Source organism: Canis lupus, chromosome 7, assembly GCF_011100685.1.
Source record: "Canis lupus familiaris isolate Mischka breed German Shepherd chromosome 7, alternate assembly UU_Cfam_GSD_1.0, whole genome shotgun sequence".
NCBI classification, from domain to species: domain Eukaryota; kingdom Metazoa; phylum Chordata; class Mammalia; order Carnivora; family Canidae; genus Canis; species Canis lupus.
The window spans coordinates 56821916-57082252 of record NC_049228.1 but is presented as its reverse complement, the minus strand read 5'-3'; the positions used below and the strand labels follow the sequence as shown (position 1 = coordinate 57082252).

The window sequence follows — 260337 nt, the reverse complement described above, 5'->3', positions numbered from 1 at the left end:
TCTTGACTATATCTATGCTCGGTGGGGAAGAATGCCATCCTGTTATGTCTATGTTGGGCCTCGTAGGGGAACGTGGCTGCATATGAGTCCCACACGGGTGGACTGTGTTTGCTTAATCTTGCTGAGTTTTAATTTCCTAATCTGTAAAACCATAATAAAATGACTACTTCATAGGGTTTTGATAATTAAATGAGTTAATACATGTAAAGAGCATGGCTCATAATAGGTATGCAATAAAGGAGGCTGTTACAAATGAACTCCTGACATTTAGGATGGGAGACTTGGAAGAACCATTGTCAAAAATATTGAAGATGGATGAGAGGAGTAGTATTTTCTTTGCAATAAGTGAATTAGGGCCAAAGACTACATATTATACAAAGGGGAATTACACTGAATACAAGGAAGAACCTTCTAAGAAGCAAACCTAGGCAAGCAGTGTAATGGGTTTCCATGTGAGGCAGTGAGCCACCTCACCCAGAAACTACTCAAATGATTCTCACTTTAGATGGGAGGTTGGAGTCTGTGATATTGGAAATTCCTCAAATTCAATTATACTGTGGATTTGCCTCCATGACTTTTGGAAAATCACCCTCTCTGTTCCCATTTTACATTATCCCCAGTGATGTCCAATATTCATGGGATTTAAGAGATTACCATAAGGAAAACTCATCAATCCCAAGGTTTAAGAACCAACAGACAAAATGAAAGGACAGCAAATATACATTTATTTTCTTCGTTTTAAAAGAAACAAAGTGCGTGTGATAGGTGCTTTCCTTACCCAGGGGCTCAAGCCCTGAATATACCCATTTAAACAGTCGAAGGTTGACACTACTAACAAGAGGATGCTCAGAAAAAGCACATCAGGACGTGGCAATTGAGTCCAGCAGCCCTGGGAAGAAGCACATTACTGTGGCTGGATGTTTCTGGTACAGTGATCAGGAGTGAAATGATTAACAGTGTTGGCATTTAAGTGATCATAATTAGGTTTCAAAGTTAACAGCCCATTGAGATAAATAGTGGAAGTTCACACCTCTCTCAGCGCTATTGTTTATCAGACTGTCAAGTTGCAGATTCAGGAAGACAACATTAATGTGGCTTTGGACACTAATTGCCCAGAGCCAAGTTACATCCACCTGGGAGGGTCCTGTGGGTATTTGTTCAACTAAAATGTCAGGGAATATGCAGTGCTGGGGTTCTGCAGTGCCTAACAGCATACAACATTGCACTGATACTTCGATGCTCAGAAGGCAAATGATACGGGAACATGTTGTAATGTTTGGTACAGAGCTCCTGGCTGAATAGTCTGTTTGCCTCAGTTTATCCTCTCAGATGGCAATGAAATTGCTCACTTGGACAACATGGTTTCTGACAGGGATCAAAAATTAAATGATTTAAACAACAACGAAGAACTCTTTGCTCCTATGACAGGTTTCATAACTCCTGTTATTATCCGAAAGGACTTAATACGCACATTCCATCAATAGAAGAACATTGAGAGCATAATTAAATTAATTTTAATAGAATTCTGAATTATTTGTTCACAATTAAGTTTACACGCATGATTGCATGCTGCCTGATGCTCAGTAAGGGTGGAGATGGTACAGTTTCAGTTTGCAAATTATTGATTTTTTTCCCAAAGACTTTCAATAATTAAAGGCAGCAAAAATGGAGAGAAAGAACTAAGCTTTAAAAAAGAATATGCGGCAACATTAGAGTAGTGGTTGTCTTTTCATGAAGTTTCTTAAAAGAATGAAGACATTGGTGGTTTGTTATTGCAGTCAACTTGAATAATTACTGAACGTCACTAAAAACTGACACCATCAAATGAACCAAAAAGAAACTGAATTTGGGGGCTTCCGGTGTCTTACCAGGTCACCTTGAACTGAGTTTTGCTTTGCTTTGCTTTTTTTTCCCCCCACCCCTCTACCCTTCAGATTAGAGAAGGATTTTGGAATTCTCTCTCATAAGCAGTGTGACTAGGGGCTTCACAATGGCCGCAGAAAGATGAGGGCCCCCAGGGTGTGAAAAAGCAGGAGAAAAGGAAAAGAGGGGAGGAAAAGAAGAACCTAGGGGAAGGGGTGAAAAGCTGCTGAGGAAATAAATAGGTAGGTGTCATCAGTCACTTCAGGTGTCAGGACCATTGTTTTCTCAATTAGAAACAGATGTCTAGCTTCTGCTTCTTTGAGGGAGTTCTGCCTTAGGAAGCTTTTCCTCAGGAGAATTATACCAGAAAGAAATGGCTGCCATCCTTCTGAAAGAGTAGGAGATGTTTCCATTTCTTACTGTTGAGTTTTCCAACTGGCACATGCTGATGCCTGAGGTACTGAAACCGAGGAGTAGAGGCCACCTCACAGACCTCTGAACCCGGAGGACTGGAGAGCAGACGCAGTCACTGGAGTCCAGCCCCTGGTGCCTGAGGAAATATCGTGTTTTATTGTTACATAAATAGGAGTAAACTCTTTGAGGCCAAGCGTTGTGCTTTATTAATTTTAATATCCTCAATATAAGTTCAAAGCTTATAGAATTTTTTTTTTTTTGAGAGAGAGAGTAGTAGGGAGGGGCAGAGGGGAGAAGGAGAGAGAGAATCTTAAGCAGGCTCCATGGTCAGTAAGGAGCCTGACCTGGGGCTCCATCATATGACCCTGAGATCATGATCTGAGCCGAAATCAAAAGTCGGATGCCTAACTGACTGAGCCATCCAGGGGCCCCCAAAGACTTTTTTCTTATAGATAAATGCAGAATTTATGGTGGACCCTTTAAAATACATTAATTCACATCTTTTGTCAGGGGATATTAAAAAAAACCACTGGGTAATTATACTAATAATTATCATATCACACATTAGAAATCATTTATATTTTTCAAAATGCTTCCATAGTACTTTTAAGTTCTGTTGAACCCTATTGAATTTCTTGTGATTTGAGCACACGTCAGCATCAAGGCCAGGAAGGGGAGGTACCCATAACAAGAACCACGATATGATGGTCAATATTATGTGTCAACTTAGCTAGGCCTCAGCCAGTTATTCAACTCAAACACTAATCTGGTGTTGGTGTGAACAGTATTTTGAGGATGTGACTAAAATCCAAAACCATGTAACTTCAAGTAAGGAGGATTATTTTATATAATCTGGGTGGCCCTGATCTAATAAAGTGAAAACCTTTAAGAACAGGCTTCCCCGAGAAAGAAGGAACTTCTGTGGATAGTGCCATCAGCCCCTGGCAGAGAGTTCCAGCCTACCCTTCTGGAAGGCCTGTACCCCTTTGCAAACTTGCCTAATCAGCCTCCACAAATGCACACACCAATGCCTTCAATAAGTTTCTTAACCACCCCCCCAGCTTTATTGAGATATAATTCACATGCCAAATAATTTACATATTTAAAATGTATAATTCAATGGTTTTTATTATATTGTTAATTTTTAATAATTTTTAAAACTGTGTAAAATACATGACAAAATTTGCTGTTTTAATAATTTTTAAATGTATGATTCAGTGACATTAACTGCATTCACAATGCTGTGCACCCATCATCACTGTCTATTTCCGAAGCTTTTTCATCACTGCCAACAGAAACTCTAATCGTTAAGCAAAAACTTCTCATTCTCCTCTCCTCCAACTCCTGGTACCACCCTGTCTACTTTCTGTCTGTGAATTTGCCTATTCTAGATATCTCATCTAAGTGGAATCATACAATATTTGTCCTTTTGTGTCTGGCTTATTTCACTTAGCATAAATTTTCAAAGTTCATCCGTGTTGTAGTACATATCAGTACTTCATTCCCTTTCATGGCTGAATAATATTCCATTGTTTGGATACAACCTGCTTTGTTTGTCTAGTCATCTGGTGATGGACACAGATTGTTCCAATCTAGCTGTTGTGTATGATGCTGCAATGCACATTGGCATACAACTATCTGCTTGACTCCCTGCTTTCAATTCCTTTGGGTATATGCCTAGGAATGAAATTGCTGGGTCAAAGGTAGAGTGTATATAATCTATTGGTTTTCTTTCTCTGGTTGAATCCTTGCTGATGCAAAGGCATAGGATAGGGGAATAGAGAGAAGGAAACTGACACATTTGCAGATTTATTTTATTTTATTATAATAATAATAATTATTATTATTTTTTACATTTGCAGATTTAAATGTAATCTATGGCATTTGTGTGCTGTATTTGCTCCAGTTAAAACATTTTGTTTTATTTTTAATTTTTTAATTTTTTAAAACATTTTATTTATTTATTCATGAGGGACACACAGAGAGAGGCAGAGACATAGGCAGAGGGAGAAACAAGCTCCCTGTGGGGAGTCCAATGCAGGACTTGATCCCAGGACCCTGGGATCATGCCCTGAGCCAAAGGCAGATGCTCAATCACTGAACCACCCAAGGGGCCCCAAAGCATTTTATTTTAGATATAGCATTGTTAATACAGTTGAAGCTCTTACAATCCCATTCTTCACTCTCCAATTCCCTACCCCTCCTCTCATAGGGTAAGGAACATTCTACAGCTGGTGCATACCATTCTGATCCATGTGTACATATTTTCAATATATGCAAATGAACAAACTGCTGAGCATCATATTTGGGGTTTTAAAAATTTACATAAATGGCATAATACTTTATCTTTTTTGTAACTTCTGTTTTTCACTACTATAATGTATTAAACATTCATACAAATTTATACATGTAAATGTGGTTCATGTATTTTAACTTCTGAATAGTATTCCACTGTAAAAATACACTATTATATTTCAGACATTTACTATTGATTGTAGTTTTTCACTATTTCAAGCAGGGTTGCAATGGATCCTTTTGCATGTTTCCTTATAAATGTGCACAAATTTAGGATGTAATTAAAAATGGAATCTTTCTTTCTCTGTGTCTAATCTGATGTTTATGATATCCATTGGATTTGTAATTCCAAAGACTACTTTTTTGATAAGTATTATTGGCTCTTTTTTCAAAGGACCTGTTCTTTTTATGTATTTTCCTATCATTTCATTATTATAGTTTCCTCTACTCTGTATAAAGGCAGTGATATGAAAAAGAAGATAGTTAGGAAAAGAAAGAAGGTAGGGGCAGCTGGCTAACTCAGTTGGTAGAGCATGTGACTCTGAATCTCAGTGTTTTTAGTCTTGAGCCCTACATTGGGTATAGAGATTACTTAAAAATAAAAATGTTTTTTAGAGCAGCTTTTTAAAAAAGATTTTATCTATTTAATAGTTTTAGAGAGAGTCTGTGTGCACGTGTACACAGGTGTAAGCAGGAGGAGGGGCAGGGTGATAGGGAGAGAATTCCATGTAGACTCAGCACTGAGTGTGGAGCCTGACTAAGGCTCAGTCCCACAACTCTGAGATCATGACCTGAGCTGGAACCAAGAACCAGATGCTTAGCCTACTGAGCCACCCAAGTGTCCCAAAATAACAATTTTCAAAAAGAAAAGAAAGAAGTTATACTGTCTGTGTGGCTCTACTGGGAGAAGACAGCTAAAAGCTCCATGCCTGGTCTTTCCTAGACTCTGCCCTATGTACCTTTTCCTTTTGTTTATTTTAGTCTGTGTCTTTCACTGTAACAAACTGTAATTGTCATTATGCTGGCTTTTCTGAATTCTGTGAGTTTTAGTCAACTCTTGAACCTGATGGTGGTCTTGGGGGGCTCTTAAATTGCACCCTCACAAAAACCTCTTCAGGCAGATATTATGATTTTTTTTTTCATTTCTATGGTTGAAGACATTGAAGCTCAAAGAGCTTAAGTACGGGATGATGAAACTTGAATGTAAATAATGATAATGATCTCTGTGATTTCTGTAGCTGGAATCCTGAAGTTAAACTGATATAACCTATGCTTCTGGCTTGGATGACTGGACACAGTTCACCAAGAGTGGGAATTGAGAAAGAATAGATTTGGGGGAATGGCTGAGTTTGTTTTTGTGGCAGTTGGATATGTATCTAGAGTCCAGAAACCAGGTGTGTTGGTTTACTAGGGCTGCCATAACAAAATACCACACACTGAGTGGCCGTAAGTAACAGGAATTTATTTTTTCTGAGATCTGGAGGGCTGGTTTCTTCTGAGGTCTCTCTTTTGCTTTCAGATGACTGCCTTCTTGCTGCGTCCATCCTTCTGTGTTGCTTGTGTTCTACTCAACACTTCTTAGATTGGAGAAGTCCTATTGGATTAGAGCCCACCCTAATGACCAAATTTTAACTTAACTGCCTCTTTATTTATTTTTTAAAGACCTTTATTTGTTAATTTGACAGAGAGAGAGTGCATACAAGCAGGGAGAGTGGCAGGCAGAGGGAGAGGAAGAGAGAAGCAGACTCCCTGCTGAGCAGGGACCCTAATGTGGGTTTCAATCCCAGGACCCTGGGACCATGACCTGAGCCAAAGGCAGACACTTAACAGACTGAGCCACCTAGGCACCCCTGAACTGCCTCTTTAAAGGCCCTATCTTTAAATATAGTCATGTTCTGAGGTACAGGGGTTTGGGGCTTCAATAAATGATTGGGAGGTACAATTCAGCTCATAACAAAGAGAATAATATTAAAACCTACTGCCTACGATTTTGGGGAGAAGAATTGAAAAAAAATATTAAAATATATAATAAATATATATTTATATATACATATATAAATAAAATATAAAAATATAAAAAATATAAATATATATAACTTGTTTAGTATAATACCTGGGACCCAGTAACTACTAAATAAATAACCTAGATGAGACGAAAAGAAAACACTAGAAAGGAAGCAGAGAAGAAAACTCAAGATTCACTTTCTGAGTCATCTGGAACACATTCCCTGACCAGCCTCCTTGCCTGCAGGTGGGTCTCTAATTTTCTCTGGTCCTGTCTGCCTATTTCCATTATGGTGCTCCTCCTGTGATTGTCTTCCATTTGATGAGAGCTCTTCAACATCAGAGATCATGTCTATCTTTTTATCCTCAACATAGAAGCCGGAGAAACCGCACGAGCATATTTATTGAATGAGTATCAGCGTTTTTCTGAGATGACTCAGTGGCTCATTTCCCCCCTCACATTTTACAGAAAAGGTGTACATAAAACAAATGAGGATTTAAGAATACTAAAAACTGCTTTGATTCTTGGGTAATTTGAATCTGCTTTTATTCGGTGAAGGTGCTGTTTTAAGTTTCCCCCTTTGAGTAAGGGAAAACCTGATAAATTTGCATGGCATGCAATCCACACACTGTTATGCTTCCTCAATATTTAGCTAGCTTTCCCTTTCTTTCTCCCCACTGCCCTGGAGCAAATGCTGAATTTTAATTTTGTAACTTTATATCTAAATTTTAGCTTTAGCCCGTTCACAGTTATGAATATATAAATTCCCTCCATGTCCGCCCCCCAAAAGAAACATCAAAACTCAAAACAAGCTTTATGTAAATTTGCTTTCTCAACTTTACGCACCTGAGTTAAATGAGGCTCATAAGAACGGTTGCAATTTGGTTAATGTTTTCCTCCTGACGCAGAATTTTAATTTGGAATTGTATTTCTGAAAGGGTGGTACAATTTAGGAGGCTGACTATTTAGGAGGCCATTTAGAATGATGCCTTCTCTATTAAGGAGAGTAGGAGGGCTTCTTCTGGGGTATTAACTAGGCCAGAAGTTCTCCAAGGTCAGGGAGCAACAAATGTCCTTGACACTGAAAAGGTCTGTTTGGAAATCTGCGAAGTATTTAGAGCTCTGGTTGTTGTTTTTAATGCTGTTAATGGGTGACAGGATGCTAATTAGTCAGATTAACTAAGTGGCTGAGTCATAGTGTAACCCTTCTCAAAAAAGAAGTGCCCATTTTGAGATGCTAAATGAGGCCATAAAGGCAGCCAACCATACCATTCTTGAAAGATAAGAGAGTACCAATGAGGCTGTTAACAGAGCAAGTGAATTAGGTTTCAAGAATGTTGTCTGTGCATGTGTTTCTATATACCTGTATACATTAATATACATATAGAGAGAGGGGCCAGTCTCCATATGTAACAAGCACTTAAATAAATCCTGCAATAAGCTTAGGTTTCAAAGATATTCAGATCAATCTATCCTTTAAGGAAAATATATTCACAATTTTTACTTGAAATAAAAATGCTAAAACTTAAGAATTGAAGAATTTCCCTGAAAATTGTGGTTTTTGGATTTTCAGTAGAGGGGCCAGCATGGTGGAGCAAGGCAGCGGTGTGAGCTGTGAGTGGGGGTCTTATGGAAGGTGAACCCAGGAGACAGAGTGTGGTTGGGAGGGTCACTTCTCAGCTCCTGGTATGACCTGGTGTGGCCTGGAGCATCTTCACGTTTCCTCTGAAAGGTCGAAATCGAAGGCCTGGAGTGAAGATGTGCACATGCCTGCGTTGGTGCAATTGGGGGCGGAAAACAAAACAAGACAAAACATAAAACAAAACAAAACCAAACAAATTTGGCCTGCTGTACTATATACTTTCTTGTGCCATGTTAAGCCATTTGAATTCTGCTGTAGAGTTCACTGGGGTTTGAAGCCAACATTATTTTGAATAAGGGAACGATATACTCTGATTTTAGACAGATCGTTCTAGCAGGCAGCAGAGTAAAAAAGCTGACGCAGGGAGCACAGAGGGAGAGAGACCAGGGGGGAGAGAATTAATGTGACCTAGGTCAGGGGTCTCTGACCAGGGATGGCCGCCCCAGCAGCACAGCCATCCCTGGGAGCTTGTTAGAGATGCAAATCCACAGGGCCTACCCCTGCCTGTGGTATCCAGATCTCTGGGGATGGGGTGCAGGAAAGTTCTCACAGGCCCTCCTAGATTCTCATGCACTTTCAGGTCTGTGGACACTGCTGCAAGATGCTCATGGGGGAGCTGCTGCGTTCTTGCCTGGTCACCCACATGGGCACCTGTATCCATCCCTGCATTCCTGCTCCAGAGACACGTTCGGGGTTAACTTTCCATCCTAATGCAATGAGGGAATGCTTTTCAGCGATCAGGGTTCCACTTGGAAAACCACAACTTCCAGGGAATAAATCAGGCCACCTGGGAATAGTTTAGTCTCTTTACTTGAGAGGAGTGTTTCATCAGCTTTGATTCATCAGAGGATCTGGCCTGCATAGTAATAATCATCATTTCGATGACAACCAGCATTTGTTTAAGGGGGGATGGATGATGGCAGGCTATGGAGGTCTGAAGTGTTGAGCAGCCATAACTCCTGTCTCTTTGTCTTTGTGGGCTAGGATAATACTAATCATTCTCTTCCTCCTTCCCCTCGGGGCTCTGCCTAGGCAGTGAAAAAGCAGACAGCTGCCCAATGCGGGTGATTTCAAGGGTACTACAAAGACCTCCAGGAAGCCCTAAAATGCCTCCTGTCTGCCAGTGTTCCCCAGGTACTGGTCACCGTGAAATTCTAGTACTTTCTTTTATTATTTAAACCCTACTTACTTAAAATATGAATTTCTTCTGAGGGGGTTGTAATTTTAGGGTGTCCTTTAAGTGATTTGGAGAAGACCCCAAAATATGTCTTTGCCTTAAAACATACACATGCTATATAGTATATGTACAGATACTAACTATACTATAGGTTACATACCAACATTATATATATTATGCTAATGCAAGAATGACAATGAAAACATAAATGTGTGCAAATTATACATTTTAAAATGAAATAATCCAGCTTCATAGATTCCTAGCTCTGAAGCTGGGAAATTCCATGGATGGGCTCAAAGTGGTCAGTCAGTCCCCTGAAATTGTAATGCAAAATTGATGAGCACTTTCTGGAGAGGGTGTTACATATTCACAGGTAAGGGAAAGAAGGATCTACAAATAGGATTTATTTATGTTTCTTTTTTTAAAGAGTTATTTATTTATTTATTCATGAGAGTCACAGAGAGAGAGGCAGAGACATAGGCAGAGGGAGAAGCAGGCTCCTTTTGGGGAGCCTGGTTCGGGACTCAATTCCGGGATCATGACCTTAGCCGAAGGTAGATGCCCAACCACTGAGCCACCCAGGTGTTCCTACAAATAGGATTTCGTATGAGGTAGGGGAAAAAGTCACGGATGAAAGAAAGAAAGTTATTCAATGAACAGATAATGTAATTAGACACTGTCTTGGAGACTTACCTTCTCCCACTTGACTCCTGCGAGTCTTCCTGAGGGAGGCGTTACTATCTCTGTTTTATAAATAGCAAACTGCGACTCAGGAAATTTAGGTGATTTCCTCAGGTTTACTTCGCAGGGATGGGACGCATCTGGGATTTGAAGAGAAAGAGCACTGGGCACCTGCAGCTAAAGGGCTTTGAACGAGGGGATCAGGGACATCACAGAGACACTCCCAGCTGGATCTCCAAGGAATAGGAAGTGCTGCACTTGTCCAAAGCTAACCCTTATGGTTGTGCCATTGATTCTCCTTCCTCCTGCCTCTCCTGGGACCATCTCTATCGAATATTCCCTCTCTCTTATCCGCCTCAGTCTCTCCTGCTGTACACAGTGGTCCTCAACCCAGCTCACATGGAGGGTCAGTGAGGAGCATGGGGTGTGTCATTAAAACAAAACCAAAATTTCTCTAGATGATTCTACTGTCCCTGTTTCATTCTCTCCTCCCCAACATGAACCATTCTCTATGGTTTGCGTTTATTCTCTACCTTATTGCCTGTGAGCAACTTTAGCGTACCCTATTATAAACAACAACAACACATTGTCTTGAAATGGACATGTTTCTCTTTCTCTCAGTTTCCCACCCTTGGATTGGATTCCTAATACTTCTAAAGCACAGGTCCTTCTATCTAACTCTGGTGCAGAAACACCATTAAAGTACAAAGCGTAAAATAAGATCATTTGTTGTCTGCCTATCTTTCTCCTTCAATAGACCATGAGGATCTGGAGTGGTGTATTGTTTTGTCTCTCTGGGCCTGAATAGTGCTGAGAACGAAGCATGGTAACACACGTATGGTGAAGGAATGGCTGGGTTCTATTGTTTACGGTTGCAGATCAAACTCCATACTTTATAAAATGAGCAACTATCCTGGTGTGCCCAGAGCTAAGGGCTTTCTCAGGATGTGGAACTCTTAGTGCTAAAACTGGGCCAAGTTGATCACCCTATGAACCTGATATTCCAGACCCAGTGTGATCTGGCCCCAAGAAGCTTTTCCAAGCTCAATTTGCATTTCTTCCTCTCCGACATCCTATGTTTCAGAAAAGAAAACAAGACATATCCTTGTAGTTCCCTGAAGGTGGATCATTTGCTAAACCTGTGATAAGAACGCAGGGCTTCTTCTGAGTAGCGTGGGAAGATGGGGTGCTATTTTGAATGTGTTTGGTTCAGCTTGCTCATGGAGGTGATTTAAGTGGAGCCAACACAGATTGTACAGAAACATTTGGATGAGGCAGGGGGAAGTGTGGGATGGTTAAAAAGCAAGAAAGGAGTCTGGGGTAGTGCTAGGGTTCTCAAAGTGTCTTGGACCAGCAATGTCAGCATCACCTGGAAAGTTGTTAGAAATGCAGATTCTCAGGCCCTATCCCAGACCTACTGAATCAGGCATTCTGGGGGTGCACCTAGGTTTTTTATTCTTTTATTTTTAATTTTTATTTTATTATATTTTTAAGGGGGGGGCAGAGGGAGAGAGAGAACGAATCTTTTTTTTCTTTCTTTTTTTTTTTTTTTGGAGAAAGAATCTTAAGCAGGCTCCACATCCAGCATTGAGCCTGACACGGGACTCAATCTCATGACCCTGAGATCATGACCTTAGCTGAAATCAAGAGTCAATTGCTTAACGGACTGAGTCACCAACGTGCCTCCGATTTGTGTTTTAATAAACCATTCAGGGGATTGTGATAATGCATGCACAACTTTGAGGGCCACCATCTGGTGAAACGGACACCTTACTAAAAGTCAAACAACCTGGATTGTAGTGCCGGTTGTCATGGGATATCAGTGAGACTGTGAGGCCTCTGCTTCTCTATTAACTGAGAGGGTTGGAAGCGTCATCCTCTTTATGGAGACATTGCCATTACAAGTACCCGCTGATACATTAATGAAATATTCTTCCTGAAATGAAGGCCTTCATGAAGATGTGGAGGCCAGAATATAATTCCATTGTGCCACATCTGGTTGGGGGCCAGGATTCATTCTCCTCATATCTCCAAGAACTTCTTGGAGAAGAAAGTAGCCGTTCTATCTCATGTTTGAGGAAACGGAAGTACCTTCCTCCAAAAATCTCTAACTTCCTCTTATTAGCCCATATGCAACTATAACCCTTTATCTCACCTTGGGTCAAAACCTTAATTTAATTAATGGTTTGACAGTCTACCCACTGCATGCCTGTTGTTGTGCTGGGCACTGCACTAGAGGGGTGTTGTGAGCTGATTTTTGCCAATATCATCACCCACAGTAAGCTTTTTTGGGACGATATTGACAGCCTCTGATAGCTGAAAGTTGGGAGGGTTAGGATCTCTTAGATTGGGACAATCATGACTTCAGGTTTTAATGGCAGCAGGGCTCAGATCAAATTCTGCTGCATAAACAAACTTTTTTTTTTTTTTTTTTTTAGCCAGGAGACACAAAAGGAGTCATATAACCTGTACTATGAGCTTGATAAAGTCCCAGCTCTAGGCCCCTTTGAGTGCTGCAACAGCTCCTTGCATGGATGGTTCACTAGAGGCAAAGAGGCAGTAATTTAGCAGCAGGATTCAGCTAACATTCCAGCCAGATTCAGACAAGGAGAATCCTCTGAGTCAGCAGCTGGACCCAGGACAATTTCCGAATCAAGCCTCAGGCGCCGCTCCTAATTGCATAGGCTATTGGGCTCGCTGGATTCTCACGCCCTGTTCACGCATGGGTGGGAATGCCTGTACAATATTTCGGTCGATACACACATCTTGATCACCACTCATTTCACCAATGAGAAATCATTTCTCGCATCCATTACTCTAACAAAGAAAGTCTCTGGAGCTGATCGGCCTAGAGCCTCATGTGGAAGGTGAAGTTTCCATTATAGTCTTTCAAATTCCGACCACCCCTAGAATGAGTTTTCTCAATTAGGGTACTGGCCTCTCTCCTTGCAGGTAGATAGAGACCACCTAATAAACCCTGTTTATGGGAAAGTGTTTTAAAGTAAAAGTAAATCACAGGTAGCAAGCCTGGGAAATACAAAGAAAGATAATAGTGCAAATTTCATTATGTATGAGAATGATGTATTGTTAGGTCAGAGATTTCTGGTTGAAGGTTGGTAATCTCATGTGATTCGTCCTTGAGTGTCTCTAGGTACACTCTGCTATGTCCTTGTTTTTTTGCTCCATTTTTGCTGTGATCCTTGAATGCTCCATCTGCATCTTGCTGTAGACACTGACCTTTGCTCTCCCCCTGAGACGGTTCTGTCTCAATCCTTTCCTGGTTAATTGCTAGTCATCCTGGTAATCCTATCGGAGATATCATCCTATACAGGGAGATCTGGACTCCGCAGATATACCAGGTCTCCTCCTAGGGCTTCCTAACATGCTCTGTTAACTGGCTTTGTAAATCCTCTGTTAACTTTGTCTGGGCCCCTACCTCATGAGCGCCCCAAAATCTGGGGCTGGACCTTCTTTTTTTTATTAAGATTTTATTTATTTAATCATGAGAGACACACAGAGAAAGGCAGAGACATAGGCAGAGGGAGAAGCAGGCTCCCTCCAGGGAGCCGGATGTGGGACTCAAACCCAGGACCCCAGGATCATGACCTGAGCTGAAGGCAGATGCTCAACCACTGAGTCACCCAGGTGCCCCCGGAGTTGGACCTTCTTAACTGATAGGACGGAGCAGAAGGCAAAAGACAGCGCTATGTGGTTGGCAACACCTGTCCTTGAGAAGTTTCCTTGGGAGGGTGATAAGGTTAACCTACGAGAGAATAGTGTCCCCAGTGGACCACACAAGGCACATTACATTCATTGCTACATGTTGAGATAGTCTGTGAGTGCCATGAGCAGTTCAGGATGGAAAAATGAAGGTGAGGCTGATAGAAAGCCAATGAAAGACATTTTAGAGATGGGATCTGAGCCCCTGTCCTAAGTCTAAGTGATTCATCCACTGGGCTCCTGGGGACCAGCCTCTGTAAGACTGTGGGTCTCCGACTGACCTCAGAGAGGGTCCTGGGCCTGGGCAGATCTGTGCAAGGGCGACAGAGGGATGAGGGAGGAATGACAATAGCAGTTACACCAATTAAAATAGAAATGATATCAGCTGGGATCACTCAACCAATTAGCATACAATTTAGTGTAATAAGAAATTGGAGAGAGGGAGCAAGAGAGAGAATGAGAGCAAGAACACATGTGCCTACCAAGAATGAGAGAGGAAGCAAAAGACCGAAACTGCTGGATTGCAATGTTGGGGGGTCTCTCTCATTTGCCAGCAAGAATTGCACCCGAGAAGGTAGATAATGGCTTCTCTGCCATTTTGAAGCCCAGCACATTATCTTTTGGCGATTTTGACATCTTACTTTGGCCAGTGCCAGTCTGATTTTAGGAAGAGTGTACATTATTTACATGAAAACAAATATGAGCATTAGGAGGCATTTTTCCCCTGCGTGCAATTCCTACTAAAGAATTTACATTCTTCTAATTTGCTGCTTTACTGCACCAGTTAGTACCCGCCTGAGATGAGCACAATGTCCTCAGTTAGGAAGGTGCTGAGGAAATTTACCCTTTTTGCACTGAATTGCTTGCTCTCCTCCTGGAAGCCACCGAACTCTTACTCACTTGAAATTCCCCTTTCTAAGCATCTCCTTTGTTTTGTAGGTATCAGCTGAGCCCCAAGTCAGGATGCAGGCTTGGGTCAACGCATGATCTTGACGTGTGATTCTCAGTGTATTGTTGCAGGATTTCTGCTCTGATGGAGAAAGGGCCTTTGCAATAACAAATGCAGAGGCATGTGTTTTATTTACGTTGCCACTGATGAATTCTTCTTTTAAAATGGGAATTCTGCATGTATTTTAGCAACACACAAACATGTCTACCATATGGTGAGCTGCTTCCTGTGGAGTCCGGATGAACATCATGAATAGCATTAATGTAAACCACATGTCTTGGGGGTACCCTCCCTACCAGCTCGGTACACTTCCAGACCGAAACTGAACCGGGACAGTGTCTTAGAAAACCAAGTGGTGAACTCCTGTGGGGTCAGGAGACCGTGGCAGGTTTTCCTCTAGGACGAGGAAGACAAATTTGGAGTCTTGCTTTAAGCACATAGGAACACTATCATCCATGCTTTTGCTTGTTGCATTTAGATTTTTAGGACTGTGAATGTTCTAAGAGGCAAACTCTGGAGGAAGCTTTGGGTGTGATTATGGACTTCTGTCGCTCCCAAATTCTGTTAAAATTGAGAGTAATACAGAAAATGGTTGGAGGTTTTTGAAGTGCTGTAGGCCCGTGTGCCAGCAGCCATGTCCATCGCACTTACCCTGAAGCAGTAACTCCCTGGCTCAAGAAGACTTTGTGTGCTTAACTGCAGATGAATTGTGGAGGTGACACTGATCGTCATCCGGGTGGAGCAGAGGGTGATGGAGAGCTGACTGGGGTCCCATTAATGGAGACCCATCTTTGATGCTTGATATTTGATTTTCGAATATCAACAGGGAGCCAACTTCTCTGCCGTGTTGTTTTGGCTCAACATTTTATGGATCTGATGTGGCTTGGCCAGATTATTATAACCTATGGGGGCTGTATCTATTACTGCAACCTAGATTTTCTCAAGTTTGAAGTCTTTTCCGTAGGGTTTGTGCTTTCACCGTGTCAGTCTCCTGCTGAGTAAATCCCCCCCCCCCCCCCCCAGATACGGGGAGTTGGGAATAGGATACTCCTTGCACACCACTTGTCTTTTCCTTTCTGCCTTCGTATTTATCGAGTCTCTACTATGTGCCAGATGTTATGTTGCCTGCTTCCCGTTGTTCCTGCATTAGCACCATTCTTGTTTTGAATTTCATCTTTTCTGTTTAGTTGCCGCAGTTGCCCATGGGGAGGAGGACTTCCCATCCTATTTCTGTTTTTGCCACCTGCTCCCGCTTTCCTTTCTCTACACCAAGACCTCCCAATGTCTTGGTGACGCTAAAATCCATGTCCACCAGACTGGTCATGGGTTACTAATTGTTGACGCTAGGTTAAGGGTATATTGGAGCTTTTTATACCATTTTTCTACTTTTATGTCAGCTTGAGATTTTGCATAAGAAAGAGTTAAAATAATCCATGTTCATGACCCTTCCCAACTTGTGGTTTTACGGTTCCTGAATATGATCTCTTTCTCTACTTCAGCTACCCTGGGCAAAGCCACGTGTTGGATTCGGACTATTTCTCCCTCGAGATCTCAGACCATGACCTTTCCTTATCTGGTCTCACTTTCCACCTTCCCTTCTCCCGCTCCATTCACTGACTGAATTCATTACTGACCAACATCCAGAGCTCATATCCCTTTAACATACTCAGTTCTCATAATCTGTTTTCATTTTGGCTTTAGTTAAGTTCCTGCCTGGCTTAGGGCGCTTGGATTGGGCAATGAAGTGATTCTTGTATCAGCCTACTTAATTCCCTATCCACCTGTCTTTATGTGGTAACTGCTTTTCCAATCTTCGTCCTGTGGAAGCCCCACTACACATTTTTCTCCTGTTTACTTGCATAGCAAATATACCCTAGGCCACATTACCTAAGTACAGTCTTTGTGGCAGAAAATAACAAATATTCCTTCAGGGAATATCTTATGAGCTGTCATCATTCCTTTATTTTAACTCACATCCTTGCCATCCAGAGCAGCCCTGTCTTCTAGAACTTTCTACGGTGATTGAAATGTTCTGTGAATCTCTACCGTTCAAAATGGTAGTTACAAGCCACATGTGCTGTGGAGCCTTTAAAAGGTTACTAGTGAGCCTGAGAAACTGAACTTTAACCTTATTACATTTTCATTGATTTAAATTTATAGTTTTTTTTAAGATTTTATTTATTTATTCATGACAGAGAGAGAGAGAGAGATAATGAGAGAGACAGGCAGGCAGAGGGAGAGGTAGGCTCCATGCGGGGAGCCCCACATGGGACTTCATTGGGGTCTCCAGGATCACACCCCTGGCTGAAGGCGGCGCTAAACCGCTGGGCCACCGGGGCTGCCCTCACTGATTTAAATTTAAATAGCCACATGTGACTAGTGGCTACCACTGGGGACAGTGCAGCCTTAGAGCTTTGGGGCATTGCCCTAATTTCAGCATTGTTGCTGCTACCTGGAAAGTCTTCCTGCCAGAGGGGTGTGTTTCCTTCTCTCCAGGAGGCCAGCTCTTCTGTATAGTGTATATTTTCTCTCTTTGTAGTCCCTTTGTTGTTGTCTTTGTGATAGACTGACTTGACGCTGGGCACAAAGATGGAAGAGTCTGGGTTGTTTGCCCTCGTTTAACCCTCTCCTTCTGCCAGGCCATCTTTGATGATTTATTTCAGCACCACATGCCTGGAATTCCATCATTTCTTTCCCGAACCCCTGCAGTGGCCTCTCGCCAGTTTTCTTGCTGCCATTTTTGCTTCCCTACAGCCCATTCTTCACCCAGCAGATAGCATGAATGCATTAAGATGAAATTCAGAATTTCTCTTCTCCTCTCTTGCCATTTCAGGGACATTACCAGTGCTTCTTTAGCCCAGGATGTTCCTCTTCTGCTTTTTTGCAGAGCTAGCTTCTCATCCTTCAAATCTCAGCTTAAACGACACTCTCTTAGGGAGGTCTTCTCCGACCAGGCTAAAGAACATCTTCATTTCACTGTCTGTCTTTTTATTTTTTTTTTTTGTCTGCCCTGTTTTTAATTTTTTTTCCTTTGTAGCATTTGTTACTATTGAACGTGTTTGTTTAATTGTCCTCTCCTATAGAATGTCCAAGGTATCAGGTTTCTGCTTCTTCTTCATTGTATTCCTAGTATTTAGCATTGAACAGACACTCATAAAGAATTGTCAGGTATGAATTATTGAATCATTGACATTTTCTCTTTTAGAGAGCATGCTAGGCTGTTCTCTTCCTTCTCAAAGTCTGCTCAGTGGATCAGCAGAATAGCACCACTGGGAATTTTGTTGAGAAGGACAAATTTTGTTGGAGATACAGAGCTACTGTATTTGAGTATGAGTCTGGGCAGCCCTGCTTTAGTAGACTGGCTGAGAGAAAGAGTGGACACCTCTGTGAGCACTCTCTGTGTTCTACCCAGTAATGGTTGTCTATCTATGCAAGAGGAATAAGAATTTCTCTCTAACAGCAGAAGTGTACAGTCTACTGACCATTCCCTGAGTGGGGCTACAGTTTTCATGTCTAAGTGTGTTTGCCAGCTGCATGGGCTCATCTGAGCCTGGACTGCAGGAGTACTGATGATGGAATCATGGGTTAAAGTCCTGATTTATTGCTTACTGGCTGTATAAGAATGCGCACATTACAACAGGTGCATTAAAAATATAACCAGGCGGCACACCAGGCTATGGAATATTCTTCAACACTAAAAAGAAGTGAGCTACCAATCCATGAAAAAAAAAACATGGAGGAAACTTGAATGCATATTACTAAGTGAAAGAAGTCAATCTGGGAAGGCTACGTATGATTCCAACTATATGACATCGTGGAGAAGGCAAAACTATGGAGACAGTAAAAAGATCCATGGTTGTTAAGGTTGAGGTGGGGGCAAGGGATGAACAGAAAGGATTTTTAGGGCAATTAAAATACTGTGTATGATGCCATGATGGGTACCTGTCATTTGCCCAAACTCACAGACTACACAACACTAAGAGGGGACCATAATATAAACCATGGACTTTTGAGTGACTGTGATATGTCAGTGTGAGTTCATCAGTTGTAACGAATGTACCACTCTGGTGAGGGGTGTTGATATTGGAGGAGGCTCTGTGTATTTGCTGGGGGCTGGTGAGGGCTGGGGATATATGGGAAATTTATGTGTCTTCCCCTGAATTTTCCTGTGAATCTAAAAATTCTCTAAAAAATAAAATTCTAATAAAAAAAAACAAACATAGCCAGCATTTATGAAATGCTCGCAATGAACCAGGCATTACACTAAATGCTTTACTTGAATCCATACCTTCTACTCACAGAGCCCTATTAGATCCTTTTTGTGATCCTTATGTTGTAGACAGAGGTTTGGGGCTTAGAGATGCTGTATACTTTGCACACACTGGGTGACGGGTTAAGCTGGAATTCTAACCTAGGACTACTTGTCTGGTCCCCTGGTGCTATGCAGCTCTTGGATGATAGCTCTTGGGGTTCTTGTGATAGCCCAGTGAAATACAACAGTGTTGATTAGTGATTAAGCTCTGTGTAAATGCTAATTGACATGCTTTGGAGTGGGACAAATGGCAAGTCCCTCAGCACATGACCATCTCGTACAGATGGTTCCAGATAGGGAGTGGCTCCCCTACCTGCTGGCATCCTGGACCTCAGCCTGTCTTGGGGAGGGGCAGTGCAATGATTGCAGGGATGTTAGCCCTCTCCCTGTGCTAGGGAGAAGATCTAGGTGAGAAGCAAAGGGAGTATTGTTCTCCTCCAGGTCTTGCACACAAGCTTGAGATTGGGCCTGTGCAAGACTCTAGCTGTTCTGTTAATCTTAATGGGAGGAGAGAAACCAGTGTTAGCAACCAAAGTGCTCAGGCCCCTACAACCAAGATTGCAAATGCTCACTGTGTATCTATTCTACAAGCACTGCGTATCTATTCTTCATCTCTGCAAGCAGCACAGGACCAAACACTATCCCCTTTTCACATCTGGGAAAAGAGAAGTAGAAAGAGGTAAAATCGTTTGCCTAAGGTCATGGGCTTCATCATTGCTAAGAGCAAGGACTGGCATTCAAACATTTCTTTAACTCCAAATTCAGAATTTTATCTAGTAGATGCTTCTGCAAAAGAAAAAAAAAAGCTGGTGTTTCAGTTCTTTTATGCTAAGCTCCATTTCAGCGTTTCTTCTGATGTATGGCCCAAATTCTGCTTCAGTGGGTCTTGTTCAAAACTCATTTCTTTGGTGAACCAGCCTCTAATCTCATATGACCACAGGCTCTCCTTAGACCGAAGCTCCCGGACATGGTCTTTGAAAAATGACATCATAATCCTAAAAAGAAATGAAGGAAATTGAAACCAATCTTCGCGACACACTATTTTTATTTGGTTGCTTGTGCTATTTAGATGAAGAGGGTACTGGATAGGGACTATATCTTTTCCATGTTTTATACCATGCTTAATAAGTTCTCAGAATATAATAAATGTTTCACAGGCCAATGAAAAATTCCAAAGCACATAACCTGCTGGGAGGTTGTAAAATTATTCATGGCTGACACTGATGAGAAGATCAGAGATTTTACCCTACAGGGAGAAGACACTGTGACACCCAGAGAAGCCAGGAGTTATTTTTGGGAAAACCAGATGTACAGAGTATTTCAATGCAACTTGTTTTCAGAAGGAATGTTAATAAGCACGCACAAATGTACATAATAACAATGTACTAATTTATGTTATTCTATTATTAAACTAGAGTTGGTGCTGGTTATTTTCCATGTGATACACTGATTTTAATATAGATTTTGAGAGGAACTTTAAAATGCAATATTGCTGATTAAATGAGATGATATAGGTAGAGGACAGCATATATATATTAACGATGATATAAATCTAAATTATCATTCCTGATGATGGAATCATTTCAGTTGTCTGAATAAGTGAATGGGCTTTCTGTAATTAGTGGGAAATAAACATGTGAAGCTGTTGGAAAAATACAATTTGACATGGAACCATCCACACTGTGGTGACAGTTACGTGGGATGTTGGAGGTAAGATAACCTAGAATGAGAGGTAGGAGAAAAGATTATCTGGAATAAGAAGGAGGAGAAAGTACATGAGAAACGTACATGGATGTTGAGGGCTATCATTCTTGAACATTTGCTTTCTTAATTTATCTGTTGTAATGTCCTGGTATCGATATTCATTGCAAATGAAACCTTTTTACTAATGTGTGTGTGTATGTGTGTGCGCGTTTCTAGAAGGCTTAGTACTTATGTATACTGAAACAGTTTAAGCACAACTATGGTAGAAAGTCAATATACAGAAATTTTGAGGCAGTGAAGGAGTGGGCTACTGGAACCACTGGAAGGCAGAGGCTATGAGACACTCAAGTCTAGATCAGTGGTCAAGGCTCGTCAAAGCTGGGTGGCAGCACAGTGACCTGGAGTAGGATGTGTCCTCAAATAAGAATGGGGCAGGAGGATGGCATCTCAAAGTCTTGTGAAAGAGATCGCTAAATAAATAAATGTGGGGGGCACCTGGGTGGCTCAGCAGTTGAGCGGCTGCCTTTCAGCTCAGGGCGTCATCCTGGGGTTCCTGGGATCGAGTCCCACATGGGCTCCATACAGGGAGTCTGCCTCTCTCTCTGCCTGTGTCTCTGCCTCTCTCTCTCTGTGTCTCGCATGAATAAATAAATATATAAATAAATGTGAAACACTAGGTGCTATGATGATGATGATGTGTTTTGAGTATCTACCAGGTGTCAAGTATATATTTTACATGCGAATACATGTACCAGATGTTTTATTTTTTAAAAAGATTTATTTATTTATTTATTTGAGAGACAGAGGGACAGTGAGATGGTGAGGGTGAGAGGGAGAGGGAGAGGGAAAGAGAATCTCCAGCAGACTCTCTGTTGAGTGGGGAGGCCATCTTGGGGCTTGATCTCACCACCTGAGATCATGACCCCAGCCAAAATCAAGTCAGATGCTTAATTGACTGAGCCACCCAGCAACCTCCTTATTTTTCTTTTGAAAGGGAATGTTTCCATTACATTGCTAGACCTTACAGTTTGCATTAAGTAAAATATGTGTTAATACAATTCACTGCAGGGGCACCTTGATGGCTTAGTTGGTTAAGCAGCTGCCTTTGGCTCAGGTCATGATCTCAGGGTCCTGGAATTGAGCCCCACATTGTGCTCTCTGTTCAGTGGGTAGTCTGTTCCTCCCGCTTCTCATGCTGTCTCTCTCTCTCTCAAATAAGTAAATAAAATCTTAAAAAGATATAATTCAGCTGGAATTTCAATGTTAGGCCCTTTTGGATGGTAGAAGAAGGTTGGATCAAAACTTACAGATTTGGATCTGTTTATTGCTTAGAATCTACTGTCAATTTTCTTTCCCAAAGTAATTCACATACTAAGTAGAGCAGATTAATAAAATTTCAAGTTCAACTATATTATCAGTAGACTGGATGACTAAGATGAGAGGCTGACCCTGAACAAGGACAAAAGTTTCCAATGAGATTCTGTTTATTATGTAATTTACAAAGAGTAAGAGGAGTGAGTCTTTCTGGGGTATTTTTGTTTGGAGGCCCAGAAAAGGATAGGAGATTGTTAATGTTCTTTCCTGTAGAAGAGCTCCTGTCCCATCAAACACAGATAAGATTGACCATTAAATAAAGCTTTCTTCTTTTTCTTTCTTTCTTTCTTTCTTTCTTTCTTTCTTTCTTTCTTTCTTTCTTTCACGTCATGTGAGTAAGCAGAATGCTATGTTCTGCTGGTAACAGTGGAAGTCAATGTTAAGATTACCAAAATGGTGAAGAAATTGATTTTACCTCATAGTACGATGGCTAAAAGAATGGTCTTTGTCCTGAATCTGCTTTCTCTTTCTTCTTCCAGGTTCTGTCTCTTTTCTGCAGTTAGTACTCCTTCTTGTTTCTCTCCTGCCCTTTCCCCCTTCCTTCTTCCTCCTGATGCAGCTCTGCCTGACATCCACTTTCATGCTCTCTCTACCTGTTAACTTCTTGGGGAAAATGGGATGAGAAGTTTTAAATTTCTCTTGGCAGAAAGAAGCATGCTTTCTGAGAGCCCTTTCCCACCCTTTGACTTAGCAGCTTTTTAGGATCTTGTTTTAGTATTTTTCATGACGATTGTCATACAGGTTATACCATTGCATTGCTTCACCAAGTTGGGCTGTGAACAGAGATATATTTTAAAAATGGATATGCCAAGACCTACGCTAGCTGAACAGTTTAGCACCAGGCTAGTTTACATAACACATATCTTACTGCTATATACCGAGGTCTATATTATGTGGTAAGATAATTAGAGATTAAAAATTGTGACTTCAAGATAATATGTGCAAAATAAGTGGAGTAAAGAGTGATTCACTCGAGAGAAGAATTACACCATTACCAGAAAAATTAAATTCTAAACATTGAGATTCAGTTTTCCCTTGTGAGGTTCATCCTGAGTGCACTTGTTTCTCTTTCACTAGATTTCTCCTCTTTCCTGTTCAGTGTCCTCTGAGAAATCACTGTCTTCAGGTAGTTTGTAAGCAAGGCCATTGGCTCTCTAAGCAGGAAGTCAAAGTCGATTGTAGAAATTGGACTGTCAACAATGGGGCTTGTGAGTGGTCTCCCAAATTCTCCTCCTATTGCTCTTCCCAGTACATCATGTGGTTTATAATGTATACTTGGTTTGGAATTTAGTCAAAAGCTTTAGGCTTCTCCACAGGTGCAAGTATGCACCCACACACAGACAACAATCTTTTATATACAAATGCACATATTCCATTACTTCGGGGTATACACATGTTTACCTTCCTGAGTTTTTTATACAAACACAAACACATACACACACACACACACAATTCTGTTACCAGGCCTCTCTGTACAGGGGCTTGATTGAATGAGGCAGGAAAGGACAGAAGTTCCCAGGTGATCATAAACACTATTTTCAAAACATGGGCAACCCACTTACTATATTAAACAGGATTGACAGCAATTATTCAACTATTGGGTTAACTCCTCAAATGAGAATACCTTATATGTCTTCATCGTTGCAGATTAGTTGTTTCATTAATGAATTCTATTAGCTTAATATGCATCAAGATAACAGAGCCAACAATTCTCTCAGACAACTTACATTTGGGTTTAGAATGGACTATAAAAGGGTACTTATTTTGTAAAACCTATAATGCATATTTCCCATTTTAGTTATACTTTATTTTTGTTGGTGTACAAATTAGTTTATATTTTCCTGAACACAAATGCTGCCTGAAATGGGAAGAAAGTGGTCTAGGATTCTAGTGAGTGCAATGGAAAAATGAAATGGATAAACAATTTGCCTCAGACAGACATTTCTCTTTTTGTGGTGGTGGGAAGGGTACTAAGGAGGACTATGGAAACATTGATAACTTATTTTTTTTATTACAAAACTTATTTATCTAATTTTTTAAATTATAGGAACATTTATTTTTCAACACTTAATTTGTTATTACAAAAGTAGCACATACCCTATAGAAAAGAAGTACAAATAAGCGCACCTAAAAATTCACCTCAGTTAAAAATACATTGGAATTAGATCTGCAGTGAAGGATTTGTACCACATATTAAGAGTAGTTATCCCAGTGTAGGGATTGCTAGTATGGTAATTTCATTTTTATGGTTCCTTTGGAGAGAACCAGAGAGTTGCTTTGAAAATGTGTTGAATTAGATGTGTGTGGGAGAGAACTAGAAAATACCTTAAAAAGGAGAAACAAAACAAAACAAAAAAACTATGAAAAACCTAGAAGTGGAGTACTTGGGTCGTGTCCCAAATTCCTTAAGCTTTCTTTGCTTTAAAGAAGCGACCTGTAGATGGTGGATAGTGGTGTCTGGGTGCTCACAGCCACACACAGAGCTCTACCAGGGCTTGAGTTACAATAAAATCTTTAAGGTATTTTTGTATTTTTCGTTCTTTTTTTAAAACTTTAATTGACTTTTGCAACAACTCATCTGAAACTTTCCACTTTTTATTGTATCAGATGATAAAAAAAGCAATCTAATCGACTCCAGGTAGACTTTGCCCTCTGGTTTTCTTATACTTTCAGATTTTTGTCAATTAAGTGTCTTATGGTGAGATAATTGTAGGCTTACATGGAGTTGTAGGAAATGATGCAGAGAGATCCTGTGTGCCCTTTACCTAGTTTTCTGCCAATGGTAACATCTAGCAAAAAGTATGATAGAATGTCACAACCAGAATACTGACAATGATCTAGTCAGGGTACAGAACATTTCATCACCACAAGGACCTCTCATGTTGTCCTCTTCCCTCCTGCCCCCACCTCTTCCTTAACCCTTGACAACTGCTCATCTATTCTCTATTATTTAATTTTGTCATTTTAAGAATACTATACAAATTCACATAGTAGGTGATCATTTGGGATGACTTTATTACCTCAGCCTAAACCAGTGATTTATCCAGATTGTCACATGTATGAGTACTTCATTTCTTTTTATTGATTCCATGTCAGGGATGTACTACAGTTTATTTAATGTTACCTCCTGTGAGACTTTTTGGCTATTTCTAGTACTAGGTTATTATGCATAATTTGACCTGTAAAGATAAAATTTCTATAAACAAAAATAACAACAAAACTTAACGCTCATCGAATGCCTAAAATATTCTAGGCAATGTTCTGAGAGCTTAACATGTAGCTGACGCAATGTCTTGGTTTTTTGACACTTGACAGTGGTAAAACTGTGAAGATACCAGGGCAATTGGGATGGTCAGTCACCCTGTCACGTCATTAACTCCAAGAAATCTGTAAAGTGATTTATAGCTATTAAATAATGAAACATTGGGACTTATTAAAGTATTGTCCTTAAATGGTAAGAGTAGTGAAAAAGTTCATTAGCTGTCCTAAGTACCACTGAGTCCAAAGGTCTTCAATAAATTCCTTTTTGGGCAGCAAGTTCTTGAAAGGTGCTATTTATTTATTTATTTATTTATTTATTTATTTATTTATTTTGAAAGGTGCTATTTAAATGACAAAATCTGTGTTTTCTCCATCTGTATGATAGGCAAGGATTATAGAGCACTAACTACTTGGGAACAAAGTTACTATTTGTTGAGATTTCTCAAGCTGTTAGGTACATTTCATTTAATTCTGATGACAAACTTTTGGAGTAGGAATTACTATTCTTTTTTAAAATTTATTTTATTTTTTTTTAGGAATTACTATTCTTATTCATAGATGAAAAAATTGAAGATCAGGAGTTAAAATAATGTATTTCAAATCACAAATAAGTGACAAGGCAATGAACAGTGGCATTGCATTGCCTTTGCCCTTTCTGAGGCTGTATAAATCTGTCTCTCAAATAATAGAGAGCTCTGATGTGAAGAGCGTGTGCCTAATTCACATATGCTAGTGGCTCTCCAACCAGAATCTCACCTTCAGTCTTCCCCAGGTTAAGGGAAGGTAAACATTGCTCTCTGTGGCCCCTAACTCAATGGTGGCATGTATCAGGTTATCCCAGGGATGGTCTGGCTTTCTGTTCTGGTGTGGAAGTCATGTTTTATAGCAAGCATGGTAGCTTGGGGTAGGCAGTGAGGGATCTCAGCTTCTACTCAATCAGATGACTTCAATTTCCGTGAATGTCTGAGGGGAGATGAAATGTCTCAGCACTCTTTTGCCTATAAATTCTCTTTGAAGATATCCCCCTAATTAATTTACAGAAGCAACAACAATTTTTTAAATATTTTAATTTACAGTCTTTGCTTTTGGAAGGTTATAGTCACTGGATCAGTAAGCCTCCTTCTGAGCAAGTCCTCTGGGGATATGACGCTCACATATAGAAAATGTGGTGAGGCAGCCGTAACAATGAGCCACTCAGATCCTCTACTGTAGGGAGCATATTGGACTCACAGTCCCAGCTGCTGTGTTCTGAACCTATTGCTGTCTTTATGCCAGAGCCACACTTCCCACAGATTGCTTCCAGCAAATGATGGAGCGTGTCAGGGATGCTAAAGACAGGCTTGTTCCTACCAAGTGGAGAACTTCTCTTAAGAGTGATTTTTGCCTCCAGGACTTCCCCTTGGCCTTCTTCAAACCTTAGGCTTTTGCTGCAGGCTGAGAATCTTTGTGCCCAACCTTTTTTTCTTTCCTCTCTCCTTCCATTGGGGTCGGACCTGAATTGCATAGTCAGGGTTCCTGTCTCCATTGGTGCCCTCCCCTTTTCCCTGTTGGGCAATTTCTTCAATACATCTCTTTCACATCTACACTTGTTTTGGTGTTTGCTTCTTAGAGAACCTTAACTACCACCTACTTAATACCTACTGTCTTCAGTTTTGAGGACTTAGCCAAAATTTTCATTTGAAACAACAGAAAAAAATCCATTTAATATCCACCTATATTTGCCATGGGTTCAAATTTTAGAATATTTGATTTAATGCCAGATATCTGAAACTCAAACTTTTTTGGGGAAAGGAGAGGTAGATTTGGATCCACAGAATATTTGAAGAAAAATCATTTTAGTATAGATTTCTGAGATATTTTCCCATGTTTCTAGATCAGTTTACTTGTCGAAATGGAAACAGAACAGAAGTAGAAGAGGATTGCTTTGGGACTCTGAGGCCAGTTATGTGGCTCCTAAATTTATCTCTTTCTCTTACCAATGATGGTCTTGAATACAACTCTTTGTCTCTCTGTATTATGCTTCCTTCATCTGAAAAGGTAAAATTAGTTCATCACACCCAAGAAAAAAGTATTATTACTCCCATTTTGCAGATGATAAATCTAAGGCTGAGAGAGAAGAATTTAGCTTGCCCAAGTTAACCTAGCTAGGAAACAACAGAATCAAGATTTGGATAGGAGGGTCAGTGGTTATAGCTTTTGCTCTTTTTATCTATTTAAAACTGCATCCAATGATCTTTAAGGTGTTTCCAATTATTAACTTTACGGATTTATATACTTGAAATTAAAAGATAACACCTTGTCTAAATTCATATTTTAACTGTGCATGGATTTTGTGTTAGTGAACAGCACTACCTTATTGGGCGATTTTAGTTTATTTTTCATTGGCTGCTTTACTGAGCCTCATCAAATGTATTTGCTTTGCAGAGCTGCAGTGGATTAATTCTGAATAAGTAATTTGGAAATGTTTTTATTCATTTCTGTGGAAACCATCTATTTGGATTTTCATATATCAAGATCATAGAGATTTGTCCCAGTCCAATTGCAATCTTAGTTACAGCAGTGCCGGCTTACATATTAAGGGCATAGTTTTGCTCTGATGGCCCTTCAGAAATCTGTAATTGGTGTGGAACACTGACACTAACAGAATGTGTCTTATGAGGTCCTAGGAGTTAGGCTTCTGCAGATTAATGGAATCTTTCTTGATGGAACAAGCCCTTTGGAATTCATTAACACTATCTGCCTCTCCCATTAGCTACTCACTTCTCACACAATTCATTTGCTCTGTCTCTCCTGGCGTTTTGGAATCAAACCTGAATCTGAGAGTCTAACTGGTAGCTGAAGAAATATATACTGAACATATTCCATGACTTTTTACCCCCAGACAGAGATTTTTGGGTTTTCTTTTAATTTTGGGATGAATAATACTTCCTTATATATTTCTTTTCTACAGAACAAGATTCTTTTTATTCTCGGAATAAAAAAATTCTCAGGTCATCCTGCCTCCATCATTACTTTATGCCCTTCATCTTCATCCCTAGTCTTAGGATTTGGGGGAGGACATAATACCTTTTTTCTCCTAAACGTTACTGAGAGGGCTGTGTTTGTGTGTGGGTAGATATTAGGGGACATGCAGTGCAGACTTCCTGGAGACTAGGAACCATGTCTAAAGAAAATGCTGTGGGGATGGTCCAAAGATCTAAGAATCATGTGAGAAATTTAAGCCACAGGTATAAATTCTGGGAGAGCTTATATTAAATATCCAAGATCAAATAAATAAATGAATAAATAAATAAATATCCAAGATCATCTTACTCTCTCTTTCCCTGTTTATTTATCCTTTATCTTTTTTCTTTCTTTCCTTTTTTCTTTCATATTAGATGATGTTTTGTACAAAATCGTTTCTTAAAACAGAGTAGTTACAACTGATTTATAGTATGTAAAACAGCGTCTAATATGCTAAATACCACCAACCCAAAGGTGCTAGGTTTGCCCATTTTGATGAACTTTTAAAATTCTGCTTATGTTTATATTATACCTGGTGATATTACAGCTATAGCAGCTTTCTTTTGGTTTTTTCTTACATTTAAATTTTGTTTCCTGTAAACATCATCTAATGAGTTTTTAAAAACCAGCCTAACAATCTTATTCTTTCACTTTGAGTATTTAATCCATTCATCTTTAATGAAATTACTGATATATTTGGTTTTATATCTCCCATCTTATTATTTGCTTTTTCTTTAGTCTGCTTTGTATCTTCTTCTCTCTCTTTTCTTGCATTTTCTTAAATTAATTGAATACTTTTGTCATACCATTTTCTCTTATTTGTTAGTTTTACAATTTTTATTATTCTTTTGATAGTTAACCTAGAGACCACAACATGTCTTCTTGACTTAATACAAATTATTATTTTACCTCTTCCCTAATACTGCTAGAAACTTAGAATATTTGAATTCTATTTACCATTCCCTGTCCTTTGAATTATTCTTGTTATAGAATTTAGTTATCTATTTATTTTAAATTTCACAAGAATTTGCAATTGTTTTGTATGGTCAATATTCATTTATAGTTACCTACATATTTGTCCTTTCATATATATATACCTTTTGCATTCTTTTTTCTCTCTGTGCTTCATTTGGATATTTTCTGTTAATCTTTCTTTCAGTTTACCAATCTTTGTTCTGTTGTATCTAATTTGCTGTTCACTCCATTCACTGAGTTAATTTAAGATACTTTATTTTTTTCTTTTTAGTTTTAGAATATCTAGTTGGTTATTTTAAAATCCAGATTCTAATTCTTTGGTGAATTTTCCATCCTTTCATTCATTTTCTCTACTTTTCCTACATTTTATTTAATATATTGATCATAGTTATTTATTTGCTGACTCAAAAATCTAGATCAGTAGTGGGTTTATTTATTATCTCTTTTTGTTCTGTTGATTTAGATCATATGGTCTTGTGTTTTTTTCTCCTGTCTAATAATTTTTGACTGAATTAATGGTTTTATGTATAAAAGAACTGTAGTGGCTCAACATAATTTTATCTTCCATTAGGGAAAGTTTCCTCTTAACTCTGTTATGCAGATAGAATGAGGAGGTGATTATCTCAATTCATTCAGGGACTGAGTTTAGCTGGATCTCATTTCAGGATTTCTTCTTCTACCCTTAGTTTGTTCCTATTCCACGGCAGTCTCTCCCAGACTCTTGGCTGAGAGTCTGGTCTTTGTATCCTCAGCCTGAAGTCTGAAGAAGATTCAGCTCTTCCCTCCAGTGGCTTTCAGCTTAATTTTTTATCTTCCTAATGTGTATAACTTTAAAATTCACAAATGTCTTAAGGAAATGGAGTCATATATTTGAAGCAGTTTTCTTTACCTGGCAAATTTTTTAATTCCTAAGCACTGTGAGATTTTGGGAACTTTCTCCTGCCTTCTAGAAGTTTTTGGCCTGAATAACATTTCTCCTAAACAACACCAGAATTCCAAACATTTCCCTTCAGGAAAAACTGGTTGTGTTTAGGTTTCCTCAAGTTTTTATTTTGTCACTCCGGTTCTATATTACAGCTAAGTTTGCTGGTTTCTCTTTCCCACATCACAGATTCTCTGATTGAGCCAAGTTTGATCAACTTGTGGCCAGGACTTAAAGATGTCCCCAGAGAAAAAAATTACTGGCCATTGCCGGCTTACTTCAGAACACTGTTCCCTTCTTTGGAAGTTTAGTTTACTTACTCTTAATTGCTTTTAGTGCTCTCTGATGCCTTGCAAAATATTTTAAAATATTAACTTATTCACTTTTTGTCAGTTGCCACAGAGAACATCTTGGCCTGCTGTGTTTTACTTCATCCTATCTAAATATGAAAAGTTCTTGTCCTCACACTTCTCATTTTCTTTATCATTTGTATACCATTGTTCAGTACTTTGCTCTGAAGATGATTATAATATTTTTATCTAGAAGTTATCCATATGAAACTAAGTTAGTTGTTATTTACTGTATTTTTAAGAATTACCTGATAAACATTAATTGAAGAACAAAAATTCTATTTATTTTCTACTTATCTCTAGGACTGATTTTATATACTCCCTCTGCTGTAGCCTTCACTGATGCCCCTGGTTGGACATAAACTCTTCCTTTCAGAAACTCCACATCACCTTATTTATATATCTCTATTGCACATATACCCTGCATTATAGTTACTTATATTTATATTCTTTATAGGGCACATCATAGTGCTTTGTCCATAGTGAAAGGAATAAATGAGCAAAAACTGACAGCATTATACTGGAGATACTTTCTGGGATACCAAAAGAGTTATTAACTATTCATCCTCATCATTTGTGAAGAGATCCCCTAAGATTCAATGGATTCAATGTCTGTGAATGTTTTTTTGGGCTAGAGGCCAGAATTATACCAGTACTATTTCATTTGTGTACTGGGGCAGATTTTCAAAATGGTAAGGTTTTATTACAACTGAACAAGGGTTTTTGCATTAAAGTTTGGCTTTCACAGTCATTAAATAGAGGAAACATGGTTAATGTGACAAAGACAATTATCTTGCCCATACTCACAGGCAGAGGCTATTGTAGAGTTTGTCATATTGATAGCAGTCAGAATTGTCTTTGAGGAAATCCATGTACAACTTACATTTTCAAGATTATGAGCATAAAATTTCTGAGTCAGAAATAACTTTGCTACTTCACAGATTCTAATAACTCAAAGATCAAACTCTTCCCATTTATTGAGCACAACTATAGGCAAAGCACTGTGGGGAAAAAAACATTTTAGGCATTATCCATTCTACACCAAGGGGATTAGTTAAAATAAGGCATAAGTATGTCATATAATGCCATCAATATAATAAAATATATGATTGATGCTATATAAACCTTACAGGTAGTAAATATTTTAAGGATTTAAAGGAGATGATGACCATACTAGGTATTTGAATTATATTTTCTCATCAGACATGTAACGTCAAGGGCCTTGCTTTTCCTTCTTTTCTTTTTTTTCTTCCTATGAATCGGCTTAATGTGGCCAATGGTGTTGGAAAATAAATAAATACATTTAATATGGCATCCTATCCCAGCTGGTTTTAATAGTCTAAATTGCTTTTAAGAAAAACTTGTAGGACAAGTAGAGAACTTCCTGCCAAACTGTATAAATGCCATCTGGCCTGAAGTGGGATGTTGGTGGTCTAAGTCCATTCACAAGGAAACTACAAGTTACCACAACTATTCTGGAAGACCCTGGAGGTGAGGGGAGCTGCAGCATTTCTCATTAGAAATGTTAAGTGAGGAAAAGGGACTGGAGATGAACCGAATAAGCAATATCTCTGGAGACAGCTTTTATGTATTTCAAAGTGTTTGTTACAGTGAAGCAATATTAGCAGTGGGTGGAACATGAACTGTAGAGTGCAATTGGTGGGAGGGAGTCAGAAAGAACACATAAGAATGCTGTTTGATGACTCTATGACACCAGTACCTAAATCAAAATTTGCCAATGCTTGAATGTTCCTTCAGCACACTATGAAATTATTAAAAATTACTATAAAGACCACCTAGTCACATGGAAACATGCTTGTGAAATGGTAAAAATTTAAGATATCAAGATATAAATTCAGTTGCATAAAATGCAAAATGTCAAATGAAAAAGATGGATAAGAGTTCAGACCCCAAAGATAAAAGTTATTATACTATATGGTGGACTAAAGGTATTTTTCTCTTTCCTCTTGTATTTCCCAGAGTGTCCATAATTTGGTTATATCATGTTGATAATTAAAAAATAGTGCCTTTATTCAATAAATATTTTATGGCATTATGTTGTTGTTTTTGTTTTTTTTTTTTCAAAGGCACATCATATATTCTCTCTACCTTCAAGGAACCCTGAATCTAGTAAAAGGGTAAGACATAAAAATCTCACAGATAGTATGAGATAGATAAAGTAAGAAAGCCATAGTAAGTCAGATGAAAAATATCACACAAGACTGTTGTGATCATGAAGGCTTAATGAAAGCAGTGGAGTTTGAACAAGACCTTGAAGGACATGATTTTAATAGATAGTGTTGAGCATGAAATGGCATTCTCTGTGGAGAAAATGCACAAGCAAAAGGGCAAAGATGGAAAAGCATAGCTGTGTTTGTGGAAAAGCAAGGATTCACATTGCTCAATGAACACAGAAGGAAAGAAAAATGTCACCTAGAAGTGAGGCTGAGGCCAGATTTTAAGGTATACTTTCCTGCCAAGGGAAAAGTTGGACTTTGTCGTTGCATCCAGGTAGCTGATCTGCATATTTCACTTTGAAGTTCACAAGATGCAAAGTGTTTTCACATTCTTTACATATGATTTTCATGATGTTTTGAATAAGAGATTATCACTCCATATACAGATGATGAAACTCAAGTTGGAGAAGCTCCATGACCTCCGAAGATCACAGAACAAGTTCCTTTTGCCCACTCTTCACATCCCTGTAGTTAATTTACACCAACAAGACAGCATTTGCCATGATGCATCATCATTCATTGTTCACTGTCCCCTCCAGCACAACATCTTCATAGATGGCAAATGTAGACAGACAATTCACCAAGAGTTCCTACATGACTTCAAATGGTTGACTTAAGAAGTTTCTTTGTTGGCAGGAGAAGATGGTGGTTAGAGGATGACTTAATCTTAAAGCCTTGGTTTGACTCCTAGCTCCATTACCTATCAGCTGTCTGACCTTATCAAATAGTGTACTCTTTCTGAGCTTAAGTGTCCTGACCTTTAATATATGAACAAATATTTACCTCATGGAATTGTTCAGAAGAGTAAATGAGAAAACATGTATAAAATGCCGGCATAATACCTGATTCATTACAAGCGTTAAATTAGTGGGAGTGTTATGGTGTTATAATATTGTTGACATAACTTTGATTAATAAACAAATATTATTTCTTTTGTTCCTTTTTCCTAATTTAGTTCAATCAGTTTCCAAATGTCCCTGATTTTTTTAAAAAGATTTTATTTGTTTGAGAGAGAGAGAGAGAGTGAGAGAGCACAAAGTGGGGAGGGGACAGGCAGAGGGAAAGGGAGAAGCAGGCTGCTCTATACAGGGCTCCATCCCATGACCCATGAAATCATAACTTGAACCAAAGGCAGCTGCTTAACCAACTGAGCTACCCAGATCCACCTCCCCCCAAATATCCTGGATTTGAGTGACTTGATTGGGAGCAAGAAGCCACCATCTCTCTAAATGTAGGATGACTTCATTCCACAGCCGAATGTTTACCTCACTACCCCTTACCCCCACCACCTAACTCCAGTGTCATTTTGTCGTACATAGGGGATTTGAAAGGCCTCAGAGGAAGAGTCAGCCTAATAAATGAAAAACAAAAGGGGAGGTCAGAATCAAGGACCACTTTACCTGAAGTTATATAATTCTTTTTAGCTTGAGGAGTGGACAGTTCTACATGTTAACTCACTCCAGTCATCTTGTTTTTAGGATCATTAGTGAACTAAAAGCACTAAGGTAATACTAATGTTAAGAATTGGCATTTACTGTGTCCTGAATATATGCCAGACAATAACCTAGAATAAAATGAGCCACTTAAACTTCAATTTGTAGAAGACTTCTTTCTTATTCTGATACCATTGTGTTGCATTTTTAAAGCATATTTTTCTTATTCATCTGTAAAAATGAACCTTTTGTCATTACACCAAGCCTGTAAACTCAACAAATGTAGAATGCCTCCATCAAGAGCCCCATCCAATCCTTGGCCTGTATTTATTGTACCAACCAGAGCAGAACTGTATGGATACATCTACACAAAGAAAACATACTACTTAGTTTCTTTTTATGTTGACCTTTCTGCTTCTTTTCATTGCCATTTTCTTTTCATTTTTTAAAAAGATTTATTTATTTTAGAGAGAGAGTGAGTATGAGTGGAGGGAGAGGCAGAGGGAGGGAACCTTAAGCAGAATCCACACTGAGCATGGAACCCTACACAAGGCTTGCTCTCATGACCCTAAGATCATGACCTAAGCTGAAACCAAGAGTCAGACACTTGACCGACTGAACGACCCAGATGCCCTGCCATTTCATTTTCTATCACAGTTTCAACATTCTCTAGATCAGATGCCTCTAGGAAGTCAGGCTTGATCAGTCATGATCTTCCTGGTACTTCATATATGTGACCTCAGTCTATCAAGATACCCACCAATGTGTATTAATTGGCTTTGGGACGTTTCGCCAACCTTATTTTAGCTCACTTGCTATTTCATTTAAAAAATACTTTGACCTAGAGAACCGAATTTAATAAGAACTCTGACATTTATAGTGATGCCTTCTGGGATGTGTTCAATAAATACTCGTTACTTATAATGTCGATAATGATGACAATTTGTTAGGTGATGTAAATATCAAGCAGCTGGGAAAATATGCATTTGGCCCTAATAGGGGAGCACAAATACAGGTACTAATTTTAAGCCTAGAAACACAGCTTCACTGACTAAAAAATCTGGTTCCTATGCTCACGCTCCTGGTTTTTGCCAGTCTAGTTATGGACTTAAAGTAGGCGGTTCCTTGGGATTAGGAAAAAGACAAGTTTTTGCTTGACTGCCCATATCTGGTCAGTACTAGAGATTTTGGGGACTCAGGGCATTTGGAAGAAGCCCTGCAACAACTAGCCGATTGACTCAGGAGAAGATGGTAACAGGCTACCACAGAGAGCAAGCATGGAAAGCAGGACATCCAGTAGAAGAACACAGAAACTCCATTACTCTTGTTTTCATGGAATATTCGGAGGGATCATATGATCCTTTCATCATGAGTTTAATCATCAATGAAGGCACACTTGCTGGGAAGAAATAAGTAAATTATTTCCAGCTTTCAGGCTTTAGGAAATAGCTTCCAGCCCTTCACAGCTCTTTGCCTAGAAGGTTGCCTAACTTCTACCTTCAGCTACATGCTTCACTTTCTTCTACTATCTCCCACAGCCTCTTTCCTCACCCTGCACTTCCTTTTCAGATTTTTAAGAAAAAAATACAGTTAAATACTATGTTTTAAGATGATTGATCCAGTTAAGTGGGTGATTGACTTATTCTTTAGCAAGTATGTGAGTACTGTTTAACACCTATGGTGCCTCTAATAATCTGCATAAATATTTAGTTACTAGATCTTAGATAATGTATACCTCATTACAGCACTCTTGCAGTGGACAAATTAGATTCTCCTCATGACTTTAAAAAAAATAATTTTTTTAAGTCAGCTTTACACCCAACTTGGGGCTTAAACTCACTACCCCAAGATCAATAGTCGCACACTGCACTGACTGAGGCACCCCCTGACTGATAATTTTTAACTCACTATTTTTTCAGAAGCATTCCATAATTTCTCTGCATTATCCATACCATATATGTTAACATATTGCCAGGAGGCTAAATGAACTTGAAAAACATATCAGCAGAATAACAATAGTTAGGCACTTACATATTATAAACCTTTGAACAATCCACCGTAGAGATTCATACATATGCCTTATAAGTAGGAATATGAGGCAATTGAATTAGTACATAAAGTTTTTATTTAAAGTTTTCCCCTTCCAAGCAAGCTTCATTTACACATTCTAATACTGTACAAAATTTACAATCTCTGTGACTTATGTACTCACTTTTCACTTCTAATAGTGTGTGCTTTTCTGAAATACAGAAAGCTTTACTTATAGTTATCATAAATGCTCTTATTTATTTTGGCTAGAAATAAAAAATAAACAAAGAACAAGTCTAAGGAAAGCGAATATCCTCATATAAACTGTGATTTTCAGAAGAAATGGTAGCAGTTGACGATCAAAGGTTCTGAAGCTGACCTTGTTCTCTTCATGATGCCAGCTAGGATTTTCCCCGCAAAGTGCTGTCACTTTTCTTTCCTTCTCTATATCGTTATGTTTTCAAGGAAAAAGAAATGAAAGTTGATTGCACTGGAGATAGATAGAGATATATATATATATATTTATATATATATTTTTACAACGGATCCTTTGGATCTGAACATACAAATAAATACAAAAACAACAAAGATTGCACTTTACTGTAGAAACGGCGTTAGATTCCAGTACACACCCATCTATCTGGACATGCTCCGCAGTGAAAGCGTATCGCCAAGGCATTTTTAATCTGTGCCTTCCCCAGGTTGTTGTTTGGAATGACACGTTTGTTGAGGGGTTCAACAACACCTCTGGGTGATCAAAAAATATTTTAGGCTAGTATTTACTCCTAACTGCTGCTGTTTCAGCTCTGAAGGGCTTGAAAATAAAATTCATGTTCCTTCCAGTTTTGCTTTTTTGACTGGCCGCACTGAAAACTATCTCATGCTGTCCTGACCTTCTCCTAAATTCCTCATGCTCCTAAAGACAGCTAGCAATTGCTCACCTAACTGAGCTCAGGCATCTTTGGCGATAACAGACAAATATGGTGAGTTGGAGAACAATCAGGGGTAAGTCGTGTGCTTTTCTAGAGCCAAATCTAGAGCATTCCCAGAGCCAAGGGTGAGGAAGAGGGCGAAATATTTGTTAAGAGCTATAATTCACTCCTGTGGCTCCTTTAAGTGGTATGTTTTAGGGACAGAGAGACAACTGGGATTGTACTTAAAAGAAACGATTCTTTCTTTTCATCCCTGAATTCCTGAAAGCAATCTCCCAGTTTCAGTACGGGTTACGTTCGGGTCAGATGTGTGATCCAACAGCATCTCTTCAATAGTGTACGAGTGACTTTGTCAGTCTTACCTTTTGAAGGAAATGACAGGTGTGTTCACTACTTTTTTATATACTGTAAAAAATGAGAAAACATGAGCCTCTGTGGAGTGAAGAGTGACATAATACATTTTGTTTTAATCTTTCGTATAAAATTGAGGACACAGATTACAACTGGCTAGCCTACAACCTACAGGGCAGAAAGCAATTGCTACGAGAGCCAACATCTTTCTCTTCTCTGATCCCAGGAGGTGCTGTGAGGGGCAGAAGGTAAATGAAATGGAGGTATCCAGAAACAAATATGTTCCTCTTTAATCTTCTGTGATTTTCTAGAACTGTGTTGCCTATGGAGTCTGTGAAGTAGCCACAGGTTAGGAATATAGAATCAAGTGGCAATTTCGGTAATGCAGGAAGTATTTTAGTGGGGTCAAATTCTGAATCATTCATTAACACAATATCCCCAAAACTTCAACATAGATCACATGCAGGTAGACTACAATGCACAATACTGATCTTAGGTCTCTCTGGGGGCACTCTTCTGTATTTTATCTTTCTCCTTTCGAAAGTTAAGATCCACGTGAGGAGTTTTTGTAAAGCTGGGACAAGTTAAAACCAGTCTGAAATGGAAGAGTCTGTCACCACAGGAAGTTTGGTGTGATCCGATTACAGACACAGTTATCTGTTCAAGAACAGGTCTTTTTCTTGTGTAGTTACTTGTAAATCATTAGAAACCAAGGGTGGGTTTCGGCAGTTGTACCATTAGGATGCACTGTTCATAGTATAATAGTGATGTCACCTGTCATTGTCTCCTAGAATGTGATACTGTTCATTCCAGGGTTTCCTGGTGTTATTTATTATAAGGTACACAGGCAGGCAGGATAACTGTTGCACAGGCTGGGCCTGCCAGTGGTTCTGCTACATCTCCTTCCAGTTCTGTCCAGGTGCCTTTTTCCGGACAATAGCATATCGTAGATGACTTGTAGGCCCCCTGTAATGGCAGAGTAGGGGGCATTTAGGGAAGGATGTCCAGAGAAGTGCAATGACAATCTTATTGATTACATTTACGTTGGAAAGAAAATATTAATTCTCTGCTTTTGCTAAAAAGTTCCAAATGAAACAGTGGACTTTAAACTGTTTTATCCTAAGGGAAAATTTGAGATTCAGAAGATTTCAACTTCTGCTGCATGTGTGTGTATAGTGTGTGTGTGTGTGTGTATGATTAATAATAAAAGTCGGGATGCCTGAGTGGCTCAGTGGTTAAGCGTCTGCCTCCAACTCAGAGCATGATCCTGGAGTCCCGGGATCAAGTCCCGCATTGGGCTCCCTGCATGGAGCCTGCTTCTCCCTCTGCCTATGTCTCTCTCTCTCTCTCTCTCTGTGTCTGTCATGAATGAATAAATAAAATCTTAAAAAAAATAAATAAAAGTCAAATGCCTACAACACCTAGATGATCAGCAAATCCCTTAAAATAATTGCCCAAAATTGCCCAGCTGGTTTAAACTAAAAAAATTCATCTTAAATTTTCAAATAATTTCAAGAGATTGGATTTGAGATTGTTGCCTCACTTTCTTATTTTTATTTTACTACTGTAGAGAATCAGAGCTGGGATTAAAAACTAGCTTAAAATAAACTGGAAAAAAAGGGCTTGCCAACTTCTTTGCACATTGATTGATTGGTTGATTTTCAAGTGGCCACATTAGAAATAAAAAAATGTCTTTAATCTTGTTTCCTTTGTCAACATCTGGAGGTAGTGCTTCTCTAGTTTCCCTTCCAAAACCAAAGCAGTTTGGTTTTTATCATAGGCAAAACCCAAAAATTCCAACCAACCTAATCATCCTATTTTGAAAGTGTACTCCTCATGTCTGGTTCCAAATGTGTACACTTTTGCAGCTAGTCATATGTACCAGCGAACAAGCACATGCCAAGTTATATATGTCTAGTTATATATATCAGTATATATTTGTCTCCATATAACTAATACCCTTTTAAAACTCCCCTCCAGAATAAAGGGGAAAGGAGAAAAAATGAGTGGGAAATATCAGAAAGGGAGACAGAACAGGAGAGACTCCTAACTCTGGGAAACGAACTAGGGGTGGTGGAAGGGGAGGTGGGCGGGGGTGGGGGTGACTGGGTGACGGGCACCTAGAGGGGCACTTGATGGGATGAGCACTGAGTGTTATTCTATATGTTGGCAAATTGAACACGAATAAAAAATAAATTTATATATAAAAAAAACTCCCCCCCCCCAAATTTACACAATAACCTTGTTTGATGCAAAAGAAATAAACCCCACATAAATCTTATAAAACCAACACATAAATAAAAAAATATAAAACAGTCATCATATATAAAATGAATTATGCAGACCATGAGGCCCTACATGTGTCCTAATGTGATGTAATTTGAACTACACAGCCACCTCCTCAGATGTTCTTGATGAAAGAGAAAAAAATAAAGAAGAAAAGAAATTTTAAAAAGAAAAAAGCTGAGCTTAATTATTAAGTCCTTAAGTCCAAGTTTCCATTTTATAGGAAATACAGAGACTATTTTAAATGACATTGCAAAGAAATTATTAACCAATTCCAGAATGCCAGCTATTCTGTATGATAATTGACCCTGTTTTATTTTTGTTTTGTCTTTTCTACAAGTTAATGGAAGAAGAAGTGGAGTGGGGTAATTTTCCAGATTGCAAGAGATGGATGAGATGTAATAGCCAAATACAAGTGAGACTACTGGATCCTGCCTTGAACATATCAACTTGAAATATACATTTCAATAGGAAAAAATCTGAATATAGATTAGATATGAAGGAGTTATTAATTTTGTTGGATATGATGATAGTATGTTTACATACACAAATAATTTTTTAAAGATAAATACTGAAGCACTTAGGGTGATGATATGATGTCTAGAATTTGCTTCAAATTGCTTCAGCCAAAATTTTTAAAAAGGTGGACGGATGAAGTATGGTAAAATCCTGATGGATTTTGAAGCTGGCGGCTGGGTTAACAAGAGTCCCCTGTACTCTTTTTGTGTGAGCTTGGAAATTTTCACGATAAAATTTGGGCAAAGTGAAAAGCAATGGCAAATTATATATTCTAAAGAGAATCTGTGGATATTCAACAATTTTTTGTTTTCATGCCTTACGGGTCAGAAACTTTTCAGACGATTCAAACAATTCAACAAACTAAGCAAACAATTTCAACAGAACATTTGTAAAACCCCTTTAGTCTCACTTTTAGTTGGAAAAGCAGAATCACAAAAGTATGGGGATAAGAGAGAAGAGATAGACCATATTTTGGGACACAGTTGATCAGATAGGAAGCCAGCTCGACAGGAACCATACTGATTCTTTCTTATTACCGAAAGTAACTTACTGCTTGCATACAAACATGATATTCTTAAAAGGTTTACGTATGGATGGTAATGCATAGTAAGAACAAATCAGGAAGCAGGAGGGGAAGGTAAACGTGGACACATACCATACTCCAGCTGTAGCCTCCCACAAGGTAGATGCTGTCATCAAGTGCTGCGCAACCAGGACCACTTCGACCCTCCAAAATGGGAGTTTGGAGAATATTCCACTGGTCACCTTTTGGGTCATAGCATTCCACAAGCATTACATCAAGGTGGGAGAAACCTAAATGACACAGCAAGATGGAACCACACAAGGATAAACTCTTGGGGTCCTGATTCAAGGTTTGGGCTTCGTTTTAAAAACACTCTAGAGCCAAGAAACAGATAATTGTGTCTTTAAAGAGACAAAAGTATAAATTTACTAGTGAAATTGGGAGACATGTTACAGAGACCTAAAACAAACAAACAAACAAACAAATTCTGGATATTTCCAATTAATTCGAAGCAAGAATGTCTGACTCAAGTCATTGGTAAACATTGATTATATGGGGGTAGATCTTATTTAAAAGTGTTTATCAAAACCTTATTAAAAAGGTTTATAATAATTAAAAGCAAGCATTTTATAGAATGCTTACAATAAGCTAGTTGTCTTCCAAGTGCTTTCTGTAGATGAATTCACTTAATTCCCCTCAACCACACTATGGGATAGTTAGATAGTTATGCCATTATGTTCATTTTACAGATGAAACAACTGAGTTGCAGAGAAAAGTAGTGACTTGAATAAGTCACACAGCCAGCTAGTATACAGGCTGAGGTTTAAACTCAGGCAAACAGGCTTTGGAGCTCATATTCTTACAGACTAAACTGTATTGCTTTTCCTAAGTGAATATTTAACTCTGTCAAATGTTTTAGTTAACTAAAGATGTGGTGTTCAGCATATTTTACCTTTTTAGCAGCTTATATTTATAAGCCACAATGTGCATGATTTCCAATAGCCACTAAGGATCGAGGTAGAGTAGAGGGCTAACTTCTGCTAAGGGTTGCTCCTCCCACTTCTGATGAAGTTTATCAGTGGCTGGGGCAGTAAGTAGGTTGCAGAGAACAACTTAAGTTCAAGGACTCCACTGGGGCTCTGCTTTTAATTCAGGAAGTCAAAAATCCATAGGGGGAGAGCTTCATGGTCACCGATCAGACCAAATCCTTAGTAATATTTTTCTTCTATTTAAATGCATGCAATGGATATTTGCTAGCTGACACTTACAATGCATACACTAAATTAATCAACCTACTGGACTCTTTTTTTTTTTTTTTTTCAACCTACTGGACTCTTCAAGGTAATTGAGAAGATAGACCAAAAAGTAGAATAATTTTCATTCTGGAAGAGGTAGATGAATTATTTCAGGCCACTAACTTCTTACATAAAATAAATCCTATAGCTTTGAGGACAGTAGAGCAAAGGGCTTACTGGAATTCTATGGTATATTCCTTTTCCCATTAAGGTTATCGATGATAATATACATACTTGAGGATTGGAGCAAATTCCTAGTTCTGAAGCCCTATAGTGGCATCATAGGAGGATATGCATGCCTTCTCTGTGCCCAGTTCATATATATGTTGACTGTAAGCCTCACAAAAATTACCAAGGAAAGGATAACTATCCCTCTTTTATAGACATGAGGTTGAGAGTCTTGGTAAGACCACACAAGTGCATAACTGGGATCCAGACCCATACTTTCCCTCTAAGCCATGATGTCTCCCTGAACCAACCTCACTGTTATTTCTCATTTAGGTTGTCATTCCCCAAGTCTTTCTGTTCAAGTGTAACCTCAAACATTAGAAGTTTCTAGAATGTTTAGTCATTATATGCAAAGGAAATCACATTTGAATGAGGAAAGCTACAAAGTTAATACTTTATACAAATATTTTGCTGTAAAGGCAGGGTGTATGGATTGAGATGAAGGAACACCAGTGAGAAAGAAGGAGAAGAAAAAAAAGAGTGACAGCAGCAAAGATAACCTCCCACTGAAGAGAGCACAAAGGTGAGCAGCACAGATGAGGATACTGACCTTTCTGACTAAATATGAACTTGGAAATATTTACATTTAATGATGACACCTGTGTGGTCTTTAGTATGTTAGGGGGACACATGTATGAGAAAGCCCAGAAAGGAATGTCTACACCTAACCCAGTGTTTAGATGGGTATATTGTGGAAAAGTAAATGCACAGATGGGCCTTAGCTACCACACATGGATGGCCTGCTTCTCATGGGGTTCAATTTCAAGGATCGTGACAGGTCAGAGCTGGAGGAGATTTTAGAGATCAGCTCGACCAGTTTTGTCATTTTCAGGTGAGGACACTGAGGCCCAAAGCAGTTTGGGACTCCTCTCAACACCAGAGATCTCTGTTTCCCTGTCACATTCAGTATGACATACATGCATATCCTGGTTACACACGTGTGCATAAATTGCAGAAAGTTGTAGTCATAGATGTATATGGAGAAGGAAAGGAGCCCAAACAAAACCCTAAAAATACCTTGTTTTAAATGTTTGTTATTAGTAAAGCAAATGGAAGGAAGTTGAGAATCACAGAAGGTTTGATACTCAACTCGCAGAAGAATTTATTCTCAATTTAGATATGAAATTCCATGAAATGTTTTTGTTAAGAAAAATCACGTATGAACTTCTTTATGCAGCTATGACTGAAGTTCTTTATGATTACCACGAAAAACAATTTTCCGGAAAAAATTTATTACTATAACTTTGGTGATAAGGAATAATTTATTTTACTGAATTCATTGTTACAACAAATTGTTTGTGCTTTTCCGTTATTAATGCTCTCGTTTCTTACTTTCTGTTGACATCATTATTCATTTCTTTAATGTGTGTGGTAACTTAAAAATAATCCTCTCTGCAGAGGAGCCAAAATAAATGCCTGCCCAAGGGTACAGCTAATTTACACAGAGTAGATTTTATTTGGTCAACATGTTTTTTACTTGGTTAACTATGATTATCTAACAAGAAACCCCCTTAGCAAAGAAACAGGAGATGCAAATGATATTGTGATTAAAAAAAAAAAGACCTTTCAAATGATTTCCTCCAATTGCATACAAGCGATCATTCATTACAGCCAAAGTGTGGATGGCGCGTTTTGTGTTCATATCTTGTTTTCGAGCCCAGACATCCATTACAGGGTCATAGCAATATAGCCATGGGACATATTCTCCATTGTGTACACCCCCTGTGAATTAAACATATACATACAAGTCAAGAAAGTGCCTTGGAACTGAACTTTGTAACAGAAAGTGGAGGAATGACTTGCCTGAAATGTATATTTTCCCATTGTGCACTGCTCCTGCATGAGCTGCCAGGGGCTGTGGCAAAGAGGACACATAACGCCATTCATTTGTTTCTAGGTTATAGCACTCCACGCTGGACAAATAGCCGGTTTCGTTCCTTCCACCAATAACGTATAAATGTTTGTCCAACCGACATGCATAGAAACTGGCTCTTCTACAATGAAAACAACAACCCATCGTAAATCACAAAAGGAGCTCAGTCAGGCAAAGGAGGTACATCCTGCTTTAGAAAAGGCTAGCAGAAATTTGGAAATTACACACAGTCCCCTTCTGAATCCGAGACCTTTACAGTAATCATATGCATTGCCCACTCTGGCTAACATTTTGATATTAAAGTAACAGTAGAGGAGAAATTTCACCAACTCTGATGCAGCTCCTTTTCTCTTGCTTTCTTATACATTGGTAAAGTGTTCACTAATGTTTGGGATATTTGGTACCTTGTAAGGATATCACAGCTCAGTAAGACAAAGTGAAAAATGAGGTAGATAATGTAACAATAATAAATTATCTTGACATTCACTTTTTTCATGGTCCTTCAAGGGTCATTGTTCCCAATTTATAAGAGAACTACATCATCAAATTTTTTCTTCAATTATCATTTTTTTCATTCCCAGTACTACTGCAAATAGAGAAACTTTTGTGAACTGAATTTAGTGTTGAAGTTTTGCTCTTACATAACCTATTGTAGGAATTTCATTGATATGGCTTTTGGTGTTGCTTCTTACAAAGCTACAGGATATTTTTCAGTCTCTATTCAAGAGAGGCACTTTATTCAATTTTCCCAGTACGCCTTCAAAGGCCAAAGACACCAGCTGTGTTGAAAGGCCTGGAGACAGGGAGACCGATTCTGAGGTACACCATAAAACAGGAGTGAGATATCGAGGGCCTGAATTAGAGTTTTATGGAAGACATACAAGGGCAGATGCAAAAGATGTTTTAGAGCAAGACATAAGACCTGGGAGCCAGCAAGACATGAGAGCTGAGGGAGAACACATGTTCAAAGGTGACTCAAAAATTTGGAGTTAGGATGACTAGGTTGATATGCTGAGCAAGTCCTTGACCTTTTGCTTCTTTTTTCTCATTGATGCTACTGGAATCACATATATTTTGAGGATAACATGCGGTCCAATACTGAATAAGTACAATTGTTAAGTGCCAAGCCCCTCAGAGAGTATAATTTGTTTGACGAATGGATAGTTCTCATAAAATTTAGTGCCAAGACTCTTGGGCCATGTGAGTAGCAAGATCCAGTCCTAGAGGTTTTTATCAGGAGATTTTTGAAGCTCTGTTTACAAAGTGCCAAAATCTCTGGGAAGCAGTATTCAGCATCTTGATTGTCAGTTTAGTCTCTGGGATAGATTGCCTGGCTACAAGATTTATTGGATGCGTGACCTTTGACATGTTACTTAACCCCTCTCAGCCTGGATTGCTCATCTGTAACAGGGAGATGTTAATGGTACCTTCCTTAGAGGATTATTTGCAAATACATATGTAAAGTGCCGTCATAGTGTCCCCGTTTGTGTTCATGCTTTGGAATCTTCAGTTAACATTATCCAGACAAAAAAGTTTTTAAAAATCAGCCATCAGGGTGTTTGCAAGGAAACTTTTCCTAGTAATACTTTAAATGACAGTTAAATTCTTTAATGTTGGTTTAGGTGATTTATTACCATATAGATAATGGTCTATGTTATAGATGATGATGTATTCAGTTTTGCTTTATTTTTCCCAGGTTTATTGAGGGATAATTGACAAATAAAATTGTAATATATGTAAAGTTACACTGTGATGATTTGATACATGCATGCATTGTGGAAGGATTTGCATAATCAAGTGAATTAACACATCCATCACTTCACATAGCTACCTTTTTCTTTTTTTGTTTTTTTTTTTTTGGTGACAACACAAGATCTACTTTCCTTAGCAAATTTCAAGTATATGCTACAATGTTAACGATAGATCAACTATAGTCACCATGTTAATACATTAGATATTCAGAACTTTTTCATTGTGTAACTGAACGTGTCTGTGTTTTCACCAACCTCTCATTTCCTTCATCCTCTAGCGCCTAGCAACCACCATTCATTTTGTTTCTGTAAGTTTAACTTCTTTTTTTGCTTCTTCATTTTTTTTTTTTTTTTAGATCCACATATAAGTGATACCATGCAGTATCTGTCTTTCTCTGTTTGGCATCTGTTACTTTGCAAAATAGCCTTCAATTTCATCCATGTTGTCACAAATGGCAGGATTTAGCCATAAATAAGATTCCATTGTACATATATACCACATTTTCTTTATCTATTCATCTGTTGGTAGGCAGATTGTTTCTATATTTTGGCTATTGTGAATAATGCTGCAGTGAACGTGGGAGTACAGATATCCCTTGAGGATACTGATTTCTTTCTCTTTGGATATTGTATGGTTCAGGTTTTTTTGAGTATTCCTGAAACTGTTAGCATCATTGATAATTTTAGAGCAAAATGTTGGATGTCTTTGTTTTTTCTGTATTTTCTTGATGCTTTTGAAAGAAATATGTGCTGTGGGAAATTCAGAAGGATGGTAAAGAACACAATGATGGAGAAAGGAGGAAGGAAAATAAAAAGCAGGAGTGGCAGATATCCTAAAATAAGGCCTATTAACCTGGGCCCTCTGGGTCTTCTGAGGGGTTCAGGAAACTCTGACATTGTAATAAAATTGCCATAAAAAGTTGCATATATAGGTTTTGCACCTGTGCATTTTTTGGAGAAAATAGGTTTGGAGAAAGTATTTGGAAGAAGCTTTTAATCAGATTATCAGAGCAGTAATTAATCTAAAAAATTTTGAGATTTTCTGTTACAGAGAAGTAAAAACTCATTTAAATATACTATTAGGTTAAAAACAGTCGCAAAATTAAATGCCCACAGATGTCCATAACTTCCTTCTATTTCTCTAACCAGATTTCAGTTGTTCTCTCATTGAATGTGATAGGTCACGGTTGTCTTACAAGGATTTTTACCCTCTCAGTTAAAATATTTTTAAAAAGAATTTATTTATTTATCCATGAGAGACAGAGAGAGAGAGAGAGAGAGACCGAGAGAGAGAATGGCAGAGACAGAAGCAGGCTCCATGCAGAGCCCGACATGGGACCCGATCCCAGGTCTCCAGGATCACACCCTGGGCTGAAGGTGGTGCTAAACCGCTGAGCCTCCTGGGCTGCCCAGTTAAAATGTTTTATTGAAAAGACTGATCTGTCTACAAGAATAGATTGAAGTAACAGATGTTTCTTTGCACCGTGGACACGAGAGTACATCAGTACCCTTTTTCTATACGATGAGTCCATAACAAGTCATAGAACCTCTGAAATAATTTTACTACTGGGCCATCTTTAAAGAATTTGAACAATGTGGGCTGTAAGGTGTTGAGTTCTCTGCGCTATATACTGGTCTAGAAGAGAAAATGCCTGTTAGTCATGACAAGTGCGAAAACCCTCCATTAAATAAGTTTAGATAATGGCGAATAAGAGCAAGATCTCCTCACCATAGTGTGAACTCCTTTCATCTAGACTAAATTTCAGTTCTCCCACTTTTTCTGTCCTGGCTCCTTCCTTTCTTCCTGACCTTAAGTGAGCCTATCAGAATTTGCTCTTGTTTTAGCCAATATTTTCTTAATTTGATGCTTCATGTGTACTCCTAGCTTTATCCACACAGTGTCACTGTTAGGATCTAAATGGGGGAAAAAAATCAGCAGGTTTCATATCCTGACTAAAAGTGCATTTTTATGTAGAAATTCCAATAGTGAAGATTCTGAGCCTATGACTTATTCCCTTGCTAGCCCAAAGTAAGAATTCATGAAATGCATCGTAGGAACAATGGATAGTTAATGGTCTGTCAGCATCTGTGAATATTTGCTCCAGGCTGAATTTTACCATACCAGGTCTCTCCTGGGAGTGCTCCCAGCCCCTCCTCCCCACATGAAGAACACACAGGATTAGGCTGTTTGGGTTTTTTTGTTTTGTTTGGTTTTGTTTGAAAAGTAAGTTCAAGATTACAGAAGATTTTTAAGTGGGATTGCGCTATTTCTATTTCAAATTGTTCATCCATCCCTCCTCCAGCCCCTCCTCCCCCAAAGCCAGAGGCAATAGTCAATGCATTGCAGTAAGTTTAAAGAGACTACCAGCAACTTCTACAAACATACTTTGAACTCTGCGTATTGTACAGGTCTTTACTAGTTCTTTCTGACCCTTAAGATGGTCAGTTTATATCCTAAAGCATGAGATTTAATTACTATAGCCTTAGATCAGCTTGAATTCTTGACTTTCAACCTCAGGTTAAAAATGGTAACAGATTTTTTTCAAACAGAATATTGTCTTACGTCTTACATGGCTTACATTGTCTCGTGTAAGGCTTCTAGAAACAAAATATTTAGATTTGGAAACAATTTTTTTAATGTATTTGCTTCTAGCATTTCTCTTACTCTGTGAAATATGAACTTTGTTATTGGTGCTCTCCAAACTGCTTTTTCTTTTTCATCTTTTTTTTTTCTCTCGACTAGCTAGGAGGTAAGATCTCCATATGAACAATACCTAAAATATCTATTTTTACTGGAAAAAAGTGTAAAGTTATCAAATCATTTCTATTGATCCTAGTTTCAATTTTTTAACCTCTTTGTTTCACTGAAGAATCAAATCCTACATCTGAGACCAAAACAACTCAGTAGCATTACATTTAAATGTATGTTTTCCTGCAACCATTTCATAGGTAGCAGGGATGTAATCCATGAGTTAGCTGAGTAAACCTAGGAGTAGTGTATCCATTCCCCTGTTGAGCTGTGTGTGTGCGTGTGTGTTGCAGGGAGTATCCTGCATTTATATTAGAGCACTCCTTTGGAAGCTCTGATGAGGTAAAAGATGTTAGGAGTCTGTTCAGCCAGCTCTAGGAGTGGGTTACCCCAGAGGTGGTTTTCAACATGTTTCTATTATTCTCAGTTTGGTAATTTCTCAGCATAATCACTTCTTAGCAGTTTGGTAGTAACTCGTGGAAGGAGGGAGGTTGGGGAACTTCTGGTGAGTCTAATTCATGATGTATGCAATGCAAAATTAACTCATTTAAATGTTTCAAGAAACTTCTTTTCAGATCTGAAGGATGTCTCAATATTTTCTTTTACTTTTTTTTCTTCTTTGTTTAATCACCAATTAAGCCATGCCAGTAACTTAGAATGCTACTTAGAATGGAGGCTTGGCAATGACAGAAAAATTTCACTTTAAGTTATGGATTGCTGCCTGGGTCAACCAACCCATAGGAGATCTGGAGCTAGAAGATGGACTGGGCATTTGTGAGATCTGCCTTTTCCCACTCAGCTCTGTAAGGAGCTCTTTATTTGGTCTATCGAGTTGATTGTTCTAAATCTAAAAAAAAACTTCTCTTACTAGGGACCTGACATGATATACCATAATGACTTAGAAAGAAACGTTAAACAGTCCATCCTGTCAACGGTGGCTGCCGGGCGCCGACAGACCATGGCAGGTCTTTTTATCAGGTCAATGAGCTGCTAAAAATTGTCTAAGTAGGACCCTGCCATGATAGGCCATAGTGCCTCAGAGGAAGTCATTATAGAATATCAAGTAAACAATACACATTTAAAAAAATTACTAATTAGGTTTTGCAGCAATACTTCTCATCCTTAGGGGCTCTACAGTGAGATAATTGACCGCGACGTGAGTTATGCTTCCCAAACCGAAGGCGTGAAGGTTAATTATCGTGGTGTGCAGCCCCCAGCAAAGGGGACCATGGTGATGAGATGCTGTCATTTCAAACATATTACTGATATTTATTTGAAAAATATTTTTTTAAATAAAACTTTTTGGAATGGTTTTGATTAAACGGTAAAGTGATGCAGCCACAATAAGAGGATCCAAGAAATAACCCCCGAGCGAGAGACACCAGGCCCACTGGAAGAAGGCTTTGCGAGGCTCCCATGCACACATGTAGGCACACGACAGGGACAGAGAAGTTGGTCAGGACATTAACTAGAATAATTTCCCGAGGTATTTTTGAACTACACCTTTTCCTAAAAGTGTCTGTGGTTCTTATACTGTGTCTCATCATTTCCAATGTATAGCTTTTAGGCTCTTGAAAGAGAGTTTTAATTTATTTAGAGGGAACAGAGCGTTGGATATGGAGTTTTCTCCTAACATTGATTCAAACTGTCTTGCTGCAGCAACGCACATTTTTGAATCAAGGATAGTATCTGAAAACTTCCCTTTAACTTGGAATTTATGATTAAGGATCTAAGTTGATCCCAGTGTAATCTTAGTGAATGTTTATAAAAGAGACGTTAAAGTGAAGAGTCCTGAGGGAAACAGGAAAGAAAATTATTTCTTAAATAATTCAGTTGAGAAGAAGAAATAGGTTGCAGCTTATTGTTATCATGGTGGGTACTTTCCTCAAGAGGGTGTTGAAGTACTATTATTATTTTTTTAAAGATTTTATTTATTTATTTGACAGAGAGAGTGTGAGAGAGCATAAGCAGGGGGAGAGGCGGAGGGAGAAGCAGGCTCCCCACCCCTTGCAGGGCTCCCTATCAGGACCTGGGATCATGACCTGAGCTGAAGGCAAATGCTCAACCGACTGAGCCACCCTAAAGTATTATTCAAAAAGAATTGAGTGCTCAAAATTCAGCATAGGAATTCGCACATGCTTGTTAAGATGTGGCCTCACATGGGTAAGAGCAGGAGCAGCAAAATATGTATAAATGTAGTAGCCACTTGTCCCTTGGCCGCTAGGAGACTTTGAGATAAACACCAAATACATAAAAGATAAGATGACACCTTGCAAAACTATTTTTTTTAAAGCGAACAAATGATCTGTTCTTCAATGTATGATGGGAGGATAGTTGAGAGGGCAAATGTAAAGTATTTGAGTTAGTGAGACTTGGAGCACTTAATACTGTAATTTCTACATCAAAATGGATATTATCGTAAGAATGGTGTTTTATATTTCAGTGATAGGATTAAAATATACTATCACTGAAAAAAGAGGGATAGGCGGTGAGGTTTTAGGTCCACTTGCCAAAAAAACCAAAGCAACGTGGTAAGAGAAGACAAGTCATACACTTTTTTTTTCTTCTTCCTTTAAGACCAATAATTGACTTATTTGATTATTTTTCTCCATTGAGTTAATAAAGTAGTTATTCTAAATTGGCCAGGTCAAATTTTGCATCTTGACTCATGTGTCTTTCATTGGCTCCATTTAGCATAATTTACCACAGAAAACCATTCAGCATCCATGCTTCCTGTAAAGCAGCCACAAATGTTCAGACATAAGAAATAAACACTTACCTTTCTTGCATGGGTGGAAGTTGTATCCAGCTATTAAATCGAGGATCATATCGGCTGACAAAATTTGTACTGTGTTTTCCTGGAAAAATATATTTGAGACATTTAAAACTTAAATTCCTTTGCTGTTTTGCACATTTAATAGTGTTTATAAGATGTCTTTGTTCTTGAGTTTGACACACAGATGAATTAAGAACAGGGACTATCTAACATAGTCTGAGAAGCAGTAAATCAGTGGTAAATGTGCCACCTAATTATTTTTCTTTTTCTTCTCTTCCCCTCCATCTTTTCTTTTTTCTTTTTTGGAATGAGTCAGAGTAAAACTAAATCAACCATAAGAAAAAAAGCAAGTATGTTTATCAAAACAGTTTTACCACAAAGTTAGGGGACACATTTCTGGGTTTTGGTATTTTTGTGTTTTAAGAATGAAGTTATGGTCTATAAATAAACAGTTCTGGAGACTACCTTGTGTGGTATCTCTGGTTAGAGCCCTTTTTATAATGATCCAAGAACCTAGCAGTGGTTGAGTCAGCTCTCTCCCCATGGAAATAACAGTGATCACTATAGTAAGAGTTTGCTTTAGGAAATCAGGTTTAGCCTATGTATGTCATGTAAGTTCTGTGCATGTATTTGGGGGAAGCACAGTTGCAGGTACACGTGATGAAATGGGAAACAGGAGTCCTAAGAGCTGGTCAACCAGCTTGTCCCCTCTGTTGGGCCTAGGAAGCACAGTAATGCCTCCAAAGCATTATAATGGATTTTATTTTACATATAGATTGACACCAAAGCAAGAAATGGAAGCAAAAGAGTACATTCCAATTTTCTTTGTAGCATCTGAGATGACAGTCATCTAAAGCACTAGAAGTTTTAACTCTGAAAGTCTGTTTTTGTTTACATTTGTAAGTAAAAATTGAAATAACAGGTACCAAACTTCACCACAGGAATAAATGGATAGGAGTGTGTGTGTGTGTGTGTGTGTGTGTGTGTATGTGTGTGTACCTGCTCGCACAGGCATGTATATTCCACACAATCGTTAATTGGATAAATATACTTCAAGCATTTATTGTATGTCTTATGTGTTCTAGGTTCTGAGAATATATTGGTGAACAAAAAAGGAAAAGTCCCCATTTTTGTAAATGAATAAAGAAATATATACTATATTTTCAAGTAGAGATGAATGCTATAAAGAAAAATAAAGCAGGGATTGATAGGGAGGAGACTAGTTTAAGTAGAATGGTTTCCTGCCTACAGATGTCTTCTGCAAACCATGCAAATATCTGCAGAATGAGCCTCTCACACAGTGGACCAGGTGAGTAGAAAGTCCCAGAGGTTGGCCAAGAATTCAAAATGGGCAAAATGCTGGGGTGACTTGAACAGAAGTCAGAGGCATAACAAAATCCAGAACATAGTGCACCTTATGGACTGGTATAGGGTTGTGCCTTCTGTTATAAGAATAGTAAGAAGTCACTGGAGGTTTTGAGCAAATGAGGAGCATGGCCTAATTTACATCTTACAAAGATCACTCTGGCTATTATATGAAGAATACACTATAGAGGAGCACTCTGGAAGCAGGGGAGCTGTCAGGAAGCCATTATAACAGTCAAGGCAAGAGTTGATGGAGGCTTGGATGAAGGTGGAAGCATTAAGATATGGCCAAGTTTGGGATCTATTGTATGGGCACAGCCAATAAAATTTTCAGATAGACTGAATATTGGTATGTGAAAAAGTAAATAATTAAGGATGACTGCCAGATTTTTAGTCTGAGTAAGTAGATGGAAGGTCATGAAATTTGCTGAAGTAGGGAAGACCAGGCAAGAGCAGTTTGGGGGTCGAGAAGAGAAACCATTAGTTCTGTTTTGGATTTAACTTTGAGAGGCCTACAGAATTTCAAAGTGGAAGTGTGTGGTAGGCTACTGGCTAAATGAGGCTGCAGATGCAAATTTTAGAGTTATTAGTCTAGAGATATTTAAAATCCTAGAACAAAATGAAACCCTTTAGGCAGAAGGTATGGGCGTGGAAGATAAGGGGTCTTGGGATTGAGCCCTAGAATACAAAAAGAAAAACCAGCAAGGAAAGGAATTGTCAGAGATAGGAGGAAAGATATGATATTTTGGAAGCCATGGCAAATAGTGCTTAAAAAAGACCGATGGACAACTGAAAATTGACCATAGGATTTGGCAACATGGAGGCTGGCGGTGGCCTTGACAAGTGTTGATTCAGGGAACAGGTAGGAGATTCCTCAAGAGAGACTAAAATCTAAGAAAACAGATGCAAGAGGAAGGCAGTGCTTCTTAGCACTTTTGTCATTAAAAAAAAAAAAAAGGATAGCTAAAGGATGCAGCATCAAGAGAAGGTTTTGTTTGGTAGTTTGGTTGTATTTTTATGTCCAGAAATACAGGCAAGAGCTTGGGCATGCAAGAGGGAATGAGAAATAGGCCTTAGATCGGAGCAGAAACAATAATAGGAGGGAAGATAAAATATATGGGTAGACTTGGAGGTAAGTGGCACTAGAATTGGTAGTGGCAAGATGAAGATTTTATCTTCTGATTGCTTCTATTCTCAATGAACTACGAAGAAAGGCCATCAGTGGACAGTGAGGAGGGAGGTTTTGGAGAAGGAGGCATTTGAGAGAGAAAGTGTGAGATAGCTAACCTGGAGGGTAGGATAGTATACCGACCAGGGAAATTTAGTGGGGTTGACTAGTAGCCAATATGGTTTACCAGTAGCCAGTGTGATTGTGCAGTTTTCTACAACGCAGATTTAGTCACTCAAGTACAGGGACGAGGTGGAAGAGTGTTGGGCTTAACCAGAGCCAGGGCTTTACCAGGCAAGTATAATGGAAGGAGAGATGGACGCAAGGACTGCCGGTATATGCGCGAATGTGATTACAGGGATGGGCAACATAAGTCCAGTAAGGAGGGAAGTAAGGACATCATATGATGACAGACAGTGAGAAAATAGTAGGGTAGAGTGAAGGAGGTGGCACATCCAGGATAACAGTAGACAGCTGCCACATAAAGGGGCAGCAGGTGATAAAGACTAGAGACATCCTTTAAAGTGGTGGGTTTTAAGGTTGTGGGAGTGACAGTAAAGAGGTAGTAGAAAGCTACCTGCCTTCAATAATATGAAGTTCTGGATCAGGTGGGGGAGCAGACACCAGTTCCCAGTATAGAGGGTGGCTGGGAAAACAGTACTCTCAGAGGATTGCCAGCCTTTGATTAGAAAAGGATGGAAGTAATCATTCAGAGGAGAGTTTAAGGATTCTTGGGATTTTGTGGACGTGATATGAGTTCTAAGCATCTTGTGAAAGGGTCCGGATGGTGTGATTGGTTGGTAAATTAAATTTTATTTGGGAGTATACAGAAACAGTTAAGAGTCCAGAGGTGGGAATGACCCAAAAGACAAATAACACAGAGAGGCTCCAACTCATGGAAGGATTACATCTAGAGTTGGTTTATAAGAGAGTTTTGTAGAATTTGTAATCATTTCACTCTTGGAAAAAAATATTCTTGATAGGCTCCAAGGTTAATTCCCAAGAGAACCTGAAGATGAATGTCGTTCATAGGAATGTAGAGCATACCTGCCATAGATAAGAAAGTTTCTCTATAAAACTTGGTTTAGAATTTCCATTTAAAGGAAGACATCTGTCTCCTTTCAGGAAAGGGGCAGAGTGCCTTCTGGTAGAAATTAGCAATGTTTTCTTTGGTTGTATCGGTAGTGGTCTTCACTCATGGAAAAGGTTAAGTAGGGATTGGTGTGATATGGATTTAAGATGAAGAAAGAATTTCCAGGGGCAGCTTCAATGGTGTGAAAGAGGGGTGAGGGTGGAGGACTGGGGAGAGAAAAGGCAGACATTCTGGAGTTGGCAAAGCATGTGTAGAGGGGATAATGAATCTCAGAAGAAACGAGTATGGTGGAGTGAGGAAGGTGAGCTAGAAGAGTTATTTGTTCCTTCCTCATGGCTTCTCTTAGGACTCTATCAGTAGCTTGAGAGTGGTAGCCACGTGCAATGGAATTTTGGATTATTCCACATAATGGAATAATGCTTTAGTTAAACATAATGCTTTAGTCTCTTCTCATCTTTTCTATTTTTTTCTTAAATCTTCCCCAATTTCTTCTCTTTTTGTGATGATGCCCTGTCACCAGACACCATTGTTGACTACCCTTTAGGTGACAGGTAAAATGGAGCATGGGGTGGCAGTTTCCAGCCAGTGGTCAAAGGGAAGAAGGGGGAAGGAAAGGAAGACTGCCATAGGCAGTGTTTTGGGGAGTGAATCATCAGTAAGTGACAAATATAAGTCATTTTCCTGTAATCTGGGACACTGACGGAACATATGCATATGTATTAGAATATTATAATGCATTCCTGTCATTAATGACATGAAGGGAGTCAATAAGATTTAATATCTATAGCTGACTAGAAAAACAGTGTATGTATCCTGTTTAAATTTCCAGTAACTAATATGTTTTATGATTTCAAATTCTGGTCTTGTAATCAAGATAATAGAGAAATGAAATTATATTCATATTTTACGAGTAAATATATGTTTTATGAGAATGTATTCAAATTCACAATTTTCTATTTCATTCCAAGACATGCATCTCAGGCATCATTTTCACAAGAAGTAAAGTTTAACTTAAGATTTTGTCTTTGGAACTGACATATCCAAAGCATTCGAATTCACGGATTTTAAATTTTTCCTCCCTGGTAGCAGTGAAATTAAAGTTCTATATTATCATAGGATTGCTATTCTTGATAAGTTTTGGTATTAACTGCTTACTTTTTAATTGTATAAGGTATTATAACATGAAAATCCCATATTTTTGAGATGACTGAGTCCCTGCACAGTTTTCTAAATGAGAAATGAAGAGTTCCCTGAGAATCAGAACCACTTTCCACTATGATAGAATACTGACTTAATTTCACAAAATCAAGGCAAAAACATGATTATTATTTAGTATCTAGCAAAATACATATGTTTGTGTGAGGAGGAAATGTTATACAAGCCTTAAAGACTAAAGCAGACAGACCTAGGTAGGAATCAGTCCATCTTCGCGCAAGCTCTGTGAACTGGCAAGTTCTTTCACCTCTTCAGGCTTAGATTCCCATAGTAAAACTAGAACAATCATGGAACAGGCCTCCCAGGATGGGTGTGAGGATTAAGTAAAATGATGCAGGTGAGTGCTTAGCCAATTCCTGGGAAATAATTAGTACTCAATAAATACTACTTGTTAATGTAGTATTTAATGTAAAAAAAAATAAAAAAAATAAAAGGTGGTCAGCTATGGTTGACCAGATGGTTGGAATACAAAGCTACATGAAAAATGTTTAAAGGATTGTGGTGGCTGTGTGATTGGTACCTAGCCCAGATACCTTTACCAGACTGGTACCTGCACTCCCAGGTTGCTCATTGTCATAGCAGCTCCCTCCCTGGGGAATTATTCTCAGCCATACAGGCCATACATCCCTGCTTATCCTTCCCCTGACCTGGGGAAGGCCTCAGCCAATGACTGAGTGATTGACCCAGGGGCACAGAAGACTGGCCTGCTTGCCTCCTGAGGTGATTGATTCTCCTCTGTTTAGGAGAGCCAACTCAGTGACTCATCAGCATCTGCCCAGATCTGTACAAATGACTTGTTGTACCAAATACCCCTTCAGGGACAGAGTGACTCAGCTTTGCAGGTGAGACTCCCATAACTCTAAAAGAGTTAGCTGCCAGGCCCTTACTGAGAGTTATTGTAAAGTTAAAATAGTTATTAGAGTTTTTCTATAATTCAATTCTGAGCCTCCTAGTGGCCAAAGCAAAAAAAGGAGAGACATGTTAAATCACACAAATGCATTAGTGGCAATTTTCAAAAGCACACAATGCCTTAGTACTGCAGTCTGGCAAGAATTTGTCACATGAGTCTTCACATGGGGCACGCTGAGTGGTGACAGTGACAGGTATCCCTGCAGTAAATGCAACACTGTGTTTTCTATAGTCTTTTGTTGCAGCATATTCATTGAGGGCTTTCAACTGAATTCCTGTTCCTCTCAGGGGTGGGGGGAGGCAAATCAGTGAGGTCCAATGGCACAGTTTTATGGGAATCTGAATTAGTCCAGAGATAAACCATGACTCTATAGACCAGAGGAAGAAATGCGTCCATAATGCTCTTCCCTATCCACCCTCCCCTCACCAATCTGTCAGCTGTGTGTGATAGACACTGAACAGGAAGCAGATAGAGGTTATTTTGAGGGGGTGGAGGGTGCATAATCCAGGGAGCAGGTTTCCTGTGTTGCTGAAAAAGTGTGTCTCAGAGGAATGGGAAGTTCTGCGAACACCAAGTGGTCACACCAAGACGCATATTTTACAGAGGCCTGCTCCACCTGGGGAGGGAGGTGGGCTAACAGAGCATTGTCCCCAGAATCAGGACTCTGCAGCCTTCTCTTGTCATGTGTTAGTTTTAATCTGGCCTTCAAAAAGACCGTTGTGCAGATTCTTTGCTTAGATAAACCCAATCGCTGTGCACTATGTACTTACAAAGGCTCTATTCAGTTCAAACCACTTCAGAGGGACAACAGGTTACACAGTAAATGGGGGACTTACAGTGGATTGTACATATGCCAGCGTTTTTGGGGAACACGTCAAGTGTGTCATTGCAAAGATAAGTTAGCGGAGAGATATTAAATATCACTTTTGTTCCTGTTCTGAACCTGTTTCTCACGAAGCTCAGGAACTGTCCCCTTTGGAACGCTGAAGGATGGGAACCGAAAAAGCTGCAGGTTTTGAGAAAGAACGTCCTGCTCTCTTCAAAGAAATGTTCTTGGAAGGGTGGCCTGGGTCGTTTTCCTTTAAGATTTTCTAGAGTGAACAGATGTAACAATTTTCTATAATTTGCCTTGGTGCAGATGCTGAAAGAGAGCATTCACAATAAAATATACGCAGTATATGTAATTTCACTTGGATGTTCTGGGGTTTTAAAGTAAAAATGTGTACCTGCAAGCTGTTTTATGGTTTCTCGGTCATAATGATCTCTGTTACACAGAAGGCTACAACTGCGACTCCTCCCTCCTGTGCAGGCGTTCCAAAAATATCTTGATAATTTTGCGTATTCTGCGAGGCACCGCGTTCTCCCGTGTTGGCTGGGTGGGGAAGCGGGTTAAAACGTGCAATTTCTCTTTGCGATCAGTTTATGGAGTAATCACAGCAACAGGGAGGATGGTGGGGAGCCTTGCACAAGGTGCAGCCACCAGAATGGGTCTCAGGCAACCAAGGCTGCGAAAGATCTTCAACTGGGGCTGTGCGCTATGACCGCAGATAAAGCTTATTTATGGAAACTGCATCCTTATACTGATAGAGCGGGAGAAAAGTGGTGGAGAAGGTGGTGAGAATTCTTAATAGCTGCAGCTTGCTACCTGCCTCTGGGGAGTCTGTGCTGATGCTCGTGGCGTTCCTCAGGGGACGGATAAGGAGAGGGGCTGGGGCGGCACTGCGAAGCCAAATCCCCAGGCGGCCCATGAGCGAATGCTCCGCTGCGTGCGTCCTCTGCAAGCTCAATGGTTGACCCTCCCTCCAATTGTCAGCCCAATTTACCGACTGCTTCATTTGTCCCTGTTCACAGAAATGTATTTTCCACAGTAATTACAAAACGGGCTGCCACCAGCGCCTTCCGCAACACACATCCTTGTTGAGTTCAATAGTTACCATTGGGGTTCCACTGGTCCTCTCCACCCAGCACAAACAAGAAGTTTTCTACCTCCACGACGCAGTGGTGGGCACTGTTGTACGGCATAACTGGAATGGGGGGGGGGGAGAAAAAAGATGCATGAAAGTCTCCACCTTAGGACTCAGCACCTTGGCTCACCAGTTACTTGCTTCCACCACAGGGCATGAAATGTGCGAGTGAGTGGGAAGGAAGAAGAGAGCACAAGCAGCAGAGCAGGGCGCCCGCCAATCCACGGTGGCTCAGCCGTGTGTTCACAGCAATTTCAAACCCAACCCCTTTTGATGAATTTTGCATAATGTTATTCCGCAAATTAGTCAAGAACAACCTGTCATGCTGCTTTCGATTCTTGAGTTCTCCTCACCTGCCCGGCGATGGGGATCGCATTCTAAAGCAATGACGGATACTCCCAAATGGTCAGGGCTGGGGGTTGCTTCTTGGAAGAACTAACCCCACGTACACTTGGAGCCATGGAGATGCTCTGCCCAAACTTGGTTTGCTGGCAATCTTTCCATAAACAGACTCAGGGTGCTTGGGAGCTTTCTATTCCACAGCAATGAGCAAGCTGAATTTCCATACAGTTTTAAGTTTTTAAATTAAGGTCCTGCTGATTTAATGCCTTCTCCAAATGTATACGCTTAATCTCCTGTACAATGTCATTAGCAGCACAATCACACATTTTCTATCTATCTGCTTAGGAGCTCTTCTGGAACAAAGATAAAAACTGTCAGGAACATCACAAATATCCGTTCCCTTGGTCTCACCCTCCCCCCTCCCCTGCCCCAACTTGCATGGTGGATGCGAGGAGGGCGTATTCTTCAGAAACCCACCAAAGCCTGGTTTCTCTGTATTTGTTTGTTCTCATTTACATTCTCTTTTGGGGACACGCACAGTGAGACTAGGACAGCCCTGTCACCCCATGTGCAGCGCAGGGCCGGGCTCTGCTATTATAATATCATATGGCACATGTATACTTACACAGAATTAGTTATCGTATCACATGTGGTGGTTTGGACCCAGTGACACCAGTAGGAAAAATGATGTCCTTGTTCAGCTCATCATATGGGCACCTTAAATCTAGGTGAGGACAAATGGGGAGGTGATGTGCATGTTCAGGCGGGGAACTTATTGCTTGACACGGATCAGCAGAGCACTTAAGAAACCAGTGCAGTGGGAAATCAATATGACTCAGGGCCAGCTCCTACTTTGTGCTCTTTTGCCAATGCTGAGAGAGAGAGAGAGAGAGAGAGAGAGAGAGAGAGCCTATCTTACATCCAATGTATTTTGGATGATCTATATCTCTCATTTCATTTTGCTTTTCCTGTCTTTTATTTTTTTCAGAATGCACTTAATGCTGGCTAAGATAGGTAAATAAAATTCATAAGGAACCAGGCATAGCCTTGAAATCTGTAACCCAGCTTCTGAAAGAGCAAATCAGATCATTTAAGCTTCTTACTAAAGGATTTTAGGAGTTTGAGTTATTTTTTTAGTTATTTTTTTTACTATGAATATTCATTGTTTTTGAACTTACAACGCCAGAAGGCATTGATACGAAAACCCCAGATTTCGGTGATAATATAGAAAGTGGATGTGCCACGGATTTGTGTGGCCCATTAATTAGGTCATTGACTTAGGGAGTCATGTTGGGGATGTCCTTCTGCGCCTCAACCCTCAGTTATCTCTTTGGAAAATGATTTTAAACAGATGGCTCTGCAGGGATACCACATAGTTTCTCAGAATCCATTGGGGCAGGATATATGTTGAGTTCACTGATCAACTAAGATGAAATATGTTTTGAACATTAAAAAAAATTAACCATTATTGTTTAGATTAGGATGCTAGTTCCAAAATAGCAAGCAGAAAACTATGCTCCTCATAGGTGATGTATATTGTGTATATTGTGAACAGCCTGGCGCTACTCCAGTTCATCATCATGTCATCTGGGCAGTGTAAAGTCACAGCATTGATTGTCATCTGCATGCATCTATTCACATGGGACCCGAGAATGAGAATAGAGCCCATTGACTATAACCAACTTACGTTATGACTGCTGTTCTTTCAATATTTAAATTTTTGGTCAGCTCCATGCCCAAACCTTATAAATAATGAAAAACTGTATTATCATCTTTTTTAACTAAAAGTCCTGTTTGATAATAAAGTGCCATCTCTGAAAATATAACACTTGTGTTTTGTTCTTGCCATTTATTTGCTCCCATTCAGGCAAGCAGAAATTAAGTGAAGGAAATAATACATGATTTATTCTTAAGCCTCTTTTTCATTTGATTACCCCTATTGTTATGCTTTATGCAAACAAATGAAACTATTGCACTAAACTACGGAAACCTTCAAAATAAGAGAGAAGGTCTTTGAAGTCCTAATATAAAGGCTACTTGAAGGCATTCCCATTTTTTTTTTACTCTTGTTTTTAAACCTTGTATGCTATATTTCTTGGCTGGGTATTTTAGTATTCTCATTCCTGAAGTATCGTCTTTTCTAAATTATTACCATGAATCGAGAGGCTATAAATACACACAAATAACTCTTTGAAATTATTCTGAACGCGAAACGTTCCAAATTTATTTAAAAAAATCTATATTAAATCAATGTTCGAGTTTTGCAAAAGACCTAATTTGACTTCTGATTAAACCTGAAGCAAATCAAAATAAATAGGGCAGTGAGCGATAGCAAACATCTGTTTCAAATGGCAGGTACTGCATGTATTGATTATCTTTTAAATAACAAGGTATACATGCCTGACCCTTTCCAGATTTCTCGAGAGGTGGACACTGGCCTTGCCCTCACAGGCAGGTATTGGAGGAGAAGTTTGTGCTCATGTTCATCTATAGCCCAGTGCGAGTTTTTAGCGTGTCAGTCAGTGAGTTAGAGGGAAAGGGTAAAGAGAAGCTAATCAGGATGAAATGAGATTAAAGGCTGTCTAATTTTACAGCAACTGTGATCCATCAGCTACTGTGAAAGTGACAGTGGAAATGAATGATGGAGACAGACAGGTGGGGCTGTACATTTCACTGATTTATCCTCAAATGCACTGGGCCTTATTTTATTGAGTGAACATGACCGCATTTATCATGACTGTCATCTAAACCCACTTCCCTCCATTTAAAAAGGTCACTTTACTCAGAGGGAGTAGGAGAGAGGCACTTTCGAATCAGATTTAAAATCTCATAACACGTGTTTATAAGGCTCTTTGTGAGAATTCTGAACTTTATTAAACAAACTAGAAGTGCCAGGAGGTAAAGGGGGTGAGAAAAGGCCAGAAAATTGTAATAGAAGAAACCTTTGGTCACTTGAAAGAACACATTCATTTAGTTTCTGGATTGGAAGTATTTGTACCATGTTTACCTTTCCAGTTCCAAACACCTGATATTCAATTCTGGTCTGGGAAATTAAATAAAACATTTACATTTAGCATTTTTAATTAAGAAAGTGGGAAGCAAGTGACACTATCAAATAAACTTGGACAGGATATTAAGTCACAGTATTTACTCTGCAGAATGACTAATCATCACACACTCAGTAGATGTTAGCAATTGTTACAAGCTGCCACAGTTTACTTCTATACCTATTAATTGTATTCTCATAATTTTAAGGCCATAAGAAAAAATCTCAGTTACACAAAGTCTTTTACCCTGTACCACTGCAATAAAGTGTCCTAGAGTGTTATGCACAAAATTGGTTTGTGGATATGAAAATTGGGAGTCAAAATCTCAGAGTATTTTGTGTTACTTTTCATAATACTAACCACCATTTACCAAACATGTACCATGTACCAGACACTGTTCCGGTGCTATAGATATAGATATAGAAATTGAATATGTGGAGCACCTGTGTGGCTCAGTGGTTGAGCAGCTGCCTTCAGGTCAAGTTGTGATCCCGGGGTCCTTGGATCGAGTCCTGCATCTGGCTCCCCACAGGGAGCCTCCTTCTCCCTCTGCCTATGTCTCTGCCTCTCTCTCTGTGTCTCTCATGAATACATAAATAAATAAATCTCTTTTTAAAAAAAGAAATATGTAATTGCATTCATGTATAGTTACCTATATCTCTGAAGATATAATGACACTTGTGTTTTGTTCTTGCCATTCATTTGCTTTCGTTCAGGCAAGCAGAAATAAGTAAATGAAATCGGACCTGATATTAAAATACATGATAAAATGCAATATGTGATAAAATATGTCAATGTTTTATTTACCTTTAATATCTTTCCTTTAATACAACTAACTTCAAGGGAGGCATTACTTGCTTGTTTTTTCTCTATTAGGAATACTGAGGCCTTGAGAGGTTAAGTCACTCGTTGAAGGTCATACCTAGCTAATGAATGGCAGAGAGAGAATCTGAACACAGGAATAGCTGGATCCCAACCCACGCTCTTGTCCATTTCACTCTACTGATTTTCAATAGGTATGTTCATCCAACCAGGAAGTAATTACTGAGTACCTGTGTGCTCAATGATGGTGCTCTTGAAATTTCTGTGTAATTTTTTGTATTGAATCATATTTTAAAAGTTTATTACTTTCTTATTGAAAGGAATCCTTAATTAGAGCAAGTGGACACTCCTACATATTTTTTTAAATCCAGATATTCAAATAGTTGGTTTTCTTAAAGTAAGGCATGATTGTTTTACAAAGCCAGTGTTCATAAAAACACTTAACAAATCTATTGGCAGAGATTTAAAAAAAAAAAAAAGTGAGGTCGTATTTGACCTTGTTAAGCAGATTCAAAGTATCTTGGGCACAGAGGCACTTTTCCTGACATACAAAATTTGCAGGGGGCTTGTTGTGTTATGTAGGCCTTTTTCTGTTAGAGATCCTCACTACTCTGTTTCCTCCCACTTATGTCTAAGGAATATATATATCTTTTCCAGCAGAAAGTATAAGTATCCTTCCTAACCACACATTTTCATGAACGTCCAAAGAGACTGATTTCCAAAGAAGGGAGGGCAATGCTAAGTTTATAGGATTGCTAAATAAATGGTTGTTGAATGCTTATCATTTTGCTGTAATGTTTATGAGGACCTTGATTTTCTATTGGCTTCAAATACATAACCTTGCAAAACTGTCAAATGCGACATACTTCCTAATTTTTTTTTAAAAAATTAATGCCCATGGTAAAAATGCAATCTTATATAAAGTAAAGATTATGCAGGACCACTAAGTTTTCCTCCTATCTCTATGCCTCAGTGTTTCAGTTCCTACCAGAGAGGCTATCACTGTTACCATGTTCTTGGATTTTCCTTTCAGAGAGTTGTATATATATGAGTCATTTCTCTATAATACAAATGGCTGCCACACAATCTGGGCATACTGTTTAGTACCTTGCTTTCTTTGCACTCAAGAATGCATTCACTTACTCTTTCTCCACCAGTCAAATATTTGTTCATCTGCTACTCTATGCCAGGCCGTGTTCTACCTGCTGAGGAGGTCATGGCAGAAAATGGCATCAAGAAACGTTCTAGTCAGGGGGAAGCACACAGTAAACATATACACAAGGAAATAGGCACTTTTGTTTCAAATGATAGGTACAATGAAGACAAGTAAAGCAGTGTCAGAAGAGACAGAATGACAGGCTGGGGGATGTGGATAGTGTTTAGGGAAGGCCTTTGTGAGTACACTTTTGAGTCACCTCAAGCCAAGATGACTTAGTGAGCCAGGAAACCAGGTGCAGGAATAATAAGCACAAAGGCCTTGGGATCCAGTCGTGGAATGAATCTGGCAAGAAGACCAGAACAGAGAGATCTGAGATGAGGTCTAGGTGGGAGACCAAGGTCAGGGCAGGTGTGAGGGTGTGGTCTTGGTCCGAAGACAACACTTGGATTGTCCACCATGGCTTTTTTTTTTTTTTTTTTTTAATGGCTGCATAGTGTTCTGTTTGATGGGGATCCTATAATGTATTCCATTCTTAATTCATTCAACAAGTATTTATTCAACATTAATTATGTGCAGACACTTTTCTGGTTGCTGATAATGCAGCAGGAAACTAAGCTCTCATAGAGCTTACATTACAGAGGAAAGAAGTATGTAAACACATAATGAGCAGGAACATGGCCAAATGAAAATAGATGATGTAAGGAGAAAGAAAATGGGATGATGTGTTACGGCGTGATGGCATGGTTATTGCTCTAGCTGGGTGGTCAGGGAATGGATTTAAGATAGAGTTTGAAGGGTTAAAGGGAGGCACCGTTATAAAACATGGGCAAGGAGTCCATGCAGATAGACCCCAAAGCACAATGAACTGGAGGTGCCTAAGAAGTCAAGAGAGGCCTGTGTGTCTGGAACCCTGAAGGTAAGGCCAAGGAATCATGGGATGAAGTCAGAAGGCAGGCAGAGGCTGGGTAGATAGGTCTTCATAGGTCAAGCTAAGTGGAGTGGATTTCATTCTTAGCATGATGGAAAGGAACTGGAGGGGTTTTAACCAGCTGAATGATGCAATCTGATATATGTTTTAAAAACATTACTTTGGCTCCTGTAGATGTGGGAGGGAGAAAGGGGACAGAGGGAGAGAGAGCACTCCTCCTGTGATCTGGGTGGGAGATGACAGATGCCTGATTAGGAAGCAATGCTAGGGATGGACAGAAGGGGCATGTGTTGAAAGGTGTTGCTACCAAGAGTGCTCTGCTGTGTCCTTGTAGGCACACAACGGAGTTGCGCACACTTGGGAGTTCATCTGGAGGACTAATTCCTTCAAGGGAAATTTCTGGCCCAAAAGATGGCTGCATTTTAGATTTTGTGGGCTATCGTTACATTTTACCCCTTTTAACATTTGTATCTTTGCCAATATGGTTGGTGAACAATTGGTATCAAGTTAAATTGTAAATGTGCACATATTTAATTATGCTAGAGGTTGAGCATCTTTTCATAAATTTGAATTCTTTCTCTTTTTTTAAACGATTTTCTTTTTAATTAATTTCTACAACCAACGTGGGGCTTGAACTTACAACCCTGAGACCAAGAGGCTAATGCTTTACCAACTGAGCCAGCCAGGCACCTCAAAATCTGTCTTTCATGTATTTTTCTTGGTTGGGTTTTCAATTTCATGATATCAGAATTTATGTTACCTATAATTATGTGATTTCTGTTTTTGAAGTATTCTTTTCTATAGATTTGTCTAGACTGGCAAAATAAATGATATTTTGGAAGCATGATGTTGCTAGAATGTATATTTGTGAAATATTTACTCACTGAAACAAATTCAAATAGCAATTACATGTTGTTGAAAACAAATATAACCTGAAAGAAAGATGCTCCACTTTAATAATAATAATATTGAATGAGTATTCCTTACCATAGAATCACAGAGGAATTTTAAAAAACAATTTCTTCAACTTTATAGTAAGTGTAATTGAGAAACATAAATAATTTAAAATTTACAAGTTAGTTTAATCCTACCCTCTAGTCTTTCTGCAAAGACCAACTTGGCCAATGATTCCTTGGAGATAGAAACAGACACATTATAAAACATTTTACATGAAGCAGGGGCTTGGTAGATGCTATACAATAAATAATCCACAGAAAAGGCTCTGTTACTTTTTTTTCTGTCATATTGGGTTGTACTATTTCTGCAAATCACCAATAGTTGTTTGTATATTTCAGGATTACTTGATCACTATGGACAATTAATCTGGAAAATTAAGCCCTGTAAGAAATTTACATGGCCTGAATCCAGTGGTGAGTTGGTTGAAATTCTGAATTAACCCGAAGGTTACCAACATTTTCTCCCCAACGTGTTCTGCACGCACCGAGCCAGGATCCCATAGTCCCACTGGAGACAAAATAGTTGAAGTGAGTTCATGATACATAAATCTGAAAAAAGTGCATATGTATTAGGGTTTGGATGCTGTGCATGAACCAAGAGAGCTTGTTTCTTTCTTATGGTTCAAAATTGTATATAAGGGAGAATTTTCCTGACAATGAGTATTGCTTCAAAACTTTTGTGCACTTGCCAAATTCATGCCTTTATTGTACACTTGCCAAATCATGACAGTATATTAAAATTGCCTCTCTTATGTTTGTTACTAAAGGATCTGTGAGCTCCTTGGAGCCAAACTGTGTCATCGGTATAGCTTTATGCCTACCCTGGTGCCCAATACATAGTGCTGGGTCAGACTCAGGCATTAGTTTGAGCTTTTACACCTAATAAATTAATTAGTTACACTAGTGAAAAGGGGCACCTGGGTGGCTCAGTCAGTTAAGCATCTGCCTTTGGCTCAGGTCATGATCTCAGGTTCCTGGGATCGAGCCCCATGGTAGTGGTGGTGGGCTCTCTGCTCAGCAGGGAAGCTGATTCTCTCTCTCTCTCTCTCTCTCTCTCTCTCTCTCCCTCTCTCCCCCTCCCCCTTCCCCCATGTGGGTTCTCTCTTTCTCTCTCTCAAATAAATACATAAAATCTAACAAAAGAAAAGAAACATTAGTGAATCAATAAACGTTAGTAGCGTGAATGAGTGAATGCTAGCTAAGAGAGATTGCGGTATTTACTTCTTTGGAAGGTATGCAAACTAGGATGGGTCCCAGAAGACGGGAAGAGGGGAGGGATTGAAGGAAGAAAGGGAAGAAGCTGTGCCTTAGATCAGATTCTGTGACTTTTAGGAGAGATGTCACCCTGTAAGCAATACATATGTTTTAAATGAAAGAGGTTTGCAAGTTCCTCAAAAACTGTGACACAGTTCTCTAGGAACTATTATAGACCTAATTGTGCCAAGGTCACAGGCTTTCAATAAATCCTTGTTGATTTACCGTTTCAGCTCTGAGCACTTCACTTGGGGAAGCACTAACAACCAGCAAAGCCAAGGGGACTTTCAATAGGACTTCTATTATTTTCTATTATCTACTTAAGCAAGACTCACTTTCAAAGTCTTATTTTTATTTTAATTAGAATATTTTCACTAAAATGTTCCTATGACTATATTATAATATCAACTATTTAATTTTGAATACTTCCCGGCATGTTAGAATATAGTTTGATTTTCACTTTTGGAAAGTAAAAACATCTTTGGGAATAAAAGCTACGACCTCTTCCAATAATTAGTTCTCAGTTTGTTTGTTTTTCGGTCTTATAAAGCATTGTGTTTTCAGGGACAGATTGATGAAACGTGCTAGTGCTTTGATGTTTTTCCTTTCCTACAGGTCCTTTCCTTGTTAGCTTCCTGACCTTGTCTTTCTGGAGGAGTAAGAAATTGCACCTTTCATTCTACACCTAAAAAGACTCACTGAAAAAAAAATAGTAAACTCTTTAAATGGATTAAACTAGCACATATTATTTAAAGCTGTGAAAATAAGGCCCTTGATAAAGTTCAAGGGAGCCAGGGTTATTTACACCGTGCATGGGCTGGCAAAAGGGTAGCAAATATGTTCGCTAAATGGTTTAAAGTCTCTTAGACGATGGCCTTCTAGTTGTCCCAAATTATTGAGGGCAAGAAGAAGGAAATGCGTGTGGTCTATATAATGAGGATTTACAAAGAGTTTTTTGATATAGATCCCATCAACTCGGTGTTGGACAGTGAACACTAGTGGTTCACGTGAAAACCCATCAGATGTCAAAAGGTGTGTTTAAGGATTACTTGTCTATCAATTTATTCGTTCATTTATTTTGTTCCCAAATATGTATTGAGGAACTAGTAGTTACCATGCTAAAGTCTGGGATATCATTCTTGTATTCCAGATCTCACAGTGAAAGAGAACATAAACAGGGTGAAATAGGATACACAGTGCTCTAGGAGAAGAGCAGTAGAAGCGCCAGGGAGGAAAGGACTAAAGCTTTAGGGACAAAGAAAGGTTTAAGCTAAATCATAAGGCTAAAAAGCCATTTTCCAGGATATCACAGCAGCAAAAATCATCAGCAGCAAAGGGAACGTGGATCCTATAAATATTTTTTGAGCTCCTACTATGTGCCAGAACTTGGACTAGCCATTAGTGATAGTATTTAGATTACTTTATAAAAATTGATTATTAAAATTAATTTCCAAAATATTAATATTGGGATCATATTTCTTCAGTATCAGTTGTTTTGTTGGGGCCAGAGGAAATGTGTTTGGTGAATGTGAGAACAAAGAAAAGGGACGGACTATTATGTATACCGTCTTTTTAGGCAGCTGTCCTATTGCCCAACTCAGATTCCCTCTGGAGCACTCTCTCCTTAGATAATCCAGCAGTAATGGCCTCTACTCTAATTAAATCTCTCCCAACATTTGGAGTCACCTGATATTTCTAGAAGCAGTTGGTAGGATTATCAGAACTGTGAGCGATACTTTTGTTCCTTTTAGGCCATCCCTCATCGCATTTGCTCTTGTTGCTTCCCTGTGTTATTATGCTATGGTATTTATTTGACTTCAAAGGATATTTCACTGCAAAGATTCAGAAGGATTTGTTGTACATTCCTTCCATGACCATTTCATGTTATGTGTCTGGGTACACTCACATAAAGTTGTGTGTGTGTCAAATCTGGGAAATACTAGAGCAGTTGAGCCAAGCAGTGATAATTATACTGTCGATAGCTTATAACACACAAAGGAAATTAAAGTGCAGCCCATAATCTTTGGAGATGAGCCCATGTTGGGTGGTATTTGCCATGGAAAGGCATCTAGGGCCATCTTGAGAAAGTTCTGAAATCTGTATTCCTGGAAAAGAGTGGAGAATTGTAACTGTGCAGATCGAAAGAGAGAAACATGTAGGGAAATATGATAAATACTGAAGTTGCCTTTTCTTGTTTTTTTGGCACCATTTTTTTTTACTGGCAAAACTAGACAGTCATTGAATGCTAAGTGATATTTACTTATAAATATATTTATGAATGTGCATGAATATTTGGCACTTTTCCTGTCTTAGAATTTAGACTGAGACCCTAAGGCTTAAGCTAATCTAAAGGTACATGCCCAGTCATCTATGCAGGACTAGCTATAAGTGGCCCCTACACTTGTTCTGTCTGGTTGTGTATGTACACACATGCACACATGCACATCCCTATTTCACCTGTATATACAATGACACAGAAGACTATCAGGGGGGAATTTTCTTGAAGAGATTGTTGTAGGAATTTGGTGGAGCTTTGGGCATTTTCAATCTGCAGGAGAACAGAACACTCCTCCCACCTTCACCCCAAAGACAAAGATGAAGGCTGGTAGAAGATTCTTGGGCCAGATGTTTCTGTGTCTCTTGGGGCCTGACAAGAACAAGGAGAAGTCTGAAGGCAAGACACTGGTGGGAGCCATCTGTGATGGGAATGTGGAAGAAAAGAGCTGGGGCACAGTGGCCTGCATTTCTGGATTTGGTGAGGCAAGGATACCTAGTACATTCCTGTGTGCTGAGTTGGCACTTGGGTGGCTTGCTTGGCTAGAACTGCCACAAAAAGATCCTCCACCCAACAATATTAATCGCCAGGTCAAAGTGACCGTGATGGAAGCTATGTGGTGGACACGGTATATGGTATAATGTGAAGTCTTTAAAAAGAGATTTATAATAGAACCCATAAAGAGAGTTCATCAAAAACAGTCAGCTTTATGGCATTTGTCTCTTGAAAGCCAATTTCTAAAAACACTAGATACATAAGAGCTCTTCTCTCTGTGTCTTCCTCTCCAGATCTGGTACAACCAGATTACTCAGGATGGCTGACTTTCCACCAGGGTGGATCAGCCTTTCTCAATCTCATGTCAACATCAGTGCAGGAAAAGGCTACACTGAGGCTGTTATCCATAGAAAGGCCTGGCCTTGCTTAGAAAGATTTCCTGAAGCCAGGGAATTTGGATTTCAATTTGGATTTCCTGAAGCCAGGGAATTTGGATTTCCTGCTACCTTAGCCAAGAGTGGCTATTTGTGCCCAAGTTGAAAAACAATATGGTTTATGCCCAACACTTGCCTTCCTTCTGAGAGTTGGAATTTTGGATGCCTACCTGAGAAGGCCTCAGTAAAACTTTTGGGCACTGAGTCTCTAATGAGCTTCAGTAGTTGACATTTCACAGGTGTTGCTATAATTCAGGGCTGGAGGAAGTAAGTGTGTCCTGTGGGACTCCACTGGAGAGGACTCTTGGAAGCCCACCCTGTGTTTTTCCAGACTTTGCGTCATATACCTTTTCCCTTTGCTGATTTTGTTTTATATGCTTCACTGAAATAGATCATAGCTGTGAGCACAACTATGCATTGATCCTATTAGTTCTTCAAGTGAATCACTGATCCTAAGGGTGGTCTTGGAAATCTCTGGCACAATAGAAGACAGAGAATCGTCATGTGCATGGGGAAACTGAGGTTTTGATTTAACATTCCAGTATAACTGAGACTGTTTTAAGAATGTCCTAAAGTATAGCCCCAGGGAGAGATGCGACATCCCACAGAGAGGTTTTGAAAAATCAGTGGTTGGACAAAATCAAGTTGTTTTTAGTTGGCCCTATACATGAGACACTCTTTCAAGAAACTGAGTATGGACGCATGTGCTTATGACAAGACTGCTTCTGGACTCCTGAGGAACCCTTTTAGCTGGAGAGGCATGGGTTCCAGATTTCCTCTGGCTGGAATCAATGTGTAGATCTCTCTTGAGAACCCACTAGTGGCCAACTCTATCCTGTCAGAGGTGCCAGAGGATTTGTCAGAGAAGTTAACACTATGGTCCCTTTTAATTTCCGCAGAAAATTTACAGTCCAGTTGAAACACTAAATTGACATATTTGAGAGCACTTGGAAGAAGTAATGCAGTGTTGTAGGAGCATTGTACCAGAGAAATCTAAAGAAGGAAGAAGTCCCTGGTCCTTGGCTTAGGTAGTGATGTGCTACCTTCCATCTCTCTCTCCAGCCATCACATCCTTCTGCATCTTCACAGGGTGTCTTGCCTTATCTTCAAAAAAACTAGAAAATGTAAACTTCTTTCATCTTGTTGGTCCTTCCAGCTATCCTTAGGGCACCCCAGTCCCTAGGCCACAGAGTTGGGCTCACACTCACAGTGCTGGATACAGCAATTACTCTAGAGATGGTCCCATGACCCAGTCAGTCCCTTCAGAGGGTTTTTCATACTGGAAATGACAAGAAGACACATTTTCTTCCTGACCACAGATCCTGGGGCTGCTTGTGACAAAGGAGAAGAAGGTCTGAACAAAGGAGCTTGTGTAGTGAGGAAAAGAGACTTAAAGAGAAAGAATTCTAATAGGATTTCAAAATTTTGTTTCTGAGTCATGTGCAAGGCCAGTGCTGCCCTGCCCTCCTGCTGATGTGGTCTCATGAGTTCTCTTTCTCCCCTGGACCTTTCCAATATCCCCCTGCCTCTCTGCTTTTGTCTTTGTTCCTTTTTGGCTTAGTCTTCAGAGAACAGTCACAATGATCCTTCTTCTGAGTCAAATTGGATGATGACATTCACTTCTCAGTCTTTTCCTTACTTCTCATCACCCTTAGAATAAAGGTTCGAGCTTTCAGAATGGCCTATAAGGACCATAGAGTCTCACTGTGTCACCTTCCCAAGTTTCTTTTCTACCCCTCTCCCCTCAACAATGGTGCTTCAGCCATATTGGCCATACTGGCTTCCCTGGGATCTCCCCAACACCACAAACGAATTCCTGTTTGAGGTAATTGGCACTTGCTATTCTCTCTGCCTCAAGAGTTCTTCCTTTGTGTATTCTCATGGCTCACTCTATCACTTCATTCAAGTGTCTACTAGAAAGAGAGACCTTCTCTGACAATCTGATTACAAAAGGCCTCCCTTGTCATTCACCACTTGTTTACCTGCTTTAATGTTCCTGACAGCACTTGATAATGCTTATCATTATATAGGGTTTTTGTTCGTTTATAAACTGTTTCCATATTAACAAGTAGGCAATCTACTAATACGCTAGCTGCATAGTTGCATGACTGTCATGCCTACCACCAAATCTCTAGTCCCTAGAACAATGTCTTGGCATAGAATATAGCCAATAAATATTTGTTAATGACAGAATAGTTTCAGTTATGCTGAATTGGATTTTTGTAACTCACAACCAACACTTCTACATTTTGGATGGAGAAAGTAAAGCAATTTGGCTAAGATGAAATAGTAATTCAATAAGCATGGGACCTCAGCTAGTTGGTTCAGTATTGGAGACTCATGCAATTTACCTTCTAAAATGGAAGATGGTACAGTGTTACACAGATCTAGGTTTTATATCATTTTACTGTGTGAGTTTAGGTATCTCTATTTTCTTCATCAGTAAGATGTGGATTATAATATCTACCTCACAGGGCTATTGTGAGGATTCAATTAAGTTGGATAGCTTACGTAAAGCACCAGGCTCATTATAGACAAGCTATAAAAGTTAGTTCTTTTTTGTCTCCTTTCCTTAGTTCTTCCACCAAATATTTTTACATTGTTTAATTTTACAGAAGACAAAAAATTCCAGATAAGCAAAGTTCTATTACTTGTGATATTAGCTACTTAAGAAAAGCATGAAACTGTTAAAGCATGGATTTGATATAGAACTGTCTTAACATACAATTTTGATGTATTGGAGTTGGAATGTGTGGTTCCCAAAAGGTCATATCTGGGTATGTGGATAGGATGAAGTGGCACATGTCCCCACAATTTCATGTGTTATATTGGTGGTGCTTAAAGTGGTTTAAATTCACTTCCTAAAAATACACACTGCATGAGGATAAGAGATTTCATTTGTGATAACATATATCACACAACTACTACTACTATGTGCTGTGTATGAAACAGAAAAGAACACAAATTTTCCTTGATAAAAGAAAAATGTACATGCATAGGTACATTTAATGCAAAGCAGACTATATAGCTAATGATACGATGGAGGTCCAAAGTTCAGTGAAAGACAAGGCAAATGAATAGTAAATTTTTTAGTTGTTCTGGCACATAATAGTTACAGGTAGATGTATGTGTATTGGGTCTGGGAAGGAAGTGGGAAATGATCCAATGCAGAGGGGCTCAGGGAATTCCAGTCAATGCCATCTGTGTGTATAGAGACATGGTGGCTGGGGAACTGTTAGGCAGTTTCGTGGGGCTGGAATATAAAGTAAACTTTGAGGAGCAATGGGACGTAAAGTTGGAAAAGTAGAAACAAGGTCATGAGGGCCCTGGAATACCAAAGAGTCTACAGCTCTTAGTAGAGAGACAATGGAAGGTTTAGAGAGGGCAGTAAAGCATGAAGTCTGTGAATAGGGAATAGATCCTGTCATTTGATCTTGCTATCATTCTTTCCTCACCTGGATATGTTTCTGCTAAAATAAAGGCAGCTGTCATCTTAAACTCATAAATCCAACAAAAGAGAGAAAGTTCTATAGAGAAAAAGCATGGAGAGTATGAACACTTTCAATTGTCCACCCAGAAAAAGTAAAACATAACCACACATAAAATCTAAGAGGCAAAGGAAATGGGAGAGTGAGACATCAAAAGAAAAAAAAAAGACCACTAATGAAATGATAACAATAGGTATATGCATTATTTGTGGAGAGAGAATAGGCAAGAAAATTTTTATATAATAAAGGGGATGAAGAGAGGGAATAGTCCTAATATCTAAGAAACTAGACATAATTGCAAGCAAACTATCCTTTAAACACTACTTCCAAATTGGATTTGGCTTCTCTTTCCCCTCATAGTAATAAAATGGGGAGTAATACTACCTCTACCCCACAGAATGGTGACTATTATATGCATTGTGAGCCAACAAAGTTTAAGTGATTATTTAGCTCAAGAAAATAGCTAATGAATTGTCCTCTTTCTTCAGGAAGAGTATCTGAGCATCAAAGGATAATAGAAAGGCCTAGATCAATTAAAAGCCTGTCCCGTCTCACTGTCCTTCAGACCCCTACCCCTTGGGTCTTCATTTCCCCCCTGGATCAGCTTATATTTCATTGCTTACCTCCATAATAATTTTCTGGCATACACACTCAACTTTCTTGTTCCTTTCTCTATTTTTCACACTTGGAGTTTGAAACCAAATGTTAGTTATACCAACCCTATGTCAGCACCTACACAACTGAATGTGGTCGGAGACAATTATACCACCATGTGAATAGGCCTTATTTTATTTTATTTTATTTTATTTTATTTTATTTTATTTTATTTATTAATTAATTTTTGTTTGCTCAATTTACCTTTAGTCTTAGAAAATTAAAAAGATATACAGGAAGGGTATGTAAAAGGAAAGACCTCCTTTACCTTTCCCCTATACCTCCTTCCCTAGAGGCAGATGTCCTGACCAGCCCCTCCTGCCATCCATTTTCAAACATCTATGTAAATAGAAGGCCAAGTTTGGGTTTGTTTCTATTAGTAACCAGAATCATGCTGTATGTATTGCTCTTTGATGTGGTTGTTGAAGTTGTTCCCAATCCAGCATACTCTTTTTATCTGCTACATATTCCACAGAATTAGTGTCATCATTTGGATTGATTCATTCTGCCATTATAATTATGCCCACTTTTGTGCACAAATTTGAGTACAGGGGTTGCAATTTGAGAGGGGAGAGTCTCAATTTGAGTACCTGTTGATCTGAGGTGAAGGCGTGTGACTTGGTGTTGAGAAGGTGGCAGGCAGTGCACACTGACTTGGGCAGGAGGGTGGCTGGACTGTGGATTTAGGACCGGCAGGCCAATGGCACTCCGTGTGATAGGAAAGTGGTTGGTTTTGCTCCTGGTTTAGAACAGGCCTCATTTTAAACTCATGATATTCTTGGCTGAAATTCTTAGCATGTTTCCCTAGACCACTCATTATTCCATTTTTCTAGATCAAGGGTGAACAAACTGTGGCCCATGGGCCAAACCTGGTCAACCACTGGTTATTATAAATAAAGTTTTATTGAAACACAGTCACACCCATCATTTTATATATTGTCACTAGCTGCCTTCACGTTATAATGGCAGAGTTGAATAGTTGCCACAGATACCTAATGGCCTGCAAATGACAAAATATTTACTATCTTGCCCTTTACAGGACAAGTTTTCTGCCCTCTGGCCTAAATGATGATTTCACATCTTGTTCTCTCTCCAACTCCTTAACATCTGCTCCTTGACTTAACTTTTAGCTGATAACATTGTTTTCTGTTTCACTAAGAAAATAGAAACAATTGGAAAAGAACTCCCACCGGCTCCCAGCATCATACCTACCAAATTACCTGCACCAGTATATCCATATGCTGCCTTTGCTTTTGCTTCCTTTTCTCATTAAGGATGGATGGGCAGTGCCTGCTTCTTTCTAAAATCAAGCCCTCCACTTGCAACTAGGTGCCATTCTCTCTCAATTACTCAAGGCATTTTCCCAGCAATTTTATCATGTCTGGCATCATCAATCTTTTCCCTCTGTATCAGATCTCTCCTATCTGCAGAGAAAAATGCTGTTAAGTTGCCACTTTAAAAAGGTTTCTTGGATCATGGTGCTTGGGTGGCTCAGTTGGTTAAGTGTTAAGACTCTCAATTTTGGTTCAGGTCATGATCTCAGGGCCATGAGATCAAACCCTAACATGGGCTCCGAGGTCAGCAGGGAGTCTGCTTGAGATTCTCTCCTTCTCCCTCTCCCTCCCAAATAAATAAATAAATAAATAAATAAACAAACAAACAAATCTTTAAAAAGTTTTTCTTGGATTAATATCCTCCACTTTCTCCCTATCTCATTTCACTGTTTCTCTTTAAAGAAACAATCTGTACAAGAGTTGTCTTTCCTCAAACTTTCCAAGTTTTCCCCTTTCAATGCCACTTAAACCCTTTCCAGTTAGGCTTTTAGCTTCATTGTTCCACTGACACAGCTGTCATTATGTTAACATCCATATTTGGATCTGATGTCATTTCTCTGTGCTTGTCGCACAGGATCTATCTGTAGCACCTGACATAGTGGATCACTCTCCTCCTCCACCTGTGTCCTTCTGGGTGACCATTCTCTCTGGATCCTCCTTCTACCTGATTAGCTGTTCTTTGGTCCCAGTCCTTATTGCTTCCTTCCCATCTCCTATCTGTAAATGTTGGCATGCCCCAAGAACACGCCCTTTAAATCTCTTCTCACCTCTACCCACTCATTGCATTGATCATCTTCCAGCCACATGACTTTACAGCTCCACTTGAGTATCAAATGGGCTCTCCAATGTAGTGTGCTCCAAACCAACCCTCAGCTTTCCCCCTTCAAATACTTTCCTTTCCTACTAAGTCAATGTCAACTCTGTCCTTCCACTTGTTCAGGGCAAAAAACTGAGGGGCCATTTTTGGCTTCTTTCTCTCATATTATGTTTGATAAAATAAAGCATTTTTTCTCTGGGGATTAAAGATATCCTTTTAGACTTTTTCTTTGCCTACATACAAGTAGATAAAAATGGATTGTGATATATATGCTTTTCTAGTCTGCTTTTTTCCATCTATGAATATATGGTAAACTATTTTCATTCCAATGAAAATAGATCTTTGTTAGTGTTAGTTTTTAATAATGATAAGCTATTTATTGTGTGTGGTTAAACTAAAATTTATTCAGCAATCCCTAAGTATCAAACACAAGCTTGAGTCCAATTAATTGCTGTGATAAGTTACATTGAAGTGAATATCTTTGAACATATGATTATCTCCTTAGAAAAAATTCCCAGAAGTAGGGCTGCTGTAAACAGGACCATTATATCCTTTTTTTTAGAGGGGGGAAGGGGCAGAGGAAGAGGGAGAGGGAGAGAATCCTTTTTTAAAGATTTTATTTATTTGAGAGAGAGAGTGTGTGTGAGCAATGGGCGGGGAGAGGAGCAGAAGAGAAGGGAGAGAGACAAGCAGACTCCACACTGAGTGTGGAGCCTGATGTGAGGCTCAATTCCAGGACTGTGAGATCCTGACCTGAACCAAAATCAGGAGTCAGATGCTTAACCAATTGAGTCACCCAGGCATCCCAGGACGATTATACTTCTTAGAAATTTATATTTTTATGTAGTTTACATATAAATATAAATAAGCATTTTTCAAGATTCCTAGATGAGAGTAATATACTAATATTTATTGATGAAAATAACATAACAAATAAACTTGATAATTTAGTAATGCTCTTTTACTAATTACATTTGAATTGCAATTTTGAATCCATTGTATGTAGAAGATATCACAGATTCAGTTTACAGAGATTGAGCCTTCTGAGGGTGGATTCAAGGACCCTTTGCAATGACGCTGGCTCTCCAGGAGTTCAGACTGCCCACAGCTTTGGTTGATGATGATTTAGATGTCCACAGCTTTGGTTGATGATGATTTAGATGTCCAATTCACTTAGCATATGATCACAAATAGAACCTATTTCCTCTTTAATCCAAGTTGCTCACTTCATGATATAACAAAGTGTTACAGTAGAAATATTAATTCTGGTACTAAGCAGGCAAGTAAAAAGTTCTCATTAAAGCAGAGTAATTATAGATACATATCGGAATAAAGTAGGATTTTAACTGTGGGCTATTTAAATTAACTTCCTAGATTGAATCTTTTTATGTGCAGAGAGGGCTTCCCTCTGGAATTCATGGCAACCACTTCAGTGTTCTTCAGGCATTCAGAGGAATGCTGAAGGAAGAGCTGCCTGTTAATTGCCATGGCTGCAGACACCCATTGCTGCATCCTGCTCGAACTCACCTTCCTTGGACTGCTGCAATTTTGAACTGAGCCACTAGATGGTGTACACTGTTCTTTGCTTGCCCCCCAGAAAAAGCATCAAGAACTATGCTCTGAGATGGGGCTCGAAGTAAGGCCAGCAAAAACAAAGAAAAGTACAACAGTAAGACAAAAATTCATAGGATCTTTTAAAAACTCTAGTGTTCATTTTTTTTTTTTTTGATGCAGATCACTCTGAGCTGGAGAATAAGATCAGTATTATTTTCTTCACTTTTCTCAAGTAATTCCAAATATATATTTTTAAAGATTTTATTTATTTATTCATGAGAGACGGAGAGAGAGAGGCAGAGACATAGGCAGAGGGAGAAGCAGGCTTCATGCAGGGAGCCCAATGTGGGACTCAATCACAGGATCCTGAGATCAGGCCCTGGGCCGAAGGCAGATGCTCAACCACTGAGCCATCCAGATGCCCCTCAAGTAATTCCAAATATTTGAGATGGACCAAAATCTCTCTTTGATTCTCTGCTATTCATAATAACTTATCTTTAAACTTCACACCTCAGTGCTGAAGGCAATATAGTTTATTTTCCCTTTTAGAAATTCATATAGACAAATACTTAGGAGTGCCACCCTATGCTAATATTATTAAAGATAGATATTTAAAATAGGCCAGATTTTCCAATAATTGAAAGATCTGCAGATAAGTTCTGTGGTGTTTAGTGGCACAGATGTAATGAATTAGAATTTAGTGCTGCCCTTCTGTCTCTAAGCAACTTTGATCAATGCATCAATATAGACTTGTATTTCTATATATAGTGTACACAGGGTTGAGAAAATGATTTGATTTTCTTTGCCTTTTAGGGAATAGTTCACACAGCATTATAAAATGATAAATTGCTTTAAGAAGCAAACTTTTTAGAGAACTTGAAAGAATAAAATCCTTTTCCTTACATTAAAGTTCTCTCTTGGGTTTTTACAAACACACAGGCATTTAGCTGTGGATGACTTTTTTCTTTTAAAGTAGCCTCAACATATCTTTTACTCTTTATTGAATTAATTTTAAAAAATAGTAAATTGCTTTCAGTTAAGAAGCAAACATTTTAGTGAAGAAAACAAACTAAGGGTTGCTGGAGGGGAGGTAGATAGGGGATGGGCATTATGGAAGGCGCTTACTGTGATGGGCACTGAGTGTTGTATGTAAGTAAAAATCATTAAATTCTACTGAAACTATTATTACACTATATGTTAGCTAACTGGAATTTATACAGAAACTGGAAACATTAAAAAAAAGAATAAAAAAGTCCCCCCCTTAAAGTACTCTCTCCAATTTTTATAAATAGCACATGCATTTAAAATATGGATGATCCTTTTATGATTAAGTAGTTTCAAAATATCTCCTACTCTTTCTCGTCATATTAACCTGGGTCCTATATGAATTATAGATCCTCATCCCAAGTAGCAGTTAACTTTTTGAATCTTAATTAGTCAAAGATGACTATGGAAAATTGGTAGGATCATTTTTTGTGGGGAAAATAGTCTTCAAACCAACAGGACCTCAGAGCTGACAAGGACTGCTCAAAGTTCATTTCCTCTATGCAATAATGAAATGAAAAAAAAAAAAACATCTATAGGTGGATCTTCAGTTGGAAAATCTAAAAAGTCAGTGAAATTACTAAAAGGATTTAATGGTGCTTCTGAAAACAGACCTAATTTTATGTTCTCATTTTTTGAATTACATTCATCTGACATTTAGAAGTAATTTTAAGGAAGATTTTTTTATTAGCTGAGAGACGAGATTTCTTGGACTATAATGATAAATGATGACTATATTTTAGGAATATAGTCAATTCATGATTATTCAATGACCAGTGGTCTGATTCATATATTATTCCAGTATTATTATTACTTCTGTTACTTCCTTTCAGCCTGTCCTTTGGTTACTTAATCCTTCAGAGAGTGGGTAAAGCCAAAGGACAGTGGTAATTTTGAGTAAATTGATCATGTATCAGCCGTAAAAGAATTTGATTTTTGGGTCAGGGTGTGTGGTGAAAGAATAGGACGATAAGGTCAAAATTCTATAAATTATAAAGTTTTTAGTTTGCTTGAAGTTTAACAATTTTAGTCTTTTACTTCATATAATTAATATTTAGAAATTGTTTTTACACATCTTTTTATATATAGTTTGTATTTTAATTTTTTTCAAATATTACTTTCATATATATGAGCCTTTTACATTATAACTCCTGAAGGCTTTAAGTTTAACTTATTATTTACATATTATGTATCCTGCTGTTCTCATCTGACAGTCTAGGCTGAGCCCTATAAGAGCAAAATCAACTCAGATTGAGATTGAAATGGCCTCTGTCTCCAAATTGGCCTTCCCCATGATGGTCAGGTATTGGACCAATAACTTCAAAACCTCTTCTGCCTCATGTTGTATATATGGATCACAGTTAATGAAGTGAGTAGACTGGATATTTTGGTTCTATTGGGCTCACTTTTACTGCATGAAAAGTATTATGAGAAGTTCCTGTTACTATTGTATGGGCATCTTAAGGAAAGAATAATCTGTTATAATTGCAGTTTGATGATAGGTTTAAGTAATTGGAAAGAAAACGTGGAAGTGAGAAGGACAAAGGGAAGAAACTCCTCATGGTTGCCTGAAATCTAGGCTATATAATTCATGGTTCCTCATGGAGCCAGATGATGAATTATAGAATTAGTCTATGTGATTCAGACAAAACACTTTGGACAAAACAAAAGGCTACTAGAAGACTCTCAGTTGGTCTTGCTTTATTTCTGAAAAGTTGGTATTCATTCATTCCTCCACTCATGTATTCAACAAATATCTCTTCATTGAATCCTACTCTGTACCAGGCATTGGTCATACATAATCCTATTTTCTTAGAGTTGGGTCATTAGTTCTCTTTTGTCTCCATCTCTGCCCTTTCAGATGTCAATGATGCTATTTGCTTAATGCTGACTTCAGAATTTGTATTTCTAGCATTTTCTCCTCTGTCATATAGACCAATTCCAGTCCTCTCTGGATACCTTCCCTTAAATATCTGCCAGTCTTTAATTCTTCCTTTCTTCTTGTTATGCTCACCAAATATTCACCTGCAATGTAATATGCACAAGTCTGGATGTGATGAATAGAGACACTGCAACACAGATGTTTAAGACTAAATCTATTCTCCTCTAAACTTACGTCTTCTTCTTAGTTTCCTCTTCTAAGCAAAAGCATCAGCTCAATTTGACCAAGCCATACTGTCTCTTATCTCCGACTGCCCAGCATTACCAAATGATGTTTAATGCTATTTATAAAATGAGTTCTAATTTTGCCATTCTTTCATTGTTTTCATAGCCATTGCTGTAAATCAGGCCCTTATTATTATCTCCTGCCTGGTTATGCAATAAAAGGTTAGTTTGTCACCAATCTCTCCTTTTCCAACTCATCCTAAATTGGCTTTTAAAATACAAATTTAATTATGTTATTTCCCTGCTCAAAGATTTTTGGTGATTTCCCACTGACTGTAGAATAAGATCTAAATGGTTTTCACTTGACCCTTTACACTTGTTCTCAACCCACCTTTCAGCAATTCCCAACTTTTTGCAATTTCCTCAATTTAGAATGCAATGTCACATTCAGCTTTTGTTCATGTTGTTCTCTCTCTCTGGAGTAAGAACTTAACATGTTTGCATGTCATTTGCCAATTTACAAGGGACTTTCCCATGCATCTTCTGTGAGGTGGCAGGAATTATTTTCTAGAGTTTAAAACAGAAAGAACCAAGGCTATGAACACATAAATGGTTTATTGAGGCTCTTACGATTAGCGAGAGAGTCCAGATACTAAATGTCAGTAGGCACTAGCACCAAAAAACAGATTAGATTGAAGTGTAGCATTTTTATTGAATAAAATGAACTTGGAATATAGGTTCCCATCAGTATTTGGTGTCATATATTTTATCCAAGAGCTTTTTTTTTTTTTTTTACACAAAGCCAATTCTTAAATTGGATTTATTACACTAATTAGAGTTTTAAAAATTCAGTATTTTATAGTCACTGTAATAAGCTCTTTTTTTTTTTTTTAAAGAGACATGAGGGATAGGCAGAAGGAAAGGGAGAGCGAGAATCTTAAGCATGCTCTACGTCCAGCACAGAGCCCAATGTGGAGCTTAATCTCACGACTCAGATCATGACCTGAGCTGAAATCAAGAGTTGGACGCTTAACTGACTGAACCATCCAAGTGCCTCATGCTTCACTCTATTTTTAATCTTTGTGTATTTTTACAGTGATATAGATATACTCAACAATATTGCTACAGTTTACTTTCGTGAACACTTCGTAAAAACAGCACCTGCTGGTTTCATCAAATTTTATAATACTTTGTGCCACAATTTGATGGAAACACATTATTTCAACAAATATTTAGCTAGTACTTGTTTTGTGCAACTATGGTAGGCACTTAGTACACAGTCCATAGGAAAAAATACATTTTCAAAGCTTGCCCACAATTTTTGAATTTGAACTATATCTATATCCCTTAAGCCCATTATTCAAATATCTTGATAAATTGGATATTTCTCTCATCACTAAAAAGTATAAGCACTTTGGGCCTCACTATATGACATTATGTGTCTGTGTATAACATTATATACATATGTATGCATGTATATGTGTATATTTGTGTATATATATATATACATATATCTGCATGTGTATATATACATCAAACAATTTGATGTAACACTCATTCCGTGTCACTGTATAAATAAGATGTGAAGGCAAAGTGGCTTTCATGTCTGTGAGTTTATTGATTGCCAGGGTTGCTTAAGTTGCTATTGTTGTTCAGACACTACTCACCCATTTCTTCAATAATTACTACACGTGCTTGACACAGTGGCTATAAAATAAATAAGGCACAATATTCTTCCTTTCAGTCTAGGAAGGCAGAGATTGAAAAAACTACCAGACAAAACAATAAGCTTTCTAAGGTAAATTGGGAAGGGCTCTGTCACAACAACAGAGGAAGCAGCATCTATTTGTTAGAGGTGGGGCAGGAGTGACCCTGGCAGGAGGTACATGGCTAAGTATTGCAACTCTATGTGCTCCCTTAACACCCTGTACCTACCTTTAGCTTCGCCTATCATATTATAGAGAACTGATTCACTTGTATTTATTTTATCATCTATCTATCTATCCATCCATTTTAAAGGACTGATTCACTTGTCAAAATTGTGGAGACCTTAATACTGTGGGCCATGTCTTATTTGTATCCCAAAAGCCGAGCATGAAGCTTGAAATAGAACAAGTGTTGCACAACTATGTGTGGAATTAGACAAAAACGAAGAGCAGCCCACACAGAATAAAGGGCATGAGCAATGGCCTAGGGGTTAGAAGGATGACATTTTAGGGATCTGCATATTGTCTGGAAAAGCTGGGGGAAAAAGTGTGGTATGGGAGAAAAAAACCCAAGTGGATTTGGGGAGGCAGGCTTTAGAAGCCATGCTGAGCAGGTGGATTTCATTTTGCATGCTCTGGCGATTCATGGAAGATTTTATACTAGGGACTGATAATGGGAGTGGAGATGAAGAAATGAATTAAAACAGAAGATAATAATGATGGCACTTATTGGTAGCATGAAGAAGGGAATCAGAGTGGAATGACAAGTTGGGGATGAAACTTAACTTTTCAGGTTGGGGAGTTGAAGATGTCATTTACTGCAATACAGAACAAGGACAATGGGTTTGAAGGCAAGATAAAGATTCTAAGGCCAAGTGGAGATGTTCTGGAGGCAGTTGGAAATACAGTAGTCAGTTTCAAGAGAGAGGCCCAGCCCTCATAGTAAGATGCAGGAAGGGTGTTCGGGATGAGAAGAGGGTTGGCATGATGTTTTGCCAAACACCGGTGTGTAAACAGTAACTAGAAAAGAGGCATCCAAGAAGGTACCCGAGAAAGTACATTTTTCCCAAAGCCACATTTTCAGAGTAAGAAGATGACTTAACCAGATAGATACGACATTCATTGAGATGAAGGATATATTAGAAGTGCTAGAAGTGCAGAATGGATGCTCTCTGGACCAGAACTCATCGCCCAATAAAACCCTCCTTGTTCTTCATGATTTCACTACTAGGCCCACCAGGCTTCCTTACATATTAACAGTGTAAAGATTGTCATTCCTCTCCTCTTCCTCAAGGTATTCTTCTTCTCCTTTGGAAACATGTATATTTTAAGATGATTTTCACATTGGTTTTATTAAATGGGAATGTGGGAGGATGGTGATGGCACAGTAGCAAGGTGAAAAGTAGAGTTGTAGAGAACAAAGTACATTCTCTAAGGAGAAGGCTCTTTCCCCCCACTTAGCCCAGTGTGCTAGGGCTCTGAAGCTGGTGATTTTTAAGCCACTCAAACAGTTATACACTGAATTCCATGCCTCTGGACACTTAGGTAACATTAGTAGACAGGGGCAACAAAAGTGGCAGATATTTAAAATCCTGCTGACAGAAAACTTGGGCATTCCTTGGTAGTCTGCAGAGTGGCACACATCCCTGGGCAATCCTGGAGAGACGTGGGGGTGTAGCAGGTGTCTGCCACTCTGACGCCCTGGTGCCATGCATCACAAGAATGGGCAGAGGTAAAGGGTAAGAAGTAAGCTCCTCCAAATGGGAACCATCTATTTAAGGGATAAAAGAAAGGAAAACAATGACTTTCAAACTAGATTTTTATTGAAGCTAATAATACTCATTAAGAATGATTCGTTACTGACATCTACATTCACTGAGCATTTGTTCAGGCTTGATTCCCATAAAATTTACATTTTTACCTGTTTTTTTGTTCACTCAAGGGAAGGCCTCCTCTCCCCCAACCTTGACATATTTGTTTTAAATGGCTAATTAATCAAGCTCTTCTTTTTCACATCGCTGGCCTTCCTCAGTTACCAATCTAAAAATCTTTATGTGGTGAAGAGTGTTGGAACACTTCATTCTCCCACAAGTTTGGAGAAGCCTCCTCTAATAGTCTCCATTTTCAGAGCACAAGCACAGTGAACTCACTTGCCTGACTCACCCATTTCAATCCGCAATTACCCATCTGACCTTGAAATAGAGACAGTATGATTCTCCCGTAGGACCCTCCGGGTAATGGCTTTTCCTTCTACATTTAGTGACAATCAGGAAGGAGGTCCCAGCTCAAACTTATGCCATCCCTCAGATACATAGTACCTTTTCTTTATCAGAAACAAAGCCTCAAGTCTAACATGATAGGAGCTACAATGACAAAAAAGAAAAATGTAACCAAGAGGAACGTGGGAAAATGGAGAGGAGTGATAGGAGCAGAGCAGTGTTCTATGAAGAAGGAACTCACAGAGCCCAACAGGGATCCACGCTCACAGAGCCCAACATTGGTCTCAACTCTCACTACAAACAATAGTGTTTTTTAATTTTTACTTCGTAACATTAAGGTATGCAGATAACAATGCTGTATGGTGGAAAATGTTTTCCATTCATAACAAGAATCATAGAGAAGAAGAAAAGTAATTTTATCTTTTAAGTCAAACAAACATTTCTGGTTATTCTTTCTTTGAGGGATGGCCCTGGTATAATACTGGCTATAGGCTTGACCTGCTACTGGTGGACAGGCTTGGTGGTATCACGTCACTGTCCCTTTCTTACCTGCCTCCACTCCCAATTTGTTGATTTGGTAGTGAGAGAGCCAGTTAGACCCAGTAAAAAATATAAAACAGCTAGCTCAAGTGTTAAGGAGATTGGAGAAGCTAAAGTAGATATTATAGTTCCAAAGAACTGAAAATGTATCTGTATTTTGACATTTTCAATCGAGTTTGGTCTGTAATAAAAGGCAGCTTAAGAATATTGAATGGTAGGCCTCTTCTGATCACCACTGCAGATCCACTCTCCATCTCCAGTAGACAGTCTTTCCCTGCTTGATTCTTCCTTCCAGGTGCTGAGGGCACTAACCACATCTAAGGGACTCCCTTTCCTCTGGCTTCTGGCAGGATTCGGTTTCAGAAGACTGAGGGGAGGAAGAGGGAAAGGTCAGGGTATATATTATCCCTGGTTTCCGTCTTCTGAGTATGTCTCTCCAAGCAGCCCTATGTCTGCTTCCTGTTGGAATCCTATGTTATTCATCAGGTATGCTTCAGCTTTAATATGGCACCTTGTGAGTTCTCATATCTGCATTATTTGCATTAAGGAGTTAATTATTTTCTTTTTTAAATATTTTATTTAATTATTCATGAGAGACATAGAGAGAGGCATAGACATAGGCAGAGGGAGAAGAAGCAGGCTCCCTGCGGGGACTTGGATGCAGGACTTGCTCCCAGGACTCCAGGATCACGACCTGAGCCAAAGGCAGATGCTCAACCACTGAGCCACCCAGGCATTCCAGGAGTTAATTATTTTCCATTCCAAATGGCTCAAGTAAATTAAACACTTCGGATATATCCTTTTCTAAATAATCCAGTTGGAAAAAAAATTTCATGTTAGAAAGAGATCAAATGATGTCAGTTACAGGTCAAAGAACTCCTAATAAGGTTTCATAGAACATGGCTTAATAGAAAGAACGCTGAACTAAATTAGGTCAGAAGCCATGGGTTTGAGTCACAAATTCATCAATTATTGCATGACCTTGACAAGTCACTTAGCCACTTTGAACTTTAGTTTCCTCATATGTCAAGACAGTGATAATAATGCCTGACCTGTTTATCTCACAGGGTTATTATGGGCGACTCAATGAATGATAGACTGGGACGTGCTTTCCAAATGTGAGGACTGGATACCATTATTACCCAGGGTTGTTATGAGGATAAAATTTATCCAATAAATACACTTGTAAAGTTTCGTTATCCTGAAGAGCCCCCATTACATGTATACTCTTAAAAGCATACTGACAAGATAAAAGCAGTACAAGGTTGAGTTTAAGATGCAGAAGACAACTGGTTGATTTCATATTCTGGCTCCACTGAAACTATCTTGAAAATACTCCTCAACCTTGGTTTCCTCATTAATAAATGGAGAAAATAATGATCTTGACCTCACATTGTCACTCTGAGTATTTAATGAGATAAGTCATGTAAGGCTTGAAGCACTATATCTTACAAAAGAAGTTCTCCATCTATTTAGCCTCAAGCCATAAAGGTTGAGAGAGAGCATCTCAATGAAGACAGTGTCATACAGAGGTTAAGCATCCAGGTTTTGGAAGAAAAAATTTATGCCTTGGAATATTAACTGTAATTTTCAACAAGTTATTTAGTCCTCCTAAACCTTAGTTTTTAAATCCTTATCAGGATTACATCTACCTTAAAATAGGATCTAAATAAGATGCATACAATCTGTTCAACACAATGCTGGCCACATAATAAATGCTCAATTAAAATGTTCATTATCATTTTGGTGTTGCTGAAATTAAAACTCCCTACCTTATCTTTTTATCCTTTACTCTTTTGCATATATAGTCTGCAAAGAGGCTGGTTTACATAGCAGATACTTGCAAATTCAAAGACAAATTAAGACAAGCAGAAAAATGCAACTGCATACATACATATCTTTGAAAGATTGATATTGTCTCAGCACAAGCAGTGGATGACGTCTTGGAGGACCCCATGGCTGTTGAGCCAATATTTAGCCACTCTGGGAACTGGCCTGTGATGCTGGCAAGAGTGAGAGTTAATCCCCCCAATTCAACCTTTGCCCACTGTCTGGGGGCTGTGTCCTGTGAGCCAGGCAGGGAAGTGGAGAGAGTCAACAAGGTAGATATAATGTCTGCTCTCATGGTGCTGGCAGAGAAAGTGTTTCATTTATGTTCAGAATAGAGTCTATCTCCAAAGTTAAAGATGAAGGTCACAAAATATTCCCTGGGAGTCAGTATGGTTTGTGATTTAAGAATGTGATCTCTGGAGCGAGACTACCTGAGTTTAAATCTTGGCTTTGCTTCTTCTTCTTCTTCTTCTTCTTCTTCTTTTTTTTTTTTTTTAATAAAAGATTTATTTTAGAGAGAGAGAAAGGGAAGCAAATGAGGGGAAGGGCAGAGAGAGGGAGAAAGTTTAGCAGACTCTACACGGAGTGTGGAGCCCAACTCAGGGTTTGATCTCAAGACCCTGAGATCATGACCTGAGCTAAAATCAAGAGTTGGATGCCTAACCGACTGTGCCACCCAGGGTTCCCTTGGCTTTGCTTCCTATGGAGGGCACTGGACAATTATTTTACCTTTTAATGCCTTGGTTCCTTCTCTATAAAATGGGAGTAATAAGAGATCTTGCACCATGGATTGTTGTGAGGACTGAATGAGCTAATGCAGGTAAAGGGCTTAGTCAGTCCAATAAATGTTAGTTACGAGACCGTAAGTATTGTTTTACTACCAAGAGGCATGATTTATGAATACCATAGTTATGTTCTTAGATTAGAGTACAAAGATTGGCAAATGACAGGTTGTAGGTCAAATCCAGTTCTCCACCTATTTTTATAAAATAAAGCTTTCCTGGAACAGAGCCATGCATATTCGTTTCCCTGTTGTCTATGGCTATTTTCATGCTGGCAGAGTTGAGTAGTGGTGACAGAGACCTTATGGCTGCAAACTCCAAAAGATTTACTATGTGGCCCTTTACTGAAAAAGCTCACTGACCCTTGGATAGACAACTACTACTAACATATTTTTTCTCAAAAGGAAAAGTTGTTGTAGAAATAATTTATTCTGGGAAATGTGTTTATATCCATGTGTTTGCATTCTGTCAAGTGACATATTAGACCCTGCAAACAAGTGAAACTCAGAAGACTTCAGAAGGTACTTCTTTGTGCCCTCCCAGCCCCCATAAGTTCTGCTCAAGGAAGCAAAGTGCATGAGGATGATGCTACGAACCTACTTTCAGCAGAATTAATGTCCTGTTATTTTCCAGTAGTATTAGTGGATTCATGCCGTTCCATCCTCTCTTTCAGTGGGCTTGCATTACCCACGGTCACATGTGCCTGTATGAAGCTGTAGGGTGCAGCCTGTGGCTTGGAAAAAGAATTCCCTCCATATGGAGTCAGCAGAGCTGTAAAGGGAACTGAGCTCTGATCTTTGGGTTTCCTCAGATCATGATAGAATCAGGCATTGGCCATCATATTTGTAAGTGACTAAACCTGGTAAAAAGAACAGAAGGTGCTTCTTAAAAAGATGTGTATTTTATGGAAAACTTAACAATTTTCCAAAGGTCATGAAAGGTTGTTCTGTCCGGTGAAAGTGCTTGGTTAGCGCTACCCTTCTGGCTTCACCATGTACTCATGGCTATTAAGCTTTTCAGTTCAGGGCTGAGACAAGATGGCAATGGAAGCCCAATGTGAGATTAACAAATGAACTGGACATTAGAGAGACACATACATGGAATAGGGGGACCATCCTGGGTTATTTCTGACTAGATCTAGAAATCCATTTATCTGTATTTGTGACAAACACAATGTAAGATATTAGACCTTGCAAATTTAATAATAAGATTGAAGGCACGTAACCATTGCAATTCTCCTTAATTCATCTGCACATAGATCTTTTGATTATCACTCGAGTGGGCAAAAGGACTTGGGTTTTTGACAAGGATAAAGACAAAAAAGGAAGCTCTATCTTTTTTTTTTTTTTTAAATGAAAGCTCTAAAGTGGAAGAAGTAATCTAATCCTACGAAATGTTTATGAACACACAAGAGCAGCTACTGGTATTTGGTAAACTTAGTGATTACAGTTATGAAATACTTCAAACAAATTTATGACTGGATAGGAAACGAAGATCTGAGATTTACCAACACACTTCAGATGAAGGAGATCCTTTGTGTCATTAGTGCAAAATGAAAAAGACAAGCAAGAAAGTGAACCGGCGCAGCTTTTCCCTCTTTAGCAAATCACATCCTGGCACACAGATCTTACCATCACTATTTCTGCAAGTGGGGAGGTACACAGAGTCGTGGCAGGAGTTGCAAGTCTCTAAGAAGGGAAGGCTATCTCTTTCTAGCATGACTTTCCCCAGGAATAACTCAATCCAATATTTTTCCTTTGTTCTTTAATTAGTAAAAAAGGGGATACTGGAAAGTTCAACAAATAAATATGTATATTTATGATATTAACATATTCAGTTTGTGCAGAGAATATTCCATTTTATTCTGCATAAAATGCTGGAGTGCCTGTCCAGTGTTGCTTCACCTTTAACTCTTTTTAGAATATGCACTCTCGTTTCACTCCAGTAATGAGAAACAGAAGAGTGCAGGCTCTGGAACTTTATTTGGGTACACAATTTGGTTCTGCCATTTACCATCTGTGTGACCTTGAGCAAATGACTTGATATCTCTGTGCTTCCATTTCTTCATCTCAAGTAGAAATAATCGTAGTGCCTAATACCAAAGCGGTGTTGTAAGAATTAAGTAAATACATGCTAGTGATGTGACTAGAATGTGTGCCTTCCACATAGTGTCTGTTTTTTTTGTGTTTTTTTTTTTTTCCTTATGTGGGTCATTTGCTAGGGGTAGTGAGGTAAACTGTGTCTCCCGAAAACATATCTTTAGGTCCTAACCCCCCAGGACCTGTGAACATAAACGTCTTTGGAAGTAGGGTCTTTGCAAATGTAATCAAGTTAAGGTGAGGTCAGAGTGGATTAGGGTGGGCCCTAAAGCCAATGACAGGTGTTTTTATACAACAGAGGAAAGAAAGATTTGGATCCAGAAGAGTCACAGGGAAGGATTCCATGTGAAGACCAGGCAGAGATGGAGGTGATGAAGCTACAAACCCAGGAATACTGAGGATGGCCAGGAGCCATGAGAAGCCAGGAAGAAGCACAGAAGCATTGTCCCCTCCAGGCTTTGGAAGGGCCCAGGGCTCCGCTGGCATTTTGACTAGATTTCTAGCCTCCAGCAACATGAGACAATACATTTTGTTGTTTTAAGTCCTCTAGTTTTGGGGATTTTGTTATGGCAGCTCCAAGAAATGAATATACCAGTAACCAAGATGAGAAAGTGGGGACTTGTGGAAGAGAATGAGAGATTAAAAGGTGAAAGCTCAGGACCTAGATGAGGGCTCGCATGTGGTTCACTTGGGTGTTCTTTGAATTTGGTCATTTCATAGGGTCACCTGTTTGGTTTTTTTTTCCTTGCACAGAGGGGATTGGGTTTGGGCCAGCAAGGTTGAATGGCAGACAGCTCTCCAGGGTAAATATGAACATCACAAAGCTGTCTGTCATCTAGAGCTGTGCTGCTGATACAGAAGCCATTCACCACGGGAGGTGATTTTAAGCGGAAATTTATTAAAATTAAATAAAATCGGAAGCTCTGTTTCTCTCTTGTAGCCACATTTAAAGTGCTCAATAGCCACATGTGCCTAGTGGCTGCTGTATTGGACTTTGATGTTTGAAAGAACATTTCCATCATTGCGTAAAATTCTATTGAACAATGCTGAACAATATTTTTGTGGTTAATAAGATTTATTTAGGGGGCAAGTGAAACAAGCAGACAGGTTGTGTTGAGAAAAGGAAAGTGTCATATTCTTGTAATATGGATAAACAACTCCATAATTTGTTAAAAAAAATAAAAAGTTAATATGATGGTAAAATCCATACTTGGACAGCTGCTCACAAGGCAAGTCTCACGTGCTGAATGGTCTACTGTTTTCTTCATAAAATCATCTTTATCACTGCTTTTCTATAATTTGGACAAAGGAAACTATATTAATTGTTTTAGACTGAAAATTAATATAGCTGAAACTAGTTTGTATCCAATGGCAGGCATCACCATGGAAAGGTATGGCCTGCTTTGCCTTCATCTGGTCGAGATACATCTTGTATAAAATTTGTTAATATTTTGGTCCCTTAATACTGAGAAGGAAGTAAGTGCTACAAGGCGACAAATGAGATCAAAAAATCTGTGAGCCACAATCTCTTTCCTCCTCTTCAGATCTAATCATACAGATGAATAAATTGCCATAAAAAATAGCAAAAATAAAACTAAAAACAATGACTGAATCATTTTTTTTAATCTCATGTACTCTGTGTTCAGGTAGCAAGAAATTTAATTCCAGTCGGACCAGTCTCCTGTGATTTTTTTTTCCCTTTTCATCTAAGATATTTTTAATGCTCAGAGGCATTATAATAGAAAAGCATGTATTTTTGCTTGGTTTATACCCATCATCCTTACCATTACAACAAGACAAAAGCATTAAAGTAAAATTAATCATGTCAAAAGATTTTAGCAAAAACAAGTGAGACCATGCATAAAGCATCGCTTTGTCTAGTGTGAAGTCATGCTCTGATTAAAAACATATAATGAAAGCTAAAGCGATACATCATTGCCTTAGCAGTAGGGTTTTCTGAAAGCACTTTGCGGTTCTCGACATAAAAATGTAGGGAGATTTTGGTCTTTGAAATTCACAATGATTATTGTTCTAGCTAAATAACTGGAGTTCAGTCTTAATTTTTTTTTGAAAAGAAATTAAGACTTAATGACCAAATAAGGCATGCCGGTAGGATTAATAATTAGCACACGCTGTAAGGAGTATCCAGACACAGAGGTAAGAAAGTGTCTGCTCAGCAATCCCCTTTCAATGAAACCATTGTTGAAGCCAGCTGAATGTGGCCAGGGTCTTAGGGTATCCTCCATGAAATACAACTGCTTGCTCCATCAAAAACAATGTAATTAATAAATACAAGGTGTGGTAGGAGAGTGATCATTCCCCAGCTGTGAGAACATTTTGTGTGTGATACACAAAACCAATTTCTATCTGGCCATATAGTCATGAAATATAGATTTGCTTCTGAATTCCAGTGCAAAATGATTTCTGGGATCTGAAAAGGAACAGTTTGCTTATTTGCACTTTGCCTTAATTACTCCTTTATTTTGATGGAGATATTTGCGTATAATAATCACTCACCCCAATTATCTTTCCATTTTTGGGTTGTAATTTTGAAAGCCATTTCAATTCTTTTTTTAATGAGTTTTCTTTAAATGATAAAAACCATTCTGTTCTATGGGAATTATGTGTATCTATCCAATTTTTTATCCATATACATGTTTGTATATCTATATTGTAGACGTGTATTAGTTTACATATATATAATAAGCAGGAGAAATAGTGAAAATCAAATAAAGTCAGACATAGTTAAACTGTTTGAGTGGATGCAAAATTTTAAAAGTTCCTCCCCAAATGCATTATAATATTTGGAATGTATTTTAAAACATTTCCTTTAATATAGAGGCATCCAGTCTTCTGTGAATAAATATCAGTCCTGACAAGGAAGTCACATCGAGACAAGAATGGACAGGAAGATGCATGGAGAAGTGAGCTATCTCTTCTAACTCATAATTGTTCATAGGAAAGCAGGGATAATTTTGCAGGTGACCAGAAGAGTGAACCAAATTATTTGTTGAATCTAAGGGTACGTGGTTTGTAATCATTAGGCTTATCAAAGAAATATTTTGATAATCCTTCTGAGAACTTGGGAGGATTGCACTTTTCCACTCACTTTGAAGTCAGGTGTGGCCAAGTGACTTATTTTGCCAATAAGATGCGCTAAATTCAGAGCAGAAGCTTCAAGAGTCAGACTGAAACTGTCCTCTCCCTTGCCAAGGCAACAGTGACAAGTCAAATGGTGGAGATGTCATGAACTTGAGAACTAGAATACGAAGAAGTAGGACAGAGATCACAACAAATCTACCCTAGGCAGGTGACGCGAAAAGAAATAAACCAATAAGATTTGGGAATTGTTGTTATGACCCCTCAGCCTAACCTCGCCTAATCTGACTAATGGAGGCTTTGGTATGAAGAAGGCCCACAGTGGCTGATGACAAAGAAGCCCAGATTGGAGGGTGGAAAGATGGAAATGCATGTTTTGGCATGGAACACCACTGGGTAAAACTACTATTTGCTTTTACATAGATAGTGGATTGGTTATTTAATAATCTTCCACTCCAAGGTTGGAAGAAAGAATGTTGACAATGTGCAGTGGTTGCTGCTGGTAGCACTTGGCAAGATCTACAGAAAAGAGATGATCTCACAAACAAAGCTGGCCCATTTAGAAGCAGGAGTGAAAGGAAATGAGGTCCAGAAATCTAGGAGTGTGCAGCATTGGAAGAGTTTTTTTTTTTTTTTTTAATCTCATCTGGTAGAAGATTTGGGTTTTGTGTGTCATACACGAAATTAAGTATGTTTTGAGCAATAAAGGTAAATTAAAACTCAGCTGGCAAAGACAAAGTTAAAGATATGGTTTTCACAGTAATTTCAGCACATTAGAGTATCTTAGAAGAAAGTTTCAATAAAGGACGAGATACCCAGTGTGTTCTTCTAACTCTGGAAAAAGAGTAAAAAGGGAGCTTTCCCATTAAAGACTGATAAATATATGGAGTGTTAGAGTGTGTGTATGTGCTTATGTGTGTGTGGGTGGGTGCGTGTGTGTGTATGTGTGCGTAAAGGAGAGAAAATGGTAAATAAAAAAAAAACTAAGGAGAAAGCAATCTACGAAGTATATTAGAAAAGAACTGTGGACATGGTCACTGGCCATGGAGTGGATATAAACATAAGAAGATAGCTAAGTTTTCTAGGGAGTTAATTGCCGAAAGACCTACCAGCCTGGATTAAAAGAGGCTGTGAAAATTAGAGACTTAAATGTCTACAGATATGAAAGGTACTTAAAAACTCTTCCACTTCCAGGAAAAGAAGAGCTAGTCTCAGGTTCACTTCAGATAGGTCCAAAGAAGATAATGGAAAAAGAAGAATCTCCCATAAGGTGAAACCAGGGGCCATGGAGAACAAAGGAAAATGAGCAGAACCAGGGAGGGCCCTAATCAAGAAACACAACCTTGGATAGGCATCCTTCAAAATGCCTGTTTGGTGGGATTGCTGAATTGCTATGATTTTTCCAAATGAAAATGCTTATTGAGCTGATCCTGTCCCTAATCTATCACTGTGCACGATGTGGGAGGAAACCAGGTAATTTGATTGTTTAGTTTGTTTCCAGATCAAGATCAAGAACAAATAAGCCTGATACTGGGAGGGTTGTTCATCACCCAGAGATCATCACTAAGCTTGATGATTTGTGATCTGCCTTATGTGGAGGGGCAAGTGGACTTTGATCATGGCAAGGAGAATACATGAAATATTTAATGTCCAGTAGGGCAGATTACAGTAGGCACAGTTACTCTTCACCAGATACTTGGATTCTCTTCTTCCTGAACCCGGGGAAGATTGTGCTTCCCTGCCCCCTTAAAATGCGACTGAGCATAAATGCTAAATGTCGCTTTTAATTGCCAGTTCAAGACACTACAGCACATTCTTCCTCCATTGCATGGATGACAGAAATACTTGTTAAGATGCAGCCTCATGTGCCTGGATTCCTAATGACTCCGTTGAGCAAATGCTCTCTGCCAACCTGTGTTGGACACTTAGTGTGAGCGAGGAATAAATTTTTTGTTGGCTTAAGCCTCTGAGATTTTGGAGTTGTTTCTTACTACAGCATAATCTAGCCCATCCTGACTGATACACATGGTTCCGTGCTAGAAATAGATAGAAATTTCACTCTAAATGGAAGGTGTGTCTTCTCTCTCAAACTCCTTCTGACAAGAGCAGAAAGAAATTTTCAATCTTCTGCTTTTCTCTATTCGGCCGTATGCAAAATAGACTAAAATAGAATAAGATTTTTTTTTTGAGGAACAACTATCTTCCAGATGCTGAGCCTACAGCCTTATTTGTATTATTTGATTTAATTCTCACAATATCTCTAAGAGATAGGTAGAATTAAAATATTCACTTTGCAGATGAGAAGGATCAGAGTGAAGGCAGCATACAAAGGGCTCCCAGTCAGCAAATGCCCAGGGGTATATTTTAATTTAGCCTATCTATCCTGAAAGATGTGGTTGTGTGTGTGTTTGTGTGTGGGGAGGGGTGTTTTGTTGTTTCATTTTTGACATTGCTTCAAAGGCAGAGTTAAGATGTCAGGAAATTTGCATTGAACTATGGCTTGTTAATAATATTAAACGCAAGTTTTATCACTTACATATCATAATTTGCAGTTTAGTCCATAAGCCAAGATAATATTCTTAATCTCTAGGAGTAGGGTATTCATTCAATTAACCTATATTAGTTTTATTCTCTGAATGTGGTACTATGACATGTACTTTGGATCCATTTAGATTTTCCAGAGTGAAATGGGTCAGCAGAGATTAAATCCCATTCATCTGCTTGGATTCTTGACTAATGGCAATTGTTGGTGAGACAGATTGGTGTGCTACATGAGGCAGCACTCTCCGATGGAAAAACAGAGACCAGTGTTCTATTCCTCATCCTGCCACTGAATCATCCTGTGACTCTGGGTATGACACTTTCTTTCTTTCAGTCACTTAAAGTAAAAGCCAAATTTGTGAACCTGTTGTAGAAGTGCCTACATGGTCTGGTTTCTGTTGATGTCTTTAGCCACATGTCACATCTTTCTCCCCCTCACTCTTTGATTTCAGCCATGCATCTTCTTTCCACAGGGTCTTCATACTTCCTATCAACTAACCTGGAGCACTCTTCTTTTCACATCTTTACTTGGCTAACTCTGGCTCATCCTTTGGTTCTCAGCTCAGCGCAACTGCCTTTTCTTTGGTGACATTCTCCAAGAAGGCTAAACTAGATCAGGTCTCTTCATTACAAGATCTTCTATACCTTTTATACCTTTATGCTCCTCCTTCAGATCGCTATCACATTTTGTTATTATATATTGCTATCTGGGATTATTTATTAATGTTGGTTCTCCCCACCCTTCCTGGCTCTAAGATTGGTGAAGGCATGATAATATTTGCTTTGACTCAGCCTTGTTTTCTCTGTATTGAGAACAATGGCTGCATAGAAGATATCAATTACATTTGTTGACTGAATGAAATTAATGTGTAAAATGAGAGGACTGGGCAAAAAGATCATCTAATCTCTTAGTATTCATATCCACTGGCTTGCCAGACTTAGTTTGCAATTTGCCTAGGAATGACACAGGAATGAAACATCTCATATGACTCATACCTTCTTTATACCAGACTCAGTAGCAAGTACCACAGTTTGTGTGTAAAGAAAGCGTCAGCATTATTTGTACATGTGCTGTTCTCTGAAGAAAAAGCAATCGCTATATTCAAGGGAGGTATAAACCAGAAACAAAGTCAACTAGTTTTTCCAGGTACCCAACTTCCTTGAAATACAGTAGTTTGGAAGTGACCACCACACATATTTTTAAAAAAATCTATGAAAAATCCACTAATGCACTGGTGCATAAATACACAGTAGCAAATAATTCAAGATATATAGCAATGTGCAGCCATGTATCTCAAATTAGAATTGAGCTCATTGAAGGTAAAATTAGATGCTAACATATTTAAAAAGTCCAAACACAATTCTCTTTCTTTCTTTGTCCAAAGTCATGGAAACAATCACTCCACAAATGGAAATAAAAAGTTCCAACAAGCCAAGAGAAAACAACTGTCATGCTATAGTATAAAGTCTTTAGATCACTATGTTTTCACAGACACATTTCAGTTCTTACTTTTTTTTTTTTTTTGCAAGGGAGAAGAGGCAGAGGAAAAGGGAGAAAGAAAATCTTAAGCAGGTTCCACACTCAGTGGAGCCCAGTGTGTAGGGCTCAATGTGGGGCTAGACATGGGGCTTGATCTCACAACCCTGAGATCATAACTTGATCCAAAATCAAGAGTCAGACACTTAACCGATGGAGTCATGTAGTCACTCCACAGAGTTCTTCTTAAACTGATCTTAACAATTCCTTGAAAAAGTCCCATATAATATGGTTCTTAGTTAATCCTCCAGCCCCACCACATACTTTCCCAGACTCAGATTCTCCTATAGATACACAAATTCATGTCAGTTTCTAGAACGCACCAACTCTGTCTTGCCTTGATAATTCCTACCCACTTTTTCAACTTTATAGAAGGTCACTTTGAGGAAAGCTTCTCTAACCTCTCATATTTAGATTAGGGGCCCTTTTTCTGTGCTTCCATAATACCCCAAGCCTTCTCTCTCTATTCCTTACACTCTCTGTTGTAATTGCCTTCTTAGCTTCTTAAGAGGAGAGACAATCTCATCGTATTCAATAATTGCTTGTTACACGAAGGAATGAAGTTTGTAAATAAGTCTAAATTCTTCCCAGGCAGTTTCAGAGTCATTCTGGAAGCATTTAACTGTTTTCTGAGGTTCTCCAGCAATGAGAAATGTACTATCTATGGATTCTTCATTCCTTTCTAGAAATGAAATGAAAATAAATAAAATTAAATAATTAGTGCAGTTAAATCTAAAGATAATATAAATAAAGGAAACCTGCAGGTATAAAGCCTTCAATTGGGTTGACTACTTCTTTCTTTCTAAATAAATAATCATAAGAAATGATTGTTAGCTTTTGATTAACTTGACTTTCTCTCCAACATATCCTCAACAGAAATAAACTGAAGTCAAGATGTAGAAGGGTCAAGGAGAGAAGTCTAGGTGACAGTATCAGTGTGCAGGCTTATATTTCCTGAATGATCAGCAATTATTAGATATCGTATATGATCAAATCTGTATTCATCTTTTGGAACTGAAGTTACACTGTCTTATACAAGATTTGCTTTGTTGGTACTATTCTTCAACATTTATGGAAAAGTAAATTTGAAAAAAAAAAAAAAAAAAGAATGAAAGGGTGCCTGGGTGGCTCAGTTGGTTCAGAGACCGACCCTTGATTTCAGCTCAGGAATGATCTTGGGGTCTTGAGATTGAGCCCCACATCGGGCTCTGCACTGGGCATGAAACTTGCTTGTGATTCTCTCTCTCCCTTAAAAAGAAGGGAGAAGAAGGAGTCCACTAGCCTCTGATCTTTGTGAATCCTAAAAGAAATTGCTGACACCCAGCCCTAGGACTGCTCTCATATGGGTGGGATCAAATTCAACGTTCCCCAGGGATCAGAGGAGATAGCCCAGGAAACCTCTGCACAATAGTTTCTTTTATGTCCTGTGACTGAAAAATACCAGGCCCCAAATCCCTGCACTACCAGGTAGAGGACAGAGCTGCAAATCAACTGAAAGGAAGAAGGAAAAAAAGGCTTCTCCCCCTACTTCTGGCAAAGAGAACTGAAGTGGCCAGAAGAAGAAACATGCCTTTCTATGTTAGTTCTTCTCGTTTTCATCCTAATATTATTAAAGGGAAGTCATCATGGGCACATGGAAGGACAGATTCTTACTTTGAAATCCTTTTCCCTCTCATTGCTCACAGAAAGCAATAACCAGCACCTAAGAAATAGAATGTCTCATCTGAAATGCAGGGAAAGGAAGTCTGCCCATAGGAAACACCTTTCCCCACCAGGGAAGGACTTGGCCAATGGAGAACATGGAGAAAGGAGATGGCTCCTCAGTGCTATCCAGTGGCAGGGATGGTAAACGACTTCTTCAAATGGACCCCATAAAAACTTTGACATATCAGAGAGGGGTTATAAAAAAAAGTATAAAGCAGCCACAGGAATTGTTTCGCTTGATCTTTGCACCAAGGATTTAGGGCCTGCAAAGTGCAGGAGGCATGTTTTTTTTGCACTGGCCATTTTAGTATTCATGTCTCCTGTACTGCTTTCTAATAAGTTAAGAATGAAACGGGAGACTGCGCGCAGGAGTGAGAAGTGCAGGAAAGGCAGTACTGTAAAATAAAAATGAATGAAAGTGCATCTCAACTTCCCCTCTGTTATTAACAGTCGAGAGAAAAACAATGCCAATTTTACTGTTATTACTTAACGTTTTACAGGGAAAGGAAGACTCTCCAGTCATTTTTACATGTTATTTCTTAGTACTTTTCCTAAGAAAGACCACAGAGCTCTGTCCCTATTCTCAACATTAATTATATAATGTTATATTAAATGATTTTTCCAAAGAGGCGGATAATAATGCAATCTGTGTCAGCACGTTACCCAAACGGTCTTTTCCGTGAAAATGATTGTTCCCTTTGCTGTGTGGGTAGACCAGCCTGCTGGCTGGCTGGTGGTTGGATTTTGTGTTCTTTATGTTATGTGGATCCACTTTCTCACTTCTACGCACCCTCCTCCCTTCACTTTATTATTTGCACAGCCTTTCAGCTGTGATTCTAAAATGTAACCTAATCAGGTAAGATCTAAAGAAAGTGACGACTGTCTTTCTTTTCATTATTCTTTAGTCTGTGATTTGGGTAAGCCATGTGGCTCCCATCACTGGGTGTCTGTGCTCTTCCTGTGGAAGGCATCCTCCAATGAAAGGAGCATGTTTGTGAGACAGGCTGAGAAATGTTTGCTCAAACCAAGTGGGCAAAAGATTCTAAGATTCAGAGGCCCTAGCTGACCTCGGGTTTTGGCTTTTTGCTAGTTAGCTTGTTAGTCTGTTTGGAGGCAGTCGTTTAATAGATCAGCAGACCCCAAGTCAGGCACTGTCTGCTAGCATTAACTGGCATCCTCACATCCTCATTTCTCTGCCAGTAAGTTCAACAGTCCTTCAGGGTCAAAAGAATGGCAGTGGGAAGCTCTGGAATCCCTAATGGTTCGTTGGATTTGGGGAGAACTTGGACTTTTTTTTCTATTCCAATGAGAATAATCTACATGTCTTCCTTTATCTTTTGGTGGCCCAAATAGTGTGGAAATCTGTCAGTGGCCTGACTTATTTATTAGTCAAATAAGATGTCTTAATTAAAAAATACAAACCAACAGCAGAAATCATCCGGATAAACTGTCTATATCTCTCCAACAAACCTGAAAAATATGCCTTCACTTGGGGCCATGTAGTCACAGCCCAGCAGGTAATAAACTCTATTTTTTAAAGTACAAGTCCCAGTGAAATGAAGAGCATAAGTGGAGTAGACATTTATTTCAAAGCTCTAAGCATGCCTGACTATGGAAAAGAGGTTCAAGATCTTCGAGTATGCTCCCACTATAAGAACTTTTCTACACATTAATGTCTTTATTTCCTTTCATTTCAAACCTGGTGAATGGAATCAACTGACAGTAATTGATCTCTACTTCTGAGACTGTAGATTACCACATCCAGCATAGGAAAATTAGGTTCCTGGCTCTGGGACAGTGAGTCAAAGTGCTGTATCTGTTGCAGTGTAATTTGTCTCCTCTCTGCCTAGAGAGCTTGAGTTGACTGATGCCTCGAAGGTATAAAGGTCTACACAGTCCTTGTGCTCATATTGGCAGTATTGTTACAATAGTGGTCATAGCGCCTGCAATCTGTTGAGCTCATGCTATGTGCTGGATGACTTCTAAACACAATTTTATTTAAAAATTATTTCAGTGGCAGGGGCTCCTGGGTGGCCCAGTCAGATAAGCATCTGCCTTTGGCTCAGGTCATGATCCCAGGGTCCTGGGATCAAGCCCCACATCAGGTTCCTTGCTTAGCACGAGCCTGCTTCTCCCTCTCCTTCTGCCACTCCCTCTGCTTATGCTCTCTCACTCTCTCTCTCTTTCAAACAAATAAATAAAATAAAAATACTCCAATGGTGCTTACAAAATGAAGCCATGACTTGGGACATTTATATGCCTTGCTCAACGTGATGGATATGGATTTGAACCCAGGTCTGCCTGATTCAAATTCATGCCTTCTTACTACATCCTTCTAAGAGTTAAATTAGGCACTGTGAGAAATTTGAGTAGGCTGACCATAAGTTTCAGGCTATACTATTGTCCTAGCATAACCAATGGGTCCACATGTCATGCTCGAAAGTGTCCCAGTCTGGAGAATAAATTGGATGATCACTCTGTCTCCAAAAAAAGGTTTAAAATGAACATAAGACTTTTCTTAGGTATTACTCATGATGCTTTAATTAATCTTTTTGTCTTTAACGAAGGACTTTAAACCAGTAGCAATTAGACTTTGCCTGGTGTAACTGGGAAAGCAGAGGGACTTGTGAATGAGGGTCACTCCTTTGGCCTCCGTCTCTGTCATCTCTCTTCAAGAATCTTTGTCTTTCCTTTTTCTTCTATCCTCCTCCTAGTATCTGTGTCTTACTCTGTGTAGGCATTCCCTATTGATCAGGGTCAGATAACTGATTCTTTGGTGTTACTTTAAAAATTAGGCTTCATCACTCATTTAAATGCTCAAATCACTGTTAACAATACTTTTGTCAAAAAGAGAATGAAAACCACTTTAAGGGTCTCTAACATATTTTCCTTTCTTCCTTCTCCTTAGGCTTGCTGCTGTGACACCCCCACCCCCACTTCTTTACTACAGCCGTAGTATAGAGGTGTCCAGGGAGCTTTCTCGTTGCAGTTCCTGGACAATGCTACTGGCGGTTTCACTGGGGTAAGCCAGCTCCAAAATGTATTATTTCAAGCACCACCTCACATGTCTTTGCTCCTCTTCTGCTCTTATGGGCAAACTGTTGTCCCGTTTCTATTATTTTAAAGGGCTCTTAGTAAGAAGAAAGGAAATGATTTTTTAAAAATCCGATAAAATACATAACTGCTTAAAAGACACATGCTATAAGAAAAGCTAACTTTCTCTTTTGTCGGTTTTAAATGTATGGCTTTGATTTATGGATCAAAATTACTCATTTATTATTTTATCTATACAGCTCTGGGCAATTTTGACAGTTAAAATTTAGTTTTATTGACCAGTGCAGTCACCGTGCCCACGAGGGGACTGGGGCACACAGCCGGCTGCACTCAAGAAATGATGATTTTTGATTCCATGACTGAGTCAGATTGGGAATCATAGCCGATATAACAATAAGTTCCAAATCTCAGTGCCCAAGGCAAGAGGTTTGCTGTAAAACACAATCACCCTTTAAGGAGGGGAGGAAGAGAATCTCGGGACGAAGTTTGCAAGCACGATTTAATGCAGCCAGGATAGGCCATGGATATCTGTCCATCAGGACTGCAGAGAATAGAGGGGAATGTTTCTCTAAGACCCACTTCCACAGACTAAAGGTGAATGAGCAGAAATGCCTGAAAGGCAAAATGAATGTTAGTTGTGTAGACAATGAACCAAACACCCCTTACGATTTGAGAAAATTCACTAGGTCTATTAACCAACCTTTTACTTTTTGATATGCAAAAAAAAAAAAAAAAAAAGAACCAAGGCATTTTTTTTGGGACATTCTGTGACCACCCTCTCTCTGTCATAGAGACACAAACTCATGCAGTGCTTTTAGGCCAGATTAATTTAGGCCTATTCGGCTACCAAATTGGCCACCTCTGCAATGTTAATTTAGTCTTTTACTCGAAATCCCCTGTGATACATAAACAGACCTCCAAAGGCTAACAAATCAATAAAATGTCTAATTTGATTAGCTACGTTTTCAAATTCATCGAGACAGCTCTAAGCTGAAATAAATAGGTGGGTAAATAAATAAAGGAGGGCACTCACTTGTGAGTATTTTCCACGTCTTCTTTTCATCATCGTAGTACTGAACCAAGTTGCTGGGGAGCCGGTCCGGCCCAGGAGGCAAGCCTCCGACCAATAACAGCATTTTCTTGTTAGAGCGAATTCTTCACCCAAAACAAAAGAGGAGATGAATAACCACATTACTGTAGAGCCTTTTTAGTGGCGACGAAATCATAACCATCAAAAGAATGTTCCTTGCTTGCAGATTTCTATTTCATTTTTTCCTGTTTCTTCTCCCATTCATGTCTCAACAATTTTTTTGAACCAAGCAGAAAAATGATCAGAAGAGCAGCATATCCCCATACTCATGGAATAATAAGCTCCCTTTATGCAATTTGTTAGAGGTTCATTCTAGAACGACCTTTTTCTTATATTATCCCTTTAAATCATCACTCTTTACAGCTGAGTACACATGAAATGCTCTGGAGTTGTACTAAGGTTAAGCATTAAAGTTGCATGTCAAAAATCGTATTAGTCAAAATCATTATTATAAGCCATTCTCCACTCAAAGAACCTTGAAAAAATTAAGGTTATGCAGAGAGTTTGTGAGCCAACTCTTTAATCACCCAGGGAACTTCGAGTACCAGTTTGGTACAATTAGTAGCACAGGGCTAACTGGGGTAGGTTAACCAGTATCAAGGAGACTTTTTGTTTAATTTAGCTGAGACTTCTGCCTTCATCTCCTTCCCAGCTCCCCCTCCCCTTCCCATGCACCCCCCCACCTCCGCCGGGCCCCATCCCTGGGCACCACTGGCGACACAGCAGCACCAATTGGTAAAAATGAGACTGTGAGGTTGTTTTGAGCCTCCCCAGAGTGGAGCCCTGCCAATGCTTGCCACTGATCCAGCGGCATGAACCTGCTCAACTGTGCAAAGTCACTCTAATTCCCTCCCTCTGTTTTTCTACCTTCTCCCCCAGGGGGCAACCACTGAAAGGAGTGACTACCCACCCATCAAGAGCTGGCAATTCGCTGCTATTAACCGTGACTGTGATTCCCAGTCTGCCTGGCAGTTCCTGAGAACAGGCCTGCAACGTCTCATATGCAGTAAAAGCTGTAAGATGCATCCTGGCCAGCACACATGACCTGATGGATGTGCGATCCTTGGGAAGGCTAATGGATTGAGCACACTTGCGATTGGAGCAGGGAGGGGAGGCCCAGACCCCCACGAGGGGCCTGCTGATTTAACGGTCGCTTTACATATAATTGAACTTTTCATTTACCTGAGAGGCTGAAGGTGGTGGTGGAAGAAACGGAACAGCCATGACTGAAGGAAAAAGTCAATAAATACAAAAGGGTTCCTCTTAACTATGATCACAACCTGCGGTGGTGGCTCTGAATCGGTTATTACATATTCAGCCTGTCGTTCTGATTCAAGGACGCTTGGCAAAGTATGCCCTTGTGGAGAAGCACTGTTTGTTGGTTAAGAACCTAACATTCGGAGAGTTAACTTAATACAGTTAATGACATTTCCATGTGAAGGAAGGGAACAGGAGAATTCCTTTAATGAAACTCTGGTGCCATTGAATGCGCTGTACATGCCTCGGTAGGAATAATACCTTCTGGAGAAACTCCTATCAGGGAATCATGGATAGGGGGAGCCGTACTTGCAGAAGAATGTCCAATGTGATGTCAGCTTGCAATATCAATTTTGTCACAAACCAAACGTCCCCTCACTTCTTTGAATTCTACAGTACTTTGGGACTGTACTCATATATGCCTGTTAGACCAGAATATCATAGCAGAGAGCTCCAAACTTTGAGGATTTCAGTGATTAGGGTGGGAGGGGAGGGCGATGGAAAACTCAGTGAAGGAAGTAGCTTTCTTTTATTCTGAAATGAGAACCTGTGTAACTGATGTGCTATGTAATCTCCTAAATGCATGGCTAATAGAACTAAGATAAGACTATTTGATTATTGTCATTATAGTCCAAAGAATCAACCACTCTGTGAGTGTAAGACAAGTTAAGATGAGAGCAAATACTCTTTTTTAGGTTGCTGCCATCTGTTACTATGTGTAGACATTTCCTGTTCGACTGGCAGGCACCATTCTGTGGCTGTCATGACATGATATATCTACCTGCTGCCAGACTACGGCTGATGGCAGGAGGACCAGTATCTATGGTCAGACAGAAGAGGAAAGACTCAGTGAAGTGGTAGTGTGACCAAAGCAATATAACTAAATCTCTATTTTAATGTTTAAATAAAGGTACTTCTTTGTGTTTCATGAATGACAAATGGTGAGAAATGAATGACTTAACTATGTTTGCAGGGTTGTTTCATTGATTGGTAAGGCCAGCTTCCCTGGGCAAATCCATATTAGTGATTTCAACAGCAATTTAGATGGACCATCTCTGGAGGTGAGGAGAGGATCTAGGGTCTCTGTTCTCTCTGCCCGAAGAGCCACTCACTGCCATCTGTGCTCTAAGAAATGGCCTGAGATTACCAATACCTAAGCCACTGAACAATTGGAAAATGGTAACCACCCTCACCCCTGCCAACAATGACATGATTCAAAGGGCTACCTAGTATAGCAGTAATGAAAACTTCCACATAAACTAAGTCTCAGAACCATACAGCCTTCTCATGGAATGTGATGAAGGATTATATGGAAGGAAAGGCAATTCCACCTGACCCTCATTGGTTGTGCATTTCCTGTGAAGGACCAGTGTTTTAAGTTCATTGTGTATGGCCTTTTAGTGAGTGACGACATATTTTAAACTTGCACTACTATATTCATATATTCATTTGACTTATTGCGGCATCTCACTTAGATGATTTTGTTTCTAAAGCTTGTGTCACTTGATTTTCTAACCCACTATCAATATTATTTAAGTCTAAATAAAGTTTAAAACTCTACCTTGCGAAGGTGAATTAAATAGAAGCCAAAAATAGGATAAAGCATGTGAGAAGTAGCAGAAGGCAGAAGAAAAAATGCAGAGACTCACAGAACTCATGTGAATGGTTTCCTACCTATTTTCTCCATTGAGTATGGAAATAGCCTCATGTTACAGAAATAACTCCATTTACAGGGATGTTAGAAAGTTCTCATAGTCAAACTAAATGGCATGGAGAGTGTTTAAACACAGGCCTCCTAATGTTCCCAGGCCTATGATCTTTGAAAACTTCAAATTTATTTTTAAAATTTTTGTCTTATCATAACTTCTGATTAAGACCCAGATGACCAGGATTCTAGGGCTAATTTTCTTTTCTTTCTTTCCCTTTTTTAAAAAAGATTTTATTTATTTATTTATTTTTATTCATTCATTCATTCATTCATTCATTCATTCATTATTTCATTTATTTGAGAGAGAGAGAGGAAGAGAGAGAGCATACCCTCAGGAGGAGGAGCAGAGGCAGAAAGAGAAGGAAACTCCCCACTGATTAGAGCCTGCTGTGGGGCTCAATCCCAGGACCCAGGATCACGACCTGAGCCAAAGGCAGATGCTCAGCTGACTGAGCCACCCAGGAGATGCTTTAGGGCTAAATTTTCTATTCCACAGAGTAATTTTGTGTAAATTACTTGGCTTTTTGGAGTCTCTGTTTTCTCATCTTTAAATAGATTAATAGTATCTGACTTACCTCTTCCAGGGATTGTCATGAGGATTATATAATATGATAAAGTGAAAGTTCTATGTAAACTCTAAGGTAAACTATTAATCTGTAAATATCGGCAATACAATGTGGGCTTCATTTCAACATAGCAAACCTGATTAGTTAAAAAAAGAAAAGTAACATTTGTCACTGAGTTTCTTGTTGAGTTCATGTATATAAATACAAGCTAATTAAAAGGACTTCACTACCTAGTTGTTATATGTTCTTAGAAAATTATTACTTTAACCATATTGAATATCTTTTGAGCCTTATTATGAGAAAATACACATTTAAACATTACATGAAACTGAATCTTTCTGGATCCAAATAAAGGGGTCTAATAGAGATCACTCTACATTTTTTTGTTTCTTAAGAATAAAACAAATGAGAAAAACCATCACATATTTTACTTTGATATAAATGCAATGTCAACTATTCAATTACTCCTAGAAAGTAATACATGTGAATAATTCCTGTGGAAAAGCTTCCATTCTTTTTACAGTGTGCAATTATAATAGTGACACTGACAATAATGACAGATAATAATGAATGTGTATTGGATATTGAAACCTCTGATTATCATGCTATTTATTTGATGTGTGTGAACTTCAATTTGAAAACACCACGATAAAAAAGATACCTTGTGAACCAGAAAAGTAAAATTAGGAGAACCTGAATTAACTTGCTGAAGGGGGTTTCAATTATTCTTTTCTAAATAATTCCAGCAGAGCCTTACAGGTTTAATTTTAGATTAGGAAAAATCTACAGGTGTAGCCTTTTGCAATAATTAAAGTTCCTTCACATGGCCACCTGGTACACTTTTTTAGAAACTCTTTACATAGGGAACCGATTTAGCCAAAATGAATATTTTCTCTTCAAATTTGTTAATATTTTAAAATACCCCTTTTTAGTCTTCGACTTAGCACCACCTAGACCAAAGTAATGTGTTTAAAAGACAAGGAATTAGAGATAAAGGGCTTAGTATGTCATGATTAATAACATTATTTGGATGCCTTTGATTTGGCTTCCTAGATTCTTGCATAGAAAAAGATAAGGTTAAAAAGGCGATGGAATTTGAAGGTCTCCTTTGTTCCATCTCAGTAATTGCCCAACATTTACCATGTGTCATATTTGTGTGTGTGTGTGTGTGTGTGTGTGTGTGTTTGCGCGTGTGTGCATATGCGTGAGTGCTTGCGCGCTCACATATTCTGGTTCTGGGGATGAATGATTGAAGGATGACCTAAAACCTCCTTGTGTAAACAAATTTTTCATCATACTGGTGTTCTAAGTACGGTAAAGTCTCATTTATTTATATTTCAGTGATTTGGAACTTAAATAATTGGGAAACAGGCCAGATAAAGTTTACCTTTCCATGATACATGGAAAAAGTTTTCATTAACTATATTGCAAGGAGAGTTTTAACCTGTTGAAGAAATCAGGTGGTCTGCTGGTACTTTAGAGCTACCTATGTACATTTAGACTAAATTCCTTTTACAGATTACAAATCTTTCTCATTTATTTATTAAAGAAAACATTCTGCAGTCTTCTAAGAATGATTACATCAAAGAGTTAGAAGAGAACTTTGAAGTAATCTAGTTTGGTGATCCCCAAGCCTGGGAGGCACCAGGTTCATCTGAGGGGTTACAAAATTTACATTCTTGATATTGATCCTCGGGTCCTCACTCCCAGAGATTATGATTCAATTGGGATGATGCCTTAGCAATCAATAATATTTCACAGCCTTCCAGTAGATTTCAACTAACATACAGCCAGGTTTGAGATCACTGACTTGTCCCCTTCTCTCCATAACATAGAAATCTTTTTTAATCGTTTTTTTCCATAGGTAATTATTCTTATCAATTTGGCAATTTATAACAAAATGGACCTTAGTTTTTCAAATCCACTTTATTGTTGAAAGATGTTGGACAGTTTTGTTAAATATGTTTTTTCTCCTTATTCTGATCTGAAAATCTAAGTTTTCTACAAGGAAAAGAGCAAGTGCCTGTGTCATGGCAGCACTTTAAATATTGCAAGACAGTTGCCATATGTCTTCTCTTCTCTGTGTGGAAAATCCTCAATTCTTTCTGAGAAAGTTTCCTCCCATCATATTCACCTCTTTTGAGTATCTCCAGACTATTGCTGTACCTTTTTAAAGATGTGGTCAGAATTGTATACAATATAACAATATGATATGTGACATGATGTGTTTTATAGTTTTATAATATATTTTATATATTATATTTTAAGGCTTTCTAAAATTACAGTAGTCTTTTAGAGGTCCCAGTGCTGTGTTGGGTTCCTGTTCAGCTTCCAGAGGACTACAAATACAGATTTTTTTTTTTTTTAAACCAAGTGTTTCCAAGCCAGGTTTTTCCTGTCCTATATTTCTTCTGGGTAATATTTTAAACATCAATGTGTGACTATTTTTAAAATGTTATTTAATCTCTACTGATTTAGATGTTTTGTTTCAATTCACTTATTATTTAGCAGTTATTAATTGAGTTCCTACTATATTCCAGGTACTGCTCTAAACACTAGAGCTAATGGTGGGAACAAGAGGTATAAATTCTTTAAATTCTCTCATGGCACTTAGTTCCATCCTAGTGCGGACATCTATTGAAAACATTCTCAAAGCAAGGATCCTGCTTGTTAAGTTGTTAAGGGGTATAAGTCCTACAACTTGGGTGAGATCCTTGGCTTTAGTTCTTTTTTTATTTGTATTTTTTTTTTTAGAGAAAGAAAGAGTAAGTGGGGGTAAAAGGGGGTAGTGGGAGAGGGAGAGAGAATCCCAAGCAAGCTCCACGTTCAATGTCGAGTCTGACGTGGGGCTCAATCCCATGACCCTGAGATCACAACCTGAGCTGAAACCAAGAGTCAAATACTCAACGGACTGAGCCACCCAGGTGCCACCCAGCTTTAGCTCTTTTGAGATGAATGACCTTGGGCTAAACTCTTCTCACTTTTTAACCTTATTTATGAAATAGGGATAACAACAGACTTAAGGAATAGGGTTTTTTTTATTAAATTAAATAATACATGCAAAGCATTTATAATAGCACTGGATAAATGCTATCATTACCATGTTCCTCCTCCTCCTCATTGCCATCATCAGTGTTAGCTATTTCTTTGTTGTAATTTGCAGGCTTGACAAGCTAGTGGCCTACATCCTAGTATTAGAACTTAAAAATAGTGGTGCTGTATTTCCATTGTTTAGATATTTTAATTATCCTAACCTGTTCTCTTTGAAACAATACTAACTCATTGGGGGTTTTACTCTAGACTTTCTCATCTACGGTCTTTTAGGAGTATGTAGCTGTTTTTTTGTTTTGGTTTTGTTTTGTTTTTTGTTTTCAAACACAGTGATTTGATGGAAAAACTAAGCAGTTTTGAAATGGAAAACTGGAGTAGGTAATCATTTTCCCATCCTCTAAAGGCCAAGTTAATTTTAATGTCAGAGTCAACCAGACCTGGATTTAAATTCTCTTTCTGCCACTTCATAGATTTATATCCTTGGGCTGGTATGCTACCTCTCTGAGCCTTAGTTGCTTCATCTGTAAAGTGGGACTGTCACGAGGGTTAAGGGTAATGAGAAAATAAATGGTTGCTACTTGCGAATAAAACCACCTTTCAGAGCCAGTCCCTTTAACAAATGAGAAGTACTTTGTGCTGCTGATGCCTTGGAAAATGAATGTCTCTGTCTCGTGAAAGGAAAGAAAAACTGTTATCTCCGACACAATCCAGTAGGGAGAGGCTGGAGAAGATTGGAGGAAGTTATGACTCATTCCCATTACTTTGCAATTTTAATGGACTTCACTAACCCTATGATGGCTTGGTATTTCAAACACGCAGTGAGTGAATGGGCAATTTCACATCTGGTGGTCTGGCAGGGATGTCTAGTGGTGGTCTGGGAGGCAGGAAAAGCAGGGAGATGCAAGCCCCCAGGGATTTACAGACGTGAGGATGGGTGTGGGATTACCATAGGCCATGAGATATGTGGGGTTTGTAACAGTTTCACCAGATCTGGGAAGCCACCCACTGACATTTGGATTGCATATGGAAAATATGTAGCTCTCACAGTAATCAATCGATAAATGATAACTATTATTATGATGCATAATTATTAACCTTATAAATCACTCGTGCAAAAATCAATCATTGGAATTTGGCTTTTTCTTATATTGCTTAGAAGCCTTTCAGAAATCATGGGTTGTGCTATTTATAAATAGCCTGCATCTTTACTGCATAAGTGAGTTTCACAAAAATATAAAACCATTGGGTTTCCTACAATGGTGTGGACCCAGATCTCTAATAAATTCAACTTGCTCACTCTCTGGTCTGCTAGCTTGCTCTCTGTCACCGATCTCACCAAACCATATCCACGTCACCAAGTTTTCTGATAGTCTTGATTATTCTGCTATGTTCTTGCTATTTTCTATATTTTCCAAGTCCTGAGATTCTAGAGCCATGATGTTTCTTCAGCCTATCTCCATATTCCAGTCAAACTGCAGTTAGCCTGAATCAACCGGGTTTGGCTCTCTCCTGAGCCAATGGAGCAGTGGTGTCCCTGCTCCCATTGAATTGACCTGTCATAACTTTGTCAAATGAATTTCAACAAAGCCTGATGTTGATCATCAACGACTTCAGTCCTTTAAAAAAAAAAAAAAAAACTATTGAGGAATTCCCCATTACCTATCATCTATAAGGTGCGCATTTTCCCCACATCATAACTTCCCTTTCTCTCTCTCTTTCTCTCTCACAGGTGAATGCCTTGTTTATGATTCTCTTTAGGGATAAAAGAGTTTCTGAGTTAAGGTCTGAAAAAACTTGAAAGAGGAATATCAGTTGGAAACTGCTTAGACCATGGGGAAAAGTAAGCCGAAGAAGATCCTGAGCGATTGGCCAGGAGGAGACTTTGAAAATCAGCTAGACTTCCCGAAACTTCCATCTAGAATGGTACCCAAAAGTCCCCAGAGGAGAGCTGCTACCCTTTTCTTAAATTTTTCCAGAGAAGTAAACTCCCTTGAGAATTTGTTCCAGCTGATTTGCTGTTGTATTTAGGTTTCTTTATCATAGCTGTTCTTGGTAATTACACAGCAGCTTTCATCGGAAGAGCCTTTAAATAGACCTGATAATGCCTCTCTGAGGTAGGTAAACACAAAGTATCATTATCCCCATTTAACAGATGAAAGAATAGAGGAAAAAGGGCTTGGGCATCTTTTCCAGTGCCTCAGGATGGGTTTTATTTCCTCTATCTCACAGAGGAAATGTCTCTAGCGTTTTCTCACACCACCCTTCTGTGATTCTCAGGGTCAGGTATAACTGAAAATGCTTTAGCTTCCCATCTTCTGACCCTGGAGCTGCCTTCTTCCTACCACACGAGTCTGGCTGCGTAGTAACTGGAGAATGGTCAGTCATACACATTACTCACTTTTTCTAAGATGGAAGTAACTTTAAAATTTGTTTGATTATATCATAAAGACAATTCATGCTCGCTGAGAAAAATTCTGACCATACTTACAAGCAAAAAGGACTTACAGTATAGTAGGTGGTCAATAAACGCTTCTTGTATGAATGAAGAAATGATAAAAGAATGAATGGATGAAAAGAGTCACTGGTAATCTCACCTTCAAGAAACACAACATTACTGATTATCATCTCATCCTTTTTCTTCCCTCTCATCTGTTTTTAATGTCCAGTCCAGGAATGTGATAGTGAAGATGTCAGAAGGCAAAAGGGGAAAAGGAAAAGTCATATTTCTGAACTCTAAGGTGGAAGAGTTAGACTTTGGGTAACAGTCTTACTGACAAACACCCACATTTAACTTGCCACCTTTACTCTGCACTGCCTGAAACCCCTTTGTCTTTTATCCCTACCTGAGCATGTCTAAATAATCAGTCTTGCTGTTGTCACACCACCACATTCATGGTTTTTCTTGGTTATCTCTGTCTTTCTTTTTGTTCTTTAGGATTATTATTGTCTCACAGAATGAGAGCTGCCCATGATACAGAAAGTTTACCACATTTCAGTTATTAGCACAATATAGAAACTTCATGATATTTGCCACATCCACACACTATGATGTTATTTAATATTTTACTTAAAACTGCTCACTTAAAAAATATTTAATCCTACTCTAATTTAGTGGCTCCCAATGCTGGTGACTCTTTAGATAATCACTGGGGAAAGCTTTCTCAAAGTATCTAGGATGGGGGCAAGCTCTCAGAGAGTCTGGTTTAATGACTGAGGGTGGGACTCAGCATTGTTTTTTTGTTTTTGTTTTGTCTGTTTTGTTTTAAGCTTTCTTTGTGTGATTCTAATGTGTAGTCAATATTGAGAATTATGGCTCTAAGCAATCATATTTATGAATTATGGACTTCATGGATTAATTGTTCTTTATTTCTATACATGCTCAAATGTAGTAACACCTAACCTAATTATTACAATAAATTTAAAAGTGGTTTTTCATGTACCATCTGAAGTTATCTCGCATCCTACCAGATCGTAGGCAAACATAGTTGAGGGTACACTATAATAAATGGAAGAAGCCAAGACATTAAGGCCTGGACCTCTGAAAACCATGTTACATTCCAACTCTGCCACTGCTTATATACTTGGCTGTGAAAAGATCAACCTCTTTACGGACTTTAGCTTTGCACATTGCAATTGTAAGTAACCGTCTTCCTGCCCCCCACTCCCACCCCCACCCCCCAATTCCTTGCCTGAGCCCCTGTAGCATGCTGGCATTGTCCACAATTCCTCCCTGGCACATATAAATTCCAGGTGGATTAGGAATGTGACCATTCTTCCTGTATATGGATGAGGTAGTTGGCTTATGCTTTTGCCACTCTCTTCTGGGACCAAACTGGTAGACTGGCTAATGATGGTAGAGGTAGATGTGACAAAAAAGCCTTCCATGAAATGCAGGCCTCCTCCCTGAGATCATAAGCCTTAAGGGCCAGAACAGGTGCGTGTTTATATTGTACATAGCACTTCACACTTCATCCTTGGTCCTTTGCTTCATGAGGGACCATGGCTTCCAGCCAAGTTTTTACTCCTGTATTTCCCCCCTCCTTCCCACACCTCCCAGATTAAAGCTTCCTTTAGTAACTAGAAGCAGTTGAATATCTTCTTTGCTTGATTACCTATATAATCCCTAATTCTAATACCTAGTACTTAGTGCCTTTCTTCTGAAGAGCATAAATTGCAATGGAAATAGCATCTCATTAATCCTCCCCGCATCCCTGTGAGGAAGTTGAGTGGCAAGTATTACCTCCTAGACTAATCCCCATGCCTGCAAGTGGGACATGGGATCTCACTGCTCACTAGCACAGATGCCTGCTGCCGAATGAGCTGGCAGGGACAACCAATGTTTGTGTGATAGGAGAAAGCTCTCCTCCTCGTTCAAGAGAGAAGTGGTTCCATGCAGCCTGTCACAAAGGAGCCATTCAAGCTCTGTGTAGCTTGGTGACAAAAGGAGATAAAGCATCACTCTCACGCTAGTGATGGACTCATAAGTAATGCCTGCATTTAAACTCCTAATAAAGCTCAATTATTAGACTGTGCTGCCCCCTGAGAACAATCTCATTATTGAGACTTCTCTCTCTCTCTTTCTCTCTCCCACCCATCTGGCCGGCTTTTTGAAGACATAAGAGTGACTTCCTGACCTGAGGAAACTGGTATCTGCTGCACAAGAAAAAGTGCAGAAAGACATAAGATCACAGAATGATGTTGAAAACACAAGTTCAGGATACCATATACCTGGCTAAAATTACTTGTCCCCGAGAATCTAGGATGTAGCAGTCAAAATGAGTATATCAACAACATCAGCATTCACAAGGAAGTCCAGCCATTCCAGATGATGCTGAGGGAGACCATGGCCAGATCCTACCTCATGATCTAGAGCCTGATTTTATCCATTACTCTAACTCCAGGGAGAGATTTCTCGTGGGGGAAGCTAGGAAGCTTGTTCTGAGGAACTGGAGCCAGCCTCCTACCAAGCAGGCTGTTTCCAGTTGGAGAGTCACTGCAGGAGTGGCCATGCAGGAAGACAGTGAGAAAAGTTAGTTAGTAACTGAATATATTACTCCAGGCTTGTCTTGGAATATTCATGGCAATAAATATGTGTCCATCTTCAATTTAAGAAAAGAGAGTTTCAGCTGATACCTTCTAAATGGGCCCAGAATGTGATTTTAGTGGCAGAATAATTCCGTGAAATCATCCTGGGATTAAGATAAATGAAGAAGGTTACCCTTACTTTTGGGTAGATAAGCAGCAAGGGACTGAGACAGGCCCCGGGTGTGTGTGCTGTGGAGACAATGAGGTGTGGCTTGTGGGATCCAGCTTAGGGACACCCTGCTGCTGTGGGTGAAATAGGAATCTCTTATTCTCCTCTTTTCCTCTCCCTCCCTGTGGGGAGCCAGTTCTTTCTGTTCTTTGCTGCTTCACCAACCCTGGAGGGGCAAATGCTGAAGTAAACCCTAGCTCCAGGGCTTTGGGAGGCTAAGAGACTTCCCGATATTCTCCCTGAAAAGGACATCTGTGTGGAAGCGTCCCAGACCCTCCCAAACAACCAATCCACAACAGTATCCTTTTCAATCATTAGTTCTTTGCCAGGCGGAAGCAAATTATCCTGGGGAAGCTGACCACATTCTCTGAAGCTGAATTGTGGACACTCTGACATGTGGCTTGCATTATTCTGAAAATACTTGAGTGTAGTAAGTACCTCAATTCCACCATCAGGAAATAAATCCCTCGGAGTCTGGTAATTCCAATAACTTACTCTGTGATTCACTTCCCCCTTTCATATGTCAGTTTATCAGATTTCCTTTAATTCTGCAACACCTTCCCCTCAACCTTATCTTTCAGTAAATCACTCTTAGCATTTTCTCCCATCTTCTGCAGATCTGAAGTGAATTGGAAAGCAGAAGCAATTTTTTGTTTTAGTCTTAATGATTTTCAAAGCGTGGTCCAAAAACCACCAGTAGCAAAACCACTTGGGATGTTGCTAAATATGCAGGTTCTTAGGTCCACATTCCAGATTTATTTAGAATCTCTGAGGTAGGGCTAGGGAAGACATATTTTATTAAAAAAAATCTCTATTGTTGATTCTTAAGAGATCTACTGATTTAGGCAAGACTTTATGAGGCCGAGGAAAGAGGATATTTTTCTCTTCCAGCTTTGTATTACTGGAAAAGCTATTCATATATTGCTGACTTGGATCATTGCTTAATTGCCTATATAACTTTGCCCTATAGACCTAGTTGAAAAATAATAATTCAGTTAGCTTCCCTAACCTGTTTTCTAACTCCTGTATCCTATTATTGGCTCTTGGTGTAAACTGAATCATGTTTCCCGAAATTCATATGTTGAAGCCTTAACATCCAGTGTGACTGTACTTGAAGATTACCTTTAGGAGGTAATTAAGGTTAAATGAGGTCATCAGGTGGGGCAGTAATCTGATAGGACCAGTGTCCTTATAAGAAGAGAAAGAGACACCAGAAATCTCTGTCTCTCTGCACACAGAGGAAGGGCCATGTGAGGACACAGAGAAGACTGCTCTCTATAAGCCAGGAAGAGGCATCAACAGAAACCAACCCTGCTGGCAACTTGACCTTGGACTTCCAGCCTCGCAGAACTGTGAGGAAACAAATTCCCGTTATTTAAGCCATCCAGGCTGTGTTATTCTACTTATGGCAGCTCAAGCAGACTAACACAGCTTTCCTTTAACTGTCCAGCCAACAGGAACACAGGGCAGAAAGAGACCAATGAATCTCACACTCACTTTTGGGAACTGATGCTCAAGAAGGAACTTTCTATAGTCAAACTTGCATAAATACCTTGGGAAAGGGTTTTCCTAATTTTACCGCACAAAAGCTATACTTTGTTACAGCCTGCCATCTACATTCTGTATGGAGAATTTGGGATACGGAGAGGTAGGCTCCTTATCTACTCCTCTTGTGCTCAAGGGCTGTACATATGTAGTAAATGTTAATGGATAACAATGTTCCAGTGGAGGAAGGGCAACTAGGAGGAATAATAACAGATATAGCTAATGGAGAGAAGTGATTCGCATCAGCTTTGGTGGCAGACTAATTAGTGTCTATAAAGCCATAGACATGAATTTCTTTGTGCTTTCACAAATTTTAAATGTTTTTTATGCTCTGAGACTCTATAGTTTCCTTGCCATAAAAAATGTGAAGCATTTTCCAGACACATCTTTCTGAGTTGAGAATTATTCTTTCTAGGTCAGAGAGACCGTTGTTTTCTGGAACTTGGGCTCTCAGTTTGACTCGGCTGATGGAAGGCTGGAGGGGCTCCTTTCTGTACAGGGGGTGCCCCTTCCTTGGAAGACAGTTTTACTTAAACTACTTGCTGCTGGTTTAGTGTGCTGCTTTCTAAGTCTGGAGAAATCACAAACCTTGAATTTCTTTGAGTGAATTAGAGTGATGTTTACATATTTCAGTTTAGCTTTGCCTGCTTTCTCTCTTTCCAAATTTTGTGGTTTTTTTTTTTTTTTAAGATTTTATTTATTTATTCATGAGAGACACACACACACACACAGAGAGAGGCAGAGACACAGGCAGAGGGAGACGCAGGCTCCATGCAGGGAGCCTGACATGGGACTCTATCCCGGGACTCCAGGATCACGCCCGGAGCTGAAGGTGGCACTAAACCGCTGAGCCACCTGGGCTGCCCTCTTTCCGAACTTTGAATATAAGAATGTCTGAGTGATAGCTGAAGTTTGTTAGCTTCTAGGGATACTGAAGTGACTGCCTAGAATTAGTACCTTCTTTTTTTTTTTTTTTTTTTTTTTTTGTGTAGTACTTTCTTTATGTAAGACTTCCACATAGGGAAGAAGATGCCTGCCTTTTAAACTACGCAAATGACTAATTTAGAGAGGTTACCTGCTTTTTGGGATCTGTTGGTGGTGCATACTAGAAATTATAAAGTTATCATATACTTTTGATAATACTTTGTCTCCTTGAGTATCTAGATAAAGAAATCCACATTAAAATTCTACCACTTTGCACTCTGATGGTGGTCTGGAGCCTTCTTTGTGATATAATAGAGATGTAAACCTTAACGGAAAGCAAAAACTTATTTGGTTGTTCAAAGAGATTCATAATCAAAATACAAATTGTCCATCCAGAAGCATAAATAGCCACGACCGAAAATCCTGGGCTGTATTGTTTCTTGCTGATCCCCATAAGGAACACTTTTGCATCCCTTTCCAATTGAGAGCATCTGTTTTGCAGTTTGTTTTCTTTTTACATATTTCTTCTGCAGTGGCTCTTATGGGTTATCATTGTCTTGGCAACCAAAAAAATTCACCTCATTCTATTGTCTTGGCAACCAAAGAATTTCACCTCATTTCCCTAAAATAATTATTGTATAAACATATTTTGAATAAAAATGTCCTATGTAGCTCTAAGAAAATTTAAATAAATTAAGTAATGGATTTTTTTTTATTAAAAGTTTTGCTAAAGTGAGTCCAAACTATTAGTTGAGAAATATAATGCCTAAGTCAACGTAAAGCCAGAATAATCACATGGAGAAGAAGATAAACAACAAAATTGATCACAGATATTTTCTTCTGTCACACCCAGCACTGGTATTTTTAGTAATAGACATAATGTGTCATACAAAAGTATCTTGAGAGTTCTCCACTGTATATCTGCATGCATTTTCTTTTCATCTTTGTCAGCTACAGCAACCAATTCCTGCAGAAGATGGGCCCTGGCTGTGCTCTAGGAGTCACAGGAAACACTACTAAAAATCCTTTAAAGACTCATAACTCAATAAGAAAAAGACAAATAGCCCAACTAAGAAATGGCCAAAGGATCTGAATCGATATTTTTCAAAACAAAACAAATAACCAATAAGCACGTGAAAAGATGCTCAATGTTGTTAATCATTAGGGAAATCAAACCACAATGAGCTAGCACTTCACAGCCATAATGATGACTGTGGTCAGAAAGATGGACAGTGAGAGTTGATGAGGATGTGGAGAAAGTGAAACCTTCATACACTGCTGGTGAGAATGCAAAGTGGTGCAGCTGCTTTGGAAAACAATCTGACAGTTCCTCAAAAAAGTGAAACATTTGTTCATTGTTCACTGAATATCATATGACCCAGCAATTCCACTCCCAGGTATATCCCCCAAAGAAATATAAACACAAGTCCAACACAAACCTATATATAAATTGCTTATAGCAGCATTATCCATAATAGCAAAAAGTGGAAATAACTCAAATGTCCATCACTCGATGGATAAAGAAAATGCAGCATATCTATACAATGGAAAACTCTTTGGCCATGAAAAGGAATAAAGTACTATTACATGCTTCAACATAGATGAACTTTGAAAACATCATGCTACATGAAAGGAGTCAGAAAAAACACCACACATTATGTGATTCCTTTTATCTGAAGTGTCCAGAACAATAATACTATGAGTCTCTGGAGACAGCCCTCAGTGGGACTGAGGGGATGATGGAGGAAAATAGGAGCTGATTGCTACCAGATTACAGGGTCTTTGGGGGGGGTTAATAAAATTATTCTAAAATTAATTGTGCTGATGGCTGCACAACTCTGAATATACTAAAGTTACTGGATTTTACACTTTAAAAGGAATTGTATACTATGTAAACTATATGCCAATAAAGCCATTTAATGTGAATCCACCATGATTTTTCTAATTTTTCCAATTGTTGACATAGATAGATCAAGAGGATGGAACAGACTCCAAGGCTGGCCTAAGCTCTGTTGTTCATTCAAAGGTGTAAAAAATAGACACTTTCAGCAGAAATATTATCACTAGCAGAGCAGCACTTGAGATTTATGCTATGTTAATCCAGCTCTAGAAAGAACATCTTGTATGGAATCAAGGATCCTAATAAATGAACAGAAAAGCAAATTAGATATAAATAGAAGTATTCTTATAAAAATAAAAGCTGTCCATTATAAAGTATTCATAGCCAGGCACCACATTAAGTGTTGTATATACATTCTTCCAACATTCAGAACTGCCCAAATGAAGTGGGTATTAATTACTATGTACACCTTATTGATAAGCAGGCTGAAAAGAAGTTAACTAAGTCACTCAAAGAAAGTCTGCTTGTAAATCATCGAGGTGGGATTTGACCCACCTCTGTGTGACTTTTGGGTCTTAATTACTACACTATAGAACTATTTAGATATTTGCATTGTAACACGGCCGTTTTATTTGTACATCCTCTTATGCCATATTCTTTCTCTTATCCATATATGTAGGTTTCCAAGCTTTACTTTGTGTTTCCTACCTACAAATGTCATTTGGGAGTGAACACTTGTGAAAACCTTAAAACAGGGAGATTACAGGGATTGCCACTGACAGTAGAGGTACAGTTGTCATAGTAACCAATCCACCCAATTGGTCTTTGCTATAAGGCACATGCTCCAGCCTCTATATAATACACCAATATTGTCTGGGATCCTTCAGAGTTATCAGTAAACCCCCGTTTAATGCATATGAGGTTCTAGATTCTAGTGTGCATATTAAAGCATTAAAGTTTTTCCTTCAAAGTTTCCCTCTCTGCCTCACAGATTTTCATTCTCTCCTCTAATCTTTTCCATTTGCCCAGGATGTTCTGGTGTGATTGGTTTTAAGGGGGGCTAAAAATCAGAGCCAGGCAGTGGTCTGCTGCTCTGTTGTAAGTGGGATTTACAAATGTCATTATTTTCTTTTGGGGGAAAAATTGACCCTCCCAACCCAATAATTCCTCACTCAGTGCCAGACTGTGATTTGTTGACTGTCCCGCTCCCATTCCCACATACAAGATAGACCTGCAGGTGCTAAAAACACACGTCAGAAATCATTGCACAGAAAACTTCAAGCTGGCACCAAGCTATATGCATTTTGTCAGTGGATACACACACAGACACTACACACATCCATCGATCCACAATTTTCTTTCTTTCTTTCTTTCTTTCTTTCTTTCTTTCTTTCTTTCTTTCTTTCTTTCTTTCTTTCTCTTTCTTTTCTTTCGATCCACAATTTTCTACAATGCCTCTCCATTTGCAAAAACTGTCTCTTCTCTAACATTGGTGCTGTCTCTCTTCCTCCTCCTCTCCATTTCACTGGCCTCGCCTGTCTTCAGAGGCACCTGAAGGCACATAAGGCAGGGAAGTGAAACCGACTGTAATTCTTCAGTTCACTTCTCTGCAGCCTCCAGTGAGCCAGTCTCCATACGGTGGCCCAGCTGAGCTCTGAGGAAGTTCAGGGTCCCTGTGCAGGTGCAATTTACCCACCCGCTCACAGGCGCACCGGGAGCCCAGGACCTGACATATGCATGTGAGGGGCTCGGGGATGGCAGAAAACGAAGCCTCAAAGCTTGGGTTTAGGAGATTAATAAGAAGAGGGAATGCTCCTCTATCAATGGAAGAAATGGAAGGCTTTTACATCTAAAAAGGCCATCATTTTCCCTTTGAAGAATTATATATAAATTACTGTGAACACTCAGAAAGTCTAATTTTCCCACTTCCCTCTGATGCCCTTGTGTTCACTTTTGGGTTCCTTCAACTTCATTACTCTGGTCTTAAAAGTCTCTGACTAATTCAGAGGGGCTCTCGTGAAATCACTGAGGTTTCTTGACGGGCAAAAATGTATTCAGTTAAATTTTGTCTATTGTATCTTTTAAAATTAATAAGTTGATTTTAAAGAGCATTTTCTGTTTACATGTTTTTTTCATGGTTTCAGCATATCATTACCAAAATCCTGGCAAGTAGAACTATAATTACTAACCCATTTTACCGACGTGGGGCTCAGCTAAAGTGCAGCTAGGACATCTATTTAGATTGATGATTTCAAAGGCAGTGTTTCCACCATATTATTGCTGATTTTATCAGTTCAAATTTTTTTTTAAATGCCGATTTTTCCACCATGGAATTCAGCCAAGTAGTGGATAGTTCTTAGCAGAGCCTACAACTTCCTGTATGATTTGGACAACCCTTCTTGCATAAGTGCCTAGCCACACACACTTTCTGTCAGTTCCTGGAAGGTACCAAACTTTTCTCTGCCTGGTGCTTATGTGCATTCTCTTCTCCCAGCTTGTGTTTTCCCTGGGTGCACACCTTGCCCTCCTCCAGACCCATTACTCTGGATATCTCATCTTTTAAGGCTCATCTTAAATCTCCTGGTCTCTCCAGTGAGGTTGCGGGACTCTGTTATATGTTATCCCATGTCTACATATGTAGATATGTTACCTCTACATATGTAGATATGTTATCCCTACATATATCTATCCCTATCCTATAATATATATGTTATCCCTAATCTACAGCACGTATTACCGGTCTGATTAATTTGGGTAATTCTTTTTTTTCCCCTTACACTGGTAACTGCACAAAGTCAGCACTGTTAACTGCACAAAGTCTGTCTTGTTTAACTCTGAATCTCAGAATCTAGCTCAGAGCTTGGTGCATGATGTGTTTACATTCAATGCAAACTTGGGGGCTAGTTTTCACAGCAGAACTTCTTGTTAGTGGTAAATTGCAACACATCATCCCAAGTTCCCACTGTGGGGGTGGTATGGTCATAGGCATGGGTTTAGAAAAACTATCCAGGGCTGTGAAGGTCCCCCTGTATCTCAGGTCTGCTGCCAGTCCCAATTACACTGAAAATTAAGATGATTTTGCAAGGAATGCTCCTATAGTTTCATATCCTCCTATTGGAATAACAGACTGTCCCCTTTGAACTCTGACACTTCTGAAATTACCACATTATCTAAAAGAAGGAAACAGTTTTTAGTGAAACATCTTGATTAACTCAGATTGCAAATATATAATTACTGAACTGAATTGAATTATGGGAGTGAAGATAACCATGATTGACCTTTCTCTGTTCCTTGGGGAAACATTTTTTTGTGTGTGTGTCTTTAAGAACTGACTTTTCTCTTTTCAATGGAAGACCATTAATGATCTTGTAAACTACATTAGTTGGGTATGTAGTGACTTAAATGCTCCTAAATTTGTACTTCTTTGTCCAACAAATATTTAACAACTATTCTCCAGGCTCTAGAATTTCCTTGCCCATATTCTTGTACTACTAAGTCCTCTTTTTCTTTCTTTTTCAGATGGTTTATCTTTTAATAATTTCTTCGATTTCCCATATTTCCTTGTATTTCCCTTACTGCTTCTTTTTCTTCTTTTTTTTTACTTCCTTATCATTTATTTTCTCTTTTGCATCATAAACATTAATTATTTTCATTTCCCCAGGATTGTAGGCTTTCTCTAGTACCTTTCTGCTTTAATTCTTTTTTTTTTTTATTCTCCCTCTTCCCTCCCCCACCCCCCGCCAAGGCCTGGAGCTGCCTGGCCCGCGGGGCCCCAGGCCTTTCTGCTTTAATTCTAATGCTGCAAACAGTTCTAACCCTATTTTCATTAATATTATTTGTGGCTAGATAGGCCTCGTTTTAATATTCACAGTGAAATAGACATATTCACTGTTTCATCTATGTTATAACTGAGAGTCCTTCCTCTGGTTAACTCATTCTCCTGCCAATATAATAATAGTGTTGTGTTGTTATTGTTTTTAAAGAAATCATCATGCATCATGAATTATCTTGGAAGTTAATGGAAAGGACATAACAATGAATATATTTTCTAAGTGAATGACAGAAGGTATAAACATTTATGGTATAAAAATTGTTAAAATGATTTTCTTGAAACAAGATATAAACCCAATAAATTTCCAATTAGAGTAATCTTATTTTGTGTTATTAGAGTATACAGACATTTTTATAATTCTGGCTTCTACCTGTTGTATTTATCACCTGTAAGTATCACCAACATGAATAACTTTCTATTGTCCTCACGGAAACAAAGCTGATACCCCTCTAATACTCTAGTGCACAGAAATCTAGGGAAAAACCTCTTGGTTCAATTCAAGCTCCTAGGCTTTGTTTTGTGTTTTGTTTTATTTTCACAATTATTTTTCATAGTTAAATTGAATGTTCTCATTTTTATTGATTTATTTAAAATATATTGGCTCATTGTATTTTTAGTAAGTTAATTTCTGAGTGAAAAATCTTAGCAACCCTATTACATGGCCCCTTAATCTCAGAACTAATAATTAAATATGGTAGACCAATGGAAAAGAATTTTGGTTTTCCAAAGTATTTATCTCACTCCTTTTCATTGTTTGGGTCATTTGAAGAAGCATGAGAAGTTGTAACTTTTAATCTCTTCAGTGATGTAGTAAAACAAAGATATGGAAGGTATATTAGAGTTCGTTTTCTGTATAAGCCATATATATATATATATATATATATATATATATATATATATATATAACATACACTCACAACAAGGGAGTATTCTTCAGATGATGATGACTGACTCCCAATTCAATCGTATACAGATAACTAGACAAATTATTCATCTTCTCTGAGTCTCAATTTTCTAATATTTAAAAAGATGAGAAGAATGTTACAAGGAGTAGAAAATGTAAGCAAATAATATGGCAAACTCATGGTAGGTACTCAACAGTGATAGTTACTATTGCACCTGGTAGACAAAATTGTGTGTGTGTTGATCATCTTTCAAATAACCTCCATTTTTATTTCAACATTGGCTTTGTCAATTCGCACTTAACTGACTAACCTAAGTGTCCACCTCAATTATACTTAAGACCAATATCAATTCAAATTGAACTCACATTTGTAGATCAAGGTCAGGCACTTGATCTACTGAGGGAGATAGACACATAAACCAAGCCTACAACAGTAGGAGTGTCCTCCAGAGGTTACTCATTTTGGAGAAGGCAGGGGGAAATTATAGATGTACTCAATCTAGCTAATTCCCTTGGAAGTCAGGAGTCCTGACAACACATACCCTTTGATCAAAGCAGCTGGAGTTATAGAATGGTATTTAGAAAAATAATTGTTCATATGTTCACTTATGTGTTTTGATTAGTCTGCTGGATATTGCATGTCAATCTTAGCAATGTGTTAAATGTACCTGACTAATGTCCTGCTGGAAATCATTAAAATATCATATAAATGATATTTAAACCTCTTCTGAATAATGACCAATTTCTGTTAGCTGGTTCTCTATATAGTATGCTTGAAAAAATTGAGCAACTCATTCATTTTTTAAATTAATTAGTCTTTACTTTCCGAGATTGCTACTTAAATTCTTAAGCCTTATTATGGAAAGTTGAAATTCTAATTTGGCATCAGTAGAATTATTGAGACTTGTATTCTTTCCAAGCAGAGGGAGAATGATCAATGAGATTCTTTCCACTAGAATGAGGACAAAATTTTGCGTCCATTTTGTTGATTAATATATCCCAAGTGCCTAGGACAGGGGTTAGCAAACTATGACTCACAGAACATATCCAGCCTGCCTCCTGTTTTTATATATGCCCCGACCAATGGATTTTACATTTTTAAATGGTGGGGAAAAAACAAAAAGAAGAAGATTATTTCATAACATGTGAAAATTATACAAAATTTCAGTGCCCAATAAGTGATGTTCTATTATAACACAGCCATGCCCATTCATTTACATACTGTGTGGGGCTGTTTTTTGTGCTACAAGGGAAGAATGGAGTAGTTTTAACAAAGATTGTGTGGCTCCCAAAGCCAAAAATAATTGGTATTTGGTCTTTTACAGAAAAAAAAAAAAATTGTAACCCCAGGCTTAGAACAATACTTTTCCTTAACTTCTTTTCAGGTCAGATACATTATTATTTAACCCTTACAAGTTTTCCAAAAGGAAAGTGTTAAGTCTATATATAACTCTAGGGCCAATCACTGCCTCATATCCTAGAATGGAAAGGTTCCTTGCATGAAAAAGAACACTGTGGATGAGAACACAGACCCAAAAGCCACACTGCCAGGTCCAGACTTTGGTTCTACGACTTACCAGCCGTGCAAAAATGGGCAAAATACTTAACTTCTCTGTGTATCAGTTTTTCCATCTATAGAATGAGGCTAATGGTGGTACTCATACCTTAGTGCTGTTTTGAGCATTAAATAAGTTAATGTCTGTAAAATGCTTAGAACATCTTCTGATATTAAGTAGTTGTAAATAACGTGATATATTTTTTTTACTGTATTTTACTGTATTTTTAAGTTAAGAAGATAGAGAATCTTGGAAATTGGCTAAGGTAATGAGTGAAGTGCACCATTTTCATAAATATGGAAAAAATACAAGATATGAATTTAAAATGTGAACATGTCCACTTTTGTCAGTAAATCCTCTGAGTCAATACAACACATTAATATCTACTCTAATTGCTTTTTGATTGTAGGATATAACTATTTGGTTCCCATACCTGTGATATAATTTTGTAATCAATGGTCCTGTTTCACATAATAAACAAATTGTATTCTGAATGGTTGAGTAACTTCTGATACAAAAATCTAACTACCTAACAACTTCTAATCTGAGGGTATCAAATTGATATAAAGGGAAGTAACAATTTAGAGAATACATGGATACGAGATTGGTTCGCTTTGCTAAGGTTGTTATTCAGGCCTTAGAAAGAGAACTGATAGAAAATATAGTCCTACATTTAAGGAAATAGTCTTTAAGCACCAAAGCCAGGAAACAAAACTATGTTAGGAAATCTAATGGCTTTTTAATCATTACAAGTCATTTTAGCCAATAGATAATTGTGCTCCTTCAAGTTTAAGTAGATTTTTAAATTAATTTATATGAAATCTTTAAATAGACTTTTTTAGAGACTCTTTCTAAGGTGGCCCTCTGTCTTCTGTGAAATAGAATCTCTGGAAAACTACACTTCAGTATAGGACTGTACTTGGGACTGTGGTAGCTGGTGGTTAAACGTTTTAAAAAAACATGATTATTTTCTTTACAGGTGTTTTCCTGTGGAAGGGTCAATGGACTTTTTATGTGCAATAGTAATATAGATTGGGGAGCATATTGGTGAAGTGCAACACTGAAGCTTTCTTATTTTATAATCTTAATTCTTTCAACTTTCAGTTAGCATTTATTTAACTGTTGCATTGTGTGAGATGCAATGAAAATGTAAAAAAGAAGTTCCTGAATCCAGTCCAAATTGACTTATTTGAATGACTACTAAATTATGCTCTAAAATTTAAAAAATACAAATGAAAAAAAAACTTTGGGGGTTACTTAAGCTAAACTTAGACTGTATGTTGTCTGATATTTACCTTCTAATGTACTATAAACATTGCATGTTATGTCACTTATTAAATTAAATTTCATACTTTGGAAGCCTTTATAAAGGTCTTTTCTAGAAACTTTTTCCAGAACTTATTTCTTGTTTATATTTCTTGCAATAAAACAAAGAGAATAAGAAATAAGACTTTGAATGTCTTAATTTTTGTCTTCTCAAGTCCTTTTCTCTTAAATTAGTTATGTATATATTTGAATATAAGATAATAAATCCTTTATTTTTAATTTATTATTCTTTTTCAAATTTATTATTCTATGCTTAATTTGCTAAAATAAAACATGAATCTGAACATAAATGGCATACTCAGAAAGACTAAGCCACTAGAGCAAAAATTAAATATTAATTTGGGTATTTAGAAAGTCTTCAGGCTTGGGTTGCTTTATTTTTCTAGATGTAATAAAAATTCAAAATTACTTAATAGTCTTTAAAAATATTTAAAATATTGTTATTATGTTAATGGCCTTACTTTCTATAGATAATGTGATTCTTAAGCAAGTAGATTCTTTTTGAAGTGATTCTAGCTCCTCATATTTTGTATTTTTTCCAACAGATTAGTCAATTTTAATTTTTCAACTCCTTGTCTAAATTTGAGGAATTCTTTCATAGACTTTAAAAACTATAGGTGGATAAAAAGTAATAAATATAATGCATCCCCACTCAATTGTCTTCAATAAAAGTGATGCATTTGCAAAAGCAATTGTTTAACACATTTATCCTTCTGTTAAACTACATGTAAATCTGAGAGAACATTTTTATATTACGCTGATGCTATAATAAATGGGCCAGTATAATACTATTGGTTACAACTTACAGCATTTCTCTACATTAAAGTTAAGATCTTGATGGTTTGTCTTACATCTTTTTTGCAAATTAAAATTAGAATAATGTAATTAGTCCCCCCAAATTAAAATGCTACCGTTATCAATAATGGAACCAAATCTGAATTATAGTACTTTGAGAGCAACAACAGGTTCACATGAACTGTTTTCTTCTCTGTATCTTCTGCTTTTAAAGGAAAATACAGTTTTCTTCCTGCCGCAGAAGTATCAGATTCTTGCAGCATCCATGACACTTGTAAGCATTTAGTGGTCAGACACCACTACATATCCTTCAAATGATATGGCCCAGTGAAGCTGGAAGGTGTCGTCACGGAGCCAGGCAGCCTGGTATCTCAGCCATCCACCAGGACAGAACCAGCAGGCCCCAGCTGTTATGCTGAATCCAGACTAAGGTGGAAAATGGACTTTGCATTTTGAGAGTCAACTGTCCTAACACTGAGCCCTAGAACATACTTATTAGATAAAAGTACATTGAGGGCTTCAGAAATTCTTTACAAGGTCCAATTTGTAATGTCCAATATCCCGAAATCACTCTTAAAACAAGTTAAGCCTTAATCTCATTATCCCTCTGGATTTCTGAGTTTATACTAGATTTTACATGTTTTTCAAAATATGAATAAATGGATGTCAGGACTACAGCTGTGTTGTTTGAATTCTTGAATCTGTATAATATATACTAAATGAAGTATACTTTGTAGGTCATTTAAAAGTGATACAAGTTAAGATAACAGAATATTAATCACCAGTGCCCATTAGTGGGCTAACATTTGCCCACTAAGTTTTAATCTTTAGACAAATGAAAAGCTCTGACAAAATAAAAGTACACTCCATGTTCTTATTCATAGCTGGACTTCTGGGCTCACTATTCAAGCACACAAGGGTTTGGATTCTTTTTTTTTTTTTTTTTTTAAGGGTTTGGATTCTTGCTTGTGCTATTGTCCTAATATCCTCTTTTGACACAATTCATTAATTCATCTCTCACAAATATTAGAAAAGCAACTTAGAAGGTGGCTAAGTCCCAGATTTCCCATACCTCAGTGGGCCTCACCTGAATACCAGTGCTGTAGAGAATATTTTCCTGTTCTAAAACATCTCTAGTTGGGTCTAGTAGAAACATCACGACTAAATATTTAATTCCATAAAGCTGCACAAAATGCATCCCCCCGCCCACCTTTAGATATCCTTCTGAATGGGAAAATACCATGATGGATTCTTAAACCATGTAACACTTTGGTGGATTAGGCTGGGGTGGGTAGCCTGGCATCTGAAATCATGATAGTTTTATCATGAGAAACTGAGAAGACACTGCTTCTCTTTTTTTGGGAAAAAAAAAAAAAAGAAAGAAAGAAACGCTCTGCTAGGACTCATTAAAAGGGGTCTTAACATTGGAACCAATAAAACATGACTGTCAATTCCTACGGCTAAAAACAAATCTCAGCAACATTTTCAAAAGGCATCATTTCTCTCTCCCCTTTGACATGAAACCTTATTTGCAGCACACAGAGACACATTCCAAAGAGCAACAACAAGTCCCCAACTTCTTTGTGACTTCAGAGCAGGCACAAGGACCTAACTGGAGCCAGATGACTTCCCTCCTCCCAATTTTCAGCCCTGCTCTCGGTGCTCCTGGTACAGATGAATGCTACTAGGCGTGATTCCCTCTGATACCCTGAAACCTCCTGCTTTGCTCTCCTTTAAAAGTGCAAAAGAAAGGTTTTCCACAAAAGATAGAAAAGTTTGCCTGGGTATGTGATGCCAGAATTTCCAATAGTGACCCTAAGAGACAAAAACCTTTGGGAGCTCTAACTTCCAGAGGGAGCAGACCCCAGTCACTAAAACGACGACAACAACAACAACAACAACAACAAAAACCTCGAGTGTCTGACGTAAGAATGAAAGCTCTCTTCATGGAGCATCGCCAGGGCGCTCCTGCTCGCCCAAGGCAGGAAAGAGGTGGAGCGGGGTGGGGACTTGTCACTGCAGAATCCTTTTCCTTAAGCGAGTTCATTTTGAGATTTGGAGGGAGGACTGGTTAGAGAGGGTTCCAGAGCTGCGCTTCGAACTGCCCTGGCCTTTGGCCCCACCTGCCTGTCAATTTCAGCCCACAAGTCCCACATTTCTGGCCCTGGGGACGGTGAGAACGTGGGCTCTCTAGCGCTCGGGGATGCAGTTAGGCCACTTCCCCGATGACCTTTCAGGGACTCCGCAATCAACTTTCCCCACGCAGTCTGAATTGTTTGTTTGCGTGTGTTTTCAGCCCGCCAGAGCCTCCCGCGCAGCCCACCCCCTCTCCCCCCTCCTCTCTGCCCCCTCCCCTCCCTCCGGCCTTTCCAGCTCCCCCCCCCCCCCCGCCCGCCCTCCTCTTTGTTGTCTCCTACCTGCTGGCCAGGCTCTGCCTGCAGTGCTGCCTGAAGGGCATCAGGTGGTAGTTCATGGCGTCCAGCAGCAGCTTCTGGCAGACCGGGTCGGTGCGCATGAAATCCACTGACTGGACCCGCTCCACCAGCTCCGGGGCCGGGATGAGCGCGAAACGGAGGCGCTTCATGAGGTCGGGCGCGTACTGCATGCGGGTCTCGCGGTCGTGCTCCAGCCACAGCACGGACATCTGGAAGAGCGCCAGCTCCGACTCCACGGGGGGCGGCAGCGAGTCCAGCAGGGCGCGCATCTCCTCGAAGTTGAGCAGCAGCACATCCTCCACCAGGTACTTGTTGGCCAGCTTCTTGGTCTCCTCCAGGCCGTGCAGCGCGGCGATCTTGCACACCTGCTTGTAGTTCTGTACCGAGATCTGGTCGTTGAGGAACTGCACGCAGAGCTTGGTGACCTGGGGGATGTGCAAGATCTTGCTGACCGACAGCACCTCCTCCACCGTGTCCAGGGAGAGGGTCACGTTGGCCGTGTAGAGGTACTCGAGCACCAGGCGCAGCCCGATGGACGAGCAGCCCTGCAGCACCAGGTTGTTGATGGCCCGCGGACTGGTCAGCAGCTTGTCGTCGGGGGAGGAGGAAGGAGTCCCGGGCTCCTCCTGCGGCGGTGGCTGCTGCTGCTGTGGCGGCTGCTGCTGCGGCGGCTGCTGCTGCTGGTCCTTGGGGGCCCCCAGGCCGTCCTGGCCGCCGACCCCTCCCCCGAGAGGGGGGTGGCTGGAGAAGAGCGATCGGAAGTACTGCGAGCAGGAGGCCAGCACGGCCTTGTGGCAGTGGAACTGCTGGCCCTGGGCCGTCAGGGTCACGTCGCAAAACAGCTGCTTCCTCCACAGCAGGTTGAGGCCGTGCAGCAGGTTGTCGCTGTGGCTGGGGTCGAAGGTGGAGGTCCTGTCCCCGGATCTGGACATGGCGAGCTGACTCGGCGCACCTGGCTTTAAACCCTCCTCCAACCTGGCAGACAGGGGTGGGGGATGGGAGGGAGGGGAGCAGGGTAGTGGAGGTGGTGGGGTGTGGTCGGGGTGGGGAAGGGTGTGGAGGGGAGGGGAGGGCGAAGAACAACAATCAGTGCTCAGCTTGGCTCCCGCCCGGCGCGCCCAGGACCCCGACCCCAGGAGTACGGTCTGCAGGCGCCGAGTCCGTGAGCGCCACCAGAAGGGCCCTGTCTGGGGTCGGGGCGCCGGTTCAGCTCCCGGCTACTCCTCTCGCCACCGCCCACACACTTCGTCCCTCACTTTCCTAAAACCACCCCGGCTCGGCTCTTGGCAGCGACAGTGGTGGCAGCAGCGACGGCAAAGTGGCGGCGGAGGCCGAGACACCTCGTGGGCTTGTGTCCATGCCGGGCCCGAGGGAGGGAAAGGCCGGGGAGTGGGGAGTCGGGGGCCCCGGAGAGCGCAGAGGCGGCCGTCGGCGGAGGGTCCAGGTCAACTTGTGCCTGCAGCTTTGCTTTTCGCAGTTGGTCCAGTTTGGAGGGGAGGGGGGTGGGGTGGGGTGGGGTGGGCAGGGGACCCGACAAGCGTGCGGGTGGGCGATTCTTAGCCCTCCGAAAGCTGGGAACCCCTTCGATTATCCGTGCTGCCCCGAGAAACTCCTAGGCTAATAGTCCGAGGGCGCAGATAAAGCCCTTTCTTCTCCCGGGAAAGTGCAGCGGAGCGCGCTGAGGACCAGCTCCGGGGACTCGGCAGAGGCGGGAGCCGTCCTTATCAATTCTAGCTCGTTTCTCTCACCCCGGCCCTGCCTGCTTCCCTGCTTCGCAAACTGTTGGCTTCCCCGTCACCGCTCAGTTTGCCTCATTTTCCAGAGACGCCTTGAAACCTGGCAGGAGAAGCCTTCCAGCCCCCCCACCCCATCCCCACCCCCACCCCCACCCGTGGCCCCCTCTCTCCCGCCCCCTACCCCCCCCCCCCCCGCATTTCAAAGCGCGGGAGTTCAGACGTGTATCTCCCCTTCCCTCCCGGGGCGACCCCGGGGAAGACGGGGACGGAGGAAGTGGGGGGTACTGGGGTGGATTTGGAGCAGGAACCGGGAGGCCCCGGAGGGATTCACGTGAAAGGTTGTGTCTCCCAGGCACCAGGAACAGTGGCTTTAACTCCAGTAACTGTAAGAAGTTCAAGTTAACTGGCAGGTGTTGGGGGAGGGGGTGGGGGCTGTCCAACGGGGGGGTGGGTTCCGTGCGGGGTCTCCGCATCCCACCCAGCGTCGCCGCGCGAAGCCTCAGCTTCCTTCCGAGCCCCTCGGTACAGCCCCCAGCGGCCCCCCACTCGGGCACCCCCACTCTCCTGGCCCTGGAACTACTTCTGTTAAAAAAAAAAAAAAAAAAAAAGTCTGAACCGCCCGCATCTAGGCGGAGGACGGCAGGTTGGGGGAGGCGAGGCGAAATCGATACGCCAGGTCCTTAACCTGTAATTGCACCTTCCAGGGCCGAGCGGAAAGGGACCCTCTGCCCACATCCCGCCCGCGCGCCCGCCCGCCCGCCCGCCCGGGAGGGCCGCCGCCGCCGCCGCCGCCGCCCGGCTCCGAGGGATCCCGCCGGACCTGCCCCTTCCACTGCGGCTCACTCTGCCCTGCCTGGCGCCGGTCCTGGATCGCCGGCTTCCTATTTATACCGTACTGGGCTCCTCTCGACTCACTTTACCATCCCGTTTCAGGTGGACCCTAACCTCCCTCGAGCTCCCTCCCCCGGCAGGACCCCCTCCCCCAGCGGCCCCCAAAGCTCTGCCTTTCCTGAAACATCTCCCAGAGTCTCTCCCTTTAAGTGGACCCGGTCATACCTCTCTCTCTTGCTCTCCCCGCTTCGTTGTCTCGCCCCCCCCCCCATCTTTTCCTGTTCCCCTTCCTTCTTGTTCTCCTCCTTTGCCTTTCCCCCTCATCTGCTTATTTCTTGCAATAGGAGTTTTATTCTTTATGAGCGTTTGCCACACAACTGCCCCCCCCCCCCACGGAAAGACTCCCTCCCTGTCCCTTCCCCCCGCCAACAACCCAAAAGACAGAACAAAATACACACAAGGCAGACACAAGGCCAGAAACTTACCTGCTTTCAACCAGCTGCAAAGTCAAGGCTCACTTAAGCTCCCCCCCAAAAATCAATTGTCCTTCCTTTTTAAAGGTTTGCTCTCTCCTTGGGAGGGGGAAAACACCTTCTGGTTCCCAACTCCAGGCAGTCACTCTTTACAATTTATTTTGTCGTACATCATTTGATCACCATGAATTAGCAACAGCAAGAAAATGTAGGAGAGGGAGAAAAGAGAGAAAGAGAGAGGGAGAGAGAGGGAGAGAGAGGGAGAGAGAGAGAGGGAGCAGAGCTTTCTGCAAGAGAAGAAGAAGAAAAAATGTACGTGTGACAAATTATGCTACCAAGAAACAACACATCATTATCCTTGGGCCTGGGGCTCAGTGAGTCGTAACGAGAGTAATAGGAAATCCACGGTTGGGGAGAGAAACGGTCGTGCTTGGCCAGTAGAGAGAGACCATACAGGGGGATGGATGCTGGAGAGACTCGCAAAATTATGGCTCAAGGCTATTGTAAAAATTGTCGAGCGTAAATGACTGCGATTTCAAACATCTTTGGAAGAAAGAAGGGGAAAAAGCGAGCCCCCCCTCCCTCCCTCTCCCTCTCTCTCCCTCTCTCTTCTCTCTCTCTATAAAGAACCGTCAAGTTTTAGTGCGCATTGCTAATTAGTCAATTTCTCTCTGCCTTCACAGGCTGGCGACTTCGCTGCTGAGCTGAAACTGCTAATTTCTGTGACCAGCTTTTTTCTTAGCTGTGATCTGGATGAATGAGTAGCTGTCTCACAGAGATGACAAAAATAAACTCTAATCCCCCCCAAAATTTCCACTACATCTTTCTCATGCATAGATTTATGATCTTCAAGCGCTCTGTGCAATATGCAAACTTTTTTTTGTGTCTGTATATATGCTGTTGTTTCCAGATTTCACTACACTGGTATGCTGCTCCCCCCCCCCCCCCATGAAATGCAGAAAACGTCTGATCTCAAAGTATGCCAAGATGCCACTTTCTAGTGTCTCGGTATCTGGGGTTTGAGTCTAATTTGGAAGACACTAGTCCTTGCCTAAAAGGTGAGTGGCTGAGTGTACAAACTGGGGGTGGGGGAATTAGAGCTGGTAGATGGAATAGAAGACAGCCCTTCGCTTTTTATTTGTTTCCCTGCACTATACAAGCTTTATGATCTTGTTGGAAAACATATTTTCTCTATCATTTTGTCTGGTTAAACAACCATCTCTGAACTTCTGTGTCAGCTCCTCAACAGATAAGAGTTCAGAAGTCATATTTTGTTTTTAATTGAAAGATTATCATATTGTCAGATTTGTCTTTCAGTTAAGAGTCTTTGAATTGCAGGAGCTAGAATCAAGTGCTGGGAAACCCAGCTGCAATTTCACAGATGTAACCTTTAAACTTTAGACCTCATCTGATACATAAGGATGACCACATAAAGCTCACATTTTGGCCCTGCTTCACATGCAAAATGAACCCCAAAATGATTCTGGAATTTTCACTGTGCCAGAGATTCATGTGCATTTTGGTAGAGGACATGTTCTCTAGACTTATCTCATGATATATTGTGCCCTTACATTTATAGCCCTGCATTTTGGTTGTCAATGGGGGTTGGAGGTGTCCCAGAAAGGAAGAAAGCAAAAAAAAAAAAAAAAAAGCAAAAAAAAAAAAAAAAAAAAAAAAAGGCATGCCCTTGAATAGAAGGAGCATGAAAGAAAGCTGGACATGAGTTAAACTGAGTTTTCTTTGCTATCAAATATATGAATATGATTCATTCTAATTTATATATGCTCTGATTAGTAAACTTATTAAAATACACATCAGGGCACCACTGAAAAAGGCTGTCTTCCCACTTTCCCTTTTGATTTGTGAGATATGGAAAGACACCTGCTTAAGAGAGGGGGGAAAACTGAAAATTCTTTGGTTTAGAAATAGGGAATTCCCCATTTAGAATAATAAACATTAACATGCATGTGGGATATTTGCTCTTAAATAAATGAAGAAGGATCAAACTGAAGCATTTACTCCTCACAACGGTCCTTCTCTATCAAGGTCCTAGGTTATCTGAGAGTAAGATACTTTATTCAGATCTTGTTGAGATGCTGTATTTCAGCTTTCATATTTATAATAAAAAGCTCAAATATATGGTAAAATAATAGAAAAGGATTTTTTGTTTTGTTTTGAGCAAGGAAAAGAAAGAGAACAGATTCTTCAAATCTTCTGGCCCTACTATTTGTTTTGAATGTTCCCTTTTTTGAATTTCCCTTAGTTAGGTCTTGGACAGGAAGATTGTGTAATTGTGATACAGTGTCTTTTGGGGGGGTTCTGTGCATTAGCAATTAAAGCTATCATGTCTGTGCAGTATCACCAAATTCTCATACATTGAAAGTATAATTTGTATTGTCTGCTTTTGATGTTCAGCTCTTATGAGCTTCCAATGAAGTATTTGGAAATAAATCCAAACATGAGTAAGAGTATCGATCACTTAAACTATTGCCATCTTTCCATGTTCTCATAAAGGAAGTAAGACGTGTTTTGAGATCTCAAAATATCTTGATTTTGAATTTCTATTTCTTTTTTTTTTTTTACTAATAGGATGTATTGATTGCTAATTATGATGACATGGATCTTTGTTTCTCCCAAACAATATGAAAGACACATTTCAAAAATTTAACTATCTATAATTTTGATGCTTATTTAACAAGTAGAGTGGAAGGGGAAGAGAAGGGCTGTGGTCTTGCAATTCTAAAACAGCTGTTGAAATGAAGTGGCTAGGCTGCTTTCTTCTGGGTTTTAAAGTACACTATTTGAGAATGTTTAAGATTTCAGAGAAAAAAAATTACAATTATGGCTGTTTCATAAGCAATTAAAAATAATATTGATGATAAAACATCCCTTCATAATCTGTGTGTGCACTGGCATATATATCATGTAAGTCTCACACCTCCAATATCTTGCACTGGCTTTGACTGAAATTATTGCAGAACTCACAAATGATATGACACTATTTACAATAAATCCCGTTATGAAAGATTCAATTTGCAGCAATCAGATGCTAGCTACTAAGCGATTGTAAGTATTTGAATTTTATCCTACTTCACTGTTCAACGTACAGAAATTGCATCTGTGTGTTTGATCTGTCCTGCTGAGCACTATCAGCAGCTTGCATCTCTGCCACTATTGTTTTTAAAATGGCAGGAAGGACGTGACTAGTCAAGAGCACTCAGCAGGATGGATTTCACATGGCATAGGAGCCCGAATTGTCTTATAAAAATACTAAATATGATCATGTAGTCATCTAATTCAAGCAGTCTTCATACTTCGACAGAATTATCAAAATTATTCATCAGTGAATCTGCATTTAAACTATGTACAGTGGAGAGATTCTGGAACTGCCACTACCGAGCAATCTACTGGAGCTGCCACTAACTCTGAGCAGTCTGGTCAGCCTTCCGGGTGGCAGGGACCCAGGCGAATCAGTGGCTCTGGTTGCTCAGGACCATCTCACTGGACTGGATGAACTTAAGATTATCTTGAGAACAGTTCCAGAAGTGTTTTGCTGCTTCACATGAAGGGGCAGCCACATTGAAACTTCATTTTCCTCATTCTCCACTTTTCTGCTTCAGATTTATGAGTTACCACCAAATTGTATAAACATCAAAGACTGGCTTTGCCTGTATTTCTTTTGGTTACTAAATACTACTTCCTGTGGCCTGACCTTTATGATTGCCACCATTGTAAGATGGATAAAGGGAGAAATTATTCCATTTTACAGTAAAATTGAGCAAAAAAAGGACCTCCTAGGTCCCCAAAGCCAGGGAGTGGCAAAACCCAGACAAAAATCATAGGCCTCTATTTTAGATCTTGGGTAGACATGGCCAGAAATATCACAAAACCACTAGCATCATGAAGCTTATGGAAGAGCAAAAAATCGGAAATAACAGTAAAAGATAAGAAATGGTACAATTGACTAGTATTTAGTCAAAGCCAATGGTTTACTATTGCTCTGGGGCCAAGTCCAACTCCTTAGCCAGTATTCCAGGTTCCTAGGTTCCTGTTGTAGCTCTTCTGGTAAGTCTGTTTTCAGCTGCTTTCTGAATACCTCCCACTTTCATACCACATGTTTAGGTTGTATCCTTATGAGAGGCCTGGGTTCTCTGCATAGAGAAATCCCACCTATTTCTCAGATCAAACTCAGATTTCTTTCCACTTTGAAACTCTTCCTGGCAACTTTGAACAGAGTACTCATAGCTAATTTTTACGGAACTCCTTGCTTATTTGGTGGACACTAGCCTGAATCCTTTAGATGTTTTATTTTCTTAATTCTTTTGCCAATCCCATGAGACGGCATGGTAGATTGTGAAAAAGGCACCAACTCTCTATCCTTCCTGGTATAAATATCCCATTATAAAGTGGCTTTGCTCTTCTTCCCATCAAGAATGAAGTCTATTTCCCCACCCCCTGAATGTGAGCTGGCCTTGTCGCTTGTTTGATCAATAGAATGTGCCAGAAGTCACTTTGTGCCAATTCCAAGTCTGAGCCTTAAAAGGCCTTGTATGCTTCAACTTCCCCTCTTTGAATCCTGCCAGCTGCCATGTGAAAAAGTCTAGGTTAGCCTGGTGGCAGATGAGATACTACATGGTCTCAGCTGACCTAGGATGTATGAATGAGCCCAGCTAAGACAGAAGAACCAACATAGCTCAAGTTTACTGACCCACGGAACTCTGGGCAAAATAAATGGCTGCTGTTTCAAGCCATTAATTTTTGGGGTGACTTGTTCCATAGTAAAATTAGCCAATAAAGAAAGATGCCATTATTCTAACCTTATCAATGAGCAAAACGAAGTGCAGAGAAATCAAATAAAATTTTCAGGGCCACACAGCTTTTCAAAAGTAGAGCCAAGATCCAAACCAATACAACCTGACTCTAGAGGTTAACCATTCTGCTACACTAGCCACAAAAGAAGTGCCTGCCTTCTGTGAACTTCATACATCTATTCATCAAGCATATGTTAAGTATTCATTATATCCCAGACAATGTGCTAAACATTGAAGATAACAATGATGAGTAAAACTGCGTCCTTGCCCTCAAGGGGCTAACATTCTAATGGAGGAGACAGGCAGGTAAATTAGACACAGCATGTAATAATTACAGTGTGATGATTGCTCTAATAAGGGTATGTGTAATGAACTACTGGAGCAGAAAGAACAAGCTCCTACGTTCCTTATAGTACTTATTACCTATAATACTTTCTTGATACTTATTGTTTACCGCTTTGTATAGCTAATTACTTATATAGATTAATATATTTTATGATCTCAGCTAGATGATAAGCTTCTAGAGGAGAAAAAGCCTGGTACCAGATAAAGTCTCCCGTGGTCCACAGCTCTGTATCTTGCCCATAATAGATATCCAGTAAATATACTGATGGACTATGAAAGATGGATTTTCAAATTTTTCAGGGTAACAGCAGAAAGGACAAGGGGGTATTTCATAATCCGGGACTGTTTTGGGCATTTAACTAAGGAGATATTAATCAATTTCTTGATTTTAAATAATAAAATCTTTTTAACATTGTGAAATAAACATTTATTGTACATAGACAAGAATCTGATAGGACCTTGTGAGTATTTCCCTCAAATCCTTTACCTATGGCAACCATCACTTGGCCAAGTACTCTAAAAATTTGAAGGGAATAGTTACTTTTATGGAAATATTTATTAAACTACTAAACCAAGGTAGCACAAAGTTGTGTTTCTAAGCCTGCATACTGGAAGCAGACCACTTACTTTTGAATCCTAGCTTTGCCACTCCATCTTTGAGACTTTGGATAAATAACATTTCTCTGCCCAGTTTCCTCATCCAAGAATGGGGATAATTATAGTACCTGCCTCCTAGGGTTTTACAATGCTTAAATTTTGTAAATATTTGTAAAAGTGCTTAGAACAGTTTCAGACACATAGTGAGCACCATGTGAATGTTTGTTAAATAAAAAATACACGTATGTAACTAAAGAAGAACTTTTTCTTTTTCCTATTCTGCACATTATGCCCAGTATTCAACAAATATGAGTTAGAAGGAATAAAGACATCTGCTTTTCTCAGGTTTGCAATAATTCATAATGCTATTCAAGAGACAACCAGGTCATGTTAACAAAAGAATCATTATTTTTGACTTTGTTCTTTAAATGTTGTATATTTCCATTTATCTTCCTATAGTTTTAAAAACCACCATTCATTTATCTTTGGGAACACTTGGTGTTTTTTTTTTTTTTTTAAGATTTTATTTATTTATTCATGAGACACACACACGAGAGAGAGAGAGAGAGAGAGAGAGAGAGAGGCAGAGACACAGGCAGAGGGAGAAGCAGGCTCCATGCAGGGAGCCCGATGTGGGACTCGATCTCAGGTCTCCAGGATCACACCCTGGGCCGAAGGCAGGGGCTAAATGGCTGAGCCACCCAGAGATCCCAATACTTGGTGTTTTATGTACGTGTCTTGGGTAATTGAGATTCTAAAAATGCAAGGACATTTATTATTAATATTAGTTTAACATTTATTATTAATATTAGTTTAGGTTGCTGAATATATACCTGACTCTGAAAAGTGGCTTTTTGGCATTAGACCTTCATGCCAATGACTGAGATGAGAGAGAAGGTTGTTGGGCTTCAGCTTTTTCTTTAACGTTATCTGTGACCTTGGACAAATCACTTTTATTCTCCATATTTGCAGAGAGAAAACATTTCCTTCATTTAACCAGTCTGGGGTTGCATTAAGACTAGAGTGAATGTTCCCCAAAAAACAGTTGGGAACTTTCCTCATGACCTGTGGAATAAGATGAGGGTTTAAGCAATATAAGAAGAAAAAAATTTCCCACAGAAAACTGTCCAGAGGCTTGAGTCCAGAGCATTTACTCAGTCATCTTTGTGCAAACAATCAGATACAAACAAATAAAAAATTGGAAGTTTGCTGACTGTTTTAAGAGAAATTATGTGTACTAACAAAAAATTATTTCATAAGCATCAAAGTTTTTGAAGAGTTGAGGTTTATGGGAAAGTATTTGTTTTACTATAAAAATGCCATATTCTGAATATTGAGTAAAGGAAGGCATGACAATCTTTCCCTATGAGCAAGACAATGCATCTTTATCACAAAGAGTTGTTACCTAAATCTGCAAATTATCCTAATCACCTTCCCCACCCTTAAATTTTTTTTTTTATAAATATTTACTTATTTTTGAGAGAGAGAGAGAGAGAGAGAGAGCGCAAGCAAGCAGGGGGAGGGGCAGAGGGAGAAAGAGAAAATCTTAAGCAGACTCCCCACTGAGCAAGGAGCCCACAGGGCTGAATCCCAGCTCCTGAGATCATGACCTGAGTCGAAATCAAGGGTCAGATGCTTAACAGACTAAGTCACCCCCAGACACCCCTCAATTTTTTTTTTTATTTGTGGCAATTTTGTTCTTTTTCTTACTAATGCTTAAAAAGGAAGATATGTATTGCTGGGTTGGAATATTCGCCAGTGCATTGACATTTTTCATAATCAAGAGAGAATGATGTAAGTTTTCTAGTCAAATACCTAATTGCTTAATTACTAAATATTATTGTATCATTACAAGGAAATACTACCTTGACTAAGGTCCAGTTTCTATTACAGATGAGCTGTTTATACCTTTAAATATCTATTTATTTCTGCTCTCAGCTTCTTAGATATCAGTGCAAATTTCTCCAATTGTCCATTTTCAGAATAATCTTTCTTTGTTGCTTTCTTATCTTTTTCACCAGATCCTTCTCATTCTTCCATCCCACACCAGTATATCCCATCCTATTTCTACTTATGTTTGTTTAAAATATATTTCACAACATTTCAGAAAAATTTAAACTGTTCAAATTCTATGACTTCATATCGTTATATTGTTGAAGAAGTTTTGTCTGACAGTTTGAATACATTTTGGGAGTTGGTTGGCTGAGGTGACAAATAATTTAAAAATTCTGTTGGGTATTTCACTTTGTTATTTAAAAGACAATCAACTAACTAAAGGATATATTTTCTCAAAATCTGTTGTTAACATGCAGCCAGTGCTATTACAACATGATAAATCTGAATGGGGAAATTTTCCTTTTGTCTTTACATATTATTGAGCTCAGCATTAAAGTAACATGAGTTGAGATAAGGACTAATTTAAGTTCTCCTTGGGGACTTGAATCTCGTCTGCAAGAACATTTTGTCCAGTTTTATCTTATTTTATGTATATTAATTTCCTTGGCTTTCTAACAATAGTCAAAAGAAACCAAATACTTCAAGAGAAAATGTCAATAACACCCTTATTGTGTAAGATGGAGCTCTTTGCAGTTCTTATCTTTAAGAAAAGCTTTCAGTTATAATTGCTTTCATAAACTTAAAACGTATATATTCTTGGCACAAAATTCTACAGCATCTCTGAAGGGGGTAAAAGTTGTCAGTTGAATCTCATATGTAAATGCTTCTTTGCCCATTTAATGAATATGTCTATTGATGCTTGGGAAAACTCAAGTATAATGATTTTAGGTAATACGTACAGTATCTAGTTTTGAAGGTAAAATTTTAAATGCATCTGTATATTTGTTCTTGTTCCCCAAAGTTTGTATTCCTCAGCATGGGTAACTGTCAGGACTTCCAAAGTGTATTTTCTTTTGAAACTATTATTAATATAATATTTTATTTAGCTTTTTTCTAAGCTACAGGGGTACTTTTTAAATAAATTTTTTATTTTAGAAAGATTTAGATTTACAGAAAAATTGAAAAGATAGTACCGAGTCCCCATATACCTAGCACTCAGTGTCCCCTATCATTAACATCTTACATTAGCGTGTTGCATTTGTTACAACTAATAGCAATTTGATGCTTTACTATTACTAACTGCAGTCCATAGTTTATTAAATTTACTAGATTTTTACCTAATTTCCTTTTCCAGGATCCCATCCAAGATATCACATTACATTTGGTTGTCATATTTCCTTAGGCTCCTTTCGGCTGTACAGTTTCTTACACTTTCTTGTTTTTGATGACCTATAACTTTTAGAGATACTGATCTGGCTATTTGTAAAATGTCTCTCAGTTGGGAGTTGTCTGTTTTTCTCATGATGAGACTGGGTTTATGGGTTTATAGGAGAAGGACCACAAAGATAAAGTCCCATTGTAATCTCATAATATCAAGAGTATATGTGATCAACATGACTTATCACTGTTGATGTTACAGTTGTCATTAGGCTCAAGTAATTATTTGCCAGGTTTCTGCAGTGAGAGTAGTGCCCCGACCCCCCATTTTCCTTTAAATTATACTCCTTGGGGATCCCTGAGTGGCTCAGTGGGTTAGTGCCTGCCTTTGGCCCAGGGCACAATCCAGGAGACCTGGGATTGAGTCCCACGTCGGGCTCCCTGCATGGAGCCTGCTTCTCCCTCTGCCTGTGTCTCTCCCTCTCTCTCTCTCTCTCTCTGTATCTCTCATGAATAAATAAATAAAAATCTTAAAAAAAATAAATTATACTCCTTGGAAACTAGTCATAGCCCACACTTAAGGAGTGGAGAGTTATGCTCCGACTCCTTGAGGGTGAAGTATCTACATAAAGTATTTGAAACTTGTCTACAAAGGAAATTTGATCTATTCTCCCTCATTTATTTATTTATTTATTTATTTATTTATTTATTTATTTCTTTATATCATTATGGACCCATAGATATTTATTTTTGTCCTTTGGGTTATAATCCAGTACTACGTTTTTCTGTTGCTTGAACCATTTCAGTTTCAGCCATTGGAAGGTCTTTTCAGTTGGTTCCTGTATCCCTTGATATAGTCCTATCATTACTGTTCTTTTTCCTTCTTTCCTTCCCTTCAGACCTCTGCTCCCCACCTGCTCCCTCTCCCCACCTTCCCTCCCTCTCTCCCTTCCCTCCTTCCTGGCATGGCAAGATATTGCATGCTCACTTTGTATAGTTCATGCTTTAGTCCTAGGATCAACCATATCTCCAAGGAATCTTGCTTTCTTTTATTGGAAATGATGTTAGAAATGAAGATTTGAGCATTAAGTATGCTAATAATCCTGTATGTACACATATCTATATATGTTTCTATATGTAACCATCTATATATTAAGCTAAGTTCATATTGATGTCTCCAACTTTAATCCATTATCAATCAGTTTTGATTTAACTTAAATGGTTTACATGGGGAAAACAGGAGGAAGAGGAACAGACAAAGCAGTGTCCCTACTTTGAGGTAGATGAGATTATAGCATACACTGAGCTCTCGCAGGATGCAAACAAGTGCTCTTATGGAGAAATAAACCATACCCTTGATTAAGAGTCTTCAGATTTATTATTTAATAAGGTTATACTTAAAAAGTGTAACATGCAGAAAATGAATATTTTGCAACCGAAGTTCAAAAACTTTTTAATTAAACATTTTAAAGTCTAATAATATTTTTAAAATATATTTTCAATAGGAAAGATGTCAGAATTCTATAACTGTAGAGGAAGAACTCAAACACAGGCCTATTGAGAAGAGAATATGAGAAAAAGCATCTCAACCCTAGCCTGATCTTGCTTCTATTGATCCTGATGAACACTGGAAACGCATAATAGAATGGTTGTAGCTACAGTTGATGTAATAGTTCAAAGCCCAGGGGGAATAGGAGAAAATAACACAGGCTGTAGGATTGAAAGAAATGGATTTGAAGATCACTCCTATCATTCATTGGTAACATAAATATCCTAATGCCACTAACCTTTAATTTTCTTATTTGTAAAATGAGATAATAATAATAATAATAATTTGTATTACAGTTGAGGGCAATATAACAGTCACAAAAGCAAACAAAAATGTGAAAATAATTTTTGAACTGTTAAAAACAATGCAAAAAATATTATGGAAGAAGATCATACCCATGTGGGTAGTTGGGGGTCAATATTGCATGGTGATCAAGAATGTTGACTTTGGAAAGAGATCATTTGGTTAAAATCGCAACTATACAATTTACCAATCTTGTAAAATTGGGTAAGAAACCTAATTTCTCAAAGAATCAGTTTTTTTACAGGTAGAATGGGATTCATTTGGATTTCAGTTTAATAATCTATGGCGTAGAGAGGGACATTGTATGGTCACTAATGTCCTTTTTAGCTCTAAATCTTAAGGTCTGAGTGTCTATTTCCTTGAAATGCTAATTGAGTCATTAAATGGGGGCTCCAAGGTCATAATGTAGAGCCTGGGTAAATTTTTTTGAATTTGGGAAGCAAGAGGATTGGGCTTCCTAAGCAAGACATGAGGATCCTCAGATAAGTTATGCCTGAATTCAAAGATCAAAGGAGGCTATATCCTGGGAAGCTCCTTCACTTGCATGGGCCCCTTCCAAGGCTCTGGGAGGGGCCCTAGCAATGTGTAAAAATTTCAAAAATAATTAATTGCAACAAATTAAAATATTTCTCTATTTCCACTTGGACTTTCCCTCATGTCAGATGGTGTTGGAGGAGGAGCCATAAACATTTTTGGACGTAGTGAAAGGGAAGTTGAATGGACAGTGTGGTGTGAATGGAATAGGATGTATTTATGTGTTCACAATTATTTTCACATAGAATTAAGTTATTATTAGTTCCCCCAATGAAAGAATAACTACTAGGAATATTCTGGCTTTCCACTGTGCTGATTCACACAGCATCAAGAAAAAAAAAGTGTTAAGATTGGAAGTTCTATTGTGATATGAGTATGTACTCTCAAAACAGTCCTTGAAGAATATGGGGTGTTTAAGATGATTCCCTGCACAAGAAAATTGAAATCTTATAGTTGGCTTATAAAAGAAACTTCCATATACATTGGGAAGTTGAAAGAAATTTTCTGAAGTACCAATAATTAAAAAAAAAAAAATTTCGATCAGTCATGGTAGAAGAAAGACTAAAGACTGATCTTTTGTTTTGTCCTTATAGAAAACCGTATTACAATTTTTTTGCTATCATGCAATTGAAGACTATGAAGTCAACATTTCATGGAAAAGAGGTGTTACAGAGATATATGTTAGTTAATTATTAAAAATTATGTTATTTGGATATTTTGCAAAGTTTGTGCTATTGGTGCTTTGTAAAATTGGAGATTTTAAGCACCAGGGAATGTGAATCTACCCCGTGTTTGCTTCTCTAAGAATTGTACTAAGTCTGTTACAAGTAGCTGTGGAGTAGACGGATTTCTGTGATGCACAAAGATACAGGGCTGAATATAGATTTCCTTTTAGATCCTTTGTATTTTAGGAATTCCTGTGAAATGAAGAATTGAGGCTCTTAGAGCTTCCTTCTGTTTGTATGGCCTCCTTCCCTGATAGCCTGGAGGAATTCTGTGGCTCCCAAGGGCCCAATTTGCTAGCTGGAGCCACTTAGGCAGTAAACTGGTCACCACTGCAGACAGGAGAGCTGGACTGGTTTGTTTCACTGGTGCCTGTATGCAGATGGGCCTCACTATGTATGTGCGTATGCATATATTCATTCACCAAAATATTTAATGCTATGTGTGAGATGACTTTTGTACCTACATGTTATTTCTTAGAATAAAAGCTTTGAGGTTTGTGCAATGGAAAAATTGGTGCTGGAAGATCATCTAAGCACCCTGTCACTTATCAATAAGGTTCTAAAATCCATTGAAACCTAAAAACTCTTCTGATATCTCCTAATCTGGCTTTTCTTGAACTCATACACATACGTGATGGCAATTCAACAACCTTCACCCTAAATGCTTTATTCTAATGGCCACATTTCAGAATCTGAGGGCATACTTGTGCTAAATAAATTTCTTAGTAATAATGTAATTTGCTAATGTGATTTAAAAACCACCAAGTCATTTGGAAAAATAAATGTATTGTTGATCAAAACACCTGAATAACAATTTAAGTAGTCACATTCTCTCTTCCAGAGCAAATATTATGATTTTCGTGTGTTTATATGCAGTCGTGGATATATACTTGTGTGCACACATATATGTATGTATGTGTGCACATGGATTATATTTTTTCATACATACACGTCTACACATACATACATATTTATAGTATATATAATCACTGTATATGTGCACTTTGTAGGACTTAAGAATTGCTTTACCCATTCTTAGAGGGTATGATCTATTAAAATATTGTTTTAGGACCAATGTAATAGCTTTAGTATAGTAAGAGATATTACCTGTCTCCTATGACCCTGGTGGATTCTGCTATTTAAGAATATATACACATTTGCTCAGTGGCTTTGTATATTTCCCAAGAGTGGGGCACCAGGTAGCAAAGGCCAATGTGAAGCAACTAAAAAATTTCACTCTACTCTCTAAATATTTCAAAAAGTACAACATCAGTAACCAGAATCTAAATTTTTCTAAAGCTCTGCCCCACAGCATGGAGTGAATGGAAGGAATATGCTTTAGGTGAAGGGCTTTCTGAGCCTATTTCTGGCATCCAAGCAGCAAATGGTGGCAAATGAATCTGCGCTATAGATCACTTAGAGTGTGGATGGTCATTTTACCCTCTGCTATCCGCAGAAGACACCAACCTATTGCCACAATATCCTTATCAGAAATTAACTGGAGGCTGTGCCTGTCTTCCAGGATCCCCTTTCGCGTTGGAGACACTCTCCTGTTTGCTCTTCTCCATACCCACTGAGAAGATATGCAGTTCCACTATGAGGACCCAGGGGTAGCTTAAATAATTTCTGAAGTTATAGCTTACTGTAAGCTTTCATGCACTTACTCTGCTGAAGAAAATGAATTTACTACATGGAATCACACTTCTCCTAAAATATCCCTCGGTCTCCACAACCTACAGACATGTAACAAGCAAAGGAGTGCTTATAGACACTGATCTATTAAACCATTTTCTTAAAATACCTGCAGTCTTTTCATACAAAACAGAAAAAAAATCATTAAACCTATGGTTTGCCAGACAATTACTTTGTCAAATCTCAAGAAATTGCATAATAAATTGTATACATGCATCAAACATGAACACCAGAGGAGTATAACAAGCTATGTATTTCCAGTCCACTTGTTCTTGCATCCAAACAGTAGCTTTTGTTTTCACGAACAATTCTATATCTTTCCTGAAGGCTTTTACAAAATATGGCTATACATTTATCTATCAAACTAAGTATAAATAATTGAGACACTTAATATGCACAGTAATGGGGAAATGCACGAATAACTTCATTATTAATGTCTATTGATTACTTATGTTTTCAAATAGGCAAATGTGCTGCTAGTATTTTTATCATGTAAATCTATATGTGTATTTTGGTTTTACCTGTTTATTGGCAAATTTACAATCCACATTATGGGCATTTTTATTGCTTTACACACTTATTTGATATGCACATAACCAAGGTCAGTTTACAAACTGACTAATGTTTACTCAATTTGATTACTATGTTACATTTCTGAGTTTATTTTCCCTTTGGAAAATTAACTGTACAAGGAAGCCCAGTAAATCTTTACTTAAAAATTCCAAACTTTAGATTGATTTCAGCAGTGAGTTTGTATTGATCTCAAAAGCTTTGCGTTCCTAACTAAAAACTAATCTTTATTTCACCCTTTAGTGACTGCAGTCATAAATATGCTCACTCCTACCAGTGTAGAGTGGATTAATGGTTATTGGAGATTGGGGCTTCCAACTGAGTCTGGGAAACCTTAACCTTTGGAGGACAACATGAAGGCATTTACCCCTTGTCAGCTATAATCCCTAGGTCCACTTTTGACATTTACCTGAGTGTTAAAGAGGAAGCAGAGCAGGGACTGGGGAATAAAGCTCCAGAGATTCTGCTTGGCTATTAATCACTCACGGTTAGATTGACTGCCGTGCTTGATCTGGCTGCTTCCGGCCATCAGAGTCACTGAAAGGCATGGCCTTGCCTCTCCACTCTGGAGCCTGGGTTAACTCCTCCTGGGGAAGACTTTTACTGCTTGCCTGCAAGGAGGGGCTTCTTGCAATGCCAAACCCGTCTGTCGTTATCCTTCCAACTTTGCTGTACTGATGGAACTAATATTCTGGGGGAGTATGTCCAACCCATTTGTGTGATCTAATTATAGAGAATAAAAGAGTTAAAAAGGAACAAAACAGAAGTTGTTACTGAGGGATGACCAATAACATTCCAGGCAGCAGGAGATGAAAGGCTGACAAATGGTAAGGAAGCTGTAAAGCAGTGTTCCTCAAAGCATGGTCCTGGGTACCTCCAGGATCACAATAACTAAATGAGAATGTCAACTTAGCATCACCTCCTGGGCACCAGCATTCTGAACTTCAACAAGCACTCCGAGGAGCTCTTATGCCCCTCAGAGTGTGAGACAGACACACTTTCATGATATTGGTGTGTTTCCCCCTTTACCACTTTCTATGGTGCAAAGTAAGAATTTTAATTTTTTTGGACCCGATGGCAGAAATTAGTATTAGCTAACTCAGTATCCGTATTTTTCCTTTTTTTTTTTTTTTTGTAATACAAACTTAATCTTCACCTGGGCTCCTTGTTGCCCAGTTATTATTTTTCAGCCTTCCTGACAGTTAGATATGAGAGGCTTTTGTGTGGGATTTATAAAATGTCTCTCTTAAAGGGTTGAGGCATGCCCTTTTCCCTCCCTTTCTTTAGTGTGCTTAGCCCATATTAACTGGAACCTATTAACTGGGACCCCCGCAGGTCATCATGGACCACAAGGACAAGGCTGTCACCTAGGATTGGTGGGTCAGAGAATTTGAAGGCACTGGGGTCCCTGATGATTTTTCATGAAACCACCCCACTGGTCCTGGATGATCGATCACTAGATCACTTTCACATGACAGAGTAAAACCTGCGTCTTTAAACCTTGACCATGGGAGGGATTCACTATAGTTCAGAGCTGAGTGAGATTAGCAACTGGTACAGATCCCTTCAGGATTATGGGCTGACTTCAGGCAAAATCCTCCCACTTTGGATGACCCCCGACTTTTCCCCGAGCATTATTATTGCCTGTGACAGTGAGAGTGTATCTGAATATTAATAGTCTCTTTGTTATGTTTCCGTGGGCTCAGGAGTCAGAGAGGTACTCCTGGCCTTGCTTAGAATTTCACGAGAGGTCCGTGTGCTTCTCGCTGTTGTCCACAGAAAGGTGATAGGTTTGTAGTGGCTAGTTGGCCATGGGGGTTCTAGGGAGGATGGCAGCCCCAAGGACAGATGTGCATGCAGGAATCTAGATTGCCCGTTAAGGCAATTGATCACTTAGTGGTGCCCTCCATGCTCCATGAAGTTAACCTTTATCAGACTTAAGGCTAGGCCTGTTACATATGGATGAAATGCAGTGTCTTAAAGACATTCGAAGCTTACTTAAAGTGTTCCTTTTACCTTGAGGACGAAAAGATTGTATTTCTTTTCTCCCGTTGGTATTTTTATTTCTTCTGTTCCCAAATCTGATACTATCAAGTCACTATCTTTGTGTAGGGATAGCACTTCCAAACTTTACTGTCATGACTTTTAAGATTATGTGCAAATACAGCAAGCAAAGTAAGATTTTCTATTTCTTTCACTGATGTTGGCTCAGTTACTGAGGCCATTTATTAGAGGCTTTTCCCCATTTTTTCCTTTTCTTTCTCATTCTGCCATGAATGCAGTTACAACCTTTAACATGATTACCTTTATTGATACATTGATTAATGGAATGGCTACAGCGTCCCTTGCACAAATAATTCATTAGTTAAGATCACATTCTGACATCTAGTATGATCCTAGTTATGTTAGAACAGGGACTTTCAAAGTGTGGTCCCTGCAGCAGTTGCAACAGCATCACCTGAGAAGTTGTTAGGAATGTAGATTCTTGAATCTAGGAATGCTGCCCTAGATCCACTGAATCAGAAACTCTGGAGGTAGGGCCCAGAAATTTGTATTTTTACAAGCCTTCTAGATGATTCTGATGCCTGTTTAAGTTTGAGACCAGTGTTCCAGAGTGAGTCTAGTCATGTCTTCAAACCAACCCACCAACAATGCTTAAAGGTGTATTCCTTAATGTTTCCACGCGAGTGAAATCTTCAACTCCCATAGGTTGGAATTGAACATTCAATTATATAACTTTTACCTCATCTATCTTCAGTCTACAGTTAATTGGGCCAGGCAATAAAATGATTCAATCTGTGCTAAAAGGGCACAAATACTAATAACAGTTAACAATGTACAGTATTCTTTCAGTTTTCAAGATGCTGACACTTTTAAAATTTCATTTGATTATGCAGCGGGTTCAATATGAGTTAATGCAATTTGATTGTAGGAAAAAATCATAAAAACAAACCAATGCAGGGACATGTTTTATTCTTTTCTTTGCTCCTATATTGCTGGTTTTCTGGCACTAGAAACTATGATTGATAAAATAAATACGATTTAACGAATGATCACCTAAGTGAATAATGTTTAATAGTATTATTTGAACAATATTTACTAATGAATTGGGGGAAGAATCTATGGGGTTTTAGGCAAAGTCTATTTGAAGGAGAGAGAACTTTATGAAACACATTTCAATTTTGTAACCATATATCTGACACTAAGACATTTGACATTAATACTCACTGACTTATAGATACACTGTAGAGATTGACTTATTGTCCTCATTTCGATGGGAAACACAAGCTCAAGATAGTTATTGGGTCACACCCATGAGACCAATATTCTTTCTGTATTATTATTATTATTATATACTATTAGATGGGAGAATATAATTTTTCAAGAACATAAATATAATATTTAGGAATTGACTTAAATGGTTCTTAAATCCATGTTTTATTATACCTGTAATCTAAATTGGAATATTGTGCTCCATTAGTTTACTAAATATGCTTAAATAGTATTTTAAAAAATTATATTAAAGATAAAAATCAAGAACTATCTTTGAAAATGGGGTAAAATAAAGCAAAGAACTTCTTAAAAAATGCCCAGCATCTATCTAAGTGCTAAATTTATTAAAGGCATTAACCAAGTACTTTTACTAATAGTCCAGGATTGTCATCCCAACCAAACATTTCAGGGTTTGATAATATTCTCTCTTAGCTCCAAGACTCTTAAAAGTAATATCAATCCTAAGACTCTTAATCTTTTCAAAGCTCTCCAAAAACAGCAAATCCCAAACCACAGTGTTTTGAAGCAAACTTCTGATAAAGAATTTGGAATATTTTCAATAAGAATAACAAAATTAAATTTCCAGGAGTGTGCTTTAGTGGAAAAGATTCAAGCTTTGGAGTTAGAGAACTGGGCTTGATTTCTACCTCTGTAACTTACTAGATCTAAGTCCAAGTTAGTTATCCCACTGAGCCTCAGTTTCTTCATCTATACGATGGAACTGATAATAATACCCGCCTCATACAATTTTTGTGAACATCAACCAGAATGGCATGTGTGTTCATTTTCCAGTCTAGAGATTGGCAAATAGAAAGTCCTAGATGTACAATAGCTCTTGTTATGTGAAAAGACAATGTGAGGGACGCCTGAGTGGTTCAGTGGTTGAGAGTCTGCCTTTGGCTCAGGGCATGATCCCAGGGTCCTGGGATCGAGTCCCACATTGGACTCCCTATGGAGAGCCTGCTTCTCCCTCTGCCTGTGTCTCTGCCTCTCTCTCGGTGTCTCTCATGAATAAATAGTCTTTTTTTAAAAAAGAAAAAAACAATGTGAATGTACATGAAATAATTTGTAAAATGTGAAGGATGCAGACATGTTGGTTTGATATATTAGTTTCGTAGAAATAGAGTGAAAAAATTATAGTTGGGGAATCACTATTTCTAAGAACAGACTTGGAAAATTCAAGCCTGTTTGATTTCAGTTAGTGCACTGAAGGCACACAAAATCTGAGGAAATAGTAAAGTCTTCTATCAATTTGTATGAGGGAAAATCATTCCCTAGTAATTAAAAATCAAGCTTCTCTGGAATTCTGGCATGCTGAAAGAACTAGATAGGCACATTCAGATAGCCTGCAAGCTTTTTTAGTAGTGTAATTGTGACACTGAATTTTTAAAGAGAAAAATAAAGATGACAAAGTAAGTGACAGTATCCAAAAATGATCCTGCCTTACATTCTTAGATAATTTTCATATCACCATTTACCACTTACCCTAAATGAATAATTATAGAATAAGGGTGAACAGTATCACCCAAGAAGACAACTACCCTGTCATCTTCTAATTCACTGAACCCAATCTTTCCTGGGTACTTACGGTGTCATGTGGTACAAAATCAAAATTAAAAAAATGCAGTATTTGCTTTGGAAGAGTTCAGCAATCCAACTCTGTAGCACATGAAAGAAAAGACATATATCTAGAAGAACCTGAGTAATTCCACAGGTGAGTGGAAATAGCCAGCAGATAGAACACTAACTAAAACACACTCTCCTTGAGGAACTGTCATGATAACGCATACATAGTTAGACAAACTTTATAAACAATGCCACAGATGAATCAGTCAGAAAAAGCCTAAAGGCGAGGATGCAGAGCTTCTAATAATTCTAGAATGCTCATTTTTTTGTAGTTACAAAAACTAGAGATTATTTATGTAGAGCAGTAATTCTTAAGGTATGGTCCATAGAAACCTGGTGGTGCCTGAAATCTTTTCAGAGGGTGCATGAAGCCAAAACTATTCTAATAACAAATATGTTATTTGAACTTCTTACCATGTTGAAAATTGTACTGACATTGGAAAAGGCATGGTGGTAAAACTACCATTTTTAGGTAGTCTGAGGAAGAATCAAGGCAGCAGCACCAAACGAAACAAGCAGTCATTATATTCTTAAATGCTAGGCACTTTTGGTTTGGTTTATCACCAGTTTCACTTAAGAATGTTTTTGATGAAGAAATAAATTATTAATTTTATTACATCTTAAATTTGAATATATATATTTTAATGTTCTGTGTGACAAAATGGGAAGTTCTTGTGTATAACAAAGTATGTTGATTGTCTTAGGGAAAGCTTCTTGTGCAACTGTTTGAGTTGCAAGCTAAACTAACCTTTTTTTTTTTTTTTTTTTTCATGAAACATGACAACATGACTTGAAAGAATGAAAAAGTATTTTTGGACGTGAAATTCTCTTGACAATGAACAAAGTGAAACTGTCATTTCAAGAAAAACAATTGACAATACTTATTGCCAAGGATAAAATTTGAGCTTTCCAGTGAAAAATAGAATTTTGGAAAACTTACATTAACCATCATGAACTTGATTTAAACATTTATTTTATGAAATTGGTGGTACTACTATTAACAGATGATTTTTTTTAAATTTTTATTTATTTATGATAGAGAGAGAGAGAGAGAGAGAGAGACAGGCAGAGGGAGAAGCAGGCTCCATGCACCGGGAGCCCGACGTGGGACTCGATCCCGGGTCTCCAGGATCGTGCCCTGGGCCAAAGGCAGGTGCCAAACCGCTGCGCCACCCAGGGATCCCCCTAACAGATGATTTTTAAAAATATTGTGCAATGATATGTGTCGACATATAGAAGCTTTGCATAATTTGATGGAGCTGTATTTTCCAAATATTGATGCTTGATATACAAAATCATACATGGGTAAAGGATTCATGAAAAATGGAAGACAAACCAATGGATTCAATGTAACAGAGCACAGAAAGTTAATTATTATAATTTCATATTCTACATTGCAACAGATCCAAAGGAAACTACCACTTGTCAAGTTTTGATGTGATATCAAAAAAGAATATAAAAAATTATCTGAAATGGCTACACAAATGCCATCCTTTTTCTAACTATAGGTCTGTGTGAGTCTGGGTTTTCTTTTTTTTTTATTTATTTTTTTCTTTTTTTCTTTTTTTATTTATGATAGTCACAGAGAGAGAGAGAGAGAGAGAGAGAGAGAGGCAGAGACATAGGCAGAGGGAGAAGCAGGTTCCATGCACCGGGAGCCTGATGTGGGATTCGATCCCGGGTCTCCAGGACCGCACCCTGGGCCAAAGGCAGGGGCCAAACCGCTGTGCCACCCAGGGATCCCCCCTATAAAAATATTTTTAAAATGCCAGATGGCTCCCTAATCTTTGTTTTGGACAATATAGCTACTTTTCATAAACTTGTGATTTATTTTAACACAGGTTTGTCATTTTCAAATGAATTAATAAATACATATTTGAAATGTCTGCCTTTTTATTTCTAGTAAGGTAAATATCAATAGGTATGATCCATATAATTAAAATCTCTTTGGAGTACTAAGTATTTCTTAGGAGTGTAAAAGATTCTTGAAACAGAGGTTGTAAGAATCACTAGCATGGATTATAAAACAAACAAACAACAAAACTTTTGGTAAGGTTTTGATTTCTTAATCATACTCTCTTTGGAATATTTCAACAATCTTGGCAAAATGCCACATTTGAGCACGAAAGGACAAAGTTAAAATTTCAGGTGGAATGTCATGGGGGATTCTTGTGGGGGATGGAGATTGTTAATGGACTTCCTGAAGAACCACAGGAAGTGACTCTCCCTTATAACCAAGTCCCTCTGGTAAGCTCCCCAGGGCATTTATTCTCTGAAGGCCAAAATACTTCTAGCACTGGAGCATAAGGTACTTTGATTTTGTGATACCCCAGGATGTAAAAAATAATCTCAAGGGACGATTATAAAAAAAAAAACCTGTCCAATAATTGTAATTTGCTTTAATTTTAAAGCCTTATAAATATTGTCTTATGATTGCTTTTTAGAGATATGTGTATGTATGTGTGTATATATGTATGCATGTGTATCTGTGTGTATATATATGTGTGTGTGTGTGTACACGTGTAGTGGGTTTGTACTAAACCTGGTATCTAGTATTTACTAGCTGAGGAATATAAACATTAAAACATTAAAAGGCATCCTATGGATATGGGGACAATGTTTGTGATGTGAACTAATATAACCATTATTGAAGCACACCTGTTAAACTTTTCCTTCAATTCTAGCCACTTTATTCTTTTGTTTTTCCTCTTCCTTTCCAGCAAGGTTCTAGCTCAGTACCCTCATTGTAATTGACTCCCCCAGGCTCTGTCCATTTTTATTAAGCACCAAAATGTCAGCTAGTTAGCCAAAAGATGTTGCTGAACTCTGCACGGTGCATTGCACACACTCATATTTAAAGGTATACATGAGCAGGGGAGGCCTTCTGCCGAGCCAGGAGCAGGTCACAAGGATATGGGAAGCCTCCCCTCCCGTCATTCCCTGCATGCCAGAATTTCCACTTAGAACAAAATCCAATTAGTTTAAGACTGAAAACATGGGGGAAATCCAAATACCTCCATTGTTGTACCTTACTGTGAAGGGAGAAATCCAGGATCTGTTCAGTAGGAAGAACTTCTCCTCTGGAAGGAGAAGCTAGCAGAGGCCTTCCTGTGGAAAAGGAGAGCTGAAGGGTGCAGGTACCAGAGATGCCAACATTAGTTTCCCCAGGAGTCCTCGTGGCATGTAGTGACAAGCTCATGAGGGTTGGTGCCAGCTAGACCTGAGTTTGAATCCCTGTTCCCCCACTCAGTGACCAACCATGTGACTTGAGGCTATCTACTTAATCTCATGGAGCATCAGCCTCCTGAAGTGGTAAATGAGAACAACCGTATCTACCTTACAGGGCTGAGTGAAGATTCACTGAGGGCAAGCCTGTTACATGCCTGGGACACAGTAGGTGTTCCATAAATGTCTATTTTCTGTTTTTGAAGTTTTCACACACATTTTGATATTCATTACCTTTTGATGGGCAAATGAACCCATTTTTTCAGGGAACAACTCTAAGTATTTTAACTTCTACCCCATGTCCTAATGAGTTCACCTGGCTTAAAACTTTTCAGAGTGTCTCACACAGACCAGTATTAAAAGCTTTCTTTAAAAAAAATGCAAAGAATAGGGTGTTCATTCTATTCTCTCAGTCTCCATGGTCAGTTGTGTCTTCCAGAAATTCCAAGAAGTTAGTGAGGCCCGACCTTCCTCTTTTTCTTCTTTTCTTTCTGTAAAGCACGCCAACAATCTTTAATCATGCTGTGATTTTTCTAAATGCCACCCAGGTTAGCTCCTGAAATAGTTTCAAAGAAAGATTTAACTCACAGACACACAAGTAGCTGATGTGCATTTTCCAGAAAGTACTCAGAAACATCTTTTTTTGTAGTATATTTGTCAGTTTTCTCCCTTTATTTTCATATTCATTTCTACAGAGAAGCATTCATAACCTTTGTTATAAATTTTAATAATACCACAGACGCAGTTACAGTTTTGCATCTGTATATATGCTTACTTCTTGTTGGGGTGATAGACATGCAAAACACTTTATAGCATTTTTTTTTCCTTTTAAAAATAAGAAAAGTGGATATGTAAAGTGGACAGAGTTGATCTATTAGCTGTTTCCCAGGCCACCTAGTTTTTAACTGATAAAAACTAATTTGATCAGTAGAATTTACTGTTCAGAATGAGAAGCTTTGGAAAGGGAGATTAGTATAGAGAAAATGGGCTAAAAGGGGTTAGAACCAAGTGTTCTCTGTATTAATAGAGAACATGCTGTTTACCTGTCTTATATAGGCTGGAAATTAGCCATCCATCACTCTGAATATGAGAACAGTGAAGAAGTTAGAGTCTGGGACTAATGCAAAGGGATATAGCCAAGACACAAACAACCAACAACTAACAGCCCAAAAGTCTGGAGGGAAGGATCTCATCAGAGATATGAGTAGACCTTGGAGACGCAAAGCTCACATCAAATGCTTTGTTTGAGGCAAACATTTCTCTGACCTACCTACTTTGGCTTGGGAATGACAATCCTTGGAGTGACCATGAAGGAACACAAGACCATAGGTCAAAGGCACAATCTTGGAATGAGTAAAATGATAAACTGGACTTCAAAAAAATGTAATAATGTCAGAGATGGACAGGAAGCAAAAAAATGGCAAAAGCACCATTTAATCTTTTTTTTTTTTAATTTTTATTTATTTATGATAGTCACAGAGAGAGAGAGAGGCAGAGACACAGGCAGAGGGAGAAGCAGGCTCCATGCACCGGGAGCCTGACGTGGGATTCGATCCCGGGTCTCCAGGATCGCGCCCTGGGCCAAAGGCAGGCGCCAAACCGCTGCGCCACCCAGGGATCCCCAAAAGCACCATTTAAAGGAGCTACTTTTAAATGGTGTTCTTCCTCTTGATGGCACACAAAGCAGGATCCTCTTACTTGATGAAGTGTTACTACCAACAGGAAACTAGTGTTGACACCCAGGGATTGCTTGTCCGTTTCATGTTACTTACCTCTCCTGTACTGAGCAATGATCAGATGAAAAGGTTGGAGCTCCTTTTTTGGAGTGAACTGAAGCGTGTGATGTGTGATAAGCCAAAACCATCAGTGGCATTCGGTGATGAGGGCACAATCAACAGGACCTGGTGCCCGATGTGGTCTGCCTTCTTGCATTTCCTTCCACCTTACATTTCTGTTTTAGAGATTTGCTTTCATTCTTTTTAAATCTCCAGTGCATGCAGTGGAAATCCTCCTTAAGCATTCCTCTCTCTATTTTGTTTTTTGATTTTTGTTTTTTGTTTTCCCCCGATAGATCGCATGCTTCCTTCACCCTGTGAGAAATCGCCCTGGCAGCTTGCTTAAAGCGCAGTGGGAATGTCTTGTGCTATTTGTCGAACTTTATACAAGGGTTCTCCTTCATCATGCCCAATGTGCCATTTGCAAAATCCACGGCCAATAGCCGTTCGTCACTCTGCATCGCCGTAGCACTGCGCCACTTTATTTCTTCTCTTCCAGGCAAGTGAAAATGATGATCTGACTGAGATCGCAATCACTGCTTGATCAGTACCTGGCCTCCTGCAAAGGTCCGTGCAAGCACACAGGCTTTTTGTAAGGCGCCACTGAGCAGAGAGCAGATGGAGCGCCCCCCGCCCCCTCACCTGGTGGCCCCTGAGAAACTTCATAACTTGGTATTGTTCAGGGAGTTAGTAAAGCGAGGAGAGTGGAATTGTACCTGTTGTTCCTCAAGGTAGAGGATCTGCTAAGCTGCTGCAGAGACTGTCAGGCATTCATAGCTCTTTCTACGTATAAAGAGCTCATGGTTAGGTGAATACAAACCTTGAGTGAGAGCTTTGTAACTTCCTGTGTTTGTCTGAAATCATGCACAAAATAAGCCAGGTTGCAAAACAGAGCTCAACCAATGTATTCCTCTTTTACAGTGGCATTCTTTTAATGCTATCCCCCCCCCCCCCCCCCCCCCCCCCCACCGGGGAAAGATGTCCTGGAACCAGATCACAAACACACAGAGCTGAAAACTTGAAAGTAAACTTTCATAAATGCCAGAGTTTCAGAAATGATCACGTAAAGGTTTCCTTTTTCTCCCCCCGCCCCCTTTTTTTTGTTAAAACATTGGTTGTAATTTCTACTAGGTGTCACAACCCAGTGAACCATTAAAAGTGAACCGGCTCACTGAACCGAACTGAACTGAACAGATGGAATTCCACCCTTGCCGTGCTTGAAAGACTTCGTGAACAATACAAAGTCTTCTTTTAAGTCCCCTCCTTGCAGTTGCTTACCTCACTAATGCAAACACGTGGGGGGCTCTCAGGCTAGAACTTGGCCCCCCAGCTCTTTGTTCGGTTGTGTGGTGCTGTTGTTCAAGCAGAAGGGAAGGCACTTCATTTGAAATCCTCAGCACCTCCTGCCCCCATTTTCTAAGTCCTGGGGTTATTTTCCATTTGCTCCCAAAAGTATGTTGGTCGTAGGATGTTTTGTTCTCCTTCCATTTTGCCCTGACTTGTAACTTGGTCTAATCTGCCCGGATACAGATTTACTCCAAAATATTTCTTGAAATATCTCTTTTTTTTTCTAACTAGGCCTGAGCAACACGGACTACTGTTATTCTTTTTATCTGTCTCCAGTTTATTATTTCAGTTTTCTTTCTTTTCAGAAAATGCAGATGAATGCCGGACCACAACAGAAACAATTTCAGACCTTTCTGGATTCCTAAAATCCTCATGAGGTAGGGAAAGTGAACTGATAAACAGAGTTATAGACATGTATTATTTACTTGTGTATTGAGGTGCTAAAGATAGTCTTAGAGGGCCAGGAGATCCAAGGGCTGTTAGTGGTTAATTCACTAGGCATTGCTCAATCAATCAATTAATTATATATTTATGAGGGCTAACTAGGCCCAGGCATTATACTGAATACTGTGTGAGATCTAAAATGGAGTGGAATTCAGGTCTCTGCTTATCAAATAGACTGTAATTTAGAAGAGATAAGTTTGGCAGAAACAATTATGCATTTGAGAATTTACACCATTCAAGCAGTTTCTTGATTTCTGTATTCCCTCCTGCTCTCCTTCCTCTTTTGACTCATGACTGGTGCCATAGTCTGTTGACATGTGGTCAGCACATCAATATCTTCAGTTTTGGGGTTAGATATGCTTATTTTCAAGGCTTATGTTTTGTAAAGCTTCAAACTGATTCTGCGTCTTTGAAAATCAGGCTATTTCTTCAAAGCATGTTCTAACAGGGTTTGAGAGACAATGGACCAGAGGGAAGGCCAGAGGTCCAGGACTAGGAGTTTGGTTAGGCACAAAAGGTACTGGCAGGTGGATCATTGATTAATTCCAGAGAGGTCAGCTGAGGGAGAGATTAGTAAGTAAGGGGACCAGAATCCAGGGAGACCAGCATTAGGGATGAGATACTGAGGTTAGGATTCCGGAACACTCAAGGTCAGGGGGTGAAAAAGAAGTTTTTGGCAACATGAGGTCATGAGTCCAGGTCAAAACTCCTCAACAACAAGAGATCAAGAGCTGTATAAAAGGTCTGAATACGAGGCATAGGATGTAAACAAAAAGCATGAATTTGATACTGAGTGACCCCGCGGTCTCAGCACTTCGATGTGGCTCTTGAACTCCAGCTGGAGCTGATTTCAGGGGAGGCATGTCTGTCAGAGTCCACAAGCAGACAGTTTTTTGATTAGGTGAAGGACAGGACAAAGAATTAAGTGTTTTGTGAGAGCATGAAAATATAATATTTGGAAGCTGCCTGTGAACTTGTGGATTTCTGAGTTTACATATTCCATACGGAGCAAATCTGCCATTTAATTTTTAGGCAGTAAAACACAGCACTGAAGTTCTGTCTAACATTGTAGATAGGAGTTCAAGTCCATGTCACACTACTTATTAGCTATCTGCACTTGCATAAGGTACTTAACCTCTCAAAGACAGGGTTTCTTCAAGTGTAAAATGAAAATGACACCTATCTAAGAGTGCAAAAATATCCTAACGTAAAAATAATAGAAAATTATTAGTTGTAGACATTATTATTATCATAGTCCTCATTATTATAAACCTGAATTTTTTATTCAGGGATTTTATCCCTTTCCCTTTCAGAATCCAAGTGTTACATTCTAGAAAATTAATAGTTTGGCTATTCTCATTGATTTTTTTTTAACCCAGTGACTCAATATTCTTTCAAAAAGTCTTTGTTTATTTTTTTTTATTAGTCCTGATAAGCAGCAATAACATAAGCTTATGAGGAAATATAGTGTAACACTCCACCCGCACACCCCTCCCCGCTCCCACCAATGTTTCCAAGCTTCTATCCAGGGAAGCCCATCTAGTAGCATGGATTGAAAAACCAGGGGGACTGAAAGCCTAAGAAGAGCAAATGTAAATCCTTCTCTATCTTGTTCTCACAAGGCAAACATTTTATATGGTCACCACCCAAAACCACCCAAAAATGAGTTCCTCTGTGATTCTTTGGAAATCTAGTTAATAAGGTTTTCTTTTGTGTGTGGTCAGTACTTAAACCAAATGGATACTGGAATAGTTCAGAATGTGTTTTAATTTAAATCCTGTTTTAACTACTCCCTGTGAATTGCTATGGGGTGGGGGGGGAGGGGTGGAAACAGCTATAAATGGAAGACTCCTGAGGCAGAAACTGATGGATGCCTTTACCAAGGAAAAAATCAGTTTTCTTCCTTTCTTCACATTGAACTTCCATAACACTTTGTTTAAAATATTAAAATAGCATCAAATAAAGGGCAAGACCCTTGCTTTCTAAGCTAGATCCTGGCCTGTATTACCATTGGCTCTTGAGAAATGTTTTTGAATGGAATATTCTCTTTTTTCATGATGCCTGCTTGCATTCCCATTCTTCCCATTCTTGCTACTTACTCCCTCCCATTGCCTTATCTTCCATAGTCTTATTCACATCCATTTCTGAACCTTAACTTGTTTGTGTTGCCTACATGTTGGTGTCACACAGAGTGTGGGATACTTTTGGATGCTGGGAGCAAGGAGGCTGCTGTCCTAAAAGCTACCATCAGTCCGTGGTTTGTTTCACAATAAAAATTCACTCATTCATAGATTAAGGGTATCTCAGAATTTTATGCTTTCACTTGGGGAACAAACTAGTCACTTGAACTTTCTCTCAGTGCTTGATAAGAAGTTGGCAATATCTTTGCAGTTGTGGATTCTCCCCACCCCGAGGGCTTTGGGCAGGAGGGAGAATAGTCCTATGTCCACATGTAGATTCTGTGAAGCCATCAAAAGGCCTGAGAGTGGATGGACGGACAGCTGGGAAGGAGGGAGCCAACTGTGTTATGCTCAAGCCATACTCGACTACTCATAGTTCCTTGCCTCATACACCTTATAGATTTCCAGGGTCTTAGCCTCATGCTCCTGCCTCTGGAATGCCTATCTCCAATCCCTCATTTGGTTTCTTCCAGTTCATATGTTGTCTCCTTTGCAACACTTCCTCACACACTCTTTTGTTCCAGCCCCAAACAAGTGTCCCTGCACATTTTTCTCTACTTCCATAGCAATTATTTATGAATCTCTCTCCTCCATTCATCCGTGACCTTCTTCACAAGAGGTTCCATCTAATCTTATTCATCTTTGGAAGGCAGAGTAAGTGAGTGGTTAAGAATATGGACTCGAGTTAGAAGGTTTGGGTCAAGCTTTTGTTTCCTGCCCCTGCTAGCTGTGGGATCTTAGGAAAAGATGTTTGACCACTCTGAGCCTTAGTTTCACCATCTGGAAAATGGCTGTTTGTTACCCCAGAGGGTTGGCTTTGACTAAAAGAAGAACCCATAGAAAGCAGTTAGCATGAAATAAGCCCTCAATAACTATGAGCTCTGATTGATCACATTGTTTAGCTTTAGTGCCTAACACTGTCTGCCTCATAGCAGGGCCTCAGTACCTGTTTTGTTTTACTTAGCTCATGTCATCATTAAACCATGTGGTTAAAAAATAATAATAATAATAAAAAATATATATATATGGCTTCAAGAGTCAGCTTAAACATTTCTTTCACTACAGGTTAAGGAGTCAGGATAGAGTCTTTCCTTGAAAGACGGTAGAAATAAAACAGAAACTAAACCACTAAAACCTGAGTTCATAACATTGTGAAGAATATTGCCAAGATAGAAGTTTGGGGAGTGACAGATTCTTAGTTCCAACTTTTGGATCGCTTCTCATTTACTATGTGAATATAGAAATATCTTCGGATTTTTTTTTTTTTTTTGCAGCTCAGTTTCAATATCCACAAAACAGATATTGTAGTGCTAGCTTGCCTTCCCCAGATGTAAAGAAAACAGAGCACAACGATACTCAACCAATTTTATTACAAGCCCCCTCCTGCTCTTACAGCAGGGAAACTGAGATACAAGTCTGGGGACTTGATCAAGGTCGCAGTCAGTGGCAGAACCAAATTAAAATTCATGTTCCCAGAGTCCTTTCCGTGCCATTGCTTCACCTACTGACCCATGGTGCTCTACCAAGAAGTACTTCTGATTAAGTGAACTTTCAGGTTTCAATAACACAAAACCTTGGCAAGGACTTTAGGTAACAACCTCCTATCATATACTCCAGTCACTTTTTGGCAAGAACCAGCTGTCTCCTATATATGTTGACTTAATTGCCTTCTACAGGCTGACAGTGACGAAAGGGGTGCACTTACAATGTTGAACCAAGAGTACAAGAGTTTAATAAAGTCTCTATTTGAAAACTAAAAAAGGGCAAATAAAAATGGGAACAGATGCCTTCCTTGCAGACAGTATAGTCCATTAGCAGGGACCATGCCTTTTTGGGTTCACTATTGTGCTTTCAGAGCCAAGCACAGTCCTTATATATTATGCTTTTTCAATTAATATTGAATGAATGAATGAATGAATGAATGAATGAGTCTGTGGAAGCTGCAGAGTTTCAAGTGTCATTGAATAGCCTCCCAATCTTAGGCGATCTTCTCCTAAGACGAAAATGCTGGATATTTTCCTTTACTTCATGTTTTAAAAAAAGTTTTGAGAAAGATTACACCTATAGGATAGATACTGCACGCCAAAGTGAGATGCTGGATCAAAATGCGCATATTTTAAAGCAAAAGGTTATTTTAAAGCTGGTTTCACAAATTTGGAGTTTGACACTAGGGGAACACTGACCCAAATGGAGGATGTAAAAAGGTTGAGAAAGGCAAGCGGAAAGCATTTGAGGACCATTTCATGGGGAAAGCTGCAGTGAGACCGTCCTTTTTCCCTAAGGGAGGAGGGCTGGAGACACACCTGCTCTCTGTCACACGGAAGGGAGAACTTCACCAATTGTTCAGAGAGCTTCTTATTCCTCCTCTGGGTTTGAGCCCAGGGTAAACGGAGTCCTGACTGCAGCCCAGGAAATTGAAGAGCAGAGGAGGTGTATTGGAGAGCTGGTTTGACAGCTACACAGAGGTGAGTCACTGCTGCATCCGGAGAGTAACTACTCTCTTCTTGCGGGTTCAGAGAGGCAAAACCCCAGGTACCAGCGAGGGAGCTGATATAGGAATGGCCTCAAGCTATTTTCTGTCCTGGCAGAGAAGCTGGCCTAGAAGAGGCAATGGGACTCCAGCAGAGAAAAATCTCCATAGAATGGGCTTTCTAAGTACCAGAGGCTGAGGGGGGAGACAGGGCAGTGAAAGGAGGAGCACAAGCTAGAGATACAGCTGGAGAGGGCTGGCCCTCTGAATTTAGCTACTAAAACCTCTGCGAGAGAAAGAGCACACAAAAAAATCTTCCCTGCCCATGTAGCAGAAAGTCAGCTTAGAACAATAGCAATTTGTATGAAAAAAATTCCCGGTCTGTCTTTCTGCTTCTAGATAGCTCCCTGGGTTTCAAACCAGGAAGGGTTAAAGATCATAGCAAATGAGTAGGGTAGAAGAGTTAGGACAGAGAAGATGAGTGTCCTGCCTCCCAGGTGGCAGGCAGTTTTCCTCAAACTGGCCTAGCTGGTGGAGAGGAAAGGTTTTAACTCTAAGCCAAGTTCAACATTTTAATAATTGCTGGCAATGGGCATATGATTATTGATTAGGTAGTTTTGAGCCAGTAAACAATAACACACAAGTAAAGGAACCTGTTGAAAGGGTTTTTTAATGGCAGGGGAAAACCTTCCCTACTGAGTACATTTTAAAGGAGGAGGAGACACCAAAATAAAGTTACATTTTGAGTGTGTCTCATAAACTGAGCTTGGCCAAAGTAGAAGATAGATGTCTCTTGATGTCATAGTGCACATTCTTTTGTAAACTTGGACAGAACTCTCATATTAAAAACGCACAATTTTGGTCACTTTGAGAACAACTTCTGTGTGGCATCTTTGTGTACTCAAGGGTGCACTGCCTCCTTTTAGGCGGTACAGATCTGAGGAGACCATGGGTCACCAACTTTGTTCTTTGGAAGCCAGATTAGTATGAACATGTCAGTCTGGCTAGAAGAAAGGGCTTGAAAGAGACTTAAAATTATTTGGTTTTACCCATATGATATCTGCATTGACTCCGTTATACACTGAAGAAAAAAAAGTCGATTCTCTGCTCACCTGCCATCCTTAGTTCATATTTTAGAGCTACCCTAATCTGGGCCAGTGTTTACCAGCTGGTGAAATGCGCTTTCATCTACCTGTCTTCTCTCAAAGCCATTTCTACCCTTACATCTTTCCCAGTGGCCTATCAGACTTAAAGAGTTGGCCTTGGAAATGGGGATACAACTATCTTGGTGGAAGAAAGAAGAAAATGAGAGAGGAGAGCTAATGACTGGTACATTGTTGCCATGGAAATGAAGGGGCACGGAGAGAGCGGAGGTGATGTTTACTGAGCAACTATCCAATGCCACATACCACCAGAGTGCTTTCACATGACTAATCGAACTTTCCGTGAACAATAGCTCTTCTAAAATTAGTGTTCCTACACCCTTTGTGTAGAAGAGGAAATGAGAGAAGGGACTTGCCTGGCATCATGAATTCAGGCCAGTCAGTTTCCAAAATCCCTGATCTTTCTGCAATTCCATACAGCTTCCTTTGAAACTATGTTTTAAATACATTTTGAAGCTTGCTTGTGACTTCTCTTATTCTTTTTAATCTCCAGAATCTAATCCCATATCAAAGCTGATAGTATTTTTAAATAAGGAAATTGTTTTTGATTTCCATTACTACATTTTTATGAGACTACATTGACTTCTGTTATTAGAATTGAATTTCAGGATAGCAAATGTCATACATTCTTAGCACTGTATACCTTTCCATTATAGTGCACAACAGTTGATTCCAATCAACTTTTTTTAAACTCATTCCACATTTTCCAATATTTTTATACTTCTATTACCATTCACAAATATTCTCAGAAGTGTGTTCCAATCTGGTGATATTATAACTTTCCCCTAGGGGTTTATTAGCTTCCATGTTACAGTATTCATTTCACCTACTTTCATTTCCTTGGACTAAGTCCAGAATAGCCCCTGGTCCTGTTGATTACTTCACAAGCTGTGTGAGGGAACATTTTTGTAATGCACTCAGAGACAAGCATCCATCTGACTCCATTCCTGTGATCTATCAGTCATTGTCAGGGTATTGAAATTGCATCACGTTGACTACTTTTATTTTTCTAATGCCTTCACCTTTTTTTTTCTGTTCATTGCCTAGCTTTCTGTTATTGAAAAACATAACTCTTCACATTAATATTTATTTTTATGAATTTGATTCTTTTTCAGAAAAGTGGTCTATGTGGCTTGGCTTTTTTTTTTTTTTTTTTTTTTTAAAGCCAAGTAGATAAGGAGTCCCAATTTGAGCTCATGTTGCATTTACCAAGATTTTGACCTGCCTCTGGAGATAGAGCTCCTAGGAGTCAGGCTATTGCCCTCTCGGATCAAGTGACCTCTTTAGGAGGTTCAAAGGAAAAAGGTAAACTTCAAGTTGGAGGGGAGATTCTAAGTACGGCATGGTGCTTGTCAAGTGGAAGGTCCAGGAAGCTAATTTAGTCCTTAGGCTGAGGCACGTGAAAGAAACAAGCCAAGTAAAAATAAAATGAGCAATTTCTCTACCTCTGAGGGATAATAAGAGCACAAGGTACAAGTGGCATTGGTATCAGTGGTGAGGTGTGGATGGCTTTATGCTGTCCTGGAAGTAGCAGTGCTGGAGACAGTAGTACAGGTGGGGGTTGGCAGTGGTAGCACTGATAATGGTATGTCCATGGTGTGTTTCTGGAGCTCTTGAAATCGGATATTGGAAGCATTTCTGTATACATAGGCATCGACGATGACAGAGTTTCTGATGGGCAGCAGTGAACACTGTGGAGATGATGCTTTGGGAAAGGGACGGGACTGGACATCCTGTTAGCCCAATAGAACATTACTCAGTGATTTCCAGAATCATTTGAGGAGGTAGGTTCGAGTTCCCACAAAGTAGGTTTGTGATAAAGTCAGAGAAATACCATTTTGTAGCTTTGGGGACCATTTTCTTAGCTCCAGGCTGACATGGCCCAAGGAAACACAAGAAGTAATCAGGAAAAGAAGGACCTGAACTACAGCTGACACAGTGTGTCCTGTGCTGTCTCATTCCCCACAACACTGCCACGGATACTACTACTGCCCCCATTTTGCAGATGATGGAATTGAGGTGCCGAGAAACTGAGTAATGTGCCCAAGGTGTCATGACTCCTAAATGCTGAAGAAACTCCAGAAGACTAGTCCTAGAGGACATGCTGTGAGTCATCTTCTAACACTGTGCAACCTCATTACTTTAGTCTCAAGATTTAAGTAAAATCTTAAAGATGAGCTTTGGAAGAAATTTTTTGAAGCTGGTAAAATTCCGTTAAGAAAAACCACTGACTACATTAGCTCAAGATTGGAAAAGGAATATTAAACTTACTTAAAAAAGAAATATTGCTTTTAATAACTAAAATATCTTTATGATAAAATAAAACTCCTCTTCCAGATTTTCCCAATTCCCTATTTCAATTATCTTGCATTTATTCTTGCATTTCTCTTACATTTTTCTTTCCATTACAGTTGCCATCGCCCTAGACCAGACCGTCATCATGCCTGGACAATTACGATGGTGCCCCAAGGAGATGCCCTGACTCTTGTCTGTCATTTAATATATTGCATTAGACAAATGTTACTAAAAAAAGCAATCACTTGTAACCTGTTCACAACATTTATTGGCTCTAAATATCTATAAAATAAATCCTGTACTCTTTAGCCTGGAGTACAAGGCTATTCATGTATACATACATTCATATGTCTTCCCCATATGTGTCCTTATCTGCAAATATTCCCCCCCTACAAACACTTTACTCTTCCCACACTCATGGCTCCTAAACATACGTTTCTCCTGCTTTCATGACAGCAAATGACACTAGTTCTCCAAGACCTTGTTCAAGTCTCACATCTTTAATAAAATTCCTGTTTCCTGGCATACATGATATCTTTGTGTGAATTATAAAAAGGCCCATCCTATCTGGTCTGAAGTAAGCTGTATCTGGAGAGAGGGCTTGAGTGGAAGTAGGGTTGAATTTCAACTACCCCACTCCCACCCCACCAGGGTTTTTTGTGCAGGACACGTATGTTCTTCAGCCAGTGGCAGCCCTGGTCACTGCAACCCCAGGAAGCACTCACACTACCTCTAATTCCTAGTGCAATGATTGCCTCTATAATTCATTAGGCAATTAATCATGTATTGCTCGGTGACATCCCTTCAATTTGATTTTTAAAAATTTTTATCAATATTTTTCATTTTTAATGTATTACTGTCTTAACGTCTTGGAATGTTCCCTCTGGAGGACACGGGTAACATATTATACTTCTTTGTAGGTCTCAGAATGCACAACACAGTATTTTGCATTGTAGGAACTCAAACAAGATGTTCGTTGATTTTATTTGAATTGTTTTTAGCAAATAAACATAACTAATTACAAATGAAGCATGAATTTGTTGGAATTAATGATCAACAATTGACTGTCCATTGTTAGCTAGAAAAGATAACGTTTCCACCAACACACACAAACACACACAAATATATAGACAGACTCATACACACACACACACACATGCACAATTTTAGTGTGATTATGCTTTACCATTATTATTATTATTATTATTATTATTATTATTATTATTATATATCTTTCAGATTTTGGTATATTGTACTATCCACAACTACAAGTGGAGAGAATTTTCTTGCACTTTGATTTACATTGAATGCTATATAGCTCTTCATTAAAGCTGGGCTTCTCAATGTAATTATTTAGCCAACAACTATTTATAAACACAAAGTACTTCAAGGGAAACAATGAAAACATTTCAGTCTCTGCCTGGACTGAGATTTAATTCAGAGTAGGAGAAGGCATTCATTGCAAGACAGATGGAAATTCCATAGAAGCACTACAGGAAACGTGAATTAGGTGTTTGGAGGAGCCAAGAATCTTGAGCATTTACATTTGAGTGGGAACTTGCAACAGGGCAGATAGATTACGTGGTCATGTTGATGTGAAGAGTACTCCAGGTAGAGGCAAAGCCTGGACAAAGATAAATTGAGTAACCAACCTTGAAATCAAAAAAATGTTTTCTTTGTGCAAATTATCATTGTCTAGCACCTTCCCAATGCCACATCCACCTACCTCCCGATCACTGTGGATCTAATGTGTGAGGTCTGCCTGGGGTGGATTATCACAGCGTCACCTGTTTCGGTCCTTAGCAATGACACCTATATGGTTAGAAGCATCCCGTGCCAGCATATGTTCTCTAATTCTCATTATGGCCTAGAAGGACAGACAATCTTTAGATAGAAAGGAATGGCTATAGCATTGACACTCAAGTTTCTCTTAAGGGTTTCTTTTCTTTCCTTTTAGGGTTTTCTCACTTGAACCAAATTTTTCATCACCTTAGTCAGATTTGGGAATATTCTGCAATACTATTGGAGGGGAAAAACCCTCCAACAATCCTTTTGTATTTTCCATTCACCTTAGCACAGTTAAGAAAGATTGGAATTTTCTATGGGAATGTTATTTCGCAAACATGTGAGTGGCATTTCTGCCTCTGGTTATGAAAGACTACTTGTGTTAAAATAATTCTCTTTCCGAGTACAAGCAGGAAAGCTGGAAGAAGCTTCAGAAATCTTTGGTTAGAGGTAATATCCCTTTGTTTGGAGGTTTGGAGTTAATGTTAGCATTAGGGCTAGCTACTAAGACTATGAATACTTGAGGGGCCATGAATTCATGGTTATTCCAATGCCATGTTTCCCCTCAACACATGTGTTGATCCATAGGTGGGTAGGCTTGAGAGCTGAGGAACTGACCGAGTTTTTGGCAGTTTTACAATGTGAGGAGATAGAAATTGGAATTTAGGGCTATATGGGTAGCCATAATTTCAGGAGTCAAAGTCCTATAAGTTTGCTAATCTACAAACATCAACTAAGAGGCTGTAAATGCAAAAAGAAGCCAGCAGCTAACAGGAAGGGAAATTCAGTAAACTTTCATCAGTCCTGTGGTCCTGGGGAAACAAGTTAAAATTCAGGGCCCATCAGGAAAGCGGGACCCAGGAAACATGTCTGCTTTTCAGTTGAGAACCTGAAGTCTATACTCGATTAGTATAGACAAAAATTAGCTGTCACAAAAATGGAAATTCAGCTCCAAGTCAGTCCTGTCCAACCTTGGGTTCATGTAAATGGCCCCTATTCTTACTGCTTCCCAGAAGCAAAAACAAATACTCTCCCCAGGAGGACAACATCATTCAGAACTCTAAACTATCATGCACCATGTCTGGTATTCAACAACCACAACAAATTCCCAGGAAGGAAAGTACCAGGAGAAAGCACCAACTTGCAGACAGTCAAGAGAAAACAACAAGCAAAGTGGAGACTGACGGGCGAGTTGGTTAATGGAAACACAGGACACGGACTTTAAAATAACTGTGCTTATCACACTGTGCCAATGTTAACCACAAAGAACAAAAAGCTGGAATGGCTCCTCATGAGACAAAATGGACTTTATGATAAAAGCACAAGGGAGACTTCGTGCTCAGAGGGTCAATTCATCAGGAAGAAATAAGAGTTGCAAGTCTGTATGCACCAGATAGCAGGGCCTCAAACTATGTAAAGTCCATTGGACAGAACTAAATAGAGAAACTGACGTGTTCATAATCATAGCAATAGATTCAAACACATTTCTTTTAATAACTGAGAGCAAGGATAAAGAAAACTCAGTGAAAAAAAAAAAAAGAAAACTCAGTGAAGACGTAGAGGGTTTGCATAATGCAATAATGCTCTTACCTGATTGACTCACGTAGAAGATTGCTCAAAGCAACCACAGAATATACATTCTTTTAAGTGCATGTAGAACATATCCCAAAATGAAACATATGTTGGGCCATAAAGCAAACTGCAATTAAATTGAAAGATTTGAAAACATATAGAATAAATTCCATGGTTAATACTTCAGTGTTGTACACAAATATTTAAGAACGTAGATTTTATGTTAAGTGTTCTGCCATAAAAACAAAAAAATAAAGGCAGCAGGAAACTTCTGAAGGTGATAGATATGTTTATAACCTTGACTGTGATGATGTTTCACAGGTGTATGCAGATAACCAAACTCCTTAAATTGTTTACATTAAATACGCTCATTTCTTTTGCATATCAAGTATAACTCAATGAAGTTGCTTAAAAAAAACACTTTCAATTGTTTAGAAATTAAGAAAGTCCTTTGTATAACTTATAAGGAAGTGGTTAGTGGAAATTAAAAATATTTTTTTAACTTGATATTTTAAAACTGGATTTTAGCTAAAGCTGTGATAAGAGAAATTTTTAGTCTTAGGTTCATGTTATAGAAAGGAGGAAAGATTACAAACTAATCATCTGAGCCCTTATTTCAAGAAGTTTAGAAAAGACTAGCAAATAAAGCACAAAAAAAAAATACAGAGAGGATAAAGGTAACAGAAAACAAATATTCAGAGAAAAATCAAAGAAGCAAAAAGTTGGAAGTTTGAAAGAGTAATACATTCATACATCCCTTGCAAGACTAATCAAAAGGGAAAAAAAAGGAGGATAAACACAGAATATCAAATTGACAATGCAGATATTATTCCAAATCCTTCAGACATTAAATAGATAATAAAAATATGTTAAGGACAATTTAAACCTATGAATTTGAAGATTCAGATAAAATGGACAAATCCCTTTGAGAAATACAACTTAATACACCTTATATAAGAAGAAAAAGAAGGGGCACCTGGATGGCTCAGTTTGTTGAGCACCTGAATTAGCTCAAGTCATGATTCCGGGGATCCTGGGATCCAGTGCCCTGCATCAGGATCCCTTCTCAGCGAGAGCCTGCTTCTCCCTCTCCCTCTGTTGTTTCCTGCCTGTGCTCTCTGGATCTTTCTGTCAAATAAATAAAATCTTAAAAAAAAAAAAAAGAAGAAGCAATAGAAAAGCCAAAGAGTCCTATACCTAGTAAAGCTATTAAATCTACAAAAAACATCTTTACACACGCACAAAATGCAAGGATAAGATGGCTTTATCAGTAAATTCTTTAAAACAATTACAGAAAAAAAATCTTTAGACTATGCCCCTGTGACTTAACAATTCTACTCCATCAGACATACATACATATACTCACCAAAAGATGTGTATGTGTATACGTATATATGTATAAATGGTCATAGCACCATTATTCATAACAGTTCAAAACTGGTAACAGCCCAATTGTCTATCATCAATAGAATAGATAAATTCTAGTATAGTCACACAATGGAATTCCTCACAGAAATGAAAATTAATAGACCATTGTTATGTACAATAACATGAATAAATCTTATCAATAATGAATGAAAAGTCAGACGAAAGGTTACATACTATATCATTTCATTTACATTAAATTAAAAAATCAGGCACAACTAATCTATGGTATTACAGGTCAGGAGAGTGTTGCCTTTGGAGCAGAAGATAGAGATAGGAAGGGTCCATGGAGGGCCTCCAGGTGGTGGTGACATTTACTTCTCTATCTGGGTGGTGGTTATATAGGTGTATTCATTGCATAAAAATTAATTGAGCTACAGACTTATGACCTGTGCACTTTTCTTATATGTGTATTGATAAAAATGTTTATTTGGAAAAAAACATAAAGGGGAAATTGATGCAGAAATAAACAAAACAGAGGCACCTGGGTGGCTCAGTGGTTGAGTGTCTGCCTTTGCCTTAGGTCGTGATCCCAGAGTCTTGGGATCGAGGTCCGCATCGGGCTCCCCGGCGGGGGGGGGGGGGGGGGGGGGCGGGGGGGGGCGGGGGGGGGGGCGGGGGGGGCGGGGGGGGGGCGGGGGGGGCGGGGCCTGCTTCTCCCTCTGCCTATGTCTATGCCCTGCTGTGTGTGTCTCTCATGAATAAATAAATACAATCTTTTAAAAAAAGAAGGAAACAAAATATACTTATTAAAATGCGTAATAGCATTTTCAAGATAGAAGTTTCTGACCCCAAGTTTCCTGCACAGAATACTAGAGAATTGTTTAACAAGTTTTCTCAACCACTCTCCTAAAATGAGTTGGCACAACCTGCTAGGTGTTTCTTTTTTACCAGGTTTCCCTAATTGTGTCTTTGTGTTTATGTTTGTTGGTTTTTTATTAGTAGTATAGGGCTGAATGAGGTAAACTTTCTTCTTTCCTTCCCTCCATTTACTCTATGCTGCTCTCAGGGCTGAGTTAAGGATGTTGAAACATAGTCTCGAGGGATGGCTCCTGCCTTTACCACTATATTTCCTCCTGAAAGAGCTGTTGGAGAAGCAGGGGCCACTGCTCTTGGGGACTCTGCAGGGGAAAGTCACGTCCCCATTTTTCAGGAGTACAACTTGGAATCTGTGAGTTTCTTCAGAGAGCCTAACAATAGAGGATTTCTAACATATGCTGTTTTTGCTGACCAGTTATGTTGATAATTTCTGTAAATCAACGCACGTGTATGTGACCTCCGCAAAGTAAATTTGCTGTTAAATCTGTAAACCTGTTCATAAAAAATTGCTTTATATTTGGTTTCCGTCTATACAATAGTTCTAACGTTTCAAGACGTGTTTGAACACGTTTCATCTTCACTAAGGGAGCTCATTATTTAAGAGAATCTACTATTTCACAATTAACGAAGCTTCTAACTGATCTCTATAATACACTCAAATTAAATTCTATGCATTTTCCTAAACTGTTGGACAGCAAAATTTGGAGTCGATAGGGCCTGTTGCAGTTATCCGTAGACTCAAATTCAGCTTTCAAAGCTATTCTATACACTAAAATGTTCTCACTTTTAAATTCTACTTCTAGAATGTGTGGAACCTTTTCGAGACACTAGAGTTTATTTGGCAAAAGTGATTCCAGAGAGAAAAATGGAAAGGAGAGCATGTGAGGAGACTTCGTGCCCTAAAAGAGCTTTTTGAAAAACTCCTATCTTGCAATGACATACTGCTGTTTTAAACAAGTCCTGCTGGAGTGATTGCTGCTGTGGTGCAGATGGCAGAGAAGGACTGTCCCTGAGGATGAAATAGCACTCCCATTCTGCACTGCGGATGGAGATGTGAATGCTGTGGGGAAACAGGACAGAGGGGGACGGAGGAATAAAGGGAAATGAAAATTCACCCCTTTCGTAAGTCCTCTATCTCTTGATGTGTGAACTGTGATTGCTGAAGGACTCTAAAACCATGTTATTTAATTACATGCTCTGAATACACGGAAGAACTTGGAAATAAGGGAGATCAGATCCAGCTGTGAGGGTCGGGCTATAAATTTGGTGCACCTGGAATGGAGCACATGCAGTCATCTGAACAAGACCGGTTCTCATGTCCAAAGGAGTGTCCTAAATGCTGCTTTACATGCTCTCTGAGAGCTTATTCCAGAGTCTTGTACCCCACCCTTCTCTGTCACTGCCATGCAGGTTCCTCTTACACAGTGTCCCTTCCTGAGACCGTCGATCCATTAACGACTATTACATTTACTGGTGGTGGCTACACCTGCCATCCTCGGTCCATCCCCAGGGGACGACCACTGTTTTTTTTCTCTACCATATTTTCCCAGGCCCTACCCCACTTCCCCACAGTCTAGCACTGACAGATCGTATGCTGTAAAATTAACAAGGTTTTACTTAAGGTTTGGGTATAAAATAATAGGTGTGAACTATGGAGAAGTCATAACTTGGTCCTAATGAAGCCCAGACTCTAGGGGAAAGGACAGGTCTGGCCCCCTTCTCCTCTCCCAGGCTCCTGCCAGGTAGCCAGGGATGGCTCATGTCCACCTATCTTCACTTTCAGACTTCTCCATGCCCATGACTCCACGGGAGACTGTCTCTGACTCCAGAGAGAGACTGCTGTTTTCTCCCATCCCTTCTAAGGTCCTCTACATATAGAAATGTGTCTGTTTTGGAGTGCCTGGGTGGCTCAGTCAGTTAATCCTTGGAGTCTTGGTTTCAGCTCAGGTCATGATCCCAGGGTCATCAGACTGAGTCACATGTTGGGCTCCACTCTGAGCATGGAGCCTGCTTGTGTTCTCTTTCTATTTCTCTCTAAAATAAATAAATCTTTAAAAGAGAGAGAGAGAGAGGAGAGAGAGAGAGAGAGAGAAATGTGTCTGTCTTGATTCCAGCTGTATCTTTGGCCTAAAACGTAGTGGGGTTTCAATAAAGATTGTGTAAATTGAAAAAACGGTCACTTAGGGATCCCTGGGTGGCGCAGCGGTTTGGCGCCTGCCTTTGGCCCAGGGCGCGATCCTGGAGACCTGGGATCGAATCCCACGTCAGGCTCCCGGTGCATGGAGCCTGCTTCTCCCTCTGCCTGTGTCTCTGCCTCTGTCTCTCTCTCTCTGTGTGACTATCATAAATAAATTAAAAAAAAAACAAAAAAAAAAACGGTCACTTAGCCTTTGTTTATTGTCCTGTGGAGACTTGACAGGTTTGATTGTATCATCCAAATGAGCCAGTATTTCCAGATAACCCATCGGAAGTTAGTGGGACCCCCTGAGATCTTTGAGGATATCCTTTCTGACGTAATTTATGGATCAGATGACAGCTATCATTTCTTTGTCTTCTTTTGGATTAGGAATTGGACAACACACATTCTTCAAATTCAGCTTTGAAACTCCTGCCTTCTTAAGCAGCAGTTAAGTGAATTTTGATCCCAGGGTTCAGAGTACTGATTTTTGAGATGGTTTCATAAACTGTTCATCTAAGACAGAGCAAGTTTTGTAGTTAATTTTCTTAAAGCCTTACTTGAGGGTGACGGCCCCAGCATCTGGTCCATGCAATCACCTGGGAGTGCGTCTGAAATGCAGAATCTCATGCCCTATTTGGGAACAGGATCTACATTCTAATAAGTTCTGCAGGAGATTCATATACATATTGAAGTTCGAGAAGCACTGCAAGGAGTCTTGGTTCTTGCCTCTCTTGTTTTAAGTGGTCTGTACTGAACTGAATTCACATTCTCCGAGGAAGAAAAAGTTGTCTGGCTTTGGGTTTTCCTACCTAATTTCTCTTCTATTCAGATAGCACAACTCTCCTAATCTGAACGAAGAGACTCGCATGGGATATGGTAAAACATTTCGTTCCTGCTCATCTCTATTTTCTGGTAAACTTCTACATGCGAGACATGATAGGAAGAATGTCTGGATATTTTGTCTGCAGCCCCAGCTAACTCCTCTAAAGAGACCAGAGTTTATCACTTGAACCTTTTCGGCCTTTAAGAAAATTCCAGCTTTAAAATCACTTATCTAAGATAAATGTAGTTTCCTGCACCCAAACATTACAATTGTAGTCCATTAAATCTAATTGAGAAGATGGCTTCGTTTTCAATTGTAGAATAACTTTAAAATTAAGTCCACATCTAGACCCTGAGTCCAAAATCCATTTTATTAGGATCACACGCTAAGCCCCAGGTAACTGAGGTTAGAGGTTATGTGTTCAGAATAGTATAAGTTCCTGGTTCATCTTTAACCTCAGGAAAGTCACCAATGGGCTTCTTTCTTGGCAACAGTCTTTGGGCTTACGTGAACCCTCTGTAATAGGTGTGTGTGTGAGTGTGTGCATGCATGCATCATCTCACACCCTCTATATTACCTCAGTGGGTAAATTTCCTTTCTCCACCAATACTCAGGGCCATTATTTGGTGTTATATCCTTATATTTTGAACTTTTGCTCTCCGTGGTTATCTCAGATATTCTAGATTCCTTCTTCTGCTGATTGAGCCCTGACTCCACCTGTTCCTCTTTCTGAATTAGAATAGTTAAAAACCTAGAAGGCTATTCTTGAATTGGTAGGGGCAACTTTGATTGAAATGTCTCCAGTGGAGTAGCACTGGCTTTCCTCTTCCTGGTGAACTCCTCCTTCTACTACCTTCCTTATCAGGGTTCCAGGTTCCCGTGCACAGGTTGGTACCATTTTTCCTGCTGCTCTCTGCCAGATGGTAAGTTATCTGGCTTCCAGAGTCTCAAGTTTCCAGAAATTCTTGTCTTTTTTTTTTTTTAAAGATTTTATTTATTTATTCATGAGAAACACACACACACACACACACACACACACACACAGAGGCAGAGACATAGGTAGAGGGAGAAGCAGGCTCCGTGCAGGGAGCCTGACGTGGGACTCGATCCCAGGTCTCCAGGATCACACCCCAGGGGGCAGGCGGCGCCAAACTGCTGAGCCACCCAGGCTGCCCGAAATTCTTGTCTTTAAAGGCAACTGCAAAATGCCTCAAGTCTAAAATAACAGGTAATAACTTTGCTTATATCAAGAGTTTAGTGTGGAAAAGTAACAGTGAAAGGAGGGATATAAAACTGTTAATATAGTTAAGTGGAGGACTCCATATGGCATTTCAATGAAAAACATAAAATTTCACTCACAGTGTTCTTGAAAATATATATGATTTGAACATGTTCATGTATGTGGGCAAACAATTTTTAATTAGATTGGTGGTATAATTATGGAAAATTTTTTTCTTGGATATTTGCTTTATTTTGAACTTAGTAAAGTGTTTCTTAAGGGCCTCAGAGGTTTGTCATTATAACTAAATGATGATCGGTGTTGAGGATGGAAATGACAAAATGCCTGCTGTCTAAGATTCTGTATTACCTGGTGGCCTGTCTGGTTGTGATAGCCGCTCTTCTTGCAGCTGCCCGATGGTATTCCCGGGGCCAGAGTTCAAATGCCTTTTCTTTTTGTGCTAAAGCAGATTTCCCAGAAAACACTCTCACCTTCCAGAACTTTATGATTTCCACGATAGGCTGACCAGTGTTCCTACTTGCTGGCTCAGTAGCTGGGCTTTAACCTATCCTGACACCAAACACCCTGCCACTTCTGGCACTATCGTTTCTTCTGCATTTTGAGAAACTCCAAAAGACAGGGCTTAAAAACGATGGCCTTTCACGCACCTTTCTTTCTAGATACTTCCTGGAAGATTGCAGAGTAGCATTTTCCATACACTGTGACATTTTTGAGAATGTATCCCTTTTGCTCCTGTCAGTTTCTGGTGTATTTTACGTTGATCATTTTACTGCTTTTAAAGAGCTTTCATCTCTGTATGTTCTTAATTTTTACTTTTATTTCTTATTCGTCTACCAGCTCAGTTTTAGTTTCTCTCTTTCGCTTTGTTTGTTTATTTTCAAGTAGGCTGAACGTGGAGCCCAACATGGGGCTTGAAACCACGACCCTGAGATCAAGACCTAGGTGATCTGAGATCAAGTGTTGGACACTTAACCATCTGAGCCACCCAGACACCCTTCTTTCTTTTAGTTTATAATCTCTTATTTGAACACTTACAGCTTTTCTTTGCCTCCTTTTTCCCCCTTTTTTGTTGAGAGATATAACATTATCTCTAATTTTATTTGGATTGTGGCATCTTAGCTCTTCTGTTTCCTTGATTGATTTGTTGTTTGAGGTTATTTGTGTGTGTGTATGTGTGCCTTTTGCTTCTTATTCTTCCTTTTTTGCATTTTCGTCACAGAGAGAGAGAGAGAGGCAGAGACATAGGCAGAGGGAGAAGCAGGCTCCATGCACTGGGAGCCCGATGTGGGACTCGATCCCGGGTCTCCAGGATCGCGCCCTGGGCCAAAGGCAGGCGCCAAACCGCTGCGCCACCCAGGGATCCCCTTTTTTGCATTTTCTATGCATATGTTCCATTGTGTCTCCTGTCTGACAATTGGCTTACATTTTAATGGAGCCTAGAATTTGGTATACAATATTCAAAAGAGGGCAGAGATTTGGGATGGGATCAAGGCAAGGGGGCAGGGGAGCATGAGGTGACATTCACCACTTCTGTCTGCATTTTCTTATAAAGATTTTATTTATTAATGAGAAACACACACACACACACAGAGAGAGAGAGAGAGAGAGGCAGAGACACAGGCAGAGGGAGAAGCAGGCTCCATGCAGGGACCCCGACGTGGGACTCGATCCAGGGTCTCCAGGATCACGCCCTGGGCTGCAGGGCGGCGCTAAACCGCTGTGCCACAGGGGCTGCCCTGTCCTGCATTTTCTTACACACATAACCACTCACTAATATCCTTTTCCTGGTGGCATGTCTTTCCTCTTATTTTTAGCATTCATGACATTGGCTCATCATGTTTCACCTCACACTATCCTGTGAATGGGGTCCAGGCTGTAAACGATATAACAACGGCTAAGATAACTCTTCTTTGTGCATGGTATTCTTATTGTTCCATGATACATCTATGGGGTGTACCCAGGTTCTCCTAGATCATATCTCTCTATTCAAATACCTATTGATGAACATTTAGATTTAGGGATGTGATCATTTTAATTAAGTATGAGTTAATTAGATGTAACGGTATTTTGACACAGTATGTACCAGGGACATTTCATATTTTGGGCCTTGGCACTGTGATTATTTCCCTGTTTCAATGAGGATTAATTTCTCTCTTTGAATTACTTAGTAGTTTTTTGTGGGTGCCTTTACTCTAGCATCTTTCCCCATATCCCCAGATGATACTTTTTTAAAATAAGGCTTCACTGATGTCCTAGAGAAAAGTCAAGCAGAAGATCAACATGGAGAACAGGTTGTGTCTCCTAAATTTAGACCACCGCTTGTGTCTTGAGGCTGGCTGCCCTGTGCCTCATGCCCACCCTGTCTTCTGGACAGCATGTGCCATTCTATTAGAAAGACTGTTTTCCCTCCTGATCTTTCTCTTGAGTGTGTAGGGGGAAACCCAGTTCCTCCTCACTGCGTGTTTTTTCCTGTGCATCTCTTTCACTCTCACAGAGAACACTTCACTTGTGGTCACCAAATGTGTAGGGTTTTTGCCCCACACTAAGTGGTTCTTCACACCAGCTGGGCGTTCTACGGTTTAACTCGGTTCTGAGATTGTCTCCCTGGATACAATGGCAGATCCCAGAGGTGAAGACCTCAGTCCCATGAGACAGCTCCCAACCGACTTCAGGCACTAATCTCAAGCTGTGGGTCCCCAGGGTACCCACAACTTCTGTCCTTGGCAATAATTCAGAGATTATCTCCTCAGGTTTGATTAATTTTGCTGGAGCAGCTAACGGAACTCAGGGAAGCACTTCTTACATTTCCCAGTTTTTTAGAAGATGTGGTAAAGAATAAAGATGAAGAACCAGATGAAGACATACATAGGGCAAGGTTTGGGGAGTTCCTGAGAGTAGAAGCTTCTTTCCCAGTGGAGTTAGCATATGGCCCCCTCCCAGTACGAGGAGGTTGTCCTTACCAACCTGAAAGTTCCCTTGGCCCCATGCTCTATTGGTATGTAATGAAGACATGATCAATTATTAGCTCCATTCCCATTGTCTCTTCCCTCTGTGGAGGATGGAGGTTGGGGGGTGATCATGTTCAGTCTTCCTGGTGACCAGCCCTCCACCAGGAGCCCACTGGAGTAACTTCATTAGAACAAAAGATGTTCCTGGTGCTCTTATCACTTAGGAAATTACAAGGGTTTCAGGAGCTCTGCCGGAGGCAAAGGCCAATATATATATTTTTTCCTGTTGTCTCGCCATCCTCAGAAAGGAGCTTACTCTGTCCCTTCCGCCACCCCCAAGAGTTGCTCCAAACCTTTCCAGGCCTTCTCATCTGGGTCCAAGCAACCCCGCTGTACAGTTACTCTCCAGCTTCCACTCAAGAGCTTTCCTCCCGAGTGCTCATCTCTATGGCAGCATATTGGACTCTGCTTAGGATGAATAACAAAAGAGACATCCATTCCTTTCACGTGGCAACCTCGTTCAGACATATAGGCTTGCAGTTTAGCCTCACAGTCCAACAAGACAAATGTAAAATAGTGTGCTGTTGCTAGACTTCCAAATGTCTATAGTACCCAAGGAAGAAATGTGGCAAATAGAAGTCATATTTTTCCAGCAAGGGAAGGACGGAGAGAAGAGAGTTGGAAGGGTGAATTTAATTAGGGCTCCCCAGGACCTGTCCCTGGGAGATGTACTTCTTCAGCTAAGTAGTTATTTTGTCTCTCCATTGAACAGCCAGCTGCAATCCCCTATCAGAATTGATGCTATCAAACATCAAAATCATATAACTTCCTTATTCTGATTTCATTTTGGTCCTTTCATGATATTTGATTTTCTAAAAGTCTGTTTCTCGGGAAAATATATGGCTTGTTTTAATAAAGTTTTCCTTAGCAGTTAAACTTCTTATAAAATAAAAATAAATATTCTGAATTTACAAGTGAATCTGTTGTAAGCCTTGATAGCATTCTTAAGTCAGATGGTCTCCAGTACAGAGATGAACTGGAATTCTGGAGTAGGCAAGGCTGATGACAGTCCCTGGACTGTCTGTGGTCAACACACCAGTAAATGTGCCTGAAGGGGTCAGTCTCAGGGGCAAAGATACACTGGAGAGATTGTTTCAGCGGGATGGGGGCTGCTTTTTTTTGTTTTTTTTTTAAAGATTTTATTTCTTTACTTCAGACAGAGAGAGAGCATGAGAGAGAAGGAGAGAGCACTTGTGTGCCAACCTGCAAGAAAGCATGAGGAGAGGGGAGGGGCACTAGGGGGAGGTGGCATGACCAGGAAGGAGGAGCATGAGGAGGTTGCAGAGGGAGAAGCAGGCTCTCTGCTGAGCAGGGAGCCCTTAATGGGGTTCTATCCCAGGTCCCTGAGATCTTGATCTGAGCCAAAGGCAGCGGCTTAACTGACTAAGCCACCCAGGCACCCCCAAGGGGTGCTTTAATTTGAACCTCCATAGTGTAGACATTGCCTAACTACAGAAAACATTGGTCTCACACCCAAACACTGGTAAAATCAGACTCATTTAATGAATCTGTTGTCACAGGTCAGCCTTAAAACAACCCCAAGAAGCTTTCAAGCCTAAAATAATTTTAACCAATGTACCATCCCTTGCAGAAGTCAAAGCTTTAAAAAATTATATCAGAGTTCACCAAGCAGAAATAATTTGTCATCCTGGGAAAGTAAATAAGTGCTTATATTCAAGATTAGTTTCCTTATTTAGGTGAGTGTCAAATATAAGATACCTTGGGATATTTTAAGTTTAAGCAAAGCTTGAAATAATTTCCTGTTTTTTGTAAAAATAATTTTTTATCCTCACTGAAATAAGAAGGAAACACAGATATCGAGCATCTTCTGTGTGCAAGGAAGTATAGTCAGTGATTGCTGTATATTATTTCATTTAATTCTTATAACTGCCTAACTTGTTATGAGATTGTCCCATCCTAAAGATGAAGAAATTGAGGCATTGAGAATTTGTTTCTTAGCCAAAATATACAACTAATATAGAGCCCAAATTATAACCTAGGTCTGTGTCTCTGCTGGAAAAGAAAAAAAAAAAAAGATAATTATTACCATGCCAGTGCTTTCCAGCCGGAGATCATCAGGAACACACCTGTGATTGGGTTTTGTGTTTATTTCTCATTATGGGAAGGGAGAATGCATACCCTGTGGAAAGATGCAGCATCTCAGAGGGTGTTAGAAAGAACCTATTGTAGGATTTGGGGTTTGGTTGAGTGATCTGGGGACAGGGTCTAAGGAAGCGGGGGTTTGTTCTAGATTGGATAGAAAGCAGGAATAATTCTATAATTAAGTAACTCAATTAATATCTACAGGAAAGGTAAGCCAGCATAAAGCATAATGGTAAAGAAGTAGCACTCATTCACATTAGAGGGGGATGTTTGGTATTTGCTGGGTGACACAGTGACCTTGTTTTTGTGTATGTTTGGATGGAACTATGAAGTGGCCTGGTTTGATCTAAGCGATCTTGTCTGGTGTTGGTGCTCTGTGAGATTATTTACATGTAACAGAAGAATGTACATGGCCTAGCTGTACACAGCAGGCCAGCACAAATACCAAGTCCTAGCTGTGTCAGACTAGGGCCCAAATATCAGGGGCTGCTGTTTGTTTCTCAACTAGAACTATGATAGGACAGCAGAGAAGTAACAGTAGCGGACCTTTGAAATTATGAAACTAAGTATTCTCTATTGGTCAGAATGGTTTGTAGGATTTGGGTGAGTCTAAGTCATGATATGACACCATAGAAGGGTCGAAGTCTGGAGTTGAGGTGTACATAATGCAATTTCCATAGGACATGGTTTCCAAAAAAGACATGGCAGGAGGAGAAAGAGAGAGAGAGAGACTGTATTCAAGATGGAAGCTGCAATCCGTCAAAAGCACACCTCATCCCATTTGCCATATTCTATTCATTAGAAATGTGTCACTAAATCCAACCCACACTTCAAAAGGCAGAGAATTAATCTTCACCTCCTGAAAGTAGATGAATCAAAGAATTTGTGGACATATTTTCTCAACTACGAAAATATATTTATTTTAGTCATTATTATCCCATGAAGTTTTTAACACTGTTTTATTAAGAAATATGTCATGTTTTTAAAAATTATCACTAATTAAAACAAATTGCATTTGCACATTTTATTTTATTTTTGAATTTGCACACTTTAAACTAACGAGGTTTATTTATTTAAATGCAGTTAATATGAGAGAGAGAGAGAGAGAGAGAGAGAGGCTATTTAAATAGTACAGGGGAAGGAAAGCACAGTCCATGCTACTTAAGGATTCAAGTTGAATCAACTAGCTACAAAAGATATTTTGAGGAATTCTACAGAAAATTTGAATGTGGATTATTAGATGATATTATTGAATGTGGTTATTAGATGATATTTAGAAATTACAAATTCTGTTAGGTGTGATCATGCTATTGGGCCATGAAAGGAAATGTCCTCTTTTGAAAGATGTACTTATTAAAGTTTTTCAGGTGAAATATACTACCTGTATTTATTTTATAATTTCAATCCTTCTCCTCAAAAGTTCAAACAAATAAGCGCAAATTAACATTTTCACAACTTAGCAAATATATATGAATGTTAAGTACACTATTCTTTGTACTCTTCTGTGTTTGAATTTTTTTTTATAACAAGTTAAAACCACGACAACAACAACAACTCAGTACAGGTGAGCACAGGCTGAGAGTGAAGAGAAGGTGAGAGTGTGGGCTTTCCATAGGGTGGGCTTCAAGCCACGTTGAAAGAAACTATCCCAGAATGGTGTTTTATATGGGAATACTTGCTTATTGACTGTCTATTATATGTTTGTATATAAATAATTGTTTATATTACACTCCATGGGCTATTTTGGTATTTTGAAAAACTACTTTGACATCATCTGACTTTTGCCTGTTGTGATGTTGTTAGAACTGGGACGAGGGTGTCTGTTTTAATCAGGGTGTTTAGGAGTGCCACTTGTCTTTGTACATTCCAGGCAATGGCAACCCTGGATTCCCTATGGTTCTCAGCCCAAGTGGTTCAATCCGGTGTCGTGGGTTAGAGCGTGTGAATAACGGCAACCTCCAAGTTGGAAGGTTGTTTATCACGATTCATCTTTCCCCAAATGAGACAGTTTCAAAGCAGTAACTTGGGTTTTGCAATGCTTGTAGCTTAAATCTCCCATGTTGAAGATTTAATGTTAAATCCTTCCAGCCATGAGAGTTGATTTGCCAGATACCAGTGTTTGATGCTGGCAGGTTGGGCTGGAGAGGCTGAGAATATTGCAGAAGAGGCAAGCCTGCCAAATAAAAGTGTGACAGAGGGAGAGGGGGAGCCGGGTGTGAGGAGACCCGGATGGCAGAGGCCAGGCGCTGGGAGGGAGAGGAGAAAGAAGGGCGATTACAATTGAGGATGGAGCCAGAGACCATTGTTGAATTTAGGGTCAGAAAAATCTGTTGTCTCGATGAAGAATTAAATAGAGCAAAGACAATTGTTGCTCCAACTCCAGGTTTCACTCATAAAACAACGTGGGGTAGGTCTGCAGTTACTGAGTGGAGGAAACCTTGTGTCTAATTGATCCTTTTGAACATTTACCTGTAATGATGGAATTAAAACATGATCTGTGCAGCGCTCCTGCTGAAATGCTTCAAGCGTACAGTGCACGGGGGGCCAGTCAGATCTTGTGTACCCTCCACTAAGGCGACATTCAAATCTGTCATAACCATCCTCTGAATTCCATCGTGGAGGGAGCTCGTTCCATCTGTTTGTCACGATGGCCCATTTGCAGCCATGTGGACTTAAGCCCTTCAAAAATGATTTCCCTTCCAGAGCCCTTTCTTTGTGTGTGCTTGGGAGAGATTTCCAGTCTCAGATCAAAGGTCACCTAGCCAACATTACCACTTGGTAACAGATGCTATTTACACCTCGCCCCCTCACTCCCGTTTGTGACAAAGTTGGTTGTCATTCATCTTCCAAAAACGCCATCGTGTTTCCCCGCCTCTCGTGGTGGCCTTGCCCACTCTGCGTGTGCGCCTTGTATTTTTATCCGAGGCTGTCAGAGACCCGGGGTTCAAACTATTGGAGGTCCAGATGACATCTGGCTCCCCGGCTCCCCCGGAATACTGGCTGCAGTGCTTATCAGTGCATTATTCATCAAAACTGATGATGCAAGGTACAACATGCTGTCTGCCGTTCAGCGTATGAGTAGAAAAGAGTTGGCAGAGACGACTGGTGCTCTGTGAGCAGCATGTAATCAATAGTCTGGGTGCTTGTTCACTTCGTGTTGATGACTATTCCCTCTGGTACATTTCTGTATATTTTTGGGTTCACTGTACTACCAGCTGTGCAATTTTTCTTCCTCCTCCGTTCCTCATATCAGCCCTGATAGAGCAGAAGGAACAACCTTTTTGTGTGGTGGGTGTCAAATCAAATAATCTAATGACCAAAAAGAGGGCAGCAGGCATGGGCAAAAAGAGACAGATCTGATAATTTCCAAGTATAGTCGGTAATAAAATCAAATGAGCTGCATTTAAATTCAGACTTAATGCTACTTGACTCAAATTAAACAATACCAATCCTCCCCTTTGCTTCATCGCAAATGACAAACAAATCATTGGCTTTCCCCAGCCGCCCCCCCCCTTTCTCCTTTAAGTGTGTGTATGCGAATGCTACTGTTGGTAAATCTATTCCTTCTAAGTAGAGGGAACTTTGCTCCCTCTGTTTAGGACAAATGCTCAATATTGTCACCAGCATGAAGACTGTGAGAGTTGCTATCCCAGCCCCTCCACCACCGATGGAGTTATTGGAAATTTTGTAAGGTGTTCTAGAATCAATACCTATATCCATTCCATTGAAGAAATTAATTTTCACTTGCAAGTTAAACAGTTATGCATCTTGTACAATTTTTAAAATTTGATTATTTACTACGATTAAGAGAAAGATAGCCTTCCATTTTAAGACATGGGAAACATAGAAATGCAAGTCGAAGAAAGCTAGTTTTAAATGTTCAAATCAGGGATCCCTGGGTGGCGCAGCGGTTTAGCGCCTGCCTTTGGCCCAGGGCGCGATCCTGGAGACCCGGGATCGAATCCCACGTCGGGCTCCCGGTGCATGGAGCCTGCTTCTCCCTCTGCCTCTGTCTCTGTCTCTGTCTCTCTCTGTATGACTATCATAAATAAATAAAAGTTAAAAAAAAAAATAAATAAAAAAAATAAATAAATGTTCAAATCAGTCGTAAATTTTAGTCAACTTCTTGGCAATTATCTTAGAAGATCTTCAAAATTTTAATATTCTCTGTAAGTTGGAGTTTCAAAGAGCTCGGTCAGGGTCCCCATGGTCTCAGCAGTAAAGCTTGTTGCCTGGTAGGTGATCTGAAGGCTGGGAAGTCATGGCCAGTATGTACCCTGGTGTTGGTCCCATGTCCATAGTTTCATAGCTGTATCCATCATTTTTGTCAGGCCTGATTGATGGTCATTGCAGGCCAAACCATGATCACCACAAGACATAAACTGATCCCCTGAGTCTCTACATGTCCTCAGCATTAAAAAAAAAAAAAAAAAGATTATTTATTTTTACAATGAGTAAGGTTGATTAGACTGATTCCAAGTTGGCAGTAGTATTTCTTGGATGCAGTGAAGACCTCAGGTAGGAATTTAAAAATTCTGAGATGCTTTTGGATGCAGCACATCCAGCCACTCTGCATACATTTGACATTTATCTGCTGACAAGAACGATCCTCTGGCTTCTAGATCCTGCTGGAAACACAGCTTAAAATGGGCACCTGCACAGACAATGTAGTATGATGTGGCCAATTGTAGACAAGATTGGAATATAAGAGGCAGCCATCACAGTGGTTACTGAAGTCACAAAATTCAAGTTTGGATAGTGTTGCTGTTCAGTCATGGGGTATCTCAATGTTGGGTTCAAATCTTTCCATTTCCTAGCTCTGAAGCCACCAGTGGTTGATTAACTTCTTTGTTGTCCTGTTTTGTCTCATGTTAAGTGTGAATGAGAGCATTACCCAGAGCATAGGGTTATTGTAAGGAATAAATTGAGATATATCATGGAAAGGATTAGCAAGCTCTTGGCACCTGATAAGTGGTCAGTGGAAGCCATTATTATTACTGATGGCTAGCTAGCAAACTAGGGCTTTGTTGCATATTTCCATTCAGTTCTCTCCAGCTGCACTAGCATCTGAACATCTAACATATGCAAGGCATTATCCTATGTGTCAAAGAGTAAAAATAGGATGAAAATATAGCTTTGACCTTAAGTTGCTTAGAATCGATGGGGTGGTTTTAGACACACATAGCTTTAACATCAGTAAGGGTATAGAAATGCCAGAATACAGGCTCAAGTCATGTCCACAAACCATGAGGGTGAGAGGAGGACAGAGTCTCTGATTCTTACTTGAGGTAGGAAGGAGGGTGGCAAAGGAAAGCCAAGTGATCATTCGAGCTAGTCCTAGGAAATATAAATCAGAATTTAAAAAGTAATTGGGGCTGTGAGAGGATATTCCAAAGGAATATCAGAAGCAGGAATGTGGGAAGTTGTGGGGATTATAGCAAATGATCTGTTGCATGTTAAGCATCTATCTTGTTTCATCGGGAGCCTACATGACATGAAGACAAAAATATAGCTTTAGAATCAGCTTGACCTGTTATTGGATCTTGAATCTTTATTCCCTAGCTGTGTGCCATGAAATCTCACTATATGTGAGCCATATTAACTTCACTTATATGTACAAAAATGATGATCATAATCACATATATCCCATAATATTGTTGCGGGGATTTACAAGGAATAGCATACGTAAAGCACCTGTTTTCTGATGGCTACCAGTAAATATTTCCTTTGAGGGGTAGTGGGAGGTTTGTTCACCATTCTTTAAGGTAGCATAGCTGCCAGCTAGACCTTCCCTGTGCCTTGAGGTTTAGAAAAAATTAACTCAAGATGCATATGCACTTTCTGGGGTGTCTGTGCATCTCTAGGTAACTCCTGGCTCTAAGCCACCACCCCCCCCCAAATCCCCCTAACTCTCCTTCATGCTCTTCATTCTTTTCCAGAAACTGCCATTGTCCTTTTTAAAACAGCTGGGGGTACATTATTCCAGATAGAATGGACAGTACATGGAAAGACCCCTGAGGTAAGAGTGTACATGACTTACTTAAAGAAGATCAAGGAGGTCCTAGGGCCAGAGCAGAGGGGATAAAAAGACCATGACAGGAGATGTGGTCAGAGCAATAGTGAGGGTATAGATCATGTAAAGCCCATAGGCCATGGCAAGGACTTCAGATTTTATCCTAAATGAGATGACAGGTCTTTGATGAGTTTTGGTAAAGGGATGAGATGATATATCCTATGCTTAATAGGAACCACTCTGATAGTAAAAATGAAAATGAAGAGGCAAAAGAAGCAGGAGACCACATGGGTGGCTATTGCAATAATCCAAATGAGAGCTGATGGTGGCCTGGGCTACCCTGAAAATAGGAGGAGTGGTTAGAAATGCTCTAGGGAGAAGAGAGAAGAACCACTCACAAATCAGATGTCAAGGTGGGAAAAAGAGGAATCAAGGGTGAATCCAGAGTTTTTGGCTGGAGCAACCAGAGGGTAGTGTTACTTGCCAACTGGCAAGAGCTGAAGGAGGAGGGAAAAATCAAGCGTTCTGCTTGGGACATGTTAAGTCTGAGAGGTCTTTTCCTATTAACCATCCATCAAATGGAAATGTCAAGCAAATAGTTTGAACACATAATTTTGGAATTTAGGGGTGAGATTAGGGCTCAGGATTACATTTGGAAATGCATTATCCTCCAATGTTAGATGAAAACATTCTAGTCATAGCTCAAAACTATGGAAATAACATGGATTTTAGGTTTGACCAGAGAAATGAGTTTTGTTCTGAGTCCATTTGCCTTTAAACCCTATCAAGTACCTTGCAGTGCCTCGAGGCAGGTCCCTAGGAGCAAGGCCAGCTCCCAACATTGGCCTGTGTGGGGCTATACAGTGAGGACACTGGCAAACTGACAACAATGAATGTCACACCTGGAAACCCAACGGGGAGGAGGGAGACAAAAATCCAAACTGTTCCAGAACACATCCAGAGAAAACAAGCAAAAGTCATCTTCCTTTATTTTCTGTTTTATATCACTGAGCAATTTGATTAAAACAAATCAGCAGGACAAAAAATGAAGTTGCTTTTCTGTGGGGAGACAAAATCAATGAGAAGAATCAAGGTTGAGTAAATGTCTTATGGATGCTCGGGGGAGAGGATAAGTTTTCCAGAATAAGAAGGGAATTTTCAGAATTAGTTGTTTCCTAAAATACAAAGTCGCTTTCACTTAGCACTTTAAATGGGGTCAGGGGCATGAGGTATATCTAAGGATAAATAGTCCATGACCTGAGAGAGTTCCAAAGTATTTATGATATGCTTTTGACTTGATAAGATGTGGAAATTTTTCACAAAGGAATTTCCTTATGAACATAATTGGGTAAGCTATTTTTAAAGAGTATCTGCCTAAATTAAATTTGACAACACTAAAAATAAATAAATAAATAAATTTGGCTACACTGATGTAATGAGCTGGTTGCCTGTCATGAATTTCAGCCCAGGCAGCCATCCTGGAAGGCCTTGTAAGTGGAAGCCATGCACTGCTCCATGATCCATTCAAGGGAAAATTTTCTACAAGGAGTGGATGGAGCCAACAGCCTCTGGCTGTAGGTGGCTTGGGCATCTGCCCCAGTGGACAGTTAAGCAAAGCCACTCTACAAGGGCTTGTAATTCTGGACAGCAAGAGACCAGTGGGAGCTCATTATGCTGTAGCTCCTCATAGGCTGACGGAGCCTTTCTTGTCCAACTCCTTCCTTCCCTAGTACTTTCACAGGAGTCAGACCTGTATCCCAGTCTGAAAGCCTCCCCTAATGGCTCTTCTATCTCTTCCCTTTCATCTTCCACAGGCACAATCCCCTATTAATACCTTGCATTTCTAGCTCTGTCTGGGCATTTCCTTCTGGAAGACTCAACTGACACACCATACTAACCTTCACTTTGTTGTATTGGGAAGCTCACAGAGAAGCTACAGGAAAACAGAAATAAACCTACTTTTATAACTTTTCCTTTATTCACATTTCCCCCGTTTATACCAATTTTTGACCTACTCTGAGACATTCCTTGCCTCCAATCCCTGATTTTCAAGCTTCTGCTCTGGTTAGGCCATGTGGACTATTTCTGAGAGAGAATTTAGCTTTTTTTTTTTTTTTTTGAAAGAACACTAACATTTTGGAAAAATTGACATTAGAAAGTGTCCATCATTTAAAAGATAGATTTTCCTCTGACAACTACAAAATTATAAACTGTTACCAACTATTTTCCAATCTTCTTTGGAGTTCTCTGACACAGAATTCGTTCCTATCAAATATAAATACTTATTCTCTAACTATAACAGATTTAGGGAGGAAAGGCTATGCTGGCAAACTTGAAAACAAAATTGGGATGGATTGACCTCAAATGAGGAGCCCAGGGTTTTCTTTAGTAGAGTGCTTGTTTTTAATGCACCCTTACCATCCTTTACCCCTTAGTGCCATGTATTATTTCTGTATGGGAAAGCCTGTAAGATCAATTACCTTTCTTTCTTATTTTCATTTTGAATAGAATCCTGCCATGGGTTTTGGATCATGAAACCATGACTTCAACATAGACGGGCCAAATATGAAGAACACTGCACTGTGGAGGCAGAGTCTGGTTTCTTACTCTGGTTCAACTATCACTCCATGAGTGACCTGAGCCAGTTCACCTTTTAAAGGTTTCCCTTCTACATGCATGGAACGAGTGGCTGAAATAGCAACTCACTTATGACCACTTTCAGCTTTTCATGCCTATAACCTTATTAATTTAAAAAGGAATAAAATGTGCCTAAAGTCATCCTCCTGCACTATTTCTTTTCCCTAAAACACACTAAAACATGCTTATTTTTTTGAAAGGCATTTTTGCTGTATTCAAACCCTTTCCCCTGCTTTGTGGGATGATCTCAACAAATTTAGAGGGATCGAGAAGACCAATTTCCAAATCATCTGGAGTAATTAATTCCAGTGGCTGGAGTTAATTATGATGAGGCAATTCATAAAGTATACAGTAGAAAAAAAAGCAGCAATTGATGAGACTTCATCAGCAGTGGGATTTTTTTCAAAGGCATTCTTCTGGCAATGCATTTCAAAGTTAAACATATGTGTGCTTCAATGGTGGGAAAATAGTTTATGAGGTTATCATTAGGTGTGGGTATGAATTATGTGCAATTGGCCCAATGTATATTTTTTGCAGATACGATACAGACCTAATTGGTGTATAACATGGGAGAATTAATGACTGTAGCAGAGACCTCAACCCCGTCATAATTCTTAGGTATAAACTATTGTATATTTACAGAAAAAATCCATTAGTAAAATGGCATGATATTATGAAATAATATTAATATCAATATGAAAAATTAACAGGAACATATTGAGTATAAAAATGACAATTTGGGAAGCACTCTCTAATCTGCATTATAAAAATAAAGAACTTGCAATAATGCAATAACAGACTATATTTCTGTTTTATGATTCTGATAATAAAGCACTTAGGTTCCACTTTCATGGTTTATGCTGTTATCAGAACCCCCTGATATAATTAGATAGCCTTATTTTAGATAATTACTTATATTTTCTTATTGCATAGTGAAAATCCCAATGGTAAAAAACAAAAAACAAAAAGCAAAAACCTTCTATATCTTAAATCTAAGAGCTATGTTGCTAAAATAAGCATGAGATCCCTGCAATCAAGTTCATTCACAATAAAGGAGCCAGGATTTTTGTAAGCTGATTAATAATAATAATATCACTCCCTTGCATTTTGACATTTCTTTATAGTTTACAAAATTGCTTTTGCTTTTGTGATCTCTTTCATTTTGTCTTCTTAACACCTGTGAAGTACGTGCTATTACTCCCATTTCGCAGATATAGAGAAGTTTATGTTAAGAAGTTATCGTCATATTAAATGGCAGAGTAGAGATTTAAACATTTATCATCCTACTCTAAAACTCCATTCTACTCACAACCTTGGAAATTACAAGAGAAACCATCTAATTAAGAAGCATCATGTATATGGTGTGCTTTGCAATATTGTGTTGAAAAGTTGATTATTAAATTATTATTAAATCCATTCCTGACCCTTGGAGCTGGATGCCTGAATTTTTATTAGTGAAGTATAATTAACATACAATGTTATATTAGTCTCAAGTGTACAACCTAGTGACAATTCCGTATATTCTGCAACGCTCACCACGATGTGTGTAGTCACCACCAGTCACTGTACAACATGTATACGGTTATTCTTGACTCTGTTCTCTATGCTGTACTTTTCATCCCCATGACTTACTGATGGAAGTTTGTACGTCTTAATCCCCTTTACCCCCACCCCTCCTCTCTGGCAACTGGGGATTTGTTCTTGATATTTATGAGTATGTTTCAGTTTTGTTTATTTGTTTGTTCATGAGATTTTTTTTTATTTTTTAAATTTAAAAAAATATAAAAATTTATTTTATTTTATTTTATTTTGTTCATGAGTTTTAAACCAAGTTTTGTCATTCCCTGGCTTTTGATCCTTAGCCAAAAAGCTTGCCCTTTCAGAAAGAAGGGAGTTGAAGTCTTTTTCTAGATCTAATGTGCTTGACTCAAAATTTTGTTAAACTAAAATTAATGTATCGCTGATTGACCATGTCATTGTCCTTTATGTCACCTGTCGTAATGGTTATAGGATGCAATCAATGGCTCAGAAAGTTTGCTTTTTAAGAATAAGCTAAAATAAGCATGTATAAGATATTTCCTTTGAAAAGTATTATATCTGAAAAGCATTTTTCTCTATCTTATATGAATAAGGCAAAACAGCCTATTTTGTTGAGGTAAGAAAAAAACTTTTTTTTCTTTCTAACAATGCTTAATAACTTTTTTATTCTTTATTTAGGAACTAGAACAACAGAAATGTTTTATTGTGAGCAGGAAAACAATTTCACCAGTCTTTTGACATTAATATAAACACATTTGCTCACATATACTATGCTAAACTTATAGAATTACCTAAAAATGGTACAAATGTATGTACTTGTCACTGAGTATCTGAATGGAGCTAAAATATCAAAATAATTGTTAAAATCCTGGCCACCCTCATGAAAGTATGAATTTGAAATAAATTTCAAACTCTTATAAATATAAAAATTTGGATTTTGCTTTTGGTTTTTGTGGCATTTCAGATAAGTTGTCAGTTAAAACATTGCTACAGTAATGATTTATTTCAGCTCAAGCTCCACACATTTCTTATAAATTTTACAAGCCCTCCCCAACTTTGCCCTAAAAAAATCCATGTCTTAAGGATAGCTATTGTTTATTATGGATCAGGAGTTTATGTGTATTATTTACTTTCGTCTTTTAAAAACTTGCAACTGAGGTATTGTTATCTCATTTTTGCATATAAGGAAAACAAGCTCAAGTTCAGCAGTAAATCCAAACATACCTGCTTCTTGAGACAAGTTGTTTCATTAACCTTTGGTCCAGTTTGTAGCCTATTGCTACAGCCTACCCTCATTCTAGATGTAGAAACATCTATGTGCTAAGAAATGTGAGTACTAGGGTGGTGGAAATTTCTATGTAGTGGTTTTTCTGGAGAATAGGAAAATTCTGGAAGTGTTCATGAGTGGTCTTCAGAAACGACAATTTTTCCCCTAAGAAGACAATTTCTTTTATGGTTGGGGACAAGCATCCATTTTCTAAGCTGATGTGCCTTTGTGTTCGTTCGTGTATTCTGTATCTCTGTCCATTGACAGACACTTCTGGGCTTCCCTTCACCCCACAGCACATGATCAATTTTTCATGGAAAGAGGCATGACCTAGGACACTTGCCTATTTTATATATAGAACTATAAAGATAACGATACCCTCCAGCAAATGAGGAAAGCTGTGAGCTGTGAATGCCTGTGTCTCCAACTAATTCACAGAATTCCCTCCAAGGGAGGGACTTATTTTGCATTTGAACTCCAAAACACCTTTCAAGATTGTTAAACTTAACACCAGCCTGAAAATCCCAGTCATGCTGGAGATCAATTAACTGCTTCTAGTGCTCTACTAGCTCCCCTTTAAGATGTTTGCATTTTAGAGTAAGTAATTTGGTCATTACCACATTTGCACCAAATAAAAACACGTTATTATTTGGTATGCTAGGAAGTTCATTTTTAACACTCAAAACCATGGGAAGCTTGTTCCTTTACTTTCTAACCTGATCTAATAGTCAGTTATCATATTTTTCCTCTTTATCAGTTTCAAATCTCAGCTTGTCTTCCTTTCCACACTTGTTTTATTTGATTTCATTCTTTCCATTACACAATAGCTTTCCTCATTCCCACATTGGGATTTAAATGCTCTGATACTCCCCTCTTACATATTTCAAGCCAACTTTCTCATATTGCATCAAAATTCATTACTTGACTACTTGATTACCTGATTATTTGCTATTAACTTTAATATTTTGAAATAATAATCTCTTATGACAACAATTGGTGTTCATTATAGAAGATTTATACAGTTAGATAAGGGAAAAAGAAAATAAACGCTGCAGTATCATCAAACAGAAATAACCACTGTTGTGGTGTGTAGTTTTTCCTTATTTCCATGAATATTCTTATTTAAAAATATTACAATAATGAATCATGCTGTATAAACTATTTCGTAACCTTTCTCCACAATATAACATGAATATATTTCTATCGTCCTCGATATTATTTTTCAATCTTACTCGTAATGGTTTTATAATTTCCCATTATATGGATATACATAGTCTATTCAACCATTTCCTTCTTGTGGGGCTTGAGGATATTTCCATGTTTTTGGCTATTCTAAACAAGCCTATGATAAACAACTTTGGCAAATAGATCATTGGCACAACTATAATCATTTTCTTAGGGTGACTTCTTATAGGAAGGATTACTGGGTCATAGCTTATACAAACAGTTTTAAGATTACAAGAATGGATATATTTTTTCAAAGTTTCATCCAGCATAGTTGTACCACTTTATACTCATTAAGAGTGTTGATGGTTCCTGTATTGCTACTTCTTCATCATCCCCAAGTATTATTAATTTTAAAGTAAATTTGCTAGGTAAAAACTCATTGATTCAATGCTAAATGAGTTAGCATTTATTTCACTAGCTGAAAAAAATAGAACTGAACACTTTTCCTGGTCTATCTTTAGCTGTATATGTTTATGTGTGTGAGTGTGTGTGCGTGTGTATATGCGTGTGTTTTATTGCCTGTTCATGTTCTTTGCTCATTATTAGAATACATATTCTTTTTTAAAAAGTGGTTTGTAAGAATCCATCATATATTAAAGACAGTAAAAGTTTAATGTCTTATATGTTATAAATACTTTTTCCAGCTTTTTGAAAAAAAGTCTTTCAATAATTTTGTTTTAGGCAGCTTAAAAATGTGTGGAGTCATATTTTCTTTTGAAGTATTTTTGATGTCACAGTTGTCAACACATTTCAACCTTTATATTATATACATTTTCAGCACAGTTTCTAGTATTTTTATGATTTTTAAAAATAGATTAGCATTATTTAAAAGAGTGCAGGAACTAACAATAGATTAAAAAGGTGACAGAAGGAGAAACACAGGAATCCTCCTGACCATGTTCCATCCCACAAGAGGATCAAGGCTGGGAAGGTAGGATTTGATGGTGAAGGGACATGACCTTAGAGAAGGTCAAGGTTAGAGACTCACTTTGTGGAGTCAGATGGAAAGAAATGTCATCATCCTTCAGAGAGGAAGTGCCAAGGAAGGGTGGTGGGTGCACTGTTTTGCCTGTTTCACTGACTCAGGTTCAGTACATGGATGTTGTCCATCAACAACATTCCTTTTAGGATCATCTCACAGGCTCCAGATTTTGCTGAGTTGCATCCAAACTAAGTGTGAAGACCATGCTTTTCAAAGGCATTCTTTTCCTCTTAAAAAAGAGGAAGGTGACTTATACCTAGAGATGTAAAGTGATATGGAAACAAAAACAAGATGTCTCTGTGCCAGGGTAAAACCCACCTTGGACCATTTGTTTGTAGCGTGTGTGCCCCTTAAACATTTTCTCAGGCAAGAACCTGATTGTGCCTTCAAAGCCTGAAATGTGGTAGGCCTTCTGGTTTCATTGAAACATATAAAAAATGGTGCATGAAGGAATTGTGTTGCTTTAATACCTGTAGCCATGTTTTATTAATTAATCTTTGATGTCTGCTAGATAATAGCAGTGGAAATCAGCGGCTATTAAAATAGCATCTATTTTAAAAAATAAAATAGTATTTATTTGCTTATTTTTTTAAAAAAATAAGCATAACACTATAGTTGAGAGAGTGATATAATTTCAATACATCATCTCAGCCTCTTAATGAGCAAAGATGAGCATTTTACCTTAAACCAAATGGAAAAGGCCAGAGGAAAATAATAGCAATACAAATATCGAATAACTACGGGAGATTTACTGTGCACCAAATATTACCTTATATGTTTTGTGATTAATATGCCATTTTTCTTTACTACTATTATTTTGGCTCACTATTAGAGCTACTAGTTTGCAGATGGGAAGATTGGAGTATAAAAAAATTTAGAGAGGCATTATAAAACAAAAGAAGGGATTGAATCAGAATTTGTGCTTTATAAAAGTAATAGGAGACTACCTGGACATAGAAATCAAAGTAAGTGGCTTAAGTCTATTTAATTATACTTTGTACTCAAGTATTTATTAGCTGCTGTGTGGCTAAAACTGTGCTTTGTAGTGAGCACAAGCCACATGATTAGGCTGCTATACAGAGAGACTTATGCCCTGACTTAAAAGAGAACCACTGTCCTATTCTACCATTTGATAATCAAAAGCTAATGTAGGACAGATGTTTATTCCCATAATCAACAAGAAAGTTAGTGTATATTGGAGTTTACAACCTGTTTGTGGAAAGCATATAAAACATACACACACACACACACACACACACACACACGTTTCTCCTTGCAAAGAGCTCCAGTTATTGTTTAGTAAATTCAAACAAACAAACAAACATAAATCAATGGAGCAGTACAGGAAATCAGTAATGTGATAAGCAAAAAAAAAAAAAAAAAAAAAAAGGGTACTGTACTAACATTAAATGTTCTAGGCCATCAGGCAAAAGTAAGGCCAGTGTTGGCTTTAATATGGGGAAATGTTGAAGGGAAACTTGGGTCTTTGTGGGATTTTAGACATTTGAGGCAGACAGAAGTTGAATGAAACCCTCATAGTGTTTACTCTTAGGAAGTTGGAGGGAGATTATTGTTCTAATCTGTTATGGCTGATTTTATATGAACAAGTACCCTCCCCCCCTTCTTTATTTCTTTTTTTTTCCCCTTCTTTATTTCTGTAAAGATGTCTGAAGTTTAATACTACACTTCAGTTAGAGACTGAATTTTGCTGCATATAATGGGTAAAAAAAAATAGTGGTTTGAGTAAGTAAGAGGGTTTATTTTCCTTCAGATCATGAGAATTGGAGAGGTGGCAGTCTAGTGCTGGTGAGGGGGCCTCCACTTCAAAATTGCTTTGCTACCATTGTTAGGGGGTGGCTTTATATTAATACTTGAAAAAAGGCAACTAGTTCATACATGCTTGAGACAGGAAGAAGGGGAAGGATAAAGGACAAAATTTCAAAGGGAACAAGCCAGCTTGGACTGTCCTATTTAAAAAGGCTTGTCCAGAATTCCTACCCAGAAATTTCTGTTTAAATATTACTGGCCAAGTTAACCTAACTACCGGAGAGGCTGGGAATGTAGGATTTTAGATGAGCACATGAGCACCCTCAACACAATGAAGGTTGTCCATGTAAAGGAAGAAGGGGAGACTAGATATTGGATGGGCAAATAACATCTCTGCTATTAATGGAAAGAAATTTGAGAATTACAATTCAAATAAAATGTGAAGATTCTAAATAATAATATGTTGATTATAATATTGATTATCTACTTCGTTACTTCAAAGAGTTATCCTGAGTGTTAAATGGAGGAATGCTCAAGAAATCCTAGCCAAAAGTGTTAGTTATTATGAATACATTTAAATGGGTAATGACTATAAAGTGTTGGACAGAGCAGATGCTCAAGAAATACAAGATGCTCTTATAAAAATGTTTCGTTCTCTGTAATTCTTTACTTCTGCTTCATAAATGATATGAGTACAATGCTATGCAAAGGTTTTTATTTCTTATCTACATAGTTATCACAGGTTTAATCTTAAGGAAGATGGCATTGCTTTCTAATCACATATCATAAAACATCATTTATGGAGAATGTTTTGGGAAGCTGTAGCAGGTAATAGTATTTATCTGCCTTACTGGCATGCTCTGTTTTATAACAGGTTGATTCATGAGTCAAATTTGCTATAATGAACATCCAAAGTGTGTGAGACTATTTGAAAATACTTGGCTAGTATTAACTGTCTTACATCCTGAAAGACATAAAAAAGAATAATGAATATAAAAGAAAGCATACTTTCAAAAAACTGGTGGGATTTAGAATGATAGAATCATTGAATTTTAGAGTTGAAAGGCTATTCTAGGGGAAACTGAGATTCAGAGTGTATAGAGTGAATAAATGAATTGCAGAAGTTCACAAATAGATAATAGCATTTATTATATCTTGTCTCATGAAGTCATATCAAATAGAACATAAAAATCCCTTGCAGGATATAGTGCTGTGTTTTATTTTTCTAATGTAATCGGCATTATGACAGTTTAGTTGCAAACTTGACTATGAAAATGAAAAATATAGATAGTCTTTGTTAGGTAAATTGATAAAAAAATAATAATATGATATCGATATATGATATAGGGTTGATTTTGTATTTGTTCCATCTCTGACTTTATGAGATTTTGATCCTTACTTTATTTTCAATTAAACCAATAGCAGAGTGTTAACTTTCTTTTGTCTCTTGGACCTATCTAGAGGTAAGAACCTGAGAGAACAGTAAGACTAAGGAATAATTTCACTGTGACTTCATTTTAGAATCATTGGCACTTTGCAAATGGCTATGTGACATTAGCAGGTAATTTAACCACTCCAAATTTTGGTTTTGCTAACCTCACAGAAATATAGTCCCTTCCTCATTGTGTTGTTGGGGCTCACAGAAGATAATATGTTTGAAGACATTACAGAGCACACACAGTGTGCATTCACTATTATTGTTAGGAGTATAATTACTGGCTTCTGCCTGACACATACAAGAGATTTTGTTGAGCTGAAAAGCAATAGATTTGCCATGCCAAGTCCTCATGTTCTGTGAAAGTAGCCATTTTATTACTGTCTCATCTTTAAAAAAATCCTCTTGACTTCAAGCACAATTTCTCTCTTGAATCTATATTTATGTGGGGATTCTCAATATGTGAGTGTTAGTAGAACACACTCTAATGGCATTCGTAAGAGCACAACTCACCAACGACCACCTCAGCCTGCAGATCACAGATAAAAACAGCTGGAGCTAACATCTGTGCCTTACAAATCTTTCAAAGTCATAACAAAATCGGCCTGATTTCATACCACACTATGAATTTCAACTCGTGTATAGGAAAGACGCCTGAGAAACTCAACAATGCTGAGCACATAAGATGAAGACCTGGTCATTTAGCTCCACGTTGGGAAGCTCTGATGAAGAGAGGCTAAAGAGAAATAAAATGTGCCCTTCATAATTCCCAAAGTAAGCATGAATTTCACCATTCCAGACTGATATAATTTAGCAAATTTCCACCTTTTTAATGATTCATACCACTGTCAATTTGTAAGTGGGGGTATGTTTGAAATGTATTACTCTTAGTCATAAAAGTAACAGGATGAATCAGAAGACCTAAAGCAGGATTGTCTTTCAAAACTGCATTTGTCTCTAGTTCCTTTGGCCACCCTGTAATTGTTAATGAGCTCTTCTGCCAGTTATAAGTCACATGTCCCATGACAGGGTTTCCTATATGATTTTCATTAAATGCTTTGGAATCCTGGGGCTGAAAGAAATTATGTAAATATAAGTTTTTATTACTGTTTTGTTTTTATTACTTTTCTCCTCTGGTTTTTATTGCCTCATATAATACAGGTAAATATGGTGATCACACATTGAGACGGGGGTTTCTGTTCTAATGTCTCTGCTCTCATGCTTTGTATTCAATCCATGTTAATTTAATTATCATGATTTCTTAGGCAAAGGGAGGAATGTAGACTCCATGCTGTCTGCAACTACTTGAGTCATTCCTTTACTGCCCGTGACACCATGTGAGACCTGCAGATGCTAAACAATCTCTCCCTGCACCAGCTCAAACAAAAAATGTTAACCATATGCAACTCCAACCTGTTTATCCTTAAGCAATGCAAAGCCATGCAGTGCTACAGACGGGCAGTGGGGGAGAGCACAGAGCTGACACTTCATACAGGGTTGCTTTGTGAAAAAGCAGAGCACAGAATCAACAAGAATTTAGGGCAGGGATAGTTAACCTGGGCTCCTTTCTTCCACCTTTTATTAATGATAAAGATAAGGGCTCCTCAGAAATTCTATTCCTATGTGCAGAACTGATGAATTGCTATTTAAATATTAGCCCCTGAATTTCAGATTTAGAATCTGAGGTACTTTTGAGGACCATGGATTCTGAATGCCTAAATATTCTGAGACATGATCTATTAGCTACTGGTAAGAACTGAGGTTTTTTCATTAGGGAAACAATAACAAATTTTAATTTCATTTTAGCTCATATTTAACTTGAATGTAATATGATAATGTTCTGTAGAACATTATTTTGGGGTATAGATCTTTTTCAAAGCTCTCTTCATCCTGGCAGCTGAGATTTCTGAGTACTTCCTGGAAAAACCCCAGAAGATTATTAATTGCAAGAAATTTAACGGGCCTGGGAAATATGTTAGAAAATAGAAAAAAAAATAGTGAAAAAAAGATTCAAAATGCTATTAGAATATAAAGTTATAATTTTAGTCTCTTTTTTCTTCAAAATAGGCTTATGTATTCACTTAATATTTCTCCCCCTTTGAACTGTAACACAATATGATCATACTAAAGAATATTTTGGAAAAAAAAAAAAAAGAAAACAGCGTTCCATCAATCCAACATGCTATTTCCATTGTTCCTCTACAAACTCTTTATCCTTTTTTTAAAATTTATTTTTCATGAGAGACATACAAAAAGAGGCAGAGACATAGGCAGAGGGAGAAGCAGGCTCCCTAGGGGGAGCCTGATGTGGGACTCTATCCCAGGACCCCAGGATCATGACCTAATCTAAAGGCAGATGCTTAACCACTGAACCAACCAGCAACCCCCCACCCCCCACCCAAACTCCTTATCCTTAATAAATCTATTACTTAAGGGACCCAAACAGATCTGGTAAGAAAATTTAGGGAAGTCTCTTTAAATATCTGGAAAAAACAGCCCTACAAATGCTAAAGACAGTGAATTAGATATCATAAGTCTGCATTTCAATGAAATGAATTTGTACATTTTCTACTTAAATACAGGGTGTATTTATGATTTGTTTTCCATCATCCTAAATGCTGTTGCCTTTATGCATTATGGTGTGAGAGTGCCAAACAGAATCTAAATTGAATAAATTCATATATACCACTGTCCAAAAAACAACTCTGTCAGTCAGCACTACTTATTCATCTTTATGGCCCAAACTCTGAAAATGACAGACAGATGGAAGCAAAAATATAAAGAGAAGATACAGTTTTAATTTAGGCAAGAATATCTATACCTCAATATACAGGCCTAGAATGTTGTGGTTAAAAACTCAGTTATGGAGTCAGATGGGTTTAGAACACTAGCATCTCCACTCACTAGTACTATAACCTTGGACAAATCATATAACTTCTCTGAGAATCAGATTTATAATCTGTAGAATTAGGGTCATATTTGGATCTAATTCATTGGGCCAGTAGAAGGACTAAATGAGCCAATGGATATAAAAATGTCTACCACAGAGCCAGAAAGGTACTTTGTTATTGTTGCTATACTTAGTGTTTCACATTAAGTTACCACATTCTCAATAGTGTACAAAATATTTGATCACAACTAAAGCCCTAACTAGCAGCCAGCAACATATAGAGGGGTTTATACATTATGGCCAAATGGGGTTTATCCTGGGAACACAAGGTTGGCTTACTACCTGAAAACCAATACATCTTAGTGGTAGAACACAGAACAAAACCTACATGATTATCTCAATGCAGGAAAAGCATTCAACGAAATCCAACACCCTTTCATGATACAAACACTGAACTAAATAACAATTAGAGGGACCTTCCTTCACCTGATAGAAGGTATCTAGGAAAAATCCACTGCTAATGTTACACTTCTGGTGACTGATAGTATGCTTTCCCTTAAAATTCAGAACAAGACCACAATATCTACTCTTATCACTTCAGCATTGTACTTGAGGTCCTAGACAGGGCAATTAGGCAAGAACAAGAATTGAAAGGCACTGATTTTTTTTCTTTTTTTTTTTTTTTGTTTTAAGAAGCATAGATATTTTTTTTTAATATTTTTTTTTTCAATTTTTATTTATTTATGATAGTCACAGAGAGAGAGAGAGAGAGAGGCAGAGACACAGGCCGAGGGAGAAGCAGGCCCCATGCACCGGGAGCCCGATGTGGGATTCGATCCCGGGTCCCCAGGATCGCGCCCTGGGCCAAAGGCAGGCGCCAAACCGCTGCGCCACCCAGGGATCCCAAGAAGCATAGATATTTTAAAGAAGTAAAACTATCTTTGTTCATAGATGACATAATCTCATAGAGAAAATCCCAAAAAATTCACATCAAAAATATTAGAATAAATGAGTTTAGCAGAGTTGAAGGACAAAAGATTACTAAATCAATTGTATAACTATCTGAAAGTGAAATTAAGAAAATAATTCCACTTATAATGATATCACAAATAATAAAATACTTAGGAATTAATTTAACAAAAAAGTACAAGACTTGTACCCTTAAAAGTGAAAAATATTGTTAAAATAAAAAAAAAGCAGACCTAAATAAATGAAGAAACATCCTATATTCATGGACTAGAAGATAATATTGTTAAAATGGCAATACTCCCCAAACTGATCAACATCTTCAACACAATCGTTATCAAAATCCAAACTGCCTTTTTTTTTTGGCAGAATTTGACAACTGGATCTTAAAATTCATGTGACAATACAAGGAATTCAAAACAGACAAAAAATAATCTTGAAAGAAAAGAACAAAGTTGGAGGACTCACATTTCCTATTTCAAAAGTTAGTATAAAGCTACAGTAACCAAGAAAGTGTGGTACTGGCCTAAGGATAGACAGATAGATTAATGGAACAGAACTGAAAGCCAAGAAATAATCCCTATTTATAAAAAAAAAATCCATGTAGACATTTGTTCAAAGAATATGTACAAATGGCCAATAAGCGTAGGAAGAGATGCTCAACATAATTATTCATTAGAGAAATGCAAATACAAATCATAATAAGATGCCACTTCATATCCATTAGGATAGTTTAAAAACAAGGTAATAGGGGATCCCTGGGTGGCTCAGCGGTTTAGCGCCTGCCTTCGGTTCAAGGCGTGATCCTGGAGACCCGGGATCGCCCACATGGGGCTCCCGGCATGGACCCTGCTACACCTTCTGCCTGTGTCTGTGCCTCTCTCTCTGTGTCTATCATAAATAAATAAAATCTTAAAAAAAATAAAAATAAAAAAACAAGATAATAAAAAGTGTTGGCAAGGATATGGAGAAACTGGAGCTCCAGCACACTGATGGTATTGCAAAATGGTGCAGCTATTTCAAAAGACTGTGTGGCATTTTTTCAGTAGTTCAAAATTCTGATTTGTTATTTCACTCTTTGGAGTATACCCCAGAGAAATGAAAACTTATGTCTACAAAAATACTTGTACATGAATGTTCATAAAAGTATTTATAATAGCCCAAAGTTGAAGGAATCCAAATGTTCTTCAACTGATGAATAAAGAAAATGAGATATATTTGTTTCTTATAACCATACAATGGAATATTCCTGGTGACAGTAAGGAATAAGATATTGATTCATGCTACAACATGGATAAACCTTGAAAATATTGTACTGAGATAAGTCAGACACAAGAGACCAAATATTGTAAGAGTCCATTTATATAAAACATCCAGAATAGGCAAATCCATAGAGACAGGAAGTAGAATTAGTGGTTGCCAGCAGCCAAGGGAAGGGAGAAATGAGAGTGACTGCTAAGAGCTATAGGGTTTCTTTTTGAGATGATAAAAAGGTCCTAAAAGTAGAGTGATGGTGACTGCACCACTTTGAATATACTAAAAACCCCTAAATTATATACTTCAGTAGGGTGAATTTTATTTTATGTGAATTATATTTCAACAAAGCTCTTATAAAAATTTTTTAAAAACCTGATCATAAACTTTCCTTTATTTTTGCCTTTGTCCTTCTACTTTATTTTTTTTTCCAAGAGTTTTTGTTCAGCCTGCAGAGTCCTGGGGAAATCTCCAGTGACTACTCCTTAAAAGTAGTGTAACATCCTCCAGTGAATTCATTCCCAAGAGCCAACAGTTTCATTTGGCTCCTGAAATTTATCAAGGCAACCTGTCAGTGTTATTGCTTATCCTGCTTAATCACAGATCTAAGGGCATGCTGAGATTTACCATATTAGTTTTTGTTTTTTTAAAACAATCTGTGGTCAGTCAGAGAAGAAAATCCAGGAGGAAATCTTTCTTTTGATGAGAGATCTCAGTGTGGACACTTCAGTACCCTGAACTTCAGGAAACATAGCCTAGGCTGACTAAAGCAGGAAATAGGATTCATGGGGGATCTGATGCCATGTAGTCTGGTATAATCTGGTGGTAACTAGTCCTAAATCCAGTCAGGGTCTTTCAGCTAGAAAACTCAAAGCAATTTCCTGTCAGAATATTTATTTAACTGATTTTAACATGCCTTTTGAGAACTAAGGAGATTAGAATTAATGAGGCTAAAACATTAAAAGCACTACCCCACAAGACAAAAAAAAGCTCTATTATTTTATAGAATGAAGAGGAGAAGTCTTCATATAGACCAGGTAAATGATTTCCCGGATACTATGAATTAGCTCTAATTCAGTAATGGTTAGATCAATAACTTACACCGTAATCATTAAATTACAGAATACTTTCATTATACTTACTACATGCAAATAAAGGTTTATAAGTAATTGCTCTGTTAGGCATTATTTAATCTGAAGCCAAATCAAAACAGCATCTTCTCAGATTTGTTATTTGACCACAAGAAAGTCTTAGAAAAAAGCAATTGAAAATGTTAAAAAATAAAAATTACAGGTATAAACCAGAGAAGGTTCTGTGGCCATACCATTTCCTGCTCCTGTAGGTCATTTCAAAAAGATAATAAAGAGATAAAAGAGACTTGTAAGAGCAACGATGAAAGGACAGAAGATAGCAGATGAGTGATTTTAATATATTTTGGAAAATGACATTTGATGGGGTCATAAGTATGGAGAAAGCTAAAATCTAAAGGTCTTGCAATGGTGAATAGTAACAAAAAGTGAGCTAATTTGCACCTGAGAACCTCTAATTACTTGACAGTACTTCTTATTCTAGTGCAGGTCAGGGTTGAGGATAGTACGGAAAATCAGAGGTGCTTGGAAATACATTAACACACAAACACACACAAACAATACATTAGCAGTGTCAGATCAGGAGTCCCTTTTACCCAGTAGGGTCAGCTTCCTTCATCTTCCCTTTGGCCAGGTGGAAGACTTTGAGCTGAATAAGCTGGCAGGTGGAGCTTCAGGATTCAAAATCATTGCTTGCCAATCAACAATCTTGTTGAAGGACATGGAATATTCAGACAAACTTTACTAACATTAATCTTCAGTGTAAACAGAAAGTGAGATAAGTATAACCCTATTTTTGGAGAAAGTCTAAAAGAAAAAAATTTTAAATAAACTTGAAAGCAATAGAGATAATGCTGGGGACAGAGGAAATACTAAGAATCAACCAACCAACCAATTAAACTTCACTATCACCACCATCACCACCAAAAAAGAAAAAAAAAAAAAACCCCAAAACTATCCAATAAATATCCTCAGTCATAAAAAAGGAAGATAAGAGGAATATATTCAGAAGAAGAGTTAAAGAGGGGCACCTGAGTGGCTCAGTGGTTGAGCATCTGCCTTTGGCTCAGGTCGTGATCCTGGCATCCTGGGATCGAGTCCCTCATCAGGCTCCCCGGAGGGAGCCTGCTTCTCCCTCTGCCTGTGTCTCTCTCTCTTTGTGACTCTCATGAATAAATAAATAACTAAAAATAAGAAGATGAGTTAAAGAAAATTATGAAAGTGTCTTTAAAAATAGGATAAAAAGATAAAAAAAAAAAAGATCAAGAATGGGGAGCATCTGGGTGGCTCAGTTGGTTAAGTGTCTGACACTTGATTTCGGTTCAGGTCATGATCTCAGGGTCATGGGACTGAGCCCTATGTCAGGCTCTGCACTTGACACAGAGTCTGCTTGTCCCTCTCTTTCTTCTCCTCCCCTGGCTTGTGCATGTTCTCTCTCTCTCTTTCAAATAAATAAAATCTTTTAAAAAAAATCAAGAATGGGAAAATATGAGAAAAATATCAAAAAAGGATCAATCCAAAAGATCTAACACCCTATCAACAGGACTTCTAGAAAAATATGACAAACAAAAAAGAATGAAGTAATGAATTAATGAAAAGACCATTTCTACTCCCTGAGGAGCACAAGATTCAAGATTCAAAGCACTCAGCACAATGAACTGAACTGAAATGACCGTATTGGGCAAAGCCTTGGGAATGGCAGATCCCCAGGGCTAAAAAGACTTCAAATTCCCCACACAACATCATTTTCAATAAAGAACTCTCTGCATGGAATAAAGCCATTTCTTGTGCATCTCCTATGTATCTTATTTAAACATTAATTAGGTTAAAAAATTAGTAGAGGATATGCTGTGTGGCAGGATCAAGAAATGAAGAAAAGGAAGATGGGGGTCCATGGACCATAAAAAAAAAAAAGAAGTACATTTAATGAAGCCTGGGAGGGAAATCCCAGGATGCTTTCTTTGTCACAGGCCTAAAAGAAACGAATCTTGGAATGAAGAAGAAAAACAGCAGTTTTTAGAAAGAAAACTTCCAGAAAAAAGTGGGGCAGATGAAAAAGGGATTGATACAGTTCCAGTAATGTTTGAGCATTTGAAAAAAATATATAACTTGTTTTAAATGTATGGTGACTCCAGAGGAGTAGCTGTAAAAAGTAAGAATTTGCTTCCAACAATCTATTCAAGTAAAAGAAAAGACAAAGGCAAAAATAAATTCCTGAAAGGGACAATTGTATAAGAAATAAAATATAATCACAGTAAGTATTTCAATCTATAGTACACAGTGATGTGAACACTGATTTTTTAACTTAATTTTTTGGTTTTGATTATGTTGAAATGGGGAGAAGTAGCAGGCATCAGAAAGTGAGAAGTAATAGACCAAGACATAGCAACCTAAGAAAATTATTTATAAATATGGAAGTAAATGCTAAAATAAGCAGGTAAAAGAGATGATTGTTTTGAAGGAGAAGTAGAGAGGGGGAGGGCAAGTCTTTACAAGTGTTATTATTATTATTGGATTAAAATTTATAATAATCTCAAAAGATTTTGGGACAGTGCAAAGATAAAAGCTCAAACAAAGTCTAAAACCAGTTAATTTGCAAGGCTACATACAATTATGGTGAAAAAGAAATACGAGATAAAAGTAAGAGATCAGACCAATTTCATTTCAAGCTGACCATGTCCTTTTAATCTGATATATAGATGAACAGTCTTATTTTCCTGGAGGTACCTAACAGACCCTGGCCACATAAGAAACAGAGGAAAAAGATATATAGTAACCAAAGGATGGCCATAGGGTTTTTTTTTTTTTTTTCAAGCCAGAGTCCTATGACAGTAGTTTAAGCCAAGATCATCTCAAAAACTTTAAGAGGCCTCCATCCCCAGGCTGTCCCTGTTATCACAAGGATCGTACATTGGGTGACAATCCTTCACCCTTGCTTATTCTGCTCCAGTGACCTCTTTGCTAATTCTCAAAAACACCATGCTTGCTCCTGCCTCAGGGCCTTTGCACTTGTCATTTCCTTCTCTCCAAAACACTCTTTTTTAGGATATCCATGGAGCTGACACTTCACCACCTTCAGGTCATTATCCAAGTGCTATTTTGTTATGACTATCCTTCTCGGAGGCATCTCCATTCTCCCTTCTGCTTTATTTTCTTTATACCACTTATTATTATCACTTCTTTTACTTATTTTTGTATGTTAATTGTCTGTCTCCTTCAACTAGAACATATGTTCCATATGCACAGGCACTTTGGTCTGTTTCAATTAGTGTTATGTCCCTGCTAAGTACCTGCTACATAACAGGCACTCTGTACATATTTATTGAATGAATGATGGTGAATCCCCACCCCTTGCCTTTTTTTTTTTTTTAACCAAGAAGAGGCAGTAAGGCATCCACTCAAGGTTTGTTTGGCATCTATTCAATTTAATATTAAGAAATTTCTGTTTGCTTATCTGAAGAAATTGAAGGGAAAGATATGGAATGTTGCATGAATCTATCCTTATAAAAGCTAACACAAAATGGCTCCAATTAAAAATAAAATTAACAAGTGATTAGTCTACATTATGCTTTTGTTGTTTGCATCACACTTATTTTTTCAATTTTGAGAACGACATTACAAACTGGGTAGGACACTTTAGTTCAGTTTTGGCAAATGCTTCTAACAGTAATCATTACACAAACATGACTCTTCTCTATGTCTCTTCTTAAGATACATTGCTGATAATTTTAGATGTATTCTGGTACATGTAAACCAACTTTTTAAGACACACACAAAATACTGAATCTAACCATAGCACTAACTTTTCTAATAAAAAATGTCTCTATTAACATTCATTCAGTGTTTCATTTTTTTTTCTTGTTATGGTTTAAATCTCTGATGTGTAATTTCTTTTATCAGTTAACATATATGATGGTTAAATAAATATTAGATGAAAATAGTGACACCCCTTTATAGGGAATTAACAACTATTGAATGGAGGATGTTAATATGGTTTGGGGGCTGTATAGATTTAAATTTAATAGTTCAATAATGCAACAAAACAAAAATAAGGACACTTATGTGCCATACCTGGAAGTCCAAAGATTGAGAGGAGCCCTGGGGGTTGGATCAGTGATATCATTAGAATCGAGATTTCTTCCATCTTTCTGTCCTACCATCCTCAGCATAAAATGCTTTTCTTGTTAAAATAATAGATTCAAACCGGCAAAGTATCCTATCACTTCCTTTCAGCCAGCATAAGAAATTTCTTCTGTCCCATGTAGTTTCCTCCTAATTAGAGTTGTACCTGGAGAGGCAGCCATTCCGAGTGAGCATCCCTAGAGTGGAATTCACCAGGAGGCAGTTACATAGAGGTGGACAGCATGAGGGGTAGATTTAGGCTGCCAGTGTTCAAATATTGGAATTGGACTTACCTTCTCATTAACCATGTTATCTTGAGTAATCAACCTCTCTGTGTCTGTTTCCTTATTTGTAAAGAAAGGTAAAAGGACCTTGCTCAGGTACATTGAAAGTGTTTAAAATTATATGTGGCATATGGTAAAGGCTCAGTGAATGTAAGCTGTCATTATTATCTCCCAGTTATGATAGATCTCCCAAGTTCAATATCAAATCAAGAATCGGCTGTTATCTAGACCATGTAGACCAGAGTTCAGGCCAAATCATTCTTCTTCAATTATCTGGAGCTTTTAAGAATTAGGCATTTCATTTGCTTAATTTATCTGAGTAATACAATATAAATGGTCACTGAGTCGGTGATGAGGTTAAAGTTAGGGTATAAGGATTAATAGCTATCTGGTAGACAAATGGACGGGGGTTATATGTATAACTAATACTTAATGAAACCATGAGGCAGTAAACACTGTTCAACCCTACTGCCCAGCATTGGTAGCATTGGTAGTACGAAGATAGTCTGAGAAGAGAGTTTTATTTCATTTGGCATTTCACACGATACCTGATTAAATTTTTTGCATATACACAAGTATGTATGTATGTTTGAATATTCCCTAGACAAGTAGAAACAAGGAGAGAGATAGAAGTAGATTGTAAGACAAAGAATATTGTTACTATGAACCTTAACAGTTAAAGATCAGGCAAGAACTGCAACAGGCTAAAATATCTGTGCAGAACCTATGGAACGATGGATTTTTTTAGAGGCAGTCCTGATCAAAACAGCTTTTTCTTCATTGTTTTTCCTTTCTAAAGTCCTCTACTTGCTATTCTTGTCCCTTGGATACAGAAGTGGAGCTGATTTTACAAATGAGTATAGCTTCTATGTTTTTAAAAAGCTGTAGGAAAAGAAGTCAAATCCTCTGCTGTTGACATGAAGGCTTTCTGGAGAACAAACCCACTTGTCTACCTCTCTGATGAAGCAACTTTTCAAGCACTTTCCCTTCATTACAAAAGTGAAAGATGGTGTTATCATTACACATAATTATCAGGCTATCTGCTCCCTTTTTCTATAAGAAAAGAGAGTAGGTTATTCATCTTGCAAGTACCATTTGGTTTTAGTAAAAAAAAAGTTTCTCTCTTTTTAAACATTTTGGCTAAATCCTAATATGTACAACCTTAAAACCATCCATTTGCTGCTGCTGGGAAATCCCCCGAAACCTAGGGCAGTGTGAAAATGAGAAGAAGGTAGTATTTTTTTTTTAAAGCAGGTGGTTGTTTTGGCCACCTTTGTTCTGTTGATCATGGAGAGAATACCCCTTCCTCCACCTCATCTCCCCAAAGAATTCTAAGAAAACAGGTTAGGGTCAGTTCTCATGGGCCAGCAGCTACTCAGGACCTCTTCATTCTTACAAAATTGGTACTGGTGACCTAGCAGGTTGTAATAGAGTGTTTGCTTTCATTCTGGGAAAGAAGAAGGGACAGTCATGCATGCTCTCTGTATGTGTGTGTGTGTGTGTGTGCACGCAGAGTCATGCAACCTCTGTGGTGTGTGTGTGTGTGTGTGTGTATACAGAGATTGGATACAGAATTTGCCAAGGCCTTTGTTTATCAGCAAATAAGCTGTGCCCATTTGGACATTCTATCAGAATTCTGAATTTCTGGTTAAAAATCTCTCTGCTTGAACATGTCTGTCGGAAATCACTGCCGTTGCTATTGCCAGGGGTCATTAAGTGTACAGGGAAGGAGGCCAGGCAGAGATGCTTTTGCTTGTCTTAAATGAGCAAGGGTTAGTGCAGAACACTGGCAGATGAGCAAGTTATAGACAATCCCAGAGACTCCAGTCCCCCTCCTGGGGACTGCGAATTCTATGCCACTGTGAAGCGGCTTAGAAATGAGCCGACAAAGAAGTCCATTGACTTGAACGTGAATATGCTTGAATCACACAGAAGACAAGAATAAATCACCTTACAAATGTGTCTGCTGTAATTTTCTCCTCCTCCTCCTTCTAGCTCCCCCACCCCACCCCCACCCCTTTTGTTCTTGGTGGATGTTTTTGTTATCAGCTGCATCTTTCAGAAGTCGCCTTTTCAGGATTTTTCTGAGGGTGACTAGGGTGTGAGCTAGGTGCTGCTGCAGTATGAATCTTTTAAAAGCCGCCTAAGAAATATTTAAGACCCTGGTCTAGGAGGAACGGCTCTCCCAGGCATAATTTTTGGTGCTGGTTGCAGCAGGGAGCGTATGCTGGGAGGAAAGTATTATTTTTCTAAATGGAAGGTGTCAGATGGTCACGCAATGTGACTGCATGTTCGAGATCACTGCCTCCCATCTGCAATTTGTGACGTGTGAAAGATTCTGCCCAAATGTGCTCACCAACTGGAAATCCTCGGCACTTTTTTTCCTTATCAGGAGAGACCAAGATAACCAATGGTTTACAGATCATGGATCCTATCAAATTAATATCACTGTAGGATAAAATCTGTTTTAAATACAACTCCTAAACTCCAGCAAAGTTAACTAGTACAAACAAGTTCATTCATCTGATTAAGAACTGCTGCTTAGGAAACAACAACAAAATGAAATCTGCTTATCACTATACCTCACTTCAAAAATAGGCTGGATCTATAAAGAGGATATATTTTTTCCATGCTAATTAATGCCAACCATCCCCAGAACTGAAGTAAAGCAGTTTTGGATCAGGGTCCTTTTTTTCCCTTGCCTTATATGCCCCTGAGTCTCTTTCTAATTAAACCCAGCAAAACTCAGAAAGGACAGATTGGTTAGCCTTTGCCTAAACTAGGGGTTCCACGTTTTTGAACTGAGTTCGAACCTTTGAGTTCTGTTTATTCTTGGCTAGGCATAATTCCCAGCTTCTCAGATAAAAGGGTCGTAAAAAGGCTCATAAGGTGCTTCGGACATCAAACGGCTCATACAAAACAATATCTTGATGAGTTAAGTGCAAATGAATCAGAAACATAATGGGCTCAAATCCCCTTGCTGTGCACAGGGGTTGACGGCTCAAGGAGAAAAGTGCTTGCCTCTGCAAAGCGCACCTGGGCTTTCATTACCCCCCAAACCCTGGGAAGGGAGTTTCTACATTTGGCCTAAGAGGTGAGTTTCATTTGCTTTGCTGAATTCTCACGTGGTAGAGGACAAAAAAAAGGAAGGTCTTGCTCAGCTTTTCAATTTCTCATTGCTAATCAAACGGGGACCTGGAAAGGGCTGGAAGGAATGACACCCTCAGGTGAGTGCGGAAGCCGTATTCATCCCCAAATCATTTTATATTGTATATTTTGCATCACAAAGCTCTTCACAATCAGTGACAAAACATAGAGGGATTACAAATTCAAGAAATGGATCACTATCACTGTTTTGTGAAGCAGCATGCTGCCGCTGCGCAGACTACAGAGGGAGTGACGGAGGGCTGAGATCCTGTGTGTGGAGGCGTCGGTCTGGAGTACCCAAGCACTGGCATGGCACCTTCTCCCCAGAGAGGTACCTTCTAGCACACTTGGGGGTCAGAGGGCAACACCATCTCAGCTCTCCCCTCACAAACCTTTGCCGCAGACGGAGGCCTGCCAGGCTCTCTTCAGGGGTGACCCTGGTAGGCCTAGTGGAGAAAACCCCCAGCCACAGGGATGTGGAAAAGAACATGGCAAAATCTGTATCTGGTATTGTTGGGGGCCACAGGAGGACACGTGTGGCTACCAGGAGGCTGTTTCCAAATGAAATATCAGAAAATAATTAACAGAGAAATAGGCCTTTTACTCAATAATGGCTCTTTGCGTTGATTCTCAGGATTCTTAACTATATCAGTAAAGCCCTTCTCCCTCCTCTCAGCTAATCCAAATCTTGTGCATCCTTTAAGACTCAGAGCGGATCCATCCTTCTTCGTAAATATTTCCTCGTTGTTATTCATTACCCAAATGACTAATATGTTGTGGTCTTTCTCCTCTAAACTTAAGCAAGTTTTGTCTCTGAAACCATTTTGGCAATTAACCATCTTCTGCCTTGACTTGAGACTCAATAATTTTTTTAGTGGGCTTGAACATTTCATAAATGTTTGTCTTAATTTTCTATTTAAATTGGGGGTTTATTTTTTTAATATTTATTTATTTTGACAGAGAGAGCATGCATAAGCATGGGTGCAGGGTGGGGCAGGAGGGAGGGAATCTTCAAGCGGACTTCCTGCTGAGCATGGAACCCCACTCAGGGCTTGGCATGGGGCTCCATCTCACGACCAATGAGGTCATGACCTGGGCCAAACCAAGAGCCCACCACTTAGCCGCTCAGCCAACTGAGCCACCCAGGGATCCTGGAGGTTTCTTGAGGCAAGGGCTTGGCCTTACATATCTTATATTTCCTTACTGGAGTAGGGGAAGGCTCCACGATTGTGCCAGGCACCGCATATGCCCATAGGTAGAGGCCAGGAAATAGAGTCAAAGACACTGTCCCCTGTCTGTGTCACAGGGTAAGTGGTGGAGGGGAAATTTGAATCCTGACTGATGACAAGGCTTTTCCTTAGATGATAAACATGCCAGATAAAAATTAAGTAATTGATTTCTGCTTTAACCATGAAAAAAAACAAAGAATTCTCATGAGTACATTCACCCTATTGTCTCAGCGTGAGAATATTCCTTTAATAGCTCTGCACGCCAGAAGTCTTGTCTTAGCTTCCTCCAGAGGAAGAGATGGCGTAGGTAGCAGCTATACAGGTTCTGATAGGACTTACTGGCTGTGGTGGTTCCGAGTTTGCTATCAGCTGAGGGATGTGGCAGCCAGTATTTCCAGTTGCTGTCAAAATAGAAATCAGTCGGCTCCTGAGCTGAACCTCACTGACCAGCAGTTGTACCATACAGGATATGTTCGATATGTTCTTAAGGTTCTCAGTGGTTCTTGAAACTGGCTGCATGTTAGAATCACCTTGGAGGCTTTTTAGAAAAACAACAATGGATCTGAATCCCAGGAATCCCACCTGACACAACTGGTCTACATTGGGTGCAGGCATCTGCATTATTATTATTATTATTATTATTATTATTATTATTATTTGTAAGCTCCCTAGTTTCTTATATGAATTCAGGGTGGAGGACCACTGAGACACCATGCTGGAGACCTAGCAGGTGAATTAAGAGAACCTTCAGGGAGAATTCAGTGCTGATGAAAGAAACCCATGTGACAGCCCCTGACTTCACTTTTACACAGAGCAGGCACTGCTGCGCATATTTTCCGACTCTGCCCAGCAATCATGTTGGCCCTGGTCTGGAGAGAGCACATCTATGGAGTAAAGCCCAGAAGTTTGCTTTCCCCTTTCATGCTGTGATGCTTTGGGGGGAACTGCTATTGCTGGAAATGTGATTTGTCTGGGCGTAAAATAAAGACAGCAGAGTAATACACTAGATGTAAGTCCAAGGCAAGATCTGAATCAGATTTCAGATTTTTTAGAGTCCACTGAAACCATGGGAGCTATTCTGTCTCCCTCCCTGTTGCCTCAGAGACATTGTACTTGCAGGCATCTTCTACTATTTACACCTCCTGGGCCCCAAGATCCTTCGGCTTACATTGCTAACCTCTCAGAAACTCAATACAGGGGGTGATCAACTGATACTTCAAACATGCAGAAGCAGAAGCCACCTCTGTAATGTTGACACCCTCCTGCATATGGAAGTCTTGTCTATGCCTCATCTGTGAGAGCCCCGCAGAAGGAAGAGGGTGGCCCAGTATGGCTCCCAGAGGGGTTCGCCCTGCTGCTAATGGGGATTGGAGAACGTTCTACTTGACCTCTCTCCTCACATTTTCATTGTTCTGATGGCTGCTACAGAGAGGAAGGTGTTGAGGTAAGGGTAAGAGGCAGAAAGAGGAAAGCCTTCTTAACCCTCTAGTCTGCACTCACCTTTTCTGTTACACATTATTCTGGATATTTATTTTTTTGCTCCCTTCTTTCTGTCTCCTTAGAGATGGCAGATACTCTCTCAACAGGAATGCTGGCAGGAGCATTTCTTGGGGGTTATATGGAATGGCTGCTTCCTTAAAGATGGGAGAAAGATGGAGTAGCTACTAGGTCCAAAGCATGGGGCAGAGACTGGGCAAGAAAACAGAAGGCATGGGGACTAGTAGGAGGAAATAGGTTTGCCATATTTTTTCTGTCTCTCTGGAATCTTCAAAGATTTGCCAGAACTTAAAATATTGGTATTCCTATGTTCCTAGAGCTTATCTCTTCTCATTTTACATACACTTCTTGACAGATTTAATCTACTTTAAATTGTTCAATTATCTTGTTTTTCCCCCCTCATGTATATTTTTCCAAATATACATCTTTTAGTTTACAGTTCCTTTCCTGAACTGTAGACCTGCATACTCACCTGTCAACTGACAAAAATTGACCTCATTCTTCTCCCCACTTCCCCAAAATGTGCTTCTTACATATTTTATCTCAGAAAATGGCACTGTCCCTTCCAATTGATCAAGTTAAAAAGCATGGGGTTTTGTTAGACTTTCCTCTCTGTTTACTATCCCGTATCCATAACCAGTTCATCACCAAATCCTAACTCCACTGTGAATATCTCTCAGATCCACCTCCTTCTCCTGAGTCTCTTTTGCCTGGACATTTCAAAGGCCTAGTGGTAAATCAAGTAATGCCACTCACAAAGATGTCTATATTCTAATCTCCATAATCTATGAATGTGTTACCTTAATGTGGCAAAAGGGACTTTGCCGATGTAATTAAGGATTCTGAGATAGAGAGGTTATCTTGGGGTATCTCCGTGGGCCCAATATAATCACAAGTCTTTATAAGAGGGAAGCAGGAGGGCTGGAGAGAGAGGCCAGATGTGATGATAGAAGCAGAGGCAGGAGTGCTGTGAGGTCATGAACCAAGGTACGCAGCAAGCCTCTAGACACTGGAAAAGGCAAAGAAATGGCTTCTTCAGGAGCCTCCAGTCAGAATACAACCCTGCTGACCCATTTTAGATTGCTGAATTTCAGAATTGTAGGAGAATACATTTATGTTGTTTTAAGTCACTGAATTTTTGGAAATTTGTTGCAGCAATGATAGGAAACCAATACAGGCAAGTGTTTTCCTTCCCTCCAGCTACACTGCCTTGTAGCTATTCCCCACCAAAGTCGCCACAAGAAGGATTCTCATGCACAAATCTGATCATAGCCATTCTGAACACCAGGACTCCCTGTGCTAGAATCTTTCTGTTTTCTTCTTAGTTCCTCCTCACCCATGTTCTGGGGCACGCCACCTTTCCAAATGCAGCAGCAGAGGGTATTTCCCTCGTGTGAATGTGTTAATATACCATAAACATATTCTTTTTTTTTTTAAAGATTTTATTTATTTATTCATGAGAGACAGAGAGAGAGAGAAGCAGAGACACAGGCAGAAGGAGAAGCAGGCTCCATGCAGGGAGCCCGACGTGGGACTTGATCCTGGGTCTCCAGGATCACGCCCTGGGCTGAAGGCAGACGCTAAACCGCTGAGCCACCTGGGCTGCCCCATAAACATATTCTTAAAGCATAACATACCCACTCCCTTTTAGGGCCAAACAATACCAATGACAAAATGGTGCTTGTACTAAAGCAACTGTAAGCAGAGAAAAGAGCGGTTGATCTTTTGTAGCATGATAACTCTCAGGGAGGTGGTATGGGCTTTACACTCTGTCTGAGACCAGGTTTTGAGGGTCGCTTTTCTTTCCCTTTCATCTGTGAAGTGGAAGAGAGGGATGAAGAAACCTAAGAGCACCAGGGAGCCTGAGAATTGGTGTCCACGTAAGGATGGGACCAGAAGGTACATGACTAGGAGGATGTCCCTGCCTAATTGAGAAGCTGGTAGGGAAGAGAAAGAGACAGAGAAGCTAAGGTGAACTGCATGTAGACTGCCATAGAATGTTCGATCTTAAGATAAATTCTTTTCTTGAACATTTCTCTGACAACCCGCATGCAACTGATAACAGTAAGGTACCGTGGTGATGGATTGATTAGGTCCCATCGCATCTCCCTTTAATGATGTTAAGGGGGTAGTAAGAAGAATCTTGCTTCATTACACCCCTTGCCCTCAATAAAAAATTCAATTGTGTAAGCTCAGTATAACTAGGACTTTTTGTTTGTTTGTTTAAATCTGGCTCCTGTTTGTTATCCTCAAGTATTTTCTTTGTTCTCAAAAACCTATCAAATGTGCAAGTTTCTCTATGCCAAAGTTTCAGATTTGACATCATGTTTTCTTTTTTTCTTTTAGAGATTCTATTTATTTATTCATGAGAGACACACAGAGAGAGAGAGAGGCAGGCAGAGACATAGGCAGAGGGAGAAGCAGGCTCCATGCAGGGACCCCAATGTGGGACTCGATCCCAGGACCATGGGATCACACCCTGAGCCGAAGGCAGATGCTCAACCGCCGGAGTCCCGACATCATGTTTTCTAATGCCCAAGTCTGGTTTGTATTTAGCAGTATATGCTCATCTATCTAGAGGGGTTCATTACACTGTATTTTAATCATCTTTTTCTTTTTTGTCATTCTCACTAGACTTTAAACACTCCCAAGGGCAGGAACAATACCTTTCTTATCGAAGTATCAAGCATAGCTCTACCACAGGGGAGGATGTTTACTAAATATTTGCATAACGAATGCATGAATGAATGGAAGTAGGCCAGGCTGTGAAGGGCAAGGAGGTATGATGGCAGTTTAGAGAAAGGGCTTTAATTTACAACTAGAGTGAGAAGAAAGGAGGCCAGAACTAACCTAGTTCCTAGAGGAAGGCCCTCTGTACTTTACACAAAGTTGAGATTTTGCCTTCAGAGGTTGAGCATTGTGTTTTTCTTCATTGTAATAATTTGAAACTCATTTGCATGCCTCTGATTCACGAGTATCCTATTTCCTTTTAGACCATAAGTAACTCAAAAACAGGAACTTATGTGTTATGCTGTCTTTGAAAGTCTACAGCAATATTACTGTGATTTGCTCACTGGGTATGTACGATGATGGTTCATGACGGATGTGTTCAAGGCCCAGCAGAGACCTGTAAACCAACTCCTGTGCTCTGGAACATCATCAATTGTTAATCCCTTCTCAATCTTGATGTTTCTTTGAGTCTGCCACATGTGAAACTACTCTCTACCTTAGAGTTGTCTTGCAGGTCATACATCTTAATGGTCTATATTTACAGAATTCCTGCAATTCTTTCCTCGTTGTTAGAAACACACACAACAGTTATAGTCCTTGTGATTGCTCTTCCTTTTCAAATAAAATAGTCTCTCTCTCTCTCTACACACATACACACACCCTACACCTTGAGATTTTCAAGGAGTATTATTAATGTCAGAGCTACAATATTAAGCAACTGTAGTGCTTCATATTCTTGAGTGATTAAATATACTAAAGATTCGTGGTTTGGTTATGTTTAATAGATGTAGATTGAGAGCTCTGACAAATTATATGAAGACTAATAATAGTGAGCTCTTGTTTCCTGGGTATTGTTTACAAGAGAAATTAGAAAGGATAAAGGATTTGGATTTTATTCTTTATTAGATATAACATTGTCAAGAGAGATAGGGTAGAGATAGGGTTGGAAGAACTCTGTTCTGGAAGCACTGAGTTCTAGAAAAATTTCTACTACCATTCAGTGCAACTTTGGGATAACTATCACTTCATTTCTCTTTGTTCTGTTTCCTCACTAATAAAATTAGAGTACTGACCCCTTCCCAGTTCTAACAATTTATGATGAGGATAATTATAACTTAATATATGTAATGCTTGTTCTGTACTACACAAAAGGGGCAGAAAACTGCATTAAGTCGCTATGCCAAATGATGCCCTCTGATCCTAGAGAGCAAAATATAAGAGCCCTAAAGCAATACTGAGGCTATAACACTCATGCTAAAATTGAAGCTGTAGTCCAAGTAAGTTCCTGTAAATAGCACAGGGACATCTACTCAGAGAACAAGGGAAAATTTCTTAGAACTATTTCTTGTAAGATTAGAATACTCTGAACTCAATTTGCTATTGAGGACAGACTTTTAAATCAGAATAACGGATTCTCATGTGAATCAATGCATAATTTCTGACCTAACGTAAATATTCCAAGGGCCACAATATGCTAATTTCTCCCTAAGGGCCTCCGTCCCCTTTTTTCTTGCTTTCTTTTTTGTTTTTTTAGGCCCTGACTCTCTTAAACATTATTTAGTAGATGCAGACTGGAAATCTCACAACTATCTTGAACCTAATCTGCCACAATTCTTTTGCTCTTAATCTTTTGGTATTTGGCATTATCATTGATCCTAAAAAGAAGACATGTTACATCTGTAAGTCAAGGTAGAGATTGAAGGAGGCCTCCAACATGCAGGGCAGATGGTGAGATGTCATGGTAAAGTCGATGCGACATCCACATGGATTAGGTTTGATGCCACTGACGCTCTGTAAGAGCTCTCAGGAAGATAAGGGTGCTTGAAAACTGCTCAGTGAGAGAGAAAATGTCAACACACATTGAAAAGAGCATTTCAAGGTCTTTGGTGGAAATTATTTTATCAGTGGGAGTGTTTTCAACTCCATCCCACAACTCCCAATCAGTGGCAATCTCAAAATCCCTCCAACTTTTTATGAGGTGAGGAAAGCCATCAAGCAGATGAAAAACAACAAGGCATCTGGAGCTGATGGAATCCCTGCTGAAATCTTCAAATCGGCTGAGGAAAATGCACACTATGGCTCCTCGCTCTCATCTTGAAGCTTGAGAATGATGAAGAAATTCCAGATGACATCAGTGATGCTACAGTTGTGACCATTCTAAGGCAAGGACACAAAGATAATTGAAAACAGAACACTCTCAGTCTTCTTTCTCAGGGAAGTTTTTGCTGAGGGTGTCCATGATGCTTTTGGAAAGGTAACAGATACACAAAACATGTTTATTAGTTAACTTCTGTAGTTTGGTAGGGCATTTTCTTTCTTTTTCTTCTTCTTCTTCTTCTTTTTTTTTTTGTTTTGTTTTTTGTTTTGAGTTGCACTGATACCAAACACTGTGTGCCACTGCAGATGCTCACTGTGTCATGATTATATTATAATTTTCATGTGTATCTGATCGTCCCTAGACATCTTTAAGGGCAACAATTGCCTTATTCATCTTTCTGTCTCCATAGAATCTGTACATAGTAGGCGCTCCATAGATGCTGAGTAAGTGAAGGAATTACTTGGATGTTACTAAGAGTAAGATTAGTCAGTTGCTTACATATTGCATTTAACTGATAAATGAGAACAAGTTTGTCATATTGCCTCAGGCCCCTCTGGCCACGATATCAGAACCGCCCCCCAGAAGAAGATGGAGTCAGATTGCACACAGGCATTGGTGGCCACTTTCTTTTATTATCTACATACATAAGAGCAAATGGTGGAGAAGCCTGGAGAAATGGGAGCTGGAGGTCTGTGAAGGATAGGAAAACACGAATAAGGAAGCTTGAATGCCAACCTTTGCTTTGGAGGCTGCTGACCTAGTTTCCAATCAGAATTGAGCAGTGAGCTTCCTCAGGGTCATAATGAGCAGCACTAACCCTCCCATCCTGCAGAAGAGCGAGCTCACACACAGAGGTTAATTGACTGGTCATTCCCAAATTCGGAGCCAAGCTCTGATTTGGCTGTACAGTTTGCCTCCCTCTGTCCTATACGGAGGCCAGAAGGCCAAACAGAACTGGTCCACAGAAGCTTGTGGGGTCTGGGGTGGGGACAGCGTGGGTCCGCTCTCTGCTCCACAGACACAGAGAGAATGCAGTGCACTATGTTAATTAACACTTAAAGCTGATACAGACGAAAATAAACAAATGCGCACCCATTCTGGTTCCACTCCTAAGACCTCATCCCGAGACCGTAACACAGTTTGTTTTACAGCTTCCCTGGTCACGTGAGAGCCAGCATAATGAAACCACTCTAATCTCTATTTTTCTAAAGTCTGTGTAGATACAGATGGCTCTGTTTTGGTCTCTGGGTTTTATTCTTATTTTGCCACAATTTTAACCTTTTATGTATCTCTTTCTGTGAGATATTCTCACTGTTTCCTCACTGCCTAGAGGCTCTGAGAGGCCTTTCGTTTTGTTTTCCAACAGTTGTGTCATATTGTTCTTTAGAATATTTGGAATTTTTTTTTTATTATTACAGAAGATGTATTGCCATTGTTACCGAGGATCCTGATACAAAGGGATGCCATCCTCTGATTCACAAGAAAGTTTATATCAGCTCCACTTTTTAACAGGAGAGGTTGAAGAAGAGAGGTTCGATTTTCAAAGTATCCATAACAGTTGTGCCTGGAAGGCTGCAAATAGCAGAGGAAGGACACAGGAGGTTATCACCTCCAGCATGTGTTTTATGCTTGTGGGAAGAAAGAGAGAATCTGAGGTAAAGAAGAGAGTCATAAAATTAAGAGAGCTGGATCTGACACAGGTTCTGAAAGAGAAAAAATCAGGACATGGCCAAGCCTCACAATTCAGGAAAAATGGCAACATATAAACAGCCTGCAGAGCACAATATTCGATCCCATCAATTCGGCACATTCTGAGCACTAGACTCCAGCGTCCAATTGCAATAAGAGAACAGACAAATATAAAAATGACCAAAGCATCCCCCACATGTTTGCATAAATGAGGTAAGCAGCTCAGAGGAGGGATTTAAAAGAGGACTCTGCATTGTTCTTGGAGTCACTCAAGCATAGTAAGGGTGGAATTCCATCTGTTCAGTTCAGTTTGGTTCAGTGAACTGGGTCACTTTTAATGGTTCACTAAATTCTGACTATCTAAAAATTACAGTTAATGTGTTTTAAAAATCTTGAGCTGCATGACAAGAACACCTTATTACTTGTTCTTCCTTGCCCTTGGGTTGATCACCTCAGAGGATGGGTAAACTGGAGTGCCTTCCATGAGATGGGGGAATTGGGTCCCTGTATCCCATGTCAGGTGCCACCAATAGCTCTCCATTAAAACCAAGAAGCAAACTCATTTTATATCCCTTACTCGATCCTTTCCCTGACTGGAGTGTGGAGGCTGGGGTGACTATTTCTCATTCATGTGTGATCGATCTGGGAACATCCTCTCTGAGGTAGAGGAAGGAGACACGCATAGAACTAGAAAGCAGAAAAACTATTATAGAGAAAATAATTACATGAGAGAAAAAAAATCATAATTCACGTTTCAGGGGCAAATGTGAAAGTCTCAAAGCTCGGGATGCTCTAGGGAGGTATTTTAGGCTTTTGGCTTTTCAAGGAAGTGGTTTTTGTCCAATTCATATGATCTAAACAATTCTCAAACTTCTAAGGAGCTGTGAGTAAACCTGAAAGAGGAAGAGAATGATGTCCCCTGGATCTGTGATAAGTGCATTGGTTGACCTCTGCATAACAAAACAAGCTTCTTATCACAAAATCTAGATAGTTTTTATCTTGGGCATTATTAAGGGGGATGGGATTTGAGCTATGTGGGAAATACCTTTATAGGCAAGATGAAAATGTTAAGAATTAGAATGAGAAATAGGGAGTGGATTTTGTTCTGTCATTGGATTGGGGTAGCCTTATTTTATTCTCCATGTCACCTTTACATATTAAAAATATATCTTACCCCTTCTGGTTACTAATCTACATGACTTGACTTCTAGTTGCAAGGTCCTGCTTGATATGTCAGTGTGACAAATCATTGGTGATGGACAAGAGCAGCAAGAGTTGAAAGCAGCGCCTGAAGTTTTCAGATAGGAAATGACACAAAAACAGACCAAAGACAGCCGCCAAGTTTAAAAAATGACACTCTTTCCAGATACAATTTTTAAAAAGATAACTATATTTGAAATAAATACCTTAAAATTAGGATCATGGCTACTGAATAATTATGAAGATGATCAATTAAATCTATAATGCTGATGGTATTTTTTCTTTCTACTCAAACATAACTAGCATAGATTTATTTGTTCAAAATGAAACTCAATTTTTGGAGGTTTAGGTACATGTGAATCTGGAGGAAGACATCTGCATTTGATTCTTTTTTTAAAATGTTTTTTTTTTCACTTAAATTCTAGTGAGTTAATGTATAGTGTAATATTAGTTTCATGAATAGAATTTTTTTTTCATGAATAGAATTTAGTGATTCATCACTTACATATAACACCCAATGCTCCTCAACAGTGCCCTCCTTAATCACCATCACCCATTTAGGCCATCTCCCCTCCAACTCTCAGTTTGCTTTCTGTAGTTAAAAGTCTCTTATAGTCTACCTCCTTCTCTTGTTTTGTTTTGTTTTTTTTTTTCTGTTCCTCTATGTTCATCTGTTTTGTTTCTCTAATTCTACATATGAGTAAAATCATATGATTTTCTGCAATGGACTTATCTCACTTAGCATAATACACACTCTAGTGTATCTGATTCTTAATGGCACAGGTATCTTTCTGAAATATGACAAGTTGTATTCTTTTTCCATTCAATAAGTGCTGAAACACATGGAGAGCTGCAGACACAGCATTTGTTTAGGGTTGCATTTCTACAAGGTGGAGGTACACAGTGATTTGAGGGTGTAGGCTCAGTATTTCAGGGAAGGAATTGCCCTCACCTTTAGCCTTCCTTGGCACAGTTTTCACAGCTGCTGGCTTGGAGGGCATATCCACATGCCTTTAGAAATGGCCCACCGACCTCTGAGCAAGGGCTGTGCATGGCTGTGGTTTCTTCTCCAGCCTGTATCTTTCCATAATCCCCATTGGGGCTACCAGTAGTAAAAGACATGGCTGAAGGGCCTCTCTCCTGTGACCTAATTACTTCTTAGCTAGTCTTCCTGGCCCTGTCTCTGACTGTTCTAACCTATTCCCTGTGCTTCCATCATGGTGATTTTTCTTGAACATCAATGAGATGGAATCTCCCTGCTTAAAAGTCTCTGTAGCACCCATAGGATAAAGTGTAATTTCCTTAGCAGACATACATCTTTTCATTATAGCATTACTCCAGAAACATTCTGGGTCTCTTTATAGATTCATTACCATTTCTTGAGTTCTTGCTCATCTTTGAAGGTCCAGCTTAAGTCTCCTCTTTGGAAGACTTCTTCGATTACTCTACCTAGCCTTTCCATTCTCTTCCATACCATACCATGGATACCTCCAGTGGAGCAGCTGTCTTGGGGTATTGTAATGCTGTGTCCATCTTTCTTCCTATTTCCCCATCTAGACTGTGTTGCAATAAAAAAAAAGAATGTACTCATGCCTAACACAGTATTGAATGTTTGTTGAAAAAAAAGTGCTTAATTGAATGGGGATTTTTTTTTTTAATGTGATTAGTTCTGTTTTCTGTTCCAACTATCCACCTTAGTATAGTTCCAAGGTACTATTTCCATTTCTGTTATTTGTATTTCCATTACTTTCTTTCATAATATTTATGAATATAAGTTTATTTGGACATGTGTTTGTTTATTGATTTTTCTCTATCAGTAGAATATAAACTTCATAAAGCCAAGGATGCCATCTCTTTTGTTTATACTATATCTCCCCTTCCTGGCTTTATATCTACTTAGCAAATATTTATTGACTAAAACAATGAATGAATTAATGAATTTTCCGGCAGAGGATATTAAGATTACAAATAGCTTACTTTCAATTCTTTAGGTAATGACCAAACTTATTGCTTTTCCTTTTATTTACTTTCTTCTTGGTTTTGGTGATTATTTCCTATAGTCTCCTTACTGTTTAAAACAAAAAATCTTGCAGCAAGAAAAGAATAAAAATGAGTGAGGAATTTACAAAGAACCCCTTTTACATGATGACTTTGGAATCCTTTTGTGAATGGCTGAGTTCCCTCAGTTCATGCACCAGTGATTACCCCTTCTCCTTTCTGTTGCTTCCTTTCCTACTCACAGGTCTGCCCAAAGCTGCTGGCTAAGCTGCCTCAAATACAAAGAGGAATTAATATTGTAAGGACATTTAGAATTCAGTGCCTGCTCCACTGTGATGTTTTAGGAAATCAAGGCAGGGCTTCAACCCTGATAGTAAATGGAAATCTCAATATATTTGGATTTAAACTCATCACAGGGCATGCCAAAGTGGCTCAGTGGTTGAGTGTTTGCCTACCACTCAGAGGATGATCCCCAGATCCTGGAATCGAGTCCTGCATCAGGCTCCCCATGGGGAGCCTGCTTCTCCCTCTGCCTATGTCTCTGCCTCTCTCTCTCTGTGTCTCTCATTAATAAATAAATAAAATCTCAAAACAAAACAAAACAAAACAAACCCTACCACCTCATCATGGGCTTATTTTATGAGTCATTATTTAATAATGCTGTGAAAATTGAAATTCTAGGGTAAATGGGGGCCTGAAATTTTGCCTTCCTCTTTAGCCCTACCTTACTAATACTAGCTCTAAGTTGAGAAAGAGGAGTTAGGATCCAATACTGAGGAGTGTGTGTGTGTGTGTGTGTGTGTGTGTGTGTGTGGCTGGCTGCAGAGGTGTGTGTGTGTGTGTGTGTGCGTGTGGCTGGCTGCAGAGGTGTGTATGTGTGTGTGTGTGTGTGTGTGTGGCTGCAGAGATGCCCCTATGTTAGACAAGTGGCTTAATCTATCTCATAGACACTTCACTGTCTGAGTTGAGGGGCTCCTGTGAGTGAGCAGGCAATCCGAAGGAAGCATCTAGCAATCACAGCTGTCCCCAGTGATACTGTCCCCTCTAGTTTCACCAGTCTTCTCTTGGCTCTCCAGAATGGGGTCTGCCACCAACATGCCATCTATCTTGATTCAGGAGCTGAAACAACAGAACACCAGGAGATATAAATGCATAGATATATCTCATTTAGTGTTGACACAAGTCACTTCATCTTGATGAGCTCAGTTTCCTCACTGACATTAGCTGGATGGTGACAGTGACTGCTGTATGTGTTGTTTAGAGGGTAAGGCAATGTGCAAAGTGTTCTGCGTCAATCCCTTGCACATTACAAGAAAAGTACAGTGGCTGTTATCACTATCACTAGTAGTCCTGTTAACTGGTTAGAATAAACTGGGGTTATCTTTTTCTCTTCTTCACATATTCCCTCATTAAAAACAAATGCCAGGCTCCAGAATTCAGAACCATCCCCTAGTGGCTAAGAGCACAGATTCTGAAACTAGGATATTTGGGTTTGAATTTTGGCTCCTTAACTTAAAAGGTGGGTAACTTTAGGCAATTTATATTTAGCCTCATTGTGCTTTAGTCTTCTTATTCTGTAAAATGAAGGCAAAGATGGCACCTATTCCCCTGGTAGGTGGTAAGGAGTAACTTATTTGGAAAGCTTGGAACAGTGTATAAAGTAAGCATGTAATACCTGGTAGCCATCATTAATATTATTCTTGTTAACACTGAGGGTTGTAGGATAAGGAGGGGGGATTGGATTGTACAAACACATTATATAATTTCCTCATAAAGCTCCCAAACTGTAGAGCACAAGACAGCCAGCTCTTCCAAATCTTCACAAGTCTCTTCTTCCCACTTCCAGGCTAAATCTTCTTCCCTACAAACTCTTCTTTTTCCAGGCCACACCCTTGTGAATGTGTAAACTAGCCTAATCCTTGTTGCTTTCTCTTTCTTACTGAGGAGTAGAGCAGCTCATTCAAACAAATAATAAATAATTCCTTCTAAGAGAGGGCCACGGCTGGAAATCCTTTATACATCAATATTCTCTCCAGATTGCATGATTATATTAATGATTTATCCAAATACATATCACCAAGCTTGCAGATTGGCTCCTTTGCTCCCATTTCATATGCACAAGTGCTTTGGTTCAGTCATATCTGGATTGGAAACTGGATCCAGCAATCTATGCTGCTCACCTCAGACCAACTCTAGTCCGGTGGTTGGTAAACTCTTGTTATTTATAAGATTTATGCCTTACTTTTTCCCTGCCTGCGGATTCCAAGATTAGCCCTTCTAGCTCTGGACTTTATTTCAGCTCTGCAAATGGAGTCCCGTCTCTGTTCCTTACCATTTGAGAGAGAATACTATCTCTTTGTCTGAACTCAAAGGACACTCTTTGGTGCTTTATGCTATCAATGCTGAGGGAAACAAGCCAGAAAAACTGTATTGAAAACCAGAGTGCCAGATACTTAATATTTGTTTGAATTTCACAGTAACCAGGTAAATTAAGTTGTATCATTCTTTATCAGATGCTGAAACCAGGTCTCAGAGAGGCTGAGTGACTTGCCGAGAGGCACACAGTAAGTAGTAAAGATAAAATTTAAACCTGAGACTGTTAAGCTTTCACAGCCTGTGTTTGTTTTTTCCATTATATAATTTTGTTTCATTATGCTTAGAAAATGGTGTTGTTTAAAATTTTAATGTATTATATTTTAATTTTATATATAGTTTTAATACTATTCTCCTGGAGGTGAGATTATGAATGAAATGTATTGAGTATTTTCTCTGTACGTCTCCATCTTTCTCATTTTTCTATATTATCTACATATGTACATATATAGGTATACTTATTAGACATCATCTATTATTTATTGAGAATTTACTTGATGTGAGGCTGACAAAAGCTTCTTCTTCACTGTTTTCATTGTGACAGAAACATAGAAACTATATCGTTGCCTTGGGATGGTCAAGGACCAGCACTCAGCAGGGCCAGCATTTGGCAAAGCCCCACTTTCACATTCGCTTTCTGGCCTAGCATTCCAGCTAGGCTGGCCTGGAAGTTGGGCGTTGTCTACTTGACAGCTCTTCTATCATAACATGTTCCTGCAAGAGCTAGTCACAAACTTGCCAGGTCTCACTGAACTCCTGTTTCAGATTTGAGAGATGACTCCAATCTCAGCTGATTTGCAGAACTGAGATGAGTGATAAATACCAAAATCCCTCTCCCCTGGGGTTAGTTATTTCTGCCAAATTTCTTATTGGTTAAATTTTAAGAGGTGCCTGTTCAAGGACCTACCTATCCAAAGAACTCTATCACGAATCTGCCAGGGGCCATTCCCTCTATTGGAGTCATTTATCTTAGTTGTTTAGGGTGGTAGCTTTTCTTTTAAGAATAGTTGAAAAATTATTAAAAATGTAGATGGAAACTATATTAATATGTTATTTGTGAGGATTGTACATGAATGTGAAATATCAGAGAGCAGGATAAAAACTCAGGAGATACTTTGGGTCTGTTATAACTACCTAAAGTACTGGTTAAGGAAAGTCAAGTCTGATATTTGGAAATAGGCAATTAATTGGGGGTCACTCTTAATCACTATATATTCTTTTAAACTGCAAACTTCCAAAAATGCTAGAATGAATATATAATTACTATGAAATGGATCTCAGAATAGTGATCAAAAATGTTTGTTGTCTGTGAGCATGTGAAAGCATGTACACATGAAGATAATTTCAAAACTGGAATGTTTATGATAGGTAGTCTTAAGTACACTGGATCCCCAGCCCCTACACATGACTTTTTGAAAGATCGTTAAATTTGGAAAAGCCAGTTAGAAGACTATTAACAATATAGCCAGCAGTAAAGACAAGCAGAGACTCTGCAGTATTACACTTCTCTAATAATATCCCCTTCTTTTGTCCCTCTCACGCATAAACTGTCTAGCTAGATGAGAAAAATGAAGACGGAGAAGAAAAGGGATCAGTGAAGATAAAGGTTGAGCAAGACAGTGATGGAAAGCAGGCAAATGGTGCCAGTGGAGTACATGGTGGAGGGCGAACAAGGGTGGGAGCTGCAGGTAGAAGAAGCTCATGAGGAAGCTCTTATTGAAATAGGATTCATAAGTTAAGATGTTGAGACCAAACATATACATCAGGGATTTTTAAGATCAGAAATATTTTATAAAATTGAAAGTGGGGATGGGCAGCCCGGGTGGCTCAGCAGTTTAGTGCCGCCTTCGGCCCAGGGTGTGATCCTGGTGACCAAGGATCTAGTCCCACATCGGGCTTCCTGCGTGGAGCCTGCTTCTTCCTCTGCCTGTCTCTCTCTCTCTCTCTCTCTCTCTGTATGTGTCTCTCATGATAAATAAATAAGATCTTTAAAAAAATTGAAAGTGGGGAAGGACAGTAATCAGAGCAAGGGTCTGGCAAGGGAAAAGGAGTGCAGGGAAAGGAGAGACACAGTCCAACATGGACACTTCATCTGTTAGTTTAGGGTCAACTTTGCGTGTACATACAGTTGTATCATTTAAAAATGCAAATGGCTTACATAATTTATTGTTGCATAGCTCTATTGGGACCAAAAAGCTCTCGTGTCTACTGTAATTGCTATGTCAAAAGCCCTATGAAGTCCTTAACTGAGTCAGAATCTTCTATTATTGTCTGTGAGTACTGTTTGTTAATGATAACATAGACCTCATGGAATACCTTGGGTGTATTCTGCTGGTGAGCAGCTTGACCCTTAAGTGACAGATACCTCCACCTAGATACCAAGAACCACGCTACTGGCTCAAAGTCATGCAACGAGGAAGGTAAGAAAAAGTGGATGTATCATGTCCAGGGAGAAGAGACAAGCTAATTTCCCTGTCAGTGTATTTGAATATTCTGAGAGTGAAATAGGATAAGGCTTGTATATATTTTTGTTTATTTTTCATAGATTTTACTCTTTGTCCTTAACAAAGAGAAGGAAACTGTAGGTTTATCTTTCTCTCTGCACCTGCAAATATGACCTCCTAAGGAAAAGCCAAAAGGATGATCCTTTTCTGATTAGGAAGTAGGAAGTTTGACAGCTTCTGAAAAGTAAATGCCTGTATTCCATTTTCTAGCAGGCTACTATGGTTCGTCTTCTGTCTGGGAACTGGATGAAAACGTCAGTGAACACCTCAAAGGTCAGAATTTCAGAACTGCTGCCACAACTGTATTGTCACCAAGTATTAATGACTCTCTCACTCGTTCTCTTTTTTTAAGAGGCCTGGTCATGTCCGGGGGAATGCCAGGTACATTTTTCTTAATGTATGAGCACAAGTTACATATAACAACCTAACAACACAATACTGCCTCTTTAATGCTAATCTATTCCTTGCAATCTACTAGATACATGTAGAGTCATTGGTGTGTATCAAGAGAGCAAAATCAGATTCTGAAAATATCTGAAAGGATGCACTAGAGTGTACATAATAATGTATTTTAATCTGCCAGGCCTTAAAATTAATCATGAATTCCCACAGAGATTTTAATAATTTTGAGATGATGTTTTTTTTATTTTTTTATAGAGTAATATTCTTGGACAGAGTTTTCTAAATGCTGCATGGGAAAAAAAAAAGTCGGTGGGGGAGGGGGAAATGGGGCAATTTCTCACTTGCCATAGCATAGGAGATATGTTGACTAGGGGAACATGTTTTCTTTTGCTCCTAACTAAAAAGCAAGGTAGATGTTTCAAAGAAAGGCTTTATCACTCCATAAACGCTGGCAAATCACAGGAGGTTTATTAGGGGTAATAATGTGCATTTGTTAAGCAGAGGAATAGTCCTGAAGGAAAGAGGTCCCCTCTGGTGACGGGGTGGATGCCTCTACCGCATTAGGGAACTTGGCTGTCAGCAGTTTTCAGAGTTGCACGGGAGGAAAACCTTGGTAATCAAACTGCACTAGGCTCAGAAAGGGTGACCATATTATTTATTGTTCAAACAAGAACTTTTGAGAGAGGAGAATAAAAGTAAATAATCACACCGGGACATATGCTTACCTAAGCTGGAGGGCACGTAGCAAGGGTATAGAGATTTGGGCTTCGGATCTAACACCACCCTTGCTTTTCAAAGAAGTGTGATCATATCTGTTCCCTTTAACTAACCAAGATGCTGTGATCAAAGCCCATTTAGGTTCTTCCAAGTTAATCAGACAAAGATACTATGTAAACCTATTATATAGCATTTTTTTCCTGAAAAGTAGATAATTAAAAATATACTGTAGGCTGATGATGAGGATTTTCCGAGCACTAGAAAGAAGGAAGCTCCTAGAGGATATGCTGGGTTTTCTATACCTTTTTAACTCTCCACAAATAACTCACTACAGTGTCTGGGTATGAGGAGAAGTGAATTGCTTTGTGGTTGATCAAGTCCTTGGTAACTTACCCTGAAGTGTGGTTGTCAGAACACGTCTTAGTCCTTTTTCTTCCTATCCATTAGAACAGAGTATTTAAAAAGTGTGTACTTAATTTCCCTCTGTCTCCATCTGAAAACATTTTCTAAGGACTGAGGTAGATGATGGTGTGCAGGAAGTAGGTGAAATGCTATTATTGACCTCATTATTGTAGGAGAACCAACTCATTTTTCTTGGCCAGTGTTTGTGTGGAGTGTGCCTAGAAATTTTAAGTAACCAAAATTATACATATGAGAAGGAGGTAGAGATAGGAGAAGTTCCAGGGAACAGATGTGTAATTATAAAGACAGGACAAAGGATTTTACCCGAAGTACAGTACTTCATATAACCTGCAGACTGGTAGAATCAGAAATCTCACTAGTGGTGTGGTGCTTCTGTGAGAAACTATTTTATTACTCTTTGGATTGTATGGTGGAATACAATTTGTAAAATTAACTCAAAAGAACAGTAAGTAAACAAAGAAAGTCATGATTATTCAGACCCTTAGGGGTAGAGAAAAAAAAATTCAGTTTGGGAAGAGTTGCTTTGTGAGAGCTTAGTTTGTCCCCATGATGAGTATGTAGGTATGTCCCTAGGCAAGGACCTTGCCATTGCTGCAGGTGGGGGCCTGAGGTGAAGGGTGGGGGCTGAAGGGGCAAGACAAGCAGCAACCCAGACCGACCCTCTTTGGGAAGTCCTCCCTGGCCCCTGGTGAGAGTCATGGAAACAAAGAAATGGGTGCCAGGAACTCTACGGAGGCCTTGAACCAGCATTTCTCCTTCTTCCTAGAGTTACTCTAAGAAGCCTAGGAGAGCTTCAAAGTTTCTGTGCTTCCTGAGGTGTATGGAACACCACCAAAAGGGCTGGTGAAAGCCAAGGAGCCTTGGGTTGAGATGTGGGGACATAGAGAGATCGTGGGAACCTGATGAGCAGTGGCCATGTGGGAACCCAAAATATCTCCATGGAGGGCGATTAGAGCAAAATGACCAAAGACAAAAAAAAAAAAAAAAAAAAAGAGTGACTTCTCACTGAGAATTTGTAGGGAACAGAAAATGCCTTAACTCTCACACACCTCAATACTTCTATAGGAGAATTGATAGACCTATACATGGACTGAGCTGGCCCTAAAGAGGCTAAAACAACCTTGAGGTATCTGAAAACAAGTCCTGAGTGGACCTGAATTGCACGAAAGCAAATTTCCTTAATTAGGTGAAATATGGAGCTAAAATGGGGATTACATGGATACAGAATAAAAAAGAAAGAAAGAAAGAAAGAAAGAAAGAAAGAAAGAAAGAAAGAAAGAAAGAAAGAAAGAAAGAAAGAAAGAAAGAAAAAGTCCTGCATTTTGCACACCTGCATATTTGCTGTGGCATATCCAACTCACTCTATTGGTATTCTCATTACTTAGCTTTTTGCTCCTTGTTTGGTAGGCACCTTAGAAATACTCTTTCCATTGCTTAAATGGAATGAAAACAACAGTCTCTCAAAAATATACCAGCAAAAAACAACATAGCACAACAAAACAAAATCCTCAGTAACGAGTGCATGAATGTCAAGTTGAACACTTGTCTTAAAGCTTTAAAGAGCTCTCCTGGGAGAGGGTTGATGAACCAATGCCAACCCTCACTGGGGACAGGAAACCAGTAAAGGAGCTTGAAGCTCGGATAAATCACCCAGTCCTAGAGGTGGACCCGCTATCGGGATATGCCAACCAAAGGAGAGTGAGACTGGAATCTTTGGAGATGTTTAAAAATGGGACAGACAAGAATCTATCTGAAAATCATTTATGTCACCCTGTTTAGAAATAGGTGAATGATGATTTCTTCATTTCTTCTTTTTCTCAAGAAATATAGCTTCAGCTCTAATCAGAGGTCAATTTATCTTCACTTTACAAGTCCCGATTGTTAATATATTCACAGCGAATATTTTAGAATCAAAGCTGCAGTTTCTTTTGAAGATAGTATTTTAATTTTTGATCAATATTGTGTGTTTGATAACAGACCTGGCATACAAAGCTAAAAATGCCACATGCCCTGTAGGGAGCCTTTTATTTCTAGTGACATATATTGGAGTTATTCTTCTTTGTTCATATGATTTACCTTCAAAAATCTATTGAATGTGCCCCCAGAGAAGTGCAGATAGCTGTTTTAATAATCATATTGGTATTCGGGTGGAATGGAGTGGGATAGAACTGAAAGAACTTGCAGGGAGTATTGTTCCTGGAATCTCTGGTTCCACCAGCCTGCATATCATATTTAAAGTGCAGTAGTATAGCTAGTGTTTGCAGAATGAAATTAGCAATTCCGTTCTTATAAATACTGATCTTTCACCCTCCTTCTGAGCTTTGAGAGTGGCATGATCTCAAATCATATCAGAAGTGCCACAATATGCTTCTAGGTCAACAGATGGCAGGGTTACACTATCTCTGTCTCTCTCCTGCCAAGGACAACAGGAATTTATCCAGACCATTTGACTGTCTGGTGTCCAGTGTTGGCCTTAGGAGAGCTGCTATGCAGGTCTCTGAGTTCTGTTTCTGACCCCAGGGATTATGTGCTGTGAGAAAGACCTGATGACCTGAGGTAGCCCTCAGGCTTGACCCTCACCAGAGGTTTAGTTACCAAACCTATGGAAGCAAAGGAGGACTGAATTCTTTAAGTATAACAGAAAATACAGAGCGGTAGAGTAATAGTTCATTTTAATATCTCTTGATCTTTTGCTTATGGTATTCTTCTTGGGATGTTGCCCATGACAATATGAGTCCTAAACTGCACTTTTAGGAGATATATATATATATATATATCGTGCAATATATATATATATTTTAACACAGTACCCTATGAGACAGATATTATGTCTATTGTACAAATGAGAAAACTGAGAGATCTAGAAAGGTGAGGTAACTTGCTCAATATTCCACAGATAGTAGAGAGCAGGGTGGAGATTTGAAATCAAGTGTGTTTGTTCCAAAGTCTATACTTTCGTTCTATGCATGAAGCTTTCCTAGGGTAGGAGCTACACACTGAGACTTGCTACTTCATAAAGGGTGCTGGACTTTAGTTGTGGCTTAATATGATAACTAGCTAAGTAGGGGGAGGGGTGGAGGGAAGGGGAAAAGGAGAGAATCCTCAAGCAGACTCCCTGCCTAGCATGGAGCCCCAAAGGGGCTCTACCCCACATTCATGAGATCATGACCTGAGCTGAAACCAAGAGTCCGATTCTCAACCCACTGAGCCACTCAGATACCCCTACTCAGTTTACTTTTATGAGATCTTCCAGTTCTGGTGAGTGATGGTGAGATTTGTTCCACCAAGGCACAGAACGTCTCAGGATGTGTGCACAGCACATCAAGACTGGGGCAGTTAGGAAGTGAATCCTGGCCCTTGAGTGTCCGGCTTGCTCCATCATCTGCCGTTTATAATGTCTGAAAGGCATTTCTTTTAAATTGCCTGTTAGCCTAGGTCATTGTGTGGGAGCAATTAATTTCTCCAGGTACTCCTCAGCATTTTTCAGCTACCTTCAAAAATCAACCTTGTAATATTTTAATTGAACCATATCACTTGTGTTTCTAACATTGATATGGATTTTACACAGCTGTTTACACTAATATGTGTTAAAATGCCTAATTACCGCTGCAATCACAGGCTGGCTCAATAGTCTTGCCAGCTCTTAAATATATGGTCCTGTCTTAATCAAACACAAACATCAATGAGCATCTGAAACTCCTGCAATTTGTAAACTGGATTAAGGGCAATAAATGTGACCCTTCAAACAAGAACACAGAATTTTGCATATTTCATGCTAAAATGCTCATCTGTTTGTTTTGCTATTGTTTCCTGGATTTTCAAAAATGCTTGTTGATAAAATGAGGTCAGAATGCCAGATGAGGTGGGTGTTTAGAGTGGGATCGAGGGGAAGGCTTAAGAAGGCCTGAGAAAGGCTGTACTCTCTATAATAGTATTTTAAAAAAAGATTTTATTTATTTATTCATGAGAGACACAGAGAGAGAGGCAGAGACTCAGGCAAAGGGAGAAGCAGGCTCTCTGCAGGGAGCCCGATGTGGAACTCAATCCCAGGACTGGGATCATACGCTGATCTGGAGGCAGATGCTCAACCACTGAACCACCCAGGTGTTTCTATAACATTTTTTACGTGTGATTTCATAAACTTATATTAAATTGTTAGCTGATGATTCTTTAGCGAATTAGGTAAACTTGTTATCACTTATTTTTTAAGATATTTGAGGAACTCTGGAAAGAGCTAGTATATGGGTGTAACATCAGAAGAGTCAGTACCAGGCATGTAAGTTTCTCTGGGAGCATGGAGGGGCAAGTGGTTGTTTGCTCTGGAAGTTGGAGGAAGACTCCATAAACACGATATATTTGCATTGGAGAAATGGAGGATTTTCCAGGAGGGTAAGGAAAGGAAAGGTAGATAAGAAATAGAGAAAAGCAGTCATAAATACTGATGAAAGGGAAGAGATCATGGCAAGTTTTGGAAAGTAAAGTAATTCAGGATGGCTGGGGGAAATCCAGGGGATGCAACACCAGGGACATTGTGGTAAACCTTGCACGTGATGGTGTGTCTCATAACAGTAAGAGGATGTGTCAGCTATAATATATCAAGAAAAGAGAGTTCATTGGAGACCTGCCATTTGGCCCCTTGGAGTGTTATCGGTGCCACCCAACGCGTCTTCAAAGAAATACGTGCCCTGAACATCTAACCAGCTTATACTACAGATGCCTGTGGCAGTCCATGAACATTAGCAGGGAATCATTAGGTTTATCTCTCTTTTCATTGATTGATTTATTGATTGAGCCACGTATTCATTCTTGCATTGATTTAGTAAGTGTCTGCTTAGCCCTTATAATTCAGTACTTGCGCTAGTCACTGAAGAAATGACAGTAATGCTCTCTTCTTTCTGAGAATAAGATATTATGGGATAAAAACATCAGATTTGTCAAATAATGAGAATGATATCATCTTCATTTATCTCATTGATAGAAACATGCCACTTTCCTGATTGTATACATTCTCTAATTTCAACTTCTACTCACCTCATTAAAGAGAATATTTATTTTTTTAACCAACTCACATTTATCTGGAATTTAAATACATGTAGGACTAAACTAACTGGAATTTTAAAAGGGGCTTCCTTGTCATATGGGGGAATGGTGAGGAATTGGAGACTTAGTCAAAACTGAAACTTAAAAAGGATATCCTGGAATTATTGTATACTCAATTTCGTTTCCTATATCACCTAAATACTTCATGATAAAAGCATGTTTAAAATGGAGACTAAGACACATCAGGTGCACTTCAAAACCAACAAAGGCTGAAAATTATGAATAATAATGAATAATATAATTTTTGGGGCCACATCCACATACCTATGACCTTCATAAAGGCAGAGATAATGTTTGTCTTATTTACAACTGGATCCCTAGTGTCTGGCATACCATTTACTTGGTAAATAAGTTGTTGAATGAATGATTGTTTATGGTAATTAGCAGTTGTGGTAGATTATACTATTGTTTCTAACTCTTTTTCTCTCCCTCTATCCACATGCTTTGCCATGTTCCCTTGCAGTCCCTCCTACCCTAGAGATGTTGGTCTTGGCCATTTGATTTTCTTTGGCTGATGGAAAGTGGTTAGGAGGCAATGCTGAGCTGCATTCTAGGAAGTACTGCTGCCTTGATTCAGCTTGGTGCATTTCCACCCTGGACATGAGGTGTACCTCTGCCAGTCCTGTAACTGGCATCTCCTAACCACTCAAGAGATGGAGTATGGCCTACCCCAATTCACCTTGAACCTCTTTTTATTTTATTTATTTATTCATGAGAGACAGAAAGAGAGAGGCAGAGACACAGGCAGAGGGAGAAGCATGTTTCCATGGGGAATCCGATGTGGGACTTGATCTCAGGCCTCAGGGATCACACCCTGAGCTGACGGCAGACACTCAACCACTGAGCCATCCAGGCATCTGAGGCCTCTTACTTTTTACTACAAATGTAACTAGTACATGTCATAATGCTTAGAGTTTCTCTTATGGTAGCAAAGACTAAATGAGAACCTTAGTTAGGTTACCCTGAAGCAGATCCTGAGGCAAGAATTTAGATGCAGGCAGTTTATTGGGAGGTGATCCCTGGAAGCAGTCTTGACAGAATAGGAAGGAGACAGGAACTAGGAAAGATAATACATATGCACTATTGATTGACTCTTGCTGTGGATAACAAGGTCTTAGTTTCCATTGGGGGCCTTCTGAGGATTGTATAGAGAGTATACCTCAGAACTATCTCTCCAAAACATAGGATGCCGGGACATTTATCCATTGATGGCCTGCATTTCATTAGTTAAGGGTTCTACTTTGCTCCAGGGATGTTATTTCCTTACCTCATGGCCACACTTCCTGGATGTGACTGTGTTGTGTGGTTTTAGAGAAAGTCCTGAGGCAGAAACAAGGGAGAGAAATTACAGCTTGTGTTTGAGCCAGGATGGTAGCAGAGTAAGTGCATGGAAGTGTCTGAAATCAGACATGGACTAAAGATATATGATGTGGGTCACAAAGAAATGTCTGCTTTGAGATACTGTTTGTGCAAATGCTTTGTGGACCATCACATTCTAAATAGATGTTATTGGTTATCACTAGTGAAGAAATTCAAATGTTCTTGTTTAGAATAAAAGTTTATCAAATAATATGGCTTATCCTAATTAATAATATCTGTGATACTATTGTGCAGGGTTATACCACTCATTTGTTTGCAAAAGGCCAGAGGTTGGGAAATATCCATACACCCATTGCTACTTCCCTGGCCTACTTTTCATCTTTTCTAGAATTGCTATCTAGTTACCACCCCAGTTAACACACACATACACACATACACAAGCACACATGCAGAAATCTGAACACTCTCTCATTGCTCCCAGATTTCTTTATTCTGGGAACCCAGATGGGAACAGACAAGGGGACTGGAGAATATTTAGTTCTTCCTTCTACTCTTCCTATAGGTTGGGAGGCAGGAGATTATAATTGAGAGATTAATCAGACATACTTTTTGTAGAACTGCTCTCTGAAGAGAGTGTTCAGAAGTCCTACGCACTCACTCTGCTACTATCTCACAAACATGTCCAGGCCATAATTAAGCTGTATTGCCATAGTTCAGAGTATAGGCCTGTCACATGCAACTATGTATGATTATATAATCATCAAGGGATATCTAGCAATTACTTATAGAGCCCTGTCTGGGTTCTCTCATTCCAAAGAAAGTGGAATTATAAGAAGATTCCATGTGGCAAGGCCCATAAGAGAGAGTGACTCTTATGGAATGAATCCAACATGCACACCTCTTTAGAGAAAGACACCACTCAACTGTGAAAGATCACCGTGACCCTTGCTTTACATTCCATCAAAAAACTGTTAGGTCCATCAGCTTAGTTACCCTTTAGCCTTGTGTGGGCATTGACTCAGAGCTACAGAAAGATCAGTGTAAGTATGAAATTGTTTAGCTTGATTATCATTTCCTTAGAATGAAAAATCCTCAAATTCATTGGCAAAAAAAGAACAAAACTCTCTGCTGCTTCTAGGTTAAATAAGTGTTGTTAGAGTCAGTCTGTTCTTCTAGTAAATAACTGCACAATATAAATGGCTTGATAAAATAAAAGGTTATTTCTTGCCCATGTCAATCCATTGGACCTGAGGGTGGCTTGCTTGTATATGCAATCATCCAAGGACCCAGGCTTTTCTCATCATGAGACTTACCTTCATTCAAGTCCTCTGAGTGTTCTTTCACTTCAGCTAATGGACAAGAAAAAGAAATAAGGCTCTTTGGTGGGCCTGGAAGCAGCTCATGTCACTTCTACTATCTCCTTTGGTGAGATCCATTAGTCATATAGCCATACCTAACTGGAACAGAGACTGAAAAATGTAACCTAACTGAATGCCCAGGAAGTACAGGAGAACTCAGATGTGAGTGAGATCTCTAAGTCTCTGCTAAATAAGGAATAGAAATGTGGTGCCTGATTGAACAAAGAAATAATAGGAGGCTTCATTTTCTTTTTGGGCCAGTAATTCATTTAGTATTTCATCTCCAAAGATAGGTCAAGCCATAGGCTTAATCGTTACATGAGATATTCTACTCTGGACGCATAGACAATTTCTTCTCATGTGAAGACATTTCACATTTCTGGTTTTGTCCTGTTGTCCCTGTTCCTGCTTTAACATTGTGGATGGAAAAGGAAATGAAGACAACGCTATTTTTATACAGTTGAGGCTCATGGTTGGCCTTCGGTTAATCAGCAAACTGTTGGAACAACCACCACTGAGGCATTTGTGGTTCCTAAGTATCCAGCGGCTTGGTGATGAATGTCTGAACCAGAGTACAGAGGGGTTAGAGAGGAAGAGAACTCATGTATTATAATCATTTAGGAGCATTTTCAATACATTCATGCTGGTGTTAGGATGAATCAACATCAGAATTATGTTTCTGAGAGAAAGGAAGTAAGAAGTAGGTTGTGCAGACACTGTCCTTGTACCAGCCATCCCTTCACCCTACTGAGTGATTCTAAGTTGCTCTCTCTGTGATTTCTCCTCAGATAATTTTTATATCTCCTGTTATATGAAGAGCAATTTTACTACTTGGTAAAGTAGCTCAGTGTAAACTGAAGTTCAGTGTATTCATCTGCTAGGGCTAACATAACAAAATGCCACCGACTGGTTGGCTTAACCAACAGAAATTTACTCTCACAGTTCTGGAGGCTCGAAGTCCAAGATCAAGGTGTTGGAAGGTTTGGTTTTTCTTGAAGTCTCTCTCTTTGGCTTGCAGATGGTTGTCTTTTGTTATGTTCTCACATCACCTTTCCTCTGTGCAGGAATCCCTCCTGTCTCTTCTTCCTGTAAGGACATTTTACTGGATTAGGGTTCCACCCTTATAACCTCTTTTAAACTTAATTGCCTCTCTGAAGGCCCTATCTTCAAACATAATTACATTAAGCACTGGGGCTTGAACATACGAATTTGGAGGGTGGGAGCCACAATTCAATCCATAACATTCAGAACACGAAAAGATCTCAGGCAACACATCCTACCTTTTGGCTGCTTAAGACTCTGCAGTTTTACATTTTCTTGAAGTTCTGAGTCACAAAAAAATCACTATTGGCAATTGTACTTAGGATTCCAGTCAGAAAAGTAGGATTGGTAAATTAAAACTCATTATGTAAAATTTAAATGAACTTAATTTTAGAATGTTGAGCTGTGCCCAATCCATCTTCCAGCAACATTTCAAGTTTTAAACATGAAAATTTGGGTGACTTAGGCAAGTTTTCCCCTGCTTTTTGTACTCCATTACTAAATCCCATTCTTAAAGCATCCCTTTGCTTCTTCTTAGCATCATCCTCACAAATGTGTGCTTCACACTGAGGTTCCCACATCCCACTGTTTGCCCCATCAAAATCTCTGAATCCTTGGTCTTATTCTTTCAGGTACCTATTCTGGAAAAATAGCAAGCAACTAGTTCATCTGACAAATGGTTCAGATAAGTGTGCAGGTAGGAAATGAATATTTTTAAGCTAGAGTCCTTATATCTGTATTAATGAGACTTCTGCCAACGCAAAGCCCTTATCCAGAGGAGATGGACACTTTACAGGTAGGAACTTCATTGTTTGTGAACCTTGCAGTACCTGAGGCGGGTGAGTGGAGAAGGCCCTCTGCTTGTTCTTCAGGCAGTCCCTACTTCCTGAGTATAGAAAATCAGTCTTGCGTCTTCCCTCCAAAGAGCTGACCCATGCAGCTATGTTCTTAGGAATAGACCATCCATTTCAAATGAGTACATTTCATTATGATCTACAGGGCATGGTTTTTCACAAATGCATTTTAAAAATCTCCTAGTTCCCCCTTGTCTTAACTCTTTCATAATCTACCTACAAATTATGAGATCTGAGAGAGTGGAAAATGTGTCTTGTTCACTTTTATGTCTTCAATGCCTATTATATTATGAATATATTTGGTACTCGGCAAATATTTGGTGAACACATTCATGCTCTAGTACAGCTGCTTTTTTGTTTTGTTTTTGTTTTTGTTTTTGTGAGGGAGAGTGGGCAGGCAAGGACAACTTTCAGTGGCACAGTTTTAAAAATGTGCAACCCAAACAGAGAAGAGAATGATTCAGATTTTGGAAGCAGATTTGGATTATATAAATTCACTCCAGTTGCCATATCTTTTCTCAACTCCAAGTGTCTAAACCATTAGGCTTAAACTCATGCTATTTGAGTCAGCATTCCCTTGAATGGCATTATTATTATTGTTTATCATTGCCTCGGCTTTTACAATATGCTTGGTGCCGCAGAAGACATTAAAAAGACACAGTTCTTGCCTTGGGGCTTACACTCAGATAGGCAAACAAACAAAATGTATTTAAGAAGAGGTAGATTGATCGCAGGGATGCAATTTCCCAGGTGTTTGTATTTGTGCTTTGGGTTCGTTTGTCTTTTAACCAGCTGTGGGCTAAAGAAATCTTGAAACTTTTCTTCAGAACAAGGACGTAAATGACAAGAGTTCAGAAGAAAACACAAGCCTTGAAGTGCAGAACACAGGCTGAGCATCGAAACAGCCTAATTCAAGGGATCTCTGTTGCTCCCCCCTCCCTGTCTCTCTCAACAATGAGCCCTGCCTGTGCTTCCTCACCAAAAAACCCAAATCATTAATTTCAAACTGGATCACCGAATTTTATGGCCCACTCTCAAGTAGCAGGCCAGTTCTTTCCTACCATATAGTGTTTAAAAATTTGACTAGTTCTCCTTACAGAATGGGACATTTATTTGGACAAGAGTTGGGAAAACGTTTACCCTAAGGAGATATTACCCTCAAGTTTAATTTTTGAAAATCCCAATTTATAAGCTGAAATAAATAAAAACATACCTCATACTCCTTTTTTCTTTTGGTGACTATTTTTAAAAAAATTTCTCATGCAGTTATGGGGCAGAGACAAATATGTCTATTTTTTAGATGCTCTTTAGTGTTTATGGAAAATGTGTGTGTGTGTGTGTGTGTGTGTGTGTGTGTGTGTGTGTGTGTATACATAGAAAGCATCTTCCTCTTAGAAATCTAGGACTGTGTCTGTTATACATGAGATCAAATATTTGCTTCTGGGAGTAATCCAGGGCAAAACTTTAAGTTTCACATGTAAAGTACATGAGGAACACGATCTGCATGCTTGGTAAAGCTGTGGAGATTTCCAGATTGCAGAAGGGGAGGCGATAATCTTCACTGTGCAGGGAGAGTCAGGTTCCATTTCATTTGGTCACCATGATCTCCAGGTGTATGGAGGGCTTTCTCTTCAGTGTCTTGATTCCTGAAAAGGATGCAAGCACCCACAGCCATGCATATTTAGAGCTTGGTTTCCAAAGTTTCTGTTTAATTCCACTTTCTCATCACATGCAAGAGTGTGGTATGCCCTTCCAGATGGCCCACACAAATGCTTTGTCGTACTTCACTCACTCCCTGCATGTCAAGCATCTCTGGGACTACATACATCACCAATTAGCATCTTATATTCATTTCAAAGGAATGGTTCTGCAACATTTTATAGTTTTCTTTGATAAAATTTGCATGTTGCAATGTTCTTCTAAGAGATTTTTTTCCTCCCATCTTCTCCCTCCTCCCAAATATTTTCTCCTATGCAGCACCATTTGATCTGTATTTTAGGGAAAATAGCTTTGGTTTGAAATTTCTGGAACCTGGTGGGACCATTTTAGTGTATTTGCCAGTGCATACTAGATATTTACTATGTCACATCTTCCAGGTGGCTGTGTGCCTGTTGGTCCACTCGCATTTTTCAGACTCTAGATCGTGCAGCCTCCTCATTGATCTATTATAGATTTGGCATTGATGTTCTTCAGCCTTTTGCAATAATCTCTCGGTTAGACATACTTTACTTATCCTGAGCTCTGTGATCAGCATTTAATGCAGTGGACTTTGTGTGTTGGCCCTGATAGTAATAAGCAATCCTGGCATATGAAAATCATGTTTAGCCAACATCCCAAAGGGATGCTATGCACCAAAGGGATTAAATTGTCGTCTAGTAAATGGTAGCACTTACTTTTCACTTTTCTAAAGTACTTAGTATTAGCATGCTGGTGAACAGGTAGGTGGAGCACACAGGACCCTGATGGGTAGTGCCGTCTTGACAACTTCACATGAATTCTCACAGACATTTTAAACTTTACATGCTCACTTTCAAGATCTCCTGAAACTCTCCCTCCTTGGTGTTCCTCATCTTAGTAAATGATATGTTGTCTACTCAGGTATTCAGTCCAGAAATCTGGAGTCCTCAGGAATACCTTCATTTCTTTCATCTCCTGATTCACCTTTTCCCTTTCACGCCTTCCCCCAAATACATCATTGAGTTTTTTGGTTCTATTTCCATATAGCCTGGGTCAATTCAATCTTTGCCACCCTATTTCCATCTCCTGCCCTACCTCAAGTTCACATCCTAGTTTCTGGAAATCTTTTATAACCTCTAAACTGCATTCCCTGCTGTAAGTCTGATTCTCCCATGTTCCCTTTTTTGTTCAAACTGTAAAGTTCTTATATAATGAATTGGTGAAGGTCTCCATGATATTGAACAACCTGCATTTGGTTTTTGTGTTTAGAGCATGACACAACTCTCCCCTAATCCCTTCAAGGTCTGCAAAAACCTGCGTGTAATGGGTCTTGAGTACCTGTCTCCAACAGGCTCCAGTTTGCTGTACTGAATTTTGGGGAGCTCATAAAACATTTTTAGTTCTTTCCCCCACTTGAGGATTTTGTACTGGCTCTGCCACCAGCCTGAGAAGATTTTTCCTCTACTTCTTCACTTGCTTCACTTCTCCTCATTTTTTAGGTCTTTTCTTGAATATCTGTTCTTCAGAAAGGCCTTCAGGGGCCACATAATTGGAGGATCTTATTGGAGGTTACCTTGTGGGTACAGCACCCTGTTTATTTCCTTCAAAGTACTGATCATAGTCTCAACATATTCTGGTTTTCTATATATTCACTTATTTGTCTGCTGTCTTTTATTGTACAGGTTCAAGTCAGTGTTCTCAAGGCCGATTTCGTTCTTGTTTAATTCATATGCTTGTTGTTTGGCATGTAGAGGCACTTAAAACATTTGTTGAATCTCTAAAGATTTTTGATGAGAAGAGTTGGATGTGTGTATGTGGTTTGTGGCATGTGGTATGTGGTATGTATATGTGTTGTAATGGTTAAGTTAAAGGAAGTGTTACTGGGTGGGGGATGGCCTAAATGCACCGGTGATGGGGATTAAGGAGGGCACTTGTATTGAGCACTGGGTGTTACATGTAAGTGATGAATCACTAAATTTTACTCCTGAAACCAATATTACACTATATGGTAACTAAAATTTAAATAAAAATTTGAAAAAAAAGGAAGTGCTATTGACTGTATGTTTGTGTTCCCCCCAGATTCACATGTTGAAACTGAACCTCCAATGAGATAGCATTAGGAGGTTGGGGTCTTTAGGAAGTGATTAAGTCACGAGGGTAGAGCCCTCATGAATAGGATTAGTGCTCTTATAAAAGAAGTCCCAGAAAGCTTCCTTAGCCCTTACATGTGCCATGTGAAGACACAGCAGAAAATGCCATTTATGAACCAGAAAGCAGGTCCTCACAAGACTGAATCTGATGGCACCTTGATTTTGGACTTCTAGCCTCCCGAACTGTGAAAAATAAATGTGTGTAAGTCACCCAGTCCGTGATATTGTTATAGCATCCCAAATGGACTAAGACAGGAGGGAAACATAGAAGTGGAAGAGATAAGAAGAGTTGGCATCAGGGATGCAGGAAGTCAGATCTGCTGAGAAGGTCCCACACAAGGCTGATACATGAAGCCTGGGCCACTGCAGGGTTCAGAGGCCTTGACTCACAACTCTGGCAGTTTGTTGGACACCATTCAAGTATGTACTGATTGGCGCCTAGGAGAACAGCACAATGTACTCATTCACACGGCAAAAATAAGAGACCTCAGCTCCCAGGTGATCTTCAGAGCAGTCACATGATGTGGCTGAGGCCACATCACATTCAGTAAATGGAACACACTTCCACTTCCACATGCAAACATCCATGTGAATACTTTTGATCAAATCTACCATTCTCATCAACTGTTATTTAATTTTACAAATAAGGAGAGAGCAAAATGAACTAAAAATGCACATGCAATGGTCAATTTTCAAATGTCATTGTTCCAGCCCAGAATAGATGGTGGGATGAATCCACGTGGAGGAGAACTTCACAGAACCACTTTGAGCACACACTGTTCAAATTCCCTTTGCTGAAGCGTTCTTTAGCAAAAAGAAATTCCCTGCCCTGGTCAAAACCTGACTCCTGGAGGCACACATGTGCATAAGCACATGGACTCTATGAAGAACAATGATCTTGTGTAGTATTTCACAAGCACTTGCTATATGCCAGTCACTGCATCACACTGCTCACATGCATTATCTCACTTAAAACAACAAGCATGTAAGGTAGGTATGAATATGGCTCCAGTTTCACAGAAGAAAAACGTGAAGTTAAGAGAAGATCATTATTTTGCTCTAGATCACACAGCAAATGTAAGAGGTATGAGGTAAACTCATTTCTTTACATTTAGAGCGTGCGCTTCGTTAGGCCCTGTTGATTTGCAAAGAAACCCAATCTCTGGGAAAGGTGGCTGCTTTGCCTAAGAGATGTTTAAGAGTGCACAGTAGCGATCTGGATCATACTGATCTTCAGGAAAAATACACTTTCTGATTATACACCATAGAGCATTTGACATATTGTGCTGTAATTGGCTTTTTTTTTTTTTTTTCACCTGCCCATTAGATTGCAACCAGCTTCAGATCCTCATACTGGTCTCCTCAGCCCAAGTACTTAGCACAGTTTCTGCAGCTGAGCTGAAGGCAGAGGTTTAGGCCTTGGCCTTGAAATCCTGATCTATGGAAGTTGTTTTATCCTTGATTAATTTAGTCTTCCATTTACATGAACTAGTTTAATCAAACATGTTATAGTCATTTAAGAACAAATCTTTTTAAGAAGCGATGACGTTTCAAGAATTTGCATTCTTTTTTTTTTTTTTTTTTTTTTTAAGAATTTGCATTCTTAAACACAAAGGATAAGTAAACCTCATGGGGAATGCCACTGGTTAACTATGGCTAAATCAAAAGGATAGGAGGAATATGCTTACAATTCCAAAGAGAATTATTAGACATCTTAATTTTAAACATTATTCCATTTTAAAGCCTTGTCAATAAAGCAAAGATATCCCCAGAAACTGAGGAAAAGCAAGATATAAAGCAAAAGAAGAGTGAGAAATGTATTCACTTTTGAAATGATCAAAACTGGATTTCAAAACAGAATACAAAGTTTTTACAAAATTTGTCATTCTCATCATTCCCATTTTCAGGTAAAATGCAAACTAGATGCAAGCAGGTTTTTTTTTTTCCCCTTTAAAACACTGTATTATGTATCTCATAGGCCAGAAGTATTGAAGCAAATCAGATCTCTCATTTTAGTATGCATTTACACATTTAAAAATTCATATTATTGACTATGTTGAATGCAGTGACTTCTAGAGAACCATTACAGCTCACGGGATGGCTTTTTACTTGGCATTGTATCAATTTGAAGCCCAGAATGTCAGGATCTTAATGCAGATAGCAGATAGGCGTGCGTGAAGTGGTACGGAGAGAAAGGTAAGGTGCACATGCAATCGGCAATTTTCAAATGTCATTGTTTCAGCCCTAAAAGAGAAAGGCACACCGCGAAGGGCAGGTTTTGCTCTGCGGTCTGGGCTCCCCGGTCTCGCGCTTCTGGCTCCCGCGCAGCCTCACGCTGCAGCGCAGGCAGGACCGCTTGCCCCTTAAATATCACACGTAGCTCATTTGCATTATAGGCTATGGGCCCGAGAGGGGAAAAACACTTAATTTTATTAATAGAATGGATTTTAAATCTCTCTACAGGAGGCCACAGAACACCCCAAAGGGCTAATCTGTGTTATGGAGAGACACCGCAAATCAGAAAAGCCCCAGTGCGTCTCTCCCCCCACCAGAAACTGTGCCCAATGAAAGCTGCCACTAGGCCGATGGGCTTTGAGCATCCTCTGTTTGAACACTGGAATGGCTCCACACCTGATGTACAAATACCTAAGCCCCTGAGATTTACAATAGGAATGCTAATGCATGGCGTAAGCCCCACTGAAACAAACAGAGCCGGGATAATAATTTTGTAACCTCTTGTTGACATAACCCACCAGCTTGCTGAAGAGCCCCCTCATGTAGAGGAAACACAGAAACTATAATGATTTTCAGATACAGTTGACAAGAGACCATTTAGTAAACTTTTATTTTTTTTTAACTAACAGTATGCAAGGATGTTGTATTCTAGGCTGCTACTAATAATCTCATCAGAATGCAAAAGCAGCGACTGTGTTATAAAACCAATGATCTGTTATATTCTGCAAGAATTTACAAAAGCCTAATGTCATTTACTACACCATGAGAACCATACTTGGATAAAAAAAAAATAAAACACAACAGAATTCAAAAACTGATTACAGCTGACGAAAAAATAAACTGTTTGCAAATGCAATGCTTTAAAGGTAAAACATACCCGAGTGAAAGACATGGAGCCCAGTGATGACTTCGAAAGGGGAGAAATTGGTGTTTGGGAATGTATAAACGTGATTCGTCACTTAGGGCCCTGTTGGAATCAAGGCATCCATTCAAGTCCAGGATTCTCCGGTCCACGATTACTGCTGAGTATGTATTGCCAGCTCAAGCTGCAGGAAACTTGCAGTCTCGAAAGAGCTTTTTCTTTTTCTTTCCTTTTTTTTTCCTTCTCCCCTCAGCAGCATTTTTGACAAAAGCATATCTCTAATAGTCTTAAATATACAATTTAAATGATTTTAAGAGGGAAGACCTTACTTTGGGGACATTTTAAAGTCAACTAAAAAGTCAGTGGCGGGGATTTGTCAGGATCTCTATGTAGCTGGGACTCAGACGGTCCCTCCTTTCTGTCAGCTGAGACCCTATGATGGGTGCAAGTGCAGAGGCAGGCTTCTCTCCCACCATATGCATGCTGCTCTTAAAGGTTTCATGGATTCAATTCTGGCAGTTAATTTTTAATGGCATTTTAATTTTATAAGGAAATAAAGGTGTTTAAAAATTCTTTCCTTTGGTGCCCAAACCAATTCTCCTGCATTTTATTCAGTGATAAAAAAAAAAAAATCAACTTCCTGAAGGATGTCTACTTCTCTTTACATCTCTATCACGGTCTATAACACTATACCCATCTATTCATCTATCATTCTCCCATCTAACCATCCAGAGAGGGAAAGGGAGAGAGAGAGAGAGAGAGAGAGAGAGAGAGATTTTAAAGTTCTTGAAATTGCTGTAATCTTTGGAAGAAACTGACCCTCTCCTTTCAAACTAAGTCCTTTGGAAACATTTTTATTTCTAGGATGGACATGTGAAAAGCACAGGGTTGTTAATATTTTTTTGAAGATTTATTTATTTATTTTAGAAAGAGAAAGCACGTGCAAGAGAGAGCAGGGGGCAGGGACAGAGGGAGAGGGAGAAAGAGAGAACCTCAAGCAGACTCCCTGCTGAGTGTGGAGCCTGCAGGGCTCAATCTCATGACCCCGAGATCACAACCTGACCAGAAATCAAGAGTCAGACACTTCACCGATTGAGCCATTCAGGCGCCCCCAGGGTCTGTAATATTAAAAGTCATTTTCACAGTATTTCTAGCAGCTTCCTCCATCAGATCCCTTTCAGGAAATGTATTCTTGAATGTCCTTGAAGATACACTTGGTCTTGCAAACTTGCAGGGAGTCATTTTGAAGTGTTGACTTAGGTGCCTGTAAGACATCTGGTAATAATGAAGATGAAGCTTTTAATGCTTTGGGGTTTTGTGAATGTGTTACAGCACAGTCACTGATGAATTATTAAAGTATATCTCTACAGGAGAAGGCGTCCATATTTTTTGACTGCTGGGAAGTTGGACATATTGATAGTTCTTCAGAAAGACATTGGGACTGGCTGTTAATCAGATCAATTAGTTTGAGAACCAAATGACCTGATGTTATATTTCAGGAGACTCTTGCTCACTATGGATATGGAGAGATGTTTCTTAAAAGAGGCAGGACTGTTTATGAAGAAGTCTGAATCATGCAGGACAATAGTTAAATGTGTGAACCATCCCTTTGCCTTTAGTCCTGCTATTTTTTGATTTTTGTTTTTTCCTTCTGACTGACTGGAGGAAGTCACTATCTCTCTGGTAACCTTTCATTCATCTTCAAGATTGGCTCCAATGCTGCCCCTTTTTTGTGACTCTTCCTAATTTCCAGTTATTTGTCTTTTACATGACCAAAGCACCATATACATAGTTATCTTAGTATGTCTCATTATCTCATGAGTGTTCGTGTAAATGTATTTATTTATTGGTTTACTCTACTAGAGTATAAGCTCCTCAGTAAATGTTATTTTCCATTCACAGCTCATAGCTGAGGTTCTGGCATGTAATAGGTATCTAGTATATGTTCAGTAATGAATAATTAGAAAAGGATTTAAGTAAAATCAAACTTCCAGGCAAAGTTAGCAAATGATATCTACAATTTATTAAATTTGAACTATTGATCATTTACACAGATTTAAAGGATTCCTAAACAATCACGCTCAGGGTGTGATCCCGGGTCCAGGGATCGAGTCCTGCATTTGGCTTCCTTGGGGAGGGGGGGGGCTGCTTCTCTCTCTGCCTGTGTCTCTGCCTCTCTCTCTCTCTCTCATGAATACACGAATAAATATTTAAAAAGATTTAAAAACATAGTTAAAAATAATTTTTTTTAATTCAAAAATTGTATGGTGTGAGATCTGAGGAACAAGTCCTTTCTCGGTCTAATAGATAAACAACAAATTAGACTTTGGAAAGAAAAGTTTCCATTTACTGCCCTTAAGAGAATATCCACATACAATGAAAATAAGGTCTTTTTTTGAGAACTGATAGAGAGTTTGAAAAGAGTGATCTAAACAGACTTAGTAATTTCTTTATTCAACAAATTTGTGTAGAGCCCCTGGTGTGTGCCCTATGTTAGGTACAGATAGAGGGATGAACCAAATCCAGGTACAGAGGGTTCTATGGGTGTAGAACATAATGAGTGAGGTAGGTGAACTTCAAATAAAAGGCTTCCTAAAGATCATGTCACTATAAGTGTAATAAGTTTTATAACTGATTAATTCAGGTACCTCATAACATTGAAGAGGAGAATCTGACCTAGAAAAGGGATACCTTCACTGAAGAAGTGATAATTAAACAGAAACTAGAAAGATGGTAAAAATGGGAGGATTAGGAATTTGGGGGAAGTGTGGTGAAAAGAAGAGTGATATGAGCAGAGGGAAAACCAGCAAATGTGCATAAGAACCTGGTACATTTAGGGAAGGCAAGGATGGGGCTAGGCAATGAAGCCCCAATACAGTGAGTAAGGGGAAGCAAGACATAAGGCGAGACAGGAAGTTGGGCAGGAATTGGTGCTTTCAAGGAATTGAAGGCCATGCTAGGGATGTGACTGTGGATGAGGCCAGGGGTAACATGCATCCCAAGCAAATGCAGCTCCAAGAAAAGTTCCCTCACTTCTTTCTTCCAAGTAGATAACCACTCCACTCCTTCATACTTACTCCTTTGTATATTAAAAACCCAGACATGCTAGTAATATGATGGTTTAGCCTAAAAATGTAGTATTTATGGGAGTTTTAAAAAGAAAAATGGCATTCAAATTTGAGTTTGAACAGGCTGGGAAAGGGTTTGGTCAGTATAAAAAGAAAATGAAGAGGCAATAATGGTTCATCAATGACACTGGAGTCAATAGTGGAAATAAGTAGAGGGAAATTGATAAATTGATAAATTACATTTTAAGAGAATAATCAACAAATATGGGGCGTGAGGGAAGGGAGTCAAGGGTCATTGCAAGATTTCTGTTATGAGCATGTGAGTGTATATTTGGCCAATTGTTGCAGGAGAAACACTTGAGGAGGAATAGCTTCGAAAGAAACATGGTAAGTTCAGATTTTGGAGCTGCTGTGTTCAAGGACCTGTGAAACATCCAGTTAGAGATATCAAGAGGAAGTGGACATAAAATTATGAGAAACACAAGAGAAACCAACGGGGAAACAGAAATTTAGGGATCATGGGCTTATTTAGGAAAAGTGGAATCTTGATAAAAATTAGAGTAATAAAGAGCTTCTTTGTATCATAATATAGATCATAGGGGAGAAAGAACAATATTAGACATTCTCTAAAAAAGTGATGGGATGCCTGGGTGGCTCAGCAGTTGAGTGTCTGCCTTCGGCTCAGGGCGTGATCCCGGGATCCAGGATCGAGTCCCGCATCAGGCTCCCTGCATGGAGCCTGCTTCTCCCTCTGCCTGTGTCTTTGCCTCTCTCTCTCTGTGTGTTGTGTCTCTCATGAATAAATAAATAAAAATCTTTAAAATAAGTGATAAAAGAAGGGAGTTTTTATACATTGCCATAAATTTATTGTTGTTTTTTTGTAGTAACAGGTTTTGGCCTTTTGCTACCTATTGTTGGCTTCGTTTTAATGATAATTACTATGTGTTTTGCATTGTACTAATACTAGCAAGTATGAGACTTTCTCCATTACTCTGGAGATCAGCAATACAGAAATTATTAGAAAATTGTCAGAGATATTCTTAAACTTTTTAACATAGGTAATCAGTGAAATAGCTATTTAATGGAATTTTTTAAATTTAATGCATAACCATGTAAGTCCCTCTATTAAAGAAATTGTACCCATTTGTGAATATGGTCAATGGACACATGTATGGGTTAATCCTTTAAAAATCAGAACCAGGGGCACCTGGGTGGCTCAGTTGGTTTAATGTCCAATTCTGGATTTTGGCTCAGGTCATGCATGATCTCAGGGTCATGAGATGAAGCCCTGCATGGATTCCCTGCTCAGCAGAGGGTCTGCCTCTCTCCTTCCTCTCCCTCCCCCTGCTGTCTCTCAAATAATAAGTAGATAAATCTTTAAAAAATAAAAATCAGAACCAATAATTGGGATAGATTCTATGCTTTCTTCATATTATGAAGTGTTTGGTGTAGTCATATTCTATTTTTGGAATGACAGCTTGTACAAATTTTAAGAAAATTGGAAGATCCATAGAAACACCAAGTTCTCCCCCTCCTTCTGTAACAGTCTTAATGATTTTCTTTATCACCTGGCATGCCTGTATGAACACAGAGGAGGTGATAGGAGACAAGGGTGATTTTCAAGGTCACTGTTTTCTTCACACGATCTTGACTGATGTCTTCATATGTTCAAGTGGTAAAGGTTGCCTTTGCTCATCATAGCTGAACAACCATAGTCGTGGTGTCTGGTAATATTTATAATAAGTGATATAAAGATCATAAGTTCTGGTTTGGAAAATAGCATCCTCACCACCAGCATTAGTTTCAGTTTTATAAGCTTCTACTATTTTCCTTGTGTCTAGGGTAGCTTCATCTGTTCCCAACAATCCACTCTGTTCATATACTTCCATATCTGCAACTTCTCCTTCCTCTTCCTCTTCCTCCTCCTCACATACTACTATGCAATCTTGAAGTTTTATATTGTCCTTGCTTTCTAATTTAACATCCTTAAGTGCTTCAGTTATTCCTGCAATACCTGTGTTATGATAAGTATCTACCCAACCCTCATCACCATCATCTTCCTCAATGGTAGTTTCCAATTCATCTGAATATTCCATTTGTGTGCACCGCTTGTAGCAAGGCACATTTTTGGTGACCAAAAGTTGTTTGCCTGTTGGTAAGTATGCCTTTACTTTCAATTCTTCCCCTGTTGCCATGTGGACAGTAGTAGACTAAGTGATCTTCAGCTGCCACAAACTCTCCTGGGGTGATAACACCTGTTTCCTCAAACTTTGATTCCTTGAGGACCGGGATCAGGTACTCAGCCACTTCCAGTACCTTTCTGAAATAACCATTTAGAAAAGTCAGAGAAGTGTCAGATCTAGATGTACATACACACACATATATATAAAACATGTATCTCTATATATGTATATATATACACATTTATATCACTAAAATAATATGTTATCATTTTATAGATACTGATAATGAAGTTCAGAGAGGTTAAATGATGTCACATAGTTAAATGGCTGAAAGAAGATTTGAAATCTCCACAGAGTTCTTTCTACTCTACTGCTCTGAATTGTCATAGTCAATATTAACAAGTCCCCATGCCCTTTACTAAGCACTTTCATCCTTATTACATCTCTATGAGACTAACAGATCCACACCACAGGGGGAGCAGTATATAAAGTGGAGTCTTCTGATTCCTACTTGTATCCCACACTCTAGGGTTATCCTGAGTTCATGTGGAGCTAACCTAGAAGTCACACTGAAATTCTGCATGATAGTTGTGGATTTGATGAGTAAGGGAGTGCCATTCACAAGGTGCATTTTAATGACAACAGAAACACAATCAGTAGGATCTGGGCCAAAATAATTAGTATGGAATACATCAGAATGGCAGCCTTCTAAGGGCCCAACTGTTTGAGGTTATGTGACTAAATGAAACTCATCTCATTTCTTCCCTGGGCTTGAATTTTAAGAGCACAAGGAATGAGAGTGTTCATTGAGAGTATGATTTAAGGTACCTACAGGAAGAGAAGGGAGACCAGAGAAAGAGGGAACAAACAATATTAAAGTTTCAGGAAGTCTGAAATGTAAGAACATAGGTCAAATGAGAGAATAATAATATAATATTGATCATGATGATGATGACAGGAAAAAAAGAGGAGGATCCAGTGCATTCATAGATATGTTTTTGTTTTAAATTGTCTGCTCATTTTTGACCTAGGATTTTCCTTCTGGTAGTTAAGATGCACTTAAAGTATTAGCCTTTGGTTTCTACAATGTACATAGTTGGCCCCATGTGACTGTGGGCGTTAGACTCACTATGATGAGAACAGGGCCACAGTACCCCTCATAGTCTATTCCCCTAAGGAAAGCAGGTCTGGCTGTCTTCCACTGGAAAACATATCCCTCACAGAATGAGTTCATTTTAGCTGTCAGCTATGGAGTATCTAAGAATCTCTGTATGCATGCAACATTGCCAGCAAGATGCCCACCCACCTCCACTGGGGATTTTAATCCCCAGTGGGGGAAAAAGGCTGCTTCCAAGTGAGTGAAGCAGCTGTCGTTTTACACAGAAATGTCAAAAGCACAAGGAAATTTTTCATCACCAATTGGCGGTGTCATGGCCAGTGAAATACTTTGTGGTTTTTGTGTGGCTTGGGGAGAAGCAACTGGCTTTGTGAGGTTTAAGTCATAGGTATAAACTATCTGGAAAATAAACCCTTGGTTTGAATTCATTTCATAGCTGATGATGGAAGTTGAATCTGAGATGTGGCAGGTGGGATTAATCACATCACACATCTTCAAGATGGTAAAATTATTTTGTTATCTTTTAAATTTTTTTGTTATCTTTTAGATACATTTTTCTTAGTAGTTAAATGAGTACGAATATGTTAAATGAATATAAGAATGTGTAGAATTTTATCATATGTTTCTATTATCTAAAATAGTGCCATTTTTCAAAGTAAGTCTCTAAATATAAAAACATTAAGTTTGCCAAATGCAAAGAAATATAAACTATATGCCACTATGTTTATATTAACGTTCCATTTATTCAAATGTTTATTTCCCCACCCACCTGTAACCTATTCTTTCATTTCTGCATCCACCCATCATCTAATAGTTATTGATTAAGCCTGTCTATAACTGATGTACTCTGTTAGACATGGCAGGACACTGAAAGCAAAATTACTCCTATTTCCTGTCTTGTAAAAGATTCAAATTATTTGACAATTCATTTGTGACATGAAGTGAGCTACCCTACCATTGCGCAGTCATCTTTAAACAATAAGGAAAATGAAACAAATGCTGTCTTCCACCCAGCCCAGCAAGACACATCCAAACCTTGACATGGATGCAGGGCCAACCTTTAAGGCTCTTATAAGACAAGCTGTTTATGCACTTGATAATGACAACAAAATGTATATGAGCTTACAGTATATAAAGACTTTAAGTTAGCTGTGATTTAGATTGTGAGAAAATAGATGAGTGTTCAATATAAAACAATAAAAACTAACATAACATATGACGTCTTTATGAACCACACTGTAAAGATCTCTGGAGTTTGCCTTGATCTGCCTGCTTATATGACTGAAGTAACAAGGTAACTCCTAGTTGTCTTGGTCCATTTGGGCTGCTGCAACAGAAATACCATAGACTGGGAGGCTCAAACAACAAACATTTATTTCTCACAGTTCTGGAGGCTGGGAAGTTCCAGATCAAGGTGCCTGCAAATTCAATATCTGGTAAGAGTCCCCTTCCTGGTTTACAAATGCCTATCTTTTTAATGTGACCTCACATAGTGGAATGGATGAGCGAGCTCTTCAGAGCCTCTTCTATTTAGCCACTAATCTCTTTAATGAGGACTCTCTCCTCATAACCTAATCATTTCCCTAAGGCTTCATTGCTTAATACGATTACCCGGGGGTTAATTTTCAATTTTGAATTTGGGAGATATTCAATATATAGTAGTAGCTAACATATGTCATGTAGTAAGTTATTAAAAACTGTTCTTGAAATTGTACCTGGAGTTGGGATATTTTGAGATGGAAGCTTCGTCATTGATGATCTACTTTAACACTCCATTTTGCAGATAAGGAAACAGAGGCCAAATAGATCATCTAACTGGCTGAGAGAAGACTCCCCACCCATATTTTCAAACTCCAAGTCAGACCTCTTTGCTCTCTGTCTCTTCCAAAGTTTTTATGCAGGATGTTTTACTGCCAACACCCAAAATAGGACCAATTTTGGCCTAAGTTGAGGCAGGATCTTGTTTTAAAAGTTGTCCTTCGACATTTTTTTTCCTTTCTCTACCTTCCTCAGTCCCCTTTCCGGGTTTGTTTTTTGTTTCCCAAGTCTTGTTTCCCAAATGGGATGTCTAGTACCCTCATATCAATTTGCATTACAAATGTTCTCTTACCTCCCATTTAATTCTTTCTCATCAACATGGTTTTTTAACCCAAGTAAAAGTTCTGATAGGATTCACAGGTTACCTTGGGATAAAACAACAGAAAGGTTTGGCTAATGGGAGATTGAATCTTGGGTTTGTCTTATTCTGTCAATTATAGGTATAAAATGGCCACATATTTTATTTAGTCTGTCACAGGCCTTGAACTCAGCATGTGTGTCACGAACACCAATGCTGGCACATCAGATTTGCCAGAGTTCTAGGGAAAAGCTTTCATTCAATTTCATACATTACCAAAAGCACTGACCCCTGGGTCACATAAACTCACGCTCTTGACACTGAGGACAGACAGACACAAAGGTCTAGGCTCATCTGCCTCTCTCCTTTTGCTCTTTCACCACCCAGCCATGGTTCTGGCACTCCCAAGTATGCATGGTCTGCTTTTCTGTGTACCCCATCCAATGACCAGAACCAACAGGAAGTTATTTTCCCAAATTATTACTCACAAAGATGCTGCAAGATCTTCCCATATAATACAACCTCTATTTTTCTTCCTTTAAAAAAAAAAAGGTGGGGCTTTTAATAGCGCTTTTCATCCCCCCCCCGTATTCTTAATTATATTAAAGACTCATATTCCTTCCCTGAGTATTCATTTAGAAAGAAGGTTTTGTAATAGTCACATTTAATTTATCAGGGTGCAATAATTTGTGTTTCCCAATCATCTTGCCGACTTTGGTTCATTATACTATTGTTTCACATGAGTAAGTTAGCAAAGTTTGGATTGATTGACTCTAATTAACTAAAACTGGTTCCAGGCTGTGCATCTATTGTCATGGTAGCTAGCCGCAAAGCCCTAAACTGTGCAGCAATGGTGATATAAGGTAGTACTGATTTGAAAACTGTAGATAATATGTAACCTTGGACTTATCACTGTTTGGGAGATAAACTTAAAAAAAAAAAAGGATGGGGAAGGAAGAGGTATTAGGACAAGTTGTAAGGGCACTTGGCAGGATAAATGAAATTTTCAGTGGGTTCACTTCTTTTATTGTTTTTCCTGTCCAGAGATAATCACAGATGTGTTGAACAAACAAATTCAAAGTCAGCAGTTGGAAGAGTAAGGATTTCATGGTTTTTGAAATTGTAAAGAAATGAAATACACTTGCTGACAAACCATCCAAGATCCATGTAAAAATTATGGGGAGACTTCCTATTTTGTAGAGGAAATCTTTTTACATGGTACTTATTGAAAAGTATGATTATTTGAAATTTATTCTTTTCTCTGCTGCTGAATTTTTATAGTCAATGATGATCTTTGAGAAAAAAACTTTTTAGACAGTGGGTAACTGGAAAAATGATTGTATTTTGTAGCTTGTAAACATGAACAAATATCACCCTTACTCTCTAGTATTGGACAGAAATCAAGTTAAAGAAACTAGAGCAGTGCCATAGGTGAGATTCATCAGTTAATTTCCAGCTTTCCTGTAAAATGCTGCAGCTTCTGTCTTAAAATACTGGTTAGGATCTTCTTACATTTGATTTATGCTGCTTACTTTCTCAGTTCCATATTCTTCATTTTAAAAGCTCCGGGGGTCCCCTGTTTTCCATGACACCCTTATCAGCCTTCCTCCTTCAATCATCCATTTATCGCCAAGTTCAACAGAACAATCTTTATGTGCAGCCAGATAGATGAAGTGAAAGTTTAACTCATGTGCTCAGAACCTTGCTTGAGAAGTTTTCTCTCAGAGTGGAGAAAATACTGGAAGCATTTCCAGTTTATCCAGCTGCTTCCTTCATTTGCACAAAGTCAGTTGGGAAACTGAGGATAGGCTGCTTTTATGTCAGTGCCTTCTTCAATTGATTGAGTTTTTAAATGTTTTGTGGCCATTTTGGCCATGTGAGAAAGGACAAACTTCCAAATGTCACAGTGAAAAGAGTGTTCATTAGGGTTTCCAGAGAAACAGAACCCCATAGGGTGTGTGTGTGTGTGTGTGTGTGTGTGTGTGTGTGTGTGTTTAGAGAGAGAGAGAGATTCTAAGGAATTGGCTTAGGTGATTATGGAGGTTGCAAAGTTTAAAATAAGCAGAGTGGGTCATTCAGCTGGAGAACTAGGAAAAGTAGTTGTTATAGTTTACGTCCAAAGACTTCTGCTGTAGAATTCTCTCTTGCTTGGGGGAGGTCAGTCTTGTTCTCATCAGATCTTCAACTGATTGATTGAGAGGCCCATGCACACTATGGAGGGTAATCTGCTTTACTCAAAATCCACCAAACTTAAATCTCATCCAAAAATACTCTCACAGAAACATCCAGAATAATGTTTGGCCAAATATCTGCAAATGGTGGCCCAGCTAAGTTGACCCACATACATCATGGAGCCCAAGGCAGAGAATAAAAAGATGGGGAAGGAGAATGACACTTTATT

General features: G+C 39.1%; 1 protein-coding gene, 1 long non-coding RNA gene and 1 pseudogene across 4 annotated transcripts; 1 reads left to right on the top strand and 2 right to left on the bottom strand.

The window, feature by feature from the left end:
* Nucleotides 1-18336: 18336 nt before the first annotated feature.
* On the bottom strand, nucleotides 18337-134592 carry KLHL14 (kelch like family member 14). 3 transcript variants are annotated; one of them, XM_038543580.1, is made up of 9 exons: nucleotides 134299-134592; nucleotides 131229-132221; nucleotides 104197-104318; nucleotides 59314-59403; nucleotides 51632-51710; nucleotides 44283-44473; nucleotides 44043-44201; nucleotides 41089-41246; nucleotides 18337-20053 (listed from the first exon to the last, which is right to left on the bottom strand). In XM_038543580.1, the coding sequence occupies exons 2-9, from the start codon at nucleotides 132176-132178 to the stop codon at nucleotides 20006-20008; spliced, it is 1797 nt and encodes a 598-aa protein (XP_038399508.1). In that variant the 5' UTR covers nucleotides 132179-132221; nucleotides 134299-134592; the 3' UTR covers nucleotides 18337-20005. The 3 variants fall into 3 exon arrangements, with proteins under 3 accessions (XP_038399508.1, XP_038399506.1, XP_038399507.1); XM_038543578.1 differs by lacking the exon at nucleotides 18337-20053 and adding an exon at nucleotides 36420-38594 and having other exon boundaries at nucleotides 134299-134588; XM_038543579.1 differs by lacking the exons at nucleotides 18337-20053; nucleotides 134299-134592 and adding exons at nucleotides 36420-38594; nucleotides 132503-132719.
* LOC111096780 lies at nucleotides 133761-136757 on the top strand. The gene is made up of 2 exons (XR_005362526.1): nucleotides 133761-133915; nucleotides 134970-136757. It is a non-coding gene; the product is annotated as an uncharacterized LOC111096780 (long non-coding RNA).
* Nucleotides 136758-253947: 117190 nt separating this feature from the next.
* On the bottom strand, nucleotides 253948-256312 carry LOC100684820 (annotated as a pseudogene).
* Nucleotides 256313-260337: the final 4025 nt, after the last annotated feature.

Excerpts from the sequence above, each read along its gene's own strand:
- KLHL14 (XM_038543578.1), bottom strand. The coding sequence starts at position 132,178 with ATGTCCAGATCCGGGGACAGGACCTCCACCTTCGACCCCAGCCACAGC. Across the intron at positions 51,711-59,313 it reads GGACCAGTGGAACCCCAATG|GAAAACACAGTACAAATTTT; the intron begins GTAACTATTGAA and ends ATATTTTTCCAG. Across the intron at positions 44,474-51,631 it reads CTTCCACCCATGCAAGAAAG|AAGAGCCAGTTTCTATGCAT; the intron begins GTAAGTGTTTAT and ends TTTTCATTGTAG.